At 45.5% G+C, this 256,924-nt stretch overlaps 6 protein-coding genes, 1 long non-coding RNA gene and 1 pseudogene across 7 annotated transcripts; 2 read left to right on the top strand and 6 right to left on the bottom strand.

The window, feature by feature from the left end:
* Window positions 1-19,421: 19,421 nt before the first annotated feature.
* On the top strand, window positions 19,422-135,661 carry LOC149347045 (uncharacterized). Its single transcript, XM_089585488.1, has 6 exons — window positions 19,422-19,542; window positions 21,877-22,046; window positions 123,258-123,415; window positions 127,633-127,706; window positions 130,620-130,703; window positions 135,482-135,661. The coding sequence occupies exons 2-6, from the start codon at window positions 22,044-22,046 to the stop codon at window positions 135,601-135,603; spliced, it is 441 nt and encodes a 146-aa protein (XP_089441614.1). The 5' UTR covers window positions 19,422-19,542; window positions 21,877-22,043; the 3' UTR covers window positions 135,604-135,661.
* Window positions 63,967-70,326, bottom strand: LOC149347047 (uncharacterized). Its single transcript, XM_089585487.1, has 5 exons — window positions 70,201-70,326; window positions 68,652-68,809; window positions 68,220-68,293; window positions 65,868-65,951; window positions 63,967-64,106 (listed from the first exon to the last, which is right to left on the bottom strand). Exons 1-5 carry the CDS (start codon window positions 70,324-70,326, stop codon window positions 63,985-63,987), a joined length of 564 nt encoding a protein of 187 aa, XP_089441613.1. The 3' UTR covers window positions 63,967-63,984.
* Window positions 88,181-97,326, bottom strand: LOC149347046 (uncharacterized; annotated as a pseudogene).
* A 20,165-nt stretch (window positions 135,662-155,826) lies between the features above and the next one.
* Window positions 155,827-166,899, top strand: LOC149347044 (uncharacterized). Its single transcript, XR_016292120.1, has 3 exons — window positions 155,827-156,212; window positions 156,888-156,977; window positions 166,437-166,899. It is a non-coding gene; the product is annotated as an uncharacterized LOC149347044 (long non-coding RNA).
* Window positions 166,900-172,872: 5,973 nt separating this feature from the next.
* Window positions 172,873-178,511, bottom strand: LOC149347043 (uncharacterized). The gene is made up of 4 exons (XM_089585486.1): window positions 178,384-178,511; window positions 176,118-176,191; window positions 175,477-175,560; window positions 172,873-172,994 (listed from the first exon to the last, which is right to left on the bottom strand). The coding sequence occupies exons 1-4, from the start codon at window positions 178,509-178,511 to the stop codon at window positions 172,873-172,875; spliced, it is 408 nt and encodes a 135-aa protein (XP_089441612.1).
* A 12,983-nt stretch (window positions 178,512-191,494) lies between these two features.
* On the bottom strand, window positions 191,495-195,679 carry LOC149347042 (uncharacterized). The gene is made up of 4 exons (XM_089541472.1): window positions 195,666-195,679; window positions 194,722-194,795; window positions 192,541-192,624; window positions 191,495-191,616 (listed from the first exon to the last, which is right to left on the bottom strand). The coding sequence occupies exons 1-4, from the start codon at window positions 195,677-195,679 to the stop codon at window positions 191,495-191,497; spliced, it is 294 nt and encodes a 97-aa protein (XP_089397598.1).
* A 10,202-nt stretch (window positions 195,680-205,881) lies between these two features.
* Window positions 205,882-208,536, bottom strand: LOC149347041 (uncharacterized). The gene is made up of 2 exons (XM_089541471.1): window positions 208,411-208,536; window positions 205,882-206,043 (listed from the first exon to the last, which is right to left on the bottom strand). Exons 1-2 carry the CDS (start codon window positions 208,534-208,536, stop codon window positions 205,882-205,884), a joined length of 288 nt encoding a protein of 95 aa, XP_089397597.1.
* A 12,065-nt stretch (window positions 208,537-220,601) lies between these two features.
* LOC149347040 (juvenile hormone acid O-methyltransferase-like) lies at window positions 220,602-232,674 on the bottom strand. The gene is made up of 4 exons (XM_089541470.1): window positions 232,418-232,674; window positions 227,749-228,115; window positions 224,431-224,590; window positions 220,602-220,768 (listed from the first exon to the last, which is right to left on the bottom strand). The coding sequence occupies exons 1-4, from the start codon at window positions 232,672-232,674 to the stop codon at window positions 220,602-220,604; spliced, it is 951 nt and encodes a 316-aa protein (XP_089397596.1).
* Between the last annotated feature and the right edge of the window lie 24,250 nt (window positions 232,675-256,924).

Below are 256,924 nucleotides of genomic sequence, written 5' to 3'. Positions count from 1 at the left end.
GAACCATTGACAGCACTAACCTGAGAAGACATACCCTTCCTGTGGGGAGGCGATCAAGAACAAGCTTTCCAGGAGCTCCGAAGCCGCCTCCACAGGCCCCCCATACTCGCTCATTTCGATGAAAACGCAGCAACTGACGTCCACACTGATGTCAGCAACGTTGGCCTTGGGGCTGTACTTATCCAGTGGCAAGATGGCGTAGAACGAGTTATAGCTTACGCGAGTCGAACACTATCCCGATCGGAGGCGAACTATTCAACGACGGAGAAGGAGTGTCTTGCGGTAATCTGGGCCATAAGCAAGTTTCGACCATACCTGTATGGACGACCCTTCCGTACTGTAAGCGACCACCATTCGCTGTGCTGGCTGGCCAGCCTCAAAGACCCGTCTGGACGCTTGGCTCGATGGAGCCTTCGTCTTCAAGAGTATGATGTTACCGTTGTTTATAAGTCGGGACTTAAACACCAAGACGCAGATTGCTTATCACGCGCGCTCTTAGACTCCGCTGCAGTGGAAAACGCCGACGATTTTCCCTTCATTGGGGCCATTACTCAATCCCATATGGCTGACCTTCAACGCAAGGACCAGGAGCTGGCGCCGCTCATCGAGTATCTAGAAGGCCGCGGTGGTCGGGTACCGCCTGTTTTTCGTCGTGGCTTGCAGTCATACACTTTACGAAGTGGAGTTCTCTACAAGCGCAATTTTGTAAGATCACAAGAGACATTCCTACTCGTAGTACCTATGAACCTACGGCCCGACATCTTGAGCGCTTGTCACGACGAACCATCCGCCGGCCACTTGGGAGTTAGTCGCACGTTTGCCAGAATTCGGGCGAAGTATTATTGGCCTAAATTATTACCTTCAGTACGATCTTATGTTAAAACCTGCCGTGACTGTCAACGTCGAAAATCTCCCCCCATGAAACCAGCCGGATTTCTTCAACCTATTCCTCCACCGAAAGCTCCTTTCCAACAAGTGGGAATGGATCTTCTTGGCCCTTTTCCAAAGTCAACTAATGGAAAGCATTGGATTGTGGTCGCGACGGATTACCTGACCCGGTATTCTGAGACCGCGTCGCTCACAAATGGAACTGCCATCGAAGTCGCAGCATTCTTTGTTCACGACATCGTATTGCGCCATGGCGCCCCGGTTATTATTATTACCGACCGTGGGGCAGCTTTTACGGCCCGCCTGACTAAGTCAGTGCTGAATCTTACACACACTAGCCATAGACGGCCACGGCGTACCACCCGCAGACTAACGGCCTGGTGGAACGGCTAAACAGAACTCTGGCCGACATGCTGTCAATGTACGTGGATATAGAGCATAAGACCTGGGATCAAATTCTCCCATACGTCACGTTGGCATACAATACGGCACTTCAAGAGACGACGCGGATTACTCCCTTCGAGCTTGTCTTCGGCCGCCGAGTGACCACTCCCCTGGATACGATGCTGCCCGTATACCCCGACTGCGAAAGTGAACTTGATATGGACGTCGCTAGTTTTTCTCAGCGTGCAGAAGAAGCGCGGCAGCTGGCACGGCATAGCAACTAGACGCTGATCGCTACAACCAGGGACGGCGCTTCGTTTCCTACGAGCCTGGAGACTATGTATGGATTTGGACACCCGTTCGCCATCGCGGACTGTCTGAAAAATTACTGCGCCGGTACTTCGGACCATACCGTGTCCTCCGCCGCATCAGTGACGTTACTTACGAAGTAGAATCTGCCACCCGAGACCCCTCAAGCCGCAGACGACGCAAGCTCACTGACGTTGTACACGTCGTCCGAATGAAACCCTACCACGGCCGCCCTGCTGACCGATCTGGAGACTGATAGTGCCCCGTTTTGTGTTGTGCTCCTCCTGTACCAACCTAGCCCACTATCTGTCAGCCCGTAGCTCACCAGTATGCTCCTAGTCGGCCGCATCGAGGCGATGCTGCAAACACGGGGGCAATGACACATGCCTTCCTTAGAAGATGAGGAAGAACGCAACGGGCCACTGGAGAAAGTGACTCTGCTCCGTCTCGTGGTGACCTGACTGGCTGCCGGTGTTCCTCGGCGCAGGAGACTTCTTTGTAACGTTACGTTACAATATGTATATATATATATATATATATATATATATATATATATGAAAATTAGGAGACACTGTCAGTCTTTTATATTGAAGTCTGGATAAGGATGCATTTTTATTTTTTGAAATGCTTTATTGTGAATTCAAGAGTTCAAAATTCTTTAGACTGTGCCTTCGTAGACCAGAATTCCCCGACAGCTTCGATGCCAGTGCTCGGTGGGCTTATGGTTGCGGCTGCTGTTTGGGGTGCGGCTCATTCTCGCGTCCAAGGACATTTGCCAAAAGTCCCGTTACCGTGTTGAGGAGCTCACCGGCGTCCACAGCCGGGAGAGCAACGAGAACAGCCACTGCGAAAAAGAATCAAATAGCGGCTGTGAGAGCCAACACCTATACCAGAGGACCAATGCTTTCCAAACCCAATGAAATATAGCGATGCACACGTGCAGAACTTTTCATACATGCGTATAATCCTGATAAAAATGGTCTGTAGACAGTCTATAGATTTTTTATTGGCTGTATTGACTTCCTATGGGTATCGCTTTTTGTCTATTCATAGTCTATATTCAAAAGTCTACTGGAAGTGTATGGCCATAAATCTATGGGTTGTCTATAGACTGTCTATGTCATTTTTGTTGCCTATAGACTGTTCTCTAGGATTTGTATATAGACTTTATAGACAGAAGTCTATAGGCAATCTATAGACTGTCTAAACCTTTTTTGTATGTGATGTGTAAATTACTTCAAATTATCACAGATGACGCCGTCAACCTTCAGGTTGTACACTGCTGGCGTGAGACAACAAGCAGCACTTTTCTAGAATCGCCGATAATGGTCCTGTGTAGTAACTCTTTTTTTAAAGATAATTACTTATTTACGGATTTGTAGTGACATCGACCTGTCATACTTATGCGCTTCTCCGACGTGTAAGTTCGAAACGAAAGGAGCAAAAGCTTACCGATGACAATCAGAAGAAAAAAGGGGAGTCCGTTGAAGTGTTGCATCGTTTCTTGTCCCCGGCACTACGTGAGAGGGTGTACGAAAACAAAATAAGAACATTTGATTTGTGCAACGAACACGACGCACATTTCACAAGTGGGTGGCGAAACCTCGAAATAGGGCTTACAGACTCCCGATGGAACGGCTTAATCGACGCCGAGAATGCAGCCGAAAATATAAGACGACCCTCCCTCTTTTCTCCTCCCGAATGTTTTGCTGCAGACAAACATTCGCTTTCCACTTAGAAAGGGAGATTGAAATGAAACCCGGAACAGACATGGACCGGTTTCTCGTTAGCTTTTTCATACTGGAAAAGTGTCGCCATCTAGCTACTCGTCTGGTATCGAATTCCCAACCCGGCATGGGCAGCCGGCTGCTAATTCTCGTGGCTGAGCGCCAGCAGTAGTTCGGTGCCCTTAGTTGCCGCGTTATTTCAACCCCTATGTATAGGGATGCTTGTGTTGTAACGAATACTGATTTCGCCTTATTCTCGCCGCTTCTAGAAACCTCGTCTGGCGCTACAGTCGCTGGCACGCTGTACCTGTGCATGCAGAGACTCACTTCCTCCAATAATTCAAAACAAGAACAAATTACGCTTTCAAATGCTTTGCCATAGCTGCCCTACACTGCTGAACCGAAAATCAGACTATAACTCCCGTTGAATTCAATTCCTTCCTACCCACTGAAATTTCCAACTTTCTTTGTGTTAAACAAGGCTGGCCTATCATTAACTCTTGCTGTTAATTTCATTGTTTCGTGGGCATGTGTTTCTGAAATTGTTTCATGTCGAAACGACAGCTACTTCATAATTTAGTTAATTGTTAGGATTTACCACTGTGCATTTATGATAATGACGTGTGTGTATGTGTTAAAAAGTTGTCTTGTAAAAAATTAAAATCAAAGTAATCGTCACAACGTTGTCAATGCCAACACATGCAGCTCACATCTGTCACTACCACCACGTAGCTTATGTACGACTGCGTCCCCTGTCCCCGGGGGGGGGGGGGGGGGGGGGCAGTTATGCGCACTTCCTTTCCTTTCGAAGTAGCCGCAGCTCCCGCTCTTTATCGATTTCGTAGCGTAAAGCACGACTAAGGTGCCCACTGTCCCAGGGGGCCAGTTATGCACCTTTCCTTTCCTTTATCTGAAGGTCAAATGAAGGTGAAATCCGCAAGTACGGTGACCTTGGCTTTACCTAGCGTAGTAAACGTTCGCTTCAAACCGGTGAATCGTGTTAAGAATTAGGCTGGTGAAATAATTTTTAGTAATTACATTTTTAACTATTAGAGTTAGGTGCCTAGTTCCAATCAGAGCTTTGTAGCCGGTCGTTAGCAATAGGCATATCAGTTTCTAGAATTTTCAAAACGATTACCCGTGGCGCTGTGGCTCGACCAAATTTGGCTCGGACGACTAGTTACGTGAACTCGAGGGGATGCTATGCCCTGGGGGTTTTTGAAAGCGCACGTATTTTCGGACGATGTACACATGCTTTGTTGTGGCCTCGAGTACTGCGGGCTTCAAAATGTTATAGGCGCACCGCAGTTTGACCCCTGGAAAGCACCTTATGCAGATTTTCCCAGAAACCAGGCCAACTTACTTCACAAGTGGTGGCTAGTTTTGAGAAGCTTCATTAAAAAATTCGCTGTGGCTTAGCTTGGTTAAGCCCGGTAATTGCGAAAGCAATATCCGTACCTACGCCATGGTACAGCTGGTAGTGTAGCTGGTAGTGGTGCTTGTGGTTAGACTTGTGGTGATTTAATCCAATCCAAACCAGTCCAATCCAATGCAATCCACTCCAATCCAATCCAATTCAATATAATCTAATCTAATGTATTCTAATCTAATCTAATCGAATCCAATCCAATCCAATCTAATCCAATATAATGCAATCAAGGTCAAATGAAGGTCAATGGTGGTCACCGCCGCGGCACGGCAAAGGCGTGAAAGTGCAAGTAGTATTGCTTTCGCAACAAAACTGAAAGCCTTTCACCTAAGATGCGAAGAAGAATGGTTATCACCAATGACTTCTCCTATTCGAGTCTCAGAAAAAATCCGCCAAAATAAGACAGCCGCGTTCCTAGTCGCACATGCCAAGCTTTACGAAAGACGGGTTGCTTACCAGAGTGCTTGGTGGAAGACGGCGGTGCTGCTGTTTAAGCCGGTATGATGGGCCTTAGTCCGGCGTTGAGGTTTTATAGTATGGACGCCGACATTGAAATTAATTTCGTCTAAAAAGAGTTAAAAATTGCTTAACAATCCAAAGCAGTGTCGTTCCCTGCGGGCAAAGCCCGATGCCAGCGATAGAAATTGCACATACCACAGATAAGGTTACGTGCTTCGTTTGAAAGGGTTAATTGGGAGATATGATAGGTTGACATTTACACGATCTTCATTTGTCTTTGGAGGGAAAATGATGCTTATCTTTCCACTAAGCACGGCAACTCAGAAATGAAGTAATGAGAAAAAATACCCTGGGATCATACACCTGTAGTTTAAAGAGGATGTGTTTTCGCACGAAAGACAAGCAAAGAAAAAAAAATTAATTGTGCGAAATAAGTGCGCGGACCTCATTATATGTATGATGCAATTTTTAATCCCTGATACATGTGATCCACGAATATGGCGGTCAAGGACAGACCGAAAGAGGTATTGCACGCACTACAGAACTGGATTACAGTAACAGGCGCATGTAGTGTCTGCCTTTCCTTCTTTCATCCTCTGCTTGTGGTCTACCGGCCATTTCTGTGTACTCCTAGCTTTAGGGCTACATGGAGCGGCTGCCCAAAACACCCTTTAAAGCGTTAATATAAAACACGTGCAATTCATTTTTTTTATAGCTTTAGTCTTCACGAACCATATCTGCTAATAGCTTGATTGACTACTAGATGTTGTTCACACCTGTCTATATATTACTCAAGCAAGTTTATTTTAAAAGAGTTTAGCTAAGAGAAACAAATAGGCGGCATAAAGAGCTGCAAAAGTTACATCGGTCTCAAGAAAGTAATGCATGGAACTTTGATGCTTTCTAAGACCAGCACTTGAATTCCCGCTGTTTGGGATGGTGTTCCTTGTGCGACTGTCAACTTATTTTGGCTTTCTGTTTCACACATTAAGCCCTGGTTCCTGGAATAAATTGCAGAAATGCATTCTCATAGGCGGCAAAAATATTAAGACAACACTTTATGCGACATTATAAGTTATGGTGAAATAAAATACCGCGTCTCGTAAAACGTTGCCACTAAGAACTCCCTTCAGAAATTGCATGTCTTGAGTATGCATGGTTTAATCACAAACTAAAATAGATTCTAGTTGTTTTAAACATAGGTTATAGTGGGGTATGGAATCTAAACGTGCTGTGTAGACCGTACACGGAGAAATGTCGAAAATCGGTAAGCGCCCCAAGACCTACTTTGCCTAGCTCACGGGGAAGCATTACGGAGGCAGATAATAATCATGAGGGACATTGTGTGGAAGCCTAAAGATTTCTATTTTCCGTATTATTATTATCATCATCATCATAAGCCTGACTATGCCCACTGCAGGGCAAAGGCCTCTCCCCTGTCTCTCCAATCAACCCTGTCCTTCGCCAGTTGCGGCCACCGTATTCCCGCAAACTTCTTAATCTCATCCGCCCACCTAACTTTCTGCCGCCCCCTGCTACGCTTGCCTTCTCTTGGAATCCACTCCGTTACCCTTAAGGAACAGCGGTTATCTTGCCTTCGCATTACATGCCCTGCCCAAGCCCATTTCTTCCTCCTGATTTCGACTAGGATGTCATCAACCTGCATTTGTTCCCTCATCCACTCCGCCCGCTTCCGATCTCTCAACGTCACACCTATCATTTTTCTTTTCATAGCACGCTGGGTTGTCCTTAACTCAGGCTGAACCCTTTTCTTTAGCTTGTAAGATACAGCTGTTGTATACTTTTCTCTTCAGGGACATTGGTAAACTGCCATTCATGATCTGAGAGAACCTGCCATATGCACTCCACCCCATTCTTATTCTTGTAGTTATTTCCCTCTCATGGCCTAGGCCAGCGGTCACTACCTGCCCTAGGTAGGCATATTCCCATCCCACTTCCACCACCTTGCTCCTTTTTCCAGGCTAACAATGGAAAATGAGGTTCTGTTCAATTTAATAAGAAACACAGAAACGATCGCAACATGTAAAAATTCGGCTCAACGGAAGTGGCTGCAGCCGCGCATATGAACCGCAGGACATTGTTCTCATTGGTTCCACCAGCTATATGTGGTTATTTTTCACCAGGCGTGTCACACTTCCCATTTTGGAGCGCCCGGTTGAATCAGCAGCCCTTTGACATTGCCAGGTGTTGAAACGGGGGATGTGCGTAGTTTTTTTATTCTTGCTTATTCCCGGTTTACACCGCGTAAATCAAAGAAAAGCAAGCAAAAGGGGGTTTTCCTCCTGACAAGGGCCGGCTGCTCCTGAGCAGTGAAAACATGCTTATACTGTGAAACACTGTACCGCATAGATTAGGACACTATTACATTGTGATGAATAAGGCAGAAATGAAAAATAGAAGGAAATCGTCATTATAGCTCTGCATGGATTTCAAGGGCACATAACATGTTTGAGTTTTAGGATACAAATATAACGAATAATTCTGGGCTTTTACAAGAAACAAACAAAACAAGAACTTCAAAAACAGGTTTATGGGTGAAAAAAGCAACATACCTTAGAAACAAACGAGGAGATCGTACTTCGGTATTACCTAAACGACGGCCACTCGCCTGTATGGTGCGCTGCGGGGATCAAAGATATTAAGAGACACTGCCTGGCGCGCAAGAGTTTTCCGAGTTAAGCCGCGCTCCTCCACGGGCTGACAAAGCGAGCTCGAACCAACACGAATGTGCCACCAACGCCAGATGAAACGTGAACGGATTAACTGAAACGCGAGCACGAACAATAAAAGATTTCGGTGGGCGGAAAGAAAATTTCGGCGTAGACTATTAACATTTCCAAATAGCGATTTTAGCCTTCGACGCGAAAATAGACCATTCTAGTATTGTGCATAACAATTCTATTGTTCACGTTTCATTTGACGCTGATAGTGCTGACATGGCTTTGGCGGAGTTGTTTGGAGTGCTGCTGATAAGAAGCGGCTTGCAGTAAGGGAAACCGCGATGTTCTTCAGCCTGGCACCGTGTCTTTATTGATGAGCATTTGCAAGTTGGTATCTCGGGTGCACTGAGGTGATGTCAGTAAAGGAGGAGCAATTGGCTGTAGCCGCCCGCCTCAAGAGCAGCGATGCTGAATGCTTACGCAAAACCTTAGGACATTGTGACAGTTTTTATAGTAGAGTCGACATGTATTCAAAGCAAGCCGGTGAGTGTTCTGTAAGTGAGCGTGGTCAAGCTTTCTGTTCGTGGAGCTCGGATACGAACTTTTTTTACAAACATTATATGCCCCTTCAAGTAGGAGCTCTTGAGGAACATCTTGGCCACCAATTACAACCCGTAGAGTCCTTCTCCTAAGATGAATGAGTGCAGTCAAAAGAACGACATTAGGCACGCCCAAGCCGATGGTAGAGTCGATATCTCACAGTGGCGAGTGAGGTTCTTGCCAAAAATAATAACGTTTCCCCTGGAAACACGCTTTCCATAGGAATCTATAGGAAGACATGATAGTCGATTGTTCGTCGTTTCAAGCAACCCTGCTCAGTATAATTTTTCTTGAACTCGGTAAAGTGTCCTTGAGATTGCAGTTGGCTACAGACGGGTCTCGTCATGCATGCCGCATTACAACCGCAAAGCGGAGACCGGTGTGAGGGTGCCGCAATATTCATAGAATATTATTGTTATTAAAATATTGTGGAAATAGCTCAAAGGGCTCAATTTTGGGATAAAAAGTGCTAGATTTTGGCACTAGGCGCATGAGTCGCAGACACCACTCTTTACAAAATATTAATTGCGTTATTACCAACAAAGCCCCAACGCACAACGTGTTAACTCTGTTGCTACATATAGTGCCAGGTGGCTTAGCAACAGTCACTCAGAAGGAGACGCCGAAAAAATGTGTCGTCTTCATCGGCTCTCTGGCTGTTTGTAACATTTGCGTAAATGTCGATATTGCGTCATGTTTTTTCTGCCTGGAAACAAAAGAAATAAACTATGTTTATGAAGGTATGGAAACAAACGACCAATGTGCTAGAGGCATATCCCCACGAAGAAGTTAATGTTTTCAAGTTTTTTTCGAGGAAAAGTTTCTCAGATATTTTAAAGCACACGAAACGTAGCCACCGTAAGACGAAAAACAGTGACTGTGAAACATGCTGCGTACAAGTAATTGCATTGATTTTCCAGTTGAACGTCCGGTTTTAACGAGGAGAGCAATTAATACGACATCGTCCCAATGATTTGTCAGAACATCGGGTACTGACCCTAAACCTCTCTTATCCAAGAAATGAAATGGGTGGAGTTTCAGTGACATTGATGCCTGTCACCTGTTTCCGTTGAATTTTGTTCGCGTGTTTATTTTATGTAATTTTTTTTGTAATGAGGATGCCATAGGTTTGCTTTGTGTGACTACATGTGCCGCTGTAGCGATGTGGGTAAGTTACAAAACTTATCCAGAAAAGGAGGTACACGCTGGCGGCCTGCAGTTTTAACCATGGCAGCATTAGCAAGAATAAAAGCACTTGGCAAGAGGGCCGTTCTTGGCCAGAAATACACTTAACATTTGATTTAGGAATTGTTTCCGAATCGTCGTTCAGCCATGAGCTCACCGCTGGTTTTGCAAGCATCACAAGAGGTGCAAGCATCTTGTGACTTCCCCTCCGCCTGCTCCGAAAAGGGTCGTGGCTTATGAGGATGACCCAAGCTACTCAGGCTATAATGACGCCGTAGTGGAGGGCTCCGGAAATTTCGACCACCTGGGGTTCCTTAACGTGCACCGACATCGCACAGTGCACGTGCCTCTAGAATTTCGCCTGCATCGAAATTCGACCGCCGCGGCTGGGATCGAACCTGCGTCTTTCGGGTCAGCAGCCGAGCACCGCAACCACTGAGCCACCGCGGCGGTTCTTGCTCCGAAAAGAATCACTTAAATAAGGTACTCCAGAAGAGGCGAAATACGAGCGGGTTGGCACATGTTTGAAGAATTGGGTAAAACAGCGCAACGGAAGACGAGACAGGAGAAGGACAAACAGCGCTGGTGTTTGTCCTTCTCTTGCCTCGTCTGCCGTTGCGCTGTTTTATCCAATTCTTCAAATAAGGCACTACAGCCCGCTGTCTCGAACCAAACGCGTGCGTGGAATTCCCAGCGGTTTAAGCTGCTTCGACCGATTTATATCCGCCTTGAGCAATAAAAATGTCAAATATTTTCTTGTTAATAAATTTAGTACATTTATCGCCTTTTTCGGGTGTTTTCAGCAATCCCAAAAATTTTGAATAGAGATTCCAGGTACTCAAAGCGCGATTGAACGCATCAGTTAGCTGAACTTAAGAATACCCTGTGGCAGGCAGTCTGAAAAATGAGATCGGACGTGTGAAGACAAAAGAATAGCAATGGTCACCATTAAAAGAGATAGCCATTCGACTTTTATTGTGTCACCCAGCTCTCCGCGATGTATATGAAGAACCACCGATGCATTTCGCACAGTACGTGTCAGTTTCTGAGTGGTATACGCTGTGCAACTACTATAATCAGAGATTCTCCCGCCTAATCAATAACTCTTGCCATTCGCTTAATTCCATGCCAGGTCCGCGATCGTGATGGTATATCGGCAGAATAATTCAAGATGCTGAACATCGGGACCATGTGTGACAGGACATGACCCGTTTAGATAACGCAATGGAAGCAACAAAGAGATTCCTGTTACGAAATTCTCCCCTGCTGATTCTGGGGTGTCTGAATGTACTGAAATTGGCGAGTAGTTATGGACGGGACTGCGCTGGCCAAGTTTTCCAATGAACCCTAAGCATCGATGATTCTGTTTGTTAAGACAGGAATTTTTTTTTTAAACTGGGATATATTGTATGGAGTGATATACAGCGTGTCCCAGCTAAATGTAACCAAGCTTTTAAAAAAATGGCTGAGGCTTAGCTAAGGTTAAGCCTAGTCAGATGCGAAGCATATTGATGGCTAGGCTTGGTAATACGTGGCTTTCCTTGGTTGAATACTTGGTCATTTTAATACAACCACTAGAAGTGTAGCAAGGATTGCCGTGGCAGCTATATACGGGATCATCGGTGAATTCAATGCAGAGTGTACAACCGCTGCCCCAGCACCGGCTACAACAGCATTCTTGGCACCCATGGAAAGTACATTGGAAAGCTGAGGCAAGCTCAGCTTTATACCGCTGCTGTAGCGTCACGTGGTCAGCTGCAGCGCCTCTGATGTGGAGCCTCCAACGCCGCGGCCGACCGCGCGAGCCGGCAGCCCATCTCTCCTCTGCTGTGACGTCATGTTGTCACGTGGTGTCACGTGGTCACGCTAAAGACCAATGGTAGCTCCACCGCCGCGCTCGACGGGCTGTAGTGTAGCTCTAGTAATATGCTTCGCATAAAAAGACGCAGAGCCCTAGCCCAGTGAGACCAACTGAGGGTTGGGTTGTTGCCAGTCGCGTGTCCTAGTCTGCGGTATTTTTTTATTATGCAAACGTAAATAATTAGCAGAGACTAATTAGCTAACTTATTAATTATTGCCTTCAGGAAGGAAGTGTCAATGCAGAACTTGTAGATCACATAGAAAAATAACCGTTTGCCGTGTTTTCAACCATGTACCACTGATACAGCTTCTTTTATTTGCCTTAAAAGAAAGCTCGCGAAATACAAAAAGAACCACGTGGTAGGGACGCAGTTTCAGCGCTCCCGGACGACCGGCCAAGCAACGACATTTGCTTATCTCTGCGTCCTTGTTGTTTTAGTGCTTCGAAAAATGTCAAATCTGCACAAACTAGCCCGATTTGCTTATCTTTGCAACGCTGTCCCGAACGGGGTTCGGCGTTTTGCGATGGTTGCGAGATATACGCCAGCAACTCTCGCATGCGCGCTAGAGCGACCGCTTCTTCAGCGCATGACGGTGCAAGTTCGGCGGCACAGCCACATGCCTATCACTCGAGGCGAGGTTTCGCGTGTAAAAGCGCTCCATGCGAGCCGCGCTTCACTTCCTTGAAAAGCAGCGCCTTGTTACTTTCCATGACGCATAAGCATTTCCTGGCGCATATCTCGCCACCATCTCAAAACGCCGAAACCTGTTCGGGACAGCGTTGCAAACATAAGCGGATGTCGTTGCTTGACCGGTCGTTTGGGAGCGCTGAAACTGCGTCCTTACCACGTGGTTCTTTTTGTTTTCGCGAACTTTGTTTTAAGGCAAATAAAAGAAGCTGTATCAGTGGTACTTGGTTGAAAACACGGCAAACGGTTATTTTTCTATGGGATCTACAACTCCTGCATTCACACTTTCTTCCTGAAGGCAATAATTAAAAAGTTAGCTAATTAGTCGGTGCTAATTGATTACTCTTGTATCATGAAAAAATACCGCAGACTAGGACACGAGACTGGTAACAACCCTCAGTTGGTCTCGCTGGGCTAGGGAACATACTCTATTTTACAAGCTTCTTTACATTTCGCTGGGCGCCCTGTATATACTGCAAGCTGTCATAAAAATTGGGAGATGGATTTCAGGATCTGAATTGCAAAATACACATCACCACTAGGAGTACAGCGTAGTGCTTTATTGTGTTAACCATCGTAGTCGTGCGTCGTGGAATGGTTCATATCTATTGAAGTTTTTTAACGTGTGCTGAAACCTCCTTACGCAATGTATAGCGCGTTATTTGAGTTTGTTGTGTTGCCTTCTAGAGCCTTCCACCCGGCTTTGTGGTGTAGATAAAGCGTCCCGCTGTATTCTGTCTCACTTGCCTCGGTGAATGGGGGCCCACCGGTTAGCTTAAGAGCGGTATCAAGCGCCTAACATGTTTACTGCTTTGTTTTTCTGGTCTTTTGGTCCGTCTTCCGTCTACATCTCAAGAAAACCTGCGAAAACAAAAGCTGAAAACAGATGCGCAGGAATAATCAGAAATATCCTTTCCCGGTCCTCAAATGACACCATTCGAGGGGAGTAAGGCTAGATCGTTTTTGATCGTTCTGAAACAGGCTTCATTTTACAACGCCGAGCTATGCTTATGCAAGGAAGCGTGTAAAGAAAATCACAGCTTGAGCATGGTGCCAGTCACGTACACCAAAGTACGGATGAAGGACTCCGTCTCCCTACGCACTCAGCGGAGCGCTGTATGCTGGGAACTGATAAATTTAGTTGTAGTAGGGAAGTTTTGATACCATTATTTTTTTTTACCTAAAGGAGATGCAGAACCGATGCGCACTACTATGATGAAAGAAAAAATTGCACATTCACGTTCTTCGTTTGCCGCACGTGCGCGGGACGATTTCATGGCAATGTGCAAAAAAAAACAGCTACTGCGCATGTCTGTTTTGTTTTGTAGCTAGGAAAGTTCTGTTCAAAGTGAAGGTCACCTGCACTGCGCACTGCCGGGCAAGTTGCGCCGCTTTGACTCCGCAGCTTTCCACTACAGGAACTGAAGAGAGCACGCCGTGAGCACCGGGTCGGAGCAGACGCGGAAGCAAGGAAACTGAGCAGCTTAGGACAACGGTGGAACTTGGAAGTAGCCGAATTCTAGGCTTACTCTTCGCATCAAACAACAAAATGGTAATTAAGAACCAGAGATCTGTGTGATTAGAAAGAGGAGAAAAATATACAGTTAAAAATTGAGGATAAAATGGAAGTCGATATATAGATGAAGGCTTCCTCAAAAATTAAGGAATTTATACGACCAGGAATGGCAGTTTATAAAGGATGCGTGATCAAGTAAGCTTATCGTAGCTTAAGCAGCACTTTATTAATTGGCTGTGGAGGTCGGTTGGTTTTGAGAGAAAGATTCGATACAAAGGAATATGTATTTAGCTGATATGAACTTGAGCTAGCCTAATGGGACGAATACTTTTATCGCTTCCTACTTTTATGGCGTAACGTCGACGTGGCAACCGCGTACATAATGGCACGCAATGCCATTGATTTCAGTTCTGGCTGCAAAGTCATTAAGTGCCAAAAAAACTCACTTCTCCGAACGCAAGCCTTTCATTTGGATGTCATTTTTGCATAAATACCGGAAAGTTCTGTGTGCTTACTGTTGGTCTTAACCGCACGTAGAGTTCAAGATCCATGATATGCTCACCGGTGCTGCGTGTCGTCACGATCCTCTGTCTGGGTAAGCATCATCATTGTTGTAATTTTACTTTCTCTGAGGAGGCTGTCTTCCGCATTTTTCTAAGATCACTTCTCTTTCCGTTTGTTCGCAGTATTCTTCATCGCGGGCTCAGTGGAAGCGTACGAAGGAGTTAACTGCGTAGCCTTCAGCATCACTTTTTGTATTCATGGTGCCATTTTCACCGGAACCGTTGGAGCCAACAGCACTGAAATGGGGAAAAACAGATTAATTGGGTAAATTTGTGGCAATTTGGCGCAGCAGGCTTGCTATTTCGGTTTAGCACGGCAGTTCAGGCAGGAAGATAAGATAGGAACCAAGACTGCGCAATAATGAATTCGCCACCTGTATTGTCAATAAAAGTCATTCCTGTATTTTTTATCATACTTTGTCTTACTTTACACAAGGGCTGAAAGAAATCAGCTAAAAGTTTTGACACTAATCAGAAAAAAAAAACTGAGGTCCCCTAGCATAAAAACCCACACGGTGACCCTTGACAACAGCATACGAACACGTGGCAACTTTTGACTGACTGCAAGAAAGAAGTGCAGATGCACGTTACTGGCTTATTTTTACAGGCCATGCAGCTCTTGTCACGTGAGAAACATCCTCGAAGGTGGCGTATATTTGTGTGGCTATTTTATACGAATATGTAGGATTGCCTGTTCAGTATGCGGTCCGCAACATAAGAAAATCTTAATGGAAGTTAGTAGCTCAGTCACCGTGAATTAAAAGCAGAGGACCAACATCGGCAACGGGATGGAAGGACAAAAGACAGAGCTAGCACTGAATGCAGTGCGACAGAATCTTGACGGCATGTTGTCGCCACATGTCTTAGTTGTTTCGCCACCCAAACTGGCAACCATGTAGGCAATTGCCTCGCAACCTGAACACACTTGCCTCATCATCATTATCGTCATCATCACCAGCCTGAGTACGCCCACTTAACCTATTAACCCTGTCCTTTGCCAGTTGCGGCCACAGTATACCCGCAAACTTCTTAATCTAATATCTCATCTGGGAGTAAGCTAGCGTCTTTTAAGATTCAAATTGCCACTTAACTTGCGTGCAGGTTCCCATGGACGTTGCGTTGCTCCTGATGTCTCTAAAAAGTACATCGAACCAGACCGGCAGCGCGTAATGTCAGAAATGCAGACGACAGAGCCCGGTTTCAGTGCTGAAAACTGTATGGACACCTGTACTGGATTTGATGATGATGATGTCCTCAGGCTTAAGAGCACATACCCACGGTGGGGGATTGGCCAGGGTGGATTTAGCTCATTTGTTGCTATCCCAGTGCTTCTTCGCCATCGTCGTATTTTATGCAGTGGTTTAAATTTCACGATTAACCTGCTTGCCCTCACGGACAGAACAGAAAGCTCTACCCGATAGCCCTTCTAACGCACGGATGAACTCCTTTTGGCTCAAAGCCATACAAGATGTCCCGCACATATTTAGACATCAAAGCCGTCATCTGCTGCACGTGTCGGGTTTTATTGTACTGTTTTCAGTGCTTGTCTCATCGTTTCCGCATTTGTTCGTGCGAACCGTATTTCTCGCGGTGCTCCAATTTACACAACGTCTGCCGGCGTCTTGGTGCTCCGCAGTTGAAAAGCGTTACGGTCCAACATTAGACACGGCTGGCAAAAACTGTTCAACGATTGCTTTCATGGAATTTGCGCGACCCGTTATGCGTGTTTTGTGTTCATATTTAGTAGCTATCTCATCGTTTACCGGGTAATCAGCTCCCTAAGCAGAATGTTATCATAGAAAGTTAGGCTGTGTACCATTATATTACCAGTTTGTAAATTCACCATATCACGTGGACGTGGTGTGTCATTCCGAGGTGACGTCTTAGCGGGCGCAGTTTTGGGGTAAGTGGCAGTTTGGCTATCGTTGTAAATTCTTATCACAGGATGAAGCAAAGGCACTTGAAGGTTTACAAAGGCAGTTATGTGGAGTCGGATGTGATTATGCAAATTGAAATATATGAAGTAATGTCGGGATTCTTTTTTTTTATTCGAGCTGTTTGCCATTAGGCATAATGAAAAAGGCAAAGAAAGTTATAAAAAGGAGTGCAAACACGCCTCGCTTAAAAAGCGGCAAGAGTTCGCGATAAAGCGATTATCATGAGTCCACTTGTGATAGTTGCCTGCAACGTCCCATGGCAATTCAGCAGCTCTTCTGCCTTGTGAACTGTGAGCTGGTCGTAGTCAGCCATTACTGGCAATAGCTAACATTCCACAGCTTCACGAATATTGATGTTATTTTAAACGTTGAGAATTGTGGCAGGTTGTTTATTTAGTCAAACGTCTTGAAGAGTCACATGAGTTTTGAGGGACGCCGCTGTGGGGCGCTCCGGATTGAGTTTTGGTCCACATGGGAAAAATGCACTGACATCGCACCGAACACGAGCGTTGAAAGTATGCAAGAGTGAATAGAAAATGCGCAAGAAGATATTTGCAGTGCATTTAAGCTCTGAGCCGCCAAGCTTTCAAAAACTACAAAGCGTTGTACGAAGGTTAGACTAACGCAGTGTTGTGGCTGTTCTTATGACCACTTAATTTGATCGTCTAAATGCGTGTTATCTGAAAATGCGCAATTTGAAATTGTCTTACTTTTGGTGTAAATTCCAACGTCCAATTCTGAAGGTAATTGTATGTGACCATTGTGAGAAATTCAAATTTGGTGGTTCCTCTCAGGTATCTTATCCGTGGTTCTTTATGTTAAACCTCATATAAACTCGACGTGATATCAAAATTGTCTGGTGAGTCCATGTTCTCGTGGCGCGACATTAACCCCCTTTAATTCATCCCGATGAAAAGTACTCGGTAACATATAGCCGCAGTGAACAACATTACACTGGACCGAGCAGTTGTTCCACAAAAATTGGGACCGTTCAGTTTTGTTAGAATCATGACCCTGGAGCATAGCCGCATCCATGATGGGCTGCAAGATGTGTTGACTGCTATCTCCTGAAACGTCGATGGTGGAATCACGCTTCCATCTGCGGCACCATGGCTCACCAAGCAGTTGTCTGAGTCTGGTAAATTCCGCCGCGCAGTGCCGCACGAAAAAATTTTGCACTCTTGAAACACAAGTTCTCTTTACTGGCATTTTATAGCGATAGCTGTATCTTTGGCGTTCTGCTACGCCGACACGTAAGTCCGCTCACAATCACGTGATTACCATCAGCCTGTTCCTCTGTGCACTTACCCCGCGCCTCGTGTGTAAAGTGGTCCCGATACGCCCCCAAACGCTTCGCAGTGCCTCTCAGAAGCTTTGTGTGTGCCTCTGTAGACGATATTAGCTATGCAGAATGGTGCGGGAGCAGTCTTACAACGTATGGACACCGCTACCGTATTGTGCAGGACGGATAACGGAAGATCTGGTGGGGCCGACAACTACAAAACAAATGTTTATTGCTGTCCTCGCTGACTTCCTTTACTTAGATCTTTTGGGCTTAGTCTTTCTTATGTAATTTGCTGTATCTGAAATGGAGGCCGCTTACTTTACAAGAGAGCGTCCTTTACACGAGCGTATGCGGTATTATCAGCAGAGCGGTAGCGAAAACATGTTTTGTACTCGAAAAGGGCGCAGCTTTTCGTCTGCTCACCAGTCACACGTGTCGACGAAATGCTTGTGGCAGTAGCTGTTCACTAAAGCGTAATAAATAAAAAATGAATGCATCTGAGTTTGCACACAGGAACATTCCAACAAGAGTCACTTCTGAGCATAGTTTGGCAGCTGGCGTCAGCAGAACTAGAAGCAGGTAATACGCACTGGAAATATTGTTTGTTTTCAGCGCGACATTTTCATCCTCCACAGAGCGGACAGTGAAAGACTGGTTCAATATAGTAAATTAGAGAAACACTTCTTTTTTGCATCGATTTTGTCTCGTGTGCATAAAAAATAGCTGTTCTTGACGTCACAATGCTGAGTCATACCACCTGCAAAATTACTAGGCACGACAATATGCCCTCTAAATCCTCCTTGGGGCGCATTGCCGATGATAGAAATGTGACGTATTCTAATCAACAGTTACTGAGGTTTCTGGTCAAGAAATTAAAATTTAGGATGTGAACACTCTTTTTACTCCCTTATTACTTTCACGTGTGCCGCTCGAGGTAAAAGAAGCTTCTGGCGATAACCGCTCTACGCTACTTCAATGTGTTCTGCTTCCACTAAAGGGGATGGGGGTTTCAAACTGTGTGGCTGATACGAGCTGGTGTCTGTGTCGCCGGTCAGACATGGGTGCCTCATTTCGTCTTTTCTATCGCTGTCGATGTCTCACGGCTCAGGATAGCGTTAGAACGCTCTGTCGTGTTTACATATGCGAACAGGGAATCGTCGAGGGGGGAAGTAGGGGTGTGAGGATGCCGCAGTGTTGGAATACATGTTCAGATATCGAATGAATAAAAGGAGGTGCTACGAATTCATTTTGAACCCCTGAACACAAAGTTTACTTGAATAATGACACAGCAAGACATAGGGTTAAAGATATATCGCTGACCACTTCGATGACAGGTATCAATCAGCATCCGTCACCTGCTGCTCAATTCACTACACACTTCTTTTCTCTGATCGTCACGATCTAACAGCATAGTTGGTGACAACTGAGGGGCGTAGGTTTAATGTGAGCACTACCATAAGCCTGGAGTAAAAAAAGGCCTATTAAACCTGGTTGACCATCTCCTCACCTGCGATTGCTACGTGTTTCAAGTTAAGGACATTGTGGTGCGATCTTAATGGGCCCCGGACAACCCTTCGTAATTTCAAACAAACAAGCACAGAGCGCAGATCGTACCTTCATGGTGGTCTCTTCAAAATATTGCTGACTGTTTTAAAGGAGGGACACATTAAACTGAGATAGTTCCGCCTCTTCTTGTCTGCAACTTGTGTCCCGTAGGTTCACACCAACTGAAAACTAGCGACAATAAAATAATGCATAAAAAATACAGGTCTGAGTACGATTCAAAAGCACGCGCTTTAGGCGGCAAGCCGTGCGTCTTACCTATCGGCTATGACCGTAGCTGGCATTTCCACTCGCCAAACCTACTCGCTGCGCAGCGAAGTCAAGGGGAAGGCGTGATTAAACTGAATTTTCTTTACAGCCAGACTCGTTGACTTAAAACTTTCGGACGCCGATGACCAGTTGCTCTTACATCAGAATCAACCACGACATCGTACCAACAGAAAAGGGGGCGGAATGACGGAAAGCAAGTCAGAAGGCTGAAGAGAAGAAAAGCTGACAACACTGGAGTTCTGTCCTCTCAGGGGGGACAGGGTGCGAGAAAACATGATAGAAGATGGGAAGGGTGATCAGCCTACAGTGCTTGGCCTCGGGTTTTCGAAGTAGGTCAGGGAAAACGATCGATGTAGACTGAAAATGTGACGCAAAATCGTAAGCCTATCTACACAGGCTGTTTCTGCCGCCCAAAGCCAGTTCTAGTGGTGGTTGCTAATATATTACATTGGACTTGCCTGCATTTTACATTTGCGTCGTCTTCACGAGTGCATGAGAGAGTTTTCTGAGGCTTTCGTAATTCCTTAAACCGAAAGCGTATAATGGCTCATACTGTCGTCCGTTAACACACCGGGTCACGCGCGTTTAACTCGGGAACTAAAATAAATACAAGGAAAACAATGGCTGCTTCATATAGAGGAGGAATAAGTGAAACTAGAAGCCAGGTTTGATGGCTGTAGAATAATTAGTTAATTAATTACAGGCAAAAATATCGAAACTGCGTCGAAAAAGCGCGGACGTCGATATAGCCACGGGAACGGTGTGATGTCACATCCACCGGAAGTCGTCACGGCATGGTAAAAATTGTCGCAACGTCTGATTTGCGTCAAATTAGCTGGATAAATGTGTAATTAAGCATAGTTACCACCTAAGATCCACGAAAGATGCACAATTTTGGTATCGATATAGCCACGGGAACAGTGTTACGTCACATCCGCCGGAAGTCGCCACGGAATAGTGTCCCCGGCTTTCGCCTCTCAACACTTTAGTTGCAAAAGTGTCCACGCATTTTTTCCTCACTCTTCCCTTTTCGTAATAGTACTTGTACAGCCCCTACCTGCACGGCTGTGGGGTGCACACACCTAGACAGGCATCCCACCCTGTGCCGTGCGTGTCGCGAGGTTGTTGCGTCCAACTTGTGCGGGTCGGCCGCGAGGTGCCCGGCATTAGCTGCAGTGCTGCTCCCGTAGCACAAAGGAGATATCCACCGAATGAAGTAGCAATTAATTCAAATGATTTATCTAGAAATTTTATTTAGCACAGTGCAGGAAGAACGGAAAGGAATTGATAGGGGTAACGTTAATGAGCGATACAGAGCCTGTGTTGCCGTGTCACGTCCCTGTCTTTTGAGCTGTTTCCTTCACTTGACTTCATGTACTAACAAGCCCGCCAGAAAGCCCTATTGGTTAAAAACAGAGTACATTAAGGAACACACGCGAAGTGATATCTTCTAGCTAAGTTGATAAGAGCATCGAAATACACATGGGCACGATGTACAGTATACTGTATTGAGAAGATAACGAATGGTCGCTTAGGTACAGGCTGGAGCCTAAAGAGAGGGAAAAAGTACAAAATGGTGGCAGTTTTCGGTAGGTGGTGCCGAGAAGCAGAGTTGGAAGGATAGCTTAGTCACACGTTCTGTAGGATCGGGTTCATTGGAGGTGACTGGGAGAGGCACTGTTTCTGCAGTGGACATAACTGCGCTGCTGCTCCAGCTTCTCCCGATGCTGATGAAGTTACCCACGTCACGCTTTGTGTCATTACTCCGGTGCGTAGCTTGGATGCAGCATACACCTCTACCGTTGCTGGCCGCTCTAACCAGGCTCAGCCAAATTAGGTCACATAGCACGTAAACTTTCAAATGACGTATTTGAGCTTCCGAGCTTCACTGCGTGCGTGCTTTAGGTATTACATTACATGCATGACCTCACTTATTTGCTCCATACTAGAGAATCCTTTGTTTATTGCCTCAATGTAAAATGTTAAATAGAATGTCGCTAGACAAAGTTGCGAATGAACTAGCATTGATTAGCTAAAAGGAAGGGTGGGGTGCTATTAGGGTTACAGGAGATGAGTACAAAATATTCACAAATATTTACTCCCTCTCCTCAAATGATATAAATAACATTGATTAAACTTGCACGCTTTCATCGTTCTAAAAGTCACTACATTTTACACCTCAACTGATGAAGACTCAAAACAGACCTATGACCGTTCCCAGCTACAGAAGGATGCGGCTAACGTACAACATACTACAGATAAACGACTCGGCACCAAATACGCAGCCAACGAATCCCTATGCGCTCGAAACTCCTAAATGCAGCTGCCGTGTTAGCGTTTTAGGTGCGATTTACTTTATTTAAGCAAAGTGTATTTAAATCCAACGGGCTGCACCCACAATCAAAAAGCAATTGCACACTGCGGCGTGGTGTTTCCAGCAGGTGTGCGGGCGGGCTTCGCTTTACGTGCGAAAGCGAGCCACGTGCAAACGTGCAAATTGGGAGCCACGTGAACTGTGTCCTGCCCAACAGGTGGTGCCCATTCGAATGCGCAGCAAAACTCCATGCGCAGCAAAATGCGCAGGAAAACGTCGAGCAAACGGTCAGAGAAGACGCGCAAGCAGTGGAACCAAGCTTTGGACCACGGTTGAACGTCGGAATACACGCATTTGGAGCTGGTCCTTCGCAAAGACGGCGAAATGGTAATGAAAAACAAATCTTAATGGTGACGAAAATGGAGTGAAAGTGTTTATTGCTCGAAAATAATGAAATAAGCTTTACCTAAATTTGATATTGGTATAATAGGCCTATAATTATGGATTTAATGCGGTTAGATATAGCAGATTATATAGGATGGAGACAGGGATTAACTGTGTCAAGGAAGAAGCACGGGCAAGTTGGTACAACATTCTAAAGGTAGGTAAACCAGTGCGTTGTGTGTCGTTTTCTTCCTTCAGCCCGTGTTTTGTGCTGGTTTACCGTTCTGGAGATAGAAGCACACCTATTGTCAAAGTTCCTAGACTACTATATATGCGGTGGAGATCGATGGATTATTAAGAAAACATGCGATACTACTATACGTAGCACAAGCATTAATGCGTTTGTGCCTACATAACGCAGTAGCAGTTTTGATTTTTCTTTGTATGGCGCAACCTAGAGCTTGTACGGCATAGCCTTCTAGCCTTGTGGCTTGTAGCCTTGTACGGCGGTTAGCAATATCACAACTGAAATTGTGGGAGCGAAAAGCGAGAACACAGATAAAAAAATTCATTAGTTTTAAACTAACGCACAGTTTCACTGAAATTGATTCATTTTCACAAATATGCCTCACTGTGCACTCTGCTTACAATTTCTGTTGTATTATGCATAGAGCTCTAGATCGAAGCTGTGGACGCCACTACTGCTTGTGCTCACAGCAGTCTGTCTGCGTGAGTATTTCTGGTGCTTTATTTCGGAACAGTATCGGGAAGCAATCTTTGGTCTCTTTCGTTGAATATTTTATTTTCATTTGTTCGCAGTAATCTACGTTGCGTGTCCCGTGGAAGCACACAAAGGGGGAAACTGCGCGCAAATCGCACTAAATATCGGTTTGCTTGGCGCCACCATCCCCATTACTATCGGCGACGACGAGGTCGTGTTAGGATGAGGAGACTTACTTGACACACTTTTGCATGGATAAACAGAAGAAGCTTGGAAATTTAACCCAGCAGGCAAGCTCTTCTAGGAAGTTAAAACCACGCCGCCGACAGCGCGAGTAAGGATTCACCTGTATCTGAATAAATGGTAAACATTTTCTCTTTTGTCGCAGTTTTCTATTTTTTTTTTTATGGAGAAAGGGGAGGGGGGGAGGATTTTTCTCAAGGCCGAGAGAACTGCTGCCGCTTGGCCCAAAGCCCACATGTTCAGCCTCGACTGCGGAGTCCAAGCTGTGAGTACTTTGGCAGCCTCAACGGTGCACGTCAGTTACTGGACGAAACATTAAACGGTGTTACTGATGACGGGTTTGCTTTTGCAAACCGCGCATCTAACTCCAGCTCCGAGTTATTCCCGAAGTTCTCTCGGCAGTTCATTGTAGCATCATCGAATGAGAACTTCGTGTAGGCTGGTTAGTTAATCACCGGGGGCTTTTAAAGGAAAGTAATACCAAGAAACACGGAAAGGACTGTGTGTAGGGAAGGGAAAACTTTATTTACACTAATGGTTTTTCCTGCGCTTTTTTGGGCATCTCAGAGACGTCTTGGTTTTACCCCCAGGAGCCTTCTCTGTCGAAGTCGTCCGCCTCTAATCAGTGGTCGGTTGCCCTCAGTCCAGGGCTCCGCTGGCCACTGCCGCCAGTTGAGCTCGCGGTACCAGACCTTGTTGGTCTTCAAAGCGGTCGCAGGACAGCAGAGTCTCCCATTGCTCCGCACTCGGGTTTTGTATTTTGGGGACCACGTCTATGTTTTGGCAGGCCCATGTGATGTGGTATAGAGTAGGTTTTTCGTCGCACCAGGGACATTTGTCCGTGTAGATCGTAGGGTGCATTTTGTTTAGTATATGTAGGTTTATGAAAGCCTGTTTGTAATTGTCTCCAAGTGACAGCTTCATCTCTGCTGAGAGATTTGTGCGGTGGGGGATATCGCATTCTTCTGCCTCTATAGCTTTGTAGTATGGCCGATTATTCCCTGGGTGCTGGCGCGAGTTCCGCGGTCTCGTCGGATGCTCGGAAAGTAATGTATCCTCGAGCTATCCTGTCGGCCTCTTGGTTCCCTGCCACCCCAGTGTGCCGCGGTACCCACACAATTTTGTGTGGGATCTTATCGTTTTGTTCTTCCTGGTTTTTAATTCTGTCGCTCGCTGCGAAGAGTATACGGAGGGCGTGACGACCTAACCTGCCATTCATATAATTTCGGCAGGCTGTTTGAGAGTCCGTGAGTGTTGTTAGTGACCGCCCGGTTCTATAGCCCTCCACCACCGCTAGAGCAACGATTACTTCCTCGGACTCTGCAGCTGTGCAGCCTCGAAGAGACGCGCTGGTCATTTCGCGTAAAGACGAATCGACCACCGCCGCTACAGCGATTTCGGTATCTCCTCCTCTCCAAGACGCATCTGCATACACGGTCGTGGCTTGAGGAGCGTATGTTTTCTCGATGAATTAGGGCGGGTCCTATATAGGAAGTTGCTGTCACGTGTGTTAACCTACTCGCCTTCATGAACTGCAACTGTACGCTTTTGTCGTATAGGGTACAACGCTTGTCCTTTCCTGTTGTGCTTCTTTGTTGTCCTGGTATTTTTGCAGTTTCGAATTTTGCAATGCTTTTCCGACGTCTGTGTCCAACTCTTATTGTAGCGCAATTCGAAATTGTAACGGTCAAACATTAAACTTTGAAAGGCTGCAGTTCCTTCGACATGCGCGCCATGAAAAAGTTCGTGGAATTTCGCTTTCCTATGTTTTGGAGGGCTGTATGCTTTCACAATGAAGGTGCTGCCCCTCTTTCCTTTCTTCTTTGGTATAATTTCTACTATCACGTGTTCTACGTCGGTGTCGGCTATCCTGTCGTGGTTTATGGCGATGAGCGCCTTACTGACTAGGGTTGCCGTTCTTCCCTTCTCTTGAGTCTCATAGCCCGTATATCCTGCGAGTGTAGGCGTAGTGCCCGGCTCTTGAACCGCTATGATGTCGGGCGGTGTTTGTTGTGTATGGATGTGTTGTTGGAGTAGGCCCTGCTTCTTGCGGTAGCCTTTGCAGTTCCATTGCCATATGTCTAGGGTTTCTTGCTTGCCTAAGGCTTTGTTGGCCATATTTAAGCTTCAGTGTTGTTTGTTGGCGAGTTGGCGAGGGCTGTCAACGCGGGGCGGTGGTAGGCCTTTTCTCTAATGTTCTTGGCGAATTTCTGCTTGCGGATGCTACTCCGGAGTTCTGTGACTTGCAGTTGCACTTGCTGCATCATCTGCTGCATCATCTGCTGCATCATCTGCTGCATCATCTGCTTCCTCATTTGCTGTGTTTCTGCCTTAAATTTAGTGAGATCCTCGTTCCCTGTTTGCGACGGGGCTTGGGCTTGCAATGCTTGTGGCTGCGGAGGGCTGTTCGACTTAAGGCCTCGTACTGCCTTCGCGAGCTCTGCTACTTGGCGCTCTAGCTCTTTCTGCCTAGCGCGTGATAGTTCTAATTCGAGCAAACTAGCAAAAAACAACACGCTAATCATACTAGGATACTTCAATGCCATGTACAAAAGCTGGGGATACCAAACAGCTAACCCAAAAGGTAAAGCACTAGCAGAGGCAGCAGAAAACACAGACTGCAATCGCCTCACAGACTCAGACACTCATACCAGAATCGGAAACAGCGTCAGTACCGACACCTGCCTCGACCTCACATTCATACGGGGAGCGGAACAGACAGTGTGGGAGAATCTGTTAGAAAGTCTGGGCAGTGACCACTACATGCTTAAAACGCAAGTAACCTCAGACGGGCTAAAGCACTAGCTGGGATCAGCAAAAATCACGGATTGGAGCACTTTTCGAGGCGCATGGGACGTGAATCTCGCCGCGAACGGGCTCCAACCGATAGAAGAGTGGGGAAACATGTTCAAAGAAAAACAGCGCAAGTAAACTAAGGAAATCGCGCGAACGACGCAGACACCTGAGGTAGACGCCATGCTGCTCAAGCTGTGGGAAGCTAGACGGGGGTGGTGGTGGTGGTGGTGAAAACTTTTATTTTGGGAAAAAGAGTTTGTGAGCCACAGAGTGGCCCCGCTACATGGCGTACTCCTCTGCTTTCGCTCTGACTTCTGCGATCTTAAGTTTTAGTTTTCTGTGGTACTTTTGTTTCTTTCACCTCTTGGTGAGCCCCCGTTTAGGGATGTAGACGGGGGCTCACCAAGAGGTGGAAGAAGCAAAAGTACCACAGAAAACTAAAACTTAAGATCGCAGAAGTCAGAGCGAAAGCAGAGGAGTACGCGGTGCAATTGGCAAGGCAAAATTGGCAAGAATTCAGCGACTCCCTCAGCGGAACTTTGAGCACAGCGAGGACGTGGCATATCCTCAAGGCTCTCATAGATCCAACCAAGACCGAGGCAGAAAACAACTAAGCCATCTACCGGTTAATCCACCAGTTCGAGGGACCAGACTCAGAACTCCTGGAGAAAGTACGCGTTAAGTGATTCGGGGACACAAACCCAGCAGCTCACGCAGAGCGCTACCGGGGAAGAGAAAACGATACCCTGGACAGACCCATCACGCGAGAAGAGGTCTACGCAGCGATTCGAAACACAACCAGAAACACGGCCGCGGGTGCAGACAAGATCAGTAACGCACTCATCCGCAACCTCAATGATGAGCTAGTCGCAGAATTAACCGACTTTCTCAACAAACACTGGGACGCGGAGACCATCCCCGAGGAATGGAAGCATGCGGAGGTATTCATAATTCCTAAACCGGGCAAGAAACTAAAAATTGAGAAACTCAGACCTATCTCACTTACATCGTGCCTAGGAAAACTGTACGAACGAGTGCTGACTCTGAGACTACAACAGTACATGGAGGACAACGAACTGTATCCGCACAGCATGTTCGGTTTCAGAACAAAACTATCGACCGAAGATGTATTTCTTCAAATCAAAGAAGAAGTACTCGGGAACGTCCCCAAGAGCGGAGAGAACATAATAATGGCATTGGACATCAAGGGGTCTATTGACAATGCAAGTCACGAGGCTATCCTTACGGGCATGAACGACCTGAACTGCGGGAGGAGAGTCTACGACTACGTCAAAGCCTTCCTCTCAAACAGAACGGCAACAACTGGCCTGGGGAAGCTCATATCAGACAAATCCCTTACTCCAAATAAAGGAACACCTCAAGGATCGGTGGTCTCCCCTACGCTTTTCAACATAGCCATGATTGGCTTGGCAAAACAGTTAAAAGCATTCGACGGCATACACCATGCCATGTATGCCGACGACATCACCATCTGGGTCAACACAGGCTCGCTCGGAGAGAAAGAAGATAAATTACAAAAGGCAGCCACCTGCGTAGAGAACTACGCCAGAGCAAGAGGGCTAGCATGCTCCACCGTGAAATCCGAGCTCCTAAGAGTTTGGAGAGGAAAACAAAATCGTACAGTCCCCACTGGCGACGACTTAAAGTTAAAAGTGCACCTCGAGGGGAAGTCAATACCGGAAAAAGCACTCATCAGAATCTTGGGAATATGGATACAGTCAAACCAACGCTGCACCCACACCCTCGCCCTACTCAAAACATCCACTCTACAAGTGGCCCGCATGATCACGCGCATCTCACACAGACGTCATGGCATACGAGAGGAGGACACACTCAAGCTGGTCAGAAGCCTGGTAGTCAGCCGAGTGACATACAGCCTCCCCTACTACAATCCCATCAAGAGTGAGGTACAACACGCGGGCGTGATTCTACGCAAAGGCAACAAAACCGCACTCCACCTTCCTCACAGCACTTCAACCGAAAAGCTCCTAGCCCTAGGACTACACGAAACTTTCGATCAATTGAGAGAAGCACAACTCTAGACTCCCAACTGCGCAGACTACAGCAGACCCCATCTGGCAGAGAGCTCCTAAAGAAACTGGGCCGCGCCGATCAAATTCAAGAGATACAGCGCACAGAAACAATCCAGGACGAATATCGCAGCACACTAAAAGTAACGCTCATACCCCGAAACATGGATTCCAGCCTACACAAAGCACTCAGAGAGGCAAGGGCTGAATACCTACAAAAGACATTAGCACCCCAAGGAACGACGGTATACGTGGACGCAGCAACATACACCAGAACAGCGGGGCAGGACAACAGCAATGCGGCAACAACGGTGATTGACTCGACCCTACGCGAGATCACCAGCGCATCACTACAAGACTTTACGATAGTGTAGGCTGAGGAAGCGGCCGTCGCTCTAGCGGCAGCGGAGGGCTATCGATCTAAACGGTCTCTAACAATCCTTACAGACTCCCAAGCAGCATGCCGCAACTACCCACGCGGCAGAATAGGGCACAGAGCGCTCCGCATACTCCACTCTGGGGCCCACATAACACAACGACAACCAAACGAAGAGTCAATCAGGCATACGATAGTATGGACGCCGGGACACGCGGGAGTAACAGGGAACCAAGAGGCGGACAGGATAGCTCGAGGGTACACTTATTACCGAGCATTCAAAGTAGGCGACCTCGAGGGGAACGAACCTGTACCTCAAGATTATTCGGCGATACTAAACTATTACAAGGGCTGCAGGAAGCGGTATCCACCACCGCACAACTCTCTTAGCAGAGAGGACTGTTGCGTGGGGGCAGCTACAGACGGGCTCGTACCCAAACCTAAACGTACTGAACAAAATGTATCCCACACAATACAACAACAAATGTCCTTGCTGCCACGAACCACCCACGCTGTACCAGATAACGTGGGCATGCCAGAGGATAAGCGTGGTACCCGTTATAACAAACCCGAGTGTGGAGCAATGGGAGGGAGTGTTCTCCAGCGATCGCCGGGTCGACCAAGAAGATCTGATTCGGCGAGCACAACTGGCAGCAGCATCCAGCGGAGCCCTGGACTAAATGCAACCGACCTTTGTGCAAGAAGATGGACGAAGCCATCTGAAAACCGCAGAATACAACCGAATCTAGAGCTTGATAAAGTTTTTCACTCCACTCCACACACTTCGACATGTGCGCGCTTAGTTAGTGTTGATTTGTGCTCGGAAAATGTAAATGAAAATTGGTTTTTGAGGAAAGGAAATGACGCAGTAACTGTCTCACATGTCTCGGTGACACCAGAAACGACGTAAGGGAAGGGATAAAGGAGGAAGTGAAGGAACATAGGAGTGAGTGAGTGAGTGAAAACTTTATTGGATCTTTCAAGGGTTTCGCGGTTGTGGAGTCTCCGTCGTCTTCTCTGGTGCTGGCGACTTGAGGCTTCTCGTCAGCAAGGGTGGGCCCCTATTCCAAGGCTCCACTGAGTCGTGCTACATGAGTCGCGTGCTGCACTAAGGCCCTTCGGGTCGCGAGCTCGCCGCTGGTGAGCCGACTCTCCCATTGCTCCGCACTCGGGTGTTCGTGTTGGTGGAATGCTTTGTTGCGTTCGCATTCCCACGTGATATGATCAAGTGTAGGTGTGGCATCGCACCAAGGGCAGGTGGCTCTGTATTGTGTCGGGAACATCTTATTAAGTATGTGTAGGTTAGGAAAGGAGTTGGTCTGTAATCTGCGCCAACCGGTCCCTTCCTCCTTTGTTAGGGCTTTGTGTGGTGGTGGATATCTAATTCTAGCTCCCTATGCAAGTGCAAGATCTCTGCGTATCCCCCCTCGCAAGCCTGTAGGCGAAGCTCCGGAGCATTTGACTGCCCTGCTCGGAATGCGTTACCTCGAGCTAGGCTGTCTGCCCTTTCGTTCCCCCCTATGCCCGCGTGGCCCGGGATCCAGATTAGGTTATGCCTGGGTTTCTCCTCGGCGGAGGTTACCCCGCTGAGTATTTTAAGGGCTGTTTTGCTGATCCTGCCCCTCGTGTAGTTCCTGCACGTCTCCTTCGAGTCCGTCAGTATGTTGAGAGATCGGCCCGTTCTGTAGCCTTCTGCTGCATAGGAAGAAAAAAAGTGCCGTAGTGGAGGTCTCCGAAATAATTTCGACCACCCGGGGATCTTTAACGTACACTGACAACGCACAGCAAACGGGCACCTCTTGTGTTTCGCCTCCATTGAAACGCGGCCGCCGCGGTCGGGTTCGAACTCGGGTACTCCGGCACAGTAGACCAGCGCTTTCTTAGCTGAAGTACCCGGTTCGAACCCGACTGTGGAGGCCGCGTTTCAGCAGTGCTGTTTTGTCTAATCTCCGATAAGACAGCTATCTTGTTGGTCTTGGCGGAAGCTGAAGATAATTGCCTTTCAAAAATGTGCACACGCCACGCGATTCAGGAGGGCTGTGTTCTTGTCGAGATCTCTGTGGGCACTTTAAAGCCGCCAGTGCTAAAATACCTTTTGCTGGCACTTTTTAGTTCCGGATGAAGCATTGCAAGTTTTCCATACGTATTTGTATAGACTCCTGAGACTCCAGAATATAAAATGTCTTGAATTGTGACGAAAACGAATTCATAGGTTGGAAGCGATGACCTCAGGATTAGAGCAGCTGAGAATTACTTCTGCGCTGTTTTTGAAAGCAGAGCTGCTATCTTGTGAGTACGGACCGAGACACCTCACTTTGCTCATCTTGAAGAGTTCTCAAGCAGTTGGCACTGAATTAAAGCACATTTTACGGATACGTTAAAAAAGTATTACGTTATTTCATTCGACGGTAAAGCACATTTAGGCACTAATTAGCCCACGAGTCATTGCAGCTAACACATGTGAGAGAGAGTTAGAGAGAAATAACATTTATTAGCCCCCGCCAAAAGGTTGACGGGGATCCCAGGCGTAGCCATAATGGCTGTAATTTTCTTGTGTGCTTCGAAGTTCATTCTGTAATGATAAGATGGACTCGATTGCCCAGACTCTCTGCTACTTCATGGTCGACGAAATATAGCGCAAAAAAATACCAGGAAAGCAAAAACTCTGACTTTCATCAGGGTTTATTGGAATTGACTTCAAGTGTCATTACATGGCAAGCCTAAAATCGAAAAACAAAGGACGCTGTGTCATGGACGCAAGGGAGTTAAGTGAAACGAAAAAAAATGACTGATAATTATTATGAACAATCGCCATTTAATAATATTTTTCACTTTCCTATTTCTTTGACATGGCTTGAACATGACGCATTTTGTTTGCTTTTTTTAGGTTGCCCATATACAGATTCTTGAGGGGCTTTACAATAAACGCTGTAAAATGCGAGCGCTTGTTTCTTTCGGTTCTCTTTTTGGCTGCCTCTTTCCTTTGCTGTTTCGTCTACCATTTAAATTACCATTTTCCTAGGTAAAAACGCAACAAAAAAATACTTCAGTTATCGCTTGGAACACAGTTTATCAGACTGTAAGTATTGCCCATAGCAGCATATGCTAAGCATGCTTAAAAAAATTGCCCACGCTTAGCTTGGTTAAGCCAAGCATGCGTTGCATATTGCGCGGTCTTTTTGCGCGAGGTATTGTTTGGCGGCACTCGATTTTCTCAGTAGCTTTTCCTCCGTGACGTATGGATGGATGGATAGGAGCGCCCCCTTTGAAACGGGGCGGCGGCAACCGCCACCATGCTCAGCCGTCGTTTTTTTTTCTTTCTTTTCTTTTTTTCTTTTTCACGTGGTTTAGTGACGTCACGTCACCACGTGACGTGACGTCACAAAACCACTCGACGTCACGTCACGTGGTTTGGTGGCTGCCCGGCCGCGCCCAAGGGCTGAACTGAGTGTTTGCAATATGCTACGCATAAAAATCATTCACCGAGTTTAGATTCCGTGTTGCAGGAGGCCAAATGTTTTTACATGGGCTCGAGAAAACAGCGATTCCATCATGACCATCCATCTAGGAGAGAGTGAGAAGAGCTACTTGGAGTGAGAGTATATCCGCAAAATAGATAGTACTCTAAAAATTTACATAAGCGCACGTCGCTCTTAAGTTCTTCACTTCCATATATAGGGTGTTTCACTTAAGACTTCGCACAATTTCTAAAAATAGGCTTTTTGAGTTAGAAGAACGCTTTCTTCGGCGTAGCATTGTCAGCAGTGAAGTACATCAGAATAGAGCTAAGACTTGCTAACAGCTGGTTGGTTAACTGATATTTAATATTTAACTTTCTAACTATAACATGTAGGCTTCTTAAAGATTTAGAGACGTGTAGCTCACCGTAATTAATATCCACATCAGTTTTTAGAATTTCGAAAACACGGTTGCCCTCCACGCTCCAAAATACATGCGCTTTCGAGAAGTTTGAATGCAAAGCAACCCGTCCAGTGCACGTAACTTGTTAGAATAGCCAAAACCTGTTGGGCCACAGCGCTGAGGGTAACACGTTTTCAAACTTATAAAAAACATATGGATATTAACTACTGCGAGCTGCACGCCTCTCGCACAATAAGGAGTCAAACAGTAATAGTTCAAAAGATCATCATCATCATCATCAGCCCGACCACACCCACTGCAGGGCAAAGGCGTCTCCCATGTCTCTCCAACTGACCCTGTCCTTTGTCAGTTGCCGCCACTGTATCCCCGCAAACTTCTCAATCTCATCCGCCCACCTAACTTTCTGCCACCCCGTGCTACGTTTGCCTTCTCTTGGAATCCACTCCGTTACCCTTAAGGACCAGCGGTTATCTTGCCCTCGCATTACATGCCCTGCCCAAGCCCATTTCTTCCTCTTGATTTCGACTAGGATGTCATTAACCCGCATTTGTTCCCTCAACCACTCCGCCCTCTTCCGATCTCTTAACGTTACACCTATCATTTTCCTTTCCATAGCTCGCTGCGTTGTTCTTAACTTGAGCTGAACCCTTTTCGTTAGCCTCCACGTTTCTGCCCCATAGGTGAGTACCGGTAGGTTAAAAAGATAAGTATACAATATTAGTTTAGCAGCCTGGCATCGATACCATGGCATCGTGTTATAAAGGTGGTAGCAAGTCAATGCCAGCGGGCAGCGGCGAACGAGTGTCTCACTTTGAACGCTGAATGAGAAAAATTATCGACTGTAAGGCTGAATAGTCAGTATACTATGCAGGAAAAGGTATATGCTAAAAATAGTTAAAATTTCTGTATTGCATTATTAACTCTTCCAGCCGGACCTCTGCAAATGATCACCTAATCCCTGCTATGCTATCTAAAACTAGACGTCATCAAAGCCTAAACATCCCGTCTTACTTTGCCCGCACGGACACTTTTAAATACAGGTTCTTTCCGCGTGTAATCGAATGTTGGAATTTTTTACCCGGTTCTACTTGCTCTCTTCTTTTAGAGCTGTTTTTAGCGGCTATTGAATTGGTTTTGCCTTTTTCTTGCATTTCACTCATGCTGTTTCGGATGTTTGCCATTGTTGTGCTCCATGTTTTTCTAGATTGTTGTTCACACCACCACGGCAATAGCCCAATAGGACTGCAGTACGTATAAATAAATAAATGTATAAATAAATGAGATTAAATGGACGCTTTCTCGCACGTTTTGAACTTTTATTTAAAATGCAGTATTTGCAGAGTTAGCAGGACCATACAGTGAGATACATCCAGATGCTTCTATGGTCGTTTGTCTGTGCCTTCGGAGCACACATGCTCCCGACAACTCTGGCGGCCGCGGCTGATGGTGTCACGCCTCTGGCTGTTCCTTGCGCTGAAGCTCATTGTTGCGTCCGAGTAAATTGCCCAAAATGGTTTGTAGCGTGCTGATGATCTCCCCAGCATCTGCAGCCGGTAATGCGACGACGACCGCCACTGCGAGGAAAAGTGAGAGTGATTGTCATAGCCAATCTCTCAAGTGTACCGGTTCACCCACGCATTTTAGGATCAATAGAACTACAGTTATGCATACAGGGTGTTTAACCTAAGACTTTTTTATTTGTTTTTTTATTTAACGTATCCCGCACGGCCAGAGGCATTACAGAGGTGGAGTTACAAAACACAAGATTAAGGATAGAAAAATACAGCAGAGAGACAAACTTATAACACCTGAGTATACAATGCTAGCTATAGGTTCGCGGAACATCTCGTAATTATTGATGTCGATAATATCTACGGGAAGGTGATTCCAGTCATGCGAGGTACGCGGCAAGAATGACTGACAAAAATACTCGGTGTTAGAAGAATCGAAACCGACTTTTAAGACTATGGCCAGTACGATGGCATGCGCAAAATGGCTGTTGGATAAGGCGATCGCACAGTACAGGATGGTGGTACAATTGGTGAAATAATGAGATACGAGACGATTTTCGATGAAGTGACAGCAATGGAAGAGAAAGGCTGGAGTTCATAGTAGTTATGCTTGCAGTACGGTTGTAATTAGCGAGGATGAAAAGTGTAGAGTTATTCTGAACCATCTCAAGAGCAGTAATATGACTGTCGTAAGACTGTCATATGACTTTTATATATATGACTGCCTTAATAACTCAATTTTAAAAAACTATTTTTTTTATTTAGAAGAGCGCTTTTTCTGGCGTAGCATAGACAGTGGTATAGTACATAAGAACGGAGGTAAGACGTGCTAACTAGCAGGCTGATTAATTAATATTGAATATTCAACTTTTTAGCGTTTACTGTTTGGCTCTTTAATTACTGAAACGTGTGTATACCACCGTAAGTAATATCCATATAAGTTTTTAGAATCTCGTAAACGCGGTTACCTTTGGCGCTCTGGCCCAACAAACTTGGGTATTTCGACGAGTTACGTGCACTGGAGAGATTGCTTTGCCTGCAAGCTTATCGAAAGCCCATGTATTTGGGTGCAATTGATATAGTCGAGGGTTTGACGGAATAAAGTCTGGTCATATATCACGGTGATGAGGAGTACTGGTCACTGTCCAAGGTCAATAAAGATGAAAATTTTTGACGTTTCGGGAGGACTGCGGCTCTCCTATTCACTTTCTAACAAGGTATACCGAACAAGGGAGTCGTAGTGCTCTCGAAACATCAGAAATTCCCCTTTTTATTGACCTTGGCCAGTGACCAGTACTCCTCATCATTTTGGCGCGATGTAGCAAACATTTCTTGGGACACAGCGCCGAGGGGAACTGCCTTTTCGAAATTCTAAAAAACGACGTGGATGTTACTTACGATGGGCTACACGCCTCTCAATAAATAAGGAACCTGACCAGAATAGTCAAAGAATTAGTCATTCAGAATTAGTTAACCAGCCTGCTAGTCAGCACGCCTAAGGTGAATTTTGATGTGCAACACCGCTGGCGATCCTATGCAAAAAAGGCACTCTTCTGAATCGAAAAACCTATTTTTAAAAAATGTGTAAAATCTTAGGTGAAATGCCCTGTAGATGTGGTGAACGTGGAAACATGTATACAACATGTAGAAAAGCTTATTTTCCAAGCACAAGATTATTAACGTTTTCAACCTTTATGCATATAAACTATTGCGCACATATAAAATAGAACAAAGAAGATGCATTACAAACATATCTGACTTAGCCCCAATTCAGTTATTTCAGTGCGCATACCCACGCCGTCGCAAATCACACTGTGTAGTTCATTTAGTGAGAACAAACTATGGACGCCAAATGGTAACATTCCAAGTTCCCTCACTGAGTAGAACGTTAAGTTGGGCGAGTTGGTATAGGTTCATGGTTGAAAAACAGCGCACAAAAGACTAGACACAAGCGCTTGTCCTGTCGTCGCCTTTACTCTTGTGTCTAGTCTTTTGTGCGCTGTTTTTCAGCCATTTCCCTCACTGCTGAATAGATTAATTGCTGCAAACATTGACATAGGAAACATTAGCTGCTCTGACCTCCTCAACTACTTTATTTCTGAAGCCACATTTTTCTAGCATTCATACTTTGAACTTGTATTTCATGTATTGGTTGCTGCTATAATCTTTATAACAGGTTTTTTTTTGTTGTTGTTGTTGCTTTTGTTGTTACTTTTGTTGTTATTTCTTAAAGCCGCATTGATTTTCTGCACACGCTGGTGATTGTGTATTTGTCTGTTGTCTTTTTTTTCTTTCTCCCTCTCTCTCTCTTTTATTTTCTCAGAAGTGCCGTAGCATGCCACTGCCTACTTGCTGTACAGGGGGTGGGAACCTTGTCAAGCGATAACCGCTTTTATTCGCATCCCCTCCAACACTGTATGGTGATGGAAATAAATTATTATTATTATTATTATTATTATTATTATTATTAATATTATTATTATTATTATTATTATTATTATTATTATTATTATTATTATTATTATTATTATTATTATTATATCGTTAGGAATGGCCTTGAAGCGTCACAGTAAGGCCCGGAGAACCTTCAGCATGCATCATGACGATGTATTCTCACAATGTGCAAAACCCGTACTGCGTTGAATAAAAATCAGGCGAAAGTTCGCGCATGTGGTGTTCTGTTCATTTTGTCCTTTATGATCGAGCGCCACTTTTCGTCATGATACACCAATTTGCCCAAACAGCTACCCTTATCCTTATCTACCCTTATCCTTAGCTACCCTTATCCTTAGCTACCCTTATCCTTAGCAACCCTTATCCTTACCCCTACCCTTTTCGGCATGTGTACTGGTGGCGCCAACAAAGACCCCGCAGCCATTGCCAAGTAATAATCCCGTGCAAAATAAACTGAAGAAGCAGCAGCAGGAGCTTACCAATGACAACGAGGAAAACAATGGGAAATCCGTTGCTGAAAGACATGGCTGACTCGTGTGTGGCCTGTGATTGGAAAAAAATATACAAAAATCTTGGTCGCTTTTGTGGCACAACTACCAGGCATGCCGAATACATGTTAAAAAGTTTTACGCATTAAATGTATTGTACACAGGTCACGGGCGTTCCCAATCCGCGGATAACTGGAATCCAAAACTTACAAAAATGCTCTCCTCAGCACTCCGAGCTGAAGTTGAACCAAAATCCCTGCTTATATTGAGTAGTTTCGTTTCCCTATCCCTAAGCCAGCTGGTTATCACCGTGTCGTGTAGAGCGTAGTTCTGAAATGGATTAAAGTTGAAATTTAGATGAGCTATTGGTATCAAGCTGATAATTCAGCGCTTCTCTGTATTTCCTGTGTGACTCGTGCCGACGGTCATTGCGCCGACGGTCACAAAATTCGACCACTAGCGGAAGAAGGTGACGTCAGCAGTCGAGATAATTCCCATTGAATAGAGCTAAGTGACGCTACTTTACCGGCTCGTTTCCACTGGCTGAAAACAGGTGACGTCATCACACAGAAAGTGATGTCACTGGACAGTTAACGGTCAATTACAGTAAGGAGTGAACAGATTTTAACGCTATTGTGTTGCCGACACATACAATTCGGCGTCCTTGTGAATTCTGTGCGACATGTTCCCTGCAGTGCATTTCGTGCTTAAATATGTTCTCAACAAGACAATCTGTGAATTGTTCATTTAGAGAATCTATCAAATTAAAATGTTTACTTAAATACTAAGGCATTTCAGATTTTTTTCAAGTTATCTTTTGCTATCTTCTATGCAGAAAAGCTTACAGTCCTTAGAATGAGTCTAGCCAACAGCCCCTGATATGGTTCAGTGCGATTTGCTTCTCATCTCTTTTGTTTCCACTAGCCTGATAGTTAGGCCCCGGAACCGCAGCGTTACAATAATAAAGCGCGGCAGCAGTATGCTTTGTGGATTTCCCATTAAAAAGAAGCTAAAAATAGTGGTGAGCCACAAATTGATTTCGCGACAACCAGAAAACTAAAAGCTCCAAGGTTTCTCTCCTCTTATGTAACTGACAACCTGCGAAAACAAGTTTCTATTTGAGCAACGCTGCTTTCTAGAATGCGCAGACACAGCGCTTACAACTGGCTTTTTCTATAGTACCGTTTATCAAGAAACTTATTCATATATGTATTTATCCTAATGATTTTTTTATTTTCTTATGTGATCATAATTGCAATCTAAAATTTGCGGAAGAAGAGAGGGGAAAATATAGACGTTAAATGGTTTCCTGCATTTTAAAAGAAACGCCCAGTGCTTAACTATCTCCCACCCAATTTTTCATGTATTATACTTTGAAGCCTACATGCGGGCGCACTGCCATGGTTCGCATTATAGGATATATTCTGAAGAGTGCTTTTTTTTGCGGTCAAGCTGAAACGTATCCTGAATAGGTGCGAAGCGAATGCGAGATTTGATGACTACGCAGTTATATTATATGATTATATGACTATGGGCCCCCACGCAGTTTGGCCCATAGCATGCACCCTATGTAGTCGCTCATACGAAGTGGTTCTTTTCGTTGCGATGGTAACTTAAAGCCTGCGACTACCCGGCCGCTTTAAACACATGCCTCAAAATGTATCTCCATGCCTTCTCTCTAAGAGATGTCTCCAGAAAGCGACAGCTGCATATCGAGGCGCAATAGCCAACCCTTACGTAGAACGAACTTCTCACCAGCAGGCTTGATGTAGAAGGCAGTGCGGCTGAGTAAGCAGGAATGATTGTCTTTAGGCTACCATCCAGTTTTTATAGCATCGAATCCCCATCGAAATCTATAGAGCAAGAAAAGAAAAAACTGCATAGCAACCTAATAGCTGTCGCGTACATACACGACAGATTGCATCGTGTGCTTGAACCACAGGAGATAATTGGGAGATATTTCAGAATGACGTATATGGGACCCAGATTCCGTGCTCACGTAAAAAAAGGATAGTTATCTTTTCATTAATTGCGGCCCATTGAAGATTAGATAAATGAAAAAAAAGGCTGCCTTTGATACCCGCCCCCTCGTGAAGTTCAAAGACAGTGGATGTCAATTCTTTACTGAAAACCCATCTGCCGACAAAACTGAATTGTGAAAATGGGCGCATGGACATTACTATACGACAGGTAATTTTTAAACTCTGTCCCCGAAAAGTACAAAAATCTCAGATGAAAAGTGCAAAATTATAGCATTGTCCTGTCCAAGGTCATGCACAGGACCAAGCAGTGTTAAAGAACTATAAGAACCGAATAATTTTTTTTCTCAACCTTTTATCTTGAGGCGAAAATATTAAGGACGTGTGCTAGGAAGAAATTGCATACAAAAGGAACATATTGTCTGAGACTTAAGGCACCGTAGCAAAATATAGTGAAACAAGGTGTCATACGACATGTTTTTTGTAGAGAGACATACCGAGCGTACAACCATGACTATGTAATCGTAGACGGTGTAGGCCGCAAGTTCGACTGCATGGAGCGATTAGCACGAGGCAGCAGGCCGTATGAAAGCAAATATTGGAAGAGCAATTCAATTCATACAGACTGCCCAAATATCGAGAAGAAATCCTTTACGCAAATGTAATGGTTGTTAACTTGGTTGTGATCCATGAATTCAACACTCAAAGCGAAGAAGGACGGGCGGAAGAAACGAAAGTGGCACGACACGGCTACAGAAACCAGCACCTGTAGTGTTTTATTTTACCTTCTTTCGACCTTTGTCAAAGACTCTGCCTCTCAAGCTCATTTAAACTTACTTTTAAAACACTTTAGATTTTCGTCCTCAAAATACACCTGGGCTGGTCGGTATAAAATATGCTGCTTGTTTTATTTAGAACTGTTTACGCCAGAAGCAGTGAAATATCCTGTCCGTAGTTTACTTTAAAGCTACACTCCTTGGATTGGTGTGCACATCTTGCATGAACAATTTTTCTCATGAACTTGCAAATTAGTATGGCGATTGAACCGTTATAAGCAGCAAAAATTATTTGTTTCAAGAGAAATCACGAGCTGAGCAGCTGCGCACAAGCAAGGTCGACTTTCCGACGATCCGTGAGGGATATTCGTTATATATACTGCTCTAAATGCATTCTGTTGATTAATTACCCACTTTAAATACTGTTCCATCCGACGCATTTCTGAAATACATTCAATATAAGCAGTGAACCGCAGTGACTTTAACCGGGGATGAAAATTGTAACCCTCGTGAAACGTTTCCTTCGAAGCCTCCTGATATTGCGAATGACGCCAATTTAAATAAAAAGTTATTCGGTATGTTTTCCTCATGAGTCATGCAGATATAAAGAACATGTATACACTGTGCGTATTTTTTTTTTGGGGGGGGGGGGCATCTCAAAACTTTTATTGTCTAACAGAAAGGGGAGTCTTTTAGGCTCCTCGCCTAGACGACCGACGGCCAAGCGGTATTGACACTTGGCGACGGCTTCTAGTTAGATCTCTGAACTATGGGTGGGTAGCAAAGCTTCCCATTGGTCGAGTGACTTTATTTAGCGGCAAGAGGCCATTCCCCAAGGATATGATTAAAGTTAGCTTTACTTTTACAGAGCTTACACGGATTTGAATATTCAACCGGAGAATAAAGGCTGCGGGTACAAAACAAATAAAACAGTCGCAGGGCAGATCCAGCAGCCATTGGCTTCATATAATGTGTGGCATTAGGCTTCGGTGTTTAACCGTTTCTCGGGAGTTACAAAAAATAAAACTCGACGTTTCCTGCATTTATGCATTCGTGTTCCATAGGAGTTTTTTTCGTTATAAGCATTGGGTACTTTGCTACAGAAGGCGAGACAGGATGAGGCTGAAATAGCACAAACAATACGATTAGGGCTACGACTTTATACCGTACCGAGGCTATCCGGAAACACATAGAAATCTCGCACAAAAAACTTATGTACACATTTAGAGTTTCTCCCTATTTTTCGGTTCACATAGGCTGGGCATTATACTTCAGTATGCGAAGTGTATTAGACAACGTTCAAATATTTTACGTTGGGCATCATAAAAAGGAGAAGAAAAGGTGGGGAGAGTCGAGGGTCCTGCTGGAAAGCGCTAGCTGTACACCCTGAACACGAACTCGTCTATATGGCAGTAAAAAGGGTGCAAAGCTGTCCTCTAGCGCACTCCCTTTGATAAAGGGGAGTTCGCTAGAGGACAGCTTTACACCCTTTTAACTCGCTTTTTACTCCAGTCTGTTTAGATTGTAGCCACGTCGCGTTGAAATGGAAAATAGCTCGCGCACACATTTGAGGATTCCGTAAATGCCAGGTGGTGATGTACACATGCTCAAACATATTTGGATATGTGCAGGATTTGTGCAGACTCAATTACGAAAAATATGAAATGCAGTTCCGGTAATATACAGGGTGTAAAGAGAAGTGCATCAGTGTCGGGTACTAAGTCTCTTGTCACCGCATTGGGTCCTATTGGCCCAGCAACAGGTAGTTCAGGAAAAGACCCGGATTAAAAAGCAAAATCGGCATGCGGCTGCACGCTCTACGAAATATTTTGTTATGCGGCCTTATTGTAGCTCGTAAATTGTTGGCCTTATTATGCCGAAGCGAAAGTTGGGAAATCAGGGGGAACGCGATGGAGGGCTGCTGTATAATTAATCCCTCCCAAAGTTATTTAACGTGCGCTGAGGTGGCAGAGCACATCGATGTTTTCTATATTTTGCCTCCACTGAAATATGGCAGCAGCGTATGCGATTAAACTTGCGGACTGGGGCTGTAAAATTTCATACCATCATCTTTTCTGCTAGGTCATAAATGGTTAGATGTCATTTACTACAGCGTACGATCAACGGCTAAGCTAGAGCTGTAATGGCACGTATTGAGAATTGGTACAAAAAATATTCCTAAGTTACCCTCATGCGCTCGAAACTGTTGCTGCAGAAACAAGAAAAATTGGCTGTGCCGCATATGCTGCGTACACCTTCTTCCACTTAGGTTCCTGTCGCAGGTTTTCTTTCCATTAAAACAGCTATGAACATAAAATTGCCACTGTCACTTGTCAGAATGTCATGGCAGTGACCCTAAAGCTCTCTTATCCATGAAATAAAAGAGTGGAATTGCAGTGACATTGATGTGTGTCATACGTTTCAGTTACATTTTGCTCGCCTGTCACATTGAGATGTCTAGATGTCATGATTCAGACGTGGCATTTTTTTTAGAGTTGAAAATGCTACAAGGTTTTTTCACTGCAATACACGTGCCGTAGTGGCTGTTCGGGTCAATAACAGAGTCTATTATTGACAAAGGGCGGCAGGAGTAGGGGCTCTACTTTTAACCTTGGTGACATTACCACGAAAGCAAGAGCTTGCGGCGACGCGCTGGCCTTGTGCTGAAGTACAGTCGGGGACAAAAGTCTCCGGACCACGTGTTGCTCAAACGAAGCTTATAACTCTACTATCAGACAGCGGATGGAGACCGCACTTGTGGAGATGAAAGAACAAAAATTGAACTTTTACCTCCGCAAGTGTGGCCTCCAGCCGCCGAATTATAGCAGAGCTATCGGCTTCGTTAGAGGAACACTTGGTCCGGAGACTTTTGTCCCCGACTGTACATGTGTCGTCTTATTTAGCTCTTGTATTCAAAAACGCGATTTAGTCAAGAGCTCCCCGCTGCTTGTCTATTAGGTAAACGCAACTTATTAACTATTTATGAGCGTGCTAAAAAAACTTGCATGCGTGTAAGAAAATGCCACGCCCTGTCCAAAACATAACACTTTTGTTGATTTGTTAGCGATTCATTACGCAGTTATGAATCTTAAACCATAAAGAGATTTAATTGACGGGCGACTTCAAGAACTACGACGTCGGGGACGGGTGTGACGTGAAAGGATCTGCTCGGCATTGGAGGTAAATCAACAAAACAATAAACTTTTCAAAATAGCCACTTGCTGATTCGATTTGATTTATGAGGGCTTATCGTCCCAAAGCGACTCAGGCTATGAGGGACGCCGTAGTGAAGGACACCGGCAATTTCGACCACCTGGTGTTCTTTAACGTGCACTGACATCGCACAGTACACGGGCCTCTAGAATTTCGCCTTCATCGAAATTCGGCCGCCGCGGCCGGGATCGAACCCGCGTCTTTCGGGTCAGCAGCCGAGCGCCGTAACCACTGAGCCACTTGCTTCTCTAAACTGATGCTTGTCCCTCCGGATGGCGCGAAGGTATTAGCAGTGCTGCGGAGACCAAGGGGCCGAATACTTCGTTAGCAGCGAGTTGAGAGAATGGTAAAAGTTCCGGAGTTTTAACCCCGTTGCAATACATCAGAACAAAAGTGCGTGAAGTGCTCTAATGATGAAAGATGTTGGAACAGTTCATTGATGGCTTCTTAAGTGCTAAAACGGCACCATCGGCAAAAAGTGCCGTATTGTAAGCCACCAGCGCTCCGGATAATCCAATCCCATTCATTCCTTTTCAACTAGCGTCGGAATTTGAATACCTGTGCCCATGACTCTCGATGCGATTGAAATGTGGCTTTCGTTGATAGATTCACAAGCGGCGATTCACTTGTGGCAGATTACCGACTACAGAAGTAAAAGTACCAACTCTCAACATTGGCCGGTACGTGAATGAAGTGGCTTAAAATCAACACCTAAAGGAAGCCGAGCGTTGACTTTTCAGGGCCAGAAAACCATTGTTTGGGGCTAGTAGGTCTACGAGATGTCTTCCGGACTAACCAGTGTCAAAAATAAGCAGGATCAATTAAAGGAGCGAGCAGACAGCACAAGCGTTGTTCCATTAGCTCGTCTTTTTGGTCCATCACCCTAAGCTAGAAATTAGATTTATTGACTGATTAAAAACATCTTTATTTGTTCAGTATTCTCAGAACATGTGGGTAGGCCGCCTAGTCCGGTAGTCTATTGGCTTTTTTTTGTAATAATTCTTGCGCAAAGCGTGCAAGGAATACCGTAGATATGCGTGTAAGGGCCACGCTCGCCCACTCCAAGTTGGGAGGAGATATGAAAAAAATATCGACTCAAATCAAGTGCTCTGCACGTGTGCACACGTCCTCCGAGGATCTGCCAGATGACAACTGCTGCCTGCTTCCATCATTATTATCATTTCCCAGCATGCAACTCTGACCCGCCGCGGTGGCTCAGTGGTAAGGCGCTCGTCTACCGAGCCGCAGTACCCGGGTTCGAACCCGACCGCGGCGGCCGCGTTTCCATGGAGGCGAAACGCAAGAGGCGCCTGTGTGCCGTGCGATGTCAGTGCACGTTAAAGATCCCCAGGTGGTCGAAATTATACCGGAGACCTCGACTGCGGCACTTCTTTTTCTCTTTCTTCTTTCACTCCTACCTTTCTCCTTTTCCTTACGGCGCGGTTCAGATGTCCGCCGAGATATGTGAGACAGATACTGCGCCATTTCCTTTCCTCAAAAACCAATTTACCAATTTACCAACTCTTGGCAGCTGGGTGCTATTTGTGAGGTTCTTAAAGTTTCGTCCGTGCAGTTCGACATCATGTTCATTTGTACTGCATCTTGAGCCGTCTGTCTGTACAGTAAGGTGTTTTGCCAGTTTTACCAACTGGACAGCTCAAAAGAGCACCCCTCCAGCTCGTGTGCTCCTGGAAATCGAATGCGTGATGTGCTGTGTCTTCAAAAATTATTGCGAAAAGCTTTAAGGCTACGGATACTAGAATTCACATGAACGAAACAGAAGGGGACCACATTTATGAAGCTGTAGACGATTTCGGACCGTGAAACAGCGACACTGACGAAGAAGTTCAAAGCTGCCTCTAACTAGGCGCTAGATATAATGTCACACTTTAATAGACAATAAATTAGTTACCCCAGCATAACGCTTGAAAACTGAGCTGAGAATTGCCGCTTTCGGGCAGGGGACGCACCTCGCGAAAAGCTCGAAAAAAAGTGCTGCCCTTACCGTTATATATAGGGTATTAATAAAAGTGGCACTTTTATTCGGCACAATATTTAACTTTAGCCGTAGTTTGTGTGGCTTAGCATCTCAAAGCCGTGCCTCGTCTGTAAGAAATGCCTGACGGACACGGAATTATTTCGACCGCTTGTGTCCCATCTACGTACAGCGACACCGCATAGCAGATGAGTGCTTTCGTATCTTTCTGCAATGAAAGTACGACCGGAGCGCCTGAGACTTCATCTACAGTTCTCAGGCTTAACAACAGCACTTGTGGCTCGACTGGCGCACCAGCGCTGTGGACGTTGGATGAAAGCTAGCAAATGAAGGACGGTAGCAAAAAAAAAAATGTGGTAGGTTTTAACTTTGCTAAACCGGGTTGACGTGCACGTCTTTAATGGCTCGCGGATTTGCTGTGTGTTTAGCTCCTTGGTCTTGCTCCTGGTTTTATATAGGTCCGTCGTTTCCGTCGCTTCTTCGAAGGTTCCTTCTCGCGTTTAGCAACGTCCTCAGGATCGTTAGATTCACGTTAACGTCATCTTGTGTCCCGCTGCAGCTCAGTCCGCCCTAATCAGGGCAACTCCTTCTCACACCTATTAGATGGACCCGGCTCGGAATCCATCCTGGCATAGATAGGTATATACCAGTCACAACAGCTGCTTTCATAACGCCAAACCACGTGAATGCTTACGTCAATCGAATGTTAGATTAATGGCAACACCTAATGATTGGTATTGGTACTCAAAGGTCTAAGTGAATGGTCCAAGGTGATGTCCACCAGGTCGACCTTAGGTGTGCGGACGTATGCTATGCTATCATGCTTGGCTATGCTATGCATCGTTTGGCTATGGTGGGCTGTTGCTACGCTAGATATTGCCAGGGCAAACCTCTAGGTCAAGCTTCACACATGATTCTTGGTTGGGTTTCACCACGTTGAGTAGTGTACTCGCACTGAAAGCTCAAAATGAAAGCAATTTTATTTCCCTGCGGCCGCTTTTTTTGGGGGGGAAGACTAATGAAGAAAGCCATGCATGATGCATAAATAAATAAAATGAAACATTTGCGTTGTGCGCTAGAAAGGACGGCCTGCACTACTACGCAGGACGCGTAACCGCATTGTTGAGATATTTTAATAATGAAATGCCATGCTGTTTTCTGAGTATATGAAAAATAGGCTGTTCTAAAACCTGATAAAAGTTCATTACGCAAGCTTTGCCAGTTCAAACGACCCGTTTAAGATAGTTCAGCTAATAAAATCATACCCGGTGAAATGATGCATCTTGGCGTAACATTTGTCAATTTTCTCTTCGCATGTGCACAAAAAAGAAATCGCGGATACAGAGCAGCCATCGCCTTCGTTGCTCACTCACCTGCTCCTTTTCTTGAGGATATGTGCGGAAATCAGGACACGTAGGTCAAGAGGAAGTGACACTAAGCTACCACGTGATCAAGTACCCTATGCATCCAAGTGTGCAAAAGTGGCGCAATGCATTAGGCATGAGCGTAACATTTAGTACACGCTGTGTGCAAGCAACGGCTGTCGCTAGTTTCGCAGGCCTGCTCCAACATGCGACGCTAAAGGGCCGGCTGCTCGCGTGCAAGAAGCATTGCTAAAAGGTCGTGAAGCAATGAAATTAATTTATGAAACCCTTACTTAGGGAAACACACTGGAGTAATGTTTGCTTCTCTACAGACCAGACTTTCACATCATTTCTCGTTATATTCCTCTCGTTGTTAGTCTTGCCTCCAGCACTGCCAGCGCTAGCGCAAATCAATAGTGTATGCTGTTGTATGTTATAATCAGCAATGTTTGCTATATATACGCTGTCAAAGTAAAATGCACTCTCTTTTCCATCTTGGAAAACCCAATGTGATGCAGACTGCATGACCGTAAACGATACAGTGCCCAGCAGCAGAATGAACCTGCATGGCAAGATACTGTGAAACATTGAAAACAGAACAGGCTTCTCGGTTTTACGGCAATAGACCTTACTGGGCACCCGCCAGAATGTTGTTGTAACGTTGTAATTGAAGCCCGTTGTTGCTTTGTACCAACGCCTAACCGAAAGGAAGCCAAGACAAGAGAGATAAGAGAAAGCAGGAGAGATAAAAAGAATGAAGGAATCAAAAATTCAGAGGGCACTTTGTTGACCTAAAATGCGGTGAGGCGGAAGCCTTAAGCGCGGTGTTGCTGCTTGTGTCACTGATGTTTGGTTAAGATGTTATGCTTCGCCTCTAAGAGTGAAACGCGACAGCGTCTTGCAACGCTGCCAGGGAGTCCACAGAACGCCATCGCCCGTTCGGTTCTACGCCTTGCTCGTCGGTAAATTGGTTTCTGAGGAAAATAAATGATCTCGCATATCCCGGTGGACACCTGAACCTCTCCGTAAGGGAAGGGAGGAATATGGGAGTTGTGGGGTTTTAAATGGGGGAGATAAACACGTTCTCCCCGCTTAACCACGGCTGACAGAGTTCAAAACCGCGCGGACCTCACCCCGTGGTCGCGAGCGCTACCGAGCGCACGCCGACCACGGCGGGCCTTGCTCTGCGGGAACAAAGGAACGACACACTGGCTGACACAAACAAGGCATTTATTGCTATAACAACAATAACGCCAGCTAGCAACAAAATACACTGAGGAATCGAGGATGTCCGACTCACCAGCATGGTTACGAGCTAACGTTCGCCCACGGTAGGGCAGGGGAAAAAATGGTTGAGGCTTAGCTTAGGTTAAGCCTAGTCAGATGCGAAGCATATTGTCGCCGAGTTGCATATCGAGCACGCCGCTTGGCTAGACGTTCTTCACGCTCTTCATCAGTCTGTAGCACGCCGCAACTTTTGCTTCTCATTCCAGCGAGCAGCCCTGTCTCCAGGAGGCATCTTTATCCCGTGTACGCCTAGCAGAGGCAGGCGCACCCCCAAGTATACCGCCGCTCCAGCATCACGTGTTCACTACAGCGCACCTAGCGGCAGAAGCAGGAAACACATTGGTCGCGACGCCTCGCGCGACGGCGCGAGCTGGGGCCCCGTTTCTCCTATGTCGTTACATCACACATCACGTGGTCCTCCTTGGTCGCGACGCCTCGCGCGACGGCGCGAGCTGGGCCCCCCTTTCTCATCTGCTGTGACGTCACGCACCACGTGGTATGACATGGAGGTCACGAAAGGTCAATGGTAACGACACCGCCGCGCTCGAGGAGCTGGGTTGGGCTATTTTAGTATGCTTCGCATAAAAAATGCAGGGAGCACTTTGACTGTCTAAAGTGTGTAGAGGCGAAAGCGTTTTTCGGACCACTTTGACTGCTTCTGTGGCGCTGGTGGCGTCACATGTAATTGAGTGCCAATTACTAAGTGATGACAAACCACTAATTAATGGTTAATTACTGATTAATGCCTGAATATTAATTAACTGCTAATTAATGACGGTTAAGCTTCGCCTTTAGGAGTGGAACGCCACAGCGTGTTGTAGCGCTGCCAGGGAGTCCACAGAACACCACCACCCGTTCCGCACGATGAATGCAACGGTTTTTGAGGAAAGGAAATGGCGCAGTTATTCTCTGTCATCTCGGTGAACACCTGAATCCACCGTACAGGAAGGGAGGAAGTGGGAGTGAAAGAAAGACAAAGATGGCCGGTAATGAAGAAAATGAAAATTGTATTTGAGGAAAAGAAATGAGGCAGTAACTGTTTCACATATCTCAATAGACTACACACTCACGTAGACCAAGAGGACCTTTTTCCCCCCACTATGATCGGCTTCAGGACCGGCCTCTCCACTCAAGACATTATGTGGCAAATCCAACACGAGCCGCCGCGGTGGCTCAGTGGTTATGGTGCTCGGCTGCTGACCCGAAAGACGCGGGTTCGATCCCGGCCGCGGCGGTTGAGTTTCTTTGGAGGAGAAATTCTAGAGGCCCGTGTACTGTGCGATGTCAGTGCACGTTAAAGAACCCCAGGTGGTCGAAATTTCCGGAGCCCTCCACTACGGCGTCTCTCATAGCCTTAGTCGCTTTGGGACGTTAAACCCAATAAACCATAAACCAACCAACACGACATCCTCGATCCGAGACCTATCCGAGCTACACGAACTATCCTAAGCCTAGATGTCAGCAAGGCTTTCGACAACGTGTCACATGCTTCCATCCTCGCAAACCTCTCACAAATGAATGTAGGCACTCGCACTTACAACTACATCGCCGACTTTCTTCATAACCGTACAGCAGAACTTCACATTGCAGACCTCCACAGCGAGAAGATCACACTAGGCACCCGAGGAACACCACAAGGAGCAGTCCTATCTCCGTTCCTTTTCAACACTACAATGAGAGGCCTCCCTCCGCTCCTGGAAGAGATACGTCACATTAAACACTCAATATATGCCGACGACATTACCCTGTGGACCAACTCTGGCTCTGACGGGGAAATCCAAAACTCCCTCCAAACAGCAATCGATAAAGTACACTCCTTTGTACAGGCGAACGGGCTCACATGCTCCTCCACGAAGTCAGAATTACTAGTCATCAGGGACAGACGAGTTCGCTTGCCAGTCCCCGACCCGCAAGAACCTATTGTGCTTGAAGTCGACACACATCCCATACCGCCGGTCCGCACCATCCGCGTTCTGGGTATGTTAATACAGAAAAACACGCAAAACTCGGAGGCCATTCAGCGCCTCCGCACCACAGCCAATCAGATAAACGGCCTTATCCGCCGCATCAGCACCCGCCGCAGAGGTATGAAGGAGGATGACCTCTGTCGGCTCACGCAAGCTTTCCTCATTAGCAGGATAGTCTGCTCCTACCCCTACTATCACCTCCGCCGGAAGGACGAGGAAGCTGTGAACAGCATTATACGTTCAGCGTACAAAGCAGCACTGGGGCTACCTCAGTACGCCAGCACACAGCACCTCCTCCAACTCGGCATCTACAACACGCTCACAGAACTCATAGAGGCACACAAGACCGCCCAAATCCACCGCCTGTCCCGCACTAAACACGGGCGGCTCATACTTGACCGTCTCAACATCAACCCCATAGGCGACGTCCACCCCACGACGCCCATTCCGATAGGGGTCTATAGCCGCCTAGTTATAAAACCAATCCCCAAAAACATGCTACCTGGCCGCCATGATACGCGCCGTCAGCTGAAAGCCCAAGCACTAGATGCCACATACCTTGCCGACGAACACGCAATATACGTAGATGCTGCACGGCAAAGTGGAAACGCATACGTGGCTTGTGCAACCACGCCACAATCTACTCTCGTCACCGCCGCCACAGTAGTAGCTCACTCTCCGACAGCGGCAGAAGAAACCGCCATCGCGCTGGCCATCGCTGACCCACGTACGCGCACAGTCCTAAGCGACTCCAAAAGAGCGATACAAAATTACTCGGCAGGTTTTATCTGCCACCCCGCTGCACGCATCCTTCGCGGATGCACTCTCGACCATAAGATCAACCTGGTCTGGGTACCCGCCCACGCGGGAAACTCTGGAAACGAAGGGGTCGACCGACTAGCCCGAGGACTAACCAACCGGGCGGCCGGCCCCACGGATCCAGACGCTCTTGCCGAGGCTCCCCAGACCTTTGCCGAAATTACCAACCTCTACAGAGAGATGAGACGCCAGTTCCCGCCTCCACACCCCGACTTGAATCGAGCGCAAGCCAGCTTGCTCCGCAGGTTGCAGACGCACTCCATCCTTAGCCATTCTAGACTTTCACTCATCACAGACGGGGAATATGACCCCGTCTGCCAAAATTGTTACCAGGGAGAAATCGCGACCCAGGCACACATCCTCTGGGGTTGCGCGGGAAATCCGCCCCCTCGAACCTTACTGCCAGCTCCCTCCGAAGAAGGATGGAACCAACTCCTCAAAAGGCCAGACAAGAGCATCCAACTGGCACTCATTTCGTGGGCCCAGGAAGTCGCCCCCACCTGGGGGCCACACCAAGCCCACCTGCCCTAAATCCCTCCAATCTATGGCAATAAAGTTGTTTCTCTCTCTCTCTCTCGGTGGACACCCGTCAAAATTAAGGGGGGGGGGGGTGCACTTCTTTGACCTAAAGTGCGGTCACTGATGTGTGGTTAAGATGTTAAGCTTCGCCTCTAAGAGTGGAACGCGACACCGTCTTGCAACGCTGCCATGGAGTCCACAGAACCCCATCGCCCATTTCGCTCGTCGGTAAATTGGTTTTTGAGGAAAGGAAATGTATCTGTCTCTCATATCTCGGTGGACACCTACACCTCGCCGGAAGGGCAGGGAGGAGGATGGCAGTGAGCGAAGACACCGTATTCACTAGACGCGCCTTTGTTCATTCCGAACCATCGAGCTGGCATGGCGGAGTGGATGGCGTGCTCGTCTCGCACTCCGAAGACCGGGGTTCGATTCCCGAGCTCGACCAATTTCTTATTCGGTTTTATTAAGCATGAAATCCTTTTAGCTCCCGTTGTCGGCAGTGTGGTGACGTCACGCCGAGACCGAGCGCCAACATCCGGGGACTGAAATCCACTCATCCGGGCACTGATATCCAGTCATCCGGGCACTGAAATCCAGTCATCCGGGCACTGAATTCCAGTCACCCGGGCTCTGAAACGAGAACATCCGGGCACCGTACGAGACTTAGCGAGATTTAACGAGACTCTCTAAGCCCTCCTACGCGACCGGCATGCAAGCGCCGGTTGGTCTCCAAACGAGACAAAAAATAACTGCTGCCAGTGCCTTCTCAATGTTTATCAAGATATCAGTGGAGCTGTGGGTTTGATAATGCACGGAATTATAATTTCCGATTTCTAATAACGCGTGCAAAAAGCACATAAATGCCATGTTGCACTTCGTTGTCGTACGTGATCCGGGGGAGAAGCGCTGCGTTCAAAGGGCAAGGCATCGCGCCGAACGGGTGGTGGCGTTCCTCCCTTCCTTTACGGCGCGGTTCGGGTGTCCACCGAGATGGCAGAGAATTACTGCGCCATTTCCTTTCCTCAAAAAACCTTGCGTTCAAATGGCAAGGCATCGCGCTGAACGGGTGGTGGCGTTCCTCCCTTCCCGTACGGTGCGGTTCGGGTGTCCACCGAGATGACATTAGGCCCGTAAACATTTCATGCTTACTCTGCTCTCGTTTACGGGAGAGGCAGAGTTTTATTTATTTATATGGCCTGACTAGCAAAGCTAATTAGTCTAATTGGGTAATTAAGCAAATTAGCTAAGCTCAGTTCCACTTACTTGGAGCATCACTATATGGTCCCTTCAATTGGTTGCATGATTACTAGCCAAAGTACAATTGGCCGCGTTTGAAATTGGCGCACTTTGACGTTACGACCGTTTCGACCAACTGAAAAGCGTGACATTTCTGTCGACAACTGCTGCTTACAACGATGAGACATTAAAGGCTTTCGCCTTAAAACTCCCAGGCCAGACGGGACGAGCTGAGGGGAACATGTTTCCACACGAGGTCGCCGCCGGCGGAGAGCTGAGCGGATCGCGAAACGTCTGCGAGCTTCCTGGTCCCAAGGAGAAGAGACCCCGTCGCTCCCCGCGAGCGCGCAGCAAAACGCCATCCGTGGCGCTGGTGTCGCTGCGACGCGAGCGCCCTCCCCTGTTAGTTAAAGTAACCAAACTGAGAAGAGTGCGTTTCGGGGGAGCTAAGTACAGTTGGAGTGCATTGCGGAAAAGCGAACCACGGAGGGGCGAGTGCATCCCCACAGAGTGAACGAAGACACCGTATTCACTAGACGCGCCTTTGTTCATCCCAAATCATCGAGCTGGAATCGCGGAGTGGTTTGCATGCTCAGCTCGCACTCCAGAGACCCTTGTTCGATTCCCCAACTCGACCAATTTCCTACTCGGTTTCATTTATTTATCTGATTTGATTAGAAAGGTTAATTAGGCTAATTAGTTAATTAACTAAACACAGTCCCACTTACATGGAGCATTACTAAACCATCCCTTCAATTCGTTGCATATACCAGCCAAAGTACTATTGGCCCCGTTTGAAATTCGCGCACTGTGACGTCGCAACCATTTCGACCAATTGAAAAACGTGACATTTCTGTCGACAACTCCTGCTTACAACGACGAGGCATTAAAGGCTTCCACCTTCAAACTTAATTGAGTTTTGCGAAATTGTCGTCCTTAGTCCAGGGTCCCAGTTCTTGGGCTGCCTGTGGAGCTCTCTTAAGCAGTCATCGTTGCTCGTAGAGGCTAGCGTGGGCCAGTTCCGCCTCCCACTCCGTTTGGTTCACAGTAAGAAGAGGCGAACAAAAAGAAGGAATACGAGAAGAATACAGAGGCCAAGCGAAGAGGTAGAAGAAGAAGAACAGAAAGAGGAACTTGAGAGCGTCTGTGGTGGTCACCATAGTGGTGGCTCAGAGGGTGCTTGGCTGTTGTATGTCCCGATGGATTCAGGTTCGACTTCGGCCCCGCTGGCTGCATTTCGATGAAGGCGAAATGCTGGAGACCCGTGTACTGTGCGATTTCAGTTAGCGTCAAAAAATCGCAGGTGGTTGAAATTTCTTGAGCTCTCTTCTACAGCGTCCCTTATAGCCTGAGTCACTTTGAACATTAAATTCCGTCTACCAAGAAAAAAGGAGATGAGGAGGAAGGAATTATCAATTGTAGGAGTTTACGCAGGAAAACTACTAAGGAGCTGTGATGTACGCTGTAGTATAGTATTCCGGAATGATTTCGACCACCTGGGGTTCGTTAACGTTGGTATCACTATTACAGCTGCCGCAGACGTTATGAAATCCACGAATGTGGGGTTATCAGTCGAATTTAAAAGACACTGAGCCACTGCTGTGGGTGACTGAAACGAAAGATAGAAAGAGAAAAAAAGTATAAACACACACACAAAAAAAGAAAGAGACAAGGGATAAGGCCGCAGCCTCGTTTAGGCAGCACTTTTTTTTCCCCTCATGCTCCATATCATATCTTAAAGAATGCGCTTTGGCTTTTACTCTGAATTTGGTCAGAATTATCTTCCACTCGCACTATACACAGATTTCATTTTTATTTCTGTGCAGACGTGCTCCTTCATTAGTTTTTATTTAGTCCAGCTGCACTTTGTACTAGGCCAGTGTACGATGCAGAAAGCTTCGATCGGGTTTTTGTTGTAGGCCGCGTTTAGCCGTGTGTGCGTGAAGATAATACTGCACGAACTCTGGGTTCCTGGCTGTATGTGCCGTCTTCGCAAGAAGGAACCGGGAAACGGTGGTTTGTTTCTTAGCCGCGTAGCGAAAAACTTGTGGCAGCCCTCAAGCTCTGAATCTCTGTGAAGTAAGGTGAGCCCTTTTTTGCCCTCTTCTTTTGACGTCATTAGGTCTTTAGTGGTGCCCTAAAGGCTGAGTTATACGGTTGAGAAGCAACAATTTTTTGCTCGTTTACTTTTGGAAAAAGGGGGTACAAATAAACTGCGAGAGAGTGTAGAGCCTGTGCGTTAACCCGGGCTCGCGGCTGGAAGTTCACTGTCGTTAAAATACCTAGGATATTATAAAAATCAAAGTGCAAGTGAAGGGTGAAACATAAGTTCTTCCGTAATTGATTTGACCCACACTAGCAGCGAATTAACGGAGCGATAAAAAGGAGCACCAAGAAGAAAAATTTAATAATTATTTTAAGCGGAACTCGACAAAGTGGTATTGTAGTAACAGGAATTGCTAACGCGCATCCACATGCTTGCATACCGCAGCTCAATTTTAAAGAAATGGAATGGGCACTGTCTCAAAAGAAGAATGCTTAATTGTTCTCGGTTTATGCATCGAGCATTACATGATTTCAGAAAAAATAACCACATGAGAATAACACTCATACTTTCGAAAATTTGCACCGGCTATCTTCTGCGCTTAGGTTCCCTATGTGTTCATAATTTGGCTGTTCCGTGCGTGCTTCATTTGACGTGAACACAGTGTAGCACAAACAGCGCAGAATACAAAAACAACGTAGGGACATCAAATTCAACAATTTTTTGCAGTTTAGGCTATGTGGGCTTCAACAAAACATATATTATGTAATGAGTGGCCACATCAACATGCAATGAAGAGGGCACGGTTGTCGAGAGCTTTTTGAAAATGTGGCATGCTCACTTACTGAAGAAATGAGCACAAGATGGGGCACAAATACCCACCTACGGGCAAAATACTTTTGAAGGTAAAGCTCCACTATACGTATTGGTTTTTTATGGCTTTTAGATTCTTTTCACTAATAATATGAGAAATGGTTTTACTGGATGTCAGTATGTTGAACTATTTAAGTCTGTTTTGAGAACTATTCCTGTGCCTATTTTAAAAGAAAGCATGTTAAAAGATGGTTGGTTTGGTTTGGTTTATGGGGTTTAACGTCCCAAAGCGACTAAGGCTATGATAGACGCCGTAGTGGAGGGCTCCAGAAATTTCGACCACCTGGGGTTCTTTAACGTGCACTGACATCGCACAGTACACGGGCCTCTAGAAGTTCTCCTCCAAAGAAATTCAACTGCTGAAGAACATTTTTAGTTTAGGCAAAGCCGTTTCTGAATGCTTTGGCATGAGGTTACCGCGTTGTGAGAAATTGCTAAAGCGATGCTTCCCTTGAGGCAAAGTGCACTCATTTCATTTTAAGGCTGAGGGTCTTCGTCAGGTAAAGCCATCGTCTCTTGACATGTGCAATGCATCGTTCTTAAACAGAAATATATGGACATGCGCTGAAAGCAGAAAGCAATTAAGGTTCCTGTCATTGTTAGTCATACAAGGAAAGGGCAAACTCTGGGTCAATGTAACTCAACTGAATTAATAAGCATCACACCTGACATGATATCTCATTCGACTGACGTTCCACAAACTCCACCTGCCTCTTTGCCACCAGATCCACTTCAGACACATCTAACATCTTCAGCCTCCCTCAGGCAGCGTACACGTGCTCTTATTCCCCCGTGTACCTACCCCCTTCCCCCCAACCTATCACGGGTGGAGGAGGTCTCTCTGAGGCGGCTGCGCGTCGGAGTAGCCCTTACGCCTGCAGTTCACAACGAGTGGCAAAGTGACAAGATTCCTGCGCCGCAAAAATGCCCTCACTGCGAAGCACCCGCTTCCGACACCAATGTCCACCACCCATACGCGAAAGTGACGAGATACGGGTACTCGGACTCTGCATCCACAAACACAGGCGACCAGACACTACATTGGCCAAACTCCGCAAGGTGGGGGACCAGGTGGGCCGCATGGTCCGCCGGGTTTCCAACAACCGGGGAGGGTTACGAAGTATGGATGCCTTGCTGCTGGCAAACGCCTTCGTAACGAGTCGAATTCTCTATTCGGCTCCTTATCTCTACCTACGGAAATAAGAGGAGGACACCGTTGAGGTCATCCTTCGCAAAATTGTTAAACGTTCCCTTGACCTCCCCACCACTACTTCAAACAGCCGGCTTATGGCCCTTGGGGTGGTGAACTCCGGGAGGCGCACCTTACAAACCAGTGCACGCGGTTGTCGCCAACGAAGTCGGGTCGCCGCCTTCTTGCTCGACTCCATATCCAACACACCCCTCCAATGGAAGACAGGTTTCGCATCCCGGAACTGTGGAGACGTGCCCTCCACGTGCGGCCGCTTCCAGCCAACATGTGACATGAAGACCATAATGGTCGGCGCCTGGCACGAGCGGAAGCGCTAGCCCGATATTATGGCAACAAAACAGGTGTATACTACGTGGACGCATCCGGCCCTCACCATGGGGATGGTACACGGCCGCGGTAGTTCACAACAGCAACACAGTCAACGGCCTCACTTTCAGAGCCCGCAGTGCAACACAAGCAGAAGAGGTCGCGATTGCTCTAGCGGCCTCACATTCCAATTCAAAATACATAATCACCGACTCGCGAGGGGCCTGTCGGAACGTCGAACAAGGCTGCACTCCCTTCCTAGCCTATCGAATATACCAAAATTGCATACGGGATACGGACCCCGCACACCGTTACCTTATATGGGCCCCTGCTCACCAGGGGTTGGCAGGAAACGAGGCAGCAGACGCAGACGCAGCCGCCCGCGCGCTCTCTCACCGGGCTGTTTTCTCCTCCCCGCCTGATCAGGAACCTGATTTTAATCCGGTCTATACGTTCAAAGATATCACAACCTACTATCAAGATAGCCATAGCCTTTACCCTAGCCCATATAAAGGCCTGAAGAAGGCGGCTGAGGGCTCCTTCTCCGCCTTCTCACCAATACATTTCTGTTCCCGGCAGCACTAAAACATTTCGACCCCTCCTTTAGCGGCAACTGCCCGCACTGTAGTGCGGTGTCTTCGGACACCTATCACATGGTGTGGGCCAGCCCCTCCAACCCGGCTATTCCCCCCATCCCCAACCCAACCCGGGAGGACTGGGAGGCGACCCTGCTCGGCTGCCACGACTTACAGGCTCAACAAGCCTTAGTCTGGCGCGCCCGGGCGGCGGCCACCGCCACTGGGGTCCCAACTAGGGACCTCCACCTAGTGTTTGTAAGTATCAGTCCCTTAAGGGCTGATCCAAACATACCTCCTGTCCCATTTTAATAAATGTTTTTACCACCACCACCACCTACTGTGGACATGCCCAGGAACTTCGTTGGTGCGCGCTCGTGTTCTTCAAGAGGCAGGCCTGTCTTCAAACAATGACTCCAATTTGCACTTGTGGCTAGCGAATACTTATATGACCCGAAGCTTATGTGACTTTTTACACACAACCGGGCTTCATGCTTTTCTGTAACTTATTATGCCGTCCGTTAATAGCATCACGTTTTATGCCGCGGCACACTTAGCGTCAAATAAAAAAATAAATAACTGAATTTCCTCTATTTAGACCGGCTTTCTTGACACGTCGCCGGTCAGGACGCTAACATAGTGCAAGTATGACAGGTGTCATTTTGTAATCTACGTGCATATAATGCAGTGAAAAGCTAGGAGGCTTTCTGCAAAGGTATTTCAAAACACATGTATACTAAATCCCTTTAAATCCCTTCATAGTACATCAAATAAAAAAGTGGCCATAACCTGCGCAGTATGTCTAGTATAAGCAAAATTTTTAAAGTGCTGTTTGCTGTTTAGAATTTACCACTGCAGTGCTCTTAGTTGAGTAAAAGGATCCCGTCTGGCGAAAGAGGAATATAAAAGCAAATGAGTAAAAAGTATCCAGAAAATAAAAAAAACAAAAACAGGTGACACGTTTCGAGGACTAGCGCTCTTACTTGCCCTAGCTCTTCCTGCTGAAACAAGCACGCGTGTATCATCTATAAAAAAAAAGTTATCAATCCCACTATGTTTTGCATCTGCCACTTCCACCTCAGACAAAAAGTTTTTCCCTCATCAGTCTGAGTGAGCAAAGAGAATGCCATTCATTATTGACGGAAAAGCACTTCGTCCTCGCTTGCTTTTGGTACCATTTTAACGAACATAAACAAGCAGAACTAGCAGAACTAGCAAAGGTCTATGCTGGAGGGCAATAACGAATTGCCTTAAATAGACATTTTTTTTGTATGAGATGGACAGCATTTATACTGCCCAGTTGCACGATTTAAAAACTGCGCAATAAAGGAATTAGGACACTTTTCACCGGGTCCCGCCATCGCACTGCATCACACATTGGAGCAGTGCGCTCTTGGTCATTTCTACTTCACGCAATGAAATTTACGCATGTGTAACGTTATCAGAGTTCTCATAAGGTTTAAACTCTGATTATGTGGATCTTCTTTTGGGAATCCAAGCATCATATTGCAAACGGGGCGTACTTAGGTACGCGCAAGAGCGAGAAAAAGATTGTCAAGGGAGCGGTTTCTGGACAGATTTGTGGTTCTTTGCTTTCGTGTTTTTAGCAGGTGTCGGCGAAACGTGAGAGGATTAGTAGGGTTTTGTCGTTGCTTCTCACCCCTTTTTCAGAGGACTGCTTGCACAGACCCAGGCGCCAGCATCTAAATTCCGAAACGTTTTCTTCAATCACTGGTGAATGAGTGTCTGGCTTGAAAGAATTACTGCTTCCTATATAAGCAAAATTCTATGTGTGCACGCATCCACAGCAGTATATTTTTTATTTTGATGAAGTAGATGCCATTGCATGGAAAAGGGGAATACTTCAAACAGAATAAGACTAGGAGGACCTTCTTGAGGCGTATGTCCCGTATAATTGATTTTTTGGCCCATTAATGCCGTACGACTGTAATTGGCGATGACCGAAACGAGTGCGGCTTCTTGCGAAGAATGGACACCTTCTCAAAAATAAGCATTAAGTTTTGACTCATTCGCACTGAAAATTTGTTGAAGTGCGTAGAATAAATATATTGAGGTGTTGCGCACGTAGTGCCGGAATTCAGCGGCTTAGCGCAGAGATTGCACGAAGGTGCCTGGTTTGCCCTGTGTTTTCTTCCTTTGGCGCTAAGAACGTTACTGAGAATGTTCCGAACCAGAGTCGGGAGAAAAACGGTGAAGTGTATGGAAAAGCTGGGAATGTTACTCAGATTTACTTTAGTGAAACTTTGCTGACCACAGCTCGATAAAAACCTTTAGGTAAAAAGCAAAAATCTTAAATAACCCGCTTAAGGCGTCCGGTATATCGCATTCATTAGCTTTATAATTAAGGCCTTTCAAACAGACGCTCTGTTTCACTGAATTGGTCCCTGATCTTGAAATTGCAGCAGTAGTTTAGAAAACTTGATGAAAAAGCTGAACCAGAATGCTAATGCTTGAAACTGCAGGGTTTTGTATGCGTTTCTTTGTTGTCCGCGACGGAAGGCTGATGATACCAGCCCCCCTCTTTTAGTGTGGATGTCTCTGAACATACTCTTTTCCCAATGTATGGTTTTGTAGACCCTGGTTGAGGGTCTGGTGTTGGGACCGGAGAAATTGATACCCCCCCCCCCCCCCCCCCCTTCTTTTCTAGCACATGTTGCTTTGGGTTTCTTCGAATTCTTTACTGTTTTGTAGCTGTGTTTGCTGCCTTGCGATGCAACTGTCTTTAGGCGGCCTCCACCTTGTACGTGTACGTTGAGAGGAGCTTCTCCCCCCCTTTTTGTGTAGGCACCATACTGTGCCTTTCTGATACTTTGTGAATTGGACTATGTTCAACCCCAAAAGGGTAATTTGTCTCACTGTATGATCTTTTGTTCGGAGCAGGCTCCCCAGTGTATATATGTGTGTACTGAATTATTTGTTTGGTTTGTACACAATAAATTTCTCTTTGTGCAGTTAAAGTATTCTATTTCGCAAGGAACGGTTTCAACAAAGGACTAGCTTCGCATGAACTAGCATTCGCCTCTTTTAGAAATATAAATTGAAAATTCTGCTCATTGATTATGCAAAGCAATATCCAGGACATCATCAGTCAGTTTTCTGATCATTGTAGCGTTTCTAATAGTCCAATTTAATTTTGCATGAAAATATTTGCCTCCGGTAAAACAACAAAATGTCTGTTGAAGCCTTGACTGCTTTAAATATCTAGATTTTGACATGTTAAAAGCTGTAGGCTTTATGCTAGTAGCCGTATAGTCCATATAACAAAAATTCCGCTCCAGTCTTTCGTTGCGGAAGCAACACTACGCTAGGTGTGAGCGATTTCGCGCAGCCCCGGAGAGCCCCAACTGCTCATGCGCGAGGAGCGAGTGTGAGACAGTCACTGCGTAATTTCCTTTCCTCTAACACAATTCTCATTTTCTTCATTACGGCCCCTCTTTCTCTTCCTTCTTTCACTCCCACTTCCTCCCTTCCTCTACGGTGCGGTTCAGGTGTCCACCGAGATGACAGAGAATTACTGCGCCATTTCCTTTCCTTGAAAAGCGCTGCGTTCAAAGGGCAAAACATCGCGCCGAACGGGTAGTGGCGTTCCGTTCCGTGGACTCCCTGGCAGCGCTACAACACGCTGTTGCGTACCACTCCTAAAAGCGAAGCTTAAGCGTCATTAATTAGCAGTTAATCAGTGTTTAGTAATTAATCAGTAATTATCCATTATTAGTAATTTGTCAATACTTAGTAATTAGTACATAATCATGTGTGACGTCACCAGTGCCACAGAGGCCGTCAAGGTGGTGCGGAAAACGCTTTCGCCTCTACGCACTTTAGGCAAAGTGCCCCCTGAAATGCCGCCGCCACGGCTATTGCCGCGGCATTGCTTCCGCAATTCTACTGGGGATGGCCATTGGTAAAACCACAGCCAATTTTTATTGCACAAATGCCTACACATACGCACACGCAATACAAATAATCATGTATAGACGCAGGAAAATATCACAGATGCAGTTGTGCGGAAAAAATTATTTAGATGCAGTCACAGAAGTCAGTCGCCTGAAATGCACAATGGTATGACGTTAAGAGCATGCTACATTAACCTGGAGCAGTCGCAAGGGAGCACTGGAAGAAAATGTTTTCAGAGAGCTCGAATCACACAAAGTTTTGTTGCCCGATATTACATAAAGAGCAATATAGTTGGATATATTGATTACATGGCAGCTGAACTGTCAGCGTTAATGTCAGCACGCATTAACCAAACCTTCGACGTAGGAAATAACCCACAGCCTTCTACTACCACGCCTCTCAAAGCCCATGTGCCGGATGGAATGTTAAACACACACATGCAAAATTTTTAGAAGGTTCAGCGTATGAAATACTTGGCTACCATTTATATGAATAATTTTTTAGCAGCACGTTGAATAATGCGCTAAGCATGCTTACTAAAATTATAGGTGTCTTCACGGCTCGTAAATTTACTATCGTGTCCTTTTTATGAATCATTTTCTTGCCAGCACACTGTAAATGGCAGTGCTTAAGGCGTATGGGCAGTGGCAGTACGGTAGCGTATCAAAAACTTGGGTGTCATTCTTACGAATCATTTTCTAGCCAGCTGATTGAGTATGGCGCTGCTTGAGGCTTATGAGCAGTGGCTGTACGGTTCATAAATTTGCTTTCTATCGGGAAGGACCGTAGAGACCCACTCCTAATATTAATTCGCAGTGATACCCGCCTTATTTTACATTTAAAACCTGTGGTCTTCCGATGCTCCCCTAATTTCTCGGCAATACAACAAATCTTCGTCCAGTTTTCTCTATTTCATTTACCCACAGAACGAACACACCTCGAGGTATGTGAAACTGCCTACTTTCCCCATACTCTGATTAGTGTGAAATAGCACAGACAAGCTGTCTCGTTGGTGACTCGTATTCGAATGCATACGGGAATATGAATCACAAGTGCATATCGGCGCTTGGGCATCTCTCTTCTTTATGCGTTGCTGTTTGCTTACAATATTACAATATTCATTTCGATTTTTGACAAATCTCGTCTTGTCGTTGGGTGCCAATTGGCCGCATTTTAAAACACTGTGGAACTCCGATGCTGTTTTGTCTTTTAAGCGACTAGGTACGCCTTATCCGTCTTGCGACTAGATGTAAAAACCCTGTTCTGGGCTTATTCGATTACATTCTCCCCAGCAGTGCTAAGCGCATCTCTTCTCAATATTTTAAGTACTAAGTGCACGATTATTTCACGATTCTTTCAACAAACTTTGCAATAGTAACCAAGGCCCCTAATTGCCACGAATGGGCAGAGTACTTTATCCACATCTCGATCGGTATTCTCCGCTTCGCCTGTTTCAATTAATTCCCGTTTACCAGCCAGAATCTTTATCCGCAGCACGTGCTCTGCGCAAGCAATAGCCCGCTTTCTCACCTATGCGAATCATTAGTAATTACTATTACTGTGATCATCTTTAACTACACTCATTGGCTGTCTTACCCTACGAACGGTCAATGCATTCATTCCTCTTCATTAGCGTTTTCTACATGAAATTTGTGCACCAGGCGGCAGTAATGTGCTTTACAATGAGGATTCCTTAAAACATTGTAAAGACATTCCTTGGAAGTCACGTGGCAAATTCACCGACGCTACCACTTATGTCCGTAGAGACGCATGACGCTCAATAGAGACGTACTTAAGAAGGTTATGTTATTAGCTGATGCCCTGTACCAAAATCATATGCTTAATGTGAACACTTTCGGTAGACATGGTTGAAGATAGTTTGTCTAGCACTGTAGATTTACGTGTTGCTAACGAGCTCGTGAGATTCTGTACTTCAGTCTTAAGGATGCGCTGTAGTAGGCGTGAAATGCCATCACTGTCTTCTGTAGACTTTACTGCAATTTAGGAAACGAATCAGAATACATTCAAGAACCTTATTAATAGATCATTTCTGACAGGATGGAAAACCATACATTGTGCTGCCCAGGCATGTTTGTTTGTTTATTGCGGTTTAGCGTCCCAAAGCGACTCAGGCTGTGGTGGACGTCGTAGTGAAGGGCTGCGGAAATTTCGACCACCTGGGGTTCTCTAACCTGCACTGACATCGCACACTACACGGGCCTCTAGAATTTCGCCTCCAAAGAAATTCAACCGCCGCGGCCGGGATTGAACCCGCGTCTTCGGGGCAAGCAGTCGAGCGCCGTAACCATTGAGCCACCGCGGCGAGGCCCTGCCCAGGCATGTGAAGATACGATTCGTGTATATTGCGTCCAGTTCAGTGTACAGGCTAAATACAATAATAAAAAAAGCTGCTAAGGTTATTTCTCTTGTTTCATGTAACGAAAAAATTCTTGTCAGAAGAATTCTGGCCATCCTTCGTTCATGATGGCGTAGGACAGAAACATCTGGATTTCCAGTGATAACATAGCAGGGTTAATCGCAAGCAGTCCAATTTACGCGCGTGTCACTCAAGAGGCTGGCATTGACCTCGACATATGTGTGCTGCTAGGAGAGGTAAGAATAGCGGATGATGGTGAAATGTCCAGCACTCTAAAACAAAAGTTTTGAATATTGAAAAGTTGTAAGGGCCTATTATAGAAATATTGAAGGTAATAAGCCATTCTTCTCATGTACGACAAAATCGTTCTTTTAACGTGTTCCCGTCGATCGCATCGAACAGTTAAGAATGCCATCGAAAAAAATGGGGAACGCTTTTTGACGAAAGCAGAAACGTCGACAGGAAAAGAAATGTCCGACTGCGGCTCAGTGATTACCGGATACATTGATTGTTATAGTGAAATCTGTTATGTGAAAAAAATTGCGCTCATAAACGTTTTGTCGCAGAAAAATGCTGTTCTCCAGAATTTTTGGGCATGATATGTACCCTAGAGAAACGTAAGGCGTCAAAATAGCTCTAAGTTTAGCATCTTCCCTAAGTTTAGCATAACGCGGTCAACCTCATACTTATTGCAAGTGTACGTCTTCATACAGCTGACTTTCTTTATTAAGCATGGGTGGCTGAAGATATAACTTCAGATTTAACATCACATCCAACTTCACAAGAAAATTTTGTTGTCAGCTGAAAAGCTCTATGTGGTTGGTTTCAGCGAGAAGTTTCCAGCTGGTAAAAAAGAACGGCCGCAAATTAAATTTGTCCTTGTTATTCTATACGAGTATACTTCTCAAGTTGTAACGCATAAAGGGCACCAGGAAACTCTAATGCATTTGAAGTGTTTATTCAGCAGTTTTCGTAGACCTGGTACTTTGGCGACGCGCCGCACACCAGGTCGTATACAAACTCGCAGCATGAGATGTCTTCGTTTAGAGCCGCTTTTGGCTTCCAGAGGCTGCAGCCCTGGCCTGCGAAAGAAGCCATGTCGGTTATTGGGCGCTCTACCGATATTCAATGATGATTTCATAAATGCTCCGGCGAGTTGTGTGAGAAGTTGTGGCAAAGAGCGCAAAAACACAGGATACGTTCCATAGTAAGGAAAGAACAACTTTTATAGGAAAATTCACCTTTTCCTCACAAAACTGCGTGTCATGTGTCTTCCACACGCCCCTTGTTTCGCGGTGCTTTGCTGTAATTCATTACCAGCTATTCAACTTTTTAAATGCAGCTTAATTGAGAAGATCTAAGTTTTGTTACACCCCTTCGAAACTAGTTGACGGAATAGATTACTACGCACAATTTCACTAAGCTGTAGTTAAAGCACTGATGGAGATCTGCTTGCCTACATCGTGACATTTTATATTTATAAAACAGTCCTGGTATTTAATACTCACTCAGAAAGCACCTTAGCAGCGGCGGAGAAAATCGCTACTAGACCCGAGCGCTACTCTTTATTAGCCATCAGATAATTACTCACTTTTCAGCTGGCCTGAAATTCTCATGGCAAGTACACTTATATTACATTGGATCAGGACAAGAAGCCTTGAAATCAAATGGGCTCAAGTCGAGCATTTGTTTATGGATGGCAAGGAACATGGCACGACGATTTTGTAACGAAAGAATGGCATGTATGTGAATGAGCATGCGTCGTAGCAGGAATTTCAAATCTTTGTCGAACATCGACCATGAGAGAGTAGGGTCTCTTCCGCGAACAACTGTCCACAAAACGGTTTCATCCTAGAAGGCTAGCAATTTAACGAACATCTACTTGGCACCTCCTTGAAAACGCCAGTCTCGGTTTGCAAATTAAACAAGTAGCAGCCCGTCGGGTGTCTTCGCTTTACGCCTCGCTTAAACGCGAAGAATATCATCACACTGAACAGTCTGCTCACATATCACAATCCGACATCCCGGGACTCAAGGGACGTTGGGATTGTTTACCGAACCACTAGTTCCTGGAATGGCGACACTATTACCTGCTGCCAAATTTCTATTCACCGTTTTATGGGGCCAGAGCCTAAAAGGTCTTGTCACTCCGCTGTGTGTTAGTGCGGCTCCACATGCCGTATGTCTGTATAATCAAGTCGTACTTTCTATTATTCAGTTCAATGTATTTCATTTTTTTTCTGAAAAAGCGGCTTAAGGAAGGAAGATATTCATTCTGTTCACGTGTCTCAATTTTTCCAGAGAACCATAGGCAAGGACAAAACGTGGTCTCTCCACTGGTATTTGGTGGTTGTTTAACATAGTGTATCTCCCTAAAATTGGCAGTTCCCGCTTTCAACGCTTTCAACGCGGAGATGGATTCGGTTTGCAGTGTTGTCGAGTCTTTTGCACAAGCAGCATTTAGGTGTGCTTTCCTTTGAACTCACAAGGAAACTATTCCGTGGCTCCAAGACTAGGTAGCGGAGGGAACTCTCTACACACTTTAGAACGATTCCGAATTTCGTTTAAAAAAATCTGGAGTACAAGCTTGAATCTGTAAAGTTTTGTTGCGTTCGTTAGAAACACTTGTCGAGTGTGCCTCGGTGTGGTTGAACAAAGTATGTTATCGTCGCAGTTTGCCTCTTTTATGCTAAGGCCCCAATTTGTAGCAAGCCGTTGGCTATGTCGCGGGGAGGGCGGGGTAAAGTAGATTTCTGGGAGAACGAGCAGGAAAATTGACAATTTATGAAGTAAAGCTTTTGCTACATTCGTGCTAATACCAAACAGGAAAAAAATCTCATTACCATTATCAATGTAGCTATGACGGAGAACTTTGCACCTGCTGCAGTCTGTGTAGATGGCTGTCAGGTTGAAGATGATTCCGGGCACTGAAAGTGAATATAAAAAGACAATTTTCGAAAAAGCGATATCACACTTGCACAGTGGTGCAATGGTATAATTTTTATTCCTCTCTGTGAGTACAGATTCTTCTAACTGGAATACATTTCTAAACAATTCGCTGCTAGCGAAAAAACTCCCTGTCACAAAGTTTCTTTCGATTCTAGACAATGTTCTTGAAGTTAAGCACCTGCAAAGTTACTGAACTTCCCTTGAGGTGTCTTTGAAAGCTGCATGTAGACCGTTTTAATAAGATAGCGGTCGTGTACATGTAAAAAAAAATTCTACCTGTTTCGTCCATATACGCAGTAAAATGCGAGGTCTCTGGTTCCTACCCGAGCTACAACTTATCTATGTCTATATTCGCAAGGTTTTTCGTTTCAGCAGCGCTTAACATGCAAGAAGAATTTGAAGCTTTTGTTTACATATTTGTATCCAGCATCGACAGAAAAAAAAAGAAAGCACAGTGTTTCGGAGCAGTTCCTGAAGTTAGTGCCAACTGGCCACTGCTTTAACGCTGTGAAACAACCAGAATATGGATTAGTGAAACTCAAGAACCCATATTGGCTAGGAAAGAATCGCTGGCATTGACAGTCACGATCCACGTTAAACAGAGCTCTGAATGACGAGGAACTACAACAAAAATACAACACAAGCGCTGTAAACTCACTATTTTATCGCATACACCTACACTTTTGCCGCCAAAAACCAAACCAAAGAGAACAAAAATGCAGACAAAAAAAAACAGAAAGCAGCCCTGCCCCATCTATCTTCATGATTTAAATTCTACAAACGAACTCTCGAAGAACGCAATTGCAGGAATTTAGAGTGATAAGGAAGATATTCTTACGTATTCTGAAGTGCCCCTATCAATGTGATAGCCTTCGACCACCTCTCTCGCTCTCTGATGCTTATCTTTGAAAATGTCAAGCGTTTTAGCAACAAAATTTACAGCCCAGAGTTTCTTGTAGGCAATCATAGTTTCGGTATCACTGTTGGCCCTGCGCTTGCAAACAAGTCCCGCTCTGAATTACGCGGAAAATAATTACTCACTATCAGTAGGTCACAATCCCGTTTCCACGCCCACTCTACTTCGGGTACCACACTCGCCATATTTGGTCTTCCTTTCGATAGCACTGTGCACACAACGATCAGCTCTGAATCCTGCCAGAATACTGCTGAATGCATTTCTTTAACATATCGATTACGGACTACACCCTCTTATTTCCACAGAGAATTTTTATTTATTGGCGGAGCCGTTATACGAAACCCACTGCAGAATATCGTGTGGTCCTAAGAATTTGGTAGGTGCCCGGAGGTGGGCCGTTCGGTAAGTGCACCCCCGGGCGGCTTACGGGCTGAAAAAAAAATACAAAACTGAAGTGTACATATTTTCCTGCCTCTTCACCGGCTATAAGAAAGTTTCCGGCACAATGGCTTCCATAATACCTATTTGTACTTTGGTCACTGTTACCACCTGGCGTGCCGCGCATGAGAGTATGAAGCCAAGTACCCAGTTGTGCTTCTAAAAAAGTGCTTTACAGCGGATGACACCACCAAATATCTACTTAGCACGATTCTGAGTAGACATCTACTTTGACTGGGCCTGATACCACAACCTACTGTCATAGCATGACAGAATCCACGTTTTGTCGAGTGAAATAGACCACACAGAATTATGCGCACTGAAAGTGGGGAGTAAGACATGCCTCTGATCAAAAGATATTATGCTTGCCCACCTTAATTTGCAGCGTGGTGTTTTAAAAATATTTTCCCATTGTTAATTTACAAATTAAGTGCCAGTATGCTAGATTCCTAGCTTCAAGGAAGCAGGTTAGACAAGGCACGCCTGAGATTAATGAAGAGGAAGATATAGTTCGATGAAAAGGCTGTAATACAAAAGGAACAAAACTCGCGGATTCATTAGCCCCAGTTTTCAGACGAACCAATGGGTTTAAGTTGAGTTTTTTCACAAATAATATCGCCGAGTTGAATCACCTTCCTTCGGGCTTGTGTAAATCGAAGTGTTTCGTGAAGAGTTTCGAGGATTTTTTGTATGGCATCAAGTATTGTTGTTGCGATGACTGTTATATTTGATCTCCTGTATATGACTTTGCGGCTGCTTGTGGCTGGTGGTTTTCTACCTTTGTGCTTTAGTTCTCCGCCCCTCCTGCTTGAACCAAGTTTGTGGCACGCTTTGTGTACAAAAAAATAAATAAAATCGCTGCGGCGTCTCTTTTCGAAACAACGTAACTCACCGTCGACCGATTCGACTTCAATAATGTTCTTCACTTTATATCCCGGTGAAGACAGTAGCCTTGCTGTGACATTCCTGTGTAAAAGAAAAAAAAACGAGCGTTGATTTGCAAAAAACACAAGAAAGAAATGAAATTAAGGCTGCCGTAATTAAACTTTACCATCTTCTTTTATCGAAAGAGTGTTCGGTCGCTAGCCGACTGATTTGAAAAGTTCAGTCTCATGTTTACTGCCACTTCTACAGTGCCGCTTTCTTAAGAGCAATCAAAGTGCAGCTTTCACGACCTGTGGAAGCCGCAGACCCCAAGTGGGCGGCGAACCCCAGGTGAATGGTAGACAAGAATAAAGAAGAGACAACCAGTCACGTGGTAAAAGTACTTGTGCAAGTTTTTGTGAACATCTTCGAAGAAGCAAATTTAAGAGCGAGGACTTACGCCGTTTGATCACCACCGTACTCCACTGTGAACGGGGCGTAGGCACCAACAAAAGGCCCTGTCTCTGTAATGATGATGCATTTTGCATCCCCTCCGAAAAGCGGGTCTTCCTCGTAGTTCCTGTACATTATATAATACGAGTCTCGGAGGGGAAAGCACTGAAATTATAAAAAGAGAACGCCGCAAGATTGTTAAAAAAAATGAACAGTGACTTTGACAAGTTCGTTACCGTTTGTAGCTCAGATAATCTGATCACTGTTATTTTTTCTGCAGAATGAACACAGGAGGACGCGTGTGGAAAAGTTTGCGGAGAGAGAATTTAACAATTTTGGGCTCTAAAGAAGCAATCATAGGCTTTCTGGCAGTCGCAGCTTTCAGGCGCCTAAGAGTTGGGAGAGGTTAGTCGAGGAGTGCTTTACTTTCTTTCGATACTTCTTCCACATGGCTTTATACTCAAAATCAGAACATTGAAAATGAACTGCATCCAAATTTTATTCTTTATTTTACTCCGCGCCCTATCGTAGTAATATGAGGTTTTGTGGCATCGTCCTCACATATGCCATAGGCTTCTTTTAAGACATTGAAGTATCTGCACGGTTAAATATTTATTGGCAGACAGGACCGGCGATACACATTACCACTGCGACGAGTTCACCATTTACCCAATTATTTAAAAGGGCCGTGCAAAAATTTGCTCGGACGAACAACTAATTTAGGATGTATAGAAAGAGTGAAAAACTTCGAACATTGCTTTTTCTACATACGTGGATTCGCTATGCCATATGCTGCTTGAGAAAGCTTTCGTGCCTCTTTTAGTTAGTTTTGAGACATAGGCGAAGAAGCATATTATGAGCTGAATCAGCTTCAAAAAAATTTTTATTTATAGCACACGTCTTACCGTGAGAAGTGTAAAATTCCAGCACTGATATGATTTAAAACGGCACATTGTTTCCAACGAGAGCACATTTAATTCTTCTCTAAAATTTAATGGTAACATTCGCATTAATATGAGTGGTGGCGAGACCAGATAAATCGAGGGACAACGTGAAATTGATCGAAATCGAGAGACAATCATAAAATGGCCCTGAAAAGCGGCGTTCACTCGATACAGCCCTCGTTGCCTGCATTTCAGCGCTCCGAGCATACGGAATTCTCTTCCTGAATGTAGCGCTTTATCACATGGCTGCATAAATGATGCCTCATATACCCAACAATTCTGGACAAAAGCATTCCTGAGTGGGAAACTGTTGATGAACGCAATTTTTTCATATAACCTAAGATTTTACTATAACACTCAGCATGTCCGCAGATCACCCGATGACACTCTTGAATTATTTTTCTATTAAAGTTTTTCCCATCGTCAAAGGCGTTTCTCATCGCTTTTCTACGGCAGTTTTAACTTCTCCAAGCGATCGATGGAAACATTTTAAAAGATGATTTTGCTACATTACCTTCGATGTTTGTATATACAGCATCTTACAATTCCCCAATTTTCAAAATTTTTGCCTCAAAATGTTCGACATGGTTAGTTAGAAGCTAGGACACTTACGGCTCCCTCGTTCTGGTAAGGTCCCAGCGCCGGATTGTTTTCCGGAAAGCTCGTGCTCCCTCCTAGTGCGCAAGGCAGGAAAACCGAAACAAGCCCAGCGGCAAACATGACTGCGGTCAGCACCATCTTCTGTGACGCGGTGATCCTTCGTGTCGAAATATACAGCGTGTGCCGTTGACTTTATACCGTTCACTGTGACCGCTCCTGACCTCGGCTTCCTGGCCAATCCCCGGAAACACACCTACACGTGCCTACGCCGAGAGGAGCAGGTTTGTGTTATATTTGCGCAGACGTTCGTGCTGACGACAATGTGGAGGTAAAAAAAAAATGTTTTGCTCTCGATTGCCTCCAACATCTGTCTGAAGTACATGCGCGTACCTCCTGCGCATGCTTGGTACCCGTGTAGTGCAACCGTACATTTAGTAACAAGAAGTGGATTAGGTAGTTAAAGAGGTCAGCTTAGTGTTTGTATTTTCATGCATGATTCACGAAAACTGAAGTTTTTCATAATTTACCGGGCTTTGAACATGTGCTAGAAAAAGAAACAGGTCGCTATCATGAAATGATTTCGAACATACTGACGTCTAGTTTGGTTTTTATGCATTTCTTGGCATATGTACTCATGCCTGGCGCTTCAAGTTTATTGCCATTGCTGCTCTGTTCAGGCAGGAACTAAAAATGCCTATGCGATAGGAATTAAATAACGTGCACAAAGCACTAAAATTTTGATGTTTTTCTCGGACTACGTACGCTCTTAGAAGCATTACCTCCCAGCAGTCGAAAACATTACCTATGAATCAATAACTGTGTGGAATGTTAATAGCATTGCCCCTAAACCTTTTTCCAATCAGGCCGAGTCCGTGCGAAACAAAAATTGATCAGAGGCACACGTAAATAATTAAATTCTACCTACGCGTACATCCAGGGAGAATTTTGTTACGAACGGCGAAAAAGCAAACTGTTAATTGAACATATCAGGAGCGTCGAACTTGCTATTAAAGCACTGTCATGAGAAACAGAAGAGACAGCACAAGAAATGATTTCGAAGTAGCAAAACACATAGGGTGACTAAATAGATAAAAACAGTAGTAGCGATATTTATTGCCTCTCGTTTAAAAAGCAGTTGTATTGAAGACTTAATTAAAAAAACGCGTAATTTTTCCTTTCTGATGGAAGCAAGCAGATAACGGAGCTCCCCACAAAGCTTGTCAGTAAAGGTGGTGGGTAAGCTAACATGGTGTAGCATAGAAAAGGCTGATAGAGAGCACTTTCGCATCTTCAATTGAAAGTCCGCATGACTGAAGTCCCATGAATTGGCTCAGACATCAGAGTTGTGATAGAGCCTTTCTAAAGCAAATCAGTGCCGATAAAATTTTATAAACATTTCTGTTCCATAATAGTAGATGTCTTGATTCAGATGGCATTGCAATTGGCAGAGTAAAATTGGTCCTGCTAATTATACATCCAGTTTTCGAACACAGCTATATTGTCTCCTTCATGCAAAGCAGATTAGCTGCGGCAATGCTGCAATTAAATGTCAGTGCCCTCTTTGAGGGAGGCCATAGCAGTGAATGTCGAAATGAAGGCAAATATCCATTTGACCTGTCCTCTCCCAATGCTTGTAAACTAAACAAACGATAGAAAACCAGTGTTTCCTTTTAGTAAACATAACATAAAGACGAACAAATTGAATTCCTCAACGGTCATTTGGCACAGCTTTTAACCAATAAAACTACAGAGAATGTTTACTACATTCGAACCAGTGTGAAAGCAGGGATTAATGCCACCTAGAAGACAACGAAGACAACGGACGGTTTGGCTCGGGGTTAGCACCCAGCGAATTAGTGCTTGCACATTAAAATGAACAAATCTCGAATTCTGTAAAGCACAAGATTTTAACATTAACGTTTTTGTTTACTTTTGGAAGGCTTTCAATAGTATTGGCCTTGAAACATTATGAATAAAACTTGGTCTTTCTGCCTCCAGGAAAACATTTCTAGAGTTAAGAAAAACGGTACATAATCTCCGCCAGAGGTTTATCGTTGACACACATAGCTTTGAAACAATAGAAATTAAATAGCGGCGTCACACGGCAAGATCCTTCTGCTCCCGATGTTTATTCTTACATTAACATCACAAGCATTGGTAGGGCTGTAAATTGCATTATTTGGTAGCAAAGCAAGGCTGTAGTTGCGTTGTCTAACGCTAGCGAGCTAGTCGTGCGCACCAATCTCGTTGTAGATTAATTATATGAGTAGAGGCAGTAAGCTCAGTAACCATTAGAAGCCTTAAAAAAGAATATGTTGATCGAACAAAAAACAAAACCCCTAAAATGAACAGTGACCTCATTACAAGCGTTGCCTGCATGAAACCTACTAGTGTTATATTTTGGTGCACACCTAACATTAAATAAGCAAACTGAAGTAATTCCGAGATAACGTGTCTTAGTTTAATTGAGCATTATGCTAATTTTTTCATTCATTATTTTATTGCATATTAAGTATTGCCATTTCATCTGGGGCAGTGCAGCGAAAAATGTAACCATTCAGCTATTATTTGAGGTAAAACCTGCTCAGGAAATTCTTCTCCCATTCTGTTTGCTCACACAGAACCCCGTTATAACAGATTTTTCACCAACACTATAAGTTCCATTTACAAGGTTTTTATTTAAACGATATATTGGAATGAAAAACAGGGCAGCCAACTGAACAGATATATAGCGTTAGAAGAAAGAGTAAGGATTCGAATATAATGAAAAATGAAATGTGATCTATTTTGAAAGTCAGGACCCAAACTTAATGATCTTGATTACCACAGGAACCGAAGTTTCTTGTCCATACTCTCTCATTGGTAAACATTGAATTTGCCTCTTTTATCTTGGTTTGGAAAACCTTTATGCTGCTTCCTCTCTAATCTGTTGGAATTTACTAGTATAAAATAAATTAAAACGTTGTTTTTGTTTTGTCTGGTTCGGTCTGTGACGGCATTCCTGTACGTGGTAGATTGAATCGCAGATTAAGCTTGTAAGCGTTAGTTTTTATTCTGTATTAAAAGTTGCATTCTCAAAATCAAGTCCTTATAGGGCTGTCAATCTCGTATAGCCCTTATTAATATTGTAACGTGCTTTGTGTCGACGACGAAGCGGAGGAGATCGGAGATTAGAGGAAAACGAAGCTGGTCGGCCTGGCTGGTTCGAGCTCTCCGCCCCGTCATCAAACCTCTCGAAAAGACGTCCCAGATGTGCTCAGTGCCAACTCAATACATAACAGTTGTGGTGGACGTTGCGGGGCACCAACACGGGTCCCTCTGTTCCTCGACGCAGCCGCAGAGTTGTTGGATTACCACCCCTTCCATTGGATATGCCTCGGGACGGCGACGCCGAGCAAGCAGCACCCGCGACGGGCCACTCGCAGCATCACCGCGAACCGCGCACCTTTGCTGGAAGGTTCGATGAAGACGTCGACGAGTGGCTCACTAATTACGAGCGGGTAAGCCGGTACAACCGATGGGATGCTACAGTGAAGCTAGCCAACGTCGTATTCTTTTTGGAAGCGACAGCCCTGATTTGGTTTGACAACCATGAAGACTCCCTCACCACGTGGGACCGTTTTAAAGAAGAGATCAAGAAGTGTTTCGGTGATGGATCTGCCAAAAAGAAACGAGCTGAACAAACGCTGCTTCAACGGGCCCAATTACCTAGTGAGACTTGCACCATGTACATCGAAGACATCATAAAACTGTGCCGGGTAGTGAATTCACGGATGTCTGAAGAAGATAAGGTTGGGCACTTACTTAAAGGGATCGCAGAAGATGTTTACAACTTCCTTATTAGTAAACACAGCTTGAAGTCTACTGCCGACGTCATCAAGCACTGCAGAACGTTCGAGGCCCTAAAGCTTCGTCGTATTGTTCCGAAATTTGGACGCCTGGCCAATGTCACCTCCGTCGCCAGCGTTGACTTCGCTGCTCCAGTGCCGATGGCTGACATGATTCGACAAATTGTGCGCGAGGAACTCCTCCGGCATCAAGAACCTGTGCACCGTGATGACGCCCAGCAGGACGGTTGCGCATTGCAGGCAGAGCCCGCGACACCATCCACTTCTTGGGTTCCAGCTGGCAGTGCGCAGAACTTCGCCGACCGGAGACCCTGCGATTTACGGTCCGCCTCCCAGTCTGTGGGAAGACGGCGCGCCTACACTGGCGGTGACTTCGAGCGACAGCAGCCTCGACCCGAGTACAACCAACGTTTTGACCCCGCTTGGCAGGCGCCATACGTTGACCGCTGGCGCCCTGCACCAGTGTGTTACCGCTGTGGCATGACCGGACACATATCCCGGTATTGCCGCCGACGAGGCCCGATGCAACAAGACCGCCGCCCGTGGCCGAACCCTTCTCTTAACCCCGATGTTGAAGTTCAGCGCCCAACGCCACCATCCTCTTGGGGTAACTACCGTGCGGCACTGTTGCGAAACTCCTCGCCTGCCTCTGACCGCAGCCTGACTCCACCACCTTCACGTCAACGACGATCACCATCCCCTCGGCGCCGCTCTCCCCCTCCGGGAAACTAGACGGCGCGGCCGATGGAGGTGAGGCCGCCGGCGATGCGATGACATCAATACCTCTTCCCGTGTTTATGCTAAAGAACAAACTTGAAGTGCTTATCGACGGAATTCGAACTATGGCATTAGTAGACACCGGTGCGACTGTATCTGTAATGAGTTTGACCTTTAAGAATAGTTTGAGACGAAAAGTAATGTTCGGATGGGATCGGGCTGTGGGTGTTTCGGGGTGTTGGTGGTGAAAGATTAGTTCCACTTGGTGTCTGCTCCGCGAATGTTATTATCGGTGGACAAATGTTCAGAACTGAATTTACTGTGCTGTCACGTTCTACGCATGACGTCATACTTGGGATTGACTTTTTGCAGCAGTGTGGTGCAACATTAGATTGTCGTACGGGAGGGATTTCATTGAACGCTACTCTGATGTCGGCTCTAGTTGAAAGCTCCTCTCATGATTTCGGAGCGTTCTCTGTGTCGCAGGACACAGTTGTTCCGGCGACGTCCGCCGTATTCGTGCCGGTTGTTTCATCTAAAATTTTGTGCGACGCCTTTGACGCCGTGGTGGAACCCACTGCACTTACGTGCGCTAAGAAGAGTGTCCTCGTGCCTCGTTGCATAGTCCCCGTAACGGGTGGCCACACCGCGCTGTGGACAGTGAACTATTCGGAAGAGCCCGCCGTATTACCTCGTGGCATGAAACTTGCGCATTTCGAGGATGGTTTGTCTGTTTCAATCGCGGCGCTAAGTAATCACGCTTTTGAAGAGCTGGAACACCCCTGTGAAGAGTCCAAAGTTCAGGCTATGGTTAATAAATCCCTTTCCACAACCGAGCGCCGGATTTTGGTGGAACTGCTTTCGAAGTATGCCGCTGTGTTTGATTTCTCTAGAGAAAATCCAGCACCCATTCCACGTTCTCGCATTCATCATGTGATCGACACCGTCTCCGCACCTCCAATACGACAGAGGCCTTACCGCGTATCGCCGACCGAACGTGAGCTCATTGACCAACAAGTTCAGGACATGTTAAACCGAGGAGTTATCCAGGAATCTTCAAGCCCTTGGGCGGCTCCAGTTATCCTCGTGAAGAAGAAAGATAATACGTGGCGATTCTGTGTGGACTATCGTCGCCTGAATGTCATCACCAAAAAAGACGTGTATCCGCTCCCACGCATAGACGATGCCATCGACTGTCTTCACTCCGCCTCATACTTCTCCTCGGTTGATTTGAGATCAGGTTACTGGCAAATACCAATGAACCCGAACGACAAAGAAAAAACGGCGTTTGTCACACCTGACGGACTGTATGAATTCAACGTTATCCCTTTTGGACTTTGCAATGCACCTGCCACATTTGAGAGATTTATGTACACTATTTTGCGTGGTCTGAAGTGGCAGATTTGTTTGTGTTATTTGGACGATGTTGTGATCTTTGGGAAGACATTTAACGAACATAACAGCCGCCTCGCTATCGTCCTCGACTGCATTGAAAAAGCGGGCCTGGTCCTCAACTCTAAGAAGTGTCACTTTGGCGAACGCCAAATAATTGTCCTCGGTCACTTGGTTGTGTCCGGCCGGATCCCCAGAAAGTTGAGGCTGTCACCAACTTCACAGCGCCGAAATCATTCAAGGAACTTCGCAGTTTTTTAGGGCTATGCTCGTATTTTCGCCGTTTTGTTCCGCGATTTGCCGACGTCGCCTCCCCTCTCACCTGCCTTCTGCAAAAAGACGTGCCATTCCAGTGGACCCCTGACTGTGAGTCTGCATTCTGCCATCTGAAATTTCTCCTAACTTCGGGCCCTATCCTGCGCCATTTCTGCCTGTCTGCTCCCACCGAAGTTCACACCGACGCTAGTGGGGTCGGAGTTGGCGTTGTGCTCATCCAGCGCCACAGCGGACAACAGCATGTGATAGCTTATGCCAGCCGGTCGCTGAGCAAGTCGGAACGGAACTAGACAGTTACCGAACAAGAGTGTCTCGCGGTAGTTTTTGCTGTGCAGCGCTTTCGTTCCTACCTGTACGGCAATGCTTTTACCATCGTCACCGATCATCATTCGCTCTGTTGGCTCGTAAACCTCCGTGACCCATGCGGCCGACTTGCCCGCAGGGTTTTACGGCTACAAGAGTTCAACTTCACTGTCGTGTACAAAAGTGGCCGTCAACACGCCGACGCTGACTGTCTCTCGCGCTGGGGGGGAAATCTGACTGTGCAGCCTGCTCGTGGCCCCCCCCCCCCGCCACCGAATACGGGCCGGTGTAGTTTCGGCTACTAGGCTTTGTTTCGGTGCAATGCCAGCAGTGGGGATGGGATGGCCGGGACCCATCCTCTGGGGATGCAAACCCCCAATGGGAGTGGCAGCGACTCCCAGACGACTGTGAGGGCCAGTCGTGCACGTGAGGTCCGATGCCTGAGCGGAGGCAGGCCTGGGTTTATACTCAGGTTGGACCCACGAAATCCGGCCCGGAAGGCATGTCAAAACGCCAAAAGGTTTTCGAATACATGCTACCTTCCTTCCTCTGCGCGCGGGGGCGTGCAAGTCTGGCTACCGACGCGTCGGTTTCTGGTTACGGAGAAACCAGGTCCGCGCGGGGGTTCATAGTGGCCAGGCTCTGAGGACCGCCGCCCCGGGGAAGCGGCCTTACGGCCGGCCGCAGGCTTAACCGCCTGCGGGATGCCGGGGGATGAGGGCTTAGTACTGCCTCGTAAGAGTCTGGCGAAAACCGAAGATGTGTGGAGTACCGGTGGAGTAGGCCCGGGTCATCTCATCCTAAGCCACGTTCTTGGTTAGTGGCCCGGTCGCCCAGCCTTGAACACTCTCTCCTCAGTAGGAGAAGAGTAAGCTAGGAGAGGAAATAAGTGCATGGATGGTTGGAGGAAGCACAGATGGGCCCCCCGGAGTCTGACCGGTTCTGAGGCCGCGAGGCCGTTGACGAACTGGGCGTCCACTGGCGTGGACAATCACACATACTTCCGGTGTCCGAAAAACCGCGAAAAACCTTCAACGGCTAGTAGCCGGCAGGTGGGAAAAGCCTTCTAGTGAGCGATGAGGAGCCCCAGGTAGCTACTGACCCCGTGTTAGGTTTTCCTGTCTCCGACGGTCGGAGCCCGTTGCGTATGGTGGGTGGTCGGGCATCCCGTGAGTGGGGCCGCACCATTGGGCAATCTCGATGCTCTCCCTGCCCTGGCCAGGCGGGCCAGTAATGGAGTCGAGATAATTGAAGGATCAGAGCAAAAATCTCGCTGTCCCCATTCCCTTCCCACGTCCCATTTCCCTTTCCGCTACTTCCCAGGGGAGGTCAGGGGAGCCTCCCCGGGCCCGCTCTCTCGGCTGTGGGTCGCTAATGTAGCATTATCCCTAATATTTTATTTTTCCACCCACGGGTGGTCAAATTACAACTTGCCTACGGGCATCCTCTTTTATTTTCCAATTGGGTTAAGCCTGTTGTGTGTAAACGGTGCAGGCAGGGGCCTATTATTTTTATTTCCTTTTCGGTTGCCCCAACCTATTCAATGTCTCTCGCGCTTGCCGCTTCCGACGACTGGTTGCGACGGCGACAACTTCGACGACTACTTCGCTTCTGTATCACCAACGTTTCCTGATCCTAACCAATTCAAGACTGAACAGCGCAAGGACACGACGCTAACGGCCCTCTTCGACTGCGCCAGTCATTCCACTGCTGCCCGTTTCTGTATTCGCGCCGGTTTACTTTACAAGAAGAATTTCACACCCGGCGGTGCACGGTTTCTTCTCGTCGTGCCGGAAAGCCTTCGCATCCCTGTCCTTCAACTGATGCACGACGATGCCATGTCTGGCCAGTTGGGAGTTGCTCGTACCCTTCACCGCACACAAGAACGGTTTTACTGGCCCAAAATGCGCCAAACGATTCAACGATACGTAGCCAGCTGTGTCCAGTGCCAGCGTTTTAAGCTTCTTACGTCGTGTTCGCCAGGCCAGCTGCACCCTATCACACCTCCGACCACACCATTTGAGCAAGTAGGCATAGACCTGTTAGGCCCTTTTCCACGGTCTGCGAATGGCAACCGCTGGGTTATCGTGTGTGTTGACCACCTAACACGATACTGTGAAACAGCCGCCATACCGTCCGCCACTGCTTCTGATGTGTCTATTTTCCTCCTGCGCTCTCTCATTCTCCGCCATGGACCTCCTCGCGTTCTCATCAGTGATCGTGGGCGCCAGTTTACCGCGGATGTTGTGGAATAACTGTTTCGTAGCTGCGAATGCAATTTTCGTCACTCGACAGCGTATCACCCACAAACGAACGGCCTCGTCGAACGCACAAACCACACCCTCACCACTATGCTGGCAATGTACGTCGATTCTGACCATAAGAACTGGGATGACATCCTCCCTTTTATTACGTATGCGTACAACACTTCCCAACATGAAACAACTGGTTACAGCCCATTTTACCTTGTGTACGCTCGCGTTCCCCGCCGCTGCATCGACACCATCCTTCCTTTTCCTATCCACAACGAGCCTTCCATCGCCGCCACACTCTGCCGAGCTGAAGAAGCGCGTCGAATTGCCCGCCTCCGCATTTTGGACTCACAGCAGCGCTCTAAACACCGCTACGACACCCGTCACCAGCCCATCTCCTATGACCCTGGCGATCGAGTGTGGTTGTGGACGCCACTACGAAAGCGTGGCTTGTGTCAGAAGCTTCTGTCCCACTACACCGGCCCTTTTGTTGTGCTTGAGCGCATCAGTGATTTGAACTACGTCGTCTCGCGCCTTACTTAGAAATATGCACAGATATATGCATGTGTGTGTGTGTGTTATACTAAAAAGCAACAAGACAATCGGGCCCCCTTTGTTAGCACCGGGGCAGGATATATTGTGAAAACTTCATGTTCCCATGCTCTGTCTCCATTTATGGCCCCAGAAAACTCCCACACAGAGGCACCTCTATCTACTTATTTGTCAAACATTCGTGTAGCAGCGCTCCTAGGATGTAATTACACGAAGCATCTCACAACATTTTCTAGTAAGCCTGCAAACAGAGCAAGAAACGTAGTTCCACACGTGCCAATCCTTTTAGGACTAGGACTGATTTCATGAAAATTGCCTATGTATAATCATCAAATAAGGCCTTTAGAAATGAAAAGATTTTCAGTGTCTTAAATTCCATATGATTGAACAGTGCAACACAGTGTCCATTAAAGCTTTCAGGTGCTATACACACATCCTTGGTAATCAAAGTTCGCAGTTACTGTGGGCGAGTGCCACTTTAAAGCGATTTCTTTTTTATGAATTGGTGTACACAGTATATGTATTGTGTAAAAATGGAGCTTGTTACATGTGCTTTCAGATAACTGAGGAAATGTAATTGCAAACTGGAAATATTTTTGTTTAATTCCTGATATATTTTCCAATTGGAAATATTACTCGTTTGTTCTTGCTTTCTGCAGCAATGTGGACCATCAGGAAAATAAACGTTATGTCTCGATTGTCGTAGAACTTATTCGACAAAACCTAGTTCTTGGACAAAACGATTTCCAACTATTCTAACGCCTCTGTAAACTTTTCCGCCCGCCTGTAAGAAATTAAACAGTGATGTACAGTGTTTAAAGACTTCTAACTAAATCAGTGAGTTCTAAATAGATTACAAGGAATTAGTTTTTAGCGACAGGTGGCAAACAATTTTCGAAGAGTGAAAAGAATGGTTAGATACATTCTGCCGCATTCAATGCCCGCGAACTCAGCTACGAATAAACTGGAGAGATAATTGTCTTGTAGCTGATAGTTTCGTTTTATGTGTAGCCTATATGTAGCGGCGATTTCGGAACGGACTATATATCTGTGCAATTTTTGTTTCCCTTGCCCCTATCCATTAGCGCTGCTTAGCTATCCTCCAGGTATGGGTAGCGCAAAGAGGTTTGGGGCGTAAGAAATACCACTGAAATTTTTGTTCTTATTTTTCGAGAAATAAGTTTGCAGAACGATGAAGAAATTTTATTACCTGCAACGAGAGCAGACAGAATGCTCTATAGTTTGGTGGAAATAGAAATATTTAGCCTAGATGCGGAATCCAGTCGCTAACAGGTTTTTAGAGCACCTGGAAATCAGGCCGCCATATATTTGCTGTTCGAAAAGTATGCCGCCTAGTTTTTTTTTTATTTCAGGTGCATAATACAATTTTTGCCTTTCCAACGTTTTTCTGTTTATCCTCCACGTTTGCAGACAGCAACTACTAGAGTACTTTGAAGTCAGAAGTTAGAAGAATTTCTGCAGGAATCCTAATGACACCGCGAATACACAAATGCTGCCCATAACAGTTTTAATGTTTTCCAACTGTGGGCGTATACATACTTGGGGCCTCTACAATGGCGATCCCCTAGTAATAAGTCTTGTAACCTACGACATTGGTTTTGTAGACGAAGTGCCATTAATCATGTCACGTTTTCACAGTAATGAGCCACAATCTTCCTGCAAGGAATCGCTAATGTTACAGTAAATCATATCAAGTTCACTTTAACTTCTTGAACAACATCATTGATGAAAAACAAACGATTGTAATCATTCAGTGTAAGACGGCGAGGCTGCTTTAAGGTGAACACTGCAGACAGTTCATTAAAGATTTGTGAAATGCATTGGCTACTTGGGATATAAACCACAATAAAATAAGCTACAGAAAAATGCACAACGAAAACGAAAGTAGTTGTGTTGTGCGCCGTTCTTTTTTTTTATGTTCTGCATTGAATATCGCAAGTAGTGCCTACATTTAAAAAAAAATGAGAAGCAACTTTGATTCAGGAATGCAACGTACGTATCGCTCTCTAAGAAATTTTAGAATACGAAAGAGAAGTGATACTGTCGGGTATTTTTCCATATACTATATGTCTTCCCACTTAACACTGGCGAACGTTCAAACATGTCGGCGGCAATAACTGGAGAACGCAACCTTGCATGTACAATATTGTATGCAAATTTTGTGGCCTTGTATATACATACATGCATAGTATTACCAGTACTGGCGAACATCACAAAACCGGTGAATTGTCTTAAGTAGTAAGCTGATTAACTAATTTCTGATAATTAACTTCTGAACTATCACAACTGAACTATCACCAATAGAGATATGTAGGCGGTCGTCAGTAACAGCCATATCGTTTTATAGAATTTCAAAAACGCCATTATTCTCGGCGTTGTGGCTCGACAAAATCTGGCTATATGGTGCTACAATACATGCGCTTTCGAAAAGCATGCAGGCGATACAAAGCAGGTAAAGCAATCTTCACTGCATTTTAAATATCATCGCTGCGATGCAAATACAATAACGACATCCACCGAATGAAGCCTCTCAAGGCTGTCCACAGTAACAGGACGACAATCTCACATCTGAATGCACAATTATATAGCGTAGTCCCAGTCTTCCAACTATAGAGGTATCTGCTTCGGTCTTCCTCTCTCTCTCTCTCTCTCTCTCTCACACACACACACGCACGCACGCACACGCACACGAACGCACACACACACACACACACACGCGCACACACACACACACACACACACACACGCACACACACACACACACACACACACGCACACGCACGCACGCACGGAAAATATACTTCCCTTGAATCTCCAGGTAATGCAAAACCTGCCTGACATTTCTTTGAACTCCGCTAACGCCTACAGCGGCGAAAGCCTTGGCTAGTCATCATGCATTCAGTGTGTGTGGAGCCAAAAGAAGCAGCCGCCGCGGTGGCTGAGTGGTTACGGTGCTCGGCTGCTGATCCGAAAGACGCGACTTCGATCGCGGCCGCACCGGTTGCATTTCGGTGGAGGCGAATTTATAGAGGCCCGTGTACTGTGCGATGTCAGGACACGTTAAAGAACCCCAGGGGTTAGATTTTCGAGCCCTCCGCTGCGGCGTCCTTCATAACCTGAGTCGTTTGGGGACGTTAAACCCCATAACACTAGAACCAAACCAAGCCAAACGAACGCAGATGGTGGGTACATGAAAACAGGATGTGCTCTTTCAAAAGTGGTGTTTTTTGATGCTCTCGCTAGAAGAGATAAAAGAAGAGGAAAGGTTAAACTATGCGACGGTTAAGCTTGTAGCTTTTTACCTATAATTCTACCAGCGCGCATTCCCTCCCGGTTACGAGCACGTTTCCGAGCAGCCGCGGATCTGGACTGCAAAACTTGCTATTCCATGCACCGTGAATGTGGTGCAAAGCGGCTTTTGGCGTCGGCTGCACGCTGTTGGTGCGGCACGCAAACGGGTGCCGAGAGGCTGCTTGTCGTGGTGGTGGCAAGAGGCGGTCACGTGACCTGGGGAAGAGGGGAACGGTGTTGGTCTCGTGATCGCTTTGGGAAACAACGAACCGTTGGCGCTTGCTTCGTGGAACGCCTCTTAAAGAGATACTTTCTGTAAAAACAGCAAACACAGGTGCCACCAGTCCATCGAACCCAGATGCAATACTTCGAGGTATTAGAAGTTTTATGAACAGGCTGATACTACAGAAAACGCATTGTTCACTCTTGAGTCAAAAAAGTAATTGCTATACCCAGAAGGTTACGCGTGGATGCTTTACACCACCTCTGCGGAGCTTCGAAACGGGAAATGCAGCTAGCGCCTCTCGATCGAATCGATGATAGTGCATGTCCGGGGTGAGCGTTTGGTCGAAACAGCAAGAATTATAGGTTGGGAAAGTTGGTTTTCAGGAAGTAGCAGCCATGGCGCAAGGGCAAGAGAACGCGGACAGTGAACTTGAAATAAATGGTGACCCGGAAATTGAGTGTTTTGTTTCGTCACTCGTCTATCCTTGTTTTTCTTGAAGTTCGTGACTCAAGCTCCGTGACTCACGGTGTGCCAAAGACAGGCGCAACAATATACGCTGTAATATGCAGAATGCCGGGAGGCACGATAAATGCGTAAAGCGCTTTCACACTGTCTTGTACACATACGTTTTTAGGGGCAAGAGTGACTTAGCCCCCTCCTTGTTCTGAACCTTGCCGTACGGCATACCGGCACCACTTGACGGTGCACTCATTGTGTTAGTTTTGTCCCGGACATTACGCTACGATCAGTTCGCCTAATGCATCCACGCTTACTTGTGTCGTCTATTCTGTACAGAATGCCTACTATACACACACAAACCTGACAGAGTTCGGAACGTGCACATTTGCGTGAATGCTCAGTCCAGAAGCGACTAAGAGAAATAAGAACGTGACATTGGTGCACAAGTGTCACGAGAGGAAAACTGATGTGTTAGGTGAACTCGCCACCTTCTTTTCGGTTTACTAGATGCGGCAAGAAAGACACTTTTTAACCTTCTTTTCGTCCACTGCTGCCGTTCCCGGAAAGCGGTCGTCCCCATGTGTGTCACCTGAATAGGGACGCTAACATTGCGTGTTTAGCAGGAAGGGTAGGGGGCAGAGTGTAGAGGATTTCGCGGCGTCGCGAAGGCCCTGTACACCCTAGTCAAAAGTATACAGCCCGAGGGGTTTGCTTACGAAGCCTGCACCCTGCCTATTTATGCATCCTCAGCGACCGTAACCTCTCGCAAGAGGAACGGCTTCATATGTCCTGAACCTCCTCAAGATTTGTACAGCTAGACATGCAAGGGCCCGCTAAACAGCTTAGAAGCAAACCCCGTGAGCTGTGCACTTTTAACGAGGGCTGTACGTCTGTGGAAGGAAGGAAGTTTTTAAACCTGTTTATGTTTTCCATGTCTATTTGGTATGTGCAAGAATTCTAAAAGCTCGCCCTTGAATGGGTTGGGACTGTGCCAGTGGCCCAGGTGTTCTCTAAACCTTTAGGATGCTCCAAGTCCTCCGAATTCTCCACACGCACACCAAGATGTGAAACACCGTTTTAGACACTGTTCCTGTACTGGAAAAATATTTCTGAACAATTCTTCGTTTTGCCGATGTAGCTGGCGGAGCAGTGAGCACAACGGATGTTGTAGACAATGCCCGGTGCTCGTTTATAAAGTGCGCAATTTTTCGGCGCAAGCATGAAGTGTCCGTAAGTTGACAATGGTTGATGACACGTCTCTAATCCCTGCTTCTCAAAAAGACAGGCTAGCGTGTCACTTGTGCCTCTGATCTACGAGAGAATGATGTGGGCTGATGTCGCGACCTGAGTATCCTCTCTGGCAGTAGCGTGTATCGATAGTAGGGTCTAGTGAGGAAGCTTGTCGACGCTTATAGAGAAGGGAGGCTCAGCCACACCGTAGCCCGAGTAACGAGTAGCACACTTGCCTCTACCGCCTACCGCTACTCCACCAACTTGGATTCAGGGGCCTCGGCTGACTTTCTGAATGACCGTGCACAGGCGCTCGCCTGTGAGCAAGGGAACCAGGTTTCATCGGCCACGTTTAGGGGTTCGAGCTAGAATGTGGGGCTAGGCCCTGAGGACCACCGCATATACCTCCCTCCACATTACATTATCTAGAGCGGAAGCTGTCCTATATCGGCAGGTACAGACAGGCGCAGGTTTCCTGATGAAAACGTGAGCAGACAGGAAGACTCTCTCCCCTTGACTCAAAACCGACATATGCATCGCCCCACCGGCACCCGTCTACAGACAGCTTTCGCATCGGCCCCTGACTCTCTACCACGTCGTCTGGGAAGGTACTAGCGCCCCCCAACTGCCGATCCGCCATCCCGCAAGGGCCTCATGCGACCACTGGCTGTCCTTGCCAGACGACCATCATCTGTGCCTTCGCTATGAGCGCGATATATAAGGCGGCAGTGCGTGCTGGTAAAAAAAGGCTCACCCTCGGTGGCTAAAATTAATTTTAGTATAGTTCCTCTCTATTTTGCTATCAATTTATACATTTACCTTTCAACCTGACATAAACTTGTTGCAGGGTATCGTTACAGTAAGCACGGAAATACGCCGCGGCATTTCATCTACCAAGCTCATTATCCACACTGAACTGAGACGCTGACCCGACATCATCTGTCTTCCAACTCACGAGACCCAAAAAACTTATGCGGTGCACCGTCGGTGCTGAGAACAGTAACAATAAGTGCCAGCTGGCAAGCAAACGTGGATGCAAAAATGGCTTCTAAACAAAACTCTTTATTTGGGCTGACTTGCGCCCGCAGTAAACAGAATGAGTCAGTGGCGGCGTAGCAACAAGCGAGCTCCGCGGTCGTCGAACTGAATTCCCGCCGCTCTCGGCCATGCTCTTTTTAAAGCTGATAGCCAACTTTCTAGATAAACCTTGGCAAGTTATTTGAACACTCTGGAACAAAGTAGAATCGGCTGCGCCTGGATCCGATCAATCGAGATAAATCTAGGCGCATCTTGCATCCCAAACGAAGGTATAAAGCGGCGTGCGGGCAGCTTTGAAGAATGAACAAACAAACACTACGAAGATTCGCGGCAATATAGTGAAAGGACACGTAGAAACCGTGCTCAGAAACGCGGTCCCGAAGAACTGGCGCCGTATAATTTCATTTGGAGCAACGAGTACTGCTTCGTTTGCTGTCGCTTATTTTAAAATTCCAGTGAAGATGACTCTGGTGGCTGTGGCAGAAAGATGTGCAATGAAATGTAAGCCACGAGTGCTCATGTTGTGTGCCAAACGCTGGCTTTTGGCCCGTAAACCACACGTCTCTACTCATTTATTTTTACATTTCATGCACTGGTAAATACACGATTCCAGTGATAAGAAGAGGGCAAGTATTCAAGCTCATATCCTCTCATTTCACGACTTCAGTACGGTCCCACAGAGTGCAATGGCTTTCGGACTTGGCGCTTTCTGCCATTCGTCACCATCTACTTATATAAACAACTCCTGCATAGTGAAATTACTTGCGATGCCTTCGTCGTAAGCTGCAGATGGCAGTTTACCTACTTGAGCAAGAAAACGTGCGAAACAGAGAACAGTTCACACATTTGGAAAAATTTCCACGCTGTTTCTACTGCTTAATCATACGGTGTAAGCTACCTGCGAAGCATGCGGTTATTGCAGTGTCTCGGGGCTGACGACCATGTTTATTGCACGTAACGGCCACTATATATAATGACGCGTTCGCAGAGTTTGTTCAGAATCGCTTCACTCCACGCCTGCCTCTGGCATCATCATAGGTCGCGTTCATATCTACGAGCCGTAGTGGAGCGACAGTCAAGTTTTGTACATGATTGTGGAGAATAGGGTCTCTCGAGAATGCCAACTCTGCTTCTAGGCGAACGCCCCCTAAATTTAGTAGGCCTATATCAGGAAGCCTCTGCTTAGTAGTGGACGTAGCTAGGCTGATGATGACGATCCGGAGGCTGTTGATCAAGGTCTGCCAAGGTATTGGTTGCGGCCCTGCTGAGCGCGCTTTACATACGGTCAACAAGCACTCTCTACTATTCTACAGAGAAAGCTTTCAGACTAGAGCAAAACTGTAGCAATTGGACGAAAGAGAACTTTTCAAGTAACCGGCGAACCTGCAATGGGTGCAGATCAGTAAAGATAGGTTCGTGGTGTCTGTCTCAACAATCAGGTTCCATGCGCAACGAAGGAGGGGCAGGATTGGACTAGTCGCATACGGTGCAAAACGACTGTGCCCCAGAGCATGGGCTAGTGAACGAAGTTGGTTCAGTACGATAAAGAAAGCATCCGCGAAGGCGTTCCAAACAAGCTTCAATTCCTTTCCAACTTTTTTTTGTAATTTAATACTGATGCTGGTTACGTGTTTTTTTTTACATTTTTCGCATTTTGTTTATAATTTTTGTCCTCTTGCGCAGGAGGATATTCTGTCGGATGTATGGTGCTTGTAACGGTTATTGGTGCCTCCGACGATTCCTGTTACGCTAAGGATGTTTTAGAAAGCTAGCAAGCCCTAAGAACTCACGTGGACCAACAGCCTATACGTAAGCGAAAATAATCGGAGGGCAAACATAAGCTCCGCCTTAAACAAATGACGCGATAGCCTAATGGGTCTATTGCCATATATGCAGAGGGTCATTCCCTAATTTCCATTCATTGATCACTGGTAGTCCTCATTTTCTCTCCTGGCACTGTGGTGCTGCAGTTAAGCGGTGCGCCACTGCCCTGCGGCGGCAGGTGCCCATGGGCCTTGGGCAGCCCAATTTGCTCTTCCAGAGCGACCAATCATTAAATTAAGTTCCACTTGCCAGAGTGGTTAGTTTGCTCACTATGTAGTGGGGATGTTGTTATGACGCCGCAAGGCCCCGTACCTAGGTAATCAACCTGCCTCCCGGGTTGCTGTCTGGGGACCGCCTGCCAGGGTCATGCTGGTGATTTTTCGCTCACAAAGCCGACCACGCCGACGCCGCAGTTTCTGATTAACGGGACCTTTAACGCTATCTCGTTAAAATGGCAATAAATTTGAAATGATAGAAATTTTCTTTCTCTTTAAAGCGTCGATGCATCGATTCGGGGTAATATCTCACCGCTCAGGCTAGAATATTTGCTTTCGTTCGAATGTTTATTCGAATAAACATCTGTCGTAGATGTGGTATTTTGGTGACACACCGCAGACCAGGTCGTAGACAAACTTGCAACAAGAGACGTCTTCTCCAAGAGCCTTCTGCGGTTGCCACAGGCTGCGCCCCTTTCCTGCGATAAAAAACTTGTTTGCTTCTTTCACTCTAGAATATTACCCTATCACAGTCACATGACGCTCCGGATAAGCGTATGAAATTTCTTCTCAGATTCGTTCTGAGCAAAACGTGCACGGCCCACCTTTCGCCCACTTCTGGCTGGTCTGCCGGCGCCTGATATCAAATGCAAGAAGAAAGAATAAAACTTCGAAAAAATTCCACCGTATATCAGCCGTGACGTCTCAGACGCAAAACTTTCTCTTTCACTGATAAACTTTCGGTCTAAAATTGAGTCTAAAGGGAATTTTCGCTAGTTTTGAGTCGAATACTTAAGGCAAATAATTTTTTTTTTTGGGCTGGAGGTATTCCAAACTGCCTCTATACATTCCTGCGCTTTGGCTTTCATTATTATTGATATACAGCCCAGAATGATTAAATACACTCTCAAAAATATTGGCAGAAGAGCAGGAATTTCCAAACCGGTGCAGAAAAAAGATCGTAAAAATGAAATTTTGAACGTCTACTTGAAAGAATTTTAGGTTGAAGCATGAAGCTTCCCAGGATCTCTATAAAGTTTAGAGTTCATTACTGTTCTCAATGTAGCTGTGGCGAAACACTGCATTTTTTGAATAAAAACAGCGCAACAGACGAGAACAAGAAGAGAGGACACACAGACACAGGCGCTGTGTCTTCTTCTTGGTAACGTCTACTGCGCTGTTTTTATTCAAATAATGTACCAACTAGCCCGGCTTATTCCTCTCTTGTACTTTGCATTTGCTGCAGTCTGTGTAGGCGGAGGTCAGGTTGAAGCCTAGTCCCGGCACTGAAAGTGAAAATCAGGGGAGGCTTTTCGGAGCTGGAAAGCGCTTGCAAGTGCCAACAAAGCATCACACGTTTCGATCCGGCTTTTTACACTAATGCCGTCACGCTCGGTAACATTCCGAATGAAGTTCCAGCTTCATTTGATTTCTACTCTATAAGGAGCCTTCGAGTCTTTTAACAACGGCGCCTTTTCATGTTACCTTACTCGTCGCAGTTGGTTTCTATTAGTTTCCAAATTTGCTTGGGGAAGGCCTTCGTCAATATATTAATGTGAGAATGCGAGCAGCAATAATGTTCGTCTTGCTGCGCCAAGATGAAAGGCGAATTTTCTACCAGCTTTTCACCTGAAGGGCAGAGTTCTGACAGCAATTTTATCATCGCGACATGAAACAATGATCGGAGAATCGTGTACGCAGTGGATATATTGCAGGATATTAAAACGATGCTGTTTGTGACAACGCTTCTTTTCTGATTAGGAAGAAAAATAGCACCACTAGCGAGTCACGAATTCTAGCGCAACTTACCTGGTCCTTGAGATGTTGCAAAAAAGATGCAGCACGTGCCAGTACAAGTGTGTAGGAGCCTAGTCTGTCAGCACTTACTCTAATTTCTGGCATCTTTTACTGCGTAATTAGGAAATCAAATCAAATCAAATCAAAATCAGCTTTATTCAAACGGTTAGTAAAAAAAATACATGCGAATCATCTGGGCCCTTAGCAAGCTTCTCGGCTAGACTTGGGCCCATGCAGGAAGTGCAAAAAAGTTATTGCGAGACAACTCAGTATTATACAGCAGCTATGTGGCAGTTATATACAAATAAAAGCGAAATACTCAGGAAATTACGGAATAGTTAGGAGGACAAAAACAAAAAATAAAAGAATGAATGCACCAAAAGAAACGCTGATTTATAGTGGAGTCGAATATTGCTGGCTCCGAAAAAACTTCTTTATTTCGGCGACTGACAATTGACCTATTTTTAAATTAGCTGGCAGTAGATTCCAAATTTTAGCACTGGCATAGGCAATAGTTCTTTTACCGTACACATTATTCATAACTGGAAGGCTAAAACGACCATTAATAAAATTTCTAGTTGGGTGAGATGGATATACGAAAACAGATGATGATAGTGGGATGATAGTGGGATGTTATGGTTTAGTATATGTATAACATAACCACACAAGCTAGTTTGAAATCCTGCATAGCAAAGAAAGGTGTAATGTCTAGGTCACGAAAGAGCGGAGCGGATATATCTGTGCGTTTACTATGTGTTATTATACGAAGGGCTCTTTTTTGTAAAATTGCTATTTGATTTAAGTAAGTGTTAAACGTAAGTTCCCAGGACTCTATACAGTAAGTCATATAGTTTTGAAAACGGCAATAATACAAAATTTTTAATGTGCGAAGCGAGAAGAACTTTCAAGCATTTATTAAGACAAAGCAAGCCCGTCTCAATTTACTGCTTACACGAATTATGTGAGGACTAAAATTGAAAGCTGAATCTAGAGTTACACCAAGATATACCTATTGATCGACTCGTTCGTTGGCATTTGGGCCTATTTTTAACTTATCTAAGCTATTTGAGTTTTTATATGGACTGGAGAAGACAATGTATTTAGACTTTGAGGTGTGAATTGTGAATTTATTTTGCAAAAACCACTGGGATATCAGAGAAAAAACACTATTAGCGTGCGTTTCGACCATGTTACGTTCATGGCTAGAGTAGAGAAGAGCTGTATCGTCAGCATACATAATAGTTTGGGCATAATTCAGAGCGTCTGTCAGATCATTTGTGTACAAAAAAAAAGAGTGGAATAGGATGGAATAAGATGGAAAAAATAGGATGGAATGAACGCTTGATACGGATTTCTCAATTTTCACACATTGCTTTCGAAAGCAAGAGAGCTTTCGAAAAACTGCTTTGATTGACCTGTGAATCCATACCGATATAATTTTGATTGTAGTATATCGTGGTTCACAGTGTCAAACGCTTTTTTAATATCAATAAAAATGACAACTACGTACTCTTTGTTATTTAATGCTTTGTTGATAAATTCACTTAAACACTGTACAGCCGTGGAAGAAGATCTGTTTTTCGTGAAGCCATGCTGGTTGTCTACTAGTACGTGATACTTATCCAGAAAATTTGTAAAACGCTTCATCAATAACCTTTCAAATACTATGTTAAGGGCAATAAGTATTGATACTGGTCGATAGTTCTGGATGTCATCCTTACTACAGGACTTGTATATGGGATGGACTTGCGCTATTTTAAATGCGTCTGCATATGTGGTCATGTAGAAGGAACCATTAAATAATTTTTCTAAATAATCACTCAGTTCCTCAATGTGCTGTTCAATAACGAGTAAGGAGATCTTATCTTTACCTGGTGTTCTTCCTCCAGTCATTGTTTTAACAGTAGAGATGTCATCAGAAACAAAAAAAATAAGTACAGGAGCTAAGGAGCTCGGGGGCTTCGTGCATACTTAGTTGTTTCGCAAGAGTTGGACCTATATTACAGAAGTATTGACTAAAAAGTCTTCCGCAAGGCTTTCTCTGGTTCTAGTTGGTGGTATAATTTCTGGCAGTATATGATCCCTATCGAACTGCAATAATTTAGTTAACTATTTTTCACATTTTGCGCGGAGCATGCTAGTTGCTTTCTGTAAGATTGTATGATACTTCTTTTTGAATTTTCTAAGGCCAGAGCTTTACTTCTGTGTATTTTATATTGTATTTGATAGTTTTCATTGACTTTGAACTCCTTGTGCTTTCTATACCATGTATCTTTAGTTTTTATAGCGGCTAAGATCCCAGTCGTTACCCAAGGACATATTGAGTCACAATATTATGATTTTTCCAAATAACTGTTTCTTTAAAGCGAGATGAGATAGCATTTATGACGTGGTCAAATTATTTATTAATGTTCGTACTGTTCTAAACATTTATCTCTAGAGTGCGTATACGGGAACTTAACAGGTTATGATCATCAGTTGTTTTCACACGTTTCTTAATTTCTTTTTTTGACAAAACACGATGCTTGAAAGAACACTGGAAAATTATCAGAAATATCAGCATCAGTAACACGAGAGATAGACGATGAGTCTTCCAGGCGTTTTGTCTTCCGCGCAAATTAACTACCGGTCATGACTGCACACTTTCAGGCGGAACAAATGTCACATAAACGCACATTACAACCAGTGAACTGCCCTTTTCTTCAATGGTACAATAAGACAGTTAAAAGATTTTTTGTGAAGATTTCAAAGACACAAGGGACTCTGCCGGGTCTGGAAATACATTCCTCCTTTTCTTCAATTCCAACGAAGCTTTGGAATATTTCATTTCTTTCAGTACTTACCAGTAATGATATCTACATCTCTCTAAAGTATTATTTTGTCCTGGATGCGTACAATATACTTCTCGCTCTTGCACATCGCCTTTGCTTAATAACCTGCTATTTGTCTTTGTTTTAAGCATTCGCGATTCTAGTAAAGGAAGGGGGGGGGGGGAGAATTGCGCGCATTTTGTGGAATGCGTCCACTTAGGCGTATATCGATCGCTCACAATATCTCTCCTGGGGTTCCTCAATCGGTGCTATTCTAGAATTCTTATAGGACAGCACAGGCTGTAAAAATTCGCTTCAATGGGATAAAATGCAGTGCGTTATAAATAGCCCTTCTGGTCTATTTTAAAAGCAAGTGGAGGCTCGAATAGGTTTATCATTTTTTCTGTGGAGATTTCATCACCGTTATAGGACGGCATAAGCCACGTCTACCTCATTGCATGTGAGCGAAAGCCTAAGAGCTTGTGCTTTATATAGCGCAGCTGTTCAACCGAATGGGTGGGCCAAAAGTGCGTGAGAATACTATCGTTCAGATACAGTACCGTATCGAAATTGATTATCCCCACCTGAGTCTTGGCAACCTTCTTCATATCGAAGTGTAAAAATTGGGTGCCCAAACTTAGAACTAACATCAATCAACTGAGATTAAGACATGTTAAACTGTGTTATGTCACCTTAAATGAAAATCTTGAGCAGTGTAAACCGTTCTGTGACTGTCCTTTCAGATTTGTCGCTACGTCAGGGTTAGGGACCTTTGGGTAGTTTCGCTTTAAACTATTTCAGCGCACCTGGGGAGAGAAGAACTGACGTTTAAAAATGAATAATTCCTGCACGAACAGGGTCAACAAAACTGAGCATGAGCACGGCTCCGCGTGACTGCGCGCATGCGGAGTACCGTTGCGACCAAGCTGGTAGCAAACTCGTGCAAACGGGCAGATGACACGAAACACCACGTCGAGGGCTCTCCTTCTCGTGTGCCACTCTGCAGTAATTCATGACTTCGTTAGATGCAACGGCCCTCCACACGGGAGCGGCCACGCAGAGCCGTGCTCCAACTAAGTGTGACTAACCCTGTACTATCAGCAAGAAATGAAACGCGAACAAGACAAGCGAGTCACGAACAGGAAAATAAGAAGCTCTTAGTTACGAGAAGCTTAATACTACCGGAGGGTAATTTCACTTAAAAAGCACGAGGACTCTTGCTCACAAGCGTTAATCAAACTCGCTTCTATTTGCTCTCCAGGAGCTAATATGTTGGCTGGTTTGGTGGTATGTTGGTGTTTTTGTTTTGCCACCCCAGTTTCCTTGTTCGCGTTTCATGCGTTGCTGATAGTACATGCACCCCTTGAGGCTGTGGCAGTGGTCGAATAGACATAGGTGCCAGGAAGCAAAGCTGCTTTGTTTTTGGAGGTGATGGTTCAAACCCTGCTCAGGGATGAAGTCTTTTCTTCCACACTGTAACAAAGTAGGACGTTCCAGTTGGCTTTGCTCAAGCTTCTATGCCGGCAATTGGCGCTAATCTCTCGACTGGCTGGACAACGGTGCGTATAATGAAGTTTCCTACCCCTGGGCACACTTTTATGAATCGGTTTCAATGGCCTTGGCTGCAAAAAAACAGGCTAACCCCCCCCCCCCCCCCCACACACACACACACACACCACACCACACAACATGAAACTCTTCAACAGGTGTCAAAGTATTCTAGCATCAATGACGTGTACTTGAGTACAGACACCATGAACAGACAACGCTGAAGCTTCATAGGTTGCATGGCGCCGAACTCACCGGTGAGGGACTCTGCGTGATGAATGTTTTTCGCATATATCCAGAAGACAAAAGCGTTGTTCTGGCGCTCCTGTATAAAAAAAAGACAACGACTATTTGATGTGGCCCGAAGGAATAATTATGCAATGAGTAAACAAAGAGAGCGCTTGGGGGAGGTTTGTTTTGGATGCATTTCAGTACAAGATTGGACTCTGTTTAGCTGGACGTGCAGAGGAGGCGCTGTGAAGCACAGGGGCTGGTATTTTCAGCTCGCTGCATAATTTGCCGCACCTAACAGGAGGGTTTTATAAGAGGAGGGCGTAACTAGATTCGTGATAACGAAGGAATGGTCTTTTTTTCCAGAGCCGCTGAAAAAATTTGGATTTCATTGCTATAGTTTAGTGTACCATGTTAAAATGTAATGGCTGGCAGTGTAAAGGTATCGGTTTAGATCACAGCGTTTTGAACATAGGAGTGGCATAAATGGGGACTGTCAGTTCTGTAGTTTTTCGTTTCTTTTCCCGCTCTTTAGGCAGTGGCGCAATGCATCTTAGCAGTGCGTGCCGTCATTCAAAAAATAGCCAGTCTGCCCTTAGCGGATCGGAAGCTCATCATCGTGCAGAGCAGGCTCGCAGTGGCGCAGGTTCTTGTCACGTAGGTATGCTATTAGCAGGTAAGAGTTAGCAACTGCAGCACCCCTGTTTTACCGCCACCCACAAAACTAGACAACTATATTCTACATTTATTCTAACTTTGTGTATCGACTGTTGCGGAAATAGACGCGCCCCGTAAAATGCTTCTTTCAGCTAAACCGGCGCATTGTTCGAGCTCAGATTTCGCATAGAAATGGCATTTGGTCGGCAGAATTGTTTAATACCACGTTTGCTTGGTGTACTTACCTGATTCGAACAGAATAAGTCGGATATTCACATCGTCTGCGGCGACGACAAAAAAAAATTAAGCTGCTCTGTCAGCTATCGCACCGATGGCGCCATTTCGTTTGTTGGTCGTGAACAATCAGCAAAGGAAGGGATTTTGGGGGGTTTGAAGACGCTCTTTCAACTGGTTTTTTAATTCTCACAGAAAACTTAGCTTGCTTTGAAAACTAAGTTTTGCCAAGCTAAGTTTTCTGTAAGCAATAAAAAACCAGTTGAAAGAGCGTCTTCAACCCCCCCCCCCCCCCCCCCCCCCCAAAACCCCTTCCTTTGCTGATTGTTCACGACCAACAAACGGGATGGCGCCACCGGTGCGATAGCTGACAGAGCAGCTTAATTTCCTTCGTCGTCGCCGCAGACGATGTGAATATCCGACTTATTCTGTTCGAATCAGGTAAGTACCCCAAGCAAACGTGGTATTAAACAATTCTGCCGACCAAATGCCGTTTCTATGCGAAATTTGAGCTCGAACAATGCGCCCGTTTAGCTGAAAGAAGCATTTTACGGGGCGCGTCTATTTCCGCAACACGCGATATAATAAGGCATTTTTGCCACCGTTTTGAGACATCCGCTAGGTAAGTAGTATTGGAAAAGTGTTATATAAAAGACTATCATTAATAGAAAGCGATAGAATATTGTCACGGAATGGTGACTGCAGTTCGGCGGAGAGGAAACCAGCGAGAATGTCTTCGAAACGAAACTCTTTACCTGGGCTGACTTGCGCTCGCAAAGAACTGAATCCCTCGGCGGCGGCGTATATGCGTGCTCGGCGGTACTCGAACAGAATGCCCGCCGCTCTCGGCCGTGCTCTTTTTAAAACTGATAGCGAACATTCGAGATAAAGCTTGGAAAGTTACTAGAACATTCTGGCACAAAGTAGAATCGGCTCCGGCTGGATGCGATCAATCGAGATAAATCTAGGCGCGTCTTGCGTCACAAACGAAGCGATAAAGCGACGTGTTGGCAGCCTTGAAGCATGAACAAACACTACGAACAAACGCTACAAGATTCGCGGCAATATCTTCAGCACTAGCTCTTCGTCCCACCCGTACGAGAATAAAGCTTTTGTATGAAAATACCTTTGCACTCTTTCCCACGTCTGCCTTTTAAGAAAGTGTAAATGCAAGTACTATTTTGTTCTGCATAAGAAATGGAAGCACCTTTGTCGGCCAGTTAAAATATTTTAACGCGTGCAGACTACAAGTGACAGAATAGACGAGCTGAATGTTTTAAACTTTCACGTAAATAAAAATGTTTATGTTTTAATATTAAGCAGAAATTTTTCCTTTCTTTCGATCTCTTTGTAAACTAAAAATTACAGATAGACCAGAAATCACAAACTCGATTACGTTGAGTTACTCGGAACCTTGGACGCCGTTTCACCAAAGTGCGAAGAAATACGCATGACTAGCACTAATCTTAATAGCGGAGTCACGAAAAGCAATGGAAAGAATTTCACAATAAATTAAGGAAAAATGTCTTCGAAGGTGATCAAGACAAGTGACGCTTTAGGGCAGGTACATAAAAGCTCTTTATAGCGCGGACGCGGATCTGCACGCTATCTTTATGGCAAAGAGATCATCAAGTTTGTGATCATAATTGTCCACTTTAGCCTAGCATTTAATCTCCTGTTTATTTTATGCCGAAGCCTTGCAAGATAATGGATAACCACAACATCAATAAAAGTCACAGGGTTACTGTAGAGACATGGGAGAGGCCCTTGCTCTGCAGTGGGTGTAGTCAGGCTCGCGATGATGATACTAGAGATTTCCATTCGTCATCAACAGAAAATATATTCACACATTGCATACTCTTAGTCTGGGCAGCCATTTCGCAAAAAGGGCGAAAACAGAAATTTTGAGAATATAGTTACTTAACTGCCTAGATTCCAGTAGGTGAATTAGCCAGAGAACACTATGATGCGCGAAGATGTAACAATTATGATGGGAGCACAGCTACCACCGGTACGTCGCCTACGACATTTTTTTGAGGCGATTGAACCGAGTATCGTGCGTTATGTTAAGCTCTATCTGATGACTTACACCGCGTTGTTTCCACCATATCGAGCTCGTAAAATGGCAGAGTTGTCAACGAAAGGACCTTCCTGCCAAACGGTGAGGCACTTTGCACCCCCTCCGAAGAATGAGCCTTCCTTGAAATTCTGGTACATTACATACCAGATGTCCTGCAGTGGAAAGCACTGAAATAAACACGAAAATAGCGTCATTTAAACAAAGGCAGCCACCATCGACGGAACCTGCATTTTCTAGCTCCCGTCTCCTTATTTCGACGACTTCTTTTTTTTCAATCCTTCTTGGCTAACTGGGCCCAAAATGTGAAGGAGTTACACAAGCTGAAAACGTTCTCGCACAGAAGGACTAAAAGATGTCTGTCGTCACGTTGTTATTAAGCAAAATGGCGAACGGTATTAGAAGCGAAGGCTTAGGGTCACTATTGTGTTAGGGCTGACTGACATCTGTTACCTTAAGCACTCGGGGGTAACGGTGAATTTCATGCATATATTAATCTTTCGTCCGCACGACGTACTGGGCTAACAGAGTCAGGTCTTGCGATAATACACTGGTTGGCCCGACTACATTGCAATGCTCCTGTGTATCGTCGTGTAGCCTGATTTAGTGAGATGTGTGTACAGGATTATGATTGACCACGCACTGTTTCAGCCCGTATTAGATCTCCAACACGGCCACTTATTTTTCATCATCTCTTTCACGCTGTAGAGTTTCTTCCTGTTTTTGTTTTTTAGCTGTTACCTCACGCCACGCATTTCTTTTTATGCGAAGCATATTACTAGAGCTACACTACAGCCCGTCGAGCGCGGCGGTGGAGCTACCATTGACCTTTGGCGTGACCACGTGACACCACGTGACAACATGACGTCAAAGCAGAGGAGAGATGGGCTGCCGGCTCGCGCGGTCGGCCGCGGCGGTGGAGGCTCCACATCAGAGGCGCGGCGGCTGACTACGTGACAACATGACGTCACAGCAGAGGATAGATGGGCTGCCGGCTCGCGCGGTCGGCCGCGGCGGTGGAGGCTCCACAACAGAGGCGCTGCAGCAGACCACGTGACGCTACAGCAGCGGTATAAAGCTGAGCTTGCCTCGTTCTTCGGGCACTTACGAGGCGGCCAGGTGTTGGGATGCCGCCTAGAAGCAGGGCTGATTTGAACGAGAAGCGAAAGCTTCAGCGTGCCACAGATACCGATGAAGAGCGGGATGAACGTCAACCAAGGAAAGCCATGTTTTACCAAGCCTAGCCATCAATATGCTTCGCATCTGACTAGGCTTAACCTTAGCTAAGCCTCAGCCATTTTTCCGACGCTGTGGCGTGTCGTGTCGTCCCTTTCCATTCATTGAAACACACCCTTAATAGTACATTGTCTACAGAGTGAAGCATTTCACGCCTACAATGCGTCTCGCATCACTATTATACAAAATGTATCACCACAATCGTATTAACGAAGAGCTTCTCTCTCAACCATCCTGTATTTTATCCCGTACAGATCACCTCCATGTCTGTCATGCCATTTTTCTGAATGAAAGTACCTGTCGTGACCATGTGTAATATTGTTTAATACATATGTACTGAATGTTGCGTGACCCACTGTTTTGCTGCCATACTTAGCGGCTGGGTGTCCACGGCCTAGCCAAGCTGTCCAAGATTCAACTTTTACTGTGTTTACTGTGGGCATCCTGCCACCATGTAAATTTTGGTGGTGAAATAAACATTATTATTATTATTATTGTGAAGAAGATCGGTATTAGCCCAGCCGCATTGCTATCGCTCCGAGAGAGAGACTGCTCAGCCTGACCGACGGCGGAGCCCCAATGCTTCACCACTGCTTCCGTCGTGCTCAGCGTCACCAACTAAACCACCCTTACGTTTGGTGGACGTGTTGGGTGGGCGCCTGATTTCATTATAAAGTGGACGCCTCATTTTGCCGAACTAACTGATTTTTTTTATTGTTGATCGCTAAGACAAGTGACGAAAAAAACGACCTGCCCACCTCAACTGCTACAATTACCCACGAGCTGTTATTAATATCTCTCACTGGAAAACATGATTAGTAGTAATGATTATTCTGTTGCATTATTGGGTGAAATCTTTAGTTTCTTTATTTCCTTTTGTTGCCTTCTTTCATTAATTTTTTTGCGTTCCACTGCCTTCTCTAACACCCCCGGGCCCTGAGGTATTTCAATAAAAAGAAACATGCACGTTGTACCCAACCGCTCACAAAAGGGACAAATGATTAATAATATTCCTACAGCAATAGTTCTGCGGGCATTTTAACCATAAAATGCTTTTAGCTGCCGTTTTTGGTGCGTTGTGGGTGTAGAACGGGCGCAGAACCCGGCGCTAAACCGAAGGGATGCACGGAGGCTAACCTACACGAATTTCCCGAAACTTCCTGTCTTTCCAAGTTCCTTATGAAGCGCTGCCCTTCATTGTTGGTCCGTGCGTTGCGTGGAAGCCTCGGAGTTGGGTGTAGGGGGAAGTGGCGCTACCTGACAGGATCCTGGCTCCCTACAAAGTGGTCACGTGGTATTTCTCGGGACAAGAATTACGGTAGAAGACGGGGGTGACGCAGTTGTCCGGACAGGCTAGCGCGCAATGCTTTTCCGCTCCGGCTCCGTTGTCATTCTGTCACGAAGGAAATGTGCTCGCCAGCGCCAGTGCTTGCCATCAGGTTGAGGTTCTCGAAGCTGTCCGTTTTATACAACTTCTTTTGGAGAAAAAGTAAGTGATTAATTACAGAAAAAGAAATTGAATTACCCGGGAAATTACCGCCTAAAACTAGCAACCAGTTAAATAACAAAATTACAAAAATGTAGTTTAATGTAAGCAATCATTTACTTGAGACGGAGCACGTATTCGCAGAGCTGGAATGGGAACTATTGGGTATACTGCTTTAGTAATATGCGATTCGCTGATAACATTGCAGAGCTAAGCGACTGAGGGGATGCATTGCACAGTGTGATGAATGATTAGACAGGCAGAGCAGAGCGGTGGCTCTAAAAATTAACATGCAGAAAAGTAAGGTAACGTTCAACAGTAAACCCAAGGTAATATTCAACAGTTTTGGCAGGAAACAGCAGTTTACACCTGGTAGCGAGACGCTCAAAGTAGTATGAAAATGCGTCTATCTAGGGCAGCTAGTGACTGCAGATCAGGATGACGGGACTTAAATACATAGAAAAAGAATGAGACGGAGCACATTTGGCATGTCCTCTCATATTATAACTGCCAGTTTACCAAATCCCTCCAGAGAAAAGAATATAACAACTTTATCTTACGGGTACTTATCTATTGGGCCGAAACATGAAGGCTAACGGAAAGGGTTCAACTTAAAGGCAACGGAGCAAGCTATGGAAAGAAAAATGGCAGATGTAACGTTATCCGAGAGAAAACGAGCAAAGTGGGTCATGGTAAAAACGCTGGTTAATGACATCCACGTCGAAATCAAGAAGAAAGTACTTTGTGCAAGTCCCGTAATGCGATGGCAAGATAACCGATCTTTAAGGGTAATGGACAGGATTACAAGAGAAGGAAAGCGTAGCAGGGGGCGCCAGAAAGTTAGGTGGGCGGATGAGATTAAGAAATTTGCGGGAATACAGTGGCTGCAGCTGGCAAAGGAAAGGGTTAATTGGAGAGACATGGGAGAGGTCTTTGCCCTGGAGTGGGCGTAGTCAGCATGATGATGATAGCCCCGTGGTGGGCGAAGCCCGCACGTGGCGCAAAGTAGCCTAGGCTCTACTTCTTACACCGTGCTACGCTCTGTCCCGCAGCCTGAGCGGCGCAAGCGCAGCCTCGTGACCTGTTAGCGAAGTGAGTGCCGAAGTGAGTGCAGCTGCGTATTGCGCGCGCTCGTAGGCACAGCCTTCCACTACACTCACAGGTTTCGTCGCGTACCGAAGGATGGCGCCACGCCTCCGCACGAGGAGTTGCACTCAGCCCCCGGAGGGACGCTGCGGAAGTTTAGTTGTGCTTCGCCGGTACTATAGGTTCACTTACCTGAATTTACAACGTAGGTACTGCGAATCATTTGATGCTTTGGAATCTTCTCAACCACGAGAGAGGCTGCATATTTGTAAACAGAGGCCATGCGGCGCTGCGCTTCGGTGACCGGATCCACAGCGCCCTCCGCTTCTCTGGCGGCGAGTCCATGACACTGTGCAAGGCAGCCTAGGTGATTCCACCTAATATTTGCAGTAGCGGTCCTACGGTAGAGTCTATTCAAGCAACTCGTATAAAAAACATACTTCAATTGGACTCCACCTCTCCAAACCGATCGCCAAAATTGCGCAAGCACTTCCAGCTATATAAGAGCTTTATTAGGTGCAAGAGCTCTATTTTACATTTATTAATCCGTGAGCATTACTTTGCCCATCGTGGCACCCAAGGAAAGTGTGTATAGGAATTGTAGACGCTTATCTGAGCTTACCCGAGTCGCTTGGTAACTCGGTTACTCGGTAGTAGCTCGGGTACGCTCGGGTAAGTTCGGAAGAACGCCGTGCAAGCTGCAGCCAATAGGAAGAAGCTCGGGTAAGTTCGGGGGATTATCGCGGCAGCCGCGCATGATGTTGCTCGGGAAGAGCAACATGGGTCGCTCATTCACTACAGGTGGCTCTGACAGGAACAGCCACCTGCCAGTGCAGTGGCGCATCGCTTAACCGCTGCGCTGGTAGTGGTATATGAGGACTCGCCGCCATCCATGAATGCTAAGTAGAGAATGACCAATTCTGCATATATGGGCTCTGGAGCTTTGTATGGTGTGCGGTTCGGTGGCCAGCACGAACAAAGCTACACAAATGCGCAAACCACAAACGTCCCAACGGAAACAGCAGTAGTGCACAGTGCTTTCGCATCCATAGCATGTAAGGAGACTTAAGTGCCCCTGGTAGTTTTTTTATAACCTGGTGCATTTTCCTTGAATACGTTCTCTGCTCATGAACTTTCTCATCGATAAAGTATTTTTTTCCGCTAGTGTTAAAAGAAGAGCAGGTGAGCCTTTTTTAGCTTTTTCAGTACCTTTTCTGTTTCCTTCTACTTGAAGGAAACGGAACTCTATGATATTACGCGCTCTACGATAGAAGATACAAGGAGCATACCTGCGGATTTCTCCTTCCACTGACAAGCTATCTTCCAGGAGGAAAACGGCTCAAAAAAACGAGGACGAAATAGAGACAAACACGAGAGGCACTGGTCCTGTCGTGTTTATCTCTCTTTGTCCACGTTTCTTTTGCGCCGTTTTCCTCCTTAATCACTAACCAAGTAGCCCAAACTAGAGTTCTTCTTGAGCTATCTTCCTTCGTCGTGGTTATTGCGTTTTTCAACGCATGGATGGTCGCATCTTCCTGGATCATGTTGGAATACCCGCGTTATTAAAGGAGAGTGATTAAAGCAGAAAGCTTAGCTAGTTGGTGCTTTTGATTAACTGGCTGCCACATGATCACTAGCGCTGAAAAACACAACGGACAACGAAAAAGCACAGACACTAGCGTCTGTCTCGTCAGTTCTTTTAGTTGTCACTTGAGGTTTTTAGCCAGTTAATCCTGCTTAATGCTAAAACAATTCTTCACATACGCAAGGTCCTCACTTGATGTAAGTGCAAAACTTCCAACCAATGTCCGCGGATGCAGCGCTGCTGTCATTTCATAATATCAAAAAACAGTTGCCGAAAATAGTAAACGCACCCTGGTATTGCACTCTAACCCTTTCTTAGGTGCCGCCGAAATGAAATAGGAGCTAGGGAATGTGCAACATGGGAGTGATGACCAGTGTGGTGTGTCATGACACAGAATGGTTCTTATTTACTGCTAGTAAATGTGTGACTGCACTCAAAAATGAATGCTGTGTTCCGTTTACTAATGTCCACATCTATACGCCTAGACGTGCTAGACTCGCAGCGTGCTTCAAATTCTGTTATTTCGGTAACAAATGCGACAGCAACTTCGTTGCCCATCGTTCGACTGAATTGGAGTGTACACTAATCCGCTGCGGTTCCTAATGCAGCTGACAGGACGCAATTGGAATGCAACGTTACTCAAATTTTTCGAAAAGCCGCTGTTCACTACGGACCATAAGCAAGCAGCTGGACTGTTCTTAAGTATTGAAATTCGCGGTAGTGTGGTCGATATTGAAGAGAAGAATGTCAATTATACATTTAAGCTGTATATTTTGCACCCGTAGGCATCTTCATAAATTCATCTCCCCTTCTTGAAATCTCTTCCGAGATTAGTGGTACGATTTCCCAGTGCAAGTTAATAAGGCCATAAAATATAATTCTACATAGATGTTAGTGCACTTACTCGTACGTTTCCCTCGCTTTGATAAGCTCCAAGCTTTGGATTATTGCTATGAAAGTTCTGGCTCCCTCTGCGTTTGTGCCGTCCGCGGTCAACGCTCCTCTCTTCTTTCCCAGAAATACATCGGCATTGCCAGTTTACTCTGTTTTCGCGTGCGTCCTGTCGACACAGTACGGAGTGGAAGTCGTTTTTTTGTGTTTTGCTGCAATATCTTTCCAACCTGCCTGTGTTTTCGAACCTGAGTGCATTTCGCACACGTGCGCTGTGTTAGTGGCAGTTATAAGTGGGGTGACCGACACACAGAGGTCATTTTGCGACACTCATTTAAGTACATTGTACGCCTAAGTTCGAGTAGTCTGCATTTAAAAAAATAATCTTTCCAAGAATCGGTCTGAGGTAATTATCATGTTCAGACCCAATAATTCTCGACCAAAGGATTTTGGAACTGTAAAAAGTTTATGAGCGCAATTTTGTTACACTATAATAATTAATATATCCGCACATTTCCTATCGGCAGACGCAATTTTTGCTGTTAACTTTTTAATAGTGTCAAAAGCGTTGCCTATCGGTTTCTTAAGGCAGTCTTAACTGCTACATGCGAGCGATGGCTAGGCAGTAAAAGAATTATTGTGCTGCATGTCGGAAGAATAGACTATTACATTCGATATCTTGGCACCGGTATCTTTCAGTTTTTCAAGTTTCAAAATTTTTGTCCGTAAATGTCGGACGTATATGCTCCAAATATGTTTTAGATATATTTTTGCGAGTGATTCCAGGAGCTCTGTTTGGACATGGAACGCGCAAAGTAACTCAAACTCATTCTGAGCTTAAGTGCAGAACATACGCCGCAGACGGTAAATCGCCACACATTAAATTCTGGCTTAATAAAAAGAGAAGTTCACATCGTGACTGCAGAAAATGTGGCCTTGGGTAAGTGACAGACGGAAAAAGTTCTGTTCGCAAGAGAGAGGAGACAGATTTTGAGCTGCAACCTAACGCAATGGCTGCTTCGAGTTTGCATTTGCCATGAACTTGCCTGCTAATGAGAAAGCCAGCGATGTTGGGATGTTTGGAAGCACAAAAGAACACAGATGCGAACCGAGACAGGATTTTCGTGTCAGAATTTATGATTCAAAAAATTGTTTAAAGATGAACAAAAGAATAAACTGTTAAAACCACACAACCGAACGCCTTGAAAGTAGGTGTAGGCAAATCTGGGAAAATATAAACAGGAAACAGTGAACGGCGTCCTTGTAATATATCTGAAGAGTGGATTTATTAAAGGGTCACGGCGACCAATGCACGCAGCGGTCGGGTCATAGCAGGACGGCAGAACCAGCCGAAGGAAGCAGCTCCAGCACGAGACTCGCGCCCGAACCACCAGCGATGACGACGAAGTGCGGCACTGCGGAGACGTCCTCTTCTTCTTCTTACAATGGCCCCGGCGAGAAGAAATAGCCATACTGGCGACTTACGGCGAAGAAACGACAGGCGGTTGTAGTACGGTTTGAGGGGACTAACGTGGACGACCTCGCGACCACGACGGCTGTGGTCCGAGGAAGGTGTAACTGGCTCAATGAGGTAGTTGACAGGAGACGTGCGTTGAATGACGCGACAAGGGCCATGGTACTTGATGGAGAACTTGCTGTCGGCAGGAACCCAAAGCCAAACGAGAGAGTCAGTGGAGAACGTCGGAGCAGGCCTGGCATTGTCGTTCACGTCTTTGCGGCATTCATAGGTGTCGGAAGTAAAGGTGCGAGCCAGCTGACGGCACTCTTCAGCCTTGTGGGCCATGTCGGGGACAGTTGTTTATTCAGAAGGATCGGGCCGGTAGGGTAAGATGGTGTCGATGACACAGGATGGTTCACGGCCGTATAAGAGGAAGAAAGGGCAGAAACCTGTCGTCCCTTGATGGGCAGTACTATATGCAAAAGTGACAAACGGAAGTACCTGATCCCAGTTGGAATGGTCGGACGCAAAGTACATTGCGAGCATGTCGTCCAGAGTGCGACTGAATCGCTCCGTGAGGCCGCTTATTTGCGGGTGGTAGGCAGTAGTTTTACACGCCACTCAAATGAAGGAAGTTTCAGCATTGGAGAGTGACACTCAGTAAACCACTTCCGGACTTCGCTCTGTGAAAGTTCTTAGCCTGCTACCATGTTTGTTGGCCATAGTGTAGAGGTAGGATGTACGAATAATGAACGGGTACAACAACAAGCGAGTCATTTAGGGACCATGGTTATTGAACACTTGATGCACGATAGAGGATGTATGGTACCTAAGACTGTTAGTGCCCTAAATTTAAATTTTTGTAGACGAAGCCAGCGGCTAAACCATCCTTACCCAAACATCACAAGTAACCGGCCCAGTATTGGAGATGAATGGTATCACTCTGGTCTTTTATAGGACCGACATCTGCCAATGCATTTCCAATATTGGGCCGGTTACCTGTGCTACTGGGGTCGACATTCGAGTCTTTGGACTGGACGTTGAACATCCCTCACGTTAATCCTTAGCAGTGTACGCCTTTGGCGCAAAAGTGTTCGCTCGGATACTCGAGCAGTATACGCTCTCCATCTAAAAGTTTTCGCTGGTGGTTCTCTGGATAGGGTCATCGGAGCTAGCAGAGATATGTTCTACATTTCATCTTTGAATACTGTTTGATCTGTCCCCCTTACTCGTGTCGTGTCCTACACAACAGCAGAAAGCGCTGCCATTCAAGACGCCTTGCGTAATCTGATTTCTTGTCCGGCTCAATACGTTGTCGTCCCCGTGGATTCAAAATCTGCCATTTGAAGGCTACAGCCTTGGTTCCCCTCTTAAGAATTGCCGCTTAGCTCTCCGGATTTCGTGCATAATCTGCACAGCAGAACATTCTCGTTACGTTTTAAATGGGCACCATCGCACATAGATGCCTTGGACAACGAGGCGTCGGATAGACCTAACAATTGTCAAACATTTATATGTTACCTGCTGCCCTGAAATGTAGCGACCGAGGGGCAGGTCAAGCCACAATTTCTGGCTTTTTTCCCTCGGCCCTCACCATGTGTGCATGGCAAAATAAATTGAAATTGAAAAATTGAAATTAAGCCCTGTCTTGAATCCACCAGCAAAAGACGTTCAAAATGTCGAAGAGTTCTGCATAAAAGCGGGCCCCAGCCTTTTCAGTTACGTCTGGCGTCTACGCAACCAGCGATGAGGGTTCAAAGGACTGAAGACACCTCACGCGACTTCACTACACCGCATTCACACGTGTTCGACTCGTACAGCATCTCATATGTTCTCAATCTCGTGTGTGCGTCGGTGCGGAGCATTGTCTAATGTGCTTTACAGGCTGAAACGCGGATAGAAGTGGCCTACAATCTTCTCTCGGGAGGATAACAGCTTCAGTACGGTTCATACCAAGACATTGTTGACCAACGCGGAAACCAATCGTATATGCAGGAGGCAAGGTGCCTTTTAAAATTCCTTCCAGCAGAATTCAGGAGAACCTGAATTACAGCTCGCTACCTGAAAATGAAGTTTTGTTTTCTTCATTTGAACAATGCTTCTTTTCTTTGTGGACAAAATTCCTCAAAACATGCGCAACCGTTATCTGAGTGGTACGATTCCCATTTATTGCGTGTCTTACCAAGGAAACTGTAGTAGATCTAGTGCCTGCGGTACCCAACAGTAACAATTTCACAATTATGGGGGTGATCAGATTCCGACCTTTGCTTTGAGTGAGCACAATTATTACTGCTCTTTTTCAAAGAACGCTTGAAATAAGTAGCACTCCCTGCAGCTTTTTATCTCATAAGCTTTTGAGAACTTTGTAACGATGATCATTTTTATTTCTTTAAAGCTTTTATCATTCAAACACCAGTCATAACAAATTTCCAAATAAAGCGCGACCACTGCGGAACTTTATTTCGCCATTTAGTTGACCGGTTGCTGAAATAAATTAACAATCAGCGCATTCTGAAACGTTTTTCCTGAAAAGGAAGTCGTGGCGCAATAAATTTCTAGAAAACACCTGTAAATGGAGACCAAAAGTACCGCATACGCCGTACTTCGTTTCGGAAGGAGCAATACTTAAGGTTTAGAAAAAAAAAAGTTCAGTCCGCGGTGGCTCAGTGGTTATGGCGCTCGGCTCCGGACCCGAAAGACGCCGGTTCGATCCCGGCCGCGGCGTCCGAATTTCGATGAAGGCGAAATTCTAGAGGCCCGCATACTGCGCGATGCCAGTGCACGTTAAAGAACCCCAGGTGGTCGAAACTTCCGGAGCCCTTCACTACGGCGTCTCTCGTAGCCTGAGTCGCTTTGGGACGTTAAACCCCCATGAACTAAACCAAATCATGAAAGCTGGTATGCGTTCCGTCGTGCTCATTGAAAAATTGACAACGTATGAATAAAAATGCGACAGTCCGCTGCCTAACGCGGACTGCAGCCGGTTTCGCACAATATCCATAAACATATTGATCAGTTGGCTTTCTTTGACAGGCGAACGTTTCCGGCATGCTGAAAACTAGCCGGGGCGACATCTAGTGTTCATTGTGGGCCGTCGGAACAAATTAAAGATCCGAAACCAGTGCTGAGGCCAAAATAATGGTCTGCACACAGCTAATCCGAGCGGACCTTCAAAGCGTGCATATTATGTGCACCGTTCTGGGCGATCTATAGCACTCTACGTAGCACAGCTTTCTTGGCTAACACCAGACTAGAAGACATTGCCTCCTCAATATACAACGCAAAGACAAATCTCTTCTCGGGAGAGGCGCAATCTGACAGTAAATCACTGTATTCGGAATTTTTTTTTTTTAAATGCCACTTCCAAACCATGCTTTTGCACATCAAGAGCTACAATTCGTCTAAAATCAACTTTCTGTTTCTGTCTTGAACATGGCACTGAGCCCTGAACTAAGGGTACTTCAAAGCCACTCCTTTCAAATCGGGAAGGTAGGTAGGTAAACGTGGTTGCTACTCGAGCTGATAGTTGCTTGGAGGCGTGATTTGTTGCATTTGAAAGCAGCTACACAAAGGTGGAATTGATAATAAAATTGCTCTTAATTCAAAACTATTAAGCTTGCTTCTCATTGAAGCACGTGAGAATTATCCACCTGTGAGTTCGCCAGTGACTTAACTCTCCCTGCAGTTTCTAAGAAACAAACATCCACAAAGAGGAACTGGGGCAGACAGCACTGCACGTAAGATTATCAGCTCTGTATGAGCGAAGAAACTGTATGAAACGAAGCGCTATTCCCGAAAAAAATTTTACGAATTCACAATTTAAACTTTCGGTAACTCACAAAGGTGCTAACGGGAAACTCTCTGTTCAGAATGCCATTGAAGTTTCGTTGAAGCCGGAGTGTCACGCTATTGCCGCTACACATGACCACGAAAGAACGGCAGAAAGAAACAAAAGCGATTTTTCTATTGAGATACGAGTGCTAGAAGAAGTAGGGGGCAAGCATGGTTAGGGAATGGTAGCCTACTATACACGGACAACATTAAAAGCGCTGGCAGTCCGGCACAAAACATACTCGGAGATTATTCTGCGAAATTCGCCCAGAAGTTCTGCTAACTGGACTGAGGAGACATAAAATTGGCCTCTTGTGTGCAGATAGAGCCATCATCATCGTCAGTTTGATTACGCCTATTGCCGGGCAAAGAGTTTTCCCATGTCTCTCCAATTAACCCTGTTCTGTGCGAGCTGCGGCCACCGTATTCCTGCAAACTTCTTAATCTCATCCGGCCGCATAACTTTCTGCCGCCCGTTGCTGTGCCCGCCTTCTCTTGGAATCCACTCTGTTACCCTTAAGGACCAGCGATCATCTTGCCGTCGCATTATATGTCCTGCCCAAACTCATTTCTTCCTCTGTATTTCAACTAGGATGTTATTAAACCCTGTTTGTTCCTTCATTGAGTCTTTCCGCTTCAGGTCTCTTAACGTTACACCTATCATTTCTTTCCATAGCTCGCTGCGTTGTCCTTAACTTAAACCCTTTTCCTTAGCCTCCACGTTCCTGCCCCATAGGTGAGTAGCGGTAAGATACAGCTCTTATACACCTTTCTCTTGAGGGATAGATGGCTACCGCGGTCCAGTCTGAAAGAGACCACTCTTACTGAAAGCGGAGCTTTTTTTTTCATTGAAATGAGTTGAAAACGAGCCATAGGTGGCGCAATCACCGGCCAATTGTGCGAGTAAAATGCTTGCGTTGACATCCATTTTCCTGCGCAGGTCAGAGGACACATGCTAGGGTACACCGCCGTTCAATTCATAACGGTAGCAGCATATGATTTTCGGTAAGCACGTCACGATATAAAATTCACTGGCAGGAAAGCTACTATATTGAACCGTGTCCTCGACATATGCGTCTTTTGTTACCACAAAAACGACAACATCGCCAAGAACAGGGAGAGGTCGTATTTTTCTGTGAGCACTATATCCTTCCACTTGCCCTTAGTCGGCCTTAACATGAAATAGCTAACTGGATCTCATTGTGTAACAAGGGAGCAACGTACACGTTCTGTAGCGCCACTGGAAGTCCTGAATAAACTGAAATGTGTTCTTGAGTTAATTGTCAGACCAGCATTGAAGGCACGTTGACCAAGGCTGATCTACAAATGCAGCTCTTTTAGAAACAGCTTCACCCAGCGGTCCTCACAAATGGCAAGACTACGCCAGCATAGTGATTGGATCACGTTGTGCGGCACATGTAGTGCTGTGAAGATTCCTCGAGGGGATGGACAGTATGGAACGGAGCTCGATACCCGTAATTTTACTTTCGAGATTTTATTACGACGGTTCCAGGGGCGTAGCCAGGGGGAGGAATGGGGGGAGGGGGTTTATGGGGCTTCAGCACCCCCCCTTCCCCCCGAAAGATTTTAGAACGGTCACCTGAACTTGTGACTCCTTTGTAGCTTCGTTGTCCGCACTAAAGAAACAACAAAAAGAAAAGTAATTGGGTAAAATATCCCAGCACATGGTTGAAAGGATCATGCATTATTCGTTCTGTGTACGAGGACTGAATTGCTAGAGAACATACGCGAAGTAAAAGGTTGAATCAGGCATTGTGGTTCGCAGAAACCGTCAAATTGCAGCAGGAGGTTAATCGGGTAACCAATGGCCCGTATAGGTCGCACTCCGCGAAACATTTTGAAGCGAAAAGCTTCACACTCGCACCAAAGCCGCACCCCCCGAAATTTTTTAGAACTGTCACCGACCGCAGCACGGCCCAAGTACATATCGCGACTTCTGCTATCGTAGTTTTGTTCTTGCCTGGATCGTCTGTATTTCCTTGCGTAAAGTTTACTATCTGTGATTGCGCAAGATGATTATTTGCCTTGTTTGACCCATTATATAGGGTGACTTTTGCTTAAATACGTAGATTTAATGGAGATATATGTGTATTTGAGTATCTTCTTGCGAGATTCTGTGTATACATACAGGGACTTTGTTTCCAGTGACACTTTTTGTCCTTTATCAAGTTGTATCTTCGCATTTCTAATACTCCATTTTAACTTCGCACTTCTAATGTATATTTTGCAGAACTCCTCGTTTATACATATTCTCGCTGTTGCGACTAAAGTTTCGGTGCAATTACTCGCAATATATGACCGGTGACAGCTGCTGCTGCGCAGTACACTGGAACGAAGGACAGCATCATTGAGATTTTTCTCTGGTCATTGCATATGTACAAAAATGTAAACGTTCTTGAACGACAAAGATTCATTAAAATATCTGTCCTCTACTTCCTCATTTCATGGCCTTTACGTTATTCATATACGCGTCATGCACTGCATTGCTGGTTTCGGACTGAAATAGTTCCAGACCTCGAGTGATATTTATAAAAAACGCAAAAACATGAAAGGATTGGTATCAGTATGTCTGCCACAATTTTTAGGACATACGAATACATTCTTTTATTTAAAAAATTACATATTTCACTTGTCTAGACAGTGCGTTGCGTTAACTTATACACAATGGCATTGCCAATGGCAATTCAGCTATTATTCTTGTGTTCGATCCCTCCACAAATTCTATGAGGAGGCCGCGCTGCAACATGAGCCCCCCCCCCCCCGAACAAAATTTCTGGCTACGCCACTGGACGGTTCATACGCAGCTGGTAGAAAAAAAAAGCAATGTTCTTACTCTCGAAGCGTGTTGAGAAAATGTTGTTTAAAAACCGTTCCGCGCCGGCTGAAAGGCAACAACTGGCTTCTTCCTCTACGCCAGCTGTGGTAAGCTCGAAACTCTTCGTGAAAGCCGTCGAACTTTCGATCCACTCGCAGCTGCAAGCTAGCTGAAGCTGCGAGTCGACGATGGCGTAAAATACCTTTTGTGCTGCAAGTTGGTCGACGCAAAAATATATTCTGCCTCAGTGAAACACAAATACATAACAGAGAAATCACCGGCGAAAATTTTAAACGCTGGCATAAAATTCTTCGCAGAGTTATTGGTTTCGACAAAAGTGCAAACTCACGGGAAGAGAGTTTTCTTGCAGAACTGTAACTCCAATTATTAACTCCAACACAGACGCAGGCTTTGCACAATAACAGGCTTTAGCCGCAGCACCTCCATAGAAACTCTTTCTTTTTCTGTGAAGGAGCCTTGCCAAGAGAATTCAACTATACATGGCTCATCCTACTGCTGAGATTCGCCATGGCAGTCACAATACATTTCTTCACTACCGCTATGTTTCCATGCCTATTATATTCCTAAGTCTACAGCAGGGAAAAAAGCCTCTGTCATATCACACCAATTAACCTTGTCCTGTCTCAGCTGCCCACAACGTACACCCTCGGCCCTCGTTACATCACCCGCACATCTGGCCTTCTGCCACTATCTGCTACGCTTGCCTTATCATGGAATGTACTCGGTTACTATACACGACAATGGGTTACCTTGTATGTAATGGGCTATTCATGCACATTATTTTTTATTTAAGCCAGTATATGATTCAGCCGCTTTGTTACCTGATCCACTCTGCCTTCTACCTGTATTTCAACGCTACCATTACTATAAACCTTTCCTCAGCACGCCATGGTGACTTTCATTTCGAGCCTTTTCGTTTTTCGAGATGTTTCTGCGCCACAGGGTAGTATTGGCAATATGCAGTTGTAGTAGCTTCCTCTTGCGGAGTACTGGTAACCTGCTCTTCATTGCATCCAATTCATTCAATTTTTAGATGTTAATAACTCTTATAGTGCTTTCACGTCGCAGGTAGATAAGCAGACCCCCTACCTCTCTTTATGGAAAATTCCATCTTCATCACTGCTATGTACGGCTCCTGCAACGTAGGCAAAATATAGGTCTATGGTTTGGCTAATGGAGGTTTAACGTTCCAAAGCGATTCAGCCTATGAGGGACGCCGTAGTGAAGGGCTCTGGAAATTTCGACCGCCTGGGGTTCTTTAACGTGCACTGACATCGCACAGTACACGGGCCTCCAGCATTTAACCTCCATCGAAATGCGACCGCTGTGGCCGGGGTCGAACCCGCGTCTTTCGGGTCAGCAGCCGAGCACCATAACCACTCAGCCACCGCGGCGGCTTGAAGCATATTATAACCGATCCCACATGAACACCTCGACACATATATGAAGACATCAATACGCACATGTTCCGTGACCCACTCCACCCTCTCCCTGTTTCTTAATGTAGCACCTATCATTTTCCTGCGCGTAGCTAGATCTTTTATCCTTAAGTTAAACCATTTTCGTTATCCTCCACGTTTCTGCTCCACACGTGAGTGCCGGTAAGATACAGCTTTTATGTACAGCCGGCCAAATCTTTAGCTGGCGTGCGCGACCGTCGCTTTTCCGGCTCTCCTGCGCTTTGTGACGAAGCAAACTTGGCGAAAGCTCAAAGTTAAGCAGGAGTTTAGTGAGCCTCCGCTTAAATTTGATATCTTAACAAGTTTGCGCCGTCATAAGCTGCAGGGCACGGAAAACGTGGCCGTCACGCACGCCAGCTAAAGATTTGCCCGGCTGTACTTATCGCAGGAGCGAGAAAACTATAAGAATGAGAATTTCGTGGAGCGCATTTGGCAGGTTCTCTCAGATTATGAATGGCAGTTTATCAATATCCCTGAAGTGCAAATATATAACTCATTTTGTATACACGTTCTATACGGGGTTGTGGTATAGTCAGGAGTACAACAAATTGCGTGGACACTTTGGCAACTAAAGTTCCGAGAGGCAAAAGCCGAAGACACTTCCGGTGGACGACTTCCGATGGACGACTGACGACTTCCGGTGGATTTGATGTCACACCATCCCGTGGCTATATCGATACCAAATTGTACATCTTTGGTAGATCTTAAGTGTTAATTATTTAATTATGCTTAATTACACATTTCTCCATCTAATTTGACACAAATTCCGACGTTTTTCCGACCACTCTGACAATTTTCACTATGCCGTGACGACTTCTGGTGGATGTAACGTCCTACCGTTCTCGTGGCTATATCGACATGCGCGCTATTTTGACGCAATTTCGATATTTTTGCCCAGGGCTTCCCAGGTTTCTCTACAATTTATATTTACTTTAGCCCCTGGGGAGCTAGTGGACAAACAGACAGGGGACTACCAGCCAAATCGAGCATTCCGCAAGACTGCCGAGGAAATCTAATCATTCCCCCACTCCCTCGTAACATGCATCCCATATTCAACACCGAGAGGAGGGACAAGAAAGCAGAAGCACTAATTAGACGCTTCGATCTGATGGACAGCAAGTCAGTTGCGTACGTGGACGCAGCAAGTGACAAGTCGGGTGCGGCGATCACTCAGTAGTCGACGGCCGCGGTGCCCCGTATCGGCAGCCACCTTTAGAAGCTGCAACACGGGAGCGGCTGAAGAATTGCGATAGCGCTCGCTTGCGTTAGAACGGAAGCCAATTTTATAATTAGCAATAGCAATACAGCCATCTATAATTTTGGAAAGCGTAGAACCTCGCAGGAAGCGGCAAGGATTCTGGCCGCTAGACGGCTAAACGGAAATATTAGCCTAATTTGGACTCCCGCACACGTATCCGCTCCTGGCAACGACGCAGCCCACGAGTTAGCCCGTGCTCTCTACTTCCGGGTAGCTGTGGAGCCGCCCGACTGCCTGAACACGAAGGAGCGTCTGCAAAATTATACGAAGATTGTAGAAAATTATAGGATACAGAGGAGACAGGTGCCACCACCAGATAAAAGCCTAAACAATAGGGAGGCAATCGTATGGCGGCGCCTCCAAGCTGTGAACTTCGTAAACCCGGTCTGGGCATATCATGTTCAGAGAGATGAGAAACAAAAACGATAAGTGGAAGCACTGTGGGGCGAGAGGGACCCTCGACCACATAATCTGGGACAGCCATTGGTGTCAGCCAAACGCGTCACTCTATGGCGCACCTGTGTCGTGTCCTTCACTGTCAGGTCTGGAGCAGCGCGCACAGCAGCGCGGGCGGAACATAGAAGGTCACGTGCTACGTGCGCCACGTTATGACGCATACCAGTAGGCATTGCTGAGCTGGCTCTTAAGACACACGAAAAATTTTATTTTCAGGAAAGCAAATGACTCAGTAACTGCCCCACATATCTCGGTGGACGCCAGAACCGCTGTAAGGGAAGCGGTAAAGGAGGGAGTGAAAGAAGAAAGGAAAAAAGAGGTCCCGTAGTGGAGGTCACCAGAATAATTTCGACCACCTGGAGACCTTTAACGCGCACTGTCATCGCACAGCACGAGGGCGCCTTTTGCGTTTCGCCTCCATCGAAACGTGGCCGCCCCGGTCGGGTTCGAACCCGCGTACTCCGGCTCAGTAGACGAGCCCTTTAGCCACAGAGGCACCGCGACTTTTAGAGCAAAGGTGGTCGAAATTATTAGGCAGCCCTCCACTACGACAGCCCGTTCTCTCTTTCTTCTTTCACTCTCCCTTCCTTTCTTCCCTTCCGGCGCTGTTCAGGTGTCCACCGAGCAGGGAGACAGTTACTGCGTCATTTGCGTTCCTCAAAAAGACTAATTCCTCTAGGGGCCCTCCCTTCGTTCATTCCCTACTTCATCCTTTTCCACACAGCTCTATTCTGTATCTTTTGAAAGCTTCATGGTTGACCATGATTGATGTTCTCAGCACTGCAGTCCTATAAGTTGTTGTGCGTGCATCGGCTTTCGCAGGTTAGTCGTCATTACAGGCAACGTGAAACATATGCGTTATTGGCAAAGCTATCTTGGGAAACAACGGGAACGGGCAGTCAGAATAAACGGCAAGCAACATTTTTGAAACTCGTTTACGCGATACCTTGCTCTTGTAGAGGTTCCTAGAGGAAAGCCCCGAAGCCGTAGAGAGAGAAATTTCACCCAAGGCTTTGGAAGCTCGGAGCTCTGTGGAAGGCACCTTCAAATGATGGTTTTTGCCAGTTTGCCAACGTAGTATCAGCAGGCTCCGCCCGGTGCGGTGGCTCTGTGGTTAGGGCGCTAGGTTGCTGAGCTGGAGTGCCTGGGTTCGAACGTGGCCGAGTCGTCCCCGTATCGATGGAGGCAGAAGACACCTGTGCACATCCCCTGTTTTCTTTCGGTGAAAGTGAGCCGGCGGTTACTTCTGAGGAAAGGAATGGCGCAGTGATTGTCTCGCTTCACGGTGAGCAACTAAACCTCAGTGCAGCGTTGTCGTCTTGTGAATGGTTGTCAATGTTTTCATGTAAAACTATAGGCTAGTGCCGGCTGTACAAAACCGTTCAAATAAGCCGCTGAAAAGTTTATAGTGCGAAAGAAATTTAATAGACAGTCCCTGTTTCCTTTCAGCATAAGTGAGCCGCAGGGTTACTTCTAGGAAAAGGAATGGCACAGTAATTGTCTCGCTTCACGGGGAACACCTAAACATCAGTGCAGCGTTGTCGTCTTGTCAATGGTTGTCAATGTTTTCATGTAAAACTATAGCCTTTTACTAGTGCCGGCTGTACAAAACCGTTCAAATAAGCCGCTGAAAAGTTGATAGTGCGAAAAAAATTTCATAGACAGTGCCTTGTATCCAAAGGGGCCCTGGGTTGTTTTAAAACTGTCTTCTTTCAAACTTTTTGTACCTGTACAAGTGACCAGTTTTTATATTCACTAAGAGAAATTATTGGCCAGGCCGCACACGCGCATATGATTCCAATGAAACCAAACAACTTTCACAAGCAGTTCAAGACCCAGTAACGTTTGTGCTGATGGAAACACTATCACAAGGTCCTAACAGTTATATATATATGCCTTCTTGAGGATCAAAATACAGCGTGAGTGTGTAGTTTTGGAAGGATGCTAAGGGGCGCGATAGTGTTAAAGGCGCCGTTGACCAGAAAATCCGGTGTCGGTGATGTCGACGTCGGCGCCAGCATCGGCGTTTTGAGCGAAAAAATAAGGCAAGGTATAAGCATGGCTTGAGCGTAACTAACGAGCGAAAGCTCTGTTATGCTTGGTTTTTGGTGGCTTTACTTTGTTCGGTTTGGTTGGTTTCACAAGTGACCGCTATAACGTCAGAAACACACATCATCACTTACGTCAACTTAAACACATCAGGAAACGAAAGATCAAAGTTCAAGGTTAAGGTCGAAGGTTACGTAACCGCTGTTCAGTGGTCATACTAGATGGTCATTAGATATATCGCCATGCCATACTTTGTATATCATGGCTATGGCAGAATGACTAAGTCCTACTTTGACCTTGGTTGGCTTTGAAGGTCACAGCGACGAAGGGACGCGAAAACTGAAGTTGTACCTCGTGTAGTAGACCGTTTGCTCTAAAATCATGAGCATGACTCTGGCAGGTGGCGCCCAGAGAGCAACCTGGGAGGCAGGCGAGCCACCTAAGACACGTGACCCAACGGCGCCATCCCAACCTACCCACCGGATAGTGAGCACACTGCCTACCTTGGAAACTGGAAGTTAAATTAATGATTCGTCTTTCTGGAAGAAGAACCTGAGGAGCCCAAGGCCTACCACCTGGAGCACACCTCCCATCGCAGGAGGGGTATGAGGACTCCCAGAGATCTATGAATGTAATGTAGAGAATTACTTTCTCCATATATGCATGAATCATTTCATTGCGCTATCTGGTCATACCCTTAAGGCGGAGCTTAAATTTCCGGTCCAATTTTAAACCTTGTCGCCTTACCCCCCCCCCCCCCCCCCCACCAACCCGTCATAAAATCGGGGTGTACCGGCGATTCGCTCTAGCTTGCGAGAAGATGTCCTCGAATTCCACCACAAGATGTCCGTCAATTAGAGGAAATGGCCGTGGAACAGCCCCTATGGTAAGACGTTGGTAATGAAATAGACTTCATACATATCGCTCACCCTGCCATCGTGGAGGATGTGGAGGTCCTCGGAAGGGTGCGTTGTAGGGACCGAAGGAAGGTAAGGTCTCGAATTATCGTAGACTTGAACAGGAAACAGAAGAAACCAGTGAAAAGGAAGCCCGGTAAATGGTTAGGCGTTAGAGGGAAAATAGAGAAAGGCAGGATACTGTTGCAGAACAAATATTCGGCTTTAACTGAGAACGATGACTTTAATGCTCAGGTGCAGCAGCTACATGGAAAAAACTCTGCAGTGAACTCTTTAGATTTTTATTTGGTAGAATATAGCAGCGTAAATGTCTGTCTTGTGCTGAGGAGACGAAATTTTGCAGATATGCACGATCCATATTTTCGGCATGGGGGTATAGGACTGAAATTCCTCGCGTATGACGCACTCAATGATCACCGCACAATCAGTGCACTAAAAGGGCGGCTGGAACACGGCGTGGTTACAGCCATTACTGTCGCCATCTAGTGGCGTTGAAACGCAAGCGAGTGCGAAAGTAGTGCGAAAGCATTACTTCATGAGGTCAAACTGGTTCACCGGTTTGTGTGAAGCATGACCTTAAGGGCGACCTTGGGCAAACCACGAATAAATCAAATATCGCCGTGACTGGGATTCGAACCATTGGTAGCACCAGCAGATCGGATTCGCTGGCCACTGCACAAGAGCACTAGGCCCCCACCGCAGCCGATAACGCCTGGTGTTAAATTGAAACACTCTCGCGCTGTGCATTCTTCATCCACTAATAGCAGGATCAAACTAATATTCGCGCTTTGAGTTATGTGGTGGTTGTGATACAGATGTGTCCGCTGCATGCGTTGGCGTAGACACCGTTGTTTTAGCAACACGGCACTAGAGCGTAGCTGCCGGCGTACGTTGGTTAAATTGCCACTGATGATGAAAAAGTTAAAAACGCGCTTAACTGACTCCCTAGGTCAGTGGTCGCCTCAATCGCGCTTTCAGGTACGCGGCGGTAGTGTCCATCTGCAAAAAAAGTGCGCTTTCATGCACGGAGTATTTCAGGTTTAGCAATCCTAAACCGCCAGCCAGGTTTTTTTTTTTGTTGGTGCGTTTAACATTTTCTATTAATAACAGCTTTTTTAGTGTCTGGCGTGAAAGCTTCTATAAAACTATCAAGAGCATGCACGTGTGGCTGCTAGCTTTAAGGCGCGCGTTAACCGTCGAAAAGATTTGCACCTAGAGAAAAATGCGCACACTCAGGTATTTTCGTGTCACAGTCCTACAGGAGTTCTTTCAGATAATGCACGACAAACTTGTACAGCAAACTACTTTGCTCCGAATAAAAATTTTCCATAGTGACTGCTTGCCTGATGGATACACGCGTAATATATAAGTTGGTTTTATTGGCCGGTAATATCGTTTTCTAAGTCGATGGTCAGTGGGCTTTCAGTTTCGGGCACGTGTATGATGGATTTCGACATTTGAGCACTTAAAATTTTTGCCGGTACTTTCTGTCAGTAAAGCACAGCCATTAACTTTGAGTAGCGAAACATTGTACACAAATATGAGAACTGCGACCTGCTTTCACTGAGCCTACTCTATTTCACAACCTGCAGCTTTCCACCAGCAAACGTTCGCGCAGAGATAAATACAGACATTTCCGTTTTCGCTGTGTGTCCATTAAAGTATATAAATTCACCTAATCGTTAGCAGCACACGAAGGAAAAGGGCTGGCGTGATGGTTGTATGAGCGTGGATGCAAGAATTAAAAAAAAGGAGGAAAATTCGCTTCTAACCCTGCGCAGCATCGTCAAATCAGAGCATTGTGCGTCAACAGTTTAATGAGGTGCGCTTGACGTGAGCACGTGTCAATGCAATGAGGGCAATGGGTCAACGGATGTGAAGTCACAAGCGGCACAGCTAAATGGTCTATTAAAGGCACAGCAGCGAGCAGTATAGCTCACGACGAAGGACATCAGAACAAGAGTAAAGATGGCCCCGAGGCGCTTGATATTCGCGGCTTCCGTCGCTTCGTTGCTCCTCCCCTGCGCAATTGGAGGGAGTCAGCCGTTTCCTGAAAATAATCCCGATCTTGAGGCTTATCAGAACGAGGAATTGGTAAGTCTTCTTAGTTCTCCAATGCGTTTTGATGTTAAAAACCGAACATTTATCATTGAAAGCAGTTGGCTGAAACACATGCAGCATGCGAGGTTTTGTCTACAGACAGTCCTTATCCTTTCCTTTACACTAACTTTTTTACTTTTGCGATGTCTTTATGGCAATGTCTGCCAAAAAAAGCACGTTATGTTGGCACGCTAGGTAATTACCCGCCGCGGCGGCTCAGCGGTTAAGGCGCGCGGCTACCGAGCCGGTGTACCCGGGTTCGAACCCGACTGCGGCGGCCTCGTTTCCCACCTTCCCACCTTCCTCCCTTTCCTTGCGGCGCTATTCAGGTGTCTACCGAGGTATGTGAGACAGATACTGCGCCATTTCCTTTCCTCAGAAACCAAAAACCAATTTCTTCACGCTAGTCAATAGAGATGCCAAGATTCTCAAAGGAAACACGTGAGTATGGGCATGCGTTGTGTGTTCGTTTCTGTTCGACGATTTTGAACACGACCCTAACTGGTTTTCTTTCCACCTGTTCACTAAGAGGTGCGAAACTTTGGCTCCAAGGTGTTATTAATGGGGTCAGGATTCTGGAGAGCGTTGCCGAATTTATAAAAGTAGATGTGCGGTCCTCAGAAGTCCAACGAGGCGTTCAACAGCGTGTAGAAAGACGATGCTCCATAAATCTGCATAGCAACTTCTCGCGTGTTCTGCTTTGGTTTGGTTTATTGGGGTTTGACGTCCTAAAAGGGCTCAGGCTATGAGAGACGCCGTAGTGAAGGGATCCGGAAATTTCGACCACCGGGGGTTCTTTAACGTGCTCTGACATCGCGCAGTACACGGCGTGTTATGTTTTGTAGTACTTGCACAAGTAGTTTTTCTATACTGAGCCAGACGACCCTGCAAAGGTATTAGCGGGAATATCAAGTTAGAAGAACTCGAAACAACGAAATGGGGTATTAAAAAGTAACAGGTGATTATGCTATCTATAACGGAAGAAATACACTGCAGTTTCTTTTGAAGTCGGAAGATGGTACCAACCTTTTCTTAAACATCATGCCAATAAATAATTTTTCAGAGCAAAAGTCGATGTTAATTATATGTAAACCTGCAGAATGCTTTTATCTTTCGGCTGTCCCAAAAAGCTCAGAGAAACATTCCCACCTGCTCAAACAGGTATCAGTTTTGAAAGTAGTAATCGTGTCTAATCTTCCTAAGTTTATGAGCAATTTATATTATTGATGGCGTTCACATTGAAGTAACCGTGTCTTATTTCTATTTGCTAAGTATATCAGACTCTGAGGTAGACGCATCCCAAACTATAAAGCCTAACTGAGCCGAAAGCTGCAGACGCACCCCAACTGCAGTAAGGCACGAGGCCAGCTGTAGCCTTGCACAACGCTTAATTGGATGTCTTCGTCGGAGGAGCCGGTACCAGAGACTCGAGTTATTTCAAACTTTTGGCAGCAAGCAAACATGTTTGCTTTCAATTCTGAAGCTGCTATAAACGCTGCAGTTTGAATGATATCTTTTAAAGCTGCAAATTCTTCATTTTCAGCTTCCTCGCTTCACTCGGTGACAGCACCGTGGGGTTAAAGGAAAGACATAGGAATAAAAGGATGCAGTCGGCAGAGTCCCACAGCATACCGTACGGTCTTGGTTTAGCTTGCGTTCATAATAAGAAGGTCACGCCTTGACTGTGAAGGTTGTAGTGCATCCTGATTGGCGACACAGCAGCGCCCTTGTATAATAGTGTTAGCCAAGTGGTTCAAAGAGCACCCTGATTTAAATTTCCTTTCAAGTGGACTATTCTGATACTTGCAACGCGGTATTCATGAAAGCACAGATTGACGAGGAATACTTTTCAGATCGAATCGTCATCAGGCGTCCAAATTTTTTATGCATCAGTACCATCGGTATCAATGACACGGGTTTGAACTTGTAGAAATACGCAATCCAGGCGGAGTGACCTTCTACTGCCTTATCAAGAGTAAACAAACCAAGCAAGATTGTTAGACTTTAAGGGCTGCATCGTTACAGGTGGCACATTATGGAAGCACAAGCCCCTTCATAGGCGAGCGTCCTTTCTGGGTTTAATAGTAACACTCCACCAACGCATAAATGTCTCACATGCACGTTGGTGTGCCAAGAAATAAAAGGGGGCAGTACCCCTTTTTTCTGTTATCTTTCCATGGTATGAGGTGTAGAACCTTTTTATCTGTCCCTTCTTGGAGTTCTAAAAAATCACATACTTTTTTTGACAGCCATGGCTGATTATATAGCACGTTGAAAAGCTTTCATGTGACGTACAATTCTTTCAAATGGGCTAGAACCAGTAGGAGTGCCACAGACTTGCTTGCATTTATTCCGAGCAAGCTTTTGGAGTCTGAATGAAGAAGGCTTCAGTGAAAATTTTGATTAAATTAGACGAAATTAAAATAAAAAGAGCGACGAATCTCAATATACATGAAGCAGATCTGTATGCCTTTATAGGTAATGTAAAAAGTACGAATATGGAAGTCTGAATACCAATGCCATCCCGCTGTGAATCGCAACCTTTTTGATGTGGTGTTGTTAGTTGCAGTGTAGCAGAAAATAAGGAGCTGTTTCAAATAAACATAGCATTGCATGTGAAACATAATCAGCTAAGGAGAAAAGTGCGTCGCGCACCCTGATTAAGTTGGAATCCATAGGAAAAGTCAAAATTCCCCACTAAAAAAGAGGCTTAACAGCTGTGGTTAATCAGAAGTGCGGAGGCGACAAAGCGTAAGTCTGGACAGTTGTACACTTATGGTCTGCAACAGGATGTAGCGAATTTGTAAACTTAACACCGTGGGATGAATTATTATGTATCATGATTCTCCAGGAGGAGCGAATATCTCTCGCGGAGCGCATGCTGGACAAGATAGCGGAGTTCCTTATTAACCCCTTTCTTTCGAATCTGCGAGCCTGGTACAGAAACTAAGCAATTAATGAAAAAATACCGTTTACACTCTTGGGTCTCCCTAACCCTTGCTCATACCATATTCGGAAAGCCAGACAAACTCAAGTTTGACCATAAAGCATGAATCCCCAGACACACTTTCGCAACATGCACAGTCGTGACCCCACATATGAAAGGGCAGAAAGTTTGAGCATTCATTTAAAACTATTCCACAAAAAAGCGTGACGAGCATTCTTTTCCTGTTTGATACCTAGCTTTTCTCTTGGCCTATAATGTTCGAAAGTCCCTCTAAAATTTAGCGGAGTAAAGGAAAGAAAATTAACAACTTTTTGCAATGAGTTTGCCCCCTATCATATTTAATGCGACTTCAGTTTAAACCGTTACACAATAAAAAGAAAATTGAAGCAAATATATCAAAGCGGTAGTCTTAACGGTATATATGCTTATATCCATTTTCTTTCTTCCATTTAGTGCTTCCCACTAGAAAGCCCCTGGTATTTAATGTACCGGAATTTCAAGGAAGACCCGTATTTCGGAGGGGATGCAAAGTGCCTTATCGCTACTGAGAACGGAGGTTATGACGGGACAACCACCACGTTGGAAGTCAAGTATGGTGGAAACAACACGCAGTAAGTTCCAGTGACAATAGACCAGCTCAAGCGACATTCATGATGTTCATTTTCTGTGTGCGCCGAGTGCGAGTAGGCAGTGTGATCACTGTTGTCTCCCGTTAATGGGCCATCGTCTTGCTAGGCGCCAAAACTGGCCGTCTGATCGTGGCTCAACGGTAGAATACCCTTCTATCAAGTCTCCTGCACTCGGCGGTCATATACCTGAAGCTCCTGTCTCATTGAAGTGAAGTTTCTTCAACCTTGTCGTTCATTACTGAGAAAAAGAGAGACACGAACCTTATAGCGATGCTGCAGCATGCTTCGAAAAGGTCCTGCATCAGGGCCACTAAGGGCGGCCGGTGAGCCAGATAGTTAAATATTAGGCAGGGAAGAGCCGTCGAAGAGACTGGTACGATTAACAGCTGGACTGAGGGGCTACGGGCCAGTTCAAAACTAAATGAACCAGATCACAAAATGGCTCGGTGTACAAAAAGATAGGTAGATAGGGTGACCGGAGACAGTACAGAGAGCGCGCATAAAATAGAAAAGGTAATCAAAATGAAAATAATAAATGACAAAGGTAATAATTCGTAGCCCCTAAGTCATGGAAATTTCAAAACTGAGCAACCTTTGTATTTTCGATGTTCCTTGTAGTCACATCTCTATCGGTTCCTCTGTGTGGTATGCCCATTTTCGATAAAAGTATAGGGATAGCCCCAGAGTGCGAAATTTCATAGTCATCGTTTCTTTCTACTGGAGCAGCCGAGACCACCTAACAGTATCGTTGCGCTATGACTCCGCTTAGTGTAGGGAGTTACCATCGGAATAGAAACCTCTTTCACGGGGCTAGTACAGTGAGGCACCTCCTTCAAACCTTGACAACTGCTTACCGGCATTGTAAGATGTGCCTGTATCATCATAAATAATCACTTCAGGTAAAGTGAAATCTGACCGACGTGAATAAGACAGCACAGGTTAGATTAACATTAAACGGCTGAGTCCAAGTCAAATTTCGATGCTGATCAAATAAAAGCGTGATGTAGTCAATGCTAGCAGCGGATTAAGATATCCAAATGTAATTAAGTCCTTCCCTCCTCAACTTCTGAACCTTCTAATGTTCACTTTATGATGACGTTATGCGGCAGGGGTGCAAATAACTGTATTGTACCCGACATGACGGAAGCAAACAGTCACCGAAACTGAAGAGCGACAGGATATTCTTTTATTATTTGTGGTGTTCATCAATGGGATATTAATATGGTGATTATTTTTCAACATAACTCATTACAAAGCAAAAGAAAAAACAACCACAGCAATAGGCCTATTATCTGTCGGGATCGGTGGTCCTAACGTCACTAGAACAATTTCGTGATTTGTTTGTTTTATTTTGGGATCCAGCCAAACGGTTATCAACGCCTAAGAAATCCGTCACCTCTCTAGCTTTAGGCAAAAGCTGCAGTGCAGCTAGGGTAGCATTATAAGGCATTCTTTTCAGATAGTGATGACCCTGATCGCTATGGCAGCGCTTTCGATGTCGCAGGATCACACCCAGCTGACGCGTATGTAAATCCAGTGAATGATGCAGCAACTTTTTTTAATCGAAAGTAGATTACTACTTTTCTGTCGATACCTTGGTGACTGCCATAAATTCCGTACCTCTGAAGTATTTGAGCTTGGCCACGCCTCTGAGAAAAGTGGAATGAAAGCTATTTTTAGAAGATAATCTTCGGATCAATATGGCACTTTGCGAACGTTTTCGATATCTATGAAGTGTTGGTCAAGGTAATCAATGAAGGATTGCAGTTTTGTTCCTAAATTTTTTATCTACATGTGAATTCGCCGTTACGGAATCATAGGCAGGAAGACAAAAATATTGCAGCTTGAGCATCAAATTGGTGGTCTTAAATTCAGAGGCATAAGAGATGGCTTCCGTTTTTTTAGCACGTCAGCAGTCTACATCAATTAGGTATAGCAACGTGAGCACATAGACGGCTTCGAATGGCAGACCGAAGAAATTGTTGCATGGATTAGATAAGCTTTGAATAACAACTAGTTAAAATCGAAAAACCATTTAAAACAACAAGCACTTAAAAGCGAACCCTTATACAAATGTTCTATAGACAGTCTACAGACTTCTTGTTGACTCTATTGACTTACTATAGATATTGCTTTTTCACTATTCGTAGTCTATGGACTGTCTATAGACAAAAGTCTACTAAAAGTGTATGGCCATAAATCTATAGATTGCTGGTCACATGTTTAGGGGAGTTTCTGAGAAAGCTGTATAGCTTTCCTTTGTAGCCGTTTGGCTGCGCTTGGGTGGATGCCAATGAGTAATTACTCCCTTATTATCTATAGATTTCGTATGGACTGTCTATGGCATTTGTATTGCCTATAGACTTTTGTCTATAGACAGTCTATAGACTTTATAGACAGAAGTCTATAGACACTCTAGAGACCGTCTAAAACTTTTTTTGTAAGGGAAAAATCGCGCTTTGTTCCGCACTCAGGTCAAGTGGATGTTTTAGAGGTTATTTGAACTGCAGGTTGTTGTTTGTTTTGGCGTGAAGCGCTTAGCTGTGAATTAAGCAGTTGGCGAGTGCATTGGAAATGGTCCGTCCCTGGTATCCGTTGCGTAGCTTTTTCCGTAGCATAAATCAAGCCACGGAATAACTTAAAAAATACCACGTGACAACGTGCTGTGTGCGCCTGAATGCGCCGCGATTACAGTGCTCTCATCCGCTTGCCTTCTGCATTGCCCACGAGAGAGCTTATTTATTTATATATTTACCCACAGCGCCAAGCGGCATTACAGTGAGGGAGGGTACACATAAAAACAAACATAACATAAGTCTTAACATAACATAACAAATATAACATAGCCTTAACATAACATAACAAACATAACAGCCTTAACATAACATACCATAACATTCTTGCTGGTTTTCCGAAAAAAGCCATATGCTCCTGACAACGTCCTTTTTAGACCCCTTTCAAGCGGCCGTTGCTGGCTTCCGCGTCGTAGTCGTCGGCGTAGTCGGCGTTACCGGTTGTCCAAGTAGCAATGTGAAATGCCCCATGGAAGGTGGCCTCCTGTCATCGATGAAGAGCTGGATTCAAATTTTGTGTTACCGGCTATCGTAATCAGCTGTCAATTTTTTGGCGTGCTATCATCAGCCGCTGGCGCTCAACTCACGAGCCTAATTCGGCCTAATGTTATGCTATCTTTTACTTCCAATGCCATGCCCATAAATGTAATTTCCCCATTGTCATTCTGCCTTTCTTCACCACATGTTTGTCTTAGTGTGGAGCCTTGTACACTCCCTTCATTTTTTAGTCGATCTAATTTTATCACCTCATTTTTTCCGCGTTATTTGTTTGGCTCTTAACCTTGAGAAGCTTGAAAAGCGCATTTTTGCAGTGAGTTTCAGTACGCGATGTATCTTTTCTTTTCGTTTGTTCCCCCGGCACCGTGTTTTCCTTTTCTTATTTTAACGTAATTTTAGCTTATTTTCCACACGTTGTAATCTTGATTGTGCTCTTCTTTGGGCGTGCTCATCGCTTGATGGTGGCTATAGGCTCCTATATATTAGACGTGGTGGCATTTCGAAAATAAAGTTGCAAGTTAGCGCCCGTCCTGTCCACTTCTGTGTCGCCGTGTCCTTTCCGCGCTACGTTTTCGAAGTCACGAGAACGCTTTGCAGTTTTCTTTTAATTTCGATCAGTTTCGCCCACAACACCTAGCATATTTAAACGGTTGCTGCAAAATGCTGTTAAGTTTTTCTTTCTGCAACACGATTTCTACAGGGCAATTATTAAGAACCAATTCCCTTCAGGTTACCTGCGAAACAAGTAAAGTTCACATCTGTAAACATTTACTAACTTCCTTGCGTTCATCTCCGAAAATGTCGGAGCTTAAAAGGAGATTCACGACTACTCAATATTTCCAGCTCTGTTTTTATACGTAACTAAGATATTAAAATCAACCAAGTAGCTGCAACCTCCTTCCCCCATTTCTCTGTTGGCCATGAAATGTAGTATGCAGGTAGGAGCTCTATAGGAACGCTTCCTTGTCGATCTGGGCAGTGGGGATGTCTAAGGAGGTTAGGATCCAGGGTCTAGGTGCTTTGTCAGAAAAGCAGGGCCACGCTTTTCTTGTAAACTGCTGCGCAGCGGATAGTTTCGAAGCTTTCTTTTATCTTCTAAATTACTGAACTAACCACTTTTCGATGCAGAGATATTAAAGCAACACCTATGTCTTCGCCCGGATATACTGTGAAAAACGTCCTTCACGTAGAGTCTGTTGACGGTAAGATCCTTCGTTTTTTAATCATGGTCCACAACCTTTCTTGTTTACACTAAGTGCCAGTTACACTAACTTTCGCCTGCTTCTTTCTGTTTGGGTTCATGCAGAGTGTTTCTAATAAATCTCTGGTTGAATTGAAAGCAAACATTAGAAATACAAATTCTACCAAAACGGCTATGACTCAAAGTCACTGTTAAAATATTTTGTCGCGAGAGGCGGCTGTGGATTGCTAGAGCCACTAATGAATTCTTTCTAAATTTCCTTGACGGAGCAATGTAACGTCAGAAAAATTGAGGACGAACAACCTCACGAAGTGTTTTGTTACGATTGCAATGTATCACTGTAACGATTATCCTAAACGCAGCTTTCATAACTTTTAAGGCTTATCTATATAAAACCGTAAAGAAATATCTCGCAAGGGCCACAACACCACGAAAAAACTGAAAAAAAATGAAGGCTTGACTGAAACGCATTTTCATACACATTAATAGCTCGTGAATGTCCACGCGGTTCTTCTCGTTAGGCGAAGTTTTCTTTCTGGCTTAGAGAAGCATAAAAATGAACAGAGAGAAGAGGGTTCTCTGTCCCCCACCACTCCAGATCTCTAGAACTGGCCCATGCGGCATGCAATGCACCAAGGTGACGGTCGGGAATGCTTACTTCCTAAAACGCATGAGCACGAAAGCGCAAGTATAATAAGCCGTGCTCAAGAACTGCAGACTTCATTCAAAGGGTTAGAAAGCTAAGCAGTGACAGAGTAAGTATGCAGAGAAACCCAAAAATCTGGAGCACATCAGAGGCCGGGAAAGGTTGTTTCAAGAGAAGAGATAATGCAAGTCGCCGCTCAATCTCTCCGCGTGATGTGTTTTGGGAACAGTCTTGTGAAGATTATTCCGCAATCTTCTCTTGCAGTGCAAAGCCTAGAACTTAGCTTTATACGGGGATAAGACAGTTAAGACCGCCGGTTAAGCGTCCTGTACGAGGAGAGTAAGCGACCGGCATTGAGCTGTACTGTCGACTTAGTAAAACACGTTGCGGGGCTAGTTGGTTATGCATTTTCTTTCGTTAAAATTTAAGCAGCGCTAACTTTTACGACGAATACACAGAGGAAATGACAGGACGGGCGCTGACTCCAACTATGTTTATTGAACACGTTTTTCGTAGAACATATAAGAAAAGACGACCGTGAGCGCATGCGCATCTGCGACACACCACAGAAGGAAAGGCCAAGGTGACAAATATGACAGCAAAGGTAGATTAATGAGGGCGGCACGCATTTCGTCCCTTATTTTGCTTAAAAATACAGATGGCTATGCGGGTGTAGCATTGCGATTACACGGATATTTTGAAAGATTCTTGTAATGGCACTATTCCTCATCCAATCAATACCTGCTGTTTCCTAATCTGAACATATAAAAAAAGTAAAACAATTAATTCGTTTTGCCCTCAGCCCTTTAGTGTAAAAATAAATGATAGCTAATCAGATTGCTCAACGCGGCCAAAAGCTATGCATTACATTTTAATACCAACGTTAATAAACGATAGTTAAGGTTCCGCAATATTAGGCCTGATTCACGGCGGCAGCCTGAACATTCGCAGACAAGTCATACTGTAGCTCGGGCACGAATGACTAACGGCTTGTACGTCGACAGTACATTCTCTTTCGTTAAAATTTAAACAGCGCTAACTTTTAGGACAATTACACAGAGGACATGACAAGAGGGCGTTGACTCCAACTATGTTTATTGAACACGTTTTTCGTAGAATATATAAGCAAAGAAAAAGAATATATAAGAAATAAACATAGTTGGAGTCAGCGCCCGTCCTGTCATTTCCTCTGTGTATTTGTCCTAAAAGTTAGCGCTGCTTAAATTTTAACGAAAGAGAATGTACTGTCGACGTACAAGCCGTTAGTCATTCGTGCCCGAGCTACAGTATGACTTGTCTGCGAATGTTCAAGCTGCCGCCGTGAATCGGCCCCTAATATTGCGGACCCTTAACTATCGTTTATTAACGTTGGTATTAAAATGTAATGCATAGCTTTTGGCCGCGTTGAGCAATCTGATTAGCTATCATTTATTTTTACACTAAAGGGCTGAGGACAAAAGGAATTAATTGTTTTACTTTTTTTATATGTTCAGATTAAGAAACAGCAGGTATTGATTGGATGAGGAATAGTGCCATTACAAGAATCTTTCAAAATATCCGTGTAATCGCAATGCTACACCCGCATAGCCATCTGTATTCAAAAGTTTAATGCCGCGAAAGAAAAAAAAGAGCACTTCGGCGTCGCTAATTTGATGCATTTATATATATTATAATTATTGCAACAATCTGCAAGCAAGCTGTAAAGGCGATACAAGAGAACTCAACTACGACGACTCAGGTACAAAAAAGACGAAGGTATTCAAAAAAGACGAAAAAAAAAGCAGTTTAGTTTATTGGTTTTAACGCCCCAAAGCGGCTAGGGCTAGGGACGCCGTAGTGAAGGGCTCCGGTAATTTCGACCATTTGGGCTTCTTTAACGTGCTATGACATCGAACAGTACACGGGCCTCCAGAAAAGTATCAGAACTGTATCTCTCAAAAGAATTCGTAATCTTTGATATCAACGAAACTTCCGTAGCATCACTTGTGTGTTCAAGTAAATCTCCCGTCAAAAGTATATAGCCAAAGTAGTTCATCGCCCAAGGAGTTTGCTTTTGAGGCCTGCAGCATGCCTCGTTATGCATCCTGAGCGACCACAATCTCTCAAAGAGGACTGACTTCGCGTCCTCAATCGTACCAATATTTGGACTGCTAGATGTGCATGAAAGCCCCGTTTAACAAATTACAAGGGAACCCCTTGGGCTGTATACTTTTGACAGGGGCTGTATCTTCTAACTGCAACACCTTTCCTTGCTTCCGCCTTTTTCAGTTCCGGAAGTTATTTTCAACCTGACCTCCGTTTACTCAGACTGCAGCAGCTGCACAGTTTTACGACACAGCTACATCGACAATGGTAACGTAGTCTTCTAGTACATTTCTGAAGCATATACCTTATCAAAGTATTGTAGCTTTTAGTGCCTCCGAAGATCGTTTTGGCGCTCACTAGTGCCTCGAAAACTCGATGTCACCGACGATGAATTGGGAAGGAAGCCCGTTGTGGGAATAGCAAGAGCTGGTGTTTGAGCAAAGTGTGTATACTGCCTGTTACCACGTGGGGACTGTTTGTACCGATCCCATCAGGCCATCACGATTCTTAGGGGGGTTATGAAGTAAGCGTAGAGAACTGGAGGTGTTAATGTATTCAGAACTGCGGACAAAATTTCTTCCGCGATCTACATTATCAAATATAGCGGATGTTTCAGCGAATACAAAAAAATTCTTAAAACTTGAGGGGTTGAAAAAGAAAGAGTCATTTAGACAATAAACTTTGCTCCACAGTATCCGCCATTAAACTTTAGCTTAATGGCCATTAACTACAAAATGTTCATAAGTGAACACATTCGGGTTGTTAGGACTAAAGTAGAGTTCCTAACAGGAGAAGTAACTTTGCGCTAGTTCTTAAAACAAAAGGAAAGTCGCCCTCGAAGCCGTGCCGCGGTGCACTTCGGTTGCCTTTTCCTGCAAACAGTCGAAACACAACGCATAAGGAACGCAGGAATTTTAGTGAGAATCGCCTTAGGGAGCCCTATAGGCGATATTTTACCCCTTCGTGCACCTTCTCCGACTTCTCCATTAAAAAAACTTTAGCCCATTGGCAGCGACTGCTCTTTTAACGCTACAGCGTTAAGCAGCTCGTCTCGCGAAAGTCCGCCGTGGCCATCCGCTTCTTGGGTACATGAGCGAAAAATCCCCAGAAACGCAACCTAGGAGGCGGACGCAAGACCTAGGTCACGTGATTTTGTGGTGCCATCACAACCAGCCGACTGGATTCAGAGCAAACTGCTCATCATGGCGGGTGGAAGCTAAATGAATTATTGGTCGCAAGAGGTTCTTTCGGAAGAGCAAACTGGGTCACAAAAGCCGCAGACGTGGCAGCACTTGCTATCACAGAGCAGTGGAACATCCGTTAACCGCTGCATCACTGTGCCAGGAGTAGTATCAGAACTGCCAGAGATTTATGAATATTAAGTAGAGAATATGCGCATTTTTTGCATATCCACGGATTAACCCATTGAACCTATCGCATCATACCCTTCAGGCGCATCTCAAGTGCCCCCTCCAATTTCTTGTTCTGAGAGCGTCTCAACAGGCAAGTTCTCCAGGCAGAATAGCCATGACGGTTCTAATAGAGCTGTAGAGGCATTGCAATATGTGGCGAACGAACGAATGGTCACCAATAAAAACAGTGCGCATCACATGGGTTGTGGGTTGGTTTCTCGTGCTGTAGAGTTTGTGAGAACGACATTCTCTTGTTTTTAAGAACCAATATCCTCGGCTTCAAAATAATCCTTCGCCTTAACGGTCACAGTGCGCAATGATAATTCATAAGCTATTGCCAACTGTTAAGCTAATTAGCAAACCTTAAAATTTTGTTGCACGAGCCGTTGCTGATTGTATACGGGAGTAATAATTAATTACATTCAATTCTCAAATATTTGGTTATGGTGCTCGGCTGCTGATCCAAAAGACGCGGGTTCGATCCCGGCCGCGGCGGCTGTAATTTCTTTGGAGGAGAAATTCTAGAGGCCCGTGTACTGTGCGATGTCAGTGCACGTTAAACAACCCCAGGTGGTCGAAATTTCCGGAGCCCTCCACTACGGCGTCTCTCATAGCCTTAGCCGCTTTGGGACGTAAAACCCCCATAACCAAACCCTAACCAAACCATTTAGAAGATTGTTCTACACTTTTGTTTAAACTGGCCTATTATTCAGTGCAGGCGTGCAAGGAAAACGCAGCCTGAAATTCTGCTAGTGTGAAGTAATCGAAGGGGAGGGTAATCACGCATTGGGCGCAGAGTGGTGATTCTGGCTATTTGGTTCATGGCTTACAAGGAACGACGCCAGCGCAACCAGTTAGCGCTTGTGCTCGTCTATTTTCTGATTGCGCTAACATCGTTCGTTGTAAACGGATTGATTGTTTTGGGTGATTTTTGCTCATTGCTCAGGAGTTGTGCCTCGACTGGTGGAACAACCTACTCTTCGTTGTTCAGAATCGCACCTCGTCTGGCGGTGCCGCAAGTTTATTTCTATATCTTTCAAAAGTGGGAAGCAGCTACCGCAGTACTTTCAGAGCGGTTGAAGGGGGGAGAAATGTTTCTGGTCTTGTAGCCGGCTTGACCGGCCACAATTCCGCGAAAACTTGTTAAAAGAATCAAGGCTTGGCATTTGCTTCCACTAGCTATTAGCTTCTTCGTTGGGCGACCATGTGCATGGTGACAGTAAATGCGGATTGCACTCGTCTATCTGCTCTTTTCACCTTATTCTTTTGACAAGCGACTAATTACACTAATGGTCATCTCTGATTGTGCCTATTAAACAGTATCTCGCTGCAGTAGTGGACCGCAGCTGTGTCCACTAGTTTGCTCGAGTGAGGAAAGGACTTCGGACGGGTTTTTCGTGCTCAGAATTAAGCCCCTGGTGAGAAAAAATAGAGCGTGAAGGGATTTCATTGCCTCTGTACACGTTCGATTGAAACGTAAAGTGTACTTTGAATTTAAGTTCGTATATAGGTTCAAAAATTCCATCACCACCTGCACACCAAGCAGTAAACGCAGTCATCAATGCTGCTGAAGAAGTCCGCTTTTCTTTAAAAAATGTTCAAATATTTTAGAGCTTTTCACTTCAGGGAACAACTGCGCACTCAAAAATCGATACAGTGAGCTAGGAAAATTAGGCCATAAAAACTAGCAGCCGCCAATGCTGACTCCAGCAGACGTTGAATCTCCTAATATTTGCTAAGCAAAACCGTTAATGAAAAAACTCGGAGGCGCTTATGACGCTCTCTAATGTGCAGTTTGACCGCAAATGTTTTGATTTATCCGGCTCTGTAGGCTCCTTAATATGCTTTGCTGGCTCGCCTTCACGTCTGGCGATGATATTAGTTTTTTAGTAGTATTAGTTTATGAAGACTGTGCAAAGCACAGCGCGAGAGTATGTTGCTGTTCAACCCGAGGAGCGATCGGCTGTGGTGATAGCCAAGCGGTCTCGTGCCGTGGCCAGTGAAGCTGATTTGCTCGCGCCGCCGCAGTTCGGAATCTCAGTCGCGGCAATGTATATTTTTATTTATTTAATTATTTGCGCTTTGCCTCGGTTGCACCTACGGCTGCAATGTCGCTCAACTTATTAACGGGCTCTGAAGACCTGCGCTCTAAAGCTCTAAAGCCTAGACATAATATTTGGCTTTCGAGGGCCATTTTCAATGTACTTGAATGGTTTTAATTTCAAGCTTTTATTGCGAGTGAAGATTAGTTTTGTTCATTGGGGTTTAACGTCCCAAAGCAACTCAGGCTATGAGGGACGCCGTAGTGAAGGGCTCCGGAAATTTGCACCACCGTGGGTTCTTTAACGTGCACTGACATCGCACAGCACACGGGCCTCTCGAATTTTGCCTCCATCGAAATTCAGCCGCCGTGGCCGGGATCGAACCCGCGTCTTTCGGGCCAGCAGCCGAGCGCCGTAACCACTGAGCCACCGCGACGGCGCGCGTGTGAAGAGACCGTGAAAAAAACTGCTTAGAGTTTAGCACTGCTAAGTACGAAATATAGTCCGAAAGCATGTTTTTGCAGGTGGACGTCACCGCCACGTACCCGAAAGCGCGACTGAGATGTCCACTGACCGAGGAACTCAGTTATTCGCATTTCCTTTCCTCCAAGTCAGCGGTGTCTGCAAAGTTTTTAACGCCAACGCCAATAAAATGAACACCGGCGACGAAGTTGAAACCCAGTGGCGTGCTCAGAAAAATGTTGTCATAGCAACCACAAGCGCCGCACATCTCTCTCTCACTACCACCCCCCCCCTCCCCTTTAGCTGAAAGCGCGAAACTTACACAGGAAGCCAGTTAGGCGCGCTTGCTTTACTTTCGTGACTTTTGCGCACAGTTGGAATTTGATGAAGACAATGACGTGGAATGTACAGCGCGAGAATGCGGCAGTTTAACAAGAGGCATGACCGGATATTGAAGGAAGGAAGGGAAAACTTTATTTCTACTAATGCTTTTCCTGCGGTTTGGGGGCATCTTCAGAGACGTCTTGGTTCTACCCCCAGGAGCCTTCTCTGTTGAAGTCGTCCGCCTCTAATCAGTGGTCGGTTGCCCTCAGTCCAGGGCTCCACTGGCCACTGCCGCCCGTTGAGCTCGCTATACCAGACCTTGTTGGTCTTCACAGCGGTCGCTGGACAGCAGAGTCTCCCACTGCTCCGCACTTGGGTTTTGTATTTTGGGGACCACGTCTCTGTTTTGGCAGGCCCATGTGATGTGGTATAGAGTAGGTTTTTCGTCGCACCACGGACATTTGTCCACGTATATCGTAGGGTGCATTTTGTTTAGTATATGTAGGTTTGGGAAAGAGCCTGTTTGTAATTGCTTCCAAGTGACAGCTTCCTCTCTGCTAGGAGATTTTGCAGAAGAATAGAGGCAGAAGAATGCGATATCCCCCACCAGGTATTGAAAAAAAACGCGGCAGTACCACCGTGTTTTCTTGCAGTGGCCACTGAAGCTGAACAGTTCGTGCCGCCGCAGGTTCGAAACCCAGTCGCTGCGCTATTTTTTTTTATTTCAGCCGGTATTGGAGAGGCTTCAGGCAAACCTCGCCTTTTCTGGATTGCTAGTGAAATGTGCTTTCTCCATTTTTCACAGGTAACGGATGCAGCCTGTGGCAAAAAACGGAGAGTCTAAATCAAGATGTGTCTTGCTGCAAGTTCATCTACGATCTGATCTGCGGTACCTCGCCAAAATACCAGATCTACGATGACTGTTGAATAAACATTCAAACGACGCTTGAAATTCGACGGTCAGAGTGTTGGAGCTCTTGATCATGCAAGCTACGAAGCTCACTTCCAAAAGTGGCTGACGTATGAAGGCGCCATCTGGCAGCGACAAATAAATCCTGTTGCATTATGTTGCCATTGTCGTCGGGAAAGCTTTTTTTTCCTCCTTTTTTCGATTATCTGTTGGACTGTTATATCTATAAATTTTTATTAATGTGACTGTTTCACTGCTTTTTTGGCAGGCGATTTTTCGTTTATGAAGAATCTCGAAGCTTGCAACTTGAACACAGTTTACATTACTGACCACGAGAGGCGCGGCATCCCATAAACATCCGAATTTCGGCCACCTCAAACCATCGTTTTCTAATATGTTGAGCCTGGGGGAACTTTCGCAACCGGTAATATCTAAGAGCTATGGTAGAAACTGATGCGAAAGAAACGAAGATCAATTTGTAAAAAAAATAAAATCTAAGCAAATATTGCTTTAACACTTTAAAGATACAAAGACTGGGATGCTTGTCCCACTCCTAAAAAACCAAAGAATAACAGCCGTGCCAAAGAGTGGTTCCATGAGTTCTACTGATTGAGTGAAGACGCCACACTCAGACGACGGCGCGCGTTTTTGGTTTCGGCATACATTCTGCTTTTAATACTACACGAATCACCTTTACATATTCGCCGAAGCTTACCATGAAGAGAAAGACGTTATCGTGTTAAACAAGACTACATTGGCACTTGAGCTTTTGCAAAAATATGGTGATAACTAGCTGAAAAGTCACTGGTGTGGGCAAGAATAATATAACCTCGCATTTACTTCGGACAGGCCTTGTGGTGATATAAATGTGGTGTCACATAATAACACAATTTATATAATGGAGTCATTTCATTATATAGTTGGAGCTGACAGCTGCACATTAAAGGCATTATAATACTCCCAATTACACCCTTCCCAAATACTCCCAATCCTACTCCCAATTACACCCTTCGCGGTTCCATGATAACACACGCATCTTCATATAAATATTTAGGTATTAGCTTTACACAGGTTTTCTCTTGGGCCACCCACATAATGAACATAACCAACGAAGCTAACCGTGTTCTTGGTTATCTAAAGCGTAACTTGCATTTGGCACCTGCTTCCGTAAAACTGTCCGCCTATTTAACTCTTGTCCGTCCTAAACTTGAATATTCATGCTCAATCTGGGACCCCCAACAAATTAACCTAGCCAAAACCCTTGAGTGCGTCCAGAGCCGCGCGATAAGATTCGTATATTCTGATTACTCATATCATACGAGCGTAACAGCATTGAAAACAAAAGCTAACCTCCCCAGCCTTGAATCCCGTCGAAAAATAGCCAGACTCTGCCTTTTCCACAAGTTTTATCATTCGCATTTCAGCCAATCTGTTATCACCCCTGCATACCGCCTTTCACTTCGCATCAGTCATCCGAAAGCTGTTCATACACCTCGAGCATCTACTTCTGCGCACCTAAAATCATTCTTCGCCCAGACCGCAAGAGACTTGAACGACCTCCCCGCTGAAGCTTTCATCCATCCGGGCCTGGAATACTTCAAATCATTCATCACTGATTTTTTTCTTCAATGATATGTATGCCCACCCCTCATGTTTAGATTATCTTGCACGCTTGCACGTAATCTGTTATGACGTACGCAGTCTTAGGTGGTTTTTGTATATATTGTGTTTTGTTCTTTCTAATAAACCTTAGTTGCGAGTCAGCGCTTGTAGTGTCTCCCCTCTTTTCTGTGTTTTCTGTCTTAGTTTGCGCTGTTTTTTCCACCATGAATTCACACCAACTAGCCGGCATCAACAAGCTTTTCGAACTTGTACCGCATCAGGAATTACCTCGCAAGCAGCGCGCAGTTCAACCCGCTGCTTCACTATCTCCAGACCAGCAACATGGCGCAGAACAATAGCACGCGAATAGGTCGGCGGCGACGACACTTCACTACACCAACAGAAACAATTATATGGCAATGGAACTGTCGCAGCATACGCCGAAAACAAGCACAACTAGCCGCATATATAGCAAACTCCCCTAATCCCCCCCATGTCATCGCTCTGCAAGAGACGGAAACAAATCACATTCATATCCGCGGTTATCACACGGCAGCCCTTACACCACGTACGGCAATCCTGACACTCGCATCCATGCCGGTACTAGACCGCACACCGACAAACACCCCAGACAGCAAGGGCACTCAATATACCGCGATAGAGCTCAGCTCACCAGGACACACATATGGCCTCACCATTATTAACATATACAGCAATCCTAAAGATAAAGGCAGAGTTATTCCGGGCATCCTGGGCTCCTTCCGTTCCTCAAAGCTCCTTGTGGTGGGTGATTTTAATGCACGTCACACGCACTGGGGATACACCTCGGATACCCCCAAAGGTAACCTGATTTCTACCGCAATGGCTGATTACAACCTTAGCCTGATCACAAACCCCACCGTACCCACTCGCATTGGCACAAGCGTCACCCGCGACACCACACCCGATCTCACATGGGCCACACCGAACATAACCGTTAAATCTCACACGGTGCTCCAAGACAGCCTTGGAAGTGACCACTTTCCAGTCTGCACTATTATAGCTTATGATTCCAAGATTTTCAACCCTCGTTCGCAGCTTCTCACTGACTGGGATAAATTGCTCTCATATTTGGCAGCTGATTCTACAGAACCCCGTACTGTTACTGACTGGACTGACCGTCTGGTGAAGGCCATCCAGGCGAACAGCAAAAGCATTAAAAATACCCCTAAGGCACCGCAGATTGATCCGCATCTTGCTCATCTATGGCAGGCCCGACAGGGACTTCTCAAGCGGTGGCGTCGCCAGCGACACAATCGTAAATTGAGACTCCGCATAGCCGCTCTCACTCGCGAGGCAGAAGAATATGCGAACACGCTAGCCCGCTCAAACTGGGCAACATTTTGTAACGACCTCAAGGGTACATTAAGCACTAAACGCACGTGGTCCCTCCTACGTGCTCTCTTGGATCCAACAACCACTAAATCTCAGACACAAGTAAACACACAACGTCTAATACAACTAGAGCTCCAAAAGGGCACCGACGTAATTGGCCAACTACGGGACACTTATATACCCACATCTCTTCAGTCGGCAGATCCACCTAATCTACCTCCACCTAACCCAGAACTTGATGCCGACATCACCTTAAACGAAGTCCGCCGAGCACTCTTCAGTATTCGCCGCTCTACGGCGCCGGGGCCGGATGGCATAACGTACAAGGCACTACTCAATCTGGACGATGTCTCCCTCCAGGAACTCACGAAGCTCTTTAATAACCACTGGCAAGCTGGAACGCTCCCATCAGCCTGGACCCATGCCAGCATGCGATTTATACCCAAACCGGGCAAACCCCTCACTCTTCAAAATTTGCGCCCAATCTCCTTAACGAGCTGTGTCGGCAAGCTCTTCGAGCATGTCATTCTCAATCGCCTGCAACCGTTTCTAGAAACAACAGGCTTTCTATCCAACGTTCAATTCGGCTTCCGCCCAAACATCTCGGCGCAAGACGTACTTCTTGCCCTTAAAGAGTCCCTCTTTTGCACCAGGCGCCGTACAGCCAGTACGCGAGCCATACTGGCCCTGGATATTCATAAGGCTTTCGACACAATAAGCCATGACCATATCCTCACGACATTAGCCACCACGGGATGCGGCACCCGCATATGGCAATATATTCGGGCCTTCCTTCAGGGACGCACGGCAGAACTCCACCTTGCGGATATTTCCTCCCAGCCTTTCCCCCTGCCTAACCGGGGTACCCCACAAGGGGCGGTTTGTCACCTTTACTTTTTAACATTGCCCTAGCGCCACTGGCAAAGGCCCTTGCTGCTATCCCAGGGCTGCACACAGCCATATACGCAGATGATATAACCCTCTGGACAACGGGAGGATCCCTTGGAACAGCCCAGGATATCCTGCAATCTGCCATAGACATCACCACCACTCATTTAGCTAACACAGGCCTCCGTTGCTCTCCAAATAAATCGGAACTCCTGCAACTGAAGCCCCTCCCCAGTGACCCCCAGATCGAACTACACATGTACGGCAATCCAGTTCCCATTGTGCCTCAGGTGAAGATTCTCGGCCTTCTCATTAGCAACACACTCGATGCAACCACCACCCTTCAGCTCTTGCAAAAACAGACCAAACAGGTCGCTGCACTTATCAGGCGGGTGGCAGCACGCAATCATGGGCTGTCTGAACGGGAGACCCTCAATATGACAAATGCACTAATCATTAGCCGCATTATATACCACCTCCCATACCACATACTCACTCAGCGGCAAACACAACAGGCAGACATCCTAATACGCACGGCTGTCACCTCCGCCCTACGGCTTCCACGGACGGTTAGCACGAAACGAATCCTGGCCACTGGTACCCACAATACAGTGACCGAATTAATAGAGGCTCAACGCACCAACCAATTAGTCCACCTGAGTCGCACAGAAACAGGACAACGCCTACTGCGACAGCTACGTCTCAATCCACCCATTCTCACCCCACCAAGTCCTACACCTTACATGATCTCTCTGCGCACTCAGGATCACATATATCAGAAGCCCCTACCGCGCAATATGAGCGCTAGTTTCCATCAGGGTAGGCGGCAGGCACGAGCGAGCTATTACACGAAAACATACAGCAACCGCTCCGATATCCTTTATGTCGACGGGGCACAAAATTCGAAACCAGGATATTTCACGGCAGTCGCAGCCTATGAAGACGGCACAGTGGGGGCCGCCGCCACTATCCGGACTAATTCGCCTGCAGAAGCGGAAGGAGCCGCCATCGCACTTGCTTTGGCCCACTCCACCATTGACAAAAATGTAACCGAAATTTGCACAGATTCCCAGGCCGCGTACCGCCACTACCTAAAGGGCGTGGCGACACCGGCAACACATCGTATTCTTGCCACAGTCACCTCTCTCGACCGAACGGTTACTCTGTCGTGGGTCCCTGGGCATGCCTCGATCCCCGGTAATGAGCGCGTTCATGCGCTGGCCCGAGAACTCTCCTCCCGGACCCCGGATGATCAGGCACCCAACCCTGCGAACGAGGCTACATCGGTCCTGTATACATATCATCAAATTACAACATTCTACAAACTCAGCCGCATGACACTGCCACCACCCCACAGTACCTTGTCGCCCTCATCCAGCGCCACATGGCGGCAATTACAGACAGGCTGTTTTATTTCGCCCCACCGTCTCTCATGCTTTCACCCCACCTTTCCTCCTGATTGTACCACCTGTGGCGTGCCCAGATCTACACTTTTCCACTACCTTTGGGAATGTCCTTCCCCAAAGGCAGTACTCCCCATCCCCAATCCCACTCATTCTTCCTGGGAGGCTGCTTTACGGACCGCTCAGCCCGCCGGCCAGAAATGGCTAGTGGATCGGGCTTTACGTGAAGCGCAAGCTCGTGGACTCCTGGACCAGTAGGGGACCACCCTGGAAGATTTCTTTTTTTTTTAGGTGTAATAAAGTTGTTTCCATCCATCACACCAACTAGCCCAAATGTCTGCCTTGCTAATTTCCTTTCCTCAAACACAATTTTCATTTTCTTCATCACGCCCCTTTTTCTCTTCTTTCACTCCCACTTCCTCCCTTCCTGTACGGTGCGGTTCAGGTGTCCACCGAGATGACAGAGAATTACTGCGCCTTTTCCTTTCCTCAAAGAAGGCGTTGCGTTCGAAGAGCAAGGCATCGCGCCGAACGGGTGGTGGCGTTCTGTGGACTCCCTGGCGGCGCTACATGCGGCTGCGTTCCACTCCTAAGGGCTTTGATTTAATTTGATTTATTGGGGTTGAACTTCCCAAAGCGACTCAGGCTATGAGGGTCGCCTAGTGAAGGGCTCCGGAAATTTTGACCACCAGAGGTTCTTCAACGTGCACTCACATCGCACAGTACACGGGCCTCTATAATTTCGGCTGCATCGAAATTCAGCTGCCGCAATCCTAAAGGCGAAGCTTAAGCGTCATTAATTAGCAGCCAATTAGTATTTATTCAGTAACAATTGATTGCCCATTAATTAGTAATTTGTCATTGCTTAGTAATCACTCTTAATTATGTGTCTCTTCATCCAGTGGTGACGTCACCAGTGCCACAGAGATCAAAGTGGTGCGGAAAACGCTTTCTCCTGTATGCACTCTATGCCTCCATGCACAGTCAGAGTACCCCCTGAATTTTATTTCTAGAAGCCTTGCGCCACGACGTTACGCATGCATCCAGGATTATTTCTTTAAATGCGGCGAATAACCGTATATTTCTTATTTGGCTCGTCAGACTTGGTGTAGCGGTGCGGAGTGATGGATGCATTGAAATGAATCTCACGAAAACGTGGCACTCCGGACACGTGCTTCGACACCCGAAGTATCGTTTTCATTATTGATATCACTGGAATTTTGCCCCTCGCTGAATGGCACAGAAACATGAAGCCGCTCTCCATGGTTTTGAGCTGCATTTGGAAGGCGACAAGGCGCGCGGTAGTACCGAGGAGGATGGTGCGCTGCGCATGCTATCCTTCTTCATTCCCGCTAGCCCGATCAGTTCCTTTCCTCCTGTCAGCTCTGCGGGAAACTGGAACACTTTATCGATACCCTTCTCACATGCCCTACTTTACCACACCCTCCATCCCCAACCACGGCGGAGTCATACTGGGACACTCTCCTGGCCAGCTCCGCTGCTGCTGACCAGCTCCGGATAATTACCGACGCCTTGAAGCGGATAGCCCCCCAAGGACTGTCCTTTTCCCCATAAGGGGAGGCAGGGTTTGTCCCCTCTGCATTGCTCGACAAAAATTGGCGGGGGCTTAGCTTTGGTTAAGCCTGGTAGGTTGCGAAAGCGAGCGCAGCGCCTCTAGAGGGAACGCAGTGCGCTGCGTCTACAGGTCAAACGTGGCTACCGGCCGCCGTTACCCGACGAGCCGAATTGGTATAGCCCGTCTCTCGCTCTTGGTATGACGTCACGCTAAAACGTCGCTAGCGCCTCTAGCGGGAGGAGCGCGGCACACCGTGGCTACCGTCCGCCGCTGCGCGACGAGCCGAGTTGGTAGCCCGTCTCTCGCTCCTGGTATGACGTCACGCTGTGACGTCACTAGGCATGGTATGACGTCAGGGGTCATTCTAAATCTCACGCGTGGGTACTGGCCGCCGCTGCACGACGACTCGACTTGGTAGCCCATCTCTCATCCTGGTATGACGTCAGAGGCCATTCTAAAGGTCAAACGTGGCTACCGGCCGCCGCTACGCGAAAGGCCGTTCATGAGCGTAGTATTGCTTTCGCAATAATAAATGTTTCCACTACCACCACCAAGCGGCGCGTGATGTCTTTCTCGTATTGGCGTCGTAAAAGGTGCACTGCACCTGTGCGCCGGGAAAAAAAATGTGTGACAAAGCCTTGCGTTTTGGAATAAATCTTGGCACCACCTGTTACACAGAATGGTCTGCTGCTAGTACAAGGTGGAAACCAAGCTGATGTATATGTAGAAAAGAAACCAGTAAGCATAGTGGCCTTTTCCGCACCACTTTTACTGCCACTCCAATTCAGTGACGTCATCAGTGGCACTGGTGACGTCACCACTGGATGACGTGAGGCATAATGGCTGATTCCTAATTATTACCTAATTGCTATTTAACTACTAATTGCTAATTAATGACGAATTATTATTTACAGACCATTACTAATAATTGACTATTCACTAATTAATGGTTAATGCATTACTACTGCCTAATTACTAATCACTGAATATTTACTAATTTTTGCCCAATTGCTCATTATTATTATTCAATGAATAATTACTGATTAACGACTAATGCCTACGCAATGTACTTAACGACCAAGACATGACATTCAGGGCTCCGTCATACTACACCACCGATGACGTCATCAGTTTGATTGGCAGGTGGAGTGTGATAGAATTTTGCCCGACAAGTGGAGTGTGACAGATTATGCCCGGCTTTCGCCTTAATATGCAAAAGTGTACAAAGATGAGCAAAGCTATGAAGTGTACGTTGCCAGAACGCAGCTTCAGCATATGAACTATGAAGTGAACATGAAATATAAAGTCTAATGTTATTAACAATATCTGCACGATATTTGTTGGTGTAATATCTGTGCATAGATCAATTAATGCGTTATCGAATAAGCCATGGTAAAGAGAGGGCAGGTAGATCGGTTTCTTGAAGTAAACAAGGGAGGGGGTCGCCTCAGTGTGCTTGCCTGTGTTTCGAAAAGATGAATTGTCTTCGCCCAGACGAAGACAAGTCCTTCGAACCGTTTCAAGCACCCTGAGCATCTTTCCTCCCTTGTCCACTTTGTGACGATCACAATAAGTCAGTCATGCTGGCTGAAGAGAATCTACCAGTGCTCTTCAAGCATTCTCTAGCACAACATTCAAAGAACACCTTGCAAATATTTAAAAAAAAACAATACATCTGTAATGTAATAGCAACATATGCAAATTACAAACTATACCCACCTTCCCACTTCTCTGAAGAACCTAAATATTTTAAAGCGAAAGCCTTGAATGCCTTGTCGACAGAAGGTAGACAGCAGAGGTGTCACGCTTCTGACGAGTGTCCACCGAGATATGTGAGACAGCTGCTGCTTAATTTGCTTTCCTCAAATACAATTTTCATTTTCTTCATTAGGGCCCCTCTTTCTTATTTCACTCCAACTTCTTCTCTTCCTGAACGGTGCGGTTCAGGTGCCCACGAGATGAGAGAGAATTACTGCGCCTTTTCTTTGGTCAAAAAGCGTTGCGTTCGAAGGGCAAGGCATAGCGCCGAACGGGGGGGGGGCATTCCGTGGAGTCACTGGCAGCGCTACAACACGCTGTCGCGTTCCACTCCTAAAGGCGAAGCTTAATCGTCATTAATTAGCAGTTAAATAGTGTCAAGTCATTAATCAGCAATTACCCATTAATTAGTAATTTGCCATTACATAGCAGTTAGTACTGAATTATGTGTGACGTCATTCAGTGGTGACGTCACCAGTGCCACAGAGGCAGTCAAAGTGGTGCGGAAAACGCCTCTACGCACTTTATAGAATGTCAAGGTGCCCCCTGAGATGCCGCCGCCGCTGCGATTGCCGCGCCGTTGCATCCACAATTTTACTCCGGATGGCCATTGGTCAAAGCACAGCCAATTATTGACGTTATTTCCGTCAGAAGAGAAGTTCAAAAACTGGGCTCTCCTTCGATTGACAAAGCCGTCAATTTCGCACGATAATATTGCTCCTCAAAACCACAATTTAAAAAGCAGACAGCATTTTTAGTTGCGTGTTCGTCTTGTTTTGTACTCTATTACATTAATGCATTTATTAAGCTTTATAATGGGCGCATATTCAAAGTGGTACAGGCCTACGCTCCCACATCAATTCATGAAGAGCAAATAGTCGATAGCTTCTATTAAGAATCGGCAATTAGTGAAGTAAAAACACGTCACACTGTACGAATGGGCGACTTCACTGCAGGGTAAGCTGACAGGACAACAGGTAGTGAGCGACTATGAATTAGGTTCCAAGAATAGCATAGGGAGTTAGCCAAACGAAACAGTTAACGGCTGCCGAGACTAAAATTAAACTTCATTTTGTGTGTGCATAATGCGACTGTGCATGAAGTGAGAAGTGACCACTGAAGGGTAAGATCTCGAATTACCTTCTACTTGCTGAGGGAACGAAAGAAATTAGTAAGGATGAAGCCTATCAACGATTATGCGGTAACAAAGAAAGTAGTGGAATTTAAGATCTCTCTGCAGAACAGGCACTGCGAATGGATGCAGCGCGGGAGAGACAGGACACAGTGAATGGCACGTCTCTCCCGCGAAGGATGTAACCGCTATGTCACACTAACCAGCCCGAATTGGCACTTTAGCAAATTTTCGGCTTTAAGTGAGGACGACGACTTTAGTGCTCCTCAAGCAACAAATTACAATCATAAAGATATCATTACAGTGTGCGCAGTAGAAGTAGCGGGCGCGGCAATAGGTTAGATGTAAGCCCTCTCATGGGACGAAAGTTCTAATAAAGAAACGGCAGGCATGAAAGTTTCTACTGGAAAAGGCAAAACAGCCCTGGCCGAGCTCTCAAAGTCAATCAATAATCACATAGCAACCAACGCAAGGAAGTGTAAAATGAAGAAAATCGAAGATAAAGCCGACAAGACGAATTTTTTCATTGGCAAAAAAATTGGCAGAGGCTTAGCTCGGTTAAGCCTGGATATCAGAAGCGAAAAGCGTCGGCGATGCTTACGGTTTATCTTAAGGGTATGCTATACGTTCTTCCTTGTGAAGTTATGCATTTGCTTATCAATGATATATATACCACAAATTATACAAGATTATTAAACTTCTTTTTTGCCTTACGATTACTGTACAGCCATAAACACAGGGAGTACGGAGTTGTCTTAGAAGGTTGCTTTAGAGACGTACAGTGGTGTCCATTCCTTTGGGATGTACACCAAGATATGAGAGACAGGCATTTCCTTTCCTTAAAACCAATTTTCTTTTCATTTTCCTTCCCTTACGGTGTCCGTGTGCTGTGCGATATCAGTGCACGTTAAAGATCCCCCAGTGGTCGAAATTATTAAGGCCTTTAATGGCCTTTATTAAAGCATTTAATTATGAGGCATTTAATGCCTCATACTGTCGTTAGCAGACGCGTCGGCAGCCGTGTCGGCAGATTTGTCCGCCTTTCGGCGTCACTGCTTAAAAACAATGCGCCGAGGGTGGGAGTCGAGCCAGCGCCTTTGGCATTTGAAGCAGAGACGCTACCACTACGCCACGAAGGCTCAAGGTTCGAGCATGAATAAAGGCGCATCCAGTGAATGCATGGGTTTCATAAATAAAATAAAAGGAATAAAGACAAGAAAAGGAAAAATAACAATAAAATAAGAAAATAAACATAAACAATAACAAAATAAACTGAAGGTATGAAAATAAAAATAAAAACAATAAAATAAGAAAAAGAGCAAAAAAAATAAAACAAACAGAATATGAAAAATAAAAAAGTAAATAAAAACAAACAGTGCGCCAGGAAACGCTTTCGCCTTGCAGCACTTTAGAGAGCCAAAGTGCCCCCTGAATTTTTCCGGAGACCTCCACTGCTTCATCTCCTTCTCTCTTTCTTCTTTCACTCCTACCTTCCTCCCTTTCCTTTCCGAGACATGTGAGACAGATACTGGGCCATTTCCTTTCCTCAAAAAACCAATTTACCAATTTTACACCTTAAAGGCGCGGTTACGGCGCCATTCGACATAGTGGCTAGCGCACAAGGGGGACGCACACGGAAGGGATCCAGACAGGACAGACGCTAGGCACAATACTTTATTATATCAACCAACTAGCCCAATTAAGAGCCTTGAAGGAAGTCGTGTGTGCTGACCAGCTAAGAAAGGCAGCTGATGTCAGGTGCTGCTCCATACGCGCCAGCAGGCTGAGAGACCATGCGCGCTGTCAAGCTTCATGGTGGTGAGTTGCTGAAGAGGCACGGCACGTTAACAGCGAAATCTCCCCTGCCGGAGTGCGAATAGCAACATGTACCCAAGCATCGTCCCAATATTGCAAATGGATGGTTTCGCTCTGGTCATTTGTAGAACCGACATTTGCCAATACTGTTCCAGTATTGGGTCAATTACCTGTGCTGCTGCTTGGGTATTTGGTGCGCCTTTAGTGCTATGCGTTTCATGCTCATATGTAACTGTGACGAGGTGTTAGACTACGTTTTAATTTAATTGATAGTTCTATGTAGAGACGTTCATATTTCGTCGAGTCGGAAGTCAGTTCTACCATTTCTGAACAAGAAAAAACTATTTGCTGCTCACTTCAAATTAAAACTTTTGACATGTTTTTCATTGAATTTTGAGGCTTAGAAGCACAGGATAACAACGATAGCTTTTTATTCTTGATAAAATGCACTGGGAAAAACTAGAGCTTTTCCAATTTTTTCTTACATCTCTAGCAAAGTGGTCAAAACTGCCCAAAACTTCATAACGGTGGTACATATTTCTGTACAGAAAAAAATGTTTAGGTTCTATAAAAAACCTGTTTCACACATTACTGTTGACGAATCTTGAGAAAGAAGTAGCTTTAAACGCAGGATTCAGATGAGTAATTGGGATATGTAAAGGGTGATAGGCAGTTGGCGTAAAATATGTGGGTACACTTTCGATCACTGTTCCCAAAGGTACCTTTGATCCCCAGTACACGCACTTCTGTAATCCTGCAAAACGAGTACAGAACTTGGAGAAATCAGCATCACCGACATGCTTGATTAATGCATAAAATCTCTACAAAGAGTGCGCATCATTTTGATCACCTGCATTAAGACAAAACGGATAATTATGGCGAGTACGACGTTTTTTGGGCTCTTTCTATTCACTTGGGGCAATTACCCCATGAGACCGACGCAAGCAATGATTTAACGAGTATCGAACCTGCGGCACTTAATAGAAATAGTGAACCCAATGTTCCTGTCACAAGAAGGTCATCTGGTTTCAAATAACGAGTACATCATGTATAAACCGACTGTCAACAGTTTATCCGCCACATATCAAAATGCGGAGACAAACCACTGTTTCGCGACTCACTAGGACGCCCAGCGTAGAACATCGTTACTTTGCTCATTTTGCATCTTTCTGTGGGGAATTTCACTCAAAATGACGGCGTGGCTAAGCGTCAGACAATTTTCATAAATAGGCAGTAGTGCGCTATTCATGGTCTCATAATTCCTAAACGTAATCGCTGAAAGTTCAAAACAACTCAGTCGACTGAGAAGATTCCTGGACGTGTCCCCTCCATCTATCCGCGAACCCGTCTACGAAACGGTCATTCGCACAAAACTATAATATGCGCCACCAATTTGGAACCCGCACCAGACTTATTGACCTTGGAATCCGTGCAAAGTCTCGCAGCCCGATTTACATCGCGTTGCGATCAGAGCACTAATGTTTCAGGCATAAAATCCTCTCTGTCAGTGTACTGCTAAAATCATGTCAGTGCACGTTAAAAATTCCCAGGTCGTCGAAATCACTTCGGAGCCCTGCGCTAGGGCCCCTCTTTCACATTTTCTCCTTTCTCTTCCACTTTGCTCTCTTCCCTCTCAGCGTGGTTGAGGTGTCCACTGAGAAGTGAGACAGTACTGCGCCATTTCTGTTCCTTAAAACCCCTATTATGCGGGTGGCGCGGGGCTCTATCCCCAGTGCCGACGGGTATTCACTGGTTATACAATGGGCGCAAGCTTTCCTCTGTCCTTGTGTTCGGCTTATATCGGTGAAATGCTTGGGAAAAGGGTCTTTGACCTCTTCCTTGTGCGAACAAAAATACCTTCTTCCATGGCGCTTTGGCTAATGACCTTGCACCGTAAAAATACTTTGTTATCATCACGATTACAAAGGCTTCTTCTGCTACATTGATCATAAAAGCAGGCGGAGAATAGACGCTGTAAAATAGCAATAGTGTATCGCTTAACTCATGAAGGTTGATTGTTTCATTTGAATTTAATGAAAGCGGCGGTCACGGGCCTGCACGACGCTGATTCAGGGAAAAGGACAATAAACACAATAAGTTTATCACCCCCCCCCCCCCCCCGAGTTTAATTCGTATGTTAAGGATGCTCACCTGGTGAAAACGGAATCTGCAGAATGAGACAGTGAGCACTTGAGTGCAAAACAGGATAGCTGTGTCGAATGTTTGGATCCTGTGCATGTTCTGAAAATAAAATTCATAATTTAATCCAAAAGTACTTGAAATCTATTTTAGGCGCTCTCTTCCATTCATATCGGAGTAAATTTCCAAAAATATTGCCTCTTGTGGGCATCCCTGAACCATAACGTTTTGTTATAGACAAGAATTCGTGCAGTAAGTACAATATCCATTCCGTATATTAAAAGCATTTGGTGGTTTAACGTCTATGCGTAATATTTGTGGACTTCTTTCGACACATTGGAAGAATAAAAAGTAATGAAATGTTTAATAAAACAATGCTTTTAATGTGCAGAATTTTCCTTTGACGCCGGTATATGAATTATTTGCTCCGGAGGCGGCGAGGGGAGGGGGTTGGAGGCCTTTCCTTGAAGCTGCATTCAGTGAACTAGCCTTTGGAACATAATAAACGGTTATATTCAGAGGCGTTAGTTACATACGTTTGCGGTCCAAATGAGGCCGTGGCTGCCACGGCTTATTACAGGGCCTCAGGATAGAGCTCTGTATTCAATGCAGATGACAACGCTATGATGATAACGTCTTTTGTTGTTTCTATCTCACTAGCTATTTCTCGAAATTGATTATATACCTTTTCCTCTGAGGTTTTCCATAAACCTTTCCTACTTTTACTTTTCCATCTTACTATGTTTTTGATTCTCATATACTTTCGACCTCCAGCATCGACTACGATGTTGCGATAAGGGCGACATTGTTTTCAGAGAACGAAAGCCAACGGAGCGAAGCACTACACAAGTGTACAAATTTTCACTTTCGTTCTTCAAGGGAATGGCAGCGAAAGTGAACATATTCATGACATCCGCTCATCGCTGCTACATGAGCCGAAGCGAAAGCCCCAAGACTGCATTCATCGAGTCATAGTCACTTTGTCTGTAGCAGAGTCGGTTTCAACAAATAAGTGCGAAATGAATGCATTTCAAGTATAGTAATGTTTACCTCTTTGCTACAAATCGCTCTCCTTCCTAACTGAACCTGTTATTTAGACTCTTGCATTGTTATCAGAAAGTTTGTGCTAGAGTGTCTTTCAGATTTCTGTCACGAAAATTCGTACATAAAACTCCTACTCCACTTCTTTTGCGGTCGGCACAGCATACTCGAGAATCTCTCGCATAGCCTTGAGTCTGATCCTCTTCCTCCCAACATCTCCAACTCTGAACGGAAAGCGAAAGTAAAAACGAGCAGGGACATTCGGCGGTTGAAGACTGTCAGCGTACGAATAGCTTGCTATGCGATATCTTCATACAATCTTTGCTTCATGATGCTAAAACTTGTTTGCAACTCAAGAGTGCTGACAGCGCAAGCGGCGCCTTCATTAACCCCCCCCCCCTCCCCACCGAGATATTAAAGCGCAGGCAGGGCTCCTGTCCGGGAGAATTTAGTAAACGAAAATACCAAGAAGATTTCGTGCTTACTAGTGCCATAATTTTAACTTATGTAACTACTACTACAATTCCCGAAGTAGAAGCTGTGTTTCCAGAGATTAAATAGACTTGTCTATTGCGCAGTTTATTACGGCGATAGGTTTAATGCTCATGTTTGCAGGCAGAACAAGCAACATATTGCGTATTACCTAATTTTGTGTTGTGTTTGTTTTCTTCGTTATTGAAGAAGCCGAGTTGACTCGCATTCGCATATTTCCATATCATTTTAACTAATGTAACCGCCGCTTTGCCAAATTTATATTTATTTACCCGGTCCTAACAGTGTTCAGCAGCAATAAAAGATAGCAAGGCAAACTAGCTGTTCCTCTAAGCAGGTCATCAACAGAAGTGATCATATTTTCCCGCGTCATGGCTTGTGATGCATAGTACTCGTTTTGCCTGTGGCAACATGGGCCCCCTTTATAATATATATTTTATTTCATTCGGCTATTGGCAGCATAATTATTATTTATCAGTGTAGCAACTTTACTTCTGCGCAGAACAAATGTTACATCGGTTCCAACTCCATCTGCATAATGTGATGCCCACCAAAAGAACAATTAACACGATAACTGTCAACGCCTTGAGAGACTCTTATTCACGATGACCTGTAAATACCTTGGCGCGAAATATTCCTCAGCTCTGCTATTTTATTATCGAATTTCAAGGGAACGAATGCATCACTATAATATTGTTGCAGTTACTTACCATCATACGCAATTGTAAGGACTACTTTCTTTTCATTTTTACCAAATGTAGTCATGGTCAGCCGCAATGCATATTCCCTGAAAAACAAAAAGCACTCGACTTAACAAAGCACTAAAAAGCTAACGCTTTTGTAAGGACCGTTTCTTTCGTTTTCTCACCTAGAAAAATACCCAGCCACAATATTGTTACGTAGCCGTTGGGGCTCGTAACCGAAAGGCTTTAATGGGGGGTTGACGTGGACGGCACCGGAGAGCAATCCAAGAGCACCCAGAGGAGGCCGGAACCGATCTTCGTCTTCTTTCACTCGCCGGTGCACGCGACTTGCGAAGAGCAGCCGCCCAGCGGCCGCTTGTGGAAACGTGGCAATATCATTGGGCATAGCTGAATGCAGATTTTGCTTGCCTGACAATATCTGATAGCTAAATGAAAACTCAGTGCTGGCCGGCCTCCAGCCAGGGTGACCAAGCGGTACCAACTACTTCTGCGAAATTTCCCCTTATCTATTTCCTTTTCAATACAGCAACGATTACTATGCGTTCATCACTTGCGGTGACTTTCCAAGTGATGATACAAGTATTACGGTGCAAGTGAGTCATCACTTGCATAATATTTTACTTTCCAACGTATTTGTACAAAATTATTGAATTCGCATTGGCCAGAAACTAGAAAAATATTTTGGTTTCCATTTATACCAATCACTTGCCCCAATGTTTATCAAGGCACATTCGCATTTTCGCTGTATTTTTCTCGAGCGTGCGTCTCCCCGAGGCGAAGAAATGAAGTTAAACCTCGGCAGCTGACGTTCAGCCGTTTGCTTCACTCAGCCACCCACTGCTCTGGGGTTTTGCTTCCTCTCATACTACACAAGTATTTGTTTGTGGAGGTGCAGGGCAGCGCAGTCCATGCACCGCAGCCCTCCAACAAGCCGAGACTCAAGCCAGCCTTGCGACTCCAGGACGAGTCCAGGAATGCGACATGACTGTCGCATTCAAGTCTCGCCGCTCTCTCGCGCCCTTGTAGATCCCCTGAACCGATGACGCTAGTGACGACGCCACCCCAACACCACATCTAATTGGCCAAATATCAGTAACGTATTGACAAATGCCGGTCTTACAAAGGACCAGAATGAAACCATGTATTACCACTATTGGACCGATTACCAGTGCTGCTCGGGTATCCTCTTGAATGCCACCAGCACAGCTTGTCTCGCTCATAAGCTTTCTGCCTACCCAGAACTTCGTCACATGATCGACTTTCTAAACGGTTCATGGACGACTACCCCAGAGTTTTCAACCGCGAGCTGCCGTCCTTATGCGATCGCGACAGTGTTCTGGTGAAGAAACATTTCTCCATACGCAATGAGCCGCACGTGACCGTTATACGTAAGAGTCTGCACGATGAAATCTGAAAGGTCTCCCACGATGAGCCATTGTCTGGAATTTTATGAATCTCCCGTAGGCTAGCAAGGATCCAGGAAAAATACTACTGGCCGCCTTTTAATGCGGACTTTGTGTGCTACGTCAGGAGGTGTCGCAGCTGTCAGCGTTCCAGGGTGCCAGCAACAAAACCAGCTAGGGTTCTGGAAGCCAATAGAACCACCATAGATGCCCTTCCAGCTGATCAGCATGAACATGCTGAGATAATTTTCATTATCTAAATCGGGTGATAAGTGGCTCATCTTTGGTAGGAACTGCCTGACACGATATGCGGAAACCTCAGCTTTGCCAAGCGGCACCGCCCAGAAAGTTGCGAAGTTCTTCGTCCGTCAAATTGCTCTGCCTCATGGCGCACCGGAGATTATGATTACCGACCGATGTACCACATCATCGGCTGAGATGCTGAAGCAGGCTTTGCAGCACATTCATAAAACCGTCTGACGACAACATCATTCCAACCTCAAACGAGTGGCCTGAAAAACACTCGAACACAACGATCGCTTACATGCTCTCAATGTACACTGTAAAAAATTTCACACCTTTAAAGGGAACATACTAACTAACACACCCTTGCACCCGACAAAATAGGAGTTTCTGTTACTCATTCACCCGTCCTGCACCCGTCTGCAACCTAGCATTTTAGGGCCGGGTGCATATGGCCAAAATACCCGCCAGTGCAGGCAAGGGTGTTCCTTTAAAAAATGTAAAGCTGGTTTCACCTCAGTTATGCATGCCGGACTAATTGGGGAAGGTAACTGTAAAAAACATAAAATATAGCTGTAGCTCGTGCGTTTTATGGGACAAAATGTGTTGGCGTGGTTCCTGTGACAACAACACGTGCACGTGTGAAGCAGTAACATGCGTTTTCGGCATTTTATCCACGTTTCACTGATGCATCGACGCGATTGTTAAGGCAACATTCTACATGGCGATCCCAACTTAACTAATTTTGAAGGCAGTACAAACGCTCTGACGGGGGCGATAGTATGCGCTTTTGAGGATTGCACTTTGAGGCATGGTTTACATCTTTCGCAACCGAGAACATACATGACGCGGCGAGAAAAATATTGGTTCGCTCGCAGCTAAAAAAAAAAAAAGAGTTATTGATTTTATTACGGCCGCCGCGCCGCTGCGGAAAGTGCTGACGCAGTCAAGCCGCTGCTAAGAGCGGCGGCCGTTCACTTCGCCACGGTCAGCGGGCACACTCAGTTTGCTCGAAAACGCCGTTGAGAGCGTTGCAATTTGGTAGCGCACGAGCGTAGTCACGTGGTATTTTTTCATATTTCGCGGGCTTTCTTTAGATGCCGGAAAAAAGGACCCCGTAGGAGATACGATGCTACAATAAACTGTATTCGTTGTTTATAAACATGCTCTACGACCTAACGTAATGGTCTTGGCACTAAAGTGAATATATGAAAAAATGCATAATTCATCTTAGTTAATTAACTAATTAAGCGCAATAAAAATATTTTGAGGAGCGCCACATGATGGCGAACAATGCATCGTTGGATTCAGCTGGCTGCGGTGTACCGCTTTTTTTAAATCCTTGGTTCAAGTTACGTGAAACACCCTGCATATTTTTCAAACGGAATACTGTCAGCGCGAAATCATTCTACTTTACGCACGAAACTACGCGCAAAAAACAAGACCAAAATTAGCAATTTTTTGAAGTAACCTCTGTGTCAACTGGAAGAAAGGTAATGATGGAGACCTGAAGTTAATTAGGGTCCCAGAAGAGCTTGAGAAGCTCAAAGAGCAAAGGAAAGAAAACAAAAATTTTATTTTGCCCCGACGTACGTAGCTCTCCAAAACTGAGCGAGTAGCAGAAGGTACCTGTGCAAACCCATTACAAAAAAGTTAAATGCTGCGGTATACGGCGTTTAATGTCTGAAAGCTAAACCTGAGCTATCGGAGACACCGTAGTGGAGGACTCCATACCATTTTCGGCAATCGTGGGTCCTTTAACGTGCACTGACATTCGCACAACACACGGACAATTTAGGCATTTAGTGCTTCCAGTTTCTGTTCTGGACAAACTAGCGAACATCGTCTACGCACAGCAGCGCACAGGACAGAGAACACGAGCTAGAACTTTTAGAACCTTAAGCGAACATTTCCATCCTCCCGCTGATCTCGTAACAGGCGCGCCGCGAGTGGAAGCACGCTGTGCGGGCCCATGAGAGCGCCAAGGGAGCTGAAGGTCTACTGGACCGCAGAAAAATCTGTCGCGGTCAGACCTTGCAGTCGGCATTCGGCCTTATGTGTTGCTCTGAATCACCGCTGCGTTTTGTTGATTAATTTAAGTTTATGAAGGGCAATGCCACAGGCCTTGGAGCATTATGCCTATCCATCATAACATAGCGCCCTCCCGCCCATCTTCTACCTCTCTGAGCCTCCTCACCACGAATGCCCTGGCACCGTCCCTGTGCGGCCCTTCGAAGGTGTCGCTTGACGGTGGGGGTGCCGTCCTAAAATATGCTACGCCGTGACTGCCATACATTTCATGCTCCCTCCACTTTCGACGACGATATAGGCTACACTTTTTATATATATATTTCGCCACCATCGAAATGCAGCCGCTGGAGTGAATGTAAAAAGAAAGAAACGGCAAGGGGGCCAATTCATGGTAAATTTTGAATCCGAAGAAATATATATAATTTAATCACTTCGCATTTTCCGTAACTGGTAACGGTTGGCAATCGTTGCGTATGCTGTTCCGATGCTGCAAATGCAAACCCAATAAACTGAATTCAGAACTGAAAGTGAAACTACATTTCCGCCGCTAGGCGGCCATCGGTACCGTCGGGCCTTTGTTGATTTTTTCCTGCCTGTTGTGTACGGTGTGGCGTCGTGGTGTGCGGGTTTCAGCAGTTGACGTGAACTGCGTTTTCGACCGCATTTTTCGAGGTACCGCGTTGAACTGAAGTGTTTTTTGTGCATATATAACTGGAGTAGTGCGTAGGTTCGTTCACTGCTGTCCAAGTACTCGTATCTCACGTATCGGAACAGAAGTAGCCTTTGGAGGCTCTGCCGAATGCGTTTCTTTGTTGTTGATTGGCAGAAAGGCCGGCGCTCGCTCACGGTTTAAAGGTTTGATATCAGAAATCACGGGCGAAGTTATAATGTGAGCGTGTTTATGCACCAGAATGCATTTTGTAATGTAGAAACGTCCTGAAGTCGGCGTTGACGAAAAACGAGCGTTGCCGTGATTTGGAGGCGTACTTCATCAGCTCGGCACGACTACGCACCTGCCTCGAATGGTAAGCAATACTATGTCTTCATGCATGCTGGTTTGCATTATTTAAAGCATATTTTATGGAAGAGCGGCCTCAAGACTTGCCGCTTCTAGTACCAAAGTGCCAAGATCTGCAGACAGGCAGCTCTTTCGATGTATCCAGGAAGAGAAGCAGCACTGAACAGAGTTCGCCGAGAATGATTCTACTCAGAGCTGTTTTTGTTTTGACGAAACGAATGTTGCAGAGTACTGCCTCATGCTACTTAAGAGCTCTAGTATGTGTGTTCTGTCAAATTTAAAGCCGTTTAACGCTATTTCGTCAAATTCCTTGTCCTATGGTTTATCTGCACGTGGTAATTTTTCCGCCCGTGCGTAAGGTCTATTCCGTATCTCTGCGTAAAATGCGTTGCGTCAGCGTGACGTCTGAGATAAGCTTTCAATTTTGTGTGCTGCAGGCGCTGACCACTGATCGTTTGCGCATCAGGCCATGTTTTTGCATAAATTTGTTGACGCTGATATCTATTTCGGTTTTTAATTGTTTTTAGAACGGCATCCAGATTAAAAAATCCAGTGCTGTGCCAGCTAGGTATATTTAGCTTGCTTTTTCAATTTTTTAAAAACTTCATTGCTTGGCCATAGTGACCTAATTTATGAATTTTGGCGGCCTCTAATCGTGATGGTATTAAATGGATGTCTACAGGGGAAACATCTACATCCACATGGGAGTCCACAGCCACAGCTTGCACCTTGTTGCCGCTGGGAAATATTCACGAGCAGTATGGAAGCAAAGGTGTGTTTTAGTTCTTGCTGCAAGCTTCTTTTTATGTTGTATGCTAGGTTCTTTTTGGGCCATTTTCCCTTCTTTCCTTCATCAGGCTGCTTCATGAAACAGGGCACATAGCCTAACCATGCCCTCATTTATTTGTACATCCTTGCTAGTTCGTTGTCAGCATGGGGTTATTGCAAACCAGTTTGATTGTCGTTAAACGTAGTTTTCTCGTCATCATCATCATCCTGATTACACCCACTGCAGGGCAAAGGCAGTCCTTTGGCAGCTGCAGCTACCATATCCCTGTGAACTTGGTACTAGCATTTGGTGATAAAAAGTGCGCTACCACATAATGTCTTAATCTCCTCCTCTCAAAAAGTATGTGTTCACAAGCAGGAGAAGTACACAGTCCTGTGTACTTCTGCTTGTGAACGCGTCCTTTCCACGAGTGTCTCACAATTTGAAAAGAATAGGAGCTAGGCCTGCTTTGCGAGTAGTATTCTCTGCTCCAAGCAAATTGCAACATCTCCGCAAGAGTGTCAACCGTGAAGGGTTGCCACCTGCAGAATGCGAAAAGAACCGAGAATTCTCTTATGTACTAGTGCCCCAAAAATGTGGCGCACAGAAGTGAGCTATCCCGCGGAACGTGCTCTATCAGTCAAACAGGACATGCCTAAACGACTGTCTGAGCGAACACAAGAGCCCCTTAAAACCACCTCCTGAAAGCAATATGGTCATATATTGGCTGTCGTGTGAAAACTGCACCTCTGCTTTCAGCCGTACAACCATAGCGTACACGCATAAGGACCAGCACATGCGGGAGATTGTTGTTGATGCGTTTTATCCGTCAGGAGCAAGACAAATGCATCTGCAAACATTCTGTTGTGCTCAGATGCAAAGAACTATACTTCGTCTCACAAGATGTTTGCAGCACTACGGAAGGTAGAGCTCTCTCGTCCAATCAGGACTGCAGAAACACAGAATATAGTCCCTCGAATATTTGAGGAGCGTATGACTATTAATCAAAACAATAAACATTGCAACTAAAACATGGTTTGGGCAGGTATATTTAAATGGTAGGGAATGTTTCAATCACTGGTGATATTACCAGACAAAGCCCGTACGGACACAGCTCTGCGGAGGCCTGCTGCGAGGTAGTGATGCGTCGCCACTTTCCAACATGGCGTCGGTCGAGTCTGTTGTGTCTCCTGTGTGCTCTACACCGACAGTGCGCTGTTTCCCCAAGCAGGCGAAGCAGGTGGCTTCGCGACAACAGAGGAACTGATCAGAACAGGTTGCGACAAAAAAAAAGTGGGGCTAGTCCCTTTGGAACGGGCGTCCGCCTGTCCAAAAACAAACCAGAAAAAGAATAAAAAGACATCAAGCGCCACCTGCTAGAGGTAGAAAGAAGCCACCTGGACATCAGGTGGATCGAGCCATAGGCGCGTAGGAACACACTAATGTAGTGCGCGCCATCCTGATTGGACGAGAGAGCTCTACCTTTCGTAGTGCTCCAAACATCTTGTGAGACGGAGTATAGGCTATCTCAGCAGCTTAGACGGCAGGGTAACAATTTCTTCTGCATTTTTAAACATTTTTTTTGTTTTTATTCGCCAGCATTTTTGCTTTTCGCAGTCAATCTTTAATGCAGTGCCACATGTTTTGCAAGCTGGCAAACTGTCGCGAAAAAAAATGTTGTTTGTGCTCTTTTTTCACCTGTTTATTGCGTGGCAGCAATTAAGATCGTCAGTCTTGAGTCAGCGCCGAGTCTGTCTAGTTCTTTCCTCCCATTACAGTTATGCTGTGCCCTTCATGCTGACAAACATGTACCGACTAGCTCAAGAAAGTAACCTTTTACATTGTGGAGCCATTTTACCCATTGCATTCGCATGGTTTGAATGAATGACCATTCAGGTTGCTATTGCATATTTTTGGAACCGAACAAGCTTAAATTTTGCAAGCTTACCAAACTCTTAGGATGCTTATGTTTGTTGTTACCAGCATTAAGTCTCCTTTCCTGCTCACGTCTACAGAGGGCAAAATGCTAGACTCATTATATTGCGGGGACTATATTTGGTAGACTGGCAGGAACAATACCACCATCCAAGTGCGTAGGAGAGTGGGAGTTCTCAGTGTCACGGTTATACATCTGCACAATGTAAAGATTCAGATTGGTGTCCTCTTTGTAACTTGTAATTGTAATTTTTCTAGTGTTACAGAAGCCTCTTACAGCCCAGCCAATTTATTGACCTATATGGAAGCTGCTATATGCCTGGTGATAAGTAGGCTGTGTATTGTGTTGCTGTGCAGTACTGAATAAGGTGATTCCACGCCACGTTATCCAGACTTTTGTACTCGACTGCACTTGATTTCCTACAGAAACAAAAAAAATCATGGCTTATTTTATTACCATGACAAAGATTTTTAAAGCATGTTCTTGGCAGAAAAAAAGTTTCGTGTCGTGGCCACAGTCTTATGTTTACAAGCAATAGCAAAGCTAAGTCTTACAAAAAACTTGTTAAAAATAAACACTTTATGCATGACTGAAACTTTTTCATATAAATAAAGGACGTGCTTTTATATCCAATAAATTGGACTCATGTATTAAACATGAAAGAAGGTAAAAAATATTGGAAATTGATATTTTTATTCTATTTATGTTCTCATAACAGTCATTTCAACTATTTTTCTGGGTTATCCAAAAGGCAAAGAATGTGATAAAAGTGTTTCAGAGATGAAAAAAACGCAATGCATGTCAGTCAGCTAAAAAAAAATATTTTTGAGGCATATTCAGCCACCAGTGGCTCAGTGAGGTTGGCCTCATTTATTTTCTAATGGCTGTGACATTTATAAAATTTTAATTGGAGCAATTTTCGTTTTAGGCGGGAAAATAACTTCGCAATTTCAGTGTCTACCTTCAACCCCAGCATTGCTGGCTGCTTGCTCGACACTGCTGTGCACGCTAGAGCCGGCATCTAGGAGACACAAAGCTTCGCAGCACGGTGCTCCATGTGGTGCTCCTCACGGTGCTCCTCATACTTTGGTTTTGACATGTCTGCTGGCATGTTCGCTCACCTTTTGTCAGTTTAAACTCGAGCATGACTTAAGTCCAGCGTGCACCATTGAGAGAGATAAAAAAAGGCTTGATGTGGTGAAAAATGCGTATTTTAATGGTAGCACTCTTGTAAACCGCCTAGTGAGTTCACCTTTGTTTTCTTGAATCATTTATTGGAGCACCCAGAGAGCTACGACACTCTTAATGGTTTTCTCCGCCCGTGTAAACAGCTTATAGAGAATCAGTATTTGACCTTTCTATGGCCTCTGAATGCTTTCTGTTGCTGCAAGGGGCCTCACACTTCCACCAATACCGTCACAAGCGCTCCTCCGATGTGATGGGGTGAAAAAGTCCATTCCACTGAAAAGTTTAAGTATTTTTCATGGTAGTAGAGGTTTTAACTCTGATTGGTCAGACCACAAACGGTGCTTCCCTGTGTCGAGGAACGAGAGCCGTTCTGCCATGTGGCCCCTTCATTTTTACTTTCTGTAAATCTATCCTTCAGCAGATTTCTTTATTGCCGAAGCTGGTGGCATCGAAGACCAGCACACCATTGTATTCGTGCAGCGGAGTGCTGGTTTTGTGTAATTTACAGCTGGTGGCAAAGTGTGCTGGAGTGAAAAGGAAGCACTCAGCAGTGTCGATGTTGAACGCAGGGACTCAACTTGTAAGATTGTTTTCTCGCTTAAAACAAAAAAAGAGCCCCAAATAAACTAAAAATAAATGCCGTTAAATGGTACTGTTTAAATTTCTTTCATAATTTAATTAAGATCACCTCATTATGTAGCAGACTACTGAATATGTCACAAAAAGCAAATTCTCTAGACTTTAGAAACCTTTCGCTGACTTGCCTTACATGTTTTGCTCTCTGAAACATTTTTATTGCCTTTGCCTTCTCGACAGCTTAGAAAATAGAATAACTACTGTGAGAACATGAAATTTGAAAAAAGATTTCAAATTTTTATATTTTGTACTTATTACATGTTTTATTTAAAACAAAATAAGTTCAATTTACTGCATTGGATATGGAATACCTTTAATTTATATAACAGAAACTTCATAGTCCTGCGTAAGAACGTTTCTTTTTACAAATTTTTTTGCAAGGTTAGGTTTGGCTATCACTTTCAAACATGAAATGGCGGCCACGACGGGAAAAAATTACTCCGCCTAAAACAAGCTGGGATAATGTTTGCCTAAGTAATGCAATAAGCCATGAATTTTTTTAAAGAAATCGAAGATTCAGTGCTAAGCCTCGAACAGTTGGCATGGAATGACCCAATGGCATATAAATGCCAACTGTGCGCTGATTTGAAGAAGCCTTTATAATATTTTTGTAGCTCAATTAATATTGCAGTGTAGGTTGAATGCAATTTTTTCTGCTTGCATAATTGGAATGGTTCCATATCATGCCGTTTAGTTCGCATCTTGTATGCAAACTTGTATTGCATTGCCAATATTTTTTGCTGCTAGCGTTCACCCCATATGAATACTGCTGCTCCTGAGCAGCATACTCAACTGATCCACTGGAATGGTATCACTGTGTGCACCTTTGGTAAATTTCTGGGAAAAATGTATTCATTCACCTGGCTGCTTCGTAGTTTCATGTTTCATATGTAATGACAGATGAAATGCAGATCTATCCTAAGGATGAATGTGGCCATTTGTTAACACCATTTTACAGTAGTGATATTTGCAAGATGATCAATTCTATTTATCTACTTTGTACTTTTGTTCACTACATAGTGCATGTATGCCTCTAAGAAAGGAAACGCGAACCAGAAAGGAAACAGCTTGGAACCCCTTGTGGTCTTTTTCCAGATGCAGACTTCATCTCTTAATGTGTGATAGTATGTTAGTCTAGGCAAAGCAGCGTGCAGGGTAACAGGGCACTGACAGGAACACACAGGTACTGCGATGACTAACAATTGAGGAATTTATTGCTTTGCTCACTATAAATACAGGAAATATCATCCAAAATACAAAAGAAGGAAAGTCATGGAATCATCATTTGGTCACATCTGTTAGGCTTATTTATCCAGATAGTCAATTTCTTTTTTCGTTGGCGTTATTGATGATGTGCTTCCATAGGTTGAACAATTCCTGTGTGTCATGCACGTCTCTTATATCTCGGCATGAGCTGTTAATTATATTTCCTAAGAATTTTACATCATCGAAAGGGGGGGGGTGCACTCACTGTTCGACACATGTCTTGCAAGTTTGCTACTGTATCCTGTCTCAGTATTGCCGACTTGTTCTATTAGACAAATGTTGACACGCTGACCTTATTTCCCAACATACGACGCTCCGCATGAGAGAGGGATCTCGTAAGCGAAGCCACAGTCGCATGTTGTGAATTTGTTTCGGTGCTTCATCTTGTGTTGGGCTGTTTTTGAAGCACCTTTGCTGGGCGCGTTGCATACTCCGTTCGGCTGCTTTCTGCAAAAAAGCAAATCAATCCATCGCAAAGAACTTCCGCAAGCTGCAAAAGAAGGTCAAGCGTCAAACAGTGAAGAACGAAACCTAAAAACTTGTGTCAAGCCAACAACTAGTCCAAATTAGTGCTGGCTATGAAGAAAAGTGATGGCCTATGCATGAATGCCTTCGCTATTGCAAAAACACGCAACAATAACTGGCATTTCAGAGTAATTGTCGCTGAACAAGGATCAAGGCAGCAACCCTTAGGGCAGTATCAGCAAGAATTGCTCTCCTTGTTCACCGTGGGAGACCTCTTCCTGGTGAAGAAGCCAGAAGTGTCCGCATTCCTCTCAAACAGCTGTACAGAAGAATTGTCATCTCATTCTGATCAAGGACTTAGACTGCACGCTGCTAAATGCTGCCTTGTTTGAGACGATAAGAGAAGGCATTAATTCAATGGGAGCAGTACAATTCCAGAACCCGTGCAGAATTAATGCGGATAGATTCCTCGAATTGCTAACCATCTACTTCCGTTCTACCTATGTAAAGTTTAATGATGTGTGCATACAGTGGCAGGGAGTATGCACCAGTTCCAGCGTTGCACTAATTCTCATTGTGCAGCTAGCCTGTCAAAATAGCCAACTATTAAAAAGCTGTGCATGGCGCCAGTTTGATAATGACCTTCCGATTTGTGGACGACTTCTTAGTAACCCACAAGCTTCATTACCAAGGGTAACACAAAGTCATTGTTGACATCTTCAAGACCTTCTCCAAAGTGCTTGCTAACTTTGAGCTGACCAAAGAAATGCCACTGGAGGTACAGCTTCCCGATCTATGGCTGTACTTTGTAGAGACACATGTGTGCTTGCGTTACTTCCCAAGGTCGAAAAAAAGGCTGTTGCTACTGGCGCACTGAAAAATATCCTAAATAGCTCGTGTATTGACCGTCAGCAAGAATTCCTTGAGGCCCACCTGGCATGGCTACCTGAAGCTGATTTCCCAGATGACCTCATCTGCAGCCTTGGCTTCAGGATAAAGAAATTTGCCTATCTACCTCTGAAAGGCTTCAGAAAGAACGGAACGTAGCTGTCATAGCATATTACTATGGGGTTTAGCTCAGCAGCAGGCGCGACAGGTTGCACTCAGAAGGCACCCCAAACCAAGTCACTCCGAGCGCTAGCTGCAGCGTGCCTGTTGTCAACTGCCCAGTGTCAAAACAATGTCCTCTTCGCCTTGCAACTTGCACTGTAGCACTACCCCCTCCGCCTCGCGGAAGGAAGCACAGCCCCTGGGCGCCCTAAGGTGGTGTGAATGGTAGGGCTCAAGACAGGTGACATGCACGAGCTTTGTGGAGGGGGCCGGGGGAACAGTGCGGGAGTGCAGGGACGTGATTTCATAGGTCACATTGCTCAGTTGCCTGAAGAGAAGACGCGGTAAGGACCCACGTAACGAGGCCGCAGCTTCTCACCCAGGCCCACATGGTGTGCAGGGAGCCAGGGGAGTACGTGGAAGCCGGGAGGGTAGTGGGCAACACGATGATTAAGGTCATAGGTGCATGGTATAAGCCACGCACTAAAGAAAGTGGTCAGGCAGGCTGGTGTGAACTTAGTATGCAACACGCCCAGCTAGGGTGCTTCAAAGACAGCCTGGTATAAAAGAAGGCTGTCAAATCCACAGCATGCGACAGTGACTTAGGCACCTTGTTTACTAAGTTCACACCAGCTCGCCTGACCACTTTCTCTTGCGCGTGGCTGATACCATGCACATATGCCGTCACAGCTAACTTCCATTCTTCTTTCTGAAGCCTCGTTGGGGTGGATCAGCAAATTTTTTTCATTATCTTCAAGCCAAGGCTGCAGACGAGGTCATCCGGGAAACCAGCTTCAGGTAACTATGTTAGCTGGGCCTCAACGCTTTCCTGCTGACAATGAATAACAATCTGTTCGAGACATTCTTTAGTGTGCCAGTAGCAAGTCTTTTTTTCGACTGTGGGACATAACACCACTACATATGGGCCTCTGATGTGCAGCTATAGATCGAGAAGTTGTACCTCCAGCAAGGACTTCGGAGAAGGTCTTGAATGTGTGAACAATGCCATTGTGTTCCCCTTGTTTATGAAGCTTGTGGATTACTAGGAAGTCGTCCAAAAATCGGGAGGTCATTATCAAATTGGTGATAAGCAAAGCTTTTAATAGTTCGCTATCTTGACAGGCTAGCAGGACAATGATAATTAGTGCAACGCAGGAACTGGTGCATAATCCTTGCCACTGTATGTGCAGATAATTAAACTAAAATAACAGATGGTTAGCAACTCGAGGAATCTATCAGCATTAATTCTGCATTGGTTCTGGAATCATGCTGCTCCCATTGAATCAATGCCTTCTCTTACCGTCTCAAACAAGGTGGAATGTGGCAGCGTGTAATGTTAGTCCTTGATGACAATGAGAAGACACTCCTTCTGGACGGCTGCTCAAGAGGAATGCGGACACTTCTGGCTTCTTTACCAGGAAAAGGTCTTCCATGATGAGCTAGGAGAGCAATTCTTGCAGATACTGCCCTAAGGGTTGCTGCCACGATCCTTGTTCAGAGACAATTACTCTGAAAGGCCAGTTATCGTTCCGTGTTTTTGCCATAAAGAAGGCATTCAGGCATAGGCCCTCACTCTTCTTCACAACCAGCCCTAGTTTGGTCAAGTTGTTGGCTTGATCTTCTTTTGCAGCTTGTGGAAGTTCTTTTCAGTGGCTTCATTTGCTTTTTCACAGAAAGTAGCTGAATGTAGTACGCAATGCTCCTAGCAAAGGTGCTTCAAAAACAGCCCAGTGTAAGACGAAGCACAGAAACAAATTCACGACATGCGACAGTGGCTTAGTTTACAAGATCTATCCGCCACGCGGAGCGTCCTGTGTTGGGAAATAAGGTCAACGTGTTAACATTTATCTAATGCAACATGTCGGCAATACTGAGAAAGGATATCGTAACAAGCTACCAAGACACATATCGGACTGTGAGTGTCTATCACACTTTCGACAATGTAAAATTCTGAGGAAATGCAAGAGATGTGTATGGTACATAAGAATTGTTCAACCTGTTTAAGCACATCATCACTAACTCTAAGGAAAAAGAAATTGACTACCTGGATAAATAATCACGACAGATTTGACAAAATGACGATTCCATGACTTTCCTTCTTTGTAATTTGGATGATGCTTTCTGTATTCATTGCAAACTAAACAATAAATTCCTCAGTTATCACTGCACCTGTCTTGTCTGTGTCCTGTTATCCTGCATGGTTTTGCAAAGATTCATGCACCAACTGGCCCAGCTCCTTTTCTTGTAGTAGTTTAGTGGCCTTGTGCAAATCTTTCTTGATGGATTTTTGAGTTTACTGGCTGCAGACATGGGAGATATGTTAACTTAGCACTGTTGCCTGCCTTTCAAGATGTCACTTGCTTGATATAATAATGAATGCATGCTTTGCATTAGTTGCAGCTGACCACTCTCATGGAAGGGGTTGTGTTGCTGACTTTGATCAGATACTGTGCTTTCTGTTGTTACAGTGAATTTTGCACATTACTTGTTGTTCGGTTTATTTTAAAGCATTTTCAAGTGCGCTATTTTCGTCTTTGTTGTCATGGTGTTTTGTGCCTTTTATAGTCAGTTTACCCTCAAGACAGGCCAGTGGTTTGCACTAGCTTGTAGCAGTTCGTGCAGAATTAATTGCATGACCTGCTCACCTTCGTTCCATTTCATAACATCTAGCTTTTTAGCTAAAACATTGTTTGTATGATGCTGTTTAGAGCAATTTTCTCTAAACCACAGTGGCCTCTTTGGAATGTTTCAAAAAATAACAGCTGGTGCTTGCTCGCCACATGGGCAGATTTTCTTCTTTCTGTTAGCGTTAGCATGCATAATAAAACACATTGTTAATGAGCAATATGTTGGAATTTATCAGCAACATTGAACAGTGTAAACTGGTATGAAATATTTTACTGTTTTTGTCTAAAATGCAGACTCGCACCATGTATGCTGTTCACCGAAGACAATCCTGAGGTAGCTGAGAACCTGTTCGTCGAGGGAGGATGGCTACTCAGCAGGCTTACCACTGCGGCTCACTCCACAACTGCGCCATAATGTTAGGAATATGGGTGTTCAGCATAAGTTGCCTTAAGTTTGCTTTTTGCTTATTCCTGGGAGTTAGCGTCACAGTTCAAGCCTTCTTCAGGCTGGTATATAAGGCTGCACAAGCATGAATTTTTCATTCTGTTTGCTCTGAAAAAATTGGGAGGTAGAGTAAGTGCTATGGAACCTTATAAAAGCAGGTATGGTGCACCATAAACCCAATAAAAGCAGGTATGGTGCTGTTGTACCTTCAAATTTTTAGTTCTTTGGATGGCGGTAAGGAATTCATTGGAGAAGCTTCTTGTGCCTTGTTTTATGGATGTGTTTTGTTCTAATAAAAATTTTCCACATTTCTGCAGTTTTGTGATTTGTTTGTCAATGAACGTTTTTCTTAGGTGCAGACCGCCTGTTTACTGCTATGAAGAGCTCCAGTAATACAGGTATATTGCGTTACTTAGGCATTATAATGGTAAATTTAAAGAACGCTTAAGAAAAGTAATAAAAGTGGGAACCCATTGCATGCTTTTTTCCTGAAGGGTGTAGGGGTGTAAGAAGCGTCAAACGCCTGTGGCTCGGTGGTAAAGTGTGTGATACACCTCAGCACCTTTGGGTCAAATTTTATCATTTTCGGGCTGGTTCTTCCCTGAAACACCCCACCTTTAAGATGTATCGAAGTCACAAAACTCCTTTCTGGGCCGGGTGCAAGGGTGCGAGTTATAGACACCTGGAAACTCCTTTAAAGGTGTTTTATTTTTTACAGTGTACGTCGACGTCGCGCGTAAAACACGACACGAACTGCTACCTTAAGCCCCCTTCTCGTCCAATACTGCGCTAAATGATACGACCAACATGCCACCGTTCCGCCTAGTCCACGGCCGCGAAGTAACCACAATGCTGGGCGAAATGTTACCCCATTTTGACGACGACAGCCAACACGCTGATGTTCAAACCTTTATGCACCTCGCCGAAGGGGCACGTGAGCTGGTCAGGGTGCGGATTCAGAAGCAACTACGACGTGATGTACAACCGTATAACCTCCGACGCCGTGATGCTCAGTCCCCAGCTGGAGACCACGCGTAGGTCTCGTTTCCCATTCGCCGGCGAAGGCTAAGCGAAAAGCTACTTTGCCGATACTTTGGAACATACCGCGTGATAAGACCAATTGGGGACCTAAACTTTCGGGTCGTTTCTGATGGGTTTCGAAAGACCGACGAGCCATGCTACCTGAAGCGGTCGACGTGGTCCGCCTCAAACCTTTTACGACCGACGGTAGAGTTTGGTCTTTTTTAAAGAAAAACTACTCCTCGCCACGCTATGTTTTAGGCTCAGTCTTCAAGCGTCGGACCAATGCTAATTTTAGACTAGGGCTAATGACAGTAAATTCCTCGTCTTCGCTCTGAGCGGTTCTCGGGCGCGCGTCTCCCCGAGGCGAAGAGGCTGAAATGAAGCCTGGGCAGCTGACGTTCAACCGTTCGCTTCGCAAAGCCACTCGTCGCTTTATTGTCTTGCTTCCTCTTTGGTCATTGTCCACAAGCATTTCTATACATTTCACAACATTGTCGGCTAATAAAACACTAGGTTTCATAAGTCTTCGTTTGCGGCATGCAGCACATGTAAGACTACCTGCAAACAAATCACTCGGCACATTTAAACTAAAATACGTATCGAGAATCTGGATGCCCTATTAACCAGACAAAACAGAATGACCTGGAAGCCATGCAAGAACAGGACGAAAAGGTTAATTCAGTTTTCATACTTTTCAATAATATCACATGATGGCAGACCTGAAATCGGCTTTGTCTAATCTTCCGAGTGGCCGTCGCATTTCAACTGTTGTCTTGATCCTCAAGTTCTTTAATTTGCCAATCAGGCAAGCGTCCTGTACTTAAGTACCCTCACAACGCTTATCCTACCATGTCAGCCATCCACTTTGTTTTTATCTAGCGTCCAAACTAATGCTTTTATGAACTGATTGTTTTTAACGAGCAGCGAACCACTGAAACGGCAAGTTAGGTATATCGATGTCATAACCTGTCAGTAGAACTTCGCGATTTCTGTACCTGGTCAACTCCAACCCTCACAGAACATCACAAAAGGAGTCTTTAAGAAAAATAAAGAGATGTTGTGTTATGATGACGGTTGTGAATTTTTATGGCGCCAGGGCATATGGGGCCAAAGCATGGCGCAAATGTTTTCGACTTCTCTAGGTGGATTCAAAGACCATTTTGCCATGCATTTCACCCCAAACAATTTGAGTACCGGACCTGGGGAGAGCTTGGGCCCAGTGTACCACCGGTGCGTACCCGGCGGCACTGGAAATCGTACCCCGCATCTCCCGGTGAAATAAAATTGCGATACCGCATTTCAGCCTGCCAGATATAACAACTAGTTTGAGCCTAAACTTCAAGAAACCCCCTTGATTAGCAGTCGCTTTAAAATCTCGACCTATAGTGTCTATATTCCGTCGTTATAGTATGCGTGTTAATTAGTTATTTTGTCTGTTTGAGGGCTTTGCCACCACGTGATCACAGTAATACAACCGATTTTTGTGCCTAGTCTAAATCAGAGTAAAAAATGTGTCCGTTGTTACATAATGTCGCGCAACAACTCATGTTTTTCTACACATCGAGTACTGCCACCAATTGTTCAAGTTTAGATTCGTATTTGTAGCCATGAGGTACTGGCAGTTGCCCATATATGGGTTGAATAAACAGTGGAGATTAAACTTTTTTCGTTTACATGCGATGGAAGCAAGTCCATATCAACAGCAATACGAGAACACTTAAGTGTGCTCTGATTATTCTGCAATTTTACACTGCGATGGTCCAATACCAACCAGGAAAACACGCCACTATTACTTTAGCCCAGTGTCCTGAAGGAGCACTCTATAATAAAATACATTTGAATTATTGGAGCTTTTTTTCTCTCTTGCATACACTGAGGCTAAGAACGTTGCGTGGTGTCATCAGAATCTTCGTGCCAAATGAAAAATTCTTAATTGGCCGCTATAACGACTTCTCAGTGCACCGCTTTTGCTTTCAGGACAATTTTTATTTACGATATATGCACTGTAAACAATTTCACACCTTTAAAGGGAACATACTGACAAACACACCCTCGCACCCGACAAAATAGGAGTTTCTGTTACTCGTGCACCCGTCCTGCACCCGTCCTGCAACCTAGCATTTTAGGGGCGGGTGCATATGGTCAAAATACCCGCCAGTGCAGGCAAGGGTGTTCCTTTAAAAAATGTAAAGCTGGCTTCACCTCAGTTAGCATGCCGGACTAATTGGGGAAGGGAAACGCAAAAAACATAAAATATAGCTCTAGCTCGTGTGTTTTACGGGACAAAATATGTTGGCGTGGTTCCTGTGACAACAACACGTGCACGTGTGAAGCAGTAACATGCGTTTTCGGCATTTTATCCACGCTTCACTGATGCATCGACGCGATTGTTAAGGCAACATTCCACATGGCGATCCCAACTTAACTAATTTTGAAGGCAGTACAAACGCTCTGACGGGGGCGATAGTATGCGCTTTTGAGGATTGCACTTTGAGGCATGGTTTACATCTTTCGCACCCGAAAACATACATGCAGCGGCGAGAAAAATATAGGTTCACTCGCAGCTGAAAAAAAAAAGAGTTACTGATTTTATTACAAATGCCAATAAAAATTGCTGGAATAATACCTATGCCACGAATGTGGGTGCTCATTGCTTGCTTTGATAATAACATGCTCCTGTACTGAATCCATATCAAGGTGAAGCAGTTACGACTGCATCGCAGTGAATAGAGAAATCATTACGTTAAAGTCTTGCGATAATACGGGGTGTCTCACGTAACTTGAACCAAGTATTTAGAAAAAGCGGTTAACCGCAGCCCGCTGAAACCAACGATACATTGTTCGCCATCATGGGGCACTCCTCAGAACGTTTTTTATTGCGCTTAAGGTTGGGGAAAATTTTCTTCCCTCAGAATAAATACCTATATAGCTGTTATTTACACAGGTGGCAACGGTATATACGTGCGGGAATTACGTTTTGAAGCACATGTGAGATGATAAACATAAACGGGTTTTCCACCCCTTTCATGCGAAATTTATTTTTAAAAAGGCAGTGCATTGTGTACGAATTCGCACAGGTTTTTTGAAACACCACCTGTTAAGCTGTTCATTGCATTACAAGGTTCTTTAGCTAGCAAATAAATAGGCGGAAAGAACGCTTACTGGCAAGATATTTACCGGTCACTCCCTTTGTGCTGCCACAAAAGGCTTTGCCTTATTATAATACTTGGATACAAGATATGAACGTGAGGTACGCAAAGAGCAATGACCGCAAAAAGGCCTCCTTCTCTCTCAATCGTGCACATGTGCACGAGGCTCTTTAACCCTGACTTTAACATCATTCAGCTGCCCAGTCGTCTTTTTTCCACGTACTCAACGCATCCCATTACGGCAATGGCAAAAAAAAAAAAATTTGCAGGCAAGGCTGTTAGCTTTCCTTCGTGAATTTCGGAATGCCTCACAATGGTCTTTGTAAGCTAGGTACTTATTACAATAGTTGTTCTTAGCAGCTGTGAGTGCGAACTACTCAGTTGAATAATGATGTTATGTTCGCGGTCATATGCTTCCTCAGAAGTATCGTTACAGCAATTGGCAGCCAGTGTTCCAGGGGTTACAGTGGCCGCAACTGGCAAAGGACAGGGTTAATCGGAAAGACATGGGAGAGGCCTTTGTCCTGCAGTGGGCGTAGTCAGGCTGATGATGATGATGATTCCAGGATAAGCTGAGTGACGCCATAGTTGTTTTCACCCTGAGCAGAGTAGCTTTTTTTTCCATTCGAATACAGCTTGCTTTCCTTTGAAGCACTATACAAATAGTCGTGCTCAAAAATTTTTCTTTCAATTCGGCACACATGAAACTTACAAAAGACATGCCACAAAAGTTATTCATCAGTGATGAGAGTGAGTTGTGTGCTGCTGAAACGCTTTACGACAAGCAAGATCTACGTATTAATTTTTGTTGGAGGAGAAGGAGAAGCATGTATTTCTAATATCAAGAAATCTGTTGTCAGAATGAAGCACTTGTGCCAAACTACAGGAAAGCTCGCGGACGGAGAAGTGATAAAACTGGCTTTGCCGCTTTTTCAGGCCAGCCGCTTCGAGTACATCGGCTCCGAGGTACACATGGGCTGTATAAAAACACTAAACTTGTTCCTGGAATCACCGCAGGCCTCAGTCCACGTGTCTGAAATGGTTCACTTTTACCTAAGAAAATTTTATTTTGTTTCTTTCAACAGAAAATAGTTTTAGTAGCCGCACAGTGCAAAGGCGAAGAATACTGCATTTACTATGGACATTTTTTCATGCAGTAAAGAGATTTCCATGACCCTCTGATTTTAATAAAGGTCAGTTTGAAGAGAGTCCGACTAGATTTAACAGCAATTACCAAAAATTGTGACGACCATTCACCTTATCAGGCTATCTTCTGGAGTACCCATCTGAGTCTTTGCGTCAGTTCCCACTGTGGGTTTCAATAGCGATACTGGCAAAGGAACACCATTGAGAAGCGCTAGGGGTAGCGTGAGAGTCGCGAACGAAGCAACACCGAAACTGGATGCGGCTTATCATATTACGCACAATTTGTATCCCGATATTCGTCTACGTAAAGCTCTGAAATATACTTATAAAGGTTTTAAGAGCGCTCGCATCAAGATAACTCACAAATTCTACTACTCCTAGTTGAATTTGCCCCGCGGTTTTGGTGTGTCACGGGACTTATAAGAATGTTTGCCAAATACTCGTTGCATCAAGAAAGCACAGCTTTCCTTACAATCCCCTGCTGGTTCAAATTTAATGTGATGTCATTTGTATTTTAATCTGCTCCAGCAACAGTTCAGAGAATCATACGCATGGTTTATGAAATGCACCACCGGCAAATCAGTGTCGTTTGCCCAGACAACTTTATTCTTTGCGCGTTAAACATCGATGAATACATTAAGGAGGTTCAGGCAGCACTTGAAGCAATCCAGTGTAATGGACGTATTCCAAATCTATTGAAGCACCACGGCATCTAAATGTTTCTTCGTGAACCAAATCAGCGCCGCTCTTGGAGCCACTGTGCAGTACGGCTATCACAATTAATACTTCATCTACTAGGAGCTGAACGAGAGTGGAAGATTCGGAAGGTTTTAACGTGCTGAAGCAATTACACCTTCAATTATCGTGGTGTGTTTAAAATTGAAGCTGTTTTTTTCCTTGAAGTGTCAGTTTTAATAACATTTCAACACTTCGATGACAGTGTCTCAAGCATCGTTCGCATGTTTATTCAACAATTGTCGTAGACCTGGTATTTTGGCGAGGCGCCGCAGATCAGGTCGTACACAAACTTGCAGCAGGAGACATCTTCGTGTATACCCTTCTTCGTCTGCCACAAGCTGCATCCTTTTCCTGCAAATAGAAAATGTGTCTATTGTTTTACTCGCTGCTCTTTTCAAAAACAACCCCCTCAAAAAAGGTGGGAAAGTTGCTGTTGGGGGACCCTGAAAATCACACTTCGAAGCCGAGAAGTCTTTTCAAAGCGGTCACAATTTTCATGAACGGACCTGTGTCTTATGCAGTAGAGGACACTACATGTGCTGTAGTAAGCAATGCACGCTGCCAAATTTTTATAGCGGTGTCTGTTTGCTGCAAGATTGGTTATTTGCTTGTACAGCTGTCTGCCTCAGTGAAAAGGTTTGAAAATATGTAGCGATTTTTAGAAAAACAGCTGCTCCGCCAACGCCATTTAGCTCTCCATTCATAGCCTAGTATATAAAAAGTGAATGCTAAAATACTATATTACGCACAGTTTATTCTTAATAAACCCCTCAAAAATTCTAGCGCAGAGCATACAGCATCCCAACATTCCCTCCATGATGTTACCTTTGTAACTGCAGCTTCTTTACATCGCTCACTCCCTTACTAAAGTCAATAAATGCTAGCAAACAATGTCCTATAATTCTTTAAACTGCCGACAAGCTACATCGGTAGTTGCGTTTTAATGTGGAAAGTAAAACCTCAAATTGTGGCGTTGAACGCCCCAAAGTGACGCGTGAGCTCCGATGGACGCCTTTGTGGACGCCTCCGGAACAATTTTGACCATCTGGTGTTTTATGCGAAGCATACTAGCCGCACAACCGAGCTCTTCCTTGCTGCGCCGCGCGCGGCCGCGTAGCTACCACTTGACCACGGTGTAAGAATAATATACAGTATTCTTGCACCGTGCACTTGACCTACATCGGCGCACCACGTGATATGACGTCACAACAGCTGTGAAAGCTGGGGCTCAACTCGTGCGCTCGCTTGCGGACGCGCAGCCTCCGCCGGCGGTATGCTTCGCATCCTAGGCTTAACCATAAGCTAAGCCAGGTCATTTTTTTACCCTGCACTTACAACGCACAGACGAAGGACGGTGTTTGCGTTCAGCCTCTATCGAAACACGGACACCGCGGCCGGGATTTAGCACGGTCCCTCAGGCTCAAAAGTCGGGTGCTTTAACGGGTGTGCTACCTCGGTGGATATTTGTGGAACGATATCCATATATACATTTCAGGCACTGCTAGGCTAGCCGCAAGGAGCAATAGCGGCCAGATGATTATCCCTCGGACTAAAGCGTGAGTCTTCAGCGATAAGAACACAGCCAATAAAGGCGACTGACTGTGTGATTAGCTACCCCTTCAATTTCTGCACATTAGCTCTAATTAAGGCAGAGTTAGCATTGAATGTCACTGGAGGATAACATACCAGTTGTTTCAGCAAACACTTTAAAGAATTTCAAAATATTTGGCCTTCACTGATAAAATTACAAAAGTTTCAGCCAACAAATAAGCAGCCTGAGCGGACGCTATAAATTTTGAAAACCATGTCATTAGCTTTGTGCAGAATTTAATATTTTTTCTTTTAATTACTTTGGCTGTTACGGAGAACGATAACATTGTATCTGAGGAGAAAGCGGCATCAGACCGTATTTAAAGAAGAAAATTCCGCTATCTAATATTTTGTACCACGAAGAAATCTTAAGCTCTTTTCTAGATAAAAATTAACCAGGTGCATATACTGCTTAGCATTGTCACTGGGAACACAATGCCTCCTCGCAACGAGTTGCAATGCTTCCGTTGCCTAATTAGAAGCGTCTCTGCTACTGTGGCGCTGGTAGTTAATTTTTGCCACTCTCGACGCGAGAAAAGTGTCGTCATTTCCAACAGTGTGGACGTCATTTTTCAGCGTGAATGTAAAACTAAGTAGTTCCCAGCGGTCATCGCGTTTATAAAACTTATTGCGCATATGATACGTTGTTTATCGGTTCTGCACACAAAAAAAAAAGCAGATGAACTTGTTCCGTGCCCCGTTTGAGAGGGCGATATTTCTTTCGTTTCAAAACTAGCTCATCGTCATTTCCAAAGCCACGAACTCGAGCCGTAACCCCGACCATCAGATTGTGTTAAAGGTGGAATTATTCCTCTACAGTGAACGTTACGTTTATGATAGTTTCTTAAATATTGCTGTTTCCTGACGTGTAATAGAGCTTGTTGCGAGAATGATTGCCTGGGTTTTTTTACTACTGAAGATGTCGAAATTTTAGAAACTATGTAGAAGAGGAAATATCGCGCAGACAGATGGCAACGCTGCCCCCAGTTCCCCAAGCATGCCCCCTTAAGTTCCTAATGTGTATGCTGCCTGTAACCCGTGCTTGACAACAGATGTCATTATGGAAATTTTTCCAACTGTCAAGCTGCTACTTGTTCTAGGACGGTGGCCATTAGTAATACTACATAGTTGATCCTGTGTTTTCAAGACCATGACAATTCGTTAGAATGGACTTTGGAAGCACTAAAAGAGACGTTAGTCACTAGCAGATGCACCCGACAAACGCAAAACAGGTTTACGTTACCATTGTCGATGTAGCTGTGTCGAAGGACTTTGCAATGGCCGCAATCTGTGTAGACTGAGGTCATGTCGAAACTGACTTCTTGATCTGAAAGACACGGAAGCAACGACAGCTCTTGTAGAAAGACACAGCTTTCTCAGAGCAGCAATACCACGGTGCATTTCTTGCTAGGAACATCCCAAATGTTTCAACCTCAACTACATTCCCAAATAACTTTCTAGCTTTAAAGACCGTTCCTCTTTGGTGCAACATTTTTAGGTGGTCTCAAGGAGGTATTATGCTCTGTGCACTTAATTCGTCGCAGATAACTTTCTTTCGATAGTCCTAGCTAGCCGTTTGACTGAACGTTCCTAATATTACAGAATTTTTGAGGGCAAGGCTCTCAAATAATCATCTTCTCTTGCACCGACTAAACATGAAACTGACATTCGTGATTTAAACGTCTGTATTTCTAAATTGCTTTTCTATTCACCCTAATGAATAATATAAAACCTTTTCATAAGTCAGAACTGCATGAAACGGCTAAACTTGACAGGCGAGAGACTGTCCTACGGTGAACTCAAGAAAGGGAGGCTTTCATCCAGACTTGCAGCATGCAGATGAGAAACGGTTGCGACGCATAATTTAAAAACGAAATGACTTACCGTCTAGAGACTGCACATGGACAATATTCTTCACCTTATATCCGGGCGAGGACGCCAAAGTAGTATTGATTAACCTGCATAAAAAATAAGTTTGTTCAGGTGCCTTAAGCTAACCGTACCAGAATGAAAATAGAAGGCTTTGAATCTGTCTACTTCCACAAAATCCCAAAAAAATGAGTAGCTTGCCCTGCAAAAATAGCACCCGATAAACGAGGCCACAGCCCCCACGGTGCACTGTCACAGAATATCCCCAATGCACACACCTCAAAGAGCACCTTTATCTCTACTGCGCCTGGATACACACGCTCCTACATGGCAGTGAGAAAAATGTTGGGGGTTGCCAGACACTTGGCTGATTTTATTGTGTACTGTTGAATTTAAAATAGGAGTTAAAGATTTAAACTACAGGATGATGAATCTAAACAGCAACATTTTAGCACAACCCTTCAAATATATATTGCCCATGAAACATCGCTGTGTTCTATTAGCTATAAATGTGAGATGTAGGCTGATGATCTCCTAAAAAGCTATCTTTTTTTACATGTTTGAAACATGATACGCTTTTTTTAATTACGAAGCTGCAATATTTTGTTTTCTTGCCAGGGATTTCGGAACACCTTGACCGATATTTTACAGAAGACATCGAGACAAGTCTGACAGGATCCCATTCGACAAAGAAATTGGCGCAATATATATTTACCTCATGTTTCTGGTATACAGCAAAGGAGCAACTAGTAACAGCTACTTCACAGGTTCCAAATTCTTCGCATTCACAAGGATGCCGACATTCTCTTTATTCACATACGCGAAAGATGCGGCAACAAGGTGACCGCTATCTCAAAAGCAGTGCCTTATTACTATGCTCAGCTCCTGAGGATTTCTTGCCTAATGCTGGCGGGGTGACGGATGTCTGTGGCCTTTCTAGTCACTGAGTTTCCCTTGTCATGTACGAGGAATACTTATCTCGGCTGACAAAGAGCCACGGTGTTCAAGGAATAGCACATATTCGCAACAAAAAACCTTATGCATTTATTGGGAAAGCTTATGTGGCATACCATCAGAAAGAATTTCGGCTTCACTAACAATATTGTCACACCTGATTCATAAAAAGTATTACAAACCAATTTATTGTACTGCTTGGGCAGAATGTTTTAAATTGAACATTAAACTGAGCAAAAATATTTGGTGGTAAGCAAATAACAAAACTTGTCATTTATGTTCAGCTGCATTACATCGCCACTTTTTTGTTTTAATTTGTGTGCAACCAAATTCAACGTAATTTATGGAACTGCTTCTTTATAACCTTACGTCTGCGTTCATACGCGAGTGAATTGTACTTAACAGGCTATGAAATAATTTCATTTTAAATCGTCACTTCTTGAAAAGCAGACAAGCAGTTAACATTTCTAGCCGTTTCCTCACTATGATAATTCCGTGAAAAGAGTTTGTAACCATTGGGGTACCCCTCAAACTAAACAAAATTTCGTATTGCAAGTCCTGCGTCTTTGACAGCGTAAAGATACTGTTAACTAATGAGGAGTTTTTGCTCAAAAATTAAATTATGGCCAAGAAAGTTCAAATTCTGCCGCACACCCTTAGGGAGACAAAAATCAGCATACAAACACAAGAAGGAAAAAAATATCGCTACGCTCAGCATTCAAAATATGAATCGAAATTCACTTACTCTACAAGTCTAGCTCATTCTTTATTTGAAGTTGTCACTTACATGGTTAAAATTAACAGTTTTTATCTTTCAAGTCTGTTCTTTTCCTTCTCGGCCCTCTGCTCTCTCTCCTTAACGCTCGACATAGCTCCAGTTTTAATAGAATTTGAATAATACTTGCCTCAATATCATTCAATCCCATCATTACTCATACTGTTCTCATTAATGTGGCTTCTCTCACTACCATTAAACAAGGTTGTGTACCACCTAGCCTTGCTGACTCTGGCGCAAGACATCGTCGACGCTTCGTGCTGCGTCGTAAATTTTTTTTTTTCTATTTTAGCAGTGTACAGTGAGGCTGAAGAAGCTTTCATGAAAGAGGAGCGTCAAGTCTAAGGCCGCCGCCTGCAAACAGACATAATAGAGATCTGTTTTGCTGCCGAATTCACGATCCAGGAGCTCTCGGCCAGTGGTGGCGGCTAGCCAGAGGATGGTCCTTTAGTGGGAGACAACAAAGATGATGCTGCCTACTCGCGTACGACACTCAAGAAAGATGAACATTCTAAATGTCGCTCAAGGTGCTGTTTTGGCTGCGGAACTTACGCTGTGTTGTCTCCACCATACTTTACTTCGATCGTGGCAGATGTTCCGTCATAACGGACTGTCTCAGTAACCACGATGCACCTGGCATCTCCTCCGTAATACGGGTCATCTTTGTAATTCCTGTACATTATGTACCACGTGTCTTCTAGAGGGAAGCACTAAATGAAGAAAGAAAAAGTAGCAAAAATGTTTTAGTATTGTTTATGTAACCTGCTAATTTAGTTTTGTTTTAATGCGAATGGATTGAGATTGAAACATTGTAGCTTCTTTGCCAGCATTAACGAGGAGCCGCGGTTGGCTTCTCAGTCATACAGCGGAGCTTAACGGCATCTCTAAAGATCGAAAGGTCAGGGCGAGGGTCTTGCTTACCTTACACAGACTTAGAGCTGAGGGGCTGCCTTAGGAGCTCCACTACACAGCTCGTCAACAAACCGGTTTGACTGCTTACTTTTCGCAAAGAAGGTACATGTTGCGTTACATTAAGTATATGTTACCTATTACTGTACAATGAAGAAAACACATGCTAAAAAGGCTTATCACGAGCGAGTTTTGCTGCCGCACCATTGTGCTACTGAAACACCGATAGGACGGTGCAGTGTAAATCGAAAAAGAATTCTCTTCAGGGAACTTGGATCTAGCGATGGAGTTGTGCTTCCATAATGTGCCTATTTTAGTCTTGGCGGTGCCTGAACTACACCATTGCGGAACTGTTTCTTTACAGCCGCTATAGCGCCGTGGTGTACTCCTCGATACAGGGATTACGTATGCGGACAATGGAGAACGATGTCAAGGCTATGCATGCTTAGGGTCGCACTGGAAAGTTTTGCAGCTCAATGCGGGCCTTCGGGAACAAGCTGCAGCAAATATCTGACCAGTCACCTTGAAAAAAAAGATGAATTAAGGGTTCTTTCTTGCTTTACAAATATGGCGTGCGAAAAAATGCCTTCGTTCACAATCCTTCAATTCGGACAATACCGCTTCGACCATTAGGACACCAGAAAAACATTCCCGATATAAAGCAATTTTAAAAAATTAAGCAACGATTTCAGAAACACAGTCTCCCTGTACAAAAACAGTAATATCCGTCAAACGAGGAGGTTGGCGCCCACTGTGGCGTAAGCTTCATCTACCACAGCACAAAAAAGTGCGCCAGTGTCCACAAAGCAAAATCACACGCTTGTATGCTAAATTTCATAACCTTTGCGCCTTTGTGTCACTAGAGTTCTAACGCACTTTATTGCGATCGACCGTCGTGAAGTCTAATCCCAAGAAAGTAATTAGAGATATTTTAAAGAAGCACTCAAAAGCATTCAAACCATAAACATCCCAAGGTGCATGTGTTAGATCCACCTCTTTAGTCTCCTAAAGATTTGTATAATAACATTACAAGGCATCAGTGAACTCAGATGACTTACGTCTTCCTCGTTTTGATAAACACCAAGATCGGGATTATTTTCGGGGAACGGTTCACTCCCTCCAAGCGCGCTGGGGAGGAGGACCGTTACGAGAGCAGCTACGCATATCAAGTGCGTCTGGGTCATCTTCCAAGCTTTGGTGCTTCCCTTCGTTGTGAGCTGCACTACTTGCTTCTATGCCTTCTTTATATAGCACCCACGGTGGCCCCTTGTGACTTCATAGCCTTACACTACTGGCCTCAATACGCTTACACGTGCTCACATCGACTGCAGTTCGTTATAACTGTTTACGTGCAGGGCTTTTTGACAATGACGCTGAGGTTGAAAATGAATTCTTCTTGCTTTATTTTTCTGGGGCATCCGTGTGCAAGTTTTATCCTCTTTTCAGCCACACGCTGTGCACACTGCTATGAGAAACAGGGAGGAGAATGGCCAAACGGTGAAGGTCAGGTGAGCTGTGTACTGTCATGGGCACATATTCTGAACGGAAGTGTCCTTCTTTTATTTCTATGAGAACATTTGCGGGTGTAAAGTTGCAGGTGGTCATATAGAGTAGGCTCAGTGAAACATATTTGAGTTTTTATGTTTTTGTAGTTTTATTCTCTACTGAAAGATGGCGTGTGCGTTTTACTGGCGCTGAGCTGTGGTAAACATTCCTATACGCAATAGTCTATCCTGCACATGAAATAAAATGAACTGCACATTCTTCGTCGGATTAAAGATCGCTAGCGATAGTCGGCAAGGCTAGCGTACATAATGTTATTCTCTTCATGAGTCGATAAATTATTATTTATATGCTAGTGAGCTCGGTGCAATGTAGTTTGCCGGGCCATTTGGTTGTGCCTTCTTTGAAAGGACTGCTAGAGTACGAGAGCTGATTTAAAGGAGACATACGCGTTGTGCTGAACATACAACTGACATTTATTTCACATCCTCTTCAGAAAATATACAGTGCGGATAACGAGAACGGATAGCACATCCTGTCACATGAATCCGGCATTTCCATCAGCTTCTCGAATTAAAAGGAAATGATGTTTTATCAAGCTGTAATGTGTAAAAAACGGCCACACGTGCCCTTTTCCCGCCCATTTTTTTTCGGTTGCACTCCAGAATTATGTCCGTGAGCTGTGCACTTGGTTTTCGAATGCTTATGGACCCTGAGTCAGGGGCTGGTACAACCCGTAATGCTGATTTAAACAGTCATGAAAATTCCCTGCTGGAACTGTATACAAGCTACGTTTGCAAACAGTTATTCTATTTTATTTCGGCTGAATTGTTTATAATTACCGTGCGGGTGACGCTAAATGATTTGTAAAAAGGTCTAATGACCGAGCGTCCCTAATTAAAGAGATATCAGTGATGAAAAATTGTGTCTTATTATTAAAATAGAAGAGTGGTTTAAAAGACCATCGAGAAGAATAAGTAATTAACAACGTTGTAATTATATAAGTGTACTGCACAGGTGCACAGAAATCAAAATGGAGCAACCCAGAAACAAGACAAGTAACATTGAGCGTGAACTTGATCTATTTATTCGTAGTGGATTTACATCTTTATATGCGCGTATGCATTAATAGGACAATCGGGAATTAGTAACAACACGAACAAGATTGACTATTCATGAGTCTGATATCTCTTCTACACACTTTCTTACTGCTGTTCCCGTCTGCAGATTATTTCAGCAGACTTAACACTCCCAAAGTCCAATTTTTTTTTTTTTGCAAGGAAATGCGATGCTTCGTGGCCTAAACGGTAATGAGAGCCCTAGAAAACTGGATGATTGGAAGGCTCAGATGAGACTGTGCAAGTGTTGTTCGAGTGTTTATTCAGCAGTTCTCGTGGACACCGTATTTAGGCGAGGCGCCGCAGATGAAGTCGTAATCGAATTTGCCGCAGGAAAAATCTCCAGCTAGAGCCTTCTGGGGCTTCCACAAAACTGCATCCATTGGCTGCAAAAAAAAAGTTGACCTGTTTTTTGTTTGGTGTGCTATGAGCATTCAGGAGAAAGGTGAAAATGCTACCGTTCAGGGGTGTTAAAACGTGGCCCCGAATTTCAGTAAATACGATGATCATATTGATGTTTTAAATTAACGAAAATATTTATGAATAAGCACAATACATTTTCTCTGCTGAAATGAGTGGTGCGCAAGTCACCAAATTGTATAGCTCAGTTGTTCTGCTAATTTTATTCCTCACGTGCGATATGACGACGCAAAAGGAATGAAAACGTTCAAAGAAACACTACTTTTCCAGAAATAAATATAAGAGTACTCTTCGTCTGCTTCCTTTACGCTTGAATTTATTGCTGTGTAGATGACAAATCAGAGAGACTTAAGTTATGAAGTGATATTTTGCATAACTAGCTTAACCATTATTTTTATCCTTGAATAGAAATTCTCTGTGGTCCAATTTTTACAACTAGAGCTTCGCTGCGTGCACGACTCCGAGATTTGCAGAGAAAAATATGCAGGTTTGAGAACATAACGATGCTCTTAGCAGAAGTGCGCGGTTTGCACGAAGGAATAGTGTCACGGTAATTCGCCCAATATTGGAAATGAATGGTATCTGTGGTCCTTTCGAGGACCAGGCTTTGCAAATACATTTCCTTATTGGGCCAATTAGGCGTACTGCTGGAGAGGCCAGATCTTTGCGGCAGTCAGTACGCGTACTTAAAACACGCATACCAGACATGGGGAACGGCTTTGCGTCTTCTGTTTGCAACGTTCCTAATATGGAGCGAAGCGCACAATCCCGATGAGGTTAGTAGTTCGTTGTCAGTATGAAAAGAGCATACAAGTTTTATGAACTGGTAGCATTTTTTAAGATAACGGCAATCTAGAAACTTAGAGGCATTGAGCACTGATTTAAGTTTGCAGTTATCAGTGCATTACCACGTTTTAATGCAAAGAATTAATGAATAAATATACCCACATCGGTATTCCTTTTTACAAAAAATAAATGCACGAGACACGCAGAGAAGAAAAATTTTTATATGCAGCATATTTTCTTTAAAGCGAAGCGCACATCGTTTTTAAGGTTAATTCACAGTTTCGAAAATAACAGCCCTTACTAGCGCAATAAATTAAAACTAAGCGGGTACATAAGCTCCGCCATAACGGTTCGACGCGATAGCGATAACGATTTCATGCCCACATGCCCGGTATTGATTATTCTATATTTTGCATTGCGGATCGCTGGAAGTCCTCGTAATACCTGGATCAACGATGCTGTGGTTAAACGATGCACCACTACCAAGGAAGGTGGCTGTTTCAAACACAGCCACTGGTCAGGCTTGTAAGACCCAGGTTGCTCTTTCGGAGCACCCTTTCGCCCCCAACCGTTTTTGTAACTTCTACCTGAGACGGTCGGCAGTTTGATCACAATTCTGCGGACAAGTTGCCACATGTCGGTTTGGGAAGGTTTAGGTAACGTCACAAGGTCACGTGACACAAGTGGTAGGTGGGCCACGTGCTTTTTCACTCGCTGCGCTGCTACCAATGTCGACAACAACACCGAGGACTGCGGATTTTCTGCAGAACGTTCTCGTTTTGATAGCTTTTTTCTGCCAATGGAAGGCTGTGCTGTAGAAATTTCCAGAGGCATTGAGCACAAACTAAAGTTGTTCTTTACAAACAGATTACCGCGTTCAAATGACAAAGTGGCTGCTTTCATTGGAACTGAGATTTTAGAGGCTGTGAAACGTAAAAAAAAAGTTAGGCAGTGTTTACCCATGGCTATACATAAATATCGAGTGATAGCGGTTTGGCAATGACCCCGAACAAATTTGGAGGTAGCCTTTGTGTCAGGCCCTCTCAATTATGGTTGGTCATCGATTGTGGTCCAAATATGCCAAGGACAAAATTAGGAACTTTAGAAAATACAGAGAATGTTAGCTAGATTCGAGTCAGTGCAAAAATATAGACTTGTGCTTCGTAGAAGACGAAGATGAGCGAACAAGTGCCGCCGGACGGAGCAGACCGAAGTTCATGAAGACGACGTTCTGCAAAGCGCAGCGCGAGAGTGTTGCGCATTTTAGAGCAAGGCTTGTTCAGATCGATGCATATGTGTGTGTCTCCCGGAATTTTGATCTGCTTGCAAAGTTTGACCAGGATGCTGGTGCGATTGTTTATGACGGGCTCCAAGATGCGACCTGGTTAAGTCGGACTTGAAGCCTCTAAGAGGGGGTGTACTTCTATCCAACAAAGAAAAAAAACTGCGGCGATAACGTAGTGCGCGCAGTGTGAACATTACTTCAATATTCCTCCATCTCACATGACCATCTTGCCCTGCCTCACATCGACCTTGCGAAAGCACTTGACCGTGTTCGCCGTTCATTTCTGTTTTCACTTCTTTAGCAAGCAAAGGTGGGGTCTACTGTATTTAAGGGGGTACAACTTTGCTACAGCAACGGTTCAACACGATTAATTACTAATGGCCAGCTCTCGAACTCTGTGCCAATCCGCTCTTCCGTGAAGCAAGGCTGCCTGATGACTCCTCTGCTTTTTGCTCTTTACCTGGAACCGCTTTGTGTTAGTGTTTTGTTACATCCGTGGGTTCCCTGTTCTGGGTAATTAAGTCAAATTACTAGCATATGTTGACGATCTTCCATTTTTCAGCACAGACAATCCCAGAACTGATGATGTATAGTCCACAATAGATCGGTTTGGCATCGTTTCTGGTGCTCAAATGAATCGCTCCGAAAGTTCTGGCCTATATGGTTTGGTTCGTGGGGCACAACTCCGCCCCTGTATGCTGGAATAGAATGGTCGTGTGTGCCTCCTAAATATGTTGGTGTTCCACTTCATGCCTTCAAATCAAGTGCGCATTACTGGAGAGAGCGGGTTTCGGCCGTTGAGCCTTATGCTCAGACTTTTGTCCCGCATCGGATTTCAATTATTGGTCGAGACCAGGCTTGCAACACCTTTCTGGCAACAAGAATTTATTACATACTCGGGATCCTTCACTGCGCCAGACATTACATATAGCGTGTACATCATGTATGTTTATTTTGGTCTTCTAAACTTTACCCATGGGGCGTGACAACGTTTTCAGGCCTGTTTGTGCAGGAGGCCTGGGCCTAGAACACCTGTATGTGAGAAAGTTGTTTGCCCGTTTTTTTCTTTTTTCGTCATTGTTCCCCTCCGATTATTAGAGTATTCTTGCAGGTTAACGTCATGACTCTACTTACGAACTTAGTAGTTTCTTCCAATTTCACTGAACGCCCCTGTTTACCAGGCTTTATGGAGGAAGTTTATGCCACCGTGCGGTTTTTGACAGTTCGGTTTTCAAATGAGTACTTATATTCTGTTTCGCGCAAAAATCTGTACAGGGATTTGATAAAGACGCTCTTCCCGCCCACACTGTATCGTTCTGTCTATTTTGGGCTCACGGGTCATGATGTTTTAAAGCGAGTGCGTAAAATGCGATTTTCTCCGTGCACGAAAATATTTTTCTACAAAATTACACACCGAAACTACCTGTCAACACGTGGCTCGATAGGAAAAACATTTTTGTTTCTTCTGTAAACTGCCGCTTGTGCAATGTGCCTGAAACAATTGAACATTGCTTTATAGACTGCAAAGACGCGATTTTGTTTTGGGATGTGCTGCAGAGGACGCTGCAGAAAGATTTTCTCCTAAATTCCTACAGTGTGCGCTACCTTGTTGTTTCCCAACCTTCATTCATTTATCATTCAGAATTTATTTAAGGCAACGAAGAGGCTGTCTTAAATGACTCGAAACGCTATTATATGATTCTTCTGATTAGTCCTTTGGAAAACGCGCATGCAAGACCGCAACGTTGAACTTCTTGTTTCGCCCAGAATTCATTTTAGCCGAATGCTGCTGCAGGTAACGGACATTCACGAAGTATTAGACTTTTTCCCGGATTGGTTTCCCCCCCTGATGCGCTCTATATCCTTGCCAGTCGTTTAGTTCTGTTATGTTTTCTATCAGGTTTGTGCCACGTAGCGGCTACCTAGGTGCTCTGTAAATAGTTTTTGTGTGTATACACACAAAAGCACACACATATGCATCCTTTCATGTACATATTTACGTAGAATAAATACCATGAAAGAAAAAAAAGATCCCCTAGTAGTCTCGCGCACCGTCCTCTGAAGCTAATATGTTCACGCCGCCACGTGTTCGGCTTCCAGTCCTAGATGTAATTATTTTTTCTGCGTATTTTTTTCTGTCTAGGCACAATTTGACCTTGGCTAGGCTGAAGGGCAAATTCAGACAGCGGACAGGTCAAGTAGTGTTAAGTGGGGCGGCATCGAGTAGAGCTATCGCTTTCAAAGAAGTATAAATGTCAAATCTGCGGTGTGAAATCTACGAACGAATTGAAATTGTGAAATTATGTTGATGCCTGCGTCTATTGAATTCTTCCATAAATAAATGACCTGTTTGCTGCGTAACGAACACCAGTGCGGCCGAAAAGAATACTGGCATCTATTATTACTGAGAACAGTAAATAACCTTCTTTGGGTTCAGTTCTCATTTAAGTGACGAAGGAGTGTTGTCGTGTCTATATTGAGGTCGGTGAAAAAGAGGTAAACGAATTATATTCCAACACACAGGTCTCACTGCAGAAATTTAGGAATTGGAAAAATAGGCCCATTTTTGCGACTAATACGCAAATGGTCTATTTAAAGCAAATAACGAAGAGAGATAACCAAGAGAGAGCGTCCAAGTCACGTGCACAACTCGTGAAAATTGAGCATCATGAATGTGGCTTGATGGGCTCTGCCAATACTATACCTTACGCCCAGTTGTTTCCAACATACACTGCTTCGATTAGGGCGGGTGTCTCAACGTAACCGCCTATCCCAGGAAAGATAATGCATTTTTTACCACCTGCGCACTATGGTTGATACTTCTAGTTTCTGTACATTTGTGTGGTGTCTCTTGGATTGGCACCAACAAATTCGAAAAATAAATTTCGCCGTGGTCAATTACATTGAAGGCGAGGAATTGAGACGGCTTTTTTCTCAAACTCTCGAAGCTATTCTGATTCTAGTCATATTGCATTTCTATTCCTAACTGCATCTTTTACTCATTCCTAGCCCGACGCCACCTTCTTCGCCCCTGCGAGTGGATGCCGGCTGATGACATGCCGCCACTCAAAACGTTCTGGCACATCTAATTTTCTTTGCGTTGGACCTGCCACTAAATTAATCAGTTGTCTTGTCTATTGTCTATTCTTGTCTTGTCTATTGCCTAATCAGTTGTCTATTGTCTTATACTTTAAAAACAATTACACTAGCAGAACGAGAAGTTGGGCATATAGAGTCGCGAAGCATTCATGGAGCAAAGAACATAGAAACCGCGACGGGCGCAACTCGCGATTTTTCGAGCTGTAACCGGCGCACGATCCGCCCCCTGTGTGACACGCTTGCTTGTTTCCTTTCATATTCTTTACAACTCATAGGCCGTGAACTTTCCAAAGCATATTATCAAAACGGAGCCTTCAAAGATTAGGAATAAATCAGAAATGCAATAAAAAGCCTCTCAAGAGCTGTGCATATTTTATTCATTGAAGGCAGCATTCGTTTTAACAAAGCTCTTTTGTGTCAAGTTTATTGCTTTACTTTCAAGAACTATCAGTGAAGTCCCCGTTTGCTTAGATGTCAGCGCACTTTAATTTTCTTTGTTATGGTAATCACCAATATCCTCGTTATTTTTTGCCAGCCGCTATTCAAGACTGGAATCGGCTTCCAGAATCGGTTGTCACTGAAAGCGATCCAGAAAGGTTTAAAGAACGTCTGATGTGTTATCTTGCTGTATAAATGGTTTCATTTCCCTTTCGTGACTTTATTTCTCTTTATGCTTTTGTTGTGTGTGTGTTTTCTTGTTTGTTCTTTTTTTTTAATTCTTTTTTTCCCCACCAATGTGAGTCATGATGAATGTACTACTCCCCCCCCCCCTTATGTAATACCCCCTCCCAGGGGCCTTTAAGGGTCTAATAAATGATGATGATGATGATGTTCACAGAAGCGGCTCCCTCTAAGTGCGCCGTAAAGGGGTACTGAAATGATTGTAGCCGCCAATACCAAGCGCCTTTGGGCCATGTTCGCTGTTGCGGTGCTTTCATTCGTCACGAGTTATACTACAAGCTCTTCTTCTTCTATATAACGGCCACCGAGGCCGCCTGCAGCCTCATGACCTTGCATTCGTTCCCGCCAGTGCACTAACACGTGCTAACATGAACCAGGCCGCATTCATGCCGTTGACGCACAGGACTCTCTTCTGATGACGGGGCTGAGAATGAAAAATGAATTTCTCTTCTTCTTTTTTTGCCGTGGATATCCGCCCAAAACTGTATGCGCTGCTCCACATCGTCGCTTTTCATACATGTGCTATGCACCGTGCACCAGCGGCAAGGAGCAGAGCGACCAACGGGTGAAGGTCAGCTGAATTTATGGATTGTCACGGCACACTGTCTACACGGACGTTTCTTTGTTTTCTTTTAGTACAGTGACAGCATTTCCTGTTAATATGTTGCAGGTGGTTTCAGCAAACAACCTCACGAAAACCAGATATCAATTTTTATCTCTTTTCTAGGTTTTTATGCGCTATAATATGGCATCTACACTTTAACGGCGCTGAACTATATAAAATATTCCGTGTGTTGAAGCGCTGAAATTCATCTCCAAACCGTCAAAACAGAAAATATACATTTCTCTCTTTCTCAAGAACGTTTAATCCTGCGGTGGTCCTTACATAATAGATCTAGATGAACAATAACTCATCAACGTTAGAAAATACGAATTTTTTTTGTAACTTATTCACCTCGATAGCTCAGTGTACTTAGGCCAAATTTGCTGGCCCAAATTTATCAAGTAGACCAAAGAATAATGTATGGCTTTTCATTAAACTAGGTTGACACTGTTTCCAAACGACTTCGTTTCAAAATGGTCTTTTTTAAAAAAAAAAACTTTGAATAGGCTGGGTATTTCAGCTGTTGGAGCCCATATTGACTAAAGACTGCTATAGCTTTTGGTAAGAAGAAGCGTATTTATGTTCACCACGTACATAATTAGAAAAAAAAATGCAGTCTATTGCATGTTCAAAGCAATACGACAATGCTATTTCGAAAAATGTTAAGTGGTCTTGATGAGTATCCACTGCCCCACTGTCAGAAAACGGTACCAAGAATACCGTGCTTTTTATTCGCCCAGGAAAATTCCAACATCAAAAGCGGCGATCATGGAGAGTACAGCACGGATTTATCTTAAGCCATGACAATGCTTTACGTGCAGAACCGAAATAAGAATTCATGTCATAGTGTCCAGAAAAACTGAAGTGGAGAATAATATTTGAAGCAATCGTACCGTTGTTCTGAATGCATTTTCGTCTTTGCTACAATGAAAAGTTTAATACTGTTTACCCTATGCCACCAAAATTGCAAAGCTCAGTGGGACCTATGTAGTCGCTGCAGCCCGTTTCCCGTGCATTAGCTTACGACATTCAAGTTGCTCTGCCGTCGGCGGGACATGTGTGTTGGCTGCCATTTAGAATAGTCTGGCTCCGCAGCTCAGAGTGCTGGAAACGTGCAAGCCCTTCACGTGGCCTCCTGGATCCGTGCGCGCTGGATCACCAAGCCTTGAGGCCTTGCTTCGGCCATGCCATGAGGTGCCGAACTGCTGTTGCAAACTAAAATACCCTCCTTCCTCATCTTCCAGAATGACATACCCTCTCTCGAGTAGACGCTCACGCAGTGCATCGTTACGCACCAGTGCAAAGATTTTTGTGAAAAAACAACTCGGTACAGAACCCACGCCACCTTATACTCTCCTCGAGGGCCACTAACGCCATCCCACGGGCCCACCGCAGAGTCAGAGCCCTACCCACCGTGGCACCTGGAATTTATTACAAGCTTCTGTTCTGTTCGCGGCGGGAGGCGTCGCAGTGATAGCTGCCGCTGTAAATGGCAATGGCTGCCAAAGGCTCTCAAGCTCAATTGAGCTGCTCGCTGCTCAGAGATCGAGCTAAGCATACTTGAAAAAGGAGCATAAATAATGCCTTAAGAAAGATTCTCAAAGCAGTAGAGTGGAGAATAAGTCAAGGTGAGCATGTTGAGGAAATACGACCGAAAAAGTTTCGCTAATACAAGTTCTGGAGAGTCTTAAAATTTTGAAATGTTCTCAAGAGAAGGAGAAGCCAGAAAAGCTTAGGAGTTGTGTTGGGTAAAATTCTCACGTCGTAGTAATTCTGCGTATATGTCGTTTGATTGGTTCACGATCGATATGAGTATTTCTATAAGCTACTTCTCCTCGTACCTAGTGCTAAAGACAGAAATATAAGGCGATGAATGAGTCTAACATGTCTTTAGCATTGAAAGCAAAACTGCAACGAACTGGACGAATCTGACTGTTCATTGGCGATGTTAGCAGAACGTCCCATGAGAAGTGCCGTTAGGGCTTGTGAGCAAAATGCTTAAAGGCTCATCTATCAGAATGATGATGACATTGTTTCCCACTTGAAACAAGTACGATAGACACCACCGCCTGTTTATTCATGCAGTTAGCACCAGCAGCATAAGACAGCGCCATCTGCCATCATTCACGGCAGTTGTTGAATTTAAATACTGTTTAAACGCACTGAGCGCCCCAGACGCCAACCGTAGCTTAATGCCTGTGGCCCTGGGCTTCTGTGTCTACGTTCATCGGATGAAATTCCTGCCGCCGTAGCCGCATTTTCATGGAGACGATATGTAGGAAGGGCCATGTGCTGAGTGATGTCAGTGTAAGCTAAAGTACCCAAGGTGAATGTTTAGCATAGACTAACAAACATTAATCAGACGTTTTCCGGTACGGCGTCTCTCATAGCCCCATGGGCAGCTTTGCGAAATTGAACTCCATATTTCGAATAGAATAATCATCATCGCCGTCTCCACAACACGTAGCAATGACGAGTGGTCTAAGGCGGCATTCAACAACGCTGCTATCTGTGCGCCCGTTTTGATTCGAATTCCCGTCAGCGCAACCTTTATTGTCGGGTATATAAAACTACAGTGAGGGCAATGCACGTTTCGCTGTTTGGATTAATACGCAGTTTAGGCGTAAGCATCGATTGGGTTTCAGAACAAAGCTTAACTTAGATTGCCCAGAAGAAAAGCTTAAAAAGTTTCATGGCTGAAGCGGTTGGATTGCTACAGACACTCTCTCAGTACAGCCTTTTACTTTATGATTAAAGAGCCGGGAATCATTTCTGCTTGTCAGGGAACCCTCCATATATGATCCCAATAAAAGGTCCTGCTACCTGAAGATGCATGATGTACCTGATTGGTCAAATGTTCACAAGTGCATAGGGTCAGCCCTTGAACCGTGTAGAAGGATATATACGATATCCGGGAAGCTCACATTTTAAAGACACTGATAAGCAGTGTTTTTTTCGCCGTTTTGGGCATTAATTAGTTTATATGAGCCATAACTGCATGACTATACTGCTCAAAATCACACCTTGTGGCGGGAGAACGTTTGATTCCCATTTCACGTCCAATGAGAAAATGACAATGCATAATCATGTTTTAATCTTTTTTGTACCAATAAATGTTGCAGCTCGTTAAACCTGATTAAACCTGACTAATGTCGTAATTTATTTGTATGTTTTATTCATTTCAGGCAGCCTTCTCCAATTTAGTGCGGTTATCCAATTCAGATGCGCGTGTCTTCAAGGTGTCGCTCAGTTATTGGCCTAGCAGTTGTCGTAGAGCTGGTATTTGGTCGAGGTGCCGCAGACCAAATCAAACACGAAGTCGCAGCACGAATCCTTTTCACCAATGACACTCTTTGGCTGCCAAAGGCTGCATCCTTTTCCTGCAGATAAAACAAGTATTGAGTTGCAAAACGCGTAGAAGCACTTCGCGCTCTCTGTATCGCGTGCAGCACCAGCCTTGGATGAACGAGAAAGTTTGAATGAAGGCAATACTGCAATGTGCGAATTTGGCTGGAGAAAAAAATGCAAAAGCTCTCGTGTGCTGGCGCTTTACTGAAAGAGCACAAAATCCTCGATCGACCAAATCAGGAGACCTCCATTATGGACGCGGAAAAGTCTGATTGTACTGGGAACAGGGATGGTTCGATCACTTACCGATTACCGCTATGGCAAAGGGGGAATTCCAATACTCTCTTTCATGTAGCCTACTGTAGGCAGTCGCAATGGTCGGGGTACTTAGTTTTACTTTCTTTTTCTGCTTCGAACCATAATGTTTAACTATTTTCTACACTGCAAAAAGGAAATTATGTTTTCTGGGTATTAATACGTTTATTTGTCTCTTTCTGCAGTATGTATCTGAAAGCTTTCGTCACTGGACAGCTTTTAATTTTACAGCCGTTTCATGCTTCAATAATGCCGCATTTCTTTGCACGTTACGGAGTCAAAAATTTTACTTTTCACTACAAAAAAGCTGTATAACTGCTATCCCAAACCCAAACTGCTATCTCTGCATTTATGTGACATTAGACCGCAACACTCATTTTCTTGATCTCACTTTATTATGACCCACTAGCAAATTATCCTGATCGAACTCGTGACCTCCACCCGCTTCAGTCGAAACGTTCTGATCTCACGTTGATCTTCTCGTTTCAATGAAATAACATTTCCTCGTAGCGAGGCCTATATGCGACAACAGTGCTCTCAATCAGATGGAACAGAAAATAAAAGCGAACATTACCGCTTAATTTCGGCTATGTAGATTGTGCGCGCAAGGTGACATGAAAATACCGCTTGCTTTACATTACCTCCGTCTGCGTAGCTGTGCCGCAGTACTTTGCATCGGCTGCAGTCTGTGTAGACAGAGGTGATATTAAACCGTGCTCCACGATCTGAAATAAAAACGACGTCTTGTAGTTATTAGCAAATAAGGCACTAAATTCAGGAAAAAACCCCGAAGGTCATTCCTTCAGTACAGTGCACATAGTTTGCCAAAGCCCTCTATAGTTTTCTTTCTGTTCTACTGCCATGTAATTGTGCACCACTTCGTGAACTTGCCTTACCAGCCCTTCTCAGAGTAGATTTCTTTATTTCAATATTGTTTTAAGCGTGCCGTCTTACACGAGTATGCTTCTTCTTGCATTTAACTCCAATTTCTCCTCGAAATGCTTGAGGAACTTCATTTTAATTAAACCACACTGACTTGTTGCTGTCTTGCAACGCTAATTGGATTTTGACGCTTGTTACTTGTAAAGATAATTGGTTACTGCCAGAAACCCGTGGTTTTAGAGGCATCGATTCGTTTATGTGTCGTGTGAGTAAAACGTCGCATTTAAAGCAGTACCCTAAAACTGCTTCACTGCAGGGCGCGCCATAATCATGGTGATTACAGTAACGATAATATGCAGGATCTCGAAAGACACTATCCTCTCCAAGGTTACAGATACAACCAGTGTTGCATGCGTAGGACGTGTAAGCACTTTTGCGCATGACAAATGGCAAATAACAGTCACCAGGTTAGCTTTGGGTGGATATAGTAGCGAATGTAATTAACAGCTCAAGAACTCGGATTTGCAGCCGAAGACAAATATTACATTACACTAGAATGATATTTATTGAGGAAAATGTAGACGTGAGCCAAGTTAGAATGTTCGAATCGTTAAATCGCACGGTTTTCGACACCATATGGGTTATGAAAACTTAGATGCAGATGTCAAAGAGGGCAGCGACAGAGCCTAAGCGGGTGAAATTATGGAAGAGTTTCAGAAAGTATCAGATTCTCAAAATAGGGGCGCGGATAAACAGGATTTGGATCGATACCAGCGAGAGCGACAAGAACGCAGAAGCTTCCCGAAGGAACACCAAGTCGTAATGAATTTAAGATCACGTCATAACGAGGAACACTCCACCAGGTTAGGATCCATAAGAAACTCTTCGCTTAATCGACGAGCACAACAACAAATGATCTTCTCATCCATACGTACACCAACGTTGCCTCAGTTGCCTTCAAAGCGGTCGTCGCAACCTGTTGTGAACTGGCGCCCGACTGCCAACTGATTTATTACCCTGACAAAACCACTTGTAACCACGAAGGCGTACGAACAGCCGTAGAAATGCTACAATACGTTCTGCTGCTATATGTACTCGTGCGTGGTTGTAAGAGGGTTTTAGAAATAATAAATGTAAGCAGTTCGGCCCCCGTCCTGTCTACAGTGTGTTGTCGTCCCTCGCGTCTGCATTCTATATCAGCTATGTGTCTTGGAATATTAGCTCAAAAAAAGTTTTGCTGGCAACTTGCTAATGATCGACTTTGCTGGCAACTTACATTAGGCATTGAAATCTTAAATGTGGCCGATGACTGGACTAGAGGAGTAGGCGAAACACCGTCCACTGAAGAAATGGTCCTCACGTTTCGGACTACGACAAGTTTTGCTGGAACCATGATAGCACTAGGTGAACTACGGTTCTGCTCGCCCAGATTGACCTCTAAAAGTGCTGCTCGAATTTGAATCTGGTAACATGTTGAACTTTCTCCTGTCTTGCCGCAGGGTATAATTACGAGCATATTGTATTCTACAATGCTACGCAAGCAATACAGTAAAAATGCAACAAAGCTGTTATTTCGTAAATTTATAAAATTACGCACATTGTCTTCGGAAATATTCTTCTCATGCAGGCCTCTTCTAGTTGGACCTCCTCAATTCACGTAAAGATTGATTTGTCACTCAAATTGTAAATATGCTAGACAGCTGTAAATTATATTTACAACTTCTTAACAACGCCTGATCAACGGAGACGCTTAAATCAAATGTATATATATGTGCTTCAGTGATTCCATCTTTGAGCACGGCTCTTGCTAACTCGATTCATGCTGCGATGGTTGCAGTGAGTCTGGTGAAGAAACATTCGACCAAGGCTTGCTTCTCTCAAGCTTGCGCCTACCTGCGGTCGAGGTGCCAAAGACGATGCAAGCAAGTCGGCGAGCTTACCGTTAAGCGGCTCCACTTGAACCACGTTCTTCACTTTGTATCCGGCAGAAGCAATTGGAGTTCCCCTTACTCTCCTGGAAAAGGCGTAAGAGTGTTCCACATCACCACCCCACGTCTTGTGCGCGTACCTTGTACCCCTACGTGGTTTTACATACTAGACGTAGTTTCTGTACAGCGGAAGTTCAGACTACTTGCCTAGCCATAACAAATATAACATAGTTTAGAAAACAAATGCGTATACAGTTTTTCTGGCCCTGCCTGCGTTTCATGAGTTAAGCTTAGAAGTTCCGAAAAGGCAAAAAATTTATTTATTCTAACCACTTCAATGTGAAGGTCAGTAGCACCGTCGACTTATAATACACTGTAACCTAACTACTTAGCCGATGCTCACTTAGCTATTTTTGGGGTGATTATACTGCAATATCAAGGTACATATCAAGAATGGAGCCGCAAACCCTACGCAAAGGAGGCCTTTGAGGAAGTGGTGTGAGCCGGTTGTCGTGACCATGCGCTCAGTCTTCCTGTATCTGTCAGCAACCTGCGATTTAATACTAGAAGGTGTAATCGGATAAACGGCGAGGTCATTAAATATGTACACGCCACTGGCGGAAGGTCATTCTTTGAACGGAGTTTGCTGCAGCGTTCTTGATCCGTACACGACTATAAGTATCATCAAGCTCGCAGCCAAGAAAAGGATCAAAAGAAAGAAAAGCCACGCAGAGTGCATTTGAAAACCCAACGACTGATAGTGAAGTTGAGGCAACTGTAGAGCTTGTCTAAGACACTGCTTTCTGGCTTCAGTGCTCCGTTTTGGGAAGAATGCCAGTATACCAGGTAGCAGTTCGATCTGCCATCAATCAGCATGCTCTTTAAAGAGTCGACCTCGAACTCCTTAACGGGCGATTTTTTTGTAATTGTATCAAATTTGTCATTTCATTTAGTACCAGTGCTGCGCCATCTGTCGGCAAGCAAAAAAGCTTATGACTAGCCTGGCTAGTCCAAGTCTGCTAGTTGGTTAAAACATAAGAATTTCAATATGTAGGGAAAAATCCTTACTAATAGCATGCATGTGTTTATATCGCTGTTAGGATGCGTGTAGTGCAACACTATGGAGCCTTTTATCGCTGGATTACCCAACGGTACTTAGAATTAGCCAGCATTTGCTGTGTTCTTAGTGGTACAAACCGTTCGCTTCATTTTCCAACCATAGTGTCAATCTGTGCGATATCGCCAGTTAAAATGTGGTCAGATAAACTCCGTGTTTTTCGCTTTCTTTTCCCTAGTAAGAACAACGAGAACAGCACACATCTTCGTAGTGATATCTAGAACATTGGTGTTCTAGTGGCCGCGGTACGAACACCGTTGTTTCCATATTAGGTGATGCAATGTGTTCTGAAAATGTGCTTTGAACATACGCGGCCACTCTTACGCCAGCAGCGCCTGAGGCTGCGGCACTTGTTTGTTTCTAATTGCGCGTTCCTTTATGTGGAGTAAAAATGAACTTCGTTACAAATCCAACAAAGAGAGCGGGAAATCCTTCAAAAATAAGGGATCAAGCTAAATCCTTGCACACGCTCCTCCCGTTTTTTTGTGTAAAAAGAGAGTTCCTTGGGACTAAATTGCTGTGCAGGGCTTCTGAAAGCAGTAAAGCTAGTTTTCCAAAGAGCCACACAAACTTTTTTTCTGCCGACGTGTAAAAAATAATTTTTGAGGTTGGGATAATGGCCACGTATTTTAACTTAGAAACACCGGGGTTTGCCAAATAAGCACGCGAGGAAAGTTAAGCATGCATTTTCTCATTGCAGATGCACTCGAAGCTAGGAACCTGGAATAAAATGCCATTACGTGTTCAGTTCAATTCAATTCAATTCGTTTATTTCACCATATACATGGTAGGAACTCTTGGGCAAAAAGCTGCTCGAGGCAGCTTGACTGGGCCCAAGAGACCACAACAAGGCAGGCCAGCGTGGAGATACAAACACCAAGGGAGAAAAAACAAATATAAAATCGAAGCTGACATGTTCATACATGAGTCGACACGCAATACAATTCAAGTAGGTAGACAAGCAGTTAGTATAGCAATAGTGCAGTCAGTCATCAATGAGCGTATTACACTAGATGTTCAGTGTACATTCTAGATGCAGGAGAGACAACATTTGAAAGCTCAATATTATATCAATTTTAATAAGATATCAGACATTTTCTAATGTGGCACATAAAGGAAAACATACTGCATGTATAAGTGAAAATAATAAAAAAAGAAAAACCAGCTTACACATCTTTAATTTCAAAATCAACAACTACATTAGACATAAAAACAACATTCTTGAAGTGAGAAACATTCAAGGCGGTGTTTAAAAATTAATTTATGTGTTAAGAAATTGCTGCCTCAACTGGTTTATTGTAGGCTTAGTAGGAAATGTGTACGTGTTTAGAACCGAAGGGAGATTAAGTTTTAGTGACTGATGTGCATAATTAGTTCAAAAGCGCGGAATGTACCAGTTATCAATGCTTCTCGTAGAAATAATATGTTCGTGGCGCTGTAGCGATGCGGTTGCAATTACAAAGTCATGAAATGGGCCGTTTGAAGAATAAAACGTGCGCAAAATTCTCAAGTCGTACAAAGACGTCACTGGGATTATTTTATAGGTTGCGAACAAGTGACCAGTGTGCGAGAGGTATGGGTGATTTCCGATGTATGGCATGATCCTTTTTTGTAGTGTAAGAATTTTATGCTTATTGGTACCTGTTGTGGTGCCCCAGACAAAATTACAAAAGCGGATGTGGGATGCAAATAATGCGTGATAGAGCTGGATCTTTATCTGCGTAGGCAGGAATGTTCGACAGCGTGAGATCGCCCCGGCTGCTGTGGAAATTTTTTTGCATATGTTCTCAACATGCGAGTCCCAGTTCAAGTTACTACTAAACGTGACTCCAAGTATTTTGTGGGATTCTACAATTTTTAAGGCGGAAGCCTTTAATGCCTCATCGTTGTAAGCAGGAGCTGTCGACAGAAATGTCACGCTTTTCAATTGGTCGAAACGGTCGTGACGTCAGAGTGCGCGAATTTCAAACGGGGCCAATTGTACTTTGGCTACTAATCATGCAACCAATTGAAGGGATCGTATAGTGATGCTCCAATTAAGTTTGACGGAGTTTAGTTAATTGCTTACTTAACAAATTAGTCTAATTACCCTTTCCAGTCAGACCAGATAAATAAAAACCGAGTAGAAAATTGGCCGAGCTTGGGAATCGAACCCCGGTCTCCGGAGTGCGAGTCGAGCACGCTACCACTCCGCCATGCCAGCTCAATGGTTTGGAATGAACAAAGGTGCGTCTAGTGAATACGGTGTCTTCGTTCACTCCCATCTTCCTCCCTTCCCGTTACGGCGAGGTATAGGTGTCCACCGAGATGTGACCGACAAATACATTTCCTTTCCTCAAAAACCAATTTACCGACGAGCAAGGCGCATTTGTCCGCGTTTCAGATGGGTTCAAATTGTCGTGACGTCACCGCGCGCGAATTTTGACGGGTGTCCAACGAAATATGTGAGGCAGTTACTGCGCAACTTCCTTTCCTCAAATACAATTTTCGACTGGTGTCTACTGAGATATGTGCGACAGTTACTGCGTAATTTCCTTTCCTGAAATAAAATTTTCATTTTCTTCATTACGGCCCCTCTTCTTAACGAATTCCAAGAGATGGATGAAGACGACTTCGGAGACGCCGACTTGGGAAGTGAGGACGAGATCCCGTCCGACTCCTCGTCGAAGCCAGCCGGGTACAACAACGATGCCAGCTGGGAGCTTGCACAATCCAAGCGCCAGAGAAAACTTCAAAGGCGAAAAGAACGCAAAGGCACGGGAATCGGCCCAGCCGCCAAACCTCACGATGGAAAATTACCGGGTGATGCGACCGGTTGCAACAAGAATGGACTATGGCAGCAGAGCAGGCCTAGGCGAAGAATGCCGCCACTCCCCAGAAGCGACTACAAGATCATTATTCGACCTAAGAAAGGACTCATGGTGAAGTCCCTCACCACCCACCAAGTAGCGCGCGCCATTGTCATGGCGTGCGGCCAGCAATGCAAGGATACCTACTTGTAAGGCTTCGCACCGGATCCAATATCATTATCGTTAGCACCCCGCACGAGCAAACGGCTCAGCTAGTGCCGCACATTACCCGTCTCAAATTCGATGGAAAGACTTATGATGTAAACGCTTACGTGGCGGCACCGGAAGACGTCCTGCGCGGCGTGATCCACGGTGTAGACCCAGGTACCCCTCCTGAAGAACTCAAAGCACACTTACGAGTCAGAACTCAAGGAGTCACCATACTTCAGGCAAAGATGCTCGGAAAATCCAAGACGGCAGTGCTCACGTTCGACGGCCCAGTCTTGCCGAAATTTGTCATTTATTACGGAGGAGAAGTACCATGCTACAAGTACCGCCCCACTAGGCAAGTGTGTTACGTCTGCTTCCAGCAAGGACACCGCTCCGACGTGTGCCCCACACCGAACATTATTGTGTGCGGACTGTGCGGAGTTTCGAACCCGCCCGACGACCCCGAGTGCGCGCCCAAGTGCATAATCTGTGGCGAGGCACACCGGACCGGATCCAAGGAGTGCCGAGAGAGATTGAAAAAAGCGAGGCCAAAACCCACAGGAGGAAGAGGACGGAGCGACCAACGCGGGCGACCACCCAAGCGATGGCTCAGCTCAGAGGGAGAGACATCGAGGAGCCGATCGAGGTCCAACTCCTTCCCGCCTCTACCACCAGCCGGCCCCCAGGAGGGGGAGAAGCAAGAGAAAAAGAAAAAGAGGAAGCCTTCCCAGACAAGCGGCAGCAAGGTGAGCTGGGCTTCTACCACTGCTTCGCACTCGGCAGGAAAGGGTAGTGACATAAACAACAAAAACAACAAATACAGTCGCGTCACAGAACCGAAGGACGCGAACAGCAATGCGCTCAGACGCGAGCTAGAACTCGCTGGAATCAAACAAAACGAGCTCGAACGCAAAGTTGAGGAACTCACAAAAACACTGAAGGAACAGCGGGAACTCGACACGACTAGAGCCCTTCCAAAACGACAACCACAGGCATCGAACGAAGGAGACCTTGAAACACGAATGCAACAGATGATGCAGCAGATGATGCAGGATATAATGCAGCAAATCCAGTCGCAAATGCAACAGATGCAAGTACAATTCCAAGGGCAGATCTCAGATATCAGAAGCGCTTTTAGAAAACAAAAACATACCGAAAACATTAGGGAAAGGGCGTACAACCGTCCAGCGCTAACAGCTTTCGCAAACGAACAAGGCAACAGCAGTAACGCGTAAACATGATCAGTACGCATCGGCAAGAACAAGAACACTTAGATATTTGCAATGGAACTGCAGAGGCTACCGCAAAAAGCAGGCCCTCTTAAAACAATATATAAACACACAACTCACACCTCCTGATGTAATTGCGCTCCAAGAGACTGGAATCAAGCCGACCTTACAAGGGTACGAGGTTTACGAGAGTCAAAACGAAGGTAAAGCGGCCGTCCTAGTCAGCAAAACCATAACCGCCATCATGCACGATACCATCGCCGCCGACACCGACATTGAACACGCGCTTGTTGAACTCATTCCGAAAAAGCGAAAGGGACGCAGCACGTTCTTACTGAATGTGTACAGCCCGCCGCGACAAAGAAAAGCCAAACTCTTCGAACTCTTTTATGGAGCGCACAAGCTGGCCAAAGAAAATGCACTCATCATCGTAGGAGATTTCAACGCCATGGACAGGAGTTGGGGATACCAGAAACAAGACATCAAGGGAAGAAAATTAGTGGAAGTAGCGGAATACTTTGGCTGCAGTCTAATCACAGATCTTGCGACCCCCACGAGAATCGGGAATAGCGTGAGCACGGACACATGCCCGGACCTCACCTTCGTAAGGAAGAGCAGGGAGTCACAGTGGGAAAACATGATGGAAAATCTAGACAGCGATCACTTTATCCTCCGGACACGAATAGCACCCGGCACCATAAGACGCCAGATTGCACAGGCGAAAATCACTGACTGTAACGCGTTTCGCGGGGCTTGCAACAAATCTGAAGGCCGTATCCAATCACTGGAGGAATGGAGCGGCATGCTGAGAGAAACGCGACAACGATGCACAAAAAGTTTAAGGAGAACGACAGCAACGCCCGAAGTAGACGCCCACCTCCTCAGGCTATGGGAAGCGAGACGCAGTCTCACCAAAAGATGGCGGAAGCAAAAACACAACGGGAAACTAAAACTAAAGATAGCAGAAATTACGCCAAAGGCGGAAGAATACGCGATGCAACTCGCGAAACAAAATTGGGAACAACTCAGCGACTCGCTTAGGGGAACTCTAGGCACAGCCAGAACCTGGAATCTCTTAAGAGCACTAATCGATCCGACCAAAATAAAATCAGAAAACAATACAGCCATCCATAGGTTCATCCACTCCTTCGAGGGATCAGACATCGCCCTACTGGAGAAGGCACGAGAAAAATGTTTTGGCGATCACAATCCCCCGCGATACCAAGGAACGCATCGAGGAGCCGAAAACGAGAAACTCGACCGCCCCATAACTGTGGAAGAGGTTTACGCGGCCATAAGAAACACCACCAGAAACACGGCAGCCGGAGCGGACAGAATCGACAACGCCCTAATCCGCAACCCGAGCGACGACCTCATACAAGAGCTCGTCATCTTTCTTAACAAACATTGGGAGGCGGAGACGGTTCCCGAAGATTGGAAACACGCCGAAGTAATAATGATACCTAAACCTGGTAAAAAGCTACAAATTGAAAACATCAGGCCCATATCACTCACGTCGTGCCTTGGCAAGCTTTACGAACGGGTTGTAACTTTAAGACTTCAAAATTACATGGAAGATAACGACTGTGTACCACATACCATGTTCGGCTTCAGAGCGAAGCTCTCGACGCAGGACGTTCTCCTCCAAATACAAGAAGATGTCCTGCGAAACGTACCTCGGACGGGAGAAAATGTCATAATGACCCTGGACATCAAGGGGGCATTCGATAACGTCAGCCACGAAGCGATCCTTACGGGCCTAGACAACCTGGATTGCGGACGCAGAATCCACGGCTTCGTCAAAGCCTTCCTGTCCGATAGAACTGCCACCATCGGCATAGGAGACCTTCGATCGGACAAAATTCGCACTCCAAACAAGGGAACACCCCAAGGGTCAGTTCTCTCACCCCTACTCTTCAACATAGCTATGATAGGCCTAGCTCGAAAACTAGAGAACATCGAAGGCATCAGGCATGCAATGTATGCTGACGATATAACAGTCTGGACAAAAGCGGGCTGTCTCGGAGAGAAGGAAGAAAGGCTACAGCAAGCGGCCTCTTGTGTAGAGCAATACCTTGCAGAAAGAGGACTCGCTTGCTCGACCGAGAAAAAGGAACTGCTGAGAGTCTGGAGAGGCAAGCAAAGCCGGACCTTCCCAACCAAGGAGGACCTAAAACTCAACGTCTACCTAGAAGGGACGCCCATACCGGAAAAGACAACAAAAAGAATTTTGGGCATGTGGGTTCAATCCAACCAGCGCAGTACTCACAATTTTACATTACTGAAAGCAGCAACGCTCCAAGTCGCACGCATGATCACCCGCATCACCAACAGGCGACATGGCATGCGTGAAGAGGACACACTAAAACTAGTAAGAAGCCTAGTAGTTAGTCGAATAACGTACAGCCTACCCTACCAGTGCCTCAACAAAAACGAAATACAACAAGCGGATGCCCTGCTACGCAAAGCGTATAAGACAGCGCTGCGACTACCACGCTACACGTCTACAGAAAAACTCATGGCCCTGGGATTACATAACACCTTTGAGGAGCTACGAGAGGCGCAGCTTGAGTCGCAAAAACTCAGGCTGTTGCAAACAAAGACTGGAAGAGCGCTCCTGCAGAGGCTCGGATACCGCGAGCAGATGCGAGAAATGTCGAGGACGGCAACGATCCCCGACGAGCTTCGCAAGACCCTCAAGGTAGCTCCAATACCAAAAAACATGGATCCCAACCTCCATCGAGAAAACATACGCTCCTCAAGCCACGACCGTGTATACAGACAAGTCTTGGAGAGGAGGAGATATCAAAATCGCTGTAGCGGCGATGGTCGATTCGTCTTTACGCGAAATGACCAGCGCGTCTCTCCGAGGCTGCACAGCTGCAGAGTCCGAGGAAGTAGCCGTTGCTCTAGCGGTGGCGGAGGGCTATAGAACCGGGCGGTCACTAACAATACTCACGGACTCTCAAACAGCCTGCCGAAATTACATGAATGGCAGGATAGGTCGTCACGCGCTCCGTATACTCCTCGCAGCGAGCGACAGAATTAAAAACCAGGAAGAACAAAGCGACAAGATCCCACACAAAATTGTGTGGGTACCGGGGCACACGGGGGTGGCAGGGAACGAAGAGGCCAACAGGATAGCTCGAGGATACATTACTTTCCGAGCATCCGACGAGACCGCGGAACTCGCGCCAGCACCCAGGGAATATTCGGCCATACTACAAAACCATAGAGGCAGAAGAATGCGATATCCCCCACCGCACAAATCTCTCAGCAGAGAGGAGGCTGTCACTTGGAGACAATTACAAACAGGCTCTTCCCCAAACCTACATATACTAAACAAAATGCACCCTACGATATACGCGGACAAATGTCCCTGGTGCGACGAAAAACCTACTCTATACCACATCACATGGGCCTGCCAAAACATAGACGTGGTCCCCAAAATACAAAACCCGAATGCGGAGCAGTGGGAGACTCTGCTGTACAGCGACCGCTGTGAAGACCAACAAGGTCTGGTACAGCGAGCTCAACGGGCGGCAGTGGCCAGCAGAGCCCTGGACTGAGGGCAACCGACCACTGATTAGAGGCGGACGACTTCGACAGAGAAGGTTCCTGGGGGTAGAACCAAGACGTCTATGAAGATGCCCCAAACCGCAGGAAAAACCATTAGTGTAAATAAAGTTTTCCCTTCCTTCCTTCCTTCCTTCCTTCCTTCCTTCCTTCCTTCCTTCCTTCCTTCCTTCCTTCCTTCCTTCCTTCCTTCCTTCCCTCTTCTTGCACTCACACTTCTTCCCTTCCTGTACGGTGCGGCTCAGGTGTCCAGCGTTTCCTTTCCTCAAAAAGCGTTGCGTTCAAAGGGCAACGCATCGCGCCGAACGGGTGGTGGTGTTCCGTGGACTCCGTGGCAGCGCTACAAAACGCTGTCGCGTTCCACTCCTAAAGGCGAAGCTTAAGCGTCATTAATTGGCAGTTAATTAATGCAGCAACAAAATGTGCACTGAACAATCGCGTAGCAGAATGCAGCACTAAGGCTTCCGCCTTTCACCACTTTAGCCGCTAAAGTTCCTCGTAATTTTTCAATATTTTGGGCTTCATAATTTATTGGGTGATTAACCTGAAATCTTTTATTTTTCGCTGTGAAAACAATAATTTTGGTTTTGTATGGACTCATTTTCAGTCCATTTGATTGTGTCCATAAGGACAATTTTAAAAGAAATCTTCGCATTGCTTTACCAACATACCTACATCTGGCCCCAGCATAAGTATTGAACAGTCATCGGCGTATATGATAAACTTCACTGATCTGTCAATGAGGACAATGTCGTTAACAAAAACATTAAACAGGAGAGGCTTCCTAGTGGGACACCTTTATTAATGGGTAGAAAACTTGATCGGTGATTTCCCAGGCATACCATCTGTGTTCTGCTGCATAAGTACGATTTAATCAATTCTAGAGGAATACCACGAACTTCGTACCGGGACAGTTTATCTATGAGGATTTTATGACTCAAACAATCGAAAGCCTTCGTGAAATCTACAAAAAGACCTAAATTAAAGTAGTTCTGATTGATGTTATGTAGTACATACTCTTTCAGGGTTACGAGAGCAGTTTCGGTTGATCTCCCGGCTCTGAAGCCATGCAAGTCTTCACTGAAGACATTTTTTACCGAAAAAAATTTCATAAGACGAGAAAACATGATTTTTTACAGTCCTTTGGAGAAGATTGGAATAATGCTTACTGGTCAATAATTTGCCCCCGTATTTTTATCACCACCTTTGTAGATGACGGAAACTCTGGAACGCTTCATTTCGCTTGGAAATACGCCAGTTTGAAAGATCAGGTTGTATCCGTGCACTAGCACGGGAAGAAGAAAATCTGACGCATGTTTTATCGCCTTAATCTGTAAGTTATCGCCGTGCGATGCAGCACTATTCGTTCGATTATTGAAAGTTCTGTGCACTTCGGTTTCGTCTGATGGTTCAATAAAAAAACTATTTGTGGGGCTAAACTCTACATCTTGTTCTGGTTCTTTGTCTGGCGGCACCGTCTGTATCGTTGCAGCAATTGTGACGAAATGCCTGTTGAAATATTCAGCAAGGGACTTGCCGGTAAATTCGTGGCCGTCCACAGGGATCTTGTCAGGGTTAAAGTCGGAGCGGTAGAGGCCCAAGACTTTGTTTAATATTTTCCAGGCTACGTCTGGCTGTTTGCCTGAAGCATTAGCAAATAACTGGTGATAATATGCCAGCTTAGCTCGTTTTAGTTCGGCATTAAGTTTATTCCGGGTCTTTTTACGCGTTCAATTTACAGTGCAAACCTCACTGCTCTTGGAAGCATTTCTTATTGTGTTCGCTAGCTAGAATTGAACACCCTCTCAGTGCCAGCAGAACAGCTTATTTCTTTTGAAGCAAGCAGGCACTGCGAACTCTACCACACTTCCAGAAATCACTGGCTGTTCGCTGTGCACACGTTTATGTACTATTTTGTACAAAAGTGGTATACTCCACGCGGCGAGATCCGGAGCACCGAAAAACTGCGTTGCAACGCTATTTACAAGCGGCACCTGGGATCCAGACAGACAATGCATGATCTTTATTATCAGCAGGCATGTCGCTTGGCTCAATTCAGTGTTTCGTACTTTAGCTCGCCAAAATGGCCCAGTTTTCAATGGTTCCGGCTCCCGCCAAGTGGAGTACACCTTTTTTGTCCCTGATTGTACGTGTAACAAATCCAGAATTGCTCCAGAATTTCTATTGGGTTGAAAGCGTAGTAGCCGCAGTTCACTCTGTCCTCACACGAGCAACAGCTCATTCTTATTACTTACTTAACTTGGTTTCCACCGTATTCCACCTTGAATAAGCCAGTCTCACTGCCAAAACCACTTGTCTGGGTGATCACCATGCACTTTGCATCGCCTCCAAAGTACGGGTCCTCTTCAAAATTACGGTACATTATGTACCAGACATCTTGCAACGGGAAGCACTGCAAAGGACACAATGTACTACAGTTATTGAGCATTGAAGTTACACTACCTTTGGGCGCTTCATCTATCTTTATTTACCATAGTTATAGTTTCTGAAAAACTTTACACTGAGAACAAAGCAAAACACAAGAAATTTGGCACCACATTTCATTTCATTTCATTTTATTACCTTAAAGGCCCCTTAAAAGGGGTATTACATACCTTACATACCTTGTTACATACATTTACATACCTTGAAATAGAAAAAAAAACTTAAGATGTTATTTTTTTTATGCTACATCCTGCCAGTAATGTTCAGAGGGGGGGGGGTGGAGGGTCTCATATTTTTCTGTGCCAACATTTAGCCTTGCTGACAAGATATCAAAGAAGGTGTCTTCTCTATCGTAAAGCAATACTTGCATCACGGCCAAATCTCAAAAACGCTCACGCCGGAACGGTGGGTGCGCTGGGATTACGCTAGACTAGACGTGGTTCCTTAACACATCGCCGGGGGCGAACTTGAGATGCCTAGCTGGCATTTCGAACGCCATCTTCCATACCGTTTTGCAAGCTCACACGTTAGTTTGTTTTGTCGCGCTTGCGTTCACGTGCTCGTGGTCTTTACCAAAAATAACTTAACTCCTCAAATGGCGCAGTACGTGGGCTTATGGTGGAACTTTGTCGTTGCGGCCGCCAGCGCTGTTCATTTGGTAGGATAACCTGCACGTTGCGAACCTGCACCACTGCTGCCCTCTTTCGATTAGAACATGCTCGATAATCTAGACCCTTGTTCTAATTTCTTGGGTTAACCCATACAAGTGCCATTGGCGATAAAGTCGAGCACTGGACTTTACATACATGTTTCGTATGTGTTTGACCTCTAATTTTTTATGAAATTTTGTTTCGCGTATTCTTTTACATGTGCTTGCGATTGAATATTTGAAGAAGTTGCTGCTGATGTAAATGATGATGTTGTCTAGGCACACTGTCTTTAACCTTCTCGCCCAGTACGAGCTAGTAAATTTTGTCCCAAAATATACTGTCCTACTGCTGCTTCTCTGCTCGCCCCAGATCTACGGTCGCATGTGTTATCATTGCACCAATCTAGTCTCTAAGAAGTATAACTGCCGCGTGCTTATGCTGCGTACGTTTTTGTCAAAAGTAACCAGGCTGCATAGTTTGCTTCTAGCTCGTACAGTGGAGCCCTTACAGCTTCCCTGAAACTGAAATGGTCGTTAAAGGTAAGGACTGGGAGTCTTCTTACCTTCCAACACGTTTTGATCTTTAGGAAAGCCACAAGGGCTCCACTATGCAAGCTAGAAGCAAACCATGCAGCCTGGTTACTTTTGACAAAGACTTACATGGTACTTCCCTGCGCAAACACTTGCGCGCTGAGATGAAAGAGCGTTTGAGGTGATTCAGGTGTCTGGCAACCTACTCGCTCGGCTTCGACTTGGGTTCCCATGCCGCTCAGCGAAAATTTTTCATGCACTAACATATTTCTCGCGCAAATATCGGTATCGGTCTTAGCATTCGTTTCCACGCAAAGGTCTCTGTGATTTCACGGCGGTGTTCTTTAAAGTTAATTGGAGCCAATAGCGCTCTGTGCAGACAAATAATGATTCCCTTGAAATTGAGTTGTTGGATTAATCACGTACAACAAGACCATGGTACCAGGCCTGTTGAATTTTCTAAGCGCTTACAGCAGGTCTTGCTGCGAAAAACAGCACTTACACGAAAAGTAGAGTGGGGACGCGCCGCTGAGAACAGCATTTTATTGCGCCTTTCTCCGTTGTACATTTCGCCTTCGTAGGAAAGAGAAGATACGAAAAAACAAACAAAAACACAAAAAGGTAACAAATAGTAAAATATCACGCCATATCACACAAATATTTAATTTTTGTGTTATGAAGCGCGATTGGCGGTCTACTGACCGATGTGTCACTCTTTAACCTTACCTTAATTCGCACTTCTTGGTACAGAAATTGAATATCTGTGTGATACGACATAATCTTTTACCACTTGCGGCATTTGCAGTGGTTTTCTGTGTTTCTGCATATCTACCCTTTCCTTTAAGAAAGAGAAATACATAGCTAACGAACATGCAATCCAATATTTGTGAGTCAGCGTCGAGCCCCCCCCCCTCTCCACTGTCTCGAGCAAGCGATTTTTTTCCCCACAAGTTGATGCACCAATCAGCACCACTAACAGCTTGTTACGATGGGCATCGTCTAAAGGTTTGTTGATTCAACTTTTAACGCAGGAATATGCTGCTCGCCAGTTGCACTGCATGCGAATTAAAGCACTTTCTACGTAGTGTGTGAATGAAGTGCTTGTGAAGTACAATGAAGAAAGTATAAACATGTTCTGGAAGTCAGCACACTCACGTTTCCCTCATTCTGGTAAATGCCAAGCGCCGGATTGTTTTCGATGAATTTCTGGCTGCTACCAAGTGAGCCAGGTAAGAGGACCGCCACAAGCACCGCGGACAGGATCAACTGTTTTGCTGCCATTATCACCCCCGCGCGCCACTCTGCTCACGAATCGGGTCGCCTGCTAGTGAGCTTTTATGCGGTTCACTGCATCCGATCAGCCACTTTTTCTCCTAGCTCGCTGTCGTATATCAATGCCGGGAAGAAGAATAAACAACCTCTGTTTTCTGCAGCGTCAGTGATTTATACATCCTTCGCGCATAGCTCAACTCAGACATATGTCCAGATCTGCGCCGTCATGGCAAAAGGGGGAAGGGGGTGAAGTCCTGTTGATGCGGAAGGAGGGTTATTTTCGAACAAGATTTTTGAAGTGATGGCATTTAGGCAGTAGTCTTGCAAAAACCACTGGATTTCTCCATAACGAAACTCCCTGATTGGTCGGGAGGCTTGTGGCGTCATAATCACAATCAAATTTGAGAATCTGAGGACCATAATATTCGAGTACTTTCATTGAATTAGTACCATATTAGATTATACTAACCCAACCCACTCTTCCACCTTAATGCACTCACTAATCAACACTAAACAACCTTAAACACCCACTAATTCCATGTAATCCACTTTATTCCCCCTAATGAACACTACTAATCTGCCTTGATCCACAATCTAATCTCCACCGGTAAAACTGAGTGTATTATCTACTCATTCTGGGTTTTTTGCGCAAAAGACACGACACAAAAGAAACGAGGTAGACAGGACAAGCGCTTACTAACAACAAGCGCTTGTCCTGTCTACCTCGTTTCTTTTGTGTCGTGTCTTTTGCGCAAAAAACCCACAATGCTTAAGCACCAACTAGCCTGCAAAAACATACTCGCAAGTATTATCTACGTTGGGCCTAATTTCGAAATTTGGGGGTGCTTAGGAATATTTGGGGCTGGGACAACTTTAAAACGCTATCACATTTTATTCTTTACGAATGTCGTAAAGAAGGCCTCAATAATTTTCCTTTGATTGCAAATTAAAGCATTCACTTCTTTGTCAGAGTTGTAATTAAAACTGACGATAAATGAATTTAGTAAAATGAGCACATTAGAGCAAACAATAAGCACTTGCATAATCAAAAAACCTAAACTAAGAGAGTGTAACCGATTCCACTGACATGCATGCTTTTCCGAAATGCATTCTGTTAGGAGATGTGTTAGAAGCAACATTCACTAAGAGAATCCGAGCTTCAATATCTGACCTTTGCCCTGTTCTATATGGCCGCACGTGCACAATAAATTAGTGTGCGAAGGTTCGTGACCGCGCTGCGGTGTGTGACAGTGACTGCAAACAATAAAGTACTCAAAGAGAGTAAAAAACTCTTTGTTAAATTTTGGCGACGTCTGCACGCGGTAAATGTGCCTCAAGGAAATGTCATCTCAGCGGTAAGTGATGTGTCCAACCACCCAAGTTTTATTTTTAATGTAAGGCGGCGAAAGCGCGATTGTATAGGCTAGGTTTTACTCAAAGAGGAAGCGGATGCCAAAAAGCGGTGCTACACTTCTCTTCCAAAGTATTTTTAAGGTGATGTATGATTTGCTTTCTGATGTCAAAGCTACTTTAATAAACCGAGGATTAGGATCGTTTGTATAGCATTTCCCAATCGAAGCGCTAACTTTGACGGAATGACCTGGGACACAGAGGCAAAAAACAGAGCGTGAACTTGCATTCTATTGTTTTATTTTTCAGGCGGGAAGAGATTTCGTACGAACCGTGAAGGGTGGGCGCAGACAGTTATGGCTCTTATGCCAGATAAATAATTGAAGCTTTTACGATGACGACAATGAAAAGAGAAGACTATGTGAGGAGCCCATCGATCAAACTCACAAAGAAAAAACGCGCCTATCTCATATCACAGCATCCATAACAGGGTGTGCCCACCTACCCCCAGTCGTTCAAAAGCTTCTTCCGCTTGAAGGATAAAACAGTTCAAGGCAACTTCTCCTTCTGTTCATAGTTGTGTCGCTCGTCTTGGTGTCCCTAGACATTGTGTCAAAATTGTCGCTTCCATTGCGAAAATTTAAAAAAAAAGTCAAAGTTACGCAAATATAATCACGGAGAAAATGTTGCTTGCATCTTTTTTCCTCTATTCATTTCCGACAATTCCTAGCGCTGATAGAAGTTGTATTCCTATATGCGAAAATTTGATGCAAGCACGTTAACATCAGCTTGTTGAGACAAAAGTTGCAGCGCATGTTTGCGTGTCTTAGAGATTACATTGTAGGACATAAATCGCTACTTTCCACCATGATTGAGTGCGAAGCATTCCTTGTATTTCACTGCATTATCTGTCAAGCTGAAACAAAGTTTTCGTTGGCTCTCTCGATCTTTTGACTGCAAAGGTAATAGGAAGAAAAATAGATCAATTCGTTGCTTCTCTGAAACCTACTGATGCTGAAATGTAGTGAGCTGACAACTTGCACGAGGTTGCGAGACTATTCATTCTCCCGAGTCTTGTTTGATGGAACGTTTTCTATGTGGAACTCCTTGTTCGTATTTTGTTTGTTTTTTTGCAAGTTTTAGCACCACCCGACATTTCGCATAGGACACATGCTACCCCGAACCACCGGGAACACCAAAATCCAAAGAAATTTCGCGGCATTGATAAGGCGTAAGGAGGAGGCCAGGAATGCATTTCTGCAAATATTTAAACAAACCCGCCGCGATGGCTCAGTGGGTAATGCGTTCTACTGCTGAAAAACCAAGCGGTTGAAAGTGATACAAAGCCCGCCACTACGGCACCCTTTTCTATATTCCGACTTTCATAATCCTCCATTCCTTCACCCACTTCGCTCACGACGGGTCCACCATAAGTAAGACAGTTACTGCGCCTTTCCTTTCTACAAAATACCAACCGCTTTCTGAGGCACACTGCGGCCATGTAAGCCAATTTATTCTATTTAAGTTACACTGAACCCTAACGGCAAGCCAAAATAAATTAAATCAGAGTATTAAGCTCAGAGCCTTCGCATATGCAACGAAGAAGCCTGAATCCCTAGAACGGGAAATCCGAAACGTGTTCTATCTCTTGCTTGGGCCGTTCCTGAGCGCTGGTATTTACCATTTTAACAGGTGCTAACACTAACAACGATACTGCGCTTTTGTGCGCTGTCATCAAGGAACAGACTGCTGCGTGAGAAGACCGCCCAGGGCGAGGAGCATGTCGGCACACAGGCAAGCACTCGGGAGAAGAGCAGGATTGCACGTCTAGGTTAAAACGTACCGAAAATAAAGTAAACGGACCCACGATTCCCCTTCTGCACGGGTCAATCAGGCACCTCCCTATAACACATTCGGTTATGACCCCTTGCGGTTGCCGCGCTTAGGGCATTACGGCAAACCGGAAAGGTCAACGTCGTTTAATCTGTCCTTGATGCTGTTGGCGATGATGGGTTCGGAGTCGCTGCTAGCTGCTGCCGCTGCTGTTCCTTGACGGAACCGCGGTCAAGCTTCGACACCCGTTCCCACCACCAGGACAGGAGTGCCATCAAGCCAATGAGTTGGGTGATGGGAGGAAGATTACGAGTGGGTATATTTACATTTTTACAAGCAAAGTGATCAGAAGTGGGACGACTCTGCCGCATTCGTTGTCGAGTTTTACACCGTTCTCGTTCCCTAAATTCCCTAGGTTGAGGACGCCCACGCCGGAGAGGGAGAGGCCTAGAGCTTTCACTTGTGCGCACTTATGGTCACGCCCCCGTCACGTGTTGAGTTCGAGGGAAAGAAGGTTGCCGTCGAGGTAGCGTCGACTGCGGTAGGTGATTGGTTCTGGCCAGCCGAAGGTTTGCGCGGGTCACCGAAATCTGCTCTTCATCAGATAACCCCCACCGCTCAAGGCCGGAACGCGAGGTCACAGAAAGGCCGGAAAGTGGTGGTTCGCCCTTGCAGATGTTCGCGAGTGTCGGGGATGATGCCCGCCAGCTCGTCGCGGTGTTCGGCACGCCAAAGAGGCATAGGAAATGAGGCCCTTTGTTCCCCGGCACGGTCACGGCAATTGAGGCAGATAACGTCCGTCTCGCCCCGTTCGACACGTCAAGAGACTTCGGAAAGGTTGTCTGGTTTTGCTCAAACTTCAGCCCCTTCTTTTTGGTTCTGCACTCCGACTGGGCAGGGTTCGGTAATTGGAATCAGCAGTCACCTGAGTCCTCTCCGGGTTGTCCATGACGGCACGCCTGGGGCAACCACCATCGAGTTGCCCGGAGCCACCCAGTAGAAACATGTGTGCTGGCTGCTTCCAAGTGAGACCCGCTGACGCCGATCTCAACAATGCTTAAACAGCGCAGAAAACACGACAAAAGGGAGAGAGGAGACGACACGAGCTCTAATAACTGGTTATTTTATTCTCGGAAAAGACTACAAAGGTGGTGGACATAGTAGACAACTAAAAAAAAAACGAAGAACAATGAGTAAACCTGAAGAACCAATTTGAGCATGCACATCATAGACGAGTCATGGCACCTTTTTATGGCATCTTTTTCAACGAAACTAGGAGACTATCTTTCATAGTATACTGCATTCCCCTATCTTCTGGACCTCACACAGTTGCCAAGAAAGACTAACTCCTTATCTACCAAATTGATAAATTCTGATGCAACGCACTCATCTGGTTCCTCCGTGACCATATAGGCCTCCACCAGCTCCCTACAAATCAGATCAGGGTGATTAAACAGGACACTCGTCTAATCAAAGTGGGGAAGCATTCATTGCACTGTTTGCAATGCAAAGCCAAGTTGGTCGACCCCGCTCCTTTTTTCACCGATCTGCGATGTTCGAACAAACACTCCTTAATACATCGGCCTGTCTGGCCGGTGTACTTTCGCCGCAAGAAAGCGGTATGGAGTACACAACTCCGATGTCGCACTCAGCGAGCGGTTTTCTGCGGGAAATCAGGCACCTATTCCTCGCTTTTTCATCACTATGTTCTAATTTATTGCGCACGGCACCACATAATCTGCTTAGCTTGTTTGTTGCAGGGAAAAACACTTTCACCTCCTACCTTGCTCCAACTTTTTTTAGCCTTTTTTTAGTGTTGGTCAACAGTGTTGGCTGCGCTCAGGTGGATGCCAATGAGTAATTACTCCCTTATTACAAATCTACTCCACCTTGGGGGATTCCCCTAAACATTTGACCAACACTGTTTCCACTTCGAGTTATTGATCAATTCGCACTCGCCCTACCATAAGCTTGCCGTCCCGGTTAGCTCAATTGGTAGAGCGACTTCTCCGGTGAAGCGGTGGTCCCGGGTTCGAACCCTGGTCCAGGACGAATTTTTCTTAAACTACGAAGTTTCTGAGAAAGCTGTATAGCTTTCCTTTGTAGCCGTATGGCTGCGCTCGGGTGGACGTCAATGAGTAATTACTCCCTTATTACAAATCTACTCCACCTTGGGGGATTTCCCTAAACATTTGACCAACACTGTTTCCACTTCGAGTTATTGATCAATTCGCTCTCGCCCTAATATAAGCTTGCCGTCCCCGTTAGCTCAATTGGTAGAGCGACTGCTCCGGTAAAGTGGTAGTCCCGGGTTCGAACCCCGGACCAGGACGAATTTTTCTTTAACTACAAAGTTTCTGAGAAGGCTGTATAGCTTTCCTTTGTAGCCGTATGGCTGCGCTCGGGTGGATGTCAATGAGTAATTACTCCGTTATAAAATAAGCACCACTGCTTGCATTCCTGTAGTAAAGCTTCCATGTACCGTTCCACGTCTCGATTATCGTGGTCTCCAAATCCCGCCCCATTTTGCTGGACGCAATACTGGCCACCTGATGCAAACTGACCAGGTTTTGATGAGTTTGTTTATACTGGTGGCGACCATGCTACTATGCTGTCCGCATTTTTCGACTCGGCCTTTATTCGAGGCACTCCATCAATGCCGCTGTGCAGTCGTGTTAGCTGAGTACCTAGACATACTTTTCTCCACAAATAAGGTTTCTGTTGGGCAAAAAGATATTTGCAACTACAGTCCGCTCATGAAAAGTAGGGATGAAAACCGGTATTTTACCCGCCTATCTCACTGCTTTTCCTTTTAGCGATTGCAATATCAATGGTATTTCTCAACGTATGCGTAGGCCATGAGCCAATATTTAGCAGAATGGAGACTTCTGGCAAAATACAGATGTCTACTTTTCCTGGCTACAAAGAAAATATTCGTTCCCTTGGCTGGAACATGCATTTTCCGACATATTCCTAAGGTTTTCAGCAAGCCGGCTTCTCAGGTAATGAAGAAACAGATTGCTATTTTTTCTAATCGACATCCCGAAAACTTTCGTTCACAACTCTAAACTTATGCTTCCGAGCCTAACCGCTGCATCTCCAACAAAGGGAAGCCTTTTGAAGAACGCTGTGTACGAGTATATGAACTGCAACAACAAAGGCTTTGTTAATATTTAGGACTCACCGTATCTTTTTTTTGTTATTCGGAGGAGCTTGTTTATTTTCCATTGTTCAGTTTATACGCCACGAATCTCAAGCCGATTGAAGCATGCCATTAGTTAAGTGAAGGATTAGTGCCATCATGGCTGACCTTGCACCATTATAAGCAAGCGAGCTGGTTCTAAATCATACCTCATGAATGTACAGCTAAGTGCGCTCAGAATGCAAGCTGAATCGTAACCACACAGTGCAAGCAATTTCTCTCTTCAGGAAAATTATGGGTGCAAAGCATTTGTATACGCAATTCAATTCGATAGAGTCGATGCCTAAATTATGAAAGCTCATTGGCTGCTAATAAAATGAAAGTTCAGCTTCTCAGCTGGATGCCTTACTATAAGTATGTATTACTGCTTTCCTTTTAATATTTTAACAATAAAACATGATTTTTATTGGACGGACTCAGCTTTATTTTAATATCTACAGCTGGCTACTAAGGGGCCTCACGTCGTAAGGTGGAAACCTTACTGTATACCGGCTGTTCAAAATTACTTCATACAAACTTTCCTCCGAGAGTCGTGAAAGATGCATCCGTGCGGAGCTGTGTATGCGGTTTGTAGACCAAGGCGGAGATTATTTAAGTGACAGAGTGCAAATAAAAAATAATTACCTGAAATAACCAATCATCTTTCTATTCCCGATTCTAGGGCAACAGATTATATTACGCAATTGAGAATCAGTGCCCTTCAGATTGGACCCACATATCAGGCAAGATTTCGCAAACGACACTCGACGATAGACCCTATTCAGATTATTAATCAGCTGACAGAGAAATGCGCATAATAAAACTGGCCGCTTTATATAGCGTTCATTGATTACGAGAAAGCATTTGACTTAGTGGAAACTTCAGCTCTCATACAGGCATTGCGGAATCAAGGTGTAGAAGAGTGTTATGCGAAAATATTGGAAAATGTTTATAAAAATTGCTCAGCTACCATAGTTATCCATAAAGTCAGCAATAAAATTCTAATAAAGAAGGATGTCACGCAGGGAGACACGTCTTCGCCTATGCTATTCACTGGCTGTTTACAGGAGGTATTCCGGGACATGAAATTGGAACAGTTGGGGATAAGAGTTAATAGAGAATACCTGAGTAATTTGCGATTTGCTGATGACATTGCCTTGCTAAGCCACTCAGGACAAGAACTGCAAAGCATGATCAACCAGTTAGACAGGCAGAGCAGAACGGTGGGGCTAAGAATTAACATGCAGAAAACCAAAGTAATGTTCAACAACCTAGCAAGGGAACAGCAGTTCGCAGTTGGTAGCGAGGTGCTGGAAGTAGTAAGAGAATATGTCTACTTCGGGCAGGTAGTGACCGCAGATCCGGATCATGAGAGGGAAATAACTAGAAGAATAAGAATGGGATAGCAGGTTCCCTTTGGTAATCAATAAAACTTCGGTTGGGCCTACCTGGTAGATGTTTCTGTTAAGCTGAAGGTTGCGCACACACGGGACTATCCACAACGATGTGACATGCGCTACTCACAGCTGGTTTTTGCTTCATAAGAACTCAAACTTATACATCTGACCACGCACGCTCAAACACGATCTGCAAACACACACAGTCATGCTAAAGGTTGTTAACGCAGACGCGAGAGCAAAAAATTGAATTCAGCAGCGTTCAGAGATGCGGCCGTATGACTGATGCACTCTTCGGCTTTTTCCTTAATGTGGTTAGCTTCCAATTCGAGCCGCGCGTGTTCGTTTTTGCTTTTGCCAAAAATCTGTCTCGTGAAATCGCGGTGCACAATTGGGGCAAGTATTAAGGTGGGCCAAAATCTGTGCACCTTTGTCAGTGTTGTTCTTAACTTTGTTCGCATGCTCCCTGAGTCACTCATTTATGCACCGCCCTGTCTGCCCGATGTACAGCCTTTGTCAAAAGTTTGGAGCCCAGGGGGTTTTCTTTTGAGCCACACAGTGTCGTTCTTAATGGATCTCTAGCGCTCCAAACTTCCTGGGCATGAGAAGATTTCTGGTACTGCCTCGTGCAATAGGTAGAACTTCCACGAATGCCCCTGGAGTCCCAGTATCAAGCTTGGAAGTGAACCCCCTGGGCTCTAAAGTTTTACAAACACTGTACGTCTTTCTACATGAAACAGGCAAAACATATGCCATCCCGGTGGCGCAAGGGATGTCTGATGTTCCGTGCCTGATTAGGCAGCCGCTCCTTCTATCACCGCACTATCAAACTTTGCCAGTTTATTTGACGCAGAAAACGCCAGAGGGACGCCATGCCTGCCTGCAACTGTCTTGACTCCTTGACTCTGGGAAGGTAAGTGCGCAAAAAGGACGATCACGAGAGAAGAGACAGGACGGGACGAGGCCAAACTTCAACGGGCGTTTATTGAAAATTGCGGCAGTTGAGGCCTCAATTTCCAATAAATGTCTTGATTGTCTTGAGGTGATGAGACACATTATCCACATAAGGCACCACCACCGGCCCGAACGTTTCACGTTCACTCGCCACCCTCATACTTGGAGTACCGGTCTTCATTTATTTATTTATTTAGAGCATACTGCAGACCCAGTGAAGGGCCCTGGCAGGAGGGGCACAATAAGCACAATACAAAAAGTACAAAACAGAAGTACTAGGCAAATCATGAAACAAAAACAATTCAATGAACGGCCTGTTCAATGGCATCAATGTAAACTCTTGATGATGGTGGTAGCTGATTCCACTCGGTAATGGTGAGGGGAAAAAAAGAAAATTTGAATATGTTAGTTCTGGCAAAGTAAGGTTTTAACGATTCAGTGTGCCTGTTTCTTGTTGACCTGGACGTTATCGGTTAGAGACACAAATCGGAGCCATTGACAGTTTGGTATTTTTCAATAGAAAGAGAAATCTTAACCTTAGTATTCTACGCTGAGCTTCAAGGAACTGTATATTATGTTGAAGCAACAGAGCAGATGGTGAGTCAGTGGCGCGATATTTAGAAAATATAAACCAAGCAGCTTTGCGCTGAATTCTTTCAAGGGAATTAATGTTAGTCTTTGTGTGAGGATCCCAAACAGTGCATGTATACTCAAGTTTTGGTCTAGTCATGGTTTAATATGACAATCCCTTTAACTTGTGCCTAAGAAAACAGAGATTGCGAAGCGAAGAAGAGTATACGGTTTCGATATGTTTATTCCAACTAAGATTATTCGTTAGTGTTACTCCTAGGTACTTATATTCTTTGAGTTCTGAAAGGTGCCTAGTGGGAAGATTATATGAGAAGGAATGACTGTTTCTTTTATTAGTGATCCGCATAAATAAATACTGTCGTGTAAGCTTTTAGTTCCATCCCCCATTTAAATCACCATTCACTAACATTCTGTAGGTTATAATTAAATAAAATCTGGTCGCCTTCAACTTTAACTTCTTTAAACAAAACACAATCGTCGGCAAACAACCTAATTTGAACAGGATGAGTGATTTTGTCGGTAATGTCATCCGTATCAGGGCCTCGGCAATAATCGCAGTCGAGAGCGACATAGGGAATCCTGCTGCCGAAAGCCAGCAGATCATGAATGGCAGTTTACCAATATCCGTCGAGAGAAAACAATACATCAGCTGCATCTTACCAGTACTCATCTAAGGGGCAGAAATGTGGAGGCTAATGAAGAGGGTTCACTTAAGTTACGGACAACGCAGCGAGCTATTGAAAGAAAAATGGTAGGTGTAACGTTAAGACATCGGAGGCGGATCCATAGCAGGCTGAACATTTCGCTTTGCCGTGTTGTTAAATTCGTGATATATAATTATGGTCGTATAATTAGGGTTTTGAAATCAAGCGATTTTTTTAAGGTACAACTGAAGTAGACATTCAGCAAAAGGCTGCATAAATCGCCTTTTTTCCGTCCCTTTTTGCAGCGAATGAAAATTTACTCTAACCGCTACTGTTTAGGAGCGACAAGATTTTAACATTGTTTGGCTCATTACCTTATAAACAATGGAGGCAAACTGAAAGTTGCATTGAAACACTGCATACAAAATCAAGTATTTGGTTTTTGGTTGTTCGTTTATTTCGTGTTGTACATTACTATTGCGGGCCCAGCACTTCTGATTCGGTCCAATATTCGCCGTCTGTGTGCGTTCTCTGCTAAAATGTTTATTCAAAATCAAGCGACCTCTTTGAGGGGGCACACAGCAATTAAATGGCCAATTTGGTAGTAATTTACCTTTTCTGAATCTACATTTATCGCAATCCTCGGGACTTTTCTTTCTAATCCCAAAAATTGCAGCTAAATACGGGAAAGCTTAGGAAACCACGTTTTTTCTTATCTTTGGCAGTCAAAAAAAGGGGTAGAGTTTTAACATAGCAGAGTTTAACATAGTAGAGAGGGGTAGAGTTTTAACAAGACATGCGGAATCATGTTGTGATTCTTCGCATCTTTTTCCTGGCGTTTGCATGAGGACGCAACCGCGTTTCTCTCTCCATCGTCACACCCTCTCTCCACTCGACTGCAGCGGACGCGAGGACCACCTCCGATTGGCTACAGCTGGCGTCGTACGTAATTTTAGTAGAGACATAATTAGCCTGATGTAACAGCATACTCGAAGGTAATGGTTGATGTCAAGTGTAATGGGCACTTTGGAAACAGAAATTATACCCCTCTCACACGGGCACTTTCGATCCTCATTGAGTCAATGCTGATCGGACTCAATGCAGATCGACGGTTGTCACACGGCCACTTTCAATTGCAATCAAGCTCGATCCTGCTTGACTCGATGCCGACTCCTCAAGAGTGCTTGAGGTTCCAAGCACAATCGCAAGCACTCTCGCTCTCACGAAGCTATAAAAATAAACACTAGTTAACAAAACAAACCACAATTGATGTTGTTGTAATTGATTTAAATGCAAGACAACATTTTTAGGCACTATGCCTGCATATATGCAAGCATATTTATAAATGATCTCGACACCACGGCAATCACGCTCCAAGCTTCGCCGTCAGTGTAAACAACAAAGATGGCGTCTTCCTGCTCGTCGACGCGCGAACTGTGGAGCGAGCGCGAGACAGCCGCTCTCATCGACTGCTGGCAAGAGCGCCTAGATGATTTGCGTCACCAGAAGAGAAACGCCGCTGTCTACGCAGAAATCGCGGAAGCGTTGCCGACCCTCGGGTTCCATCGCACAGCAGCAGAGCTGCGCCACACATATGGCTACAGATTTGGCTGCCGCTGCTCCCGACTGCACAGTGTTGCCGGACATCACCATGTTCTGGCTGTTGGAGGAACATTTGGCGCCACCGAACACACATGAGGGAAACTTCTCAAGGAGCATTGAAAACGCCCGTGTAGCATCGAAAAATTTCGATGCAGATAGAGTTCCATGAGGATCGAAAGTGCCCGTGTGACAGGGGTATTACATCCGCGATCTTTCAAACATTTAGTTTTTAGGTAGAAGAATTTCGATGTTGCTGTTTTCTTCGATTAAGACACAATGTCAAAAATTTTCGACTACCCTGAAAAAAACCAACCGCTAGGATTTTGCCCTGTAAAACTAATAAATTTTCTTTTTCAAGGCCTGAATTGCTGGTCGGGCGTAAAAGACATTTAACTTCAAAAGGACAAAAATTTCGCTCCACAAACCGTAAAGTTGGCTGCACGGCAGTAGAACCAGCTCGTTGAAAATAAACGTCAATTCCTCCACTGATCATGTAAAGACACAGAATATGCATGTGTGCATTTAGTTTTTCGGCTTGTAGGCATGAATTACAAGAAAGTCGCGACTGCTACCACTGGAGGCATAGCGCTTCCTGATGTCTTCGATTACGTCGAGTGTGAAGTTCTGCAGCTCTTGCTTCTCGTCTTCGTTCAGCAGTCTGTAAACAGGGTTCAGAAGAGTGAAGAAGTCTGAAAGGAAGGGGAGAAAAAACAAGAACTGCTAAGTTGTTGTTGTGCTGTTATATGGGTATTTCTCTCCGTTAACCGGCCAGGGTTGCACTGAGCAGTATCTATTTCTACGAAGAGAAAGTGAAAAAAACATTGCGTGAGCCCATCGTGCACTATTTGCACAGAACACTCTGACCAGTCGTTCACCCGGCTCAGAACATGCACATGTTCACTGTTTCCCTATATAAATAACCTAGTCACAGGCTACCATTTGCTGAGATGACACTTTGTCGCATGTACTGCACCTCACACATTTCCCTTGAAATCCTCCGTGCAAATATTATTTATATTGTAGGAGAATGTAGAACTTTTCGTGGACAAACTTATACCACTGTCACAGCAGCAAATTTAATGTAATTCGAACCAAATAACATTGGAACCGTCGAATGTCATTCGGTCTCTTTCGGTGCTACACGACAAAAACTAATGTCATTCGAAAATGTAGGGAGTGGCGATCAGTGAAAAAAAAATAGTGCAATTTAAAGACATCAGCGCGCATGAAGATGTTTGAAATTGTTGTGTAGTGTTTCAAGAGCGTGTGAGAACATTCCTGTTCAATATTATAAGCTTAAAATAGAATTTCCGGCCATTCTGCAGCACTGTAGCCCCCAGAAGCCAAGCCATGTACAAAGTCAACCACATATTCGATAAATATAAACAAACAAAATGGCTGACACAGCGGCGCGCGCAGGAGCATGGAAATGACTTCCAAAAGGTGAACTGCCCAGCTACATCTCTAAGTACTTCCTAGCTAAACGAACATGGAGCGTCAACCGACAAGAAAGACGCAACCCAATATGATCGACGGTCGCGGTAAAGGCCTTGCTTCACGCTTGCGGCTTGTGTTGGCTGCTGCTGAGGCCGAGAGTAATAGCTATCCACAAGAGCGTCTAGTGTGAATACGTTCACACCAAAATTAACATTTTTTAGCAGAACTAAATAAATACAATTTCTAACTTTTGCAGCGCGCTCATTATTTTTTCGCATCGCGTGTTTCTCCTGCATATCTGGCGTCCACAGTAGCCATTCGGTCCGAGATCAAATGCGAATGAGTTTCCCAAACTCATTCGATGGCGAAGCGAATGACATTCTAACGTAATGACACTAAATTTTCCCCTGTAGCAGCCGATTAATGTCATTAAGAGCCAATGTCAGTCGACGAGAATGCCATTAAATTTACTAGTCTGACAGAGGTATTATTTAGTTTTCTGTGCAGAAAAGTAAGGAATAAAATGATGATAGAAAAAAACTCCATTATGTGTCCGTTGTAGTTGATAACGTTTTTTTTTTTGTACTCTTCCTATGTAGTCGGATACAATTCAAGAACACAGCGGCCTTTCCCTGTCAAAGCACCCCTTTCCAGCCAATGGCGTCGGCCCATACTCATGACCCTGCTAGTTTGACAGTACAGGGAGTGGCAGATGAAAGGGGTTAAGTCCCTCCCGGCATTGTCCGGGATAGTCACCTCTCTGTTTTGTGGCGCCACTCCCTGCTTTGTAACTCTAGCAGGGTCATGAGAATGGGCCGACGCCATTGACTGGAAGTGGGTGCTTTGACGAGGAAAGGCCACTGCGTTCTTGAATTGTATCCGACTAAAAGATTATATAAGCATCTGTCACTCCCCTAAGACCGTCAGGTAGTGCAAATTAAATTTCCATCAGTGAACGGCGAACCTTACAACAGTTCCCATTCCCTCAATTTTAGGCGAAGCCATGTAAGCAGTGTTTCCGTCTTCTTGTGTTTTTCAAATAACCGTTGTTACTGTATAGATGAAATCGACTTCCGCTATCATGCCATATTCTTTGTGGGGTTTTTCAGGAAGATTCCATATCCCCAAAGTTTCAGATATTTTTTTAAAGCTCCTCTTTTTGCAAGAATTATAGTTATTGCTTCGGTTTGGCTTTGTTTATGGGGATTAACGTCCCAAAGCGACTAAGGCTATGAGAGCCGCCGTAGTGCAGGGCTCCGAAAATTTCAACCACCTGGGGTTCTTCAACGTGCACTGACATCGCACTGTACACGGGCCTCTAGAATTTCTCCTCCAAAGAAATTCAACCGCCGCGGCCGGGATGGAACCTGCGTCTTTCGGGTCAGCAGCCGAGCACCATAACCACTGAGCCACCGCGGCGGCAGAATTATAGTTATTACCAACACCACAGTCGCTATGCTGTGTAGATAATCATTAGTTTTCGAAACGCAGAAGTGCCTCAAAACTCGTGTCCTGCCTGAGCAACCATATCTGCCGAAGCAATTACGCAAGAATAATGTAGTTAACATCTGGAAATTAAACTTCTCTGGCCATTAACTGCTGTTACAGGTAGCGGCGCGTAGGTACTAGACGCCATATCCGCATTGAATCATCCATTGCGGTGGTGGAGCAATCGAATCAGGGAAACAAAACTGGGCATTGGTGGCAGTTAATGCAGCGCTGCTTGTGGAGGCGCCTGGCGCTGGCTCAGCGCCTGTATAAGCATAGGAAGCGGGCTCGGATCTCGGAGGCGGCCGGGGCAGCGTCTATGCCGTTGTCGCTTGCGGTGAGGAGTTGACTTATGTTGTTTCAGAACTGCCTCCCATGTACAGAAGTTCAGGCTTTCTAATCTGAATTATTTCATTTGTTAGCAAATCTAGTTCACGCGGTGGATGTCTGACTACGCTTGTGAGATTCGTAGAAACAACCAGCTGATTTAGCGCCTAGGAGTTGTGAGGATATCTCCGCCGTCACAACAGGCATTTACCTTGACGTCTTATAAATACATCTCTGAAATTACGTTTCACATATTTTGAGGCTCTTCTTAAATATACTCGCCGGAGGCAATCAATGGCCACCTTCGTAAGTGCACTGTTGTGTTCACGTCTTGTTCAAAGACTCGTGCTCTCGCCCTGTACCCTCATTTAGGGGAAAAACCATCACACATGTATTTGGCTATTTTTAACTTACATCGGCTTTTTAACCGCGTTTCATAGGCGCGTATGCTGTTTTGGGATCTGATCGCTTTTGCTTATCGAATAGTACATCTAATAGGAGCACAAATAAATGAGTAAACTGCTTTGAGGTCCTTTGTTTTACATGAATTTCTAAGGGTCATCCGTATCCCTTCGGTTGACCCCAGCCGGCAACAGCAGCCACATCGCATTTCACTTATTTCAAAGATCGTTGTTCCTCTGTACGTACACTTCGCCCTGAGTGCATTATTGCGGGAGGTTATTTGAGTGTAAGCTGCTGCAAATAACAAAAAATTAAACAAAAACCACACTTCGCACATATTTGTTTGTTTGTGGTTGCAATTGTTTGTTTTTTTTGTTTAACTTAAATTGTCAATACTCCTTAATCGCTGTGATATCCACCATTGCGTTTCGAGCTCTGCCGCCTTTCATGAAGTCAGCGGGAAGTGATCTGTCGTTCCGATGCAGTGCATTATTTCTTAAAAACAAACAAAAAAACAGCCGTTTTTTAGGCCCGCGTCTCTTCCCTCTCTTTTTCCTCTTTCTTGCGCTGCATAGTTTTTTTCGAAATTGCAGGTAAACGCAAGTGTGATCTGAAGCATCTTCCAACATGCTTTTATGAAAGGAAATTTCGGTTTGAACAAAGAGCTTCGCGCCACATTCTTGTTAGAAATACCCACTTGCAGCCGCAGTCTGGTCCAGTCCGATGGTGGCAGTGGTGTGGACTACCTCGCAGGAGAGCGGGATCAGGTTTGTCGCGCGGACCAAGTCGGCGGCGTAGTTTCTCAGGGACACGGTGCCCTCGAGGGAGCTCGTCTCAGGGAGAAGGCCCTCAAAAACCTGCGGGAGGCGGCACAAAGTGTCGCGCACTTTGAAAAAAATCTAGTGATTTAACAAAAAGGGCTTGGTGAGCACAAATTGATAATTTGATGGCGATAAAACACAGAGACAAAAAGCGGGCCCTTAGCAATGATGTCAGTATGTTTTGCGATAATTAGCCACTGGAGTCGTCACGACATAATTGCGCTTACGTGACCCTTTTCACAATGCAGCGTATTTTTATATAAGTCATTTAGTTCTATAGCTTTCCTTATCTATCCTCCTCCTATTGTTACGCGGCGGCCAGCCGAAGAATGAGACGTGGTGAACCATGGCTATGAGATGATTTTAATGGCCGCTGGCCTAGCGCGGGCGCTCCGTCCCGCGCCACTGCCAGCTTCGTCTTCGTCACACTACCCGGGGCCTCCGAGCGATCGTCCCGATCGGTGACGCACAGACGGCGAAATGGCGATGGTCTTGAGTGAAGAATCGAACAATATGTAGAAGATGGTGCAGTGCTGGCCGCCACGATGAGAAAGATGAGAGAATGAGTCCTGGTCCACGAAGCATCCGGGCCGTAGGGTGCCAGGAGCTGACAGCCGAGGTCTCTGGACGCACCGGACGGCAGGGGCAGGGGGGCGGTGTCTTCACGTGTGGGTCTTGGGTCGGTCGGGTCTCGGGTCGGTCGGGTCTTGGGTCGTCGTGTCTTGTGGTCCGGGCGGGGGACGGGGCTGGGGTGAGCGGCGAGGTCGGTTCAGGTCGGGCGGGCTGGGGCATGGCCGGGCGGCGCGGACCAGGCACTCACGACCGACGCCCACGGCAGGCGCAGGACACCGAAGCTCCGGGACCAGGATGGCGATGAAGGGACCCCAGCACCTCCACCAAATGTTACGCGGCGGCCAGCCGAAGAATGAGACGTGGTGAACCATGGCTATGAGATGATTTAATGGCCGCTGGCCTAGCGCGGGCGCTCCGTCCCGCGCCACTGCCAGCTTCGTCTTCGTCACACTATCAAGGCCAACTAACAGCCTTCGAGTAATTTCGAACCAAATAAAACTGATATAGAATTATAATAGCCGTCGCAGCCTCTTATATAGGGTGTTTCTCTTAAGGTTTTGTACAGTTTTTAAAAACAGTTTTTTTTTCGTTATAAGACGGCTTTTTTCGGCATAGTAGTATACGTGGCGTAATACATCAGAATAGATATGAGACGTGGTTAACTAATATTGAGCAGTCAACTTTTCGACTATTACCGTTAGGCTCCTTAATTATTGAGAGGCGTGTAGCCCACCGTTATTAATATCCATATCCGTTTTTGTCGAAAACGCGGTTACCGTCCACGCTGCAGCCCAACAAATTTTAGCTACATCGTGCCAAAATACATCCGCATCCGAGAAGCTTGCAGGGAAAGCAACCTCTCCAGTCCACGTAACTCGTCGAAATAGCAAAAATTTGTTGTGCCAGACCGCCGCGGGTTAGAGCGTTTTCGAAATTCTAAAAACTGATTTGGGCATTAATTACAATCTGCTATACGCCTCTCATTAGATAAGAAACCTAAGAGTAACAGTTAAAAAGTTAAATGTCCAATATTAGTTAAACAGCCTGCTAGTTAGCCTGTCTTAGCAGTATTCTGATGTACTATACGCTACTGACAATGCTATGCTGAAAGAAGCGGTCATCTAACTCAAAAAGCATATTTTTTTTAATTCAGGGGCACTGACTGTCTAAAGTGCTTAGAGGCGAATGCGTTTTCCGCATCACTTTGACTGCCTCTGTGGCACTGGTGACATCACCACATAATGACGTCGCACATGATTAACTATTCATTACTAAGTAATGACAAACTACAAAGTAACTACTAATTAATAATTGATGACTAAATGCTAATTAATCGTTAATTAATGATGCCTAAGCTTCGCCTTTAGGAGTGGAACTCGACAGCCTGTTATAGCGCTAGCAGGGCCTCCACGGAACGCCACCATCCGTTCGGCGCAATGCCTTGCCCTTTGAACGCAGCGCTTTTTGAGGAAAGGAAATGGCGCAGTTATTCTCTGTCATCTCGGTGGACACCTGAGCCGCACCGTACAGGAAGGGAGCAAGTCGGAGTGAAAGAAGAAAGAGGAAGTGGGGCCTTACGAAGAAAATGAAAATTGTATTTGAGGAAAGGAAATTACGCAGTAACTGCCTCGCATATCTCGGTGGACACCCGTGAAAAGCGTGGCACCTCTGCTGGAAAGCTTCTGCTGACAGCCTTCTGTCGACAATGATGAGGCATTAAAGGCTTTCGCCTTAAAAAATGTGCAGTCTTAGGTGGTGGTGGTGGTGAAAAACTTTAATCAAAGAGAGCTTGAGGGTTAAAAAAAAAATAAATAACCCTGCTGCATGGTCGGTATCCTTAGTCCGGGACACCGCATGACGAGGCCCCGTCTCGCGCCCGCTTGACCAGAGCCCTTTGGGACTCCAGTGTGGAGCAGTTGAGGAGGGCAGTCTCCCATGCCTCTCGGGTGGGGGTGGGGGAGGGGGGAAGGTGAGGATTCTGAGTACATGCCCACACCATGTGAAAGATATCGCAGATCTCTCCACAGTGCGGGCAGCGCCCATCTGTGTTGGACACCGAATTACCTTCTCCAGTCATTAAGCTATGCAGTGCCAGTGTTACTAAATCAGATCAGTCTATCTAGTTTTAATAACGCTCGAATAACGCATAAAATTTTTGCGTTCAAAGTTTCTGGAGTGACCCGTGTTTGCTTTTTCTGGCGTAAAATGGTAACGTGTTCAATAAGAACATACACATGGTAGTTTAACCTCTCATATGTGCAATTATGGCTTTCTTTTGCAGTTTTATGTGCATGTTAACTCTGGCCTTTGTATAACGTCTCAATATCTTTTTTTGATTCATTTACTTCACCTATTATTTTTGTAAATCTGCGATAAAATGTGACCGTGATAAAATCTGATAGGAATTGATATCTTGTATATAATTTTTTTATACTGCTGTCACTGCTGCCTGCCACCGGCTTCCAGGCCTCGTCAAGCTGTTACTACAGCTTTTTGCCATGGAGACCGTCAACATTGTAAAAATGTTGAAAATAAAGATGAATTGAATATCGGACACCCTGTATATTAAAGAAGGCGTACGGAGAGCGGAGTCTCATCCAGAATGCGTCTCGCTCACTTACGTGGGAGTACTTGCTCCAGCGGGGAGAACTCTTTACGGCGGTGAAGATGTCGTGCACGTCCAACTTGCTGGAAAAGACCAGGAGGCACTCGCCACCGTCGGCCATGAGCGTTTCGATGTTTTTCATCGCATGCTGCTGATTCGTCATCCAGTGCAGCGCCGAGAACGAATAGACCCGCTGAAAATGGCCTTCCTCACGCACAAACTTCGAGACGTCATCTTCCGAAACGAGGTCCAGAGTCTTGTACTCTATCCGGGGATCCGCGCGCTTTTCCCGCGCGAACTTCAACATGGCCTCCGAGATGTCGAGCCCCACAAGTCGCTCGCACCAGTTGGGTAGACGAGGAAGCAAATACTTCAAGGTGAAGCTGCGAATATAGATGTTTCGCGACAATTCGGTGACACTGCGGCGACACGCATTGAAGCAATGCGAAAGCAAAACGTCCACACACTATATCACTGTCCGTGGCTCTTTTGACGTCCGTGTACTTTATCGACGTCCACAGCTATTTTGACGTCTAAGTGTATTTTTTCGCGCTTTTTCGCGTTTAACTATATAACCAATTACACCTCATCAGCAAAACTTTTCCCACGGCAAAATTTTGTCGCACACCAATAAAATCATACTTTGACAAATTTGTCTTCAAAGAACGACGCAATCGTGCGGACAATATTTGCGGACATGTTTTGCGGACATGTTTTGCGGACACTTTCTTGCTGACGCGACATAGCCAGATCGCGTTTTTTGCGTTTAATTCATTAACTAATTGCACCCCATCAACGAAAATTTTCCCAAGGAAACATTTTATCACACACTATCTATTACAATCACACTTTCACACAATTATCTTTAGAGAACGACGTACTCGTGCGGACAAATTTTGCGGACATTTTTTTCGGACACTTTTCGCTGACGCGAAGTACCCATACAATGCTTTGACAGTAATAAAGCACTTTAATAATTAGTGCACATGCCTGAAAGCGAGAGTGAATAAACGATTGGAAGCAATGAATTCGAGCTAAATGTGCGATTCGCCGTACAATTTTTTTATCTTTAAATTTTTGCTAAATGTTCACACGTATCACAGAAGCGGTCTGCAATAGTCACACAGTTGTGACCGTTTATTCAAAAATAAAACATACTATTAAAGTCAACCTTTGCACTCGGACACCACTCCGGTACTGCCATGAATCTGAGTTTTGAACTGCAAAACTTGGTGACTTGAAGGTTGTTCGTCCGTAATATTGTACTTGTAATACTTCCTGCGAAAGCTGACTTAACTTGTTTAAACATGGGCATGGCGTCCCTCCCTGTACTTTGCACATCAGTACAGTCCATGTTAGAGAGAGGGCGGTAGATTGGTTTCTTGACAACACGAAGTGAACAAAGCAGGAGGGGGGGGGGGGGGTGCATTCTCACGGTGCATGCGAGTATTTCGACATGAGCACTTTTCGCCTGGGCAAGGACAAGAGAAAGGCAGTTCCTTTCAAGAAACGTTACCAAGCACCGTGAGGCTCGCTCCTTCTTCGTTGACTTTCGAAGCATTTGTAACAGTTTGCACAGAAGTTGTACGTCAATCTCCCAACTATCTTTATAAATGCCCAAATCCTCGAGGAAATAATTCGCCGCAAGAAATAAGAATCGGTCCTTATTTTAACTGAAGCAATACCCGTATCCCAGTGTCTGCACTTTCAGAAAGCTGATATTTTACAAGTTTGCAAGTTCGAGAAATTGCTGGCCCCGTGTTGGTGCACATCCGTTACAGAGTGCGGCGTTGTACAGGATGCGTTCCAAATAAAATAGAAACAGTGGATGTGCTCAATTCGTCTAAAAGGACCGGCTATGAGACAGCTGCGTCGGACATTATAGCGCCAACACGCGGCTGGCCAGCGGGAAACAACATCCGCTCATTTCGTTGCAGCGACTACGAACCGAACCATGCTCCATAGGGTGCGTAAGAAAAGGAAGGAATGTTCAGGATGAACCCAATAGCAGGCTTGCTGACTGCCTAGGCTGGGAAGGCTGCGCCGCGCTGAACTAAAGTTACCCATCACGCTAGTAGATTGTAAAGTTAAAAAGAAGCCCCAAAGAAAGCTTGCAGTGAAGTTCAAAGACACCTTTCAACCTGCTTCACTCAATGGGTGGACCGACGAGTCATTGTGAACCCTGAAATGTCCGGCGTATTGCTGGTGCTATAGACTCTAAAAAGGTGAATAAATTTGTTACGGTTTGTGGCATTAGTGTCCGACGGCTGCACACGGGCTATGAGAGACGCTGTAGTTAAAGGCCCTAGAATAATTTCGATCACCTCGAGTTATTTAGAGTGTAGCTACTGCCAGCGAACAGTACACTGTCGCTTTAAATTTCGCCTGCATCAGAAAGCGGCCGCTTCGAACGGAATTGGACTCTGAGTCCTTGTGTTCAGCAGCGGAACGCCATAGCCACTTTACTTCATTGCAGTGTCTTAATATGCGTAGAGCCTTCCATTTTAGTTGTAAGCTTGAGGTGAAGCTTGTTGCAAGGTATAGGTGGGGTTAGCCTTGGGATTATTCCGCCGGATGGAGGAAGTTGGGTGGATGCTAAAAAATTACCTTCTTATTTGAAGTCTACATCACCTTTCTGGACACCCTAAACGCATTTGACTAGAAGCGTTTACACCTCTAATTTGTGACCAACTAGTTAACCTCCTTCCGCACGTTTCGTAAACATGTCCTCTGTAGACGAGAGAAGACGACGCCTGAATGTAGGATCACACGATACGATTCGTGTTTAAAGGGGTCTCAGCATGCAACCTAGAAGTTTACAAACACCGGACAGAAATGATAATTTTTTTTACCATTGTATTCATTATTGGTTAGAAACTTCATGAAACAAGCTGTTTCAAACCTATAATACTGGGTTTCAATGGTGGTCGCGGCTTCAGATCATCTTAAATTACTTCTTGGCTGTTATCTTTTTGTTTAAAAAACCTCATAACAGAAAAATTGGGGTATTTCCTGGAAAAGAGATTCGAAGTGCTTTTTGTGAGGAGTATAACGCAGTGTAAATTTATTATGTTGCGGAACCAACGGGAGAAAAATAACGCGCCGCTACGGGTTCTCGGAAAAAAAAAATCCTATTTTCACTTACATGGCACAAAACAGATGCTCCATACAGCTCCATACAGAGTAGGAAACCTAATGTCCCTGCCTTGCAATTTGCTAACCACGATATGTGTTCAGTAAACAAACAAAAGCACTGGTTAGCTTATTTGATTGAACGGCTGCACAGGACAGATGATTGTCCCGGGTTCAATTCCCGAGGCATGAAAAATTTTTCCTTGAACTCCCATTTTGCCCTGCCAGCCGTATAGCTCTCCTCTTCAGCCTAATGACTGTGTCTATGACTGCGCTTTCCCTACTGAAAAAAGTTGTATGATGCAATAAACTCATACAATTTATCATACAAATTTCATAGACTTATCATACAAATCATAGGAAATTATCATTCAATGTCATAGATTTCTGTAAAATCATACAGCCATAATAAAGATGTCATAGAATATCATACGAATTGTATGATATCCTATGATGAATGATCTATGAGGTTATTGCATCATAGAACTTTTTTTCAGCTGGGTTGCTTGTGACTGTGCGTGGATTCTAATGACAACATACTCCATTATTTAAATTTCATTTATCCTGGCAAAAGTACCCCCATGCTCTCATTCCTGTACATGGTGCACTTGTCTGCATAATTTAGAAGGCAAAGTAAAATGACAGCTGGCAAACTTAAGAAATGCCTACTGTGAGCACGTCATTTGTATTATACCCGCCGGCAAAACAACCTGAACTTTTAATCCTCATGCAGCTGCACTGGCTCTTGGCTGAATAATCTTTAGTTTCGCTGCTCATTTCTCGTGTGCTGCTAAGGGGATTGGCGCGGATATGAGGCTGTTACAGGTTCAGAAGTTATCACAGCTTGTAAATTTTATTTTCGCATGCAAAATGGCCTGCGATAACTGCGCCTTAGTTTAGCTTCCTGCAAGTAAAAATTCTGGAGACAAGTAAATTTTACCAGATGATTTCGTTGTATGGACCGCCAAGGTTGATGAACAATGAATAAACCGCGATGGCTAGATGCTCATCCTGCGCCACGCTGGCTACGTAACGGTTTTAAGAGTCTTACTCATCACGTTTCGAGATTTCGTGGGGTCTGCTACCACCTTGAGAACACAGCGCCATCTGTGGCAGCAACTACCCATCACGTTTCGAGATTTCGTGGGGTCTGCTACCACCTTGAGACCACAGTGCCATCTGTGGCAGCAACTACTCATCACGTTTCGAGATTTCCAGGGGTCTGCTACCACCCTGAGACCACAGCGCCATCTGTGGCAGCAACTAGGAAACAGCACATATCACATTGAGACTTGTAGCGCCATCTACAATGGCATTGTAGAAACAACCACCTGCAGGTTAAATGTTTTTGAGTGTGTTCATCATAGGGGAAATAAACGTACAAATTCGTATTCCCATTGCTGTACCTCCCTTCATTCTCATTCATATAAATTCTAGTAAACCAGACAGCTAACGCTCGTTACTTCAACGTCTTCCAGACGATGGCGGCCATTTTTATCATATATCTTTAAAACTGACAAATACTATATCTTTGAAATCAAATTGAACATTACCTTCCAGACCCGCAGCCGATGTCGATAAACTGGCGCGTCTCTCTCGAACTCTCCGGACCGTACTCGTGTTTGATGTCGTTTGAGTTTAGGAACATCGACTCGAAGGACTCCAGTATGGCAACCATGGGCGGTGCCGTAGGTTCCAGTGCGATGTCGTACGTCTCCACGCAATTCTCGACACCGAACATATCGGAGTTGTCCGCTGTGGCTTCCCTGCCGTCATCGCGCTGGTTCGATGGCACGGATTTGCTCGTCATTGCTGCGAAAAAACATGTACAACTTTGTAGGTGAAATTTTGAATATTGGAAAATTGTAAAGTACTGGTATATAAATACTGAACGTAATGGTGCATTCTTCCTGACATGTAGCAAAATCTTTCATTTATAGGTTTTTTTATCACTGACATTGAACAGTTAAGACTGTCATAGAAAACCAATACACAACACTTTTCACGTTAGCAGAAAATGGTAATAGAAAAAAATGCAATGCTGTCGACGGGAGATCTGCGGTTATATTGATTGTTATACTGAAATCTTACAATGTGCGAAAAGTTTTCACTGATAAACTCTTCCCATTTCAAAAACGCCTTTGTCCAGAATGGTTCGGAATGACAGTGCGCAATAAACTAAACTGTTATGTTTTTCAAGTGGTGCGAGTACAAATATCCGGTTTTCCCTGCTCGAACATTTTTAAAGTAGATTTCCTCCGACCCGTGTCCTTGGAATGCGTATTTCTAGGAGCATGCTTCTCGGTAAGAACAATCTCTTTCTTTCTACCCTCTGTCCGCAACAAGAAGTGCAACTATAGTGTATTCCCTGTTAGACGGTATGCTAAAAGTCCTCTGCCTCTACCTATATTTACTCAAAGTGTTCAAGATAAGGAGTATGTTCCTCAAGTTGTGGCGACCGGCTTCCAATATATTTCCGCTTACACGGAAAGGTTACCTCTAAGAACAACCTGGACGTGGATTCCTTGAGGGTTAAAGAATATTTTGCCAGCGTCCCTGTCCAAGCTATCCAAGACCATACTTCAGTTCACACGTCTTCAAAACTTCGTAATAGTAGGAGTCTCAATACTGTGGCACATTACAAGGGAGCCCCCTCATGACCTGCGTAGTACTTCCGTCGACCAGGTTAATGCATGACAATAGTGGCTTTCTGTACTCTTCTCAGAGACCATTGAAAGCGGCGTGGCGCTGTTCGGGCCTTTTGGTCAAGTTTTACAGAGGAAGCTCGAGCCAGTGACAACATAATTGTGTAGACTCACGTCGCAAGCATTCCATTCGCAACTCCAGATCATTCCTCGGCACCTAGCTGCCTGCGCTACAAACCGCTGCTTCAGTTCTGGCATAATGACAAGTGCTAGTTTACCTTTACTCACGAGCCGTAATACGGCATCTCTGTTCTTGACTCGTCGTGTGGCTGTCACGGGAAGAGAATAAAACTAAAAAGCGAACTTCGAAAGAGTTCGCCTGCATTTAAATTTTTTTTTATTGTGTCACGGGTTCTCTCCGTGTAGGGGGCAGAGGTAAAGGCAAAATGCTTGACAGAGCCTCTGCGCCCCCACAGTTCAAGGCAGCATAACGTGTCATTTACACACATATTTGCTAAACATTTGTAGCACACAACAGACAGCAAAAAAAAAATTCCGTTATTTAGATCACATGTCTTCACAGCATTAGTTTTTCTTGAACATGGTATATTTTAAAGAGGAAGAAAAGGCATATGCAATAGGTATTATGTAATAACAAAATTGGCTTGCATCAGAAGCCAATCAGAGAAAAGAAAAACCACAATTCATTGGTCCGAAAAATAAATCGCATATGCAGTAAATAGATCAGTACATACAAGCATTTCAGAAAAAAAACAAGGTTTAGACTGATGTGTAGGGTACATGCTGAAACAATGGCAAATATATTGTACAACCGAACAGAGAAATAACATAACATAATATAACATAAATAATAGAAATAACATAACATAATGCAACGTAGCTGAGGTTACATGTGTTATCAGGGACGAGCGCAAGTTAACAAAAAGAGAATGCAATGTCACTGCCCACTAATAGCTTTTTACAGTTCTTTTTGAAGTTGTGGAAGGATTGTGTGTATTGTACATTAAAGTGATCACTGTTTAATATTGTCACGAAGTTGCGAGGACGGGAACGGGTTTATTTACAAGTCGGGATCGGGGACGTCACTGGACGGTCAGCGTCAGGCGGGCTCCACCACGGTCTCGCGCACACCGTGTTGTTCTTCTTCTTTCCGCTGCACTGCAGTGCGCCAGTGCCGCAGCGCGGCGTAACACTTCGCCCGGGGCAGTCGAAGCTCGACCTCGAGCGAGTTAGTCAGCGTTGTGACTGCAGCGTTTAAGACGGGCGACGTGAACGACCTGGACCTTGCGAGAGCGGCGATTGCCTGGGGTGACTTTGGCGATTGTGTAGTTAACGTCACTGAGGCGATCCAGAACAACAAAAGGGCCGCAGTACTTTGCGAGGAATTTCTGATAGAGGCCCCGTCGACGCAGTGGCGTCCACAGCCAAACGTAGTCACCGGGCTCATACGTCACGGCAATGTGTCCACTGTCGTAACGGCTCTTGGTGCGAACTTGTGCACTGAGTGTTCGGAGGCGAGCTAGTCGTCGCGCTTCCTCCGCACGGCAGAGAGTCTGCGCAATGGACGGATCACGATGGTCAGAAAAAGGAAGAATCGTGTCCAGAAAGGTGCGTGGTAGGCGCGCGTAGAGCAGAAAGAACGGGGAGTATCCAGTGACGTCGTGTGTTCCGGTGTTGTAAGCGTATGTTACAAACGGTAGCACAGTGTCCCAGTTCTTATGGTCGGCCGCTACATACATGGACAACATGTTCGTGAGGGTGCGGTTGATGCGCTCCGTCAGGCCATTCGTCTGCGGATGATAGGGTGTCGAATGACGATAGTCACAATTGCAGAGCCGTAGGAGTTCTTCCACGACATCGGCAATGAACTGGCGCCCACGATCGCTGATTACGACACGAGGAGCTCCGTGGCGAAGGATCACCGAGTGTAGCAAAAAGGACGAGACGTCTGTTGCTTTGGCGGACACAAGAGCAGCTGTCTCCACGTAGCGAGTCAAGTAGTCGACGCAAACTATAATCCAGCGTTGGCCCGTGGTAGACTTGGGAAGCGGTCCAAGCAAGTCGACCCCGATCTTCTCAAAAGGGGAGTAAGGTGGTCTGATCGGTTTCAACAAGCCGGCGGGCGAGGCAGTGCGATGCTTAAAGCGTTGACACTGCAGACAGCCTGCAACGTACTGCTGAGTTGACTTGTAAAGGCCAGGCCAGTAAATGCGTTGCCGCGTCCTGTGTAACGTGCGAGAAAACCCTTGATGTCCAGCAGAAATATCATCATGCATGGCATGCAGGACAATGCCACGAAGACTGGCAGGGACAACCAAAAGCAGACGTGCACCCTCCACGGAATAGTTCTTCTTATAGAGCACGCCCTCTGATATGACGAACGGCGTTACAGGAGCAGACGTACGGGCTTGATCAAACAACGGCTGGAGACTACGATCCTTGAGTTGTTCTTGCTTAAAAGTCGCAAGGCTAGGAAACTCGGTAGAGACAGAAGATAAACAGTCATCGAAGTCCTCTTCACAACTTGCCGTGTCTGGCAGAGGGAAACGAGACAAACAGTCGGTATCAGCATGGTGGCGACCGCTCTTATACGCCACCGTAAAGTCCTATTCTTGGAGGCGTAAGGCCCAGCGAGCGAGTCGACCGGAAGGATCGCGGAGGCCAACAAGCCAACACAACGAGTGATGGTCTGTAACAATCTTGAAGTGACGTCCATGTAGATATGGTCGAAACTTTTGCACAGCAAAGACGACAGCGAGACACTCGACTTCCGTCACGGTGTAGTTGCCTTCCGATTTGGTCAAAGTGCGACTTGCGTATGCGACCACGTGCTGGGCGCCGTTGTGAAGTTGGATAAGCACTGCGCCGACGCCCACACCACTGGCGTCGGTATGGAGCTCTATCGGCGCCGCCGGGTCGAAGTGGCGCAAAACAGGCGCAGAAGTGAGCAAAAACTTCAGCTACTGGAAGGCAGACTCACAGGCAGGCGACCACACAAACGGGGCGTCTTTATGAAGGAGGGAAGTCAAAGGGCGAGTGAGCTCGGCGAAACCTTGGATGAAGCGGCGGAAATATGAGCAGAGGCCCATAAAGCTTCTAAGGTGTTTCAAAGAGCGTGGCTGTGGGAACTCCCGCACGGCAGCGATCTTCTGTGGGTCTGGCCGGATACCATCCTTGTCGACAAGAAACCCGAGGACAAGGGTTTGCCGTTCACCAAAGTGGCATTTCTTGGAGTTTAAGACCAGTCCAGCTCTTGCGAAGCAAGCCAGCACCATACCTAGTCTTTCGTTATGCTCGCGGAAGGTCTTTCCATAAATGATCACGTCGTCGAGGTAGCACATACAGACCTCCCACTTAAGCCCACGCAATATTGTGTCCATAAATCTCTCAAAAGTAGCGGGGGCATTGCATAACCCAAAGGGCATGACATTAAATTCATGCAGTCCATCGGGCGTGATAAAAGCTGTCTTCTCCCTGTCCGACGGATGCATGGGGATCTGCCAATATCCAGAGCGCAGGTCAACCGACGAGAAGTACGATGCAGATTGAAGACTGTCCATGGCATCATCAATACGCGGGAGCGGGTAGACGTCCTTCTTCGTCACAGCATTTAACCGACGATAGTCTACGCAAAAACGCCAGGAATTATCCTTCTTGCGTACCAGTATAACAGGAGCAGCCCATGGACTTGACGACTCCCGGATGACGCCTTGCTGTAGCATATCCTGCACTTGCTCGTTGATTAGCTTCCGTTCAGCCTGGGACACACGATAAGGCTTCTGTCTGATCGGATGAGCAGTACCGGTGTTGATGTGATGCTGCGTGCGAGTAACTGGCAGCGAAGGTGGAATGGCTGGCTGAGCGAAGTCAAATACCGGCGCATACTGGGTAAGAACAGTCTGTAAAGCAAGCCGTTCGGACGACGGAAGCGACTTGCTGATCATGCGCATGATATTGACGGAAAAGTCTTCTGCTCGACTGGAAGGCTCGCACTCAGACACAGATTGGATAGTAAGAATGTCGTAAGCATGAACCCGAGCGAGTTTAAGCCCCGATGGGAGCAAAACAGGCTCCGACGAAGCATTCACTGTCCATAGTTGTGCGTAACCGTCGACAACGGCAACAATGGCCCGGGGCACCAGAACATTCTGTTTCGCGGCGTTGTGCACATCTGGCTCAACAAGCAAATGGAAGGTGCCTTTGCGGTTGGCCGAAGAGCGAACAGAGACGAACATTGCTGCCATGGCTGGCAAACGCACATCTTGCGTGACACTAAAGACACCATCACTGCAGTCGGATGAATCCTGCACAAAAGTAGATAGCATATTGCGCTGGAGAGAAATTTCTCCTGCTCCGCAATCCAAAGTGGCCCCGCATTGACGTAAAAAATCAATACCTAATATGACATCATGCGTGGCATGGAGTAATACGACAAATTTTGCTCGAAACTTCTCTCCAGCAATGGTGACTGATACGAAGCAGATGCCAACTGGGCGCAAAGTTTCACCCCCAACACCACGAAAACTGGCACTCTGGTCCCATGGAAACATCACTTTGCGTCCAAGGCGCTTTTTGAAAGAAAAACTCATCACCGACACAGCGGCACCGGTGTCCACTAATGCAAGAATGTTTAAGCCACCAACACACACAGACACTTTGTTCTTCAACATAATGTTAATTGTTTGATAATTCAATGTTTGCCTTCCGTAATTAGTTCTTGTGGCGGGCTTGAGATGGTGTGGTCTACGTATTGGGTATGAAGTGCAACTGTCTACGGGTATTGTGTGCAGCCTATTTTTATAAATCCACTGAAGTAGTTTGAAATATTAAACTTTTCTGTGTTTCTGTGTTTCCTCCCCACAACACCCACGCAGTGTAATTTTGTCTTTCCCCAATGAATTAGGATGACGCGCTCCAGAGCCACGGAACACTTCATGGGCCAAAAACCTGAGGACTAAAAACAAAAGTGACCTTGATCACGGTCACTTGTTAAATTTATTTCACTCGGGTCGAATTCTTCCTTTCCGGTAACAAAACATTTCGCATAAACACTTCCCTTCGTGCTGTGCTCTTGATTTGTAGGCGTGCCGTCATTAAAAATACTTGCACTAGAGCTTTCAGCCCTACATCCAGTATTTTTAGTATGCTAGCACCGAGGCTTTCACTCAGCCGAAAAGCCGTTGTCTGTAGTCAGTCTGTGTCGTCTCTATATGTGCCCATAGGATTGTGGGCAAGCTTAGGTGACGCCACAAGACCATTTCACCTTTTGACGTCATCACAACCTGTCCACCGTGGCAGGTGGCAATTGTATAAATCATTGGTCGCGGGCTGTTGCTCGGGAATGGCCACCTGGGTCTCGGGAAAACATGTGGAAGAGCATCACTCGGCAATGGTGCATCGCTTAGCCGCTGTACCCATGCGCCAGGAGTAGTATAAGTACTACCAGTAATCTTTGAATGTACAGAACCTGAAAAACCGAGGCTCGAACCGAAACCGAAACCCAAGTTAAAGCCGAGTTCCTATCCTGCTAGCACACCTGTTCAGCATTTGGCCTCACTACGCAAATCGACCGTCATTTTTAAAGCGATAGTGTTAAAGGCCCTGTTACGCAGAAAATCCGGCATCAGTGTTGTGAGCGATAAACAATAGAGTTTCTTACTATTACCTAGAGGGAAAGCTGGCGACCCCTCTATGGGAGTTTGCATGGAGACCCCTCGAGACCACTTCAGCCACCATGGGCGCTCAAAGCATCATGGGGCGGTGAGCTACTTGTTGCGGAACTGCAACTTTTGGCCAAAAAATAATAGGAAAATAAAGCTGTTCGATAGCTACGAATACCCTAACACTCAATATCTTGTCTAATTATTGCAACAAACGAGCAGAAAAGCATTTAAGTGCAAAGTTTGCCCAAAATAAGAGATGACTAGCTTTCCTATTGGCCAAGTGATCAACACTAAAAAAACTAATATTGCGTAATTAACAAGCGCATTTTTAAAAGTAAATATGTTTTCAAATAAAATGTTGTTGCTTAGACACTTTAAGAGGTTTTTTAATGGCATTTCGGAAGAGTAAAACCTTTTATTGGCGTCGTGTGTCGTCGCGTTATCACTGCGATGGCTTTTGCACACTGCGTTCGAGCGAAAGTCGTCTGCGCACACATGAACAACGTTTTTGGAATGAAACATCTTGGTAATGACACTTCGTGTTTCTGAAAAACTACGACTGTCTCGCAACAAGTAGCTCACCGCCCCATGATGCTTTGAGCGTCCATGGTGGCTGAAGTGCAGCGCCGCCAACTTTCCCTCTAGGTAATAGTAAGAAACTCTATGCGATAAACAGAGTGGCGTAGAGTGGACCCCAGCGCAACTGGCTGAAAGGAACACCACGTGTTGGCTGACTCCTCCCCTTTTCGGAGCTGAGTTAAAAAAAGGGCGGGAACCAGGAAGTGTAATTCAATTTAATAGGAAAATCGACTGCACAGGACAATAAATTCTAAATTTCTAGGAATGCTCGGAGGGTGTAGATCGTGTAACAGCGGTAAAAATACAATTTCAGATCCTTTGGTGCACCTTTCATGGCCGCCGGACTGGCGCGAGCGCTCCGTCCCGCGCCATTGCCAACTTCGTCACATTACTCGGGGTCACCGAGCGAATGTCCCGATCTTTGACCAAGAGACGCGCGAAATGGTGGTGGGCTTCAAACTAGGGTTGAACAGTACGGAGAAAGTGGCGAAGGGCTGGCTGCCAAAATGAGAGAGATGGGAAAATGAGTCCCAGTCCACGAGTGCTCCGTCTCGCGCCATTGCCAGCTTCATCTTTTTCGTCACAATATTGTCACGTAGCAGTTGGTACAGGTAGCGCCGCGTCCAGACGGCAGAGGAACGCCAACAACGAGATGATACCAGCGCACACCGAGATGGCCAGGATGGAACGTCGAGCTTCATCTTCTTCAGCAGCGAACAGCGTGGCGCACGAGCTGCGTGCCGAACAGCCGCCGAGCGGCTATTGTTGTAGACGCGGCATTACCCTCCCTCTCGGAAAGAGCATCGGCCCGATGCTTTAACAAGAAAATAGGGAGAAAGAAAAAAAACAAACAGAGTAACGCACAGCACTTAGTCATTGAATGTCTCGGGAAAAAATAGGGCTTCATCCGCACTACATGAACAATCTCTGGTCTCTGCTGACGGCGAGTAGTCCGGGAAGCCCCATCCGGGAGAACTTCATAGGTTACGTCGCTTAGCTGACGGAGAACTCGGTAGGGGCCGAAATACTGCTTGAGCAGTTTTTCAGAAAGACCACGGCGTCGAATGGGGGTCCATACCCACACTTTGTCGTCCGGGGCGAACGTCATCAGTCTGTGGCGGCGGTTGTAACGTCGGGCGTTACGGTCTTGTTGGTTCAGGATGCGCACACTTGCAAGTTGTCGAGCTTCTGCGCGAAGCGTGAACTCCTCGGCGCCAACGTCGGGGTCGCGGCCATCATGGGGCAGCATTGCTTCCAACATTGTCGACACTTCGCGGCCGTACAACAGACAGAAGGGCGTCCTCCGCGTGGTTTCCTGCTGAGCCGTGTTATACGCGAAAGTAATATATGGCAGGATGTCGTCCCAAGATCGATGCTCAACGTCAACATACATGGACAGCATGTCGACGAGAGTTTTGTTGAGGCGCTCGGTCAGGCCATTCGTCTGGGGATGGTAGGCGGTTGTTTTCCTGTGAGTAGTGCCACTCAGCCGCATGAGGGATTCCAAGAGTTTGGCAGTGAAAGCGGTGCCTCTATCCGTGATAATTAGTGCTGGAGCGCCATGCCGGAGAACGATACGTTCCACGAAAAATTTCACAGCCTCGGCTGCCGTGCCGCGCTGGAGGGCCTTGGTTTCAGCGTAGCGCGTAAGGTAATCAGTGGCGACGATAATCCACCGGTTTCCCGAAGATGAAGGTGGAAAAGGGCCGAGAAGGTCCATGCCAACCTGCTCAAACGGGAGTCTGGGCACTTGAACGGGATGTAAAAGTCCAGCTGGCTTGACAGGGGTTGTTTTTCGTCGTTGACAATTGCGGCACGTGCGCACATAGTGTAGTACAGTCGCCGCAAGCTTAGGCCAGTAATAGCTCTTTTTGATCCGAGCCAGAGTGCGGGCGTAGCCGAGGTGATCTGCGGTGGGCTCGTCGTGACACGCCTGCAAGATTTCTTCACGGAGATTCGATGGAACGACGAGGAGGTAGTCACTTCCGGTTGGAGAAAAGTTGGCTTTGTACAGCAGGTTGTTGCGCAGACAAAAGGAGGACTGGGTTCTTGCGAAGGGCTGGGGAACCTCCTCGGTACGTGCTTCTAGGAAGTCGATGAGAGGTTTCAGCGCCGGGTCCTCTCGTTGCTGACTGGAAATAGTCGCTGCGTCTACGGCTGCGATGAGAGGAAAGTCCGGTTCGTCGTCGTCGCGCGCAGCCTCGACTGGATATCTGGACAAGCAGTCGGCATCGTTGTGCTGGCGCCCTGATTTATACACGATGGACATGTCAAACTCCTGAAGGCGTAAGCTCCAACGCGCAAGGCGGCCAGAGGGATCCCGTAAGTTCGTCAACCAGCAGAGAGAGTGGTGGTCGGTTACAACTTGAAAATGCCGGCCGTACAGGTAAGGTCGAAATTTTGTCACAGCCCATACCACGGCAAGGCATTCTTTTTCGGTCGTGGAATAGTTAGATTCAGCACGAGACAGAGTGCGGCTGGCGTATGCTATTACGCGCTCAGCGCCGTCCTGCCACTGGACGAGTACAGCACCGAGACCCACGTTGCTGGCATCTGTGTGGACGAGAGTCTCCGCACGAGAATCGAAATGACCAAGGACAGGCGTGGTTTGCAAGCGTCGTCGTAATTCATCAAATGCCTGCTGCTGCTGTTCTGTCCACGCGAATGGGACGTCCTCTCTTGTAAGATGCGTCAACGGTGCAGCAAGTCGGGAAAAGTTGGCAATGAAACGCCGGTAATACGCTCAAAGGCCCAAAAAACGCCGGACCGTTTTCTTGTCCGAAGGAGTGGGAAAGTTGGCGACGGCAGCTGTTTTAGCAGGACCCGGCCGGACTCCACGATGGCTGACGACATGGCCCAGGAAAAGGAGCTCCTCATAACCAAAGTGGCATTTCTCGGGCTTCAACGTCAGGCCGGCAGATCGTATAGCCTGTAGTACGGTCAAGAGGCGCTGGAGGTGTTCTTCGAACGTTGGCGAAAATACAACAACGTCGTCCAGGTATACCAAGCACGTCTGCCATTTCAGGCCCGACAAAACAGCGTCCATCATTCTCTGAAATGTTGCCGGAGCTGAACACAAACCGAAAGGAAGGACCATGAACTCATAAAGGCCATCCGGCGTCACGAACGCTGTCTTCTCGCGATCCCGCTCGTCAACTTCGATCTGCCAGTAACCACTTTTTAAGTCCAGCGAAGAAAAGTAGCGCGCGTGCCGCAACCGGTCAAGAGAGTCGTCAATGCGTGGTAACGGGTAGACGTCTTTCTTGGTAACCTGGCTAAGCTTCCGGTAGTCAACGCAAAATCGCAGACTACCATCCTTCTTCTTAACCAAAACCACAGGCGAAGCCCACGGGCTCCTCGACGGCTGAATAACACCATCCTGCAGCATCTCTTTGACTTGTTCAGCTATGGCTTCACGCTCCCGCAGTGAGACACGGTACGGGTTTTGTCGAATTGGTCGGGTACTGTAGTCCGTAATGATGCGGTGCTTAGCGAGAGGCGTCTGTTTGACTGCCGACGTAGACGAGAAACAGTCTTGGAACTGATGCAGTAGGCCGACTAGGCTCTCCCTATCGGCTGGGGGTAAGCCTGGGTTCACGTCGAGGATCAGCTGAGGTGTGCAAGAATTGGACGTTTCGCTCTGGAGGGCAAGGCAGTCGTTAATTTCGGCGATGCCCTCGAAGTATGCGACCGCAGTGCCCTTGGCGATGTGTTGCCGTTCAGTCCCGAAATTCGTTAGAAGGACATCTGCCAGGCCGTTCCGTAGCGTGACGACACCTCTGGCGATGCAGACCCCATGAGAGAGCACAAGCGCAGTGTTCTGTTCTGCTACGCCGTCAGCACTGCACCGGTCGTCACAAATGACGGTAACGAGGGCACAGGATCGCGGAGGCACGGTCACATCGGCGTCGATTATGCGCAGGGCCACTCTGCGTGGTTCGGTGTCGGCTGAAATCGTGTGTCGGCTGAAATCGGCTGAAATGTGTGTGTGTGTGTGTGTGTGTGCGTGCGTGCGTGCGTGCGTGCGTGGGTGTGTGTGTGTGTGCGTGCGTGCGTGCGTGCGTGCGTGCGTGTGTGTGTGTGTGTGTGTGTGTGTGTGTGCGTGCGTGTGTGTGTGTGTGTGTGTGTGTGTGTGTGTGTGTGTTTGTGTGTGTGTGTGTGTGTGTGTGTGTGCGTGCGTGCGTGCGTGCGTGCGTCCATAGGCCTGCGTAGGCGCAACCTCAAAATGAATTTTGCGAACTAGAAAGCAGGAAGTTACACCAGAAGCGAAAGAAACTTAACCCCTGCACTGTACAGTATACAAGACGTCTCACACAATCTTGGCTCGCGTTTCGGATAAAAACGCCACCAAGGTATCCGAGAGGTTTTTTTGCTTACTTCTGGAAAGGATTCTCACGCAAGGAAAACGCTGTTCACAGTCGGTGCAAGCAGTTTAATGGACGACAAGAGGCGTGCCCTACTTGTAGGCCTGACTTTTTGCCAGCTCCTTGAGTCGATCATTCATGCAACGTCCGTCTGGCCAATGTACGATTTGCCACAGGACATGGGGTATCTCGTACACAGCGTTCACGGTAAGTTCAACGAAACGCTTTTCATGTTTTCTTTCCGCAAATAAGAAGAATGTGATGTGAAAATACCAACTACGGCTACAGTTAACTCCTTTAGAGTACATTCTTTTTTGACCACTTCTAGGCTACCGCCGTTCTTCACAGCAGGCTGGATTCTTCGCATATTAACGTGCGTTTTTTTTAGTTACCTTGCTCTTAATGATAAACTTTGATTGCTGTGTCATATCTATTCCCTAGATAATGTTAGATACCTTCATAATTTCGCAATTTTTATTCAAATCTTCATTCTCCTCAAAAAGAGCTTGCCAGTTACCTGCCTAGCTGTGTTCCCCCTTACTTTTATTACCCGATCCGTAATGATACTTTTCATTTTATAATTCATTTCTTGTATGCTCAGGTCGTCGTCGTCGGTTATAGTGGAACATCTTTTCAGCAACGACAACCTAAATTCCTATGCTTTCCATCTTACCGCTAACTCCATAATCCACTTCTGGCTTAGACGTCACCTCCATTGCCTCCAGGCTAATTAGAACTTTGATCAACCTGTGGTAAGTACATGCCACCAATTTATAATTTGAAATTTTGCACGTAGAACTGGTGTTGGGATCAAGGCAACAGCTTACTTGATACTGTTGTCTTTCGTTCAAACATACGTTACAAATTCCTTAGCATAATTGTACGGTGCGGTGAATGGTGAATTTTACTGCCATAGAAAAAATTCTCAAATTTGAACTCAACCGCGTGAAGGCTCCCGTTCTGCCACATATATGAGGCCACATCGGTCATGTAACCTTTTGTCATCATCACACCGTGCCCACCTGATTATGAGCCAGGTGACCTCCGTGAGAGGTGGCCGCTAAACTAACGTTTGGTGGCGTGGGGTTGCACGGGAAGAGGAACTTGGGTAGCACAAGCCTTACTGGTCGCAGCACCTGCCAACCCAGGGCAATGGCTCATCCCTTAATCGCTGAACCGCTGTGCCAGGGGTGGTTTCATGGCACCCAGGGATCCATGAATGCAAAGTCAGGAATGACCAATTCCGCTAGAAAGGGTCCGAAGTCCTAAAACGAATTATGATTGCAACCCGAGTAAGGACGCTAAAAAAAATCAAATTTCCTATCTGGCCTGACTGAGGTTTCAGCGATTTGTTTTAGCGCTTGGGGTTTGTTATAATTTAGAGAGTTTTAGTATAGCGTTAGCGTGATAGCGGACCTAAAGGAAATTACGTTACCGTGCCGCAAGCAACTTATCTCCACAGACAGTTTTAGTATAGCGTTTTGAAAACATTAAACGCCACCTGCTTGACATGGATGCGAACGGTCCTTCTAAAATGGTGGACACTGCCACTAACTTACCAAAATATAATATTTCCGAGTTTTTTAAACAAATTATTACTGTAGTGCTTATTTTCGTCTGCAAAATGACCCCGAAATTTAAATAAAATGAAAAAACAAACGTATAGCAGTGGCGCCATCTAGTCAAGGCAATGTTAACTACAAGCCTTTCGAGCAAGAATATTTGCCATCACATCACGTGTAATGTCAAAAACTATTATAAATTTAATATAAACTCGCTTTACTCATTTAAGTCTATAAAACACCGCGAAAAAGCTCCAGATCTATTTTTGTTTCGTTCCGGACATTTGTGCTAGGTTTCGGCTGCGTTTTGGGCAGTTGCAGACGGTAGCAGTGTAGCTGGAGGTGCCATTAGGCTTGCGCGCTCCAGAATCGAGAACGTAGCTCAAAAACTGGGCTGAATGGCAGCTTTTACTTTATCGTCGAAGCAAGGTAAGTCATAGCGAAAAGTAAAAACACCAGTAGTTGCCGGTAAACATGCCGACCGGAATCGCAAGAGCTGCTGAATCGGCTGAAGCGGGCGGCTGTCGCTTGAAAGGACGCCGCCATGTTTCCACGCTAAGGGCGCAAAAGCCGCAACTGCCGCAACGCTAAATTCTGAAAATTGCGTTCGTACGCTAACGCTATTTCCCCGTTAGCGTTCTGCGCATGCGCACTCTGGACCCAAAATTCCGCTATGCACGCAATTGCGCAAAGCCCGCAATACTTTACTCTCTAATAGCTAGTGAGCGCCGATTCATTCGTCCGACGACTGCTGCTTTCGGGGTTTTGTTCGCTCTTGTTTCCTGTTTATACGTGTTCCAATCACAAATAAAGTTTCATCTGCAAGTGAGCGCTTCTTGTGTTCTTGCGGCATTCGTTGGTCTTTTTTAGCGCTTTTTCAACCATGCATTATAACAAAATAATTCAATTTTCTGCGTTGCTGGCGACAACTCATAGCAGGGTCATATACAAAAATTATTGAACCGAACACGGGATTCGCTGTTTGCAAGGCGTGTTGACTAGCTACAATAGAAATCTGAGCACGTGTAGACCTGGATAGATGCCTTCAAACTGCAACCGCGCGATCACTTCTCTACCTTCGGAAGAGTAGGGCACTATCAGGCGACCATCGTTCCACGTCTGAACCGCCTCAACAGAAAAGAATAAATTACCCATTCACTCCGTTCCGACACTATGCTATGGCTTAGCAAGCGGAGAAGGTAGCTTGTGTAATTGCGGCCCTAGTCTAGGGTCTTCATTTTGAAGCCTAATTTATTGTCTTTGTCATAAACAACACCTACGCGGATCCTTCTGTTACTTCTACTGTGAATAACTTTTACTGGTGGCAAACTTATATGCTACGACTAATTACACTTTTAAAACAGCTAACATCGCTATCGCTATCTTGTGCTAAGCTGCGCTGCTTACAAATCGATTCTTACAATCCTTGACTGTGCGATGTCAGTGCAGTGCACGCTAAAAGAACCCCAGGTGGTCGAAACTTCCGGAGCCCTTCACTACGGCGTCCCACAGGGCCTGATGGTTTGGTTTGTGGGGTTTAACGTCCCAAATTCAACCGCCGCGGCCGGCGGTTGAATTTCTTTGGAGGAGAAATTCTAGAGGCCCGTGTACTGTGCGATGTCAGTGCACGTTAAAGAACCCCTGGTGGTCGAAATTTCCGGAGCCCTCCACTACGGCGTCTCTCATAGCCTTAGTCGCTTTGGTACGTTAAACCCCATGAACCAAACCATCAGGTCATGTGGGACGCCGTAGTGAAGGGCTCCACATGGCCTGAGTCGCTTTGGGACGTTAAACCCCCATATACCATAAACCTTTGCAAAATAGCACCTGCAAGAAACCCCTTCAGATCATTCGAAAAACTGTCTTACCTTTTTCACGGGCAGAAAATAGTTTTTTTCACAGAAGGAACAGAAAGTTGGCACAACGTATTTGCCCTGAGTTCTACCTTGTGCAAAGGACTGCTTTGAACAAGTGCAGCCGCCAATGTAGACTCCCAAATATGTCTCCCTTGTGAGCTAGAAGGTCGGGAGGTACAACTGGCGTTGATGTTAAACGAGCTAAACCACAAAATAAAACAAAAGAGACCGGATGTGAGGCACTCCACACTTCGGTACAGAGCTTAAAAGCTGGCGGAACTCTAAGCAGGGCCTCCTATTTCACTGAACTTTTGTTTTCATGAAACAGTGGAGTGCTCGCTTGCAGGACACGGTTGGATGACCTCGCACACGTGCTATAAAAATGTCCCGATAGCCCTATTGTCACTGCGCTTAAGCTGCGGCCCCATTTCTTCTGGGCCCATACGGGAGGCCATGAAACGCGCAGCTATCCTATCGTACGAGTATCAAATCTGACCGGAGAACGCTCAGGCAGATTGATTTGGTTTGGTTTGGTTTATGGGGTTTAACGTCCCAAAGCGACTCAGGCTATGAGAGACGCCGCAGTGAAGGGCTCCGGAAATTTCGACCACCTGGGGTTCTTTAACGTTCACTGACATCGCACAGTACACGGGCCTCTAGAATCTCACCTCCATCGAAATTCAACCGCCGCGGCCGGGATCGAACCCGCGTATTTCTGGTCAGCAGCCGAGCACCATAACCACTGAGCCACCGCGGAGGCTGTCCCAGGCAGACTGAATAGACATGCGAGCCATCTTGAGTACGGCAGCATCATTTTGAACCCTCATGAATCGTGCCTCGCCAAGAAACTCGAAAAAAATCCAAAATAAGGCAGTACTTTTATTTTTCCCTGCTCCTGGAGCCATGCAAGTGCAACTTCACTGCGATCGCAAGCGCGTATCCCTACCCTTGCTCACCGGCGACGCGTCGCTTCGATGACATTTCGTTTTCTTGTTTACAACGGCGGAATCAAAATTGAGAAAAATTAGTGTGTCAAGGCACCGTGTCGTTTACGACGATTGAATCATAGAATTTGCATCACACCAACATACCCAATAATTCTGAACAAAAGCACTATTGAGCGCAAAACCGTTTAGGAACGCAATTTTTTTCGCATAATGTAAGATGTCACTATTTCGTGGTTTATGGCTTGTGGGGGTTTAAGGTCCCAAAGCGACTCAGGCTATGAGGGACGCCGTAGTGGAGGGCTCCGGAAATTTCGACCACCTGGGGTTCTTTAACGTTCACTGACATCGCACAGTACGCGGGCCTCTGGAATTTCTCCTCCAAAGAAATTCAACCGCCACGGTCGGGATCGAGCCCGCGTCTTTCTGGTCAGCAGCCGAGCACCATAACCACTGAGCCACCGCGGCGTGGCATGTCACTACAACGAGCAGTATCCGCAGATCACCCCACTGCAGTCTTGTATCTTTTTCTATTAACGTTTTTGCGATCGTCAAAAGCGTTGCCTATTGGTTTTCCATAGCAATCTTAACTCTTCGTTGCAATCGATCGAAACAGTTTAAAAGAAAGATTTTGCCACATAGCACAAGAATGGGCCATTTCCTTCAATATTTCTATAAGAGTATCTTACAGTTTGTCAATCTTCAAAATGTTTCTCAGAAAAGGTTGGACATGAAATTCTCATTTTTCCTTCAGCCATTTAAATATGAAATAGTTTGCCCAACGAATTCATGTAAGACATGCCACCTGATTTCTTCACGAAAAATGTTGAGAAATTTTTTGAAAAACAAATTGTACAATAAAAACTTACTACCACGACTTGAGTTATTCACCTGGAGGGTTTTTTTTTTTGCCTTTTGAAAACCGAGTTCTTTCTGCGTCTTCATGAAATTTGTTGCGAAAGAAACACTATGCTAGTCGCCGAGACATTTCGCCGAGCCGAGGAAAGGGCATATTGCGCATGCGCGAGGAGCAGTGACGTCACACGGCGCACAGCTGGCGCGCCGCCGCCGTCGCTGCGCGGGTGACTCAGAGGTGCCGCCGCCGCGTTCGCCAGTTGCGCATGCGCAGTAGCGGAGCATAGGTAGCGTGCCGGGGCCGCCGCCGCTGCCGCGCGCTCTCCATCGCCTCTCTCTCTCCTCTCCGATGCGCAGTAGCGGCGCACAGCTAGCTTTCCGGGACCGCCGGCACGCCAGCTGTGCGTAGTGACGTCCCTTGCTCCTCGCGCATGCGCAGTATTGTCGTGCTAGAGCACGCGAAACGGTGAGACTGTGGGCAGTGTAGCTGACGCAACAATATATGGCTACGCGCAGAGGTTGCTTTCGCAATCCTCCAGGTTTAACCAGAGCTTAACAACAGCCAATTTTTTACCACCGTGTTTGATGGACGAATTAATAATGTATCGCAGTGCGCATGTGCGTTCACAAGCGACGCGTTCTTTTTATTTTTATTTTAACGAATTGTATTGCTGTGTTTTCATTGTACTTGCCTGATTCATCGAACTGCAGTGCGATCGTTTTCTATTCATCGATATCATGCCAGATATATAATTCTTTGTATAATTCTCCCATTAGTTGGCCCACTCCTGTAAGAGCCTAATTAAGGCTCAATGTGCGCTTACAGAAATAAAGAAATAAAATAAGTCGCGATAACAAAAAAGCCCGAACTATTCTTAAGTGCTGGAGACAGTGTAGGCTACCACGCAAAACCTACGAACAGAACCACGCGAACACAGTAAATCTAAATGCACGAAACATTAAAAATATAGGCAGCTAAGCAATTCCCATGTACAGAAAAAGAAAACAATAAGTCAGAACAGATTAAACAGTTTTTTTCTCGCGTCATTCAGTGCTGTCTCGTGGCGGTCCGCACACAGTGGTTCTCGGTATTACCTGGAGGAAAAGGTGGTGCCGCCGTTTTTGCGAGTTCCTTAAAAAGCAATTCATCCATGGCGAGATTTTGCAGGTAGACGAGGTTTTTTACTTCGCTTCACTAATCTTTTGTTGAAAACGTAGATTTGGTCTCAACCGGTTAAGTTGTTGTTGCCTCTGAAGCGATGGCCCGTACCCACGGGGAAAGGGGGGGGGGAGGGGAGGGATTGGCCGGTTAAGTTACTTCAATAGCGGTTTTTTTTTTCATTTCTTCAGTAACCTTAACGCAAGTGTCAGTTCCGTATTTGGCGTTTCTGAAAACTTTCACCACATTTCTCGTAGCTTTACCTGGGGAAAAGTTGTATTGCTATTTCATTTCATTTATCGACATCAGGGTCGATCGGTGTTACAGAACGGAGTAGTCGACTAACAAAAAATGCGTGTGTGGTTGGCGGATTAGTTAAGATGATTATATACAGCAGACTCGAAGGCGTCGGGTGCAGTGATGGGCCCGACAGAGGCGGGAAGGTGGTTCCAGTCCGTGCTAGTCTTTGAAACAAATGAATGGAAATAAAGATGGTTGGTTTGCGGGGATTTAACGTCCCAAAACGACTCAGGCTATGAGGGACGCCGTAGTGGAGGGCTCCGGAAATCTCGATCACCTGGGGTTCTGTAACGTGCACTGACATCGCACAATGCACGGGCCTGTGGAGTTTCGCCTCCATCGAAATTGGACCACCGCGGCCGGTATCGAACCCGCGTTTTTCGGGCCAGCAGCCGAGCGCCGCAACCACTGAGCTACCGAGGCGGCCGGAATAAAGAAGAGTCTTGAAGCTCGGAACGCCAACTTTGAAGCTGAAGTCTATGCCGGACTAAAAGTGCGTTTGAAAAGGCGATTGTTTTAGGTTTTCATTGGTGTAATACATTTTCTGAAAGTATACATAAACGAGAAATACGATGGCGCAAGGAATGGTCTGGAAGATTCAATGCGTTCTTCATAAGCGTGACACAGGCTGAACGTCAGCGTTATTCCTTAATTCACTTTTTATGCCCAACAATAGCAAAGACTAATGCAAAACATCGTCTTCTCGGCATTCCTGCGTCTCTCCATGGTGTACCAAGTGTAGGGCCGCGTGTTTTCCTTCTAGTAATAATGAGAAACTCTAAGGGTGCGTCGGAGAGCCCGCAGCGTTAACTTTGATAAAATTTGCTTAAAATAGAGAGGCGCGTACACTTCAAATTCAGTAACAATTGGAAGAATGCTTCTACTGAGGGTCCCATTCAAAATTTTTCGTTTTGTAAACTAAAAAGGGCCGAAAAGTGAAATACAGTTAACGCCACCAACGTCTATGTAGGCAAGTGAACTGCGGCGCATCGATTCAGTTTATGGACGCGGACCCTTGAGTCTAAGCTACAGCGCCATTAACATTCAGAATGCGATGCAGGAAGGCTTTGAGGTGTTGAGGTTGCAGTGTGAATGAAATAGTGAAAGTTTTTTAAATTATTTTTCCTTGACGTTACCTGATAGATTTTCTGCTGGCCCTGTACCAACATACGCAGAAACCGGCACCAAAGTGAATTCGACCAAGAAAAAAAAGTTTTAAGCAGTTGCCGTGTGCAACATTCTGGGACAAACATTTTGAAAATTGGAAAATTGTAAGACGCTGTTATATAAAATTTTGAAGTCCATGGTCCAGCCTTCTGACCTGCAGAAAAACCTTTCTTTTAAAGTGTTTCCATCGATCGCATCGAAAAGTGAAGACTGCCATAGAAAAACCAATGGGAAACGCTTTGGCCACAGCAAAAACTTCAATGGAAAAACAAATACATGACTGCCGTCTGGTGATCTGCACAGATATTGATTCCTACAATGAAATCTTACAATATATGAAAAAATTGCGTTCATAAACGGTATCCCGCTTAAAATTGCTTTTGTCCAGAATTGTTGGGTTCGTCTCATTGTTCGTTTGAAACTCCTGAAGTACACAAACTCACGAGCGGAAATCGTGCTCCAGGAGGCATTCATTTTCTTTCTGACGATGCTGAGGAGGCAGATGACGATACCGAATTTTTCTGGCACAGAAGAACCTTAGACCAAAGAGCGTCAAACACAAGATTACTGGTCAAATCATGACCATCATATATGATGGGAGCGGAATTCTCTACGTGCAATAAACACTGTCGAACGCTTACAAGACGGCAATGAGTCCTTTTCATTGCCTAAGTTAGAGTAGGTGCGATATAGATGTAAAAGAGACTAAAACAATAAATAAACAATGCGCTCGAGCCTTAAATATTGTGACGAAGACGAAGCTGGCAATGGCGCGGGACAGAGCGCCCGCGCTAGACCAGCGGCCATTAAATCATCTCATAGCCATGGTTCACCACGTCTCATTCTTCGGCTGGCCGCCGCGTAACATTTGGTGTGAGGTGCTGGGGTCCCTTCATCGCCATCCTGGTCACGAAGCTTCGGCGTCCTGGGCCTGCCGTGGACGTCGGCCGTGAGTACCTGGTCCGCGCCGCACGGCCGTGCCCCAGCCCGCCCGACCTGAACCGACCTCGACGCTCACCCCAGCCTCGTCCCCCGCCCGGACCACACTACACGACGACCCAAGACCCGACGGACCCAAGAGCCGACGGACCCAAGACCCCACCGACCCAAGACCCCACCGACCCAAGACCCCACTGACCCAAGACACAAACGTGAAGACACTGCCCCCCTGCCCCTGCCGTTCGGTGCGTCCAGAGACCTCGGCCGTCAGCTCCTGGCACCCTACGGCCCGGATGCTTCGTGGACCAGGACTCATTCTCTCATCTTTCTCATCGTGGCGGCCAGCACTGCACCATCTTCTACATATTGTTCGATCCTTCACTCAAGACCATCGCCACTTCGCCGTCTGTTCTTCACCGATCGGGACGATCGCTCGGAGGCCCCGGGTAGTGTGACGAAGACGAAGCTGGCAGTGGCGCGGGACGGAGCGCCCGCGCTAGGCCAGCGGCCATTAAATCATCTCATAGCCATGGTTCACCACGTCTCATTCTTCGGCTGGCCGCCGCGTAACAATATGGTCAGTGGTTGGTAAAGATGCAGCAGCCCAACCTGAGCCACTGTCTTTACCTGGCGAGAAGCACGAAAAGCTGACGGCTAACACATGGTTTATATAGGTTTAACGTCCCAAAGCGACTCAGGCTATATGAAGGACGCCGTAGTGAAGGTCTCCTGAAATTTCGACCCCCTGGGCCTCTTTAACGTCCACTGACAATGCGCAGTACATGGGCCTCTATAACTTCACCTTTATTGAAATTTGACCGCCGCGGGTTGGGATCGAACCCGCGTCTTTCGGGCCAGCAGCCAAGTGCCATAACCACTGAGCCAATGCGCGGCTTGACGGCTAATATAAGCAGCTCAACGATGTCCTCCGCAAAAAGACAGCGGGTGAAGTTAGCGACGGTGAGAAATGCCCAATAGGAAGCCCATATCCTCTCAAGTATAAACACTCAAGCATATATTAACCCTACAGAGGTGAAACATTAAGCTAGAACCTACAAAGAGGTGTGTAATGGTACTGTAGATTGTCCAACTGCAGAAGTCGACGTTTTCTTTCTACCGATAATGTCATCTTCACTAATGTAGCGCTGGCTTGTTTTTAAATTATTGGAATGTGCCGTACAAGCCTTTGTAAATCTGCACCTCCACAGTTCTGCTTTTTTGCATCTGCATAAGGTGTTCCGTAAATATTCGTGATGTCTGCTTTTGTTAGGGAGTTTGCCTGAGAAGTTAAGATTCTTGATGATATTGAATTTTTGTTGACAGTGCTCGAAAATAGGAATGACCGAAAACTTCTTTCTCGTCACAGGCATCATTGTTCCTCAAATTAGTATTTTCAATACACAACCCCCTTTCCAATCCGGTTCAGCGACGGCGGAAGAAGACACATTGAAGCCTTCGAGGAACGCATAACCTTTGCCGATAGTCAACCTTTGACAGTTGCTTGAAGGAGTAGCTCGGAAACAAGTTTAATCCTCAATCTTTAGTATAGCAGCGGAGACGGCCTTGTAGGCAAAGCTGATATTAAAGGAGCGGAAAGTAACACCAAATCCGATGCGCTTACACCGCTTACACTATGTAGAGAGATAGCTCTGCTGTCAGGAAGGCATGTCATGATGCTGAAGAAACTGCATGCTGATACCGCAGTAGTTTTTTTTTAATTTGCAGTATTAAACGGGGTCACACAGAGTCACACAAACTCACACAGAGTGCTATTAAATTTAGGTATACCGAGCGCTATTTGTTAGATGCATGGAGCTCATCCAGCCAGTACTACCAAACATGAGTTTTTCGGGGTTGCGCTCGCTAGAAACTGTGAATACGCAGGCGCGGCTGACATGGTTAGGATTGTCACGGGGACTTTTTTTGAGCTTTAAGTCAGTAAACGCGTGCATGGCCGATATATGTCTTTCTGATGTTCCATTTCAAACGCAGTTAAGTGAACACTGCAGAGCCTCCACTACTTGCGTTTGATTCCCATAAGTAGGCCGCGAACTTCAGCGCATGATATGAGTAAAAAGTTAGGCCGGTCAGTCCAAACCGCGTCAGTCTAGTCCAGTCGCATGCGCGACCCTTGCTGCTGATACGCTAAGGTTATATTATTCAAACTATTTGATTCATTTCCTTCTGGTCCTGCTGGAAGTCCTTCCCCTCGCAGGACAGCGCGAACTACAGGGATCAGGAGTGAATCATTTTTTGTAGGTTGGGCCACAGTGGCAGGTGACAGCAATCCTGGGTTTTAATCTACAGCCGCAATCCACATCCGAAGAAGACATTGAGCGTAACACAGAGTTGAAAGCACGCTGCGACGTCATTCATAGGGCGCTTCAAGAAACGGTGTACGAAGACACTGACGAATCCTGGGCTTATCACAACATCGCTAACAAGGATGAGTGCTTCTCTATAGTTCGAGCCGGATTACCGCGGGATTCCGTTATGCTGAAACTACACACAATGCAGTGGAAAGTGAAGTACTTGCGCACATAAGTAGGCCGCGAACTTTTGAACGGCCGACCTTAAGTGTGCCATAGGTTAAATGTCCTGACCATGCGCATGTTTTTCCCGCAATGTTATGTATGCCAGCTATCCACTGCAGAGCCCTTCCAAGTGTTCAGTGCGTCTGCTTATTCCAAGTATGTTCTGCAAATCAACAACATGAACTGCTGTATCTAAAAAGCTTAACACTCCGTATATTCAATCAAGATATATATGAGTGCGTTAAAGTTTAGCGGCCGGATAAGCACCGTCAACCGCGATAACAGCGCTTATCGTTATAGCCATTTAGGAGGTCATTTCCCACTACAACACTGAAAAAGAGGACATAAATGACTGCTGAGACTGCGGTAATGCTGAAATGCATTCTCCGTATATTTGGAGACTCTTGAAGGGTCATGTCTAATCTTTGATTTAAAGCAGGAGTTGAATATACTCAAATGCGTCATACGATAAAGCTCCTGCGTCTGTTACACCTACGGGTGTTGGAACGGTGCGCTTATAAGCATGAGAAAACGGCTGCCACAACGTATTCAGCTGATTCCAGGACTCGGCGCGCGGCATGGCAACGAGCGCGGCGATGCAAAAGCAAATCTACGCTTTCAGGAGCAGAGCCATTCAGCCCAGATTTGCTTGCGCCAGCAAAAAACTGAAGGCGTTAAGGTTTAATGACATAACTTCTCGTTAAGTAGCATCGGCACTCGCGCTGTACAAATAGCAAGCTGCGTTTTTCTTTGTTGTTGATGCCTTTCTGTCACCTGTGACTGCTGCTTCTTTCTTTATTCGGCCGTTTTTAGCGTCACCTTATGAAACATGGGGGCGCTGAAAACTACCCTATTCAACGCCATGCAATGGCTTCTGTCGCTTATGAAAAATTACAGCAGAAAACGAGAAATCTTCCAGGTGAAAAGGTCGTCTATGGAAGGTCGTCCATGTCACACGGGCGTGGCATGTTGTGCGCCCCACGAACTTTCCCAAGTAGCATAAAGTGGCTACAAAGTTGGGCCCCCGGCGGGGCCCATGTGCAGTCCATGTGGGCAGCCCATGTGGGAAACATGCGGGTTTTGCAACTGTTGCCAAGATGGGCCCTCTGTGGTCTGCCCACAGAAGACCCCCACCGGGACCAATTGGACCCATATGGCAGCCGCACTTCTACTGCCCACATTCTACCCGCAGTGGCCAGAGCACCTCCACTACCGAAAGAGGACCAATGCGGGTTCTGCAACGGCAAGCCCCGCTAGGACTTGCCCCATATTCACCACGGGGACCGAGGTAGGTATATTTTGGGCTTCTCGCGTTGTCTAATGCGATAGACCCGGGTCCTGTATGGGCCAACGCAATTTGGTCTTGCCCACATATTCCCAACGCGGGGCCTAGTTGGTATTTCTGAGACATCTCCAGTACCGATTGTCCCGTGGGACCCTCAGGTGGCCAAAATTGCGCTCTAACTGTCCAC

The sequence above is a fragment of the Amblyomma mixtum genome, chromosome 4 (assembly GCF_055824585.1).
Source record: "Amblyomma mixtum isolate Tamu chromosome 4, ASM5582458v1, whole genome shotgun sequence".
In the NCBI taxonomy this organism is placed as follows: Eukaryota; Metazoa; Arthropoda; class Arachnida; order Ixodida; family Ixodidae; genus Amblyomma; species Amblyomma mixtum.
This window is presented reverse-complemented; position numbering and strand designations above follow the sequence as displayed.

What these genes read in the sequence shown, in the direction of transcription:
- LOC149347040 (XM_089541470.1), bottom strand. Translation starts at nt 232,674, where the DNA reads ATGACGAGCAAATCCGTGCCATCGAACCAGCGCGATGACGGCAGGGAA. An exon ending in GCTGGAGCAAGTACTCCCAC is followed by an intron (nt 224,591 to 227,748) that starts GTAAGTGAGCGA and finishes CGCCTCCCGCAG; the next exon opens with GTTTTTGAGGGCCTTCTCCC. An exon ending in GGACCAGACTGCGGCTGCAA is followed by an intron (nt 220,769 to 224,430) that starts GTGGGTATTTCT and finishes CCTTCCTTTCAG; the next exon opens with ACTTCTTCACTCTTCTGAAC.
- LOC149347047 (XM_089585487.1), bottom strand. Translation starts at nt 70,326, where the DNA reads ATGGTGCTGACCGCAGTCATGTTTGCCGCTGGGCTTGTTTCGGTTTTC. An exon ending in TGAAGTCGAATCGGTCGACG is followed by an intron (nt 65,952 to 68,219) that starts GTGAGTTACGTT and finishes ATTCACTTTCAG; the next exon opens with TGCCCGGAATCATCTTCAAC. An exon ending in TCATAGCTACATTGATAATG is followed by an intron (nt 64,107 to 65,867) that starts GTAATGAGATTT and finishes CTTCTTTCGCAG; the next exon opens with GCCAGGGCTGCAGCCTCTGG.
- LOC149347043 (XM_089585486.1), bottom strand. Translation starts at nt 178,511, where the DNA reads ATGTACAGGAATTACAAAGATGACCCGTATTACGGAGGAGATGCCAGG. An exon ending in TATGGTGGAGACAACACAGC is followed by an intron (nt 176,192 to 178,383) that starts GTAAGTTCCGCA and finishes TTTTTTATGCAG; the next exon opens with GTTAATCAATACTACTTTGG. An exon ending in ACACAGCTACATCGACAATG is followed by an intron (nt 172,995 to 175,476) that starts GTAACGTAAACC and finishes TTCTATTTGCAG; the next exon opens with GAAAAGGATGCAGCTTGTGG.
- LOC149347045 (XM_089585488.1), top strand. An exon ending in TATGGTGGAAACAACACGCA is followed by an intron (nt 123,416 to 127,632) that starts GTAAGTTCCAGT and finishes TTTTCGATGCAG; the next exon opens with AGATATTAAAGCAACACCTA. An exon ending in TCACGTAGAGTCTGTTGACG is followed by an intron (nt 127,707 to 130,619) that starts GTAAGATCCTTC and finishes CGCCTTTTTCAG; the next exon opens with TTCCGGAAGTTATTTTCAAC.
- LOC149347041 (XM_089541471.1), bottom strand. Translation starts at nt 208,536, where the DNA reads ATGGCAGCAAAACAGTTGATCCTGTCCGCGGTGCTTGTGGCGGTCCTC. An exon ending in TTTACCAGAATGAGGGAAAC is followed by an intron (nt 206,044 to 208,410) that starts GTGAGTGTGCTG and finishes TGTCCTTTGCAG; the next exon opens with TGCTTCCCGTTGCAAGATGT.
- LOC149347042 (XM_089541472.1), bottom strand. An exon ending in TCAAGTGGAGCCGCTTAACG is followed by an intron (nt 192,625 to 194,721) that starts GTAAGCTCGCCG and finishes TTTTTATTTCAG; the next exon opens with ATCGTGGAGCACGGTTTAAT. An exon ending in GCACAGCTACGCAGACGGAG is followed by an intron (nt 191,617 to 192,540) that starts GTAATGTAAAGC and finishes TTTTATCTGCAG; the next exon opens with GAAAAGGATGCAGCCTTTGG.